We start from the raw sequence: 284,542 nt of genomic DNA on the forward strand, positions 1-284,542 counted from the left end.
TTGCACCTCTCTCTAGAGTTTCAATTTTGAAGTTAAGGGCTTTAATCGGACAATTCCCACTCAAGCCAAAAGTTGACTGACTGGTACAGGTTTACAATTAAAAAATACAGTACAATTCCTCTTATCTACCAATTTAATAAATAAAAATGTGTATATATATTAACTATATCATGAATTCCAATTATTGTAATTTATATATTTGTACTTGTATATATAAACAATAAACACTAATTGGATTATAAATTTTGTGTGTATTTCAATTCTTACTAATTCATCACCATCCACCACCATTATATAAGATTCATTGGCCTTGTTTGGTAATTGGCTTTTAGTTGGCTTTTTGGTTGGCTTTTGGCTTTTTCTTTTGGTCAAACAGCCAAAATACTTGTTTGGTAAATGGCTTTTCAGCTAGGTGAAAAAGCCGGCTTTTCCGCCAAAAACAAAAATCTAGTGTTACTAGCTTTTTGGTTTTGGCTTTTGGCTTTTCATTAAACAAATTACTTTTAATAATTAATAATTAATAATTAATATTATTAATTATTAATTACTAATTACTAATTACTAATAATTAATAATTAATAATTATTAATTACTAATTACTAATAAGTAATAATTAATAATTAATAATTAATAATTAATAATTAATAATTAATAATTATTAATTAATAATTAATAATTAATAATTAATAATTAATAATTAATAATTAATAATTAATAATTAATAATTAATAATTAATAATTAATAATTAATAATTAATAATTAATAATTAATAATTAATAATTAATAATTAATAATTAATAATTAATAATTAATAATTAATAATTAATAATTAATAATTAATAATTAATAATTAATAATTAATAATTAATAATTAATAATTAATAATTAATAATTAATAATTAATAATTAATAATTAATAATTAATAATTAATAATTAATAATTAATAATTAATAATTAATAATTAATAATTAATAATTAATAATTAATAATTAATAATTAATAATTAATAATTAATAATTAATAATTAATAATTAATAATTAATAATTAATAATTAATAATTAATAATTAATAATTAATAATTAATAATTAATAATTAATAATTAATAATTAATAATTAATAATTAATAATTAATAATTAATAATTAATAATTAATAATTAATAATTAATAATTAATAATTAATAATTAATAATTAATAATTAATAATTAATAATTAATAATTAATAATTAATAATTAATAATTAATAATTAATAATTAATAATTAATAATTAATAATTAATAATTAATAATTAATAATTAATAATTAATAATTAATAATTAATAATTAATAATTAATAATTAATAATTAATAATTAATAATTAATAATTAATAATTAATAATTAGTAATTAATAATTAATAATTAATAATTAATAATTAATAATTAATAATTATAAATCAATAATTAGTAATTAATAATTAATAATTAATATTTAATAATTAATAATTATCAATCAATAATATTTAATTAATAATTGGTAATTAATTAATAATTAATTATTAATTTTTAATTAGTAATTGATAATTGATAATTGATAATTAATAATCAGTAATTAATAATTAATAATTATTAATCTATAATTAATAATTAATAATCAGTAATTAATAATTAATTATTAATAATTAATAATTAGTAATTAGTAATTAATAATAAGTAATCATTAATTAATAATTAGTGATTAATAATTTATAAATAATAATTAATAATCAATAATCAATAGTTAATAATTTATAATTAGTAATTCATAATCAATACTTATTAATTAATAATTTATAATTAGTAATTAGTAATAAAAAATTAGTAATTAATAATTTATAATTAGTAATTAATAATATATTATTAGTAATTAATAATTAGTAAATTAGTAGTTATAAGTACTTAAAAATTAATAGTTAGTACTCTGTAATTAGTAATTATTAGTACTTAATTATTAATAACTAGTAATTAACAATTGTTAGTAATATGTAATTAATATTAAGTGCTTAATAATTAGTAATTAGTACTTAATAACTAGTAGTTTATAATTAATAATAAGTAATTATAAATTAGTAGTTAATATTTTGTATTAGTAATTAATAATTAATAATACTGATAATAAATGTATAAGAATACATAATAATGCCCTTTAAGGTTGTTTTGCATAGTTATAGCCAATATCTAACAGCTGATTTTACCAAACATGTTTACATACAATAAATAGTCAAACAGCCAATACTAACAGCTAGAGCTGGGCATGGGCCGGGTCAGCACGCGGGCGGCCCGGGCACGGCCCGAGGATGGCCCGGCACGGCACGGCCCGCTGAGTGGCCCGGCCCGGCACGACGGCACGCCCCTCGTGCCTCGTGCGGGCTGCGTTAAAAAAAAAACAAAAAATGGCACGGCCCGGCACGAGCCCGTGAAATGGCCCGCCGGCACGGCCCGCAGCACGGCCCGTGGGTAACGACTAGTTGGCAGCAGCTCTATTTCCCTCCAACGGCTATAAACGGCTCTATTTTCACCTATAAATACCACCCTCTATTAACATTAGCCGTATAATAAAATAACAAAATAAGTTATTCATCAATTATTGTTAGTTGTACACTTGTACTTCATATTATCTTTTACTTAATAAATTTTTATGAATGAATTTTTTCAACTTTTAATTTTATGGAATATGTTATATTGTTATTTAATTTTTGTCTAATACTTATATAGTTATATGAATAATATGATATATAGTAAATTATGAATGAACAATAAATATTAATATAATTTAAACAATATTTAATATAACTTAACTCCATAAAAAATTTAATAATTATTAAATTCAAATATTAAATTGTATAATTATTCAATTCAATTTTTTCTTTCATAAAAAAAATTCAAGTTTTTTTAAAGTTTTTTTTAATTGTTTTTTTTAAAAAAGAAAAAGAAAAAAGGGTAAGCCGTGGGCCGGCACGGTGGCCGGCACGACGGGCGGCCCGGCACGGCACGACCGGCACGGTGGGCCGTGCCGTGCCGTGGACAGGGGAAGCTTGAAGGCCGGCACGGCACGGCACGGCCCGCCTCCACCGTGGGCCGGCACGGCCCGGCACGACACTGTTCATGGCCCGCCTAGGCACGGCCCACGGTAGGCCCGGCACGGCCCATGCCCACCACTACTAACAGCCAGTCAAACAAGCCAAGTTAAACAGCCAACAACCAATTGCCAAACAAGGCCATTATATTTGTCCAACGCAAAGCCCTAGTCCCAAGCCTAGTTTGAGGCCAAATTAGGCTATTACTTGTCCCTTAATTTTACTCGCGCATTTGGTAGGTGATAATAATATATGATAATGCACATGAAGCATTAGAAGAAAACATGGTATAGTTTCAAAATTTTCCATAATAAATATACAACTTACATACTTAAATTGCAAGAATAATAAAAAAGGCAAAGGACTGAATAGCTTGTTTGAATTGCTAACGCTTGAAAGATGGAAGAGAATCACTGTTGGTTCCCTTTTAAGAAGATAAGGGAATATAATCTAGCTTTATACCAGCTGAAGAGTGGAGTATGTTAAATATGATCTCTAGTATGTCAATAGCACAAGTTTTTAATATAATAATGATTTTTTCTTGCCAACTCAATTTTAGTTAATCATATTATTACACAATAAAGAGCTACTCCTCATACTATTAATTTTGATATTAATATAGTTTAAAGATTAGAGATTTAGAATTGAATTAAATAATGAATTGATAAACCAATTAGCTTCTTTTAATTTGAAAATTTGCATCAAGACCAAATTCAACAAAATGCAAATTAAAATAAAAAACTAAACAATATTTATCATTTGCCACCGGGAGCTGATTTCCGACAAACGGAAAGAAGAACGATCAAAATTGCGATTCCTCCAATGATTCCGACAATAATAGCTACTGTTTTTGCAACTTCATCATCGTGCGACGCTTCTGTACACCCATATGAAGAACAAGGAAAGAAAATTATATTTAGTCTTGATAAATTAATTGTAAAACAAACCAAATGATCCCTAAATTCATATGAACAAAACTCTAAAGGTGCGACATACAATAATATATTACATTTACAAGATAATGTCATCAATTATATGATACGTATCATGTAGAGTAATTATTTAATCATAAGATCATCACAAAAAAAAGTAAAATTATTATTCTAATTGTAAAAGAATAAAGAGCTCAATACATTCTAATGTAGGACATAAAAATATTCTCTTGTCTGATGGTAGCAATTTTGGTGCTATTATATGTTAAAAGTGGATAAACACCTTTAGTCGCCTTTTAGATTAGTCCCCTAAAACAAGTGGTTGGTGCATGGAAAGAAGAGCTTGCATTATAAGTATAGTTTCACTTTTATTTGAAAGGAACCGAATATGAAGTAGAAGTATATATTTTGGAACAACCTAACATAAATGTGACACTTTATTATTTAGGGACATTGAGATAAGAATTATTGAGTTGCTGGTATAGTTGATAATGTGGTTTATTGTACTGTACACTAGTGCTTGGACAAGTAATTTAAATGCGTGGCCAAATTAAGATGATTATATTCTCTCATACATAACATAATTAATGGTCAAAATTATTGATGCAAAATTATGTTTAGATGAACCGTGTAGGTTAGTAAAACATGGGTTTTGGCTCATTATTTAGATGCAAAAGGAGTAATATCACTTATTCTAAATAGTGATGGTTCCTTATTGACGTATATCTAAGCGTTTTGCAATCTTTTGCTTGGGCAAGTAATATGAGTGTGTGGCCAACTTAAGAACCCACGCATCATACATATTTAAAAGACTGGCCACAATTATTGCTAGAAATGTTGAAAGGTGCCATACTAATGGTTTAAATTAATCTAGACAAAGATCATTATTATCATCCACATTCATGCTAAAGTAATGATAACCAAATCAAAAAGTACATGGATTGCGATCAAAACCTAATGGAATAATCAATTAAGAATAAAATTTGAAGGCGATAAGACAAATTAGATTAATTATAATCCAAGGAAAGGGCACTATCAATGCAAGAGAGTGAATTCGAGGTGACCAATTTCAAAAGAAATAAATTAAAGTAGTATCAAAATATGCTTTGATACTTTTACTTTATAGAAAAAGTATTATGAATAGTTTTTGACCATTTATATTTTCGGTTTTTCAACTAAATGAATATCTTTGATCTCTAGCTTGTTCTTGGTCACTAGATATAGTCACTATACACTATGAAATGTATTACTTATTAGGTAGTGGGAAGATGGTTCTAGAAATATTCCATCCTAGATAATCTTTACATCATGAATGCCAACTTTTATACAAAAAATATTGGCATGAAACATTAATGACCTTTGTCAATTGATGTATGCAATTATTTGTCCATTATTATATGTAATGTTAATTTAAGTGTTTGAATTTGTAAACTATTGTAGGGTATTGATTGTATTCCATGACAAAATGTCCAAACGTACATACGGAGAAATATTAGATGGACATTGATTCTCCTAAATTTGTTCGACTTCAAAAGGCACTAATCTAGTAAGGTAATTTTAATATCCTATATTAAAAAAGAAAATATTTGCTTGTTTTTGTTGTTAAAATTTTTTAACCGAATATATATTAAATTTTAAATTAATGGAAAACTTATTAGATAAGCAGCCAAGAACACATAATTAAGAAAGCTATTACTATGTAATTTATAACTATCACATCAATTGAATTCCCCAATAAAAAAAAAGTATGCACGTATAATTACTTACAGAGGAATTTGCAAGTTAAAAAAGCACTCTCATTTTTGCCTTAAAATTAAATGTTTAAAGTTGACTTAGTACTCAATTTCATGAATGAGTAGCAAAATGAATGAAACTAAAAGTGAAAGTACTCACATGAGTGTACTAAAAAGTCTAATTATCCCTTCAATTTAATCCTATAAAAATATATACATTGTAACATGTGTCCGTATAAACGTAATTAATCATAAGCCACAAATAAATATGAGTAGTTGATTTAAATTAAAACCATCTTAGAATTAAAATTTCAAAACTAACAACATTCCAAACACCAAGCTAAGCAAATTAAAAAAATATGCAATAATAATCTAATGTAATTAAGTAATGCAAATCAGAGTAAGTTACCTGAACTATGAGTGGACAAGTCATAGTAACCAGCTTCCCAATACTCAGCATAACACTTAGCCAAAAAAACATGAGCAGCAGCAGCTTGACCACAAAGTGTCTTCAACTCTTTAACAGCCTCATTTAAACAGCTTGAACAATCATTCGAGTTCAAATCTCCTAAGCACTGCCCAAACCCTTGTACCGAACCCGAACTCGAAGCCCTAAACCCGTTAACCGCCCCTTGTATGGTGGCTAACACATCCTCTCTTCTACGAAAAAACTCAGCATCATCACTTGAGCTCCGGCTACACCTCTTGTACATGACCGTATTGTCGGGTTTTCCTAGGAAGTTGAACTTCTCATATCGTACATAACACCCCTCAAGTTGTAGGGTAGCTCCATAGGAGTAAGGGCATATTAGGCCTATTTGAGTGACTGCACTTTGGATGCAACTTGTACAATCTGAAGGTCTTAAGTCACCCCTACATTGGTATAGCCCGTAAATCGTGGAGTCGGTGCTAGAGGAGGAGTCTACTGGTGTGAAGGTGTTGTAGAGGCCGGTTTGTGACGAGGAGGTGACAACCGAAGTTAGGAAGGAGTTGATGGTGGATTCGAAAGGCGACGAGGGTTGGAACTTTTCTTGAGAACAACCGGCATAGATGAAGACATAGGAATTTGTATAGGAGAAGTAAGAAAGTAGGAAAATGAGGAGGAGAAGAAGGGTGGAATGGTTAGTTTGGCTGATGATCAAGAACATTTTTTTTTTTTTTTTTTTTTTTTTTGTTGTTGAAATTCTCTACTTTTGAATGTTGTATGTTTATGATGATTCATAGATGCATTTTTGAAAGAGGGTGGGAAGGGAATTGATGCCTTAGCTTAGCTTTTTGGTGGGATTGCTTAAGTTGCCTTTTTGTTATTCTATAGTGATAAATTTAAAACAATTGGTAATAGTTTATTGAGTTAATTAGGAATTTAGGATCAATTAATGTACAGGTTTATTGATTTAATAAGATTTGTAGTACTATTTTGTTTTTACTTGCCAAATTGGGTTAATTATTGACACAAGTTATACACAACTAAGACTATAAGTTTTCATGGATCCTTGGTTACTTTTGATACAGGGATATCAGAACAGTAGTAAATTACTAAAACATAAATTACGTAGACGATACCGAGTATTGATCTTTATAAGCTAATGTTCGTATATTCTTACTGTTAATTAGTGGTGAAATTATTTTTTAAATCAAAATTTTGAAAAAAAAAATTATCATATACTCATATCAAGTTTTGTAAAACATTTTTCTGTAACAATTGTTTAAATGGTCAACTAAGTAAAGTTTGGCTTAATAGATAAGGTAATTTGGATTATATTGTCCAATGAGGAGTTTGGACTAAATTAAGCATCTACTACAAGTATATATCATCTTTAAAGATTTAAATAAATAAAAACTTTAAAACGTGGACCGGGGACACATCATATTGGACATAGATTATTACTATTGGACTTTATGGGCCTAAAAGATATATCCATTTTGTCATTACAAGATACCCAACATTTGTAATCAAGCCAACTGCTCTGTAATATGTCAAATTTTCTAGTAGGAGATTTTCGGAGTAGGGTCTGACATAAGTCACATAACCATTTTGTGGTAGCTACGTCAATAACGACATGTTATTCACAATATTAGGGTCTGTTCTCATACGATTATTTTCATTTAGTTCAGCTCTAATTTCTTTTTGTTATAAAATATATATTTCTGTTCAGTTCAGTTCAATTCAATTCAGTTCAGTTTTAATAAGTTCAGTTCATTTCAGCCGAGTTCAGTCAATGAGAACAAACCCTTAGTATCTTTAAGACAATGTTGTATAAATAATAATAAAAAATTCTCATTTTAGCTTTTATCTTATGGATGATTGAGAAACTATCTTCGAAGTTTGTAATTTTTATTTTCAAAAAGAATTTGTGACACTTACTTTAATTTGACAAGAATACTAGATCGAAGTGTACATTTTTTTTTTAAGGAAGATTTCCTAGGAAGTATTAATTAAGGGACAAAGTGTCCATTAGTACATACGGGGAGACCTCATTGGGGTGATGGCAATTTCGTTGCTGACCCCATTATTGTCAAATCAGTGCAAATTTCAAGCTAGGTCCGCGCAATAAATAATTATGTACGTATTGATGAAGTTTGGGCAAATTTCATACCGTAGTACTTTACAAGTTTACAAGTTCAAATTCTACCTCTTGTTTAAGTACTCAACATTTCAACCTAACTTGGGAAAAAAATATTGACCGCTACCCATTTTCTAGTCAATACATACATATTTTGTACGAGTACTACTTCGTATTCTTTATACTTTAGAAGCTAAGTGATTGTTTGGTTGGAAGATATTTTTCTTGGAAATGGAAATTCCTAGGCAATAGCTAAAATACGTTGTGTTTGGTAATTTCCTAGGAAATAAAATTTCCAAGGAAAGTGTAAATTCTTACATAGTATAGGAAATAACTCACCAAGCTCCTCCTAGCCTCCTAGGTGAGTAAATTCCTACAATGCATAGGAAGTTATTATACTAATTCCCATGATGTCAACCAAACACATTTTCACAATTTTTATGGAATTAGTAAGGGAAAAAAGCTTCCTAGGCCGCCATGGTATATATTATCATGTGGGAATTAATTTCCCATGTTGAACCAAACAAACACTAAAAGTTAAGACAGTGTACTCTTCACAAAGCGTATGTCAAAATAGTAAATAACTATATATAAACAAATATTTACTCCAGTGCATCAATGAATTGTATATTTGTATCATTGCATGTGTGTTTTTTGACAATTATTGGTGGTAGGTCAATTTGTAAGACTTCCAATCTTTGGAAAATTTGTGTTTTCGTTTTGTTTTATCTATTTAGTATTATTATCTATTTTAAGGTAAGATACACATGGAGGAAATAATGAACATGTTTTAAAAGATTGTGTCCTAATTTATTATCTATGAAAAGAAAATAAGACAATTTACTATTAACAAAAGGGTTGAGATCTTGTTGAATCGGCAATTGTTGGAAGAATATCATCATAAGATCAAATTTTCAAACTATTTAGGGTTCGTTTGACATTGTTGTACGTAGTTTCTTGTTTTTTAAAATCATAATATATATATCAGATAATAAAAAAGAAAAAAAATAGTCAAACTTGTTAAAATTAAAATTATGATGATTTTGAAAACTGACAACAGAAAAGTAAAACCCCTTTTTATTATTTCCTACTTTTGGTTTTATGTTTTCAAACTAATATAAAACTGAAAACAAAAAAATGATGCCAAATTAGTCTTTAATGATTTTTTTTTTTTTTTTTTTTTTTTTTTTTTTTTTTTTTTTTTTTGTAGGGGTCTTGACTCTTGAAGGGTCTGATATATCTACACACTTAGGGCTTGTTCACTTCAGCTTAATTTCAATTCAATTCAGCTCCAATCAGTTTAGTTTAGTTCCTAACTTTCTTCTCTCATAAAATATTCATTTCAACTCTATTCAATTCAATTCACTTCAGTTCAATTCAGTTCAGCTCTAATTATTTCAGTTTAGTTCAGCTCTAATCATTTCAGTTTAGTTCTATTTAGCTCAGTTCAATTAATGTGAACATACCCTTATACTTGTATGTCTTTATAAAGATAGAGTTAGGGTCTGTTCTCATACGATTATTTTCAGTTCAGTTCAGCTCTAATAAGTTCAGCTCAGCGTCTAATTTCCTTCTCTTATAAAATATTCATTTCAGTATAGTTCAATTCATCTCTAATAAGTTCAGTTCAGTCAACGAGAACAGACCCTTAATCTTACCATCAGCAATTGATTTTAGTATATATGGAATCCTTGAATTAGACGTTGTTTATAGACCAAAACTCTATTCCTCCTTATATGGGTTGTTTTGGCCGCCTATTTTATACTATTTTAATATTTAACAACTTAACCCATACATTCGTGTTGTGATCAATCAAAATATCAAATACAGAGAAAAACAAATCTAATAGAACAAAATATATTCAAAGGTGCGTGTGGGTTTAGCAATGAAGATGCATGCATTAACATTTAACGCACAACCTCACATGCTACAAACTGTTCATTATAGCTTAAAAAAACAATAATACTATCTGCTACAATTTTGACTAGAATTATTAAAATTAAACTTTAAAATATAAATGGATGGGTTGTAAATTTCTTTGTGGCTGACAATAGTATTCAATATTTTAGTTTTAAACAGTATAATAATATTCAATATTGTTGTGCGCTTTTTAAAAATTGGTCAAGGTCAGTACATTCATTCAATTATAAAGGTTGGTGGCATACTAATATTTAGTCACTTAGCTTGAAAATATGCATGTTAAGTCGTAAGACTTTTCAAATAGTCACTTGCTTAAGCAGTGTAGAAAATTTTGCCAAAATAGAAGAAAATATCGCATTCTTCTTAGAGCCACTTTATTTTAATGCGATAATTATATGATAGGTTCCCTATATAAACCCCAACCCTATAACATTTCTTCTCATCAAGCTTTCATCACTCTTCAAGCAAACATAAGATAAAACATAATAAAGTGTATAAAAATCTTTTGTTTGTTACTAGATAATCTTTCAAACAAATGGCAACTACTCCATCTGTTCAAGAAATCCGAAACTCTCAAAGGGCTGATGGTCCAGCTGCCATCCTGGCCATTGGAACCGCTAACCCTGCTAATGAAATGTTACAGGCTGAGTATCCTGATTTTTACTTCCGTGTTACTAAGAGCGAGCATATGACTGATCTCAAGCAAAAGTTTAAGCGCATGTGTAAGTATTTGTTTTTTTTACGTACATACTTCAATCATTCTCAATAATCTTAGCTTTCATGATCTAACATCCTCTTCTATACCATAATAATAATACAATGATTAATTAATATGCTAACAGTTGTACGTAACTATATATTTGCAGGTGATAGATCCATGATCAAGAAAAGGTACATGCACGTATCAGAGGAGTTGTTACAAGAAAACCCTCACATGTGCGACTACAATGCATCATCCCTAAACACTCGCCAAGACATCCTCGCAACAGAAGTGCCAAAACTCGGTAAAGAGGCAGCTGTTAAGGCCATCAAAGAATGGGGACAACCGCGGTCCAAGATCACCCACGTCATTTTTTGCACCACCTCTGGTGTCGACATGCCTGGTGCTGATTACCAACTTACCAAACTCCTTGGCCTCAAACCTTCGGTCAAGCGATTCATGCTTTACCAACAAGGTTGCTACGCCGGAGGCACTGTCCTCCGTCTAGCCAAGGACATCGCTGAGAACAACCGAGGAGCTCGTGTGTTGGTGGTGTGTGCTGAGATCACTGTTATTTGTTTCCGTGGGCCTACTGAGACCCACTTGGACTCTATGATTGGGCAAGCCCTATTTGGGGACGGAGCTGGTGCTGTTATAGTAGGTGCCGATCCAGTAGAGTCCATTGAGCGACCCATCTTTCAGCTTGTATGGGCCGCTCAAACCATACTCCCAGACTCTGAGGGTGCCATTGACGGGCACCTAAGAGAAGTCGGGCTAGCCTTCCATTTACTAAAGGATGTCCCCGGACTTATCTCAAAAAACATTGAGAAGGCCTTGGTAGAAGCATTCAACCCTCTCGGGATAAATGATTGGAACTCCATCTTTTGGGTGGCTCACCCTGGTGGTCCAGCAATCCTAGACCAAGTGGAAGCCAAACTCGGCCTCAAGGAAGAAAAACTCAGCTCGACTCGACACGTGCTCAGTGAGTATGGAAACATGTCTAGTGCTTGTGTTTTGTTCATCTTGGATGAGATGAGGAAGAGGTCAATGAATGGAGAAATGACTACCACTGGAGAAGGCTTGGATTGGGGTGTCTTGCTCGGGTTTGGGCCGGGCTTAACCGTTGAGACCGTTGTGCTACACAGTGTGCCCCTAGTCAACTAAGGTCAACCTTATCATATGTTATAATTCATCAAACAATATCAAGTTCATAAATATGATCTAATGTTTTCTTTCTTTTTTTTTTTCAATTCATAATAAATTCATTGATGTACTAGGCTATACTCATGTAAAAGAAAAAATATGTTACGTGCGTACTTGTATCAATTTTACAATACTCTAATCAATAAAAATCCTTTATTCAACAATTTATAGTGTAATCTTTGTAATCAATTTATAAACCATTGAGAATATGTAAATGGTCATAAATAGACTCATAGTTAATTTAATATGCTACTTACATAGTATGTTGCAATTTTGCATATTACTGCATACTCTATTTTCTATTTGTTTTTAATTGACAATATTGAAAGTACTGCACTTTAATTTTTTTTTTTAGTTTATACAACGTGAAAATTATATTTTGTATAACTTTGATAATTAATATCTTTAAATTTTGTCTAGTAAAAATCATTTAAAAAATTACAAAGTGAGAAAAGTTATTAAAAGCAAAAAATGTAAAAAGAGAAGATGGTCACTCATAGAATTTTGTGTTGACCATGAGTCATCCCAGGGGCCAGGCAACCCTGTCAACCAAATCAAATTTGAATGGTTTTCAGTTGTTTGAAGAGAAGGTCCAAATTTACATATGTATATTTGGGCCTTCACAATTCCTGTTCGTCAGCAGAGTTGGCCCAAAACATTAAGCCCTCTTCAATGCTGATTTATAGAGCATGGTATTGTATTATTGTGCCATTATGGACTTGTGTATGTAGTATGTACTGATGTACAAGTACGTTACTAAAGTATATGGGAGTGTTAATCAGGTAATAATTGGTCTATTGATAACGGGTAACAATTAAAGTCATATCTCTTAACTATAAACTTATGGGACAAATCCCTATTAGGGTAGCTTTGGATTGACATATGAGAGGTTTTAGTCCAAGTTTACATCTATTCCTTTATATTTTAAGCAAACATAAAAAATATGACTAAAAATGTCATACAAGTATACAAGTAATAGTTGGTCTATTGATAACGGGTAACAATTAAAATCATATCTCCCAACATAAACTTTTGTTATCTCAATCCTTGTGTATGTATCGTATTACAATATTTATCGTTACTCCTATTCGTAGCACTTTTATCTTCAATCCTCGAATTAATTACAAATTTCCAAAATCATACCACATTAATAGACTTCCACATATATGTAGCTAACCTAGCATTTTTACATAAATGGTATTAATCAACATATAATATCAACAAAACAAAAATAAAAAACAAAACTCTAAATAATGAACCATTATTTAGTTAGCAATGGGAACTACCAAGCCAAGGCAAGGGCCCGTTCCGAGCCCGCCCCGCTGCAATCCTGGACTTAATCGTCTCGAACTCAGATACGGGGCAGGGTATTGTGATCCCACCCGGATGATCAAACCCGTACTTCTCTTGTGCCTCCTCCAATAACCTTTTAAATAACGGGTGGTTTATGTAAATCACTGGCACCACCACCCGCTTTGCCTCTGCCGCCCCTCCTACGTACACCGTAAAGTGACCCTTGGGTGCCCTCCTTGCCCGGTTTTCCTCCTTGACCCGGACATAACCCGAACCCGGCCCGAATTTTGGAAATGTTCTTCTTAGTTTGCAACAGTACCGGCTGAAAGCCCGTGAAACCCGGCCCGTGACCTTGTGAAATAGTCGTGTGACCCGCTTTTTGAGCCGGATTCTGAAGCCTCTTTGTCGAGGCGGTGATGGGCGTCTGAGGGCGAGGTACGAGACGTTCATGTTGGTGATTAGATGTGATTGATTAAGGATGAGAAGAGGAGGAAAATGAGCATGGTGGTGAATGAAGAGCTAGACGAAAAGGAGGAAATGGTAGTATGGGGGTTTATGTAAGAAACTACCAATGTATGTGTACGTGGGAAAATTCACAGTAGTTGTCTAATAGAATTATAAAATTGACCATTTCTTAAATTGCTTAAAATACTGACAATATATACTATATTGTACTTATTTTTTATGATTGAATAGTCTTAGCAGTTGACTTCTTAATTTTTTTGAATTTTCTTAATGAATTCATTAATTCAATTTTTTGTATGAATGTTGAGCACTAAATGCAATAATCATCTTTCAAAACTATGTATATAGTACTTTGCGATCAACAAACACTTTAATGTTTTGATGGGATAATGCGTGATGATCCAGGGATTCAATCTAAATAATAATTTAATTGACTTGTTCAAGTCAAAGAAAACTGAAGGAAATAAGTGCGAATAATATCCTAAGGAGATGGACTTTAATTTAATGACATTGATATTTACCCATACATAAAAATGAAATTTATTTATACATAAATGACAAGAGGGGTGTGGTATAAAAATAAAGTACTTGTATAATACAGTATAAGACGATCTTCTAGTAATTTATACCATACCAATTAATTATTTTAGGGTTACTTTTAACGTCTAACAATGCAAGCTGCAATAAATTATAACAATGTTTCATTTAAATGTGTTATGTATATAATGTGTCTTATGGTTTGCAACAATGTCCAAATCAATTTCACAATTAAACAAGTAGTTGGTTATTCTCATAAATTGATTCCTAGACATTAAAATCTTGATGTAATAAGACAATATCAAGATAACAACATTTTTTTAAGGTATGAATTGTCAAATAGCATCTTGCCATATAAGTGAGATGTCACATGTCAGATGATAAAAATTTGCTACTCTTTATATCTTTTTTCGATCGTACCATTACTACTGAAAAAAAAAAAAAAAAAAAAAAAAAAAAAAAAAAAAAACAAGAACTTTAAATATGTGATGACCTCAATCTTTGTTAATAGGCCAAAATCTCATTAGTTTGTTAATAATCGTAGCCTTGCTTATGGGTTATAAGTGAGGAACTAACCTATCAATCCTCTAGATGTATATTACATGACGAAGCATTTGCTGGATGCTAATAATTCCAACGTCAATTACGCTAATTAACTAATTAAACATTAATTTCAAAGTTCACCTGCTCAATTAAGGACAAAGGTACACAATTGAAAATTAGAATGCAAGTGACATACGAGTATCAATTTTTTAAATCATGGAGATTTGGCTTATCAAAAAAATTATTCGTAAAGTAGCTAGCAATTATCATTAGATAATGGTTTTATAAGCTTTAATGCTTATCAAGTTAAGATCGTTACACTTTATTTATCGTCTCCAATTCGATGCTCTTATCTGTAATTGTAATTAAATTAAAGATAGCCCATTTGCATGAATATATTTTTATTATCTTGTAGTTGCACAAAGCTCCAAACATAATAGTATGTCAATAAAGCATATCGAAAGCTCTTTTTAACCAACTTTCAATTGTTGTACAATATGCACCAAGTTCGTGTTTAATTTTTCTTGTAATACGTACATATCTTTGTGATTGAAGTTTGTAAAAGTTTGATCATATAAGAATTTCATTTAGTACAATGTGTTTCTTAAATTTGTTTCCAAGTGTGTTTCTAAATATAATTTTTTGAATATTTTGTCAAAAATCACCCACTAAAAACACTTTTTAGTGAATTGAAAAACCACCCACAATAAAAAATAAAAAAAATAAAAAAATGTTGTAAAACACCACCCAAACTAAAAAAAAAATGTTGTTAAAAGCCACCCACTGACAGATTTAGGTCGTTGACCATATTTGCCGGTGTTGACTACCTTCCCCGCCACCCCCTCAAAAACCCGTAGAATTCAACGGAAAAGTCCCCCCCCCCTCCCCCCCTCTCCCTCCCCTCGAAAACCCCTAAAATTCACTCGAAAACAATGAAAATCCCCATACCACCGCCGAAAAATGTGGTCTGGGTGGTTTTCGAGGTGGAGGGGGAGTGAATTTTAAGGGTTGCGGGGTTTCGAGTGGGGAGGGGTGGCCGAACTTTTGGTGAATTCTATGGGTTTTCGAGGGGGTGGGGAACGTGGTCAACGCCGAGAGAGGGCGGTCAACAACTTATTTCGTGGGTGTTTTTTTACAACATTTTTTAAGTTTTGGTGATTTTTTACAACATTTTTTTTATTATGGGTGTTTTTTTCACTAAAAAGTATTTTCAGTGGGTGGTTTTTGACAAAATTTCCTAACTTTTTTTTACACAATTTTATACTACGATATAGTCTATAAAAGGCACTATCTTAGATCTCAAAAGTTCAACCTAGTCACTGTAAACTCTTGTTTCTAGAGATGGTTACAAAAGCTTAGTGGGTTTGCTAGTGAAAATTATATAAAGTGAGAAAAATGAGTTGAGACTAAGGGCTTGTTCACATTTACTTAATTTCAGTTCAGTTCAGTTAAGTTCAGCTCCAATCAGTTCAGTTTAGTTCAGCTCCAATCAGTTCAGCTCTTAATTTCCCTCTCTCATAAAATATTCATTTCAGCTCAATTCAGTTCAGTTCAGTTCCAATCAGTTCAGTTCAGCTCAGCTCAGTAAATGTGAACAGGCCCTTAAGAGGTTGAAAAAAAAAAAAAAAAAAAAACCCTCTAGTAACCACCAATTTTTTTTTCCCACTTTGGTAAATTGTGAAACTTTTGATCATCAATGGTAATCAATAATTACAAAAAGTGTGGAATAATTAAGAATTATGACAATTAAACAGAATTTGCATATATAAAACATAATAAAAAGAAGGTGAACTTTCTGGAATTGTATTAACAATCAAAAGTTTATCAATTACACCATAAATAAATAAAAAAAAAATTAAGAAAATTGGAGTATGATTAATTTACGAATGCTTTACTTTGTCAAACCACATGGATTAATATATATTTGTTTTATCCACTTGTGATGTTGTCACACTCACACACGTACGTGCCGTACTTGGTTAATTGTACTTACAATTATAGCATATTCTTAAGTCCCTTCAAAATTTTATAAATGTATGTTTACAATTATTTGTTTAATATTCTCCAAATTCGTACGGACATAATCCCTCGAAGATTCTTAGCTAGAAAATGTGGAGTATGACATGCTTGATTTTTAAATTTGAAAGAAATATATGACAAATGTACAAATTTTAAGCAAACGTGAAATTAACTGCAACCAACTTGCAGTTGTTTATTTTCTCCCTACCAATTGAAGTAGCAAGTATTGAAATTAAACTCTAATCACAAATCAATATTGTAATAAGAGGTGACTAAATGTCACTCCATATTTATAGTAGACAACAAATAATAACTTTAATTGTTAAATAATAAAAACAGCCATGAGAAATTAGAACTATACATTGATCAACCTTATTTGAATTAGAGGATTCTGCATAATGAGAAGCACATTCAACAAAGTTGACAATAGGGTAAGAAAATTATAAATTATAAAAGTCATTGCTCTTTATTGTCTTAGATTTCATTACCAAGTCAATAGATTAGCTTAATTTGCTAATATACAACCCCTTACTTTCTTTTGTTAGAGTTGTAATTCAAGGGATGTGTTTGAGATTGAATAAAGGCTTTCCCTTGTTTGTGTCAAAAAAAAAAAGAGATGTTTTGAGAGTTGTTAATAATTGATTGATTATTAGTGACAGTTCATGTTCTATAAATTTCCAAATCTTGTATGCTGTTAGTGTTTTCGCTTTCACAATTCTCTATATATTTGACTTTCACTGTTTCACAATAGAACACTTTTATAACTAAGAGGATGTTCTCTTCAGCTTATTTCAGTTCAGTCAGTTCCTAATTTCCTCCTCTCACAAAATGTTCAGTTCAGTTCAATTAAATAAATCAGAACATGCCCTAATAATGCATTACAATTGTTGTTGTTGTTATTGTTGTCGTCGTCATGAGATATAGAGTAGGATGAATATCACAATAAACATATATGACTTCGTTTCTATAAGTTCTCAAAACTTTTTATGTTTTGTTTATTTCAAAAAGTTACAGTCCACTCTATTACATTTTTCTTGAACCTCTTTTACTATCTTTTTTCCACATAATATTTACACCACTCTGTGGCTCTATGCACTCTTAATTAGAGGTGTCAAACCCGAACCGACCCGAAAAAAATTATCCGTTTCGAACTGTAACCGATCCGATTTGATCCGAGAAATTCAAGACCCAAACCCGATCTGTAATCGAACTGAACTCAACCCGAATCCGAACTTGATCCGATCAGAACTTAATCCGGCACCGATTTGATCCGACCTGAACTCAACCCGAATCCGATTTGACCCGACCTGTACTCAAACCGAACCGATTTGACCCGACCTGAGCTCAACCCGATCCGAAATTGACCCGAAAAATAACCGATCAGATCCGATCTGTTTTGACCCGTACTGATATTAACCCGACCCGATTTTAACTCGATTTGATTTTTACCCGATCCGAATTTAACCCGACCATAATTGATTATTGACCTTTTTATTCAAGTTCTTATACTATATATTTACTAATTATTAATAAGTTAACTTTTTTACTACAAAGAAATAGTCTGGAGTCTTAAGTTTACTATAAACCCATCACGTGAGACAATCTGACCAAAAAATAGATGGGGTCCACATAAAGAGCTCTCTCTTCCTATCTCTCTCCTTTTTTCTCTCTCTACTATGTGTTTTTAGAATATGTTAATCATTATACATTCCTTCATTACTACTTCCTCGCATTATCCTAGAATTATAGGCGTTATACATCGTACGGTTATATACACACTACATACATATGCAATAAATTATGCTCAAATAAAAAGAATGTACATAGTAACAATTAACTATCAATATGTATAATGTCAAGTTTTTAATATAAAAATTGAATTAGTAATAAAGTAATTCTAACAACTCTTATACAAATTGAATTAGTAATAAACTAAACTAATAGTACAGAACTCATAACCTCGTAAAATTGTACAATTGATGAAGAGTTGTAACCTTGTAATAACCTTAAAAAATTGATATTCTTTTTTATATATATCATCATATGTAACTATAAGTTGTCAGATCAATATGTCACTAGCTCGGTCTCACTTATATAGGTATGATAAGTTATCGATAATTATTCAATCTCAATTTTCCTTTAAGATAAAAATTATACATAACTTGATCAAATGAGAAAACTAAAACTTCGTGCTTTGTAATTAATAATCATATTGAACCAATAATAAGGTAAAAACTCAATAATATCTCTAGATTAAAAATAAACTTATTTATATATGAATTTGGTCAGCTCGACAAAAATCCAGCCAAACACAAAAATGAATTGAATCGAAACTGATCATTTAATGAATCAACGGATCAACCTTATCTTAATCAAACCGAACTTGACCGAACCGAAATCATCCGAACCGAAATCAACCCGACCCGAAGTTATCCGATTAAACCCGTTTTAAACCCGATCTAAATTTATCCGAACCGAAAGTGAACCGATCTGGAGTTGACCCGACCCATATCCGACCCGGACTCGATAGACCATGAACCGAATTTGACCCGACCCGAATTTGACCCGGTCCGACCCGATCCAAGTGAAAAGGATAATTTTAATCTGAACATATCCGACCCGAGTAGACCCGACCCGAACAGACCTGACCCAAACTCCATCCGGTTATCCGAAATGACACCTCTACTCTTAATATCTTATTACTTCATTCACACATATTTCTACACTTACTTTTTTTTTGTACATCATTTCTCTCACAACCTACCTTCTTACACGCATATACCAAATCAAACTCTCTGCAATTGCCTTACTTTATGTGTCGTAATTATTACTTTAAGAAACAGAGATATAGATGAAAAAAAAATGATAAAAACATATCTTTTATATAATTGCAGAGTCATTTAACCACAACCCTCCAATCTTCTACCAATATTATTTTTCTTTCAACACTCTAGTTTTAAAACTACCAACACATTTGCCCAATACTTGCATACCCCCTACTCTAGAATACTTGTCTCTCCTACCAAAGAGAAGCATGAGGCCCAAAGGTCTAACAGGCTAACAGCCCAATTTCAAACAACACTCAAGAGTAAACTCAGAATTCAGAATTCAGATCCTGTTTTTCTCTCTCCTCCATTTTTCCCAGGTTGATCATAGATCAGTAGATCACACTCTTAAATTGGAAAATTCATTTTCTTTTTGATAATAAAAAAAAAAACCCCACTGAAAAACCTCCATTAGCAACAATTAAGAAATACCCAACAACATTAACTCATTCACTGAGTCACTGCAATCAAATTATTCCAAAATTCCCAAATTTAGTCGGGTGGGTTGTGGTAATCGGGTCAGGTGGTTAGGATGTCGGATCTGAGTATGGAATTACAGGAATCTGGGTGGGAAGAGCTTCGAAAAGAAGCCCGGAAGATTGAAGGTGATCTTGATGTTAAGCTTTCTTCTTATGCTAAGCTTGGTGCTCGTTTTACCCAAGGTAATCTTATTCTTTTAATCTAATTTTTCTGGGTTTTTGTTGTTATTAACACTTTGATTTGATTAATGTGAATTGGGTTCTAATGGTTCTACATTGTGTTGAATTTATGGATCCTAAATTTCATTTCAGATGTTAATTATTGTATTTTATTATGCTCATGATTTTTTGAGTAGTTAATTTGTTTTTGTATAAATTGGTGTTGTTTGTTTGTTTATAATTTGAGCAATTGGGTGTATATAGAGATCATTAAGTTACCACTTTGGTTAATTAGTTTTGTGGGCAGTGAATTTTGATCAGAAGAAAACAACACTGACTGGTTTTTATTACTCCGTAGATGGTGACTTAAGGTAAGTGGGAAGTTTATAAGTGAATGGATCACTCTGCATTGGGGAAAGAACAATGTGGGTGTGATGTTATAGGTGTTTAGCTTGCTTCAGTACTGATGAACTATTGAAATCTGTGGTTTGTGTCTTGATTTTGGCGCCGTACAAGGCGGTTGGTATCCGTGAAGGTGCTGATGGCATTGGGATAAGAATAAGGTGTAAAGATTGTGGGTAAGGTGATCTTGTTGTTGAATGACTGATGTAATATGAGTAGGAGTTAAGAAGTACTACTAACAAAGATATTTAATGTTGTTTGAAGTGTGGACTAGGATGTAGTAAAGTATGGATGATAGAATGCTCTTACAATACTGAAAGTGTTGGAAATGTCGAGAGGATTGGATGTGACATTTTCTATTGTTGGAATGGAGATTTATTTCTGTTCACTACTAGACTTTAATTGCATGACATGGGGTATATGATTTGGTGGAATGATGACATCAATTAGGAATATTTTTCAATTTGAAGTGCTAAAAAGTGCAATGGATGAAAGGATTGTTTAATTACTAACCAAAGTCCATCTTACAAGTATTTCTGTCTAGTCTCTTCATTTAGAAACTCAATAATTTAACTGTCTTTTGTGTAGCTTTTCCCCCACTTATACTGCATGACTGCATCAGTATTCTTGTGCTGCTCCCCCCCCCCCCCCCCCCCCCCCCAAAAAAAAAAAAATAAAAAATAAAAAATAAAAATAAAACACCAATAATTGCAAAACTTGCATGATGGATTATTTACTCAAGCAGATTTAGTGCCTATCAGCTCCAGGAGGCATGCTTTTATTCAAAATACTCCTCTTTGGAACTCTCTAGTGGGCTTAATCCCTACAAACCTTTTCGATTTGATGGGATTGTGAGGGGTCGAGGAAGGCCTAAGAAAACTTGGTGGGTGGTTAAGAGTGATATGAGTCCTTTGGGATTGACTATTGAGAAAAATATGGCGTTGGATAGGGCGGAGTGGAGGGAGAAAATCTGAGCTAAGGATATGTCACGACTTTAAAAAATATATTTACTATTTTGTTATATTTTGGGTTCCTAAACTAATTGTGTTTTGCAAACCATATTATTTCCTTTGTTAAGGTTTTTTCAAACTTTATTGTGTTTTTACTTGCATGATTTTTTTTTCTTTTTTTCTCTCTTTAGCCCCATTTATGGGATTAAGGCTTTGATTGATTGATAGCCCCCTTATATAAAGCTTTCTCAATTTTGATTTCTATATCCTCTTTTGGGCTTTCGATCACTTCCTGTAGCCCCAGTTTTTTGCTCACTATGTTTTTTTTCTTGACTCAAAAGAGGAATATGTAAAGTGAAAGCGTGCATCAGTTTTTGCACCATGAACCTTGCAAAATTTTATGATTGCTATCTGTTCAAATTTCAAAACTTTGAAAGGCTAGTGTACTGCAATATCTGTAAGTTCCTTTGCCATAAATTGATCTTGGATTTGAAATGAACGAAGTTAGTAGATGTTGCTAGAGCTGCAAAGTTTACCCCCCCCCCACCCCCACCCTAACCCTATCTCCATCTCTCTCTGTCTTGTGTACACACTGTATATCTCTATGTGCGTGTAACTTTCACCTTGTTGTATATGGTGCTACGTTAGCATGTTCAGATATATTGTTTCAGTATAAATTGCCAAACTAGATGAAGGGCTTACGTTACTGTGGGGAGATTGTTGGAGTAGGGTAAAGAGGGATATATTTAGGGTTTCAGCAGACAAACATTCTGTATCAAACTTGTTGAAGACCTTACCCCTGAAAGTCAGAATTCAGAAAAGCTATATGTGAAAGATTTACCCTATTACAGGAGGACCTATGGCTTATTTATACTTTATTTATGGAGGGGGTGGGAGAAGGGATTTAAATTTCTACTTCTATCCTCATGATGTACCATGTTAGGATTCAGGAATCTGGATTGAGTGTACACAGGTCACAGGTGTATGCTGTTTGTGTTCTTAATTCAACTCTAATGTAGAATTCGTGGTGGTTCCCTCTGTTTTCTGAGCATAGTGTCATGGCATTAGGTTATGCGGATACTGGATCACCAACAGTGAGCTCCAGCAGGTCATGGAAATCTATGGAAATGGAAATCCAGTCTTTACTTGAAAAGCTAGTAGACATAAATGATTCAATGGGCAGATGTGCTGCATCAGCTGCTCCCACGACGTCGGTAACTCAAAAACTGGCAAGACACCGAGACATACTTCATGAGTTTACCCAGGTATTAATTATGAGCTAATTCAAGTTTATCAACATGAGAAACAAAACTTGTTTATTTAGGGGTGACGTCGTCATTTCCTTTGGGAAAGTAAGGGCAATTATTTTTTGTTACGAGTGAATTATTTTTTGGCTGGTTGTCTAATACGAAGGCAATATCGTTTATTGATATGGAATGCTTTTGTTAACATTGAGCTGGTAAGGTTTCTTAGTTTCACGTGGATCCGCACAGGGCATGGCTTAAGTATCAAATTCTGAAATTGCATCCATGTTTGCATTGAAGAAAACAAACTGAAATAGATGTTCCTTAGAGTTGGCTTCCACCTGATTTGTTAATACATAGTACACCTGTAGCCCTTGTGTGTTTGGATAAGATGATTTGAAGAGAAAGGAAGGGGATGTAGATTGATGTATTCATTTTCCTTGTATATTCACCTTTGCTTTCCAAGCATATCATAAGTTTCTTGCATTGCGCGGTATTATTATTTTTTATAAATGTGCTCACTGGTCAGCCATAGGGCAACAAGGGACATTTATCTTTTATTCTGAAATCTTATTTGTTAATTCTACTTCATGTAATGGCTCTTTTTATTCATGCAAACAACGCCAGCATTTTATTTGTTATTTTATTTAAAAATATTATGTGGTGAGGCTTGTACTATGGTTCCTTGTTCTATGAGCTATCATAGGCGTCATTCATTGATTATTTTTTTTTCCATGCTTATAGGAGTTCAAGCGTATCAAAGGAAATATAAGTTCAATGAAGGAACATGCAGAGCTTCTTAGTTCAGTGAGAGATGATATTAGTGAGTACAAGGTGAGCAATCTTGATAATAGTTCATGACTTAGTTTTGCATCATTGATTGTATTTCTCATGTTTACCTTCATGCAGGCATCAGGGACTATGGCTCCTAATGCGCAGTTGCTGCGAGAAAGAGGTGCAATTCATGGAAGTATATCTCATGTAAGCCTCTCAATTTTGAGTATATGGTCATTTGTTTTTCAATATATATAAAACAGTTACTGCAGAAAGTATAAAATGCAGTGTGGTAGATTAGCCAGTACTAATAGCCACTATTCATACTCTGCCCCTGATTATCTTTGAAAATCTTAGCAGTTAGAACAAATTCTTTTTTGTTGTTGTTGCTGTTGTTGTTTAATAAGTAAAGTCTTGACTTTTTTTGGCCTGCTTTTATGTCTTAACTAATACTGTTTACCTGTCTTATTAATTTGTAATTTATGAGATTATTTGGAAATGATCAACTTGTCAGAGTCTGAACTTAATTATATGTTAAAAAGGCTCATTTAATCAATCAATCGAAGCCTTAATCCCATAAGTGGGGTCGGCTACATGAACCAAAAGCCGACCCCACTTATAGGATTAAGGCTTCGATGGATTGATTGAATGAGCCTTTTGTATGTAAAAAAGGCTCAATGTAAGCTCTAAAAGCCTTTTGCATTTATGATTTCTTGCAGTCTCTTCAAAATTTCAAAGTCTCTTCCCAAATACTCCCTCTGTTTCTTTTTGATGTTTCATATTAGAATCTCGCAACTATTCATAATTTGAGAGAATCTTCAAATTTTCTCTCAATATATAAGAAGATATGGGGTCTTGTTTGATTCATCTCAATGAGTATTTTAATCAATTTACAAAATATTGATTGTTGAGCAAAAGAAGGTTAAGAAGCTATGACTCGAAGAATGTTAAGCAAGTGGGAGGCAGATGGAAAAGAGGTCGGAAGGTCATTGATTTACAAATCTAAGAGATATTGAATCATGAATTTTTTGCACATTTTATAACAAAAAATACTGCCCCAGCACAAGGTAATTAATGATAAAAGATGGCAGGTTAAATGCAGGATCTGTCTACTTTCTTGGTGGGCTGTTTAGTTATCAATTGGTCATTGTTGACTTGAAAAAGTATTTTTGTAACTTGGAGTCATGCCTAAAATTTGTGGGCACATTGGAAACTCCATATCATTTGTGTTCATTATGTAATACATTGAGGCTGCAACTTGCGAGATTATTGCTACGATTTGGATAGGATTTGGCATTCTGGATCAAGTAAACAGTGAAGTTGTGAGGTCTGAATAAGGAGGGAATGAACTTATGTAGTCATTGATAGAAACTGCAAACTGCCATCTCTCAACTTATTGGATTATAGGCATTTGCTAGATGTACATGTACCCCTATGAGGCAAGATAATTGGGGCCCTGGCAATTAGAAGAGGTTGGAGAGTACTGTTATCTTACATATTCAAGCAATTGTCATTTTTATATCCTTTTGGATTTTCGTGATGAGTAGGAAGATACATTATATATCATTCAATTTGAGTTTTTGAACCTACATATTCAGTGTCCCAGGAAATTTCAGATTTGCTCGCTTATTCATGGACTGACTGTAAACCTCTGATCATATTGTGAGAAGAAATCCTGATTTAGATTTAGTTCCATTACTTGCCATGATGAAAGCCAAGTTACTGATACAGGGTGAGACTATTGGGAGTGTGCGATTTTAATGACATAGGGGTTGAAGGTTGTATGATGAATTTTGCATTGCTTAGGAAGTTGATAGTTTTGGGAATCCTAATCATTTTTCCGTCTCTAGTAATTATATATGGTTGAGTGTTCAATTTTTATGCTGAATTCCTTGTGACAGAATCTAGTCAATTATCAGCAACTAATCAGACATATTTGGGGACAAATTAACTTAATCATTGGGAACAAAGTATTTATAAAGCTACATTTAGCCAGAATATGGATCTAACTTTTACGGTGTGTTTGGATTGGAGGAAATGGAGGGAAGGGAAGGAAAATGAAGGGATTGGTTATCTTTTATTTGGATAACAATTGAGAAAGGAAGGGAATTGGAGGGGAGAGAAATGGAGGGATTAAATTGTAAGAAATTCATCTCTCCATCAATGGAGAGATTTGGAAGGAAAACTCATCTTTCTTCCCTCTCCTCCCCTTCCCTTCCCCTCCCCTCCCCTCCCTTCCCCTCCCCTCCCCTCCCTTCCCCTTCTTTTCCTTCCCTTTTTAATATGGAACAAAGTATTAATTTTTTGTCATACAGAATACTCTGATGGAGCGCCAAGTCTAACTTTTCTTTTTTCTAATATGTTTTTTTTTTTTTTTTTTAATTTTTTAATTTTTTAATTTTTTAATTTATTTATTTATTTTTTTAATTTAATTATTATTATTATGTATCTTTTTCGTTCTTGCCTTGAATTAGAAGTTTGGTCCTTCATTTCTCATTTTTGCAATTCATGACAATGCTTATAATCCCTGCCCTCTATCAATTTGATAAATAAGCGTACTCTGTTATCTGTCCATGAAGTGCATTAGCTGTTTCTTGCCCTCGTCACAAAGTTCATAGTCCCCATCATCTCAATCTATTCAAACTGTCATTGCTCTATAATATGTTAAATCCATAATTTTCATTAATTGAGTCTTTGGAACGAGGGAGCAAGCGGCCTACTTGGAGCTAAATAATTTCCTTTCACTTTCGATAGAGATAGGGATGGTCCACTATGCTCCCTTATTTTTTTAATTTTTTATTTTTTTAAACTACTGCCTGTTTATGCACTGCAGATAGATGAGGTAATAAATCAAGCTCAGGCAACAAGGTCAGTTTTAGGCTCTCAGAGGGCATTGTTTGGAGATGTTGGAGGAAAAGTGAAGGTTTTAAGCGAGAAATTTCCTGTCATTCGTGGTCTACTTGGTACAGATACAATTTACTTTCCTGCTCTTGTTTGCTCAGAGCAAAATCTCAATTTACTTGAAATATCTCAGAAAAAAGAAAAATGAATGAAATCAGGGGCTAATCTTTGATATGATTCTGCAGGTTCAATTAGAAGGAAGCGCTCCAGAGATACACTCATTCTCTCTGCTGTCATCGCTGCTTGTACTTTGTTCCTTATTATTTATTGGCTCTCAAAATGACAGTAACATTTCTGAAAATAGGAAGGAAAGAAAAATACATTTGCTATTGTCAATTATTATCTGCAGATCTTTTGTTTTTGCTTCTGTAACTTGCTGGAATACAGGTCAATGAACTCTTACAGTTGAAATATATGAGCAGCATTACCCAATCCAACAGAAGAAATCAAGAAGAGGATTTTTCCTTGCTTTCTCCCTATTATTTGCCCCTAACTGTCTTATATTTTGGGGGTTCATCGAAAAACGTGTGCAAAGAATTTTGGACAGTAATGTCCTTTATCTGTAGGCATGATCTCTCCAATCTCCTTATACTCCATGCTATTATGCACCTGGATGTATATAGAAATCGGTACACCATACCTCAACACAATAAAATAACAATTTTGAAGACTAACAGAACATCTGCAGCATTCTAAACATGCTCATGATAATAAAATCGATGATTCCAACAGCTAATTACTACCACAAAAAATAAAAATATCCATCACAATTTCCCAGCAATGAGCCCATTTCATAATTAGTTGTTTTTGGTTGGTTCGTTTAAAACATTTATGTTATTTTGGTATATTTATTAATCAACAAAGATTGATCATGCGTATAAAATGACAACAATGAAAATTTGGTAGAATAACGAAATATAAAATGGATTGAGGTGCAAGTGGTTGGAATTTGGGAACAATCTCTTTCAATAAAACTTTAATATGAATAATAATCTAGGAATGTTAACATCTGATATGACTAATATATAAAGCATATAGTTAATGATTAGTTCATTTTTCTTACCAATATTAGTTGATATAAAGGACAAAAAGTCAGGTGGGCGATGTTTTTAATATGGAAAAAAACTAGTCATGGTCAGACGAGATAGGCCGGGTGACTATATATTGGGTTGTTACCATACATTTAGATATCATGGAAGTTATGAGCTCTTATTATCATTGTTAACAGTACATGTGGGTAGGGAACCCCGATTGAGAGCAACGGGTAGTACCTATCGAATTGATGAATCCCGCTTATTCACGATATGTAAGCGTGTACAATTCACACGTCTGTGTGTGGTGTGCATATATATGATCGATGCAATTAAGTGTGCAAGGGCTGTCAAAACTCAAAACGTGACTACTAGCTAGCCAATGTGAGCATGGCAAACGTTGTAACCTCGCATATATGATATGGTAGCAATCAGTCCTGTCTTGGATGAAAAGTTACAATGAACTACATGCTCAAGGCTAGTAACATTGTACTGTTGTATGTCATAATCTTGGATCTCGTTGTTTTAATTTAATTCATGCAACAATCATATCCACAAAAATGAAATGAATCTCATGGTCTATTACATACATACACTTATCTTCTGGGTCCCTTAGCTTAGTTGTCTAAAAATCAAATTGTCTTATGATCAAGAAACTACAAAGATCCAAATTCTTATCCTTAGTTCAAAATCAAGAGAAATAATAATGGTGGAAACATAAATAGTTTATTTTAAGTTCTTGGGTGACAAATCAGATCTAGGACATTGAGGATGTAGCAAATTTTTTTTTAACACAAGTACAAAAAAATACACATAGCATTACCTTTGGAAAATAGCATCAAATCATATGCAAACTGAAGGTGGTTAAGTTTAAGACTAGCACATATCTAATAGATGGTGTGAAATAAAACTAACTTTAGACCCCACAATAATATGGTAATATTCATGTGAATGACAAAGATTGAAGATGACAATGGGTCATTGTGCCTCATCTCTTCTTTATCTTTTAGCAAACAAGTCATAAACCATTATTGAGGAGGGGGAATGAATCGATCATAGAGCGTGTTTGGCAAAGTTAGTTGTTACTCGTTCGTACTGTATAATATTAGGGCCTGTTCTCTTACGTTGAAATTCAGTTCAGTTCAGTTCAGTTCAGTTCAGTTCAGCTCAATTCAGTTCAGTTCAGTTCAGTTCAGCTCCTAATTTTCTTCTCTTATAAAATATTCATTTCAGTTCAGTTCAGTTCAGTTCAGCTGAGTTCAGTTCAGTTCAGTTCAGTTCAGCTGAGTTCAGTTCAGTTCAGTTCAGTTCAGCTGAGTTCAGTCAATGAGAACAGGCCCTTAGTAGTTGCTTGTGTGATCTAGTAGCTCTTAGATCAGAGATATGTGAATATAGCTTTTTGATATATATGATTCTCTAGGCCAATAGAAGTGTTCTGCTTTAATTTTCATTACATATTATATATGATCATCTCAATTTTTCTCTTAAATTAGTATGGCATGGTTGCATGAATCAATAATTTGGTATAATTTAGAAGATGATGATATGCTTAGCATTATATGTACTCCGTATGTAAAATTGATAAAATGTTGCTATACATTTTGAAAATATATTGAGACACATATAATAATAGTAGTTTACATTGAATATTAACATTTATTTTTTTGAATTAGAAAAAAAAGTACGCGCAGTCAAAATAAGACATGTATATATACTGCATAGTGTAAAAGTCAATATAAAACAATAAAATAAAACAAAAAACAAGGGAACACTATAGAAGCAATATGTTACAACAAGATCCAAAAAAATGAAAAATTTAAAATTGAATTGACTGAATAAAGACCAGGAGATATAGAAGAAGGATTCTGAAACAGAAGAGTGTTTGATAATGTTGGCTAAGTTACATCATATAAGCCAATCATGGTCTTAATGATGCTGCACCACAGGAGAAAAAGAAACTGTTGACATAATTTAGTCAATATGTAAATTTAATATGCAATTCTGTTCACATTAATTATTAAACTTACTTTATTATAATTTGTGTCTTATATAATAATATTATTATGTATGTACTGGAAAAATTATTAATTTTTGCTGTTACACTACTGCTTGCTTTTGCAGATAAACAAACAAAGGCATGAATTCCTGTTTAATTTTAGCATGCATTGTTGCAGAGTTAACTGAGTAGCTACTACGATGCTTGTTAAAGAGCATGCATGGGGATGAACACTTAAAAGGAAATCATGGGTATTTTCGTAATTTTATCTGCCTATTATCTAACTCTTACAACCGAGTATATTGCTAGTGTAGTAGCTTAGATATAAATGCATTAATAATCTATAGAAGGTATTACACGTAAAAATAATGCACAAATTTGACCATCTTTTAGCTTTACTTTATGGTGTACTCACTCAATTCTTTCTCGTATAAGTGTTGTTTTAGATCAAAATTAATTGATAATAATTATTACGAAGTAGGAAGTATATGGTGCATACATTGATATATTATTTTAATAACTTATTGAGCTATATATATATATATATATATATATATATATATATATATATATATATATATATATATATATATATATATATATATATATATATATATATATATATATATATATATATATATATATATATTATTCATAGTCAAATTACATTTATTTCATTAGGGTTGTCAACTGTGATCTTAAATCAACTGAAACTACTTTACATGATTTAGCCTAGCTAGTATGAGTATTAATTGAAGTTTAAGTACGAAGTACAAAATGTAGGTTTTCATATGTGTCCTATCACCAATCATCAAATCGATCTATGTCTTCTTAGGCTCCTATATGTTGATCGAGTCAATATATTATTGAGATGTCATTTTCTATGTGTTAAATGGTACAATTATGGTTTTTTTTTACTCTCTACATATATATTTTTTTGGGATAATAGATTGACATTTAGCCATATACATTATAAGCTAATAAAGCAGATAATTTGAGATGGGGGAAGTACAACTATCATCCTAACAAAATTTATAAAAAAATTATAATGCTTGTTAGGACTATATGATTAGCAAAAGCCCCTAATAAAAATATAGAAAGGAAAATTCAAATTATTTTTGGATCCCTTAGTTTCATATTAATATATATAAATCAGATCATCATAACATAATTATTATGGAGTATCAAATAATACTAATTTGGGAGAATAATGAAGAATGAATGAAAGCTGACACCATAAAATGTAGAGCAGTAAAAAATAGAAAAAAGAGGTTATGAACAGTGAAACCTAAAGTACAAGGACCACATAAGAGGATAAAAACTCACATTACTAACTGTGCATTGGAACAATTTACCTTTAAGGGTAATTTTCCAAATCCAAAGGATCTTCAGCTTTTCCCAATTATTTTATTTTGTTTTATTTTTATATTCATATAAAATAAATAAAAGATTTTAAATAAAAAAAAAGATAAGAATAAATGGTAGGGATGGTGATAGTTGTAAAAATAAACGAAGTCTACTAAATGCCTGAAAAAGCCAATATCTCGATGGTAGGGAGTTGCTTCGTACTTTTTTTAATTAGTAGAGCATGGAATTTTTGGAATACTATATATATTTGTGATTTTTATTTGAGAGACAATTAATCAAGAACTCGTATTATTTATACTACTACGAGTATTTTAAAATTATGAAGTACAATACGTATGTCACCATATGTGACAAACTATTATACTCGTATCTCTTCAGAGTATGCTAGCTTGCAAATTATGATATTTTTCATTTCTATTTGTAAAATTTGAATAGAAAATGAAAAACTAGGTGGCGAGTGAATATTTAAGAACTAGAGGTGATCAAGATCGAGTCATTAATAAATATATTAATCTTAATTAAATGTACATGTATGAAAATACCAAATTCACAACCATAATTTGTTGTAAAAAACTCTGTTGAAAGCTAGAAATAAACTGATAATTTAAGAAATTTGCGTTAAAAGAAAAAGGCAGAGGAAAAAATAAAAATATTTGAGATAATTAATACTACATGGAAGAGGATGTGTGTCTTGTATTGTATGACAAAAAAAAAAAGCAACTGACATACATAGTAATATAATGTATCTGAAATTTCTGTGAGAGGGGAAGAAGACATGAATGGTCATATCGTGAACAAAGTAAAAGCATTTTTTTGTAGGACTACTTTTTTGCACTGCCTCAAAATTGGGTAATTATTACACCATAATTATCTGTAATTTCAATTCCTCCAATCCCCCACGATTTTCGATCTCTCTTTTCTTGTATTCTAACTATAACCATCAAATGGAATGTTTTCGGTCACATTTCTTGACATGACTATCATACCTTGACATGCATCAATTTTACTACAGTATTTTTACCATATTGATTTTGGCATTCACCAATTTTAACAAAATGCATCCCAAAATAATTTTGTTTTTACTTATTCCAGATCAGTTTATGTGAGACTTCATTAACTTAATTGTGTGTGGTTATTTTGCGTTACCTTATATGCGTAAAATATCATTTGGTGCCGACTAATCTAGTTAATTGAAACCGCTTAATGCTATAAAGAATACTTTGGTTTCTATACATTTCACCTCAAGTTTATTTATCACGAACTTTTAGATAGATCGGAATGACATATATATTTAATGTAATACATTAAGTTTATATCATGAGAGATGTGAATCTTTTAATTATGTCATGTTAAGGATAACGTAATAAAAATTATTAGATTATTTTTCACTAGCTAGCTAAAATAGAATGCATGGTTCGTTCCTTGGCATGATTGTAAAAGAGATAGTTTCTAGTTCTAATTTCTTTAAGAGTATTTTTTTAAAACATGTTTTTAGAGAAGCATGTTGTTTGCATGTTTATATAATGAAATGTGTTGCTAACGCTGTGGCTCAACTCACCCCGCTTGAGTTTTCGACAAGAGCTAGTCTGGTTTAGGGTTGTCTAAGTGTGGTGAAAGATGTTGTTGCTTCTGATTATTGCTTAAATGTTAATAATATCTTGTCGTGTGGGAGTAAATTTTAATATTTTAAAATATATATAATTAATTTCTGTATATTATTACGTAAATACTAAAGTTTAATCCTCGTATTTTATTACTATATATTGAGAAACAAATAAAGGAGCTATTATTATTATTATTATTATTATTATTATTATTATTATTAATTGTCTATAGTGTATATATATGTGATTTGATAGTTAAAAAAGATGAACCTTGTAGACGTTGCAAGCAACTTCTAGTGTATGAGGTCCCAAGTTCAGCAGGTATATTTAGGAAATGTAGAGGTCTTTTCAAATCTTTTTGAAAACCAAGAAATTTTTAATTTAGAACAATGCAAGTCTTTGTACTGAATTGTTTAATGCTAGTTGTCTGATGATAATGCACGGGTAATATTTAACCAAGGACAAATGATCATTAAAATCTATAGTGACTTCTCATAATTCATATGCATATGAAAGACCCTACAAATTTAAGTTTGTTTCCTTCATAATTATAAAAAGGCATTCATTCTATAAATTAAAATATAAAACTCAAAAGGTAGACTATGAACAAAACATAAAGAGACAAGTATATTTTCTACTCGATCTTATTAGTCATTGGTCAAACTGTTTATTTACTATGCATACTCCACATAATTCCTAAAGCAAATAGTGAGAAAGTGCCATAAATTTTATTAGTTATATTTTTTCTATTTCTCTTATTGGTCTTATCCGGAGTAAATAAAAAATTTGCTTAAAGATCAACCAAACATATATTTTCTACGTTGTGTAAATAAAAAATACTACAGTACTAAGATTTACAGTATGTCATTGTATATAAAGATATCAACCTTGACAAAATAAGTCCCATTGCTATTATAGTTCATAGAATTAATATGGCTATTGTTTCACTATTTTGCTAACTTTGATGCATAGGGATTAGGGAACATGAATTTTCTGTTAGCTTAGGGATTGAGAATTTTTTCCTTGAATAGAATTATTTAATTTGGAGTAAATGATTTAGATTGAAATGATTTATCACTTGATGGTTTAATCTTGATGGTTTATCAGTTGATGGTTTAATCTTGAGTAAATGATTTAGATTCAACATTTCGTCTGGGTTAATTATTTTAGTTACAATTATATGATAATATATAGAAAAAATAAATTAAAAAATCTTCCTATGTTAAATAATTGTGTTCCTTTATACTTCGCACCATAAGCAGCAAAATATATTGAAATTGATACTTCGTACTTTTGTAATGGTCATTAATTGTGTTTTCAGTGAATATGATGATTAATTGACGACACATTGTTGTAATTATGGTGGTAATTAGTGAAGGAAGACATTAGAAGGTGAGATATATATACTAGTAGATGGTATAATTAAAATGAAATATAGTCGTATAACACAAGAAAAAACACATTTGTTTAAGTAATAAAAAAGAAAATGTGAAGAAGGAAAGGTTGAAAAGAACAGATGAATGAAGCAAAGTTAATAAGAACATGCACACGTCCCTATCTCGTCTCTCCCCCCCACCTCTGCCGCCTCTGCCCTTCAATTCCCTCTCTCTCTCTCTCTCTCTCTCTCTCTCTCTCTCTCTCTCTCTCCTCATCGGGAATGCCATCCATTCATTCATTTTCTCTCTCTTTTTCCAATAACATTCTTTCTTTAATTTTCTCTCTCTAAATAAAACCCTAAATATATGTAACAACTACAACCTAGCTTAATTAGCTATCTTAGGAGGTCTGTAAAGTAAACCCTACTTCTGCCTATATACCCTCTAAGCTTTTTCTTTCTTTTTTTTTTTTGATCCACTTGTCACTTCTCTTTCATGCGTTGAATTTTCATTTGTTCCTCCCAATCAAAGTAGAAGAGTACATCAAATATAATATTATATAATAAGTTTTAAATTCAAAACTAAGAGTACTTTTTATTTTATAACCGGTTGTATTTTGCTGTATATTGGATTACAAATACAATAATGATTAGATGATTGCGATTAATATATTATAACTTTGGTTGTACACTATAATATTCATAGAGTTCAATCAATTGTACCTAAAAAATTACCTTCAAAATCACTAAATTAGTAAATTAGTTAGTTGCATGCTGTATTGTTCTCATTCCTTAGCTTAATATCCGTAGTTATTAAGTTCCTAAAAAATTATCATGGATTACATAGCTTGTTCAAATTACTCTATCAACAAAATAGTATGAAGATACTTATCTATAAGAAATTATTACATTCAAGTGCATATCACTTGTAGATTTGTAATCAAGCTCTTTAAAATAAAGACTATTCTCATTAAAATTATTTTCTTTATTTGTTTCATATATATCACTTGTAGATTTGTAATCAAGCTCTTTAAGCAATCAATTTGAAATAGCAAACAATTAAATTAATTAGTCTCAAATACCTTAAACACTAATAAGAGTTGATTGATGAGGTACTAAGTTGAGTTTAGACCATTAAGTTCTATCTCTATAAAAAAAAATACCTCATTTAGCATGAGATGTAAATGACAATTAATGTCTATAGATTTTAATTAATTTGTTATGCGGCATGTTAAATTTCGAAACAATATGAAATGGGCCTGGGCAACCCGAACAAGGAGGAGGAGAGTTAGGTCCACAAACAAGGCTTTGGAGCTTCCATACTAAAACCAATTGGCAATAGTAGGAGTTACTCCTCTACCTTATATAGTGAAACCACCTCTCCTCTTTCTCCAATGTGGGACACTCACAAGTGATACACATTGGGTTCCAACACGGCATATATAGTGACAAAAGGAAAGAAACAAAAAATGTAGAGTCACAAAATTAGTGTGGAAATTAATAAGAAGAAAATAAAAGTGTAGCAAAAAAGCAGTTTTCATAAATAGAGCTTTCAACTTGTACAAAATCCAAGTATCTATATATAATTGGTATCATCATAACAAAATATACACACACTCACACATTCACACAACAATTCTACATCCTATTCTATGTCTTTCTCTCAACCCTCATTTCAAATCCCTAAAAAGGAAGGCGGTTAAATATCACTCACTAGTCAGTCACTACTCCATATACCTCTATATAAAAATATTAAATAAACTATATAATAGTATAGTACAACAATATAAATTAAAACTATATAGTATAGTATTACTTTTATAATATTAAAAAAAAAAAAAGAGGTTGGACTGGCATGGGCTACTACAAATAAAACATAACCGAAGAGTGAGTCAGTAAATCAATCCATCCATCCATTCATATATGATAGATATATCCCATCAAAAAGATTATATCATCTCAACAAGAAAAAATACTCACTTCCTTACAAAAACACTTTGAGTGAGAAAACTACTATAACACCAACAACATAATAATGTCGTCGTCTTCCTCGTCAACTACGACAGGAAGTGGTGGTGGTGGTGGTGGTTGCGGCGGAGGTGGTAGTTTAGATAACAACTACCATCATCAAACACCTAATAATAATAATAGCGTAGAACATGTCATTTCGCCGTCGGATCAACTTTGTTATGTTCAATGCAACTGCTGTGATACTGTTCTTGCTGTAAGTAGTGTATATTATACAGTATAAGATAATCTGTTTTATAATTTAATTTGTATAATCTTTAATTTTATAAAAAAAATGATGTGTTGGTTGTGTAGGTGAGTGTGCCGAGTAGCAGCTTGTTTAAGACGGTGACGGTGAGATGTGGACACTGTACTAGCTTGTTGTCTGTCAATATGAGGGCTCATCTTTTGCCTTCTCCTCCGTCTCCGCTTCCTCCGCCTCCGCCTCTTTCGCCTCATCATCTTTCTCCTCCCTCTTTCTTTACCTCTCCTCACAATCTTCTGGTATGTTTTTTTTTTTTTTTTTTTTTTTTAATTAAATTTTAGGGTTCTTCATTCTTTGGTTAAAAGGAGACTACAAATTAAAATTAAACATAACATGTACTTTCTTCGTCGGTACACTAGTGAAATAATAATGCGCGTGATAACTAAATTTGGACGGAGATTGTATATGACACGGAGTAGGTGGTTGTATAGTACAAGTATGTCTAAATAAGCTATATATGCCCTCTATGTGAAATTGATGGAGTGAACTAATAATGTGATAGCTAAATCCGGACAAAGGTAGGCAAACTCTAATTCGTAAGTCCTTCTTTATAGGGGTGGTGGTGGATTTTGAGGGAAATTTGGGGTAGTTATGATATGAATAATTGGTAGCTGTGAATTTAAATCTACAATCAACTAGAGATGAAGAGATTGAAGGCGACTAGTAGACAGTACTTGCTACTAAAATGGACAAACTCATATTATAAAAATAGACTTAGTAAAATTTAATTTGAGTTTTATTAAGTTGATATTGGGCTAATATATAGTACTCCGTATAATTGGTAGTTTATGTGGTTGATTGTGTAATGTGTATGTACTAGGAGGAGATTCGGAGCTCAACACCAAATATACTTATCAACAATCATCATCAGACTATGTTCAGTGACCCAATGATGTCGGTTCGAGGAGTTGATCATCTTCATCACCACCATCAAGAGATCCCTAAGCCCCCTCCCGTCAATCGCCGTAAGTCCCTTCTCTTTAATTTCCTTCATATTGCCTTCTTCATTAAGCAGGCTTATGGTTGGGTAGGGTTGTAAGGTATAATAACGAAAGAGTGCTCCAATCGACCGTTTATAAATTCCATTGTACTCTAACTAATTATTTCCTAATTAATCCTTATTATTCTTCCATTTTTGTATTTACATAATATCAAAAAGTCGTAATTTCAATGAAATATTTTTTAGTAACACTTAAAAAAAGACAACATTTTATTCGGCAGTTGTGCTTTTAGCCCTAAATAGACATGTCCACTAGAGAAAGGCTTTGATTGATCACCCCAACAGTTAGTTTTTTGGTTCACTTTACTTACAAATTTTGAGAAAATAAGTGTAAAACAAAATAAACTAGTGTTGTTTCTTTTTCTCTTCATTCATCATTCATCACTTTCAACTCACTGTTGTACTTGAACTCTTTTCCAATTAGACTTTGTATCATACACGCGACGTTTTCTCTGCACACAAATTCTCCTCATATATTACCAGTACTTGTTAGCTTATTTTATACTTTTAAATACTCTCATATAATCACAACTACCAAGTAATTTATGGCATATTGTTATGTACTCCGTAATCATCTTTAGAGGAAATATTAACCTTTAAGACTAGACTCTATTCGAAAAAAACCTACCTAATAATATCGTTGCAATTTCTTATTATTAGTTACTTACTCCTTAGTTAATAGGATTAGTGTTAAGCCTTAAGGTGTAATTAGGCTTCAACCTAAATTATAATATTCCTCATAGTAAATTCTAGCAAAATTGAGCTACTTGCCATCACTTAAAAGAAGAAAAAAAAAAAGTTAGTTATAGTGTATGATTAGTTGATTAGTTATTACTCGTACCTTATTAAGTAGAGTAGGATGATAGACCGGTGAAATTTTAATTGATTTAATTTAGGAGTAAACCGAATCAAAAAGGCGAAAGGCAATTATAAAGTGATGATTATTATTTCTAAGTTAGGTTGGCCAAGTGTATGTCCCCCACACCCCCTTCGGCAGGGACATATAAAATCCAAGAAGAAGCGATTGATGATGGGATAGATTTGATAGATACAATGCTAACAGAATGCTATCATGAGGTTATCATTTACAATTGATACAGAAAGGGATTGGAATGAATGAATTTAATGCAAAATTATTTTAAATCAAAATAAATATTATTTAAGTTGTCAGAAGAAAAAAGTGAGTTTAATTTAATGTGGTTTTGTTTGTCTTGTTTGTTTATATGTGTAACTTTTTTTTTTTTTTTTTTTTTTTTTTGGTTGCATGCTTAATAATGAACAGCTCCAGAGAAGAGACAGAGGGTACCATCTGCCTATAACAGATTTATCAAGTTAGTACCCTTTTTTTCGTAGCTTATTTATTTCATTAATGTAATGTTGTTACTACTTTATGCCCAATTTTGCAAATTATAGATGAAATTAATTAATTGATCTTGTGTCCGTCCAATAAATGTATAGTCACGTACTCAGTACTCACGTTATTATGTTATTTAAGTTAATAAAAAGTTAATTAATATGACAACTATATCCGGACAAAAGAATATTTAACGCTGATTACTAATGAAAAAACATGTAATTGTTTTATAGGGATGAAATTCAACGAATCAAAGCCGGAAATCCTGATATAAGCCACAGGGAGGCTTTCAGTGCAGCTGCCAAGAATGTAATAAAATCTTTGAAGTTTCTATGCTTGTTGGTTTTAACTTATAAATGACTATTTTAGAATTTGGGTATTTTTCAAAAATTGCTAAAACATTATTGATTTGATTTTCTATTTGTTTGCATGTAAAAAAGTGGGCCCACTTCCCACACATTCATTTCGGCCTTATGCCTGACCATCAACCCGTGAAGAAGGCTAACGTGCGCCAGCAGCAGGTACTACTCCCTCTATGTAGCCCTAACCCTAGCAAATTGTACTACTAGTACTTATTTTTCTTCAGAATAAACAATTTGTTATTAAAATAAAAAAAATAAAAAAAATAAAAGAATTTTCATTTGCATAAACATTAACAATTGTTCATCTTCTAAGATAGTACAATAATTCATCAATGTTAATTTTTCCGTGTATGTGCTATAAACTCTTTATGTCCAAAATAAAGTCATGTTACATATCGTGAATTTGATTGGAATGCAGGATGGAGAGCACGATCAAGTTATGATGAAAGAAGGGTTCTTAGCTCCTCAAGCCAATGTGAATGTGGGTGTAGGTCCGTACTAAGAAGAATCAACAACAAACTAAAACTTAGTTATAAGCTAGAAAAATTCAAAGCAAGCAGCATTTCAAGTACTAGCACTAGTACTAGTACTACTACTCTGTGTTAAAAATTCCGTAGGCTTTTCTTTCTTTTCCCTCTCTTTTAATCACTAGTTTTCACTAGGTACTTCTCTCTTTAATTTGCACTTAATTAATTACTTTAAGGAGTAATTAAAACTTAAAAAGAGAAGTGGTACTAGCTCGGGAAACTTATTGAAGTGATCGAGCTTAGCTTGTTATATATATTAATGGTATGGATTGTTAAAACTTCTTAACAGCTGATGATGATCCTTTTAGTTAAGCTAATGTGTCGTGTTGTTAATTGCTTTTGTTCATTGTGCATTTTTATTACTTATGCTCTAAAGACCCTCTAATAAGTTAGAATTTAGTATTTTTGACTTGTCTTGGAGCTTTTGATGTAGTCATAGATCGTAGATGACACTATATCTTACTTCGTGTTAGATTTTCCTCAATATTGTATGGTATTAGGAAAATCAAGGTTTAGTTGGAGCTGAGACTTGCTAGCTAGGAATATATGGTGAATGAAATGATAAGGAGTACGTGAAGACTAGATTGTATAGAGATGGAAAAGGATGGTGGATATATATATATATACGAGTATATAAATACATGCCCTAGGATTGATGTCATATATAGAAGCCTTGAAAGATCGAAAAAACAAACAAATCACAAGTACACCTCAATAATTGTTACGAGTATATGATTTGTTGATCGATGTAGATGACACCAGACCTAAAATTAATTGTCTTTGATGAGGCATATGTGATATGCCCTACATAATTTACATAAAAGATCAACTCTAAATGAACACATTAAGGTTGGGTAAAAAAGGATATTGGTAGAGCTGTCAATTCGGGTATTCAAGTCGAGTTTGGGTCAGGTCAAATTAGGTCTCTGGTTAAATCAGGATCAGGTTATGTCAGGTCAATCTAGCTTCAGATCAGGTTCAGGTTTAGGTTGGGTCAATTTCGGTTTAAGTTATAACGGTTCGTTCACCTTTTCGGATAAAGGTCGGGTTAAATTCCAGGTAAAATCAGATCGGGTTCAATTTCAAGTTCGGGTTGTGTTGCGTCGGGTTTGGATGGGTTAACAAGATTGTACATTCGGGTTCGTGTTGAGTCGGGTTCTGGTTAAAGTTCAATTCTAATAAATATCGATGTGGCTAAGTTGAACTATATAATTACGCCTTCCATAATTTGATCAAGCATCATCAATATTTTATTAAACCTATATACGAGTAATAAAGAACAAAAGTTATATAAGCTGAACAAAAGATTTTATTAAATCAGATTGAAGGTTTACAGAATTATACCAGTATATAAGCTGAATAAAAGGTATATAAAATTTTATTAAACCTTCCATGACTCAAGGTTCATGTTTTAATTGAGGCAGGTACTAGTTCAGGTTCAGATTGTTTTCAGGTCGGATTAAATCGGTTGACGGTTACTATCAGGTTGGGGCAGGTAGGCTTGAGTTTAAGAAATCACTTCAAGTAAAATGACCGTTTAAGGGTATATTGGACGGTTCCACCGACCCAATTGGATTCATGTAGGGTATTAGAGACCATGGTAAACATCACGATAATTTTTACTTCAAGACGAAAAAATAGTCAAAAAATTACAAAATTGAAGGCTACAATAATCCACATTTTTTGAGAAAATTTTGAGGTTTCGAGGCCCGGTGGTGAAAAGTATTAAGACCCTAGGGTATATAATATATCCTGGGGTCAAATAATGCCGTTTGAAACCATATATGATCATTATATGTTGTCATAAACGTATGTGATAGGCTTGGTTTTACGAAATCACTTCAAGTTGTGAACGGATAAAATGACTGTTTAAGGGCATATTGGATGGTTCCACCGACCCATATGGACTCCTGGAGGGTATTAGAGACCATGTTAAACATCTCGACAATTTTTATTTCTAGACGAAAAATTGTCAAAAAATTTGGAAGACTATAATAATCCACGATTTTTGAGGAAATTTTGAGGTTTCGAGGCCCGATGGTGAAAAGTGTTAAGACCCTAGGCTATATATTTGAGGGTCAAATAATGCTGTTGGAAGCCATATATGATCATTATATGTTGTCATAAACGTACGTGGTAGGCTAGATTTTACGAAATCATTCAAGTTGTGAACATGTAAAATGACCGTTTAAGGACATATTGGATGGTTCCACCGACCCAATTGGACTCTTTGAGGGTATTAAGGACCATGGTAAATATCTCAGAAATTTTTATTTACGAGCGAAAAAAGGTCAAAAAATTACAAAATTAAAGGCTATATCCACGCTTTTTTAGGAAATTTTGAGGCTTCGGGGCCCGGTGGTGAAAAGCGATGAGACCCTTAGGGATACATCTCAGGGTCATATAATTCTATTTGAAATCACATATGATCATTTTATGTTGTCTGTAACGTCCGTGGTAGGCTTAATTTTACGAAATTACTTCAACTTGTGATCGGGTAAAATGACCGTTTAAGGGCATATTGGATGGTTCCACCGACCCTGTTGGACACAAGGAGGGTATTCGTGACCATGGTTTACATCTCGGAAATTTCTTTTTCCAGGCGAAAAAAGATCAAAAATTACAAAATCGAAGGCTATAATCCACGCTTTTTAAGGAAATATTGAAGTTTCGAGGCCCGGTGGCGAAAAGCTTTGAGACCCTAAGAGATACATCTCGGGGTCATGTAATTTCGTTTGAAACCGCATATGATCATTATAGGTTGTCTGTAACGTCCGTGGTAGGCTTGATTTTACAAAATCACTTCAAGTTGTGAACGGTTAAAATGACCGTTTAAGGGCATATTGGAGGGTGGACCCAATTGGAGACCTAAAGGGTATTAGGGACCATGGTAACATCTCGTCAATTTTTATTACCGGGCAATAAAAGTTCAAAAAATTACAAAATCAAAGGCTATAATCCACGCTTTTTGAAGAAATATTAAGGTTTCGGGGCCCGGTGGCGAAAAGCCTTGAGACCCTAAGAAATACATCTCGTGGTCATATGATACCGTTTGAAACCACATATGATCATTATATGTTGTCTGTAACGTCCGTGGTAGGCTTGATTTTACGAAATTAGTTCAAGTTGTGAACGGTTAAAATGACCGTATAAGGGCATATTGGATGGTTCCACCGACACAATAACTTGACTCCCAAAGGATATTAGGGACCATGGTAAAAATCTCGGCAATTTTTATTTTTGGGCGAAATATGGTCAAAAAATTACAAAATCGAAGGCTATAATCCACGCTCTTTGAGGAAATATTGAGGTTTCGATGCCCGGTGGCGAAAAGCCTTAAGACCTTAATAGATAAATTTCAGCGTCATATAATGCCGTTTGAAACCACATATGATCATTATATGTTATCTGAACGTCCGTGGTAGGGTTGATTTTACTATCACTTCAAGTTATGAACGGGTAAAATGACCGTTTAAGGGCATATTGGATGGTTCCACCGACCCAATTTGACTACCGGAGGATATTAGGGACCATGATAAACATCTCGGTAATTTTTATTATCAGGCGAAAAAAGGTAAAAAAAAAAAACAAAATTAAGGCTATTATCCACGGTTTTTTAGGAAAGTTTGAGGCTTCAGGGCCTGGTGGTGAAAAGCGTTGAGACCCTTAGGGATACATCTCAGGGTCATATAATTCTGTTTGAAATCACATATGATCATTTTATGTTGTCTGTAACGTCCGTGGTAGGCTTAATTTTACGAAATCGCTTCAACTTGTGATCTGGTAAAATGACCGTTTAAGGGCATATTGGATGTTTTACCGACCTAATTGGACACTAGGAGGGTATTAGGGACCATGATAAATATCTCGGCAATTTTTATTTATCGGGCGAAAAAAGGTCAAAAAATAACAAATTGAAGGCTATAATCCACGCTTTTTGAGGAATTTTGAGGTTTCGGGGCCCTGTGGCTGAAACCCTTGAAACCTTAAGCGATACATCTCGGGGTTATATATTGCCGTTTGAACCATATATGATCATTATATGTTGTCATAAACGTTCGTGGTAGGCTTGAGGTTACGAAATCACTGCAAGTTGTGAACGGGTAAAATGACCGTTTAAGGGCATATTGGATGGTTCCAATGACCCAATTGGAGTTCTGGAGGGTATTAGGGACCATGGTAAACATCTCGTCAATTTTTATTTTTGGGCAAAAAAAGTTCAAAAAATTACCAAATCGAAGGCTATAATCCACGCTTTTTGAGGAAATATTGAGGTTTCGGGGCCCGGTGGCGAAAAGCCTTGAGACCCTAAGAAATACATCTCGGGTTCATATAATGCCATTTGAAACCACATATGATCATTTTATGTTGTCTGTAACGTCTGTGGTACGTAGGCTTGATTTTACGAAATAATTTTAAGTGGTGAACGAGTAAAATGACCGTTTAAGGGCATATTGGATGGTTCTACAGATCCAATTGGACTCTTGGAGGGCATTAGGGACCATGGTAAATATCTCAGCAATTTTTATTTATCGGACCATAAAAAGTTCAAAAAATTACCAAATCAAAGGCTATAATTCACGCTTTTTGAGGAAATATTGAGGTTTCGGGGCCTGGTGGAGAAAAGCCTTGAGACCCTAAGAAATACATCTCGGGGTCATATAATGCCGTTTGAAACCACATATGATCATTATATGTTGTCTGTAACGTCCGTGGTAGGCTTGATTTTACGAAATCATTTTAAGTGGTGAACGGGTAGAGTGACCGTTTAAGGGCATATTGGATGGTTCCACCGACCCAAATTGACTCCCGAAGGATATTAGGGACTATGGTAAACATCTCGGCAATTTTTATTTTCGAGCGAAAAATGGTCAAAAAATTACAAAATCAAAGGCTTTAATCCACGCTTTTTGAGGAAATATTGAGATTTCGGGGCCCGGTGGCGAAAAGCCTTGAGACCCTAAGAGATACATCTCGGGGTCATGTAATTCCGTTTGAAACCACATATGATTATTATATGTTATCTGAACGTCCGTGGTAGGCTTGATTTTACGAATCACTTCAAGTTATGAATAGGTAAAATGACTGTTTAAGGGCATATTAGATGGTTCCACCGACCCAATTTGACTCGCGGAGGATATTAGGGACCATGATAAACATCTCGGCAATTTTTATTTTCGGCCGGAAAAAAATTAAAAAATTACAAAATTAAGGCTATAATCCACGCTTTTTTAGGAAATTTTGAGGCTTAGGGGCCCGGTGGTGAAAGCGTTGAGACCCTTAGGGATACATCTCAGGGCGAAAAAAAGTTAAAAAATTACAAAATTGAAGGCTATAATTCACGCTTTTTTAGGAAGTAGCAAAAGTACATTAAAAAAAGTAAATTTACATTGTGTATGCAAAAAAATAGAGAGAGAAAATAATTAAAGTACATGTGAAAGCAAAATTTATCTGGAAAAGTTAAATTTGCATAAATATTTTTGCAAATGGGAGAGAATTTTGGTAAAAAAAAAATAATATTAATGGTACTTGAAAAAAACAAATATGACTAACATTTTGGGTCATTAAAAATGGCATAAGTGACTATCAAAAGGGGACTGAGGGAGTAATTCAAAAGATGGAAATTATAGAAATGTATAGTTTTTTAATCATATATAATTATATACTCTGTATTTTTTTGAAGTATTAAGGATTAGAGTAGTAAAAAAAAAAAATACTTTATTAATCAAAGTTTTTACCGCGAATTATAGACACGGACACTTTATATCCGGTGGGATATAGAATAATGTGAATTGTCAACCATACATAAGAAGCAGCAATGTTATTTGTTAGATAATGACTTTACTGAGATACACAAATCTAGCAAAATGGCATTGTCAACTACGTACTTTATTTTAATTTTTTAAAAAAAAAGGTAGTTATAAGAGAATCTTAGGCTATACTCCGTAGTTTATTAGTCAGATCTCTCATCTAGCAAGATCTACTACTACACTATAGCTGTATTTATTTACTTTATAGATTGAGTTTGACATGAATATATACAAGTATTTACTATTGAGTACTTATTTGTAGATTCCTACTTGTTTGTATCTGCCCCAACATATCTGTCCTTTCTACTTTAATGAAATTACCCAACTATCTAATGTCACATTTCAATTCACATCAATCCCCGTCCAATCATAACATATATTTGTACAATAATCTGTCATCTCATTATTTCTAATAAATTTAGTATGATGTGTAGAGATTAAGAGATACTCCCTCTTCTTTTGAAATTTGAACTTATTTTCATTTCAATTCATTGTTTCACTTCAATCAATTTAGTTCAATTTAACTTAAAAGAACATGGCTATATTGATATGAAGTCAATTTTTATTTCAAATAAGCCATGAGATTACAAATTACAGGTGAGAAAAGAGATTTCGAACCTAACATTACGTACACAATTACTTATCCTTTGCATCTAGGCCAACTCCTTATTTACTATGATTTTGAACCATATAGATCTGAAAATTTTGGATCAACATCACTTAACGTCAATGATCTTGTTATAGGTTTTCTTAATGCATATTTGTAAAATATCAACTCATTAATAATAAAGATAGTAGATTGATGAGTATAAAAGTCAAATTAATACAACTTCAACATAATGAGGTACGACATTAGATGGCAAGGAAGAAGGAACATAGCTTGATGCTTCCTTCGATGCATGAAATTAAGACAGGATTGGGAACGGGAGGTTCATGTCAACAAAAACTGAGTAATGAATATGAGTTATTAAGGCCGAATTAGCATTGGTTAATGTGGTAAATTTTAAAGTTCATACAAAGTACGGAATACTATTTAGAGCTATTTTATTTTAAATTGTTTACAGCACACAATATATCAGGAAAATTGGAATTTGATCAGTTAATCATAATTACAGCAAACACATGAATGTCAGGAAAATGGAAAATAAAGATAAGCAGCTCCCAGGAAAACAGGGGATGGAGATAAGAACAGCTAATCTGCTCCTTCAGTGGGGAAACTGATCATAACTACTTGCCGGAATACTGTACAAAAACATGCACGAAATTTGGTTTCTTTTTTTTTAATAAAAAGATGCAGGGACAGAATGAGGAAGTGAGGAGGATGCAAGCACTTGTGCCGGTGAGGTGCAGTTCTATAGTAGCCGTCCTTATCTAACATATCCCGTTGCAGTGTAGACCCGCGTTTGAGACACGTTGTCCCCCGCCCTCCCTGAGATAGGGGCTGCTGTTTCCTTACCTGAAAAGGAAATAAAAGAGTGATTGCTAACTGTGCTAGGATCAAGAAGTTTCACAGAAAATCACGGTTGAATCAAACAAAATCAGAGTCCCTAGAGATAGTGTGATTCATACCACATGTGTGCTAAGAATTCATTCTTTCAACCTGAAAAACCCGCATCTGAACTTAGCTTAAAAGTTGCTCATAAAAACAGAACCACCACATTGGATATTTGGATGAGAAATACCCGGTCTCAAGATTATCTTTGGACTCGAGATGGAGTCCAAAGAGCACAGCATGGAAAGCGAACTGAGAAGGGCAAACTGCAGGTGGCCCTTCAGCAAAATTGAGAGGCAGTCTGAGACTCAGAGTGATTTCAAAATTTTTAAAAAGGTTGCCCATTTTTGTTGGCCCATGGATGACCCTCAGTCATAAGCATTCATGGTTTCATGACAAAGAGACATGTCACATCAAGTATTGTGACCAAACAGCACATCTGAGCAAGGAATGTGCTCCAGAACCACTGGAAAACACTGCTAATGCACCTGAAAACTAGACATAAGAATATTTACTGATTGCGAGCTCGAGTGTTAATTTACCGACAGAATACAGACACTCAATTTTCAAGTAAAATTCTCAATATGATAACTCAGAATGTGAAATTGCAAATTTTCATGTGTCATGCAGTCATGTACAACAAGAAAAGATAAACAGCGCAAAAATAGCAGTATTTGAGCAATTATCAGATGTGATCAGTTAGCTTGTCAGATGAAAACATTCAAGCAGATGCGAGTATCACAGAAATTGTGATCCCTTCCTGGGGAAGATGACTTTGTGCTCGTCTCTCAACTCAACTGCCATTTACTTTCTGAAGAACTCACACCCTCCTATAGGAAGGGATTTTTTAACTTAACAGGGGGATTTTCCTGCACGGCACTTCCATAGTTGTCCAGGGTCTTATATTGAATGAAAGTACTTGTCTTTATCAAAGAGAATGAGATTACCATATAAAATACAATCATATCCCTTTATTCAAATTGAGAACCAGAAAAAGAGCTAATGATGTTAATTTGACAAAATTAATTGAACCAACTGATACACGATGTAATATACACCTAAACTATAAGTAAAATTCAATAATAAAGCTGCCATATGAAAGACTGGTATATATACAGTTAAAGGTAACAACAATATACACCTATTGCCGTTTTCTCTCTTTCTCAATACAAGATTTAGTTACACAAATTAATTATGTATTCACTCTCAACAAGAACCTTCCAACGTACTGTACGTAGTACATTTTCATGAGACTTGTTTACAAGTATTCTTTACATTTAATCCTATGGACTCAACATACAAAACAAAACTAAGAACAAAAATAATACAGAGTATATGGAATATGAGCAAAACCTGGGATCCTCTTTAACAACTGTACCTGTAATTGCTCCTGGAGAGGGAACAACAACCTTCAGTGGTATTAAAAGCCAAGCTCTCCAGCTTCACAAATTAACTCTCATCTGCCTCTCAGGGATACTGAACCGGCATTTGCATAGACAATTAGGATATGTCGTCAAAGCTGATGCTTTCCAGAAACACATAACATCACCCAGATTCTCTAGAAGCCAAAATTTTGAAACACTAACTTGGGCTCAGTCCGCAGTAACTTTGATCCTAGTCACCCTTTCATAACGAAGTTACAAATAATTAGTCTCACTTACTCTACGGATTACATGCCTGTCAAATAAACCTGTGACTGAATAATTGTCTGCCCAATCTTAAAACCGGGAACAACTGTGAATCCGACCTTTGGCCTTGTTTTGCAAGGATATTTACATCTCCTAGTGACATCCTCCATGTATACCATTGAAAACTCGACATCCCTCTCCACTTGGAATATATCCACAACTGGATCAAAAGAAAAGGCAAGCTTATGCAGTGCCCAAACTGAGCTTGCCATCTTGACAAAAGACTCATAAAATTCACCCAATGATTTCCATGAATTTATTATAACTTCATCCTGATCCAAGTTGTTGAATATCGAAGATTCCATGGTCGGGTGGATGAGTTCTTGATACTTCCTCTCGCAAAACTTAGAAAACTCACAATTTGGATTCTTCCTCAAGATCTCCATTGGATTGACTGATACGTGCTCCTTTAACTGCTGTAAAAAAACTTTCTCCTCGCCCTTAGAGGATGTAACATGACCATTGCAAACACCGCCTTCCTTACCTAACCCGAAATCCTCCAAATCAAACCCTTGAAACATCCTCAAACAAACATACGACAACAAAGCATACAGATTGTGCGCCTTCTTAACATAATCAACACCCGAATACACCGAACTTGCCACCAAATCCAAATCCCATTGTGCCTTCTTCATCAACCCAATCAAAACTTTCGTAAACCTATGAGAATAACTAAATGCCTCACATAGCATCCTATCAAACACTCTAACTGTTAGCAAAACCTCAGAACCCTCCTCCTCCTCCTCCCTTGAAGAACCAAAGGACAACCTCTTCGACAACCTCGAATTCACCCGATTCAATCCCTCCAATTTTCGCCTCAAACTCGAAACCTCCTCATCCTTAACATCAATTTCAGACTGTAAACGATTAAACACAGACTTAAGAGCCCTAAGCTTATGCTGATTCTCATTAACTTGAAATTCTAAACAAGACCCAGTTGAAAATTCAACACTAAAATTAGGGTTCTGGTAGTAATTCTTATACAACTGCTTGAATTCAGAAAGGGTCTGAAGATGAGAAACTAAGGACTCATCAGCATTCCTTAATACTTCCGCATCAAAAACAGGAACATGGGCAGTTTGCAATTGAAGATAAGAAGCCTCAAACGAAGAAATTGAAGCAAACAATGAAGTAATTAGGGTTTGATTAAATTGGGGATTTGGGGGAACTTTACCTTTCTGAGAAATTGGACCAACTTCTTGAGGTGGGTCAGGCTTATTTACAACGACTTTCTGATTGGAGATGAATTCATCGGGAGTAACATGATCACCAGCATCAAGGAGAGAGAATTTTTCAGAATCATCAGCAAAAAATTCAAGAGCTTTTGATTTGAAAGAGAAGGCGAATTTCTGGAACATTTCAGAAATTTGAGGGGGTTTGATTGATCCCTCCATTTCCGGCATAATTAATAGAAAGTGTTGAAATGATGATGAATCAAGGAATTTCCAGAAAGTTGTTCGACATCAAGAATGATTTTGGGGGAAGGAGATGAACAGAGAGAAGAAAGGAATTAGGAGTATTATTATTTTACCGTTGTGGGGATTTGGTGATTACGGGGGATAGGGAAGTAGTGGAAGTAAGGAATGAGTGTAGGTGGGGGAGTGTGAATTACGGGTTATTCGGGACGGAGGGCGTACTGTTTTACAAATTTTAATTTGTGAGTATGAGCTTTTGACTGAGACAGATTTGTGTTTGAGGGATTATGGGCGAATGGTGTATATCAAAGTGTTACAATACTCTACATGACTATATGAATCGTAGGTGTTGGATTTAAAATGATATTAGATTAACACCTTATTCGCTAATTGGCTCAAGTTCCTAGTTGAGTAGTTATAAGCTTATAATACGACTAAATTTATTAATTTATTTAATCACAATACTAAATGAGTGGACTTTTTGCTTCATTGACTATTAGAATAATGTATCTAATTGTCCTTTATGATATTTTTTACTTTCTTTTTTTTTATGAAAACTACAAAATCAATTTTAATGTACCAAATGATGGTAGAGAAGATATATGAAGGATTTGAGTTTCTTACATATTAAAGTATTTGATGATTAAGATTGTTAAGTACAGTAATATTTTAGACAGTGACTCAATGGCTAGCTATATCATCACATCTTCATTATAAATAATTTTGGTTGTAGATCATATAAAGCAAATTTATATGCAAACATTACAGTGTACTAGCTCCGTACTTGGTATAATTTATTGATTTGATACTTGTAGCTTTCTTTTTCTCACTAAATGCTTTTAGGTTGTGTTATGACAAATTTAATGAACAAATTCTCCCACTCAGGCAATAAGTATTAAAGATTATCATCAAAATAATTCTAGTACCTTTTACAAACCAATTAATTATACTCGTATGAACAAAGCATTTAGTACAATATATCATTCATGTATTTAACAGAATTAATAATCATTACAAGAAATTATTACACATCCCCAAAGTTTATTGTACTATTAGGAGAAAAATCTAAGATACCACTGCTATTTTAACATGATGGGAAACAAGATCTAGACCATGAGAAACATGATCTACAATTACAACTCACTAACTTTGACTAGTCTTTTAAAGAGTGAAACATATTTTAGGGGCTCAATAATTGTTTGCTCCACAAAGTGATCACAACTTTATATCAAACTTATAAATTCCCTTTTTTATATTTTACTTTTATCACGTTAGTCCTTTTGCTCATTTATGTGTTATTTTACTTTATGCCCAAAAAAAAAAATTGTACTGTAATAAAAAAATAATAATAAAAACTTCATGCAAGCCCGCCTTTATAACTCACAAAGTTAGCTTTTGATTTGTAAGGCTTCTACTTCATGCATAGACAATGATTGGCTTCCATGAATCCATGCGAGAACTTAGAAAGTGTAATAAAAAAGGAGTGAGAAAGTAAGGCTCCTAAATGTTTCTCAAAATATATTGAATTACGTTAAAAAGGTATGTAGCATGTTGAACTAGATCTTTAACCAAAGAATACATATATATCCATAAAGACCATAATTAGATCATCAATTTCATCGCAAGTTTCTACAACGTGGTGCGAGTAGTGCGACAAGCTTTAGAAATCAAAAGAATGAACTTCGTTAGGCTACTCTAGGGTGTGGAAAATGGTGCTCTCATTTGAATTTCACAAGTTTTAATTTGGTGTGGTTTGATCTCTTGATTTAATTGAACTTTGACATTCCTTATATATTACATTATTATGTACTCAATTATTTAAAAAGTCTTTAAAAAAAAATACAAAATTAACGAAAGCATAAAGATATACGAAGTATGATTTTGAAATAAGATAAAAAGAGCAAATCTTTAATCTTGCTAAATTCAAGAAGTATAAAATCTATTAGTATGTGTAATAGAATCATAATAATGACATAATATTGTAAGTTTTGTGACTTCTGTCATTCAACACTCCTCAATTCGCACATGCATGAAGCCCAAAGTTTATTGTGTACAAACACTTAAATACTTAATACCTCATTTGAATCAAAACATTGAAATGCTTCAAAAATAGATGAGTTTGGTGCTTGGATATGCACTCTTGTGGGACAAAAAGCCTGAAATTGAGTTTAACTACTAGCTAATCTTTATGAAATTTCTTCAAGCATTCACAACCAAATATACTCCCTCCGTCCCTTTATTACATGCTTGTATTCCTTTTTGGGGTAACCAAAATTAAGTGCCTATTTCTATTTATAGGTTGTACTTTTTGCCAATATTATTTTTGTTTTGATGATTTGTCATTATTTTTCTTTTTCTTTTTTGTACTTTACATCAATTCCCAATACTTTCTCTCTCCTAATTCTCAACATTTTTTTTTCTCTTTATCTCTCTCTAACCCCACATGCATATTTGTACTCCCAATTTTTAGTTTTAAGGAATCTTTAGCTTTCTTAATTCCCGTGCAAAATGAGAAATAGGCATGTAATAAAGGGACGGAAGGAGCATTATATAGTAGTATAATAAAGCAACTTTAAAACAATTTAACAAGTTTAATTTTCATTAGCAAAAGAATTCTCAAACGTATACTAGTGAACTCAAACTAGTAAAATATTTAATTTTATGTGATCCATGTCATTATTGGGCCTATTGGCCAAAGCCTAGTAAACTCGTACTAGTAAGAACCAGAAAGGCATGCATAAACCAGTGGCTTAAACAAGCCTCCTGCCCAAATTCGGCACAATATCAGTCAGATTAGCAGAGAATATATGCTTCAGGAAACAAATTATAGTACAGAGCTTGCAGGAACAGATATCAGTATGCCAGCAAGCCATAAAAAATGGCTACCCTTGATCAACCTCGTTCAATCGATCAGCTTCCTTGACTCTAAGAACAATAGCCAGCAATGCATCCAATTCCTTAAGCTTGTTATATAAGCTCCTGCAAGGCTGCAAGGGTGGATGTTAAATGTAGGGATTTCGGGCTTTGGCTGGTGACAATTAGTCCATAACTGATTAAAGTTCTACTGTTCCTGAGAACCTTGCCATCCTACAATAACTGAGGGCTATTGTGTACATTGTTAGATATATAGCAGAACTAGAAAACTTACCACATATCTTTCATGGAGTAAAGTTTGTCAATCCTGGAGTGAAAATTTGTTAAGTCCCTTCTGAGTGCGATATTCAGATGCTGCATTTTTCCGGAGGAAGGGATAAGTAATAATCACAGGTTCACTGATGCAGGAACAAAAACAGGACCAATATTGAAATTTAAACCGAGTCAAAACCTTGCAGCATCCCAATGCTTCCGATGATGGAAAAAGCATATCCCTTGAGGTTGCCACCTTCAAGTCCTGTAAAGACAAATTTTACACACAAAGATTTACACTTAGGCTGTTGGACAGGCAAATCATCCCAATTATAGCAGCGCGATGATATATTTTGAGACACCTATCACTAACGTCTAAAGATGAAATGTATCCAACAAAATACTCTCTGTCTGAGATTATCTATTCATACTTCATTACTCAGCTTTAAACTTTAACCATTAACATAACTCATTACATCGTAAAATATCAGTTGAACAATAGTCTGTAAGACTTATTTTGATATGAATAAACGAAGATACTTATTTGGCAAAGACACACGAAAACAGTACTGCTCCTCTCCCTCAGAACTGCACAGTTAGTCAACTGATAAACCAACAATATAAACCTAAGATCAGCTTCTAAAAACAAACTAAAGCTAGCAGCTTGAATGACATAGCTAATAAGCTTCATCAGAAGAAAAGAGGAAGACAGAAAACAATACACTATTCTTTTGAAGGACAAACCTTGGTGAAAAGTGAACACCTCATCAATTATCTAGGTAATAATAAGTCCCTGCTGATTTCTGCTCCCTATCCTTCGCAGAATCAAGCTTGTTAATCCTTGGTCGATAATTAGTTGGGTCCCTTCTGAATGTAATATCCAGATGCTGCAATTTTTTTGAGTAAAAGGTGATATAAATTATAGTTCACTAATCTATAATAGCTAGAACATGATTATGATGTAGAAAGAAATTGAAACTAACCGATAAGAAAAGATTCATTCCCTTCAACAACGACTGAGGAGAGGTTGCAGTACAATCCACTGATGGTGTCCCTTCATAAACAATTACTCTGTCTGCAAGATATGTTGCCATTATGAAATCATGCTCAACAACAAATGCAGTCTTCTTGGCATGGAGAATAAATCTCTTTATCAACTTTGAAGCCACAATACGCTGCTCAGAATCCAGATATGCACTCGGTTCATCTATCAAATAGATATCTGCAGCCTACATGAGTACAAAATGATTAATGCTAAGTTGTTAACTGTGTTATACTTCTTACGAAACATACATCTCAGCCATTCACTTAAAGCATAAAACAAGGCCGCCAGTAAAAAAATAATTATGGTGTAGATGCCTCCTGGCCTGTCATCTATGATGCTAAAGGGTAAAGAATGAAAATGTACCTACACAAAATGTTCTATACAGTATATACTCAATATATCAATATGTGAATCATGCAACAATAACCACGGATTGAGACATAAGCAAGAGAAAGAAAAGAGACTAGAAAACAGCTAGTAAGGCTACCTTTCCAAGACAAACAGCTAATGCAACTCTCTGCAATTCTCCACCAGATAGAATTTCGACTTGCTGATCCATTAACTGCTGTATCTGAAGAGGCTTCATGACATCTGAGACAAACTGTGGTTGAGTATATGAATCCATTATCTTCCTATGTAAGTACTCCCTCACAGAACCTTTGAAACTTGGACTAATCTTCTGTGGTTTGTAAGAAACATTGAATTCAGGTACTTCCACATCCGAAGCTTCCACAGTATCTGGCTTCAATTTACCAGCCTGAAAATTTAAAATTGAAACTAACCTGTGAATAAGTATATATTTCTGAGAAAATTTTAAGATTTATGAAAAGAGAAAATTACCAGCATCTTAATAAATGTTGTCTTCCCTGTTCCATTTTCTCCCAGCATTACAATAATCTGTGAATCTGTAAATTCACCTTCCACAACATGCATTTTAAAACCACCCAGAGTTTTTGTCATTGTTGGGTATTTGTATCGAGCATATGTTTCAATCTCCTCAGCATTAGGTGTCTCAGCAACCTGAATATAACAAAAAAAACATGAGTTAACTGACAAAATAAAAGAGCTCCCAGAGGTATGTTATGTACGAGGAAGCATACCTTGAATGTAAGAGATTCAGCACGAAAACGAAGATTTTCTGTGGGTATGAATCCTGCCAAGAATATATTGATTCCTTCTCTAACAGAATATGGCAGAGTCACAACTCCATATGCACCCGGCTTACCATATAAGCAACAAATAAAGTCTGACAGATAGTCTAAAACACTAAGATCGTGCTCCACGACAATAACATAGCTGAAACACAAAATTTAACAAGGCAAAACTAGCTTATCAGTTCGTTATCTTCTGGTACAACTTCAAAAAAGAAGTCAAGAAAGATCATGTATGAAACTATACCTTTGGGGGTTCAGCAACGATCTGATAACTTTGGCAGCTTTGAGCCTTTGTTTCACATCCAAATAACTTGAAGGTTCATCAAACATATATATAACACCACTCCTCATAGCCACAGCTGCAATCGCAAACCTCTGCAGTTCACCCCCGGACAGATCTCCTACTTTACGATCTTGAACTTTATTCAGCTCCAGATCATTGCACAGAGAAGCCTTCATGTCCTTCTCGTCTATTTTAGCTAAGACCTCTCCAACATTGCCCTGTACTTCCTTTGGAATGTTATCTACATACTGCGGCTTGATTTTGGCCTATTCACACATAGACGAGGCAACATTAAACAACAAGTGAACAAGAAATACCGTTTAAATTACACATTCAGCACATTATCCATGAAATTATCATGAATAAGGACTCACTAACTCAGTAATCAAAGACTGAATGAGTAATACAGTAATCATCATTTCATATTTTTTGGTGTAAGAAAGAAGTAGAAGTACAATGAATCATGAGGGTATAGCCACCTTCAGATTATCTTCCAATATGCGCATAAAATACTTTTGCAGTTCTGATCCGCGGAAATAAGTTAAGATTTCCTGCCAGTTAGGCGGATTCTGCAGAAAAACATACAGTATAAGTACATTAAGTAGATAGGCAAAAGATATCAGGAAGCAATAACAAAAAGTCATCAAGATTAAGCATATTACATCAAATCTCCCCAAATTAGGCTTCAATTTTCCAGCCAAAACTTTGAGAGCAGTAGTCTTCCCAATACCATTTGTTCCCACTAAGCCAAGAACTTGTCCTGGTCTCGGAACAGGTAACCTGCAATTAAGATACTCTACGATTAAGCCCTCAAAAGAATTCATCATCAACACACCACAAATCAACTAACCTATGTAATTTGAAAGTGTTGGGGCCATAACGATGTGTTGTATCTTTGTTCAAATCTTTTGGATGATTAATGATCTGAATTGCTCCGAAAGGGCATTTCTGCATCCATTAATCCACAATCAAAACAAAAGTAATAATCAGGCGCGCTTAGTGTGAGAATGTATGTGTATGAGGGAGTGTTAGTAGCACAGTTTACAGTGGTGACCTGAATACAAATACCACATCCAATGCACAATTCCTCTGAGATGAACGCGAGTTTTTTTATCCTGTGTTACTGATCTAATCTCAATACATCGTTTCCCTGAAATTGAGTAAGGCTAATCAGATCCTGTTGGGGGGACAGATTGATCATATGGTTTGCAAAGCATATATTTCCATAAGAAATATAACTCAATAATTAAATATGGTTTTTACACAATTGTGAGCAAATGAATGCATCATGAACAAATGAAAATTGGTTAACACAAAAACAATTACATACCTGTCTGAACAGGACAGCTCTTTTTACACTCCAGATTGCAGTTTTTGGGCTTGCAACGATCAGAGTTCACTATCGCGATACGTGGCAAACGGTCTTTCATCATGACTCTTGTACTTTAGAATAAGAAAACCAACAAACAAAAACTTCAGACTCCACCACAAGAACGAAAGTATAAGACTTGTCAGTTGTCACTACTCATGCTTTTGACAACTTCCAACATATTATAAAATCAGTTCAATACAACAACAACAACAACAACAACAAAAAATATAAAACAACATAATAGTAGCTAGAATTGTAGGGTAGTTTAGCTTGCATTAATAAGTATATAGACGAAAAATGATTCACAAAAGTTATACATATATGCTTGTGAGCCAAACTAACTAAACAACATAACCTGAAAAAGTAAAAGAATTGAAGTCGTATATGTATTAAATACCGTATTAACGTAGTACAATTCGAAAAAACAGAGCTTCATTTATATATAATATTCGAGGTACGACAAAACAAATTCTAACAATCACCAATACTAATAATTTTTAGAAGTTATTGTCAAGGAGTACATACTAATTATTGTAACAATCCAAACTCCTAAGCAACTATAACTGAAATTCTTTATAAAATTTGAAACTCTAGAATATATATCAATCAATCAATCAATCATTCAAAGCCATAATCTAATAATCAATCAAACTCTACAGTATATATATATCAAAAATACAAATACTTGTAGCATAATGATTTTTTTTTTTTTTAAGTTATACAATTATATATGTGAATATGTGATCTTGTTGGATTTGTTTACTATTGGTCATATGATCATATCTCATACTTCGTATATGGTACAACTAAAAAAACAGACGAAAATAATCATGAAATACGGGATTTACTTGTTCAATAAAATAAGATGGTCCAATGCTGTTACTTAGAAACAATATTTGAAATAAACAAAAGAATATTACATAAAAGAATCCAAACCTTGTGAGGAAATAAAAGCAAATCCGAAGAATAGAGGATGCTGAATTGATGATGATGATGACGAGGAGGACGGGAGCGCTGGGGTTTTCAAATTATTTGTTTGTTTGTCGAAATGTTGACAATTTCCGAAAACGTGTTACAATATATATATTCTAGCCATAAGACTCGGGGTCCAAGTAAAACAACTATAAAACCTAAATACAATATGAATTTCCATATTAAAAATAAGTACTTAATTAGTAAAACATCTAATAAGAAAACTAATCACTCCATATTCAAAAGATAGGAAAGAATATTTCCCATCGCAATCAAATGCATTAATACATTATTTTATAAATACGGAATACAATATATGAAGTACTTGTATTAGTTTGTGTCTGTGTTAATAGATAGCTAGCTTTTAAAAATAGATAACTTTTTTTAAATAGATAAAAAAATGGTGAACTTAAGATGGCTAAAATTAAATTTTATCAAATTTTACAGTATTCGAGTTTCAAAGATTTGATTTTTTTTTTTTCCCTGATGAACTATGACTCTCTGAGTAATAGCTTGTAATATGTTTACAAGCGTGAAAACAATAACACATACATTAGTGACTTGTATGTCAGGCTAAACTCCGTCCAGCATATTTATTAATATATAAGTCAAATGGAAAACTATTGTTTTAAAGTCTGCCAAGAATGCTGAAACTATAAAGTACACGTAAATGCACCGTAGCTGAGCTCAAGTTCACATTTCACGATACTTGTACATTCATATCAACTACAAGCGTGAAACACCATTTTGGAATGTGTTTCATCAACTACAGCCAAGTTCAATCCGTAGACAAGTCAATGGACTAAGACATAGAAATGTTTTCATCAAGTACAGCCAAATTGGATGCATGGACAGTTTAGACTTAAAACGGTGTGCATGCATTAGAGCCAGAGTAATTTCGATTTTCAATCACAGCTGATCTTTCTAAGAAATCTCCAGCATTTCACAGTTCTTAAATAATACGAGTACTTCTACTTGGTACTTGTACTAGGTATAAAACAGATTTTGTAATACATATTTTGCACCAAAATATATCAAGCACAACATTTTATTAGGCCCCATTAGCAACAACATTCTAATCTAATTCTGACCATGTCAAAATTGGCCAAGGCCAAATCCACTTAAACAGTCACACTAATAATAACGATAAACATGTAGCATAAGAAAACTTCCTGTCACAGAATCAGTCAATAGTAGAGATCATATGCTTCAGAGAATATTAGTACAAAGGCTAGCAGAAACAGGAATCAGTATACGAGCAGGACGCTATAAAATTGCCACCCTCAAACAACCTCTTCCAATCATTTAGTCTCCTCAGCTCCAAGAAAAAATAGCCAACATACAGTTCCATAGACTCCTGCAAGGATGGTATCAAACAATAAAACATCAGAATTTGGCTGGTGACGAGAGCAAATCAACAATAGAGAGAATGACATTAAAAATAACAGTTAAGGTAACTTATGCGATCTTGCTCAAGGAATGTAAGGGTAGGGGGGACGTAGATTAATTAGCTATGAAGGAAAAACCTACATGACATTCACATCAATCATCCAGGAAAAAGTAGTTGACAGATTTGGTCTTTTATGGAGTCTAATTTCTCAATCATTGGGTGGTAATTAGGTCCCTTCTGAATTTGATATCCAACGCTGCAATTTACCAGAGGAAAAGGTGATAAGTAATAACCAAATGACAGGATCATAGGCAAGACAACAAAAGACGTCCAGAGTCAAAACCTTGCAGCATCCCAGAGCATCCGATGCTGGAAACAACAAATCCAAAGGGTAGTGACCATAACTCCTGTAAAGACAGATTTCAAACACAAAGACTTAAACTTTGGCTGGTGGAAAAGAATATAAACACATTTGTAGCATAGGAAATAAAAAACATGTTTCTACGACAGCATGAACCTAGGAGCAATGGTATTTTTCAAGGCACCAATCATCAGCATCTAAGGCAAAAATCCCTCAATACATAAATTACTTACAATTATTTGAAAATAATTCATTGATTCCATTATTCAACAGTCGCCTAATTGTTTTTCTCAAAACATATTGGTAAAGGTTAAAAGGTATCCTTATTATAACCCTTAGAAAATGTTTGGGTTCCAAATGTTGTAGCTTAGAAACAGTGTTCAGTCTACTTGCCCTCAAGCTCTCCTTGGATTATTATGCCCTTGAGCTCCCTTTAGGATACACATCTGTTCTTTCCCTTGCTTTCATCCTCACCATTGCTTCCCTATTCATCTCATCCTCACCCTCTCTTTTGTGCCCTCCTAGCTTTCTTGATTTCCTTCCATCACTCTTCTTGAGTTCTCTCTCGTCTATCCTTTTGCATTCCTGGGCAAGGTCATTTTCCACTTTTAAAATCTCTTGTTCTTCCACTCTACATATTCTTCCAACGTTGTAGTGTTACTCTGCTATGCGTAAAAGCCTTTTGACAAGAAAGGAAGCTTTAAAAGCTATGGAAAAAAAGAAAAAATAAAATCACATCTTTGACAACGTTGTTGAATGAATTGCAATAGTTCAAATTCCTACACAAAATATCTCAATCCTCCTTCAGGAACCCTAACAGGCAAAAACTGTTTCAAAGACAAACGAAAACAGTACAACACTCTCTGTCGAAATTGCACTGTTACTATAGATGGAAGAGCATAAACCAAAATATCAGCCTCTAATTACTGAGTAAGGGTGAGCAATATAGTTCAAAACAGAAATAATCAACATTGAAGGGAAGGGAGAAAAGGAAAGAAAATAATGCACAAATTTTATTCTAGTGAATGACAAACCTTGGTGAATAGTGAAAACTCCATCAATCATCCAGGTAATAATAAGTCCCTGCTGTTTTCTGCTCCCTGTCCTTTGCAGACTCTAGCTTGTTAATCCTTGGACGATAATTAGTTGGGTCCCTTCTAAATGTGATATCCAGATGCTGCAATATATATAAATAAAAAATAAATAAAGTTAATAGAGATAGATCACAAAATCATTATACTGTGAAAATAAGACAGAAAAATATGCATACTATGCAAAAGGCATTGCAAAGAGCCCAAAATATCAGGAAAGGCTATGTTGATAAAAACCAACTAAGATTGATGCACCATAACTTGGTGGATTCAGGTGATATTCAATAAAGTTTTGAAATAGATATGCAAGTATTAAAGAAAAGATGGTAAGGCTTACCGATAAGAAAAGATTCATTCCATTCAACAACGATTGGGGAGAATTGGCAGTACAATCTACCGATGGTATCCCCTCATAAACAACTACTCTGTCTGCTAAATATGTTGCCATTATAAAATCATGTTCAACAACAAATGCAGTCTTCTTGGCATGGAGAATAAATCTCTTTATCACCTTTGAAGCCACTATACGCTGCTCGGAGTCCAAATATGCACTTGGTTCATCTATCAAATAAATATCTGCAGGCTGCATGAGTACAAAACCATTAATTACAAATTGTGCCACCTTATGATAGTTATGAAACATAAAATTGATCCGTTCACTAAGTAGAAAGCAAGGGTCCATCACAAGATATATGATAAACAGTGTAAAGTTTAAAGACCTCCTGTCATCTATAATATTAAAGAACATGCATCTACACAAATTACAACAACATATTTCTACTGATCCCACAATATCATGCAACTGTAACAAAGGACTGACAAAAGAGAAGGCAGGACAAAGAGAGACAGGAAACCAGAGGAAGAACTATACCTTTCCCAGACACAAAGTTAATGCAACTCTTTGCAACTCTCCACCAGATAGATTCACAACTTCCTGATCCATTAACTGCTCAATCTGAAGAGGCTTCATGACATCTGAATTAAACTGAGGATGAGTATATGAGTCCCTTATCTTCTGATGTAAAAGAGCCCTCACAGAGCCTAGAAATTTTGGACTGATTTTCTGGGGCTTGTAAGAAACGTTAAATTCAGGTACATCCACATCCGAAGATTCCACATCATCAGGCTTTAGTATACCAGCCTGAAAATTCACAATTGAAAGTGTATTCATATCCAAAGCCCTTCAAAATAAATCTTGACATTTGACAATTCTACTCATTTTCTCTAGCCAGGCAACCCGCAAATAAAACTTTTTATAAAAGAAAAATCTCAGATTTGTTCAGCTCGCAGTTTTTATGTAAAGAGAATTTACCAGCATACGGATAAATGTTGTCTTCCCTGTTCCATTTTCTCCCAGCATCACAATAATCTGTGAATCTGTAAATTCACCTTCCTTGACACACATTTTAAAACCACCCAGAGTTTTTGACATTGTTGGGTATTTGTATCGAGCATATGTCTCAACCTCCTCAGCATTATCTTGAGGTGTCTCGGCAACCTAAAAAAGACACACATGAGATGACTGACATATATAGAGAGCAACCAGAAGATATCATTGTGAAGAATACCTTGAATGTAAGAGATTCTTCTCGAAATCGAAGATTTTCAGTGGGAACAAACCCTGCTAAGAATATATTGATTCCTTCTCTAACAGAGAATGGCAAGGTCACAACTCCATATGCACCCGGTTTACCATATAAGCAGCAAATGAAGTCTGAAAGATAGTCTAGAACACTAAGATCGTGCTCCACAACTATAACATAGCTGAAAAAATAAAAAATTAAAAGACAAAAAGAGCTTCAATGAGTTGTCTTCCAGTAGAAAGCCTAAAATAAAGGGTCGCAATGATCAAATATTGAAAGGTACCTTTTGGGGCTCAGCAATGATCTAATAACTCGTGCAGCTTTGAGTCTCTGCTTCACATCCAAGTAGCTTGAAGGTTCGTCAAACATATATATTTCACCACTCTGCATAGCCACAACTGCAATGGCAAATCTCTGCAGTTCACCACCAGATAGATCACCCACTTTACGATCAAGAACTTTAGTCAGCTCCAGATCATCACAGAGTACAAGCTTCATGTCTCTCTCATCTTTCTGTTCTAAGACCTCTCCCACATTGCCCTGGACTGCCTTTGGAATATTATCCACATACTGAGGCTTGATATTGGCCTATTCATAGACAAGCATTAGCAAAATGACAGTGAAGAGGCTACAATAAACAAGGATTGCTCACATCTATTATATAATTCATTCAGCACGCTACCATAGCACAAACATGAATAAGGGCACAGAAAGAAAAAGGGAAATGAATAATCAGTCATGATCAGTTCCAGATTTTGTGTGTAAAAATGAACTAAAAGTATAATCAACTAAGAGGATACCTTCAGATTATCTTCCAATATGCGTGTAAAATAATTTTGCAGTTCCGATCCGCGGAAATATGTTAAGATTTCCTGCCAGTCAGGTGGATTCTGCAGAAAACACATATTATATCATCCCGTAAATATGCAGAAAGTAACAAGAAGAAATAAACAAAAGCCATCAAAATTCAGCATATTACGCTGAACCTCCCCAAATTGGGCTTCAATTTTCCAGCCAAAACTTTGAGAGCAGTTGACTTCCCAATACCATTTGTTCCCACTAAGCCAAGGACTTGTCCTGGTCTTGGGACAGGTAACCTATAATGAAATAGTTTTGCAATTAAATTCCAAAAGAGTCAAAAGAACCCAGAATCAACAGGACACAAATAAGCTAACCTGTGTAATTTGAAAGTGTTGGGGCCATAACGGTGTGTTGTATCCTTACTCAGATCCTTTGGAAGATTAATGATCTGAATTGCTTCAAAAGGGCATTTCTGAATCCAGATTTCCACAATCAAAATAAAAGAAAAAACAATCAGGCACGCTCAGCAACACATAATGTGGTTATCTTCTCATATAAGCATATAACACATGTGTTTGCATGTGTATGAATGATAGAGAATAGAGAAAAACAGCATAGTTTATAATGTTGACCTTGACACAAATACCGCATCCAATGCACAGCTCCTCAGAAATGAAAGCAAGTTTTGTTAATGGGCCAACCTCAATACATAGCTTCCCTGAAATGTAAAGGTAAAATCATAACAGGTTGGTCACATGTAATAAGGTGTATGAGCATGACTACCAATTCAAAACTCTGGCCACAAACTGACTAGTGAAGACATCATCCAGCCATGACCAATAGTCCAAACAAAGTTTTGTTAGTTGCCCCATTAAGTATTTTTTCAAACAAAAATAAAAATAAATAAATAAATAAACACTCTTGGATCGTAAAATTTTAAAAATAACACTCTTACCCTTTCTCTCTCACTCACAAATTGAACCACACAACTATGCGACAATGCATACACAAATAGAACCATCTAGCACCATGCAGATGAATCAAGTGAGAGAAATTTTGAAATACCAATGCCCCATGACAAGATATATCTAATGAATAGAACCCTAAAAAAACATTCTAAGTTAATCCATAAGATCAGTGTGCAAATCGTTGCCACTGGAAAGTAAATATTCATTACAATTTTGTATACACTGCAATTATGAAATTATCATGACTGGGAACAAACAGATGCATCATTAAAAGAGATGGATAACAGATTCTACAAGCGTGTCATCCGGAATGAACATAAAGGAAAGAAATTGATTACGCGCTGAGGTATATAATTTCCACCAGAACAAGAAATCGTTGTACACACAAATAATTGCATACCTGTCTTGACCACAGGACAACTCTTTTTGCACTCCTGACGGCACTTCTTTGGCTTACATCGATCTGAGCTCACAATTGCAATACGTGTCAAACGGTCTGACATCTTGTTGTAGAATGGAACGATGAAGTCCGCAGACCTGGACCACCAAGAGAAAAAGAAAACAAAAAAATGAATGACAATGAAGATGTAAGATGCTATGAAACAAAAAATTACCAACACAAGTAAGGATCATCGCACTTGACAAGAGGGGGAAAAGGTAAGACTTGTCATCACTCAAGCATTGTGCAAGAGAAAAAACTTAAGACATAACCATCTCAGCCTCTCAGAAAACACGATACCCAACATTAATAAAGAATTAGTTGCTATATAACCCTATTATATTAAAACTGAAGGTGCAACAAAGCAAATTGAATCCAGAGTAACCCACAAACTATAATAAGATCGACATCCAATCGGGGGTATAATCATCTCAGCCTCTCGGAAAACACGACATCCAACATTAATAAGAAATAAGTTAATATCTAACCCTACATTAGAACTAGAGGTGCAACAAAGCATATTGAATCTAGAGTATGCCAAGATATGATAACATATGAACAAGCTCAAGATCGAGTCGGGCATAACCGCAACCACCTCAGCCTCTCGGAAACACGACATCCAACATTAATGGGAAATAAGTCCCTGAGCAAAAGCAGGGGGCGACCGCCCTGAATCCCAATAGAAAATTTACATCATCATGATTACGTTCTAACATTACAGGGTTCTGCAACACATTAGCAAGCAAATTTGACTCAATTAAGCTCAAAAAATAACACTAATTTCTCTCACTTGATAATAAAACAGAAAAATTGTAGCAACGAGATCGCTCTCTATAATCTATTATAACTTGAGTGATTATAATCAATACTTCAAAAATCAACCTTCGAAGAACCCTAAATTGACTATACTGGCAATTAAATCAACGATTAATACTAGATAAAAAAAATTGACATTCGATTATTAAAGGGGGGAAATATATATTACCACGGAAGCAGCTTCAATGGAGTGGAGAAAGCTGAAGCGCCGCTTCAATGGAGAATTCGGAGAGAGAAGGGGGAGGGGTGCAGCGAGGCAGCGTGAGCGAGAAAAAGGTTCTAAAGGGAGGATAGAAAGTGTAGACCTAAGAGGAAGGAATATTTATAAATCACACGCAAACGTCAAAATCAAAGATGTCAAAAACTAATCCGATTTGGAAAAAAAAAAAATTGAAAGAAAAAAAGGTGAAATCAATCGTAGAAGTTATACGCATGAGTGCGTGCGTTATTTGTTTAACCAGGGTTACTTATTTAAGGGTTAATCACTCATGGGTTACTTATTCAGGGTTACACAATCAAGGGGTTAATTATTCAAGACACAGGGGTTACCTCGATCAAGGGAAATTTGGATAGAGTTTACTTACTCGGTCATAAATTACTCAATTGGCCCGGTTACACGGTGTGACCAGCTACATATGAAACTTTGTATAATGGAACGAATCTACAAGGCTATCATCTTCTTTGGCCAGATCTTCCAACTGGTTACTCAATTAAAACTACTAAAATAAATATAAAACTCAATTGCGGCAAGAATAATAGAACAAAAATAACAAATTTTCCTTAAAATAAATTATCCAATACGAACGAATGGGATTGTGGCAAAAGTAATCAATTTACTTAAAAAAAAAAAACTTTTCCAAGGGTTTATAAATAAATTAATTGATTTTTTAGGTACAAAATTAATGTAATTTAACCATCAAGAGATCAAACTAACTAAAAATTCGTGCATTCCAAGTTACATCCATTTTTTCCTTAAAGCTTAAACTGAAACCTAAATCCAAATTCATCTTATATGAAGTTTAGCTAAAATTGATTAGATATTTTTTAACCCAAACTTGACCTATACGTCTATAACTAGAACTAGTTACATCCAATAATTTTACATCTTGAATTCGATATGCACCCAACTCAAAGTCTATCAGAAATCATTTAGACCCAAAAAAATACATGGTTTGACGATCTTGTAATTACCGTACCTATATTTACTCAAACTAATATAATCAAAATCTAGATACTATTTGTGACCCAAATAGACCCAATATTTTTTATTTAACCTAACCTACTATTGAATTTTGATCAAACCCAATTGCATCTATAACCCAAACTGACCCAACATTATTAACCCAAACTATTTTTAACTATATATTTTTTTTTCCAGACATCCATATTGTCGATGTTGATTAGTTGGATATTCATTAATTAAAACTACTAACGATATTAGTTCTTCATAAAGTAAAAATCGATTGACGATATTGGTGGTTTTCATTAAACATATAAAGTCGATTTTATTTCAAATCATGAGTCAATACTCCACTTACAAAAAACTCCAACACTATAAAGAGAAAGTTTGAGGTACCCTCCCAACTCTTCGGTGAAACCAAATATGTTGGTGAAGACCTTCCCAACCATCGTGGAATGAAAAGCCATGCTCTTTGATCAGTTAAGCTAAAAACCGCTATGAGTGATAGAGTTTTGTTTATTTGTTAATACAAAACCACTACCACCATTAGTGGATCTATTAATAAAAATATTATTGATGTTAGCAATTTAGACTAAAAAAAAAAAAAAAAAGAAAAAACACTTCATGGGCAATGTGAAGAATTCATTTTGAGATCAACACACAAAAGAATTTTTTTTTAAATTTGCATTTTCTATGAAAATATGTTTATTCTCTTTACTTCTCTATACTGAGAAAACTAAAATCAAATCAGATTAGAAAAATTAAGCAAAGACCTAATAAGCAGATGAATTAAACAACGTTTAAAGTGTACAAGTATGTGATTTACGACTATCATCATATGAAAAAATGTACAATGGATCAAACAAAGTACTATAGCCCTGTTTGGTAGTAAGCTTATTGGGGGTTTATTAGCTTATTTGACTAACTTTAGCTGATTGACTAGTCAAACAATCTAATACAAGTGTTTGGTAGTAAGCTTATTGAAAGAGCTTATTCCACTAAATAAGCTCTTTTTGAAAAAGCTCATTTTAGGAGCTTTTTCAATTAAGCCGTGTTTGGTAGTAAGCTTATTGGGGGTTTATTAGCTTATTTGACTAACTTTAGCTGATTGACTAGTCAAACAAGCTAATACAAGTGTTTGGTAGTAAGCTTATTGAAAGAGCTTATTCCACTAAATAAGCTCTTTTTGAAAAAGCTCATTTCAGCTTTCTCCTAAACAGGGCCTTAGCTTATTCATTAATTATTGTGAAATGACACTTATAACCTCATTTAATTAAAAATTCTATCTAAACTACCTACCTCATAATTAACTTATTGGTCATTTCACATACTCAATCACCTTTAAGTTATCAGCTATTTACCAAACACTTTTATATAATCAGTTAATAAAATCAGCTAGTTAAAATCAGCTAACTCAATCAACTTCAGCTTTCAGCTTTCTCTCAAACAGGGCCATAATCGTGCAACAGATGAAGCTACTCCGTTGTAGGTTGAATTGAGGATGGCCGTATACCATAAACACCATGATTAAACGAATTGGTGTCCTATGAGTCCTATCTCCTATCAGTGTATGACTCATATCGTACATGTACGTTGCACCATGAATGAATAATGAATATTTAATATTACCGTTCATCATTCGAATTAAATATTTTTGCCCAAACAAAGACAAAAATTATTAATCACTATATTCACTCATTCATTTCAGCTCCTCTCTCTCTCTCTCTCCTCGTTCTCTCTCTTCAGTCTTCTCCCCCCTTCAACCCCAGTAGATTTTCCGACTACAACCTGTAAACCCACATAAATCAAGCAGAAATTATCAATTTCAACTTCTTCAACTATCAATTTGTTCATTTTGATCGGTGGATTTGTGAAAATCGAAACATTTAATCATTTCAGGTGAGCCCCATTTGGAATTTTTTTTCTTGGATTTTAATTCTTCAATTTTCGTAATTTGTACAGTATGATTTATGACAGTTTTCTATTGAAATGGTTCATGAATGTTTGTGGGTATGAGTGAATTTGAATGCCCTAGTTTACTGTCTCAATTATGCTCACATTTGGTGTGATATTTTTATAGTTCTATATATTACTTGGAAAGTTTATATCGCTTTGTTTTGTCGTTGACTGCCAAATGGGTTAGATATTTATTTTGATGAAATTGCGTCGATTTGGGTTGCTAAATTCATATTTAGTGATACTTTGGGCAAAGTAATGCTGCAATTTTTGTTATTTTATTGATTAATTATTTAGGGTTAGTGATGAACTAAGCTGATTATTGGACTGCAATCCATACAATGAAACTGCTATATTAACTCATTTTAAATCAATCCCAGAAAAAAATGGGAAATGATTATACTTTATGAACACATAAGGTGTAAGTTGGTGATAAAATTTTAAACTAATAGTATCTGGATGCTATGGCCATTGGCTTTTTGCTCGTGATGCCATTGTGGCCTAAGTGTATTGATCTCGTGCAGTCGTGCTTATATTTGGTTGATTGAGGTTTTCATTTTCTTTTTACGAGTCTTACATGAGTGGTTTTGCACCCTTGGGTGTGGAGCCAAGTTGGAATTGGAACAAGTTTAGATGTATGAACACTTTTCGAAGGTTTAAATGATGATCTGTATTATTTAATCCAGGTAGTAAATGGTAGGTTAAAATCATTAGTCTTATACAAGTATATAGCCTTTCTCTACTCAAAGCATATCCTTCTTGATATATTCTCCTAAAACTGATTAATCAGTCTTTGTGTGTTGTAGCACAAATAATTGTTGGTCTACCTGTGAAAATTATCTTTCATGTCTTATTTTTCGCTATTCTTTACTCTTCCAGCAAGTTCTTGCCTTTTCTGTAGTACTAGCTAGCAGTGCTAGTTCATTGATAGTAGCAACTAACTAGTGATACTTTTTGGTGTTTATTGAAGTTGCTATGAGTGTGATTACTGTGATATCGTGAGCTCAACAAGTTTGGAGGACTTATTGATTAATTAAAGAACGGGTATTATATTCTGTTTCCTAAGCACATTAAACGAATTTCTTTTCATGCAGGGGAGGACTGTCTTTCATTTTCAGCTGGATGCTTAGCCAGTATCTATAACCTTGCAGCCTTCAGGTTATAGGGTGAAGGTCGTAACTTCATGAAAAGTTAGCTTAGATATTCATTGAAGAGTTTTGAATAGTATGGATAAAGTACCTCAGGAGTGCCCTTACCCAGGATGCTTTTTCTGTGTAATGAAGGAGGGAAACCCAAGTAAGCGTAGAGCTAGCATTCATAAATTTTTCAGAGAACTTCCTTCACAGGATGACGATGGTCAGGTTCTTCCTATCAGTGGCCTTTGGAACACTGCCATGGCACATCCAAATGACCCTGAGTTCATTGAATTGGGAATATTTGAATGCATGTCGGCTCTTATATGGAAAGGCCTAAAGAATCGTCGGTGGCTTTCTCATGACCAAAATATATACATTCCTTACTATGCTGCCCATATAATTGGCTCGTACACTATGAATATGGAGGAATTTGCTGAAACTTCTGTTCATGCTGGAGTAATCCCTCCTTTAGTAGAACTTCTAAGAGGTAGGTTGACTTGGGTTGAACAGAGGGTAGCAGTTCGGGCTCTTGGACACTTGGCCACTTACGCTAGTACTTTTCCTGCCATAGCAAGTCATGGTGAAATTCTTGAGCTATCTATTCAATTGGCAATGAGCTGCTTAGAAATTGTTTACACACATTTTTATCAGTATGTTGACAGAAGACTTAGTTATCATTGTGATTTGCTAACACGTGGCATGGGAGGAGTGGAAATGGAGTCTAGGAAGGCAGAGGAATGGGCAAGTCAACTGCAATGCTGGTCCCTTCAGCTAATAAACTGTTTTGCATTTAAACCTGAGTTCCTTCCTACTATATGCAAGCCTGAGTTCCTCTCAAAACTGCCAGGCATGTGGGGTGGACTTGTGAATGAAAACTCACCTGCGGGCATTGGTTTGTTGCGGACAATTTGTCACCATAAACTTGGCCGGGGACCTGTTGCTAACTGTCCCGGAGTTATTGAAGCACTGTGCAATATTGCTCGCTCCTCAGATGATTGGCAGTATATGGCTGTTGATTGTCTTCTTTGGTTGCTCCAGGATACAAGCACGTGTCACAAGGTAATGCTCTGAGCTGAATCTTGATAAGGATCTTCATTATAATTGTGAACGCTAGACAGCCTATCCAGTGAGACTCCCTTGTGAATGTTTTGAATACCGACTGTGACTAGCCATGTTAATTACATTTACAAGTATATATGCAACTTTCTACTATTAATCATGCCGTGCCCCTTGGAGACCCCCTGAGGCTTCTAATCTCTACTTTTTTTTGCAAAACCCTTCTTGAAGATAATTCTACTGAGGGAAATTGACATCAGCTGATCTTGTTTTATTTGATATTTCAATAAACACTATATACTGTACTTCGTGTATAGTTTATGATAGGTCGATAATGGCAGCATAATTTTGTTTTTGGCATGATGCTACTTTCCTTTTCTGAACTTTCCGAGAATAATCCATATAAGATTTCAAATGAGTATTTGTTTATGTGTATAAATGCTTCTCATTCTGATTCGCAGGTTTTTGAGAAGGCAGTGCCTGCTTTACTGGATCTATCAGAGATCTCAACCCTTGGGGATCACAAAAAATTGGGAGATTCCATTGTTAATGTTCTTCCGGAATGTGTTGTTCATTTCACATCAGCAGCTGGTCGTAACTCTCTGAGTGACCACATAAAAGAACAAATTGAGGAGGTTTTTAGCGCCAGGCAAAGATTGAAGTCAGAGAAGAACATGCCCAAAGAGGACTTGCATATAAAACAGGCAGCTGGCTTGGTTGTCAAGCTTGAGGGGAATTCACAATTCTCTGCTGGAAACATAGCTGGGGCTGCAGCTAAATATTCGGAGGCTTTGTCATTATGTCCGATGAGATCTAAGAAAGAGAGAGTTGTCTTATATAGTAATCGTGCTCAATGCCATCTGCTCTTGCAGCAACCCCTGGCAGCTATAAGTGATGCTACACGTGCTCTTTGTCTACATAATCCTGTCAATCGTCATGCTAAAAGCCTTTGGAGAAGAGCTCAGGCTTATGACATGCTTGGGTTTGCTAAAGAGAGCTTATTAGATGCCATTTTATTTATCAATGAATGCTGTCAGTCAAATGATCCTGACCTCTCATTGAGGCAAAATAAAGTCCCTGACTATGCTGAGCGTCTAGTTAAAAAGCAAATGCGTGCAGCTTGGTTATTTAGGGAAGCAGCTATAAAGCATGGAGGGGTTCATGGGGAGGCTGGTGCTGGTGACAATTCTGGTCAAGAGACTGATGATTCTGAGTGGGAAACGGCCAGTGAAAGTGATGTAGGAGATGAAGATAACCATGAAATAGAAAGAGAAGATCGTGACTGGAACAAAGATAAAAAACGAAAAAACAAATATAATAAACCTTCTATTAAAGGTAATACGATATACAAGTATTTTTTTTAGTTCTCTATAGCTCGTTGACTGAGTATTATGTGCTGTTATTGGTATTAATTATAGAAGATGCTGATTGTGCAGAGCTGAGCTGATGACTAGTGCAAGCACCGCAGTGCAGAACGCTCTCTCCAGTTTTTTGGGGACTCAGGTAAGATCTATGTTGATCTTAAGCATTGTGTATGAATGATAGGGAGTTTTGGTGCTAGTAGTGTAAAGGATAAAGTTTTAAGGAAAAGTATTAAGCGACGTCTAAAGATCCAACTCTTCTTCTATATGCTGCTTTGTTTCTAACTTGCAGACTTGCACTCCCTAATTTATTCGAGCGACAGCTGAGATAGGTTGCAACAATTCAAGGATCTAGATACATATGATTCTAGTCATAGAACTAGGTACATAAGTATGTAGTCAGAACTGGGGTTTTGAGGAGTGGTGCAACTAAACTAGCAAGGAGTTCTAAAGGTCTAGTTTGAGCATACATATCTATATTAAAAACGAACAGATAAAATAAATTTCACTGTTTTAATAGTCTCCTGTTTTATGTATTTATGTCAGTTGATCAATAATCTCTTTCTCTGTGTTCCTCTGAATTTTCTGGTCATTTTACTTACAGGCACTACAATGTATTAACAACCCTGCTTGAAGATTGTGGTTTAGCATTGACACCATTGAATTTATATGGTGCAAGTGTCACTGTAAAAGGAAAGCAATCCTTCATCTTATTCAATTTTGAACATTAGCAGCCCTTACTAAAGCTGCAGGCTGTGGAATTTGAAGGTGCAAAAGAGGACCTACTCAAGTCACTGTATTTAGATGTAAAACATGTGTCATCTCTGCAATTTTTTTTACCTCTTTTTTTTTTTCTTTACAGATTTTTAGACAGTTTTGCTCCTTCTAACAGTAAAACCAAGGATGGAGCATTTGTGTGATGAACATCTAGACTGAAGCGATTGTGTTGCTCAAAATGAGCCCCTCTACCACCCCACCCACCCCCCCCCCCTTTTTTTTTTCCTTTCTATGTGTTTGCAGTGGTGTAAGAGAATATTGTATATAGACTCTTTAGTTGGTGTGTTTTTGCTTTGTCATTTTGTTTTCCAGCATTGGTTTTATTTTCTGTGTCTACTATATCTTGTTGAGCTACTTGAACCAGCGATTTGTTAGAAGTACTTGGCTTGAGGATGTGGTGTAGCCCTACTGTTCGAGTGGTTCACACTTCGGCTCCTAGGCTTTGTGCCCAGATGTACCTCTCACCCACTTTTTATTGTGGGGGACCTGGGCAACTGGTAATTGTTTATGAAGAAGGGAAATGAAATTGCTACAAAAACATTCTTGGATCGCAGGAGCATCTTTCAATTCTCTTTAAAATACTGGCATATGAGATGTTATGGCGAGAAGCGAGGCATTTGATGTGGTATATGAGATCACAGTTACAATGTACAGGACTACAGGCTTTTTCTTCTTAAGCAGGGATAAATCAGAATTGAATCCGTTGCTCGATTGAATTGCTCTTATGCAAACCTGTTTTCATAGCATATAGGAGTATCCGAGTATAGGATTAAGTGTGAATTTGCTGAAGCATTCTTCTAAATTTTTAAAGTACAATATCTATAAACCTTCATCTAACTAATCCTTCCGCAACCCCGAAATCTCCTCTCTATATTTTAAAGAAATGCTTTTCTATGATCGACACGAGTTAGTCGTTTTAGAAGTGTGAGTCATGAATCTTATGATAGTGAAAAAACAAAGAACTAGTTCGCAAGCTTGAAACAAAAATTGGTGACTAATTTATCTACCTAACTATAACAAATATAAGTTGGTGACTAATTTATTTACCTAACTATATAATATTTCATAATAAGTTAATTTACGAAGTTGGTGATTGATTTATTTACGGATAGGTGACTATAATATAATACTCTTATGTTGTTTCACTGTACGTACAAGTTACACCACAAGATTTGAATTAGTGTTACACGTATTATTAATCACCAATCAAATCTTAAATTATACCGTAATTATGTTTGATCCAAAAATTGATTTAAAATTGACTTGAGAGTGAGAGTTTGGTGGTCAATATCATATTGTATTCACACCACTCTTTGCTTTTATTTGGTGGGAGCCATATCTTTGCTTACCCCCTTCCAACTTCCCTATTTAATAAATAAAATCATTTTAAAGAACCTTCCACTATCAAACGAATTCACCGATCTACCCTCACAATATCAGTTTCCAAATGAAATTTTTGTGTAAGTTCTTGAAATTATAAGGGTAATTTAGTCAAAAAAATATTAATTTTCGTCAAAGTTTAAACAAAAACCTAAAAAGAAGCTCCTTCCCATAAAGTTGAAGATGACAGGAGAGACCATAATAAACAAAAGAAAATAAAAAAATACTCGTAAATAAATAATGAAACAAAAATTATAATTGTAAAATAAAAAAATAAATAAATAAATAAAATTACGTAAAGCAAAATTTGTGTAGAGGGGGTTTATAACTTTATTTTGAGCATTGTACTAGAATGTGCCCGTGCTAATGCACGGGATATAATTAAGGATAGGATTAAAAAAATACAAAATATATAGATGCAAATGGTATTTAATAAAACCAAAAACAATAACAACAAAAACCAAAAAAATATAAGATTGTGTCCATCCGTCGTAATTTGAAGTATATAATATAAGAAAAAAAAAATTGTATATTTAGCTAGATATTAATATCATATTCCATTTTGTCTACAACCTACTAAGCTCGCAACCAACTCGTCTCCTTCAGCTGCAGCAATCAAGTCCAAGCTTCACTCCCAGCAATCAGGTCCAAGCTTCACTTCCAACAGCAATTATTAATTTTCGGAAAATTTGGATCTCGTCTTAATTCAATTGCAGCTTACTAATCAGTGTGTATGCTCAACGATTATTTTTCTGGAACAAAAATGAGGAATAACTTTGCAATTATATTTCAGCATGGAGTTCAAACATATATTTAGCTAAAGTGAAATATACTAAATTAAATTTAGTATGTGTTACCCTTACGACATATATTTAATTTTAGTAAACATGGTTTGCAAACATATATTTAAAATATGTTTACTAACATTGTGTCCGTGCTAATGTGAACTTCCACTATTATCAAAGTTCACATTAGCACGGACACAATCTAGGGTATTGTTTGTACCTCTAGCTAAATATATGTTTAATACCTCTAGCTAAATATACGTAATTGTAAGTGAATGAGGTTTTTTTCTTATATTATATACTTCATATTTAATATCTTTCTAATATATCCCGTGCATTTTGCACGGACACAATCTAGGGTATTGTTTGTACCTCTAGCTAAATATCACCTCTGAGTCGATGAATACCATACTCCATGAACGATGGACATAATTTGTACCTCTAGCTGTACTTTGTTCAGTGACCATCCATAATAAACGCACTCTCATATTCACATTCAATGTTGTAAGGGTAATACAATGACATGGTGTGTATCTCGTGTTCATTTCCTGCTTTTTAACATTATTGAAGTGGCATGGGCATAAAAAATAATTCACTCTCATATAATAATCAGTGATCCAACCTCGCACATGTATAAAGGTAAAACAAATAGTATAGATAATGAAATAAATCTTTAATAAAGTAAAATGGTAGCATTAACATGACAAAAAAATCTAATAGCTTTTTAAAAAAAATCTAATAGCTCATATATATATTTTTTTAAAAAAAGCATAACTCTGAAATAACACTAAAACAAACATTGCTAATAGTTACTAAGTAAATGTTATAACAAAACTACATACATATCTAATTTACACTGTTTAATACTTCTTTATACACAATATTTTTAGTCAAACTGTGAGAAACATCCTTCTTATTTTGTACTAAGATTTTTAGCCCGGAAGGAGATGTAACTCGTGACATTGCAACATATAACTAGCCATGACTAAACACGGGCCTAGGGACAAAAATGCCAACTTTGCTCAACGTCTGTCCCTGGCTTTTATTTATTGTCATGGCAAAGGCTAATTTTAATGGAAATTGCCTTCTTTTAAGAGGGAGATCTATCTTCTTGTTGGAGGGTGTTAAATCAATTCGCGGAATTAGAACTGATTCTGTAGCTCTTGGACCTGTGATCACCTATGCCTCAATCACTCTATAGCCCAATTTCTTGATTATAAGGCGTGTTCCATTGCACAACCCTATGGATTGGTTCATATTTCGCATCAATATTACCGGGGCACCAACTTTTAACTCTAAGCAATGATTAGGAAGACCTGACAAATTTAATGAGTTTAATAATTCCATAGGCTCCATGTTATCAAGGATCCTACCATCTTCTGTATGACCCAAAGTGTCTGAACTATAGTATCTCTGCACGTTTCCTGGTAACATTGATAAAATTTTCGAATTTAGCTCATCTACATCATTGTTTGTTGGTGCTAGAATTCCGCGATCCTTGAGGTACTCCCAATCCGTGTAATTTGAAGGCAAGTTGGGGAAGACAAACACTACTAGAAAACTGCTGTTTTCCGACGGAAAAAATCCCTCGAAAAAACCCTTTTTTCCGTCGGAAAAGGTGTTTCCGACGGAATTCCGTCGGAAACTGTCGTCGGAAAACCTTTCGTAGGAAAATCGACCTTTTCCGACGAAATTTCCGTCGGAAACACTTTTCCGACGAAAATTCCGACGGAATCATTTTGTCGGAATGCATTTTTGGGCACTAGTAAAGTCCGTCGGAAAATTCCGACGAACACAAATCCGTCGGAAAATTCCGACGGATTTTCCGTCGGAAACTGATTTTAAGAAATTAAAAAAAAAACACGCCACGCCACCAGGGGCGCGGCGCATCACCACCTCTAAACACCACCAACCCTAAGCCCAAACCACCACTCCCTAAACTAACCAAGATCCATCCACCACCACCACCAAACCCTAACCCAGACCCACCCAAATCACCCAGATTCACCAACCACCACCACCGCACCACCACTCCCCAGCCTTCCCCAGCCTTACCCTAACCGCACCACCACTCCCCCTTACCCAACACAGACCCACCCCCTAATCCTAAACGACCATTTCCACCACCCTAACCCACCCAAATCAATATCTAACACCAAAACAAACCCAGATCTACAACAAATCCGGCCGTACCACCACCAGAAAAAACCACCACCATCGCAAAAAACCACGAATTTCAACCAAAAAACAAATAAAACCCACGAATTTCAACCAACAACCAAAAAAACGAAAAACAAAAAAAAATTGAAACCAAAAAACATACCTTACCAACCGAAGCTTCCAATTTCAACCCGTATTTGGTTTAATACGGCTAAATTCGACCCTGAAACCTCTAGATCTAGAGGTTTCAGGCTCGAATTTGGCCGTATAAACCATTAATAATACTCCGTATGAAATAGCAAGATAACACCACCACGGCGACGGTGAGAATTGAGCAAGAGGAGGCAGAAAGAAGATGAGGAGAAAATAAAATAAAAAAAAAAAGAAAAAGGGAGAGAGGAGAACGGAGAACTGAGGAAGAGGATAGAAGAGAGAGCTGAGAAGTGAGGAGAGGAGAGGAGAGAGAGAAGAGAGGCGGAGTGAGGAGAAGAGAGGCGGAGTGAGATATAAGAGAGGAGAGAGAAAGAGTAGGTTGAATATATATGGTGGGAGGGGCGCAGATTTAATTAGGGTTTGGGGGGTTTGTTTTTTTTTTTTTTAAAAAAAAAATTAATTTCCGTCGGAAACTTATAATATTCCGTCGGAAATTTTAATTTCCGACCAAATATTCCGTCGGAAATTTCCTACGGAATAAAATCCGTCGGAAAACACTTACTTTACGACGGATTTTCGACGGAAATTCCAAATTCGTCGCAAATTTCCTACGGAAAAAAAAATCCGTCGGAAATTAGTGTTTTCCGACGGATTTTCATGTCCGTCGGAACCGTTCCGTCGGAATTAGACCTTTTTCTAGTAGTGAAAGTTAATGAGATTTTGCAAACCATGTTCATCATTGGTTATCAAAAAATCACGTGGTATTTCAATCCAATTTGGTTCACCTTCCTCTGTAATGGACACTCCTGCTATTACTCCTTCTCCAACTTTTATTATCCAATCAGCAAATTCTCGATTTTGTTCAAGGATATCGGAGGATTAAAAAAAAAAAAAATCTCAAAGTATGTACGTATAACAATTAAACAAAACAACCAAAAAGAAAATTACAATTTCACTTTTTAATATAATTTTCCACCAAAAATTACAATACATAATAAAATTGGCAATATATAATCAGAATATGATAGTATGCTACACGCATTTAGTTAGAAAGTTTTGTTTTTTTGTTTTGTTTTGTTTTGAAATTTAAATTTAAATTAGATTGGTTAATGGGAAATTGGGGGGATTAAGATAATTAGGCGGGAGTGAATGAGGAGGCTTGGTTGGGGTTTTAGAGACTCCTCATTGATCCACTCTACAATTATATTATAGATTTGGTTTCTTTCATTTTAAAATTTCTCTCTAAAATTCTATTTTGGGGATTTTACTTTTCCCAGAAATTAGAAAAGAGAAATTGAAATTCGGAGTCATGAATACTGGCGATCTTCTTAATATTGAACCCACCGAGCTCAGATTTAACTGTAAGTCAAATCTTCTCTCTCCTATTTGATTGATTAATTTGTGTTTAACCCTAATTCGTAGCGTTTCTTGGTAATTATGGGTTAATTGTATTAATTTGTCAGATTTTGAATGTTAATTGTTTGCAATTTAGGGTTTTTTGACATGGGTTTTGATTAAATTTTTGTGGGGTTGCTTTGGATTTTGGGTTTTTGAAGTTGAAGTGAGGAAGCAGGCCAATTGTTCTATGACTTTGACAAATAAGACAGACAAATATGTCGCATTTAAGGTATGATTTTATTTTATTTTTTGTATTAATGATTGTTGATTAGTCTTATAATTAGAGCTTATAGTAATGATTTAATTAATATGCTCTGTGTTTGTGTTAACAAAGGTTAAAACAACCAATCCAAAGAAGTATTGTGTGCGTCCCAATACTGGGGTTGTGTTACCTGGAGGAACATGTGAGGTTACAGGTAATGATTAATTGTATGACATTCATTTTCTTATTATGTGTTTGAAATTAGTTTATACTCAAATCTGGAATTATTGTCTTAAGTTGTTGCATTACTGATAATTGAGATTGATTGTACTGGGAATTTGGATCCATGTATTATGATACTTGGCTATAAAGAAAGATCATTTTGGTGATTCACGCTGTTTAGTAGATTTGTAATCTGAAGATCTGGTTGTGCTGTAGGACTTAATTGGGTTTACCTAGTAATATTCAAAATGCTAGTTGAATTGGCAAGCTACGACATATATGCGCTATTTGAGGCTTTTGAGTTGACCATGGTTGTGCAGTTATGAATATTGGTCATTATTTTTATGGAGTAAAATTGATTGTGATTTCCAATTGGACATTGTAGTTACGATGCAAGCCCAGAAAGAAGCACCACTTGATATGCAATGCAAGGACAAATTCCTAGTTCAAAGTGCTATGGCACCTGATGGCATTACAGCAAAGGATATAACTTCTGAGATGGTATGGCTGTTTCGCATCACTTACTTATTATGAAGACTTGATTTTGGATCTTAATTTGTTCTTATAGTTGGCTTGACCTTTTATTTTATAACTTCAGTTTAACAAGGATGATGGGAAGGTTGTGGAGGAGTTCAAGTTGAGGGTTATTTACGTTCCTGCTAACCCTCCTTCACCAGTTCCTGAGGAATCAGAAGAAGGATCCCCACCTCGCGAAGATGTAAATGAGCAGGCTGCATTGGCGTCAGCTGTAAGTGTGTTCATGCGTAAATTTTGTTATTTTCTGAGTGACTATTTCTTCCCAAATTGATTAATTTTGGTTGCTGGTTCTTATAGGTAACTAGATCTTTTGAAGGGACCAAAGAAAAAGATTCTGAGGTAATTCCATTTGTCTATGTTAATTATTTGGAGAATTAGAAATATTCCATTTGCTTTCTGTGGGCCAAACCGTTTGTTTGTTGTGCTAGCTTAAATTTGATAAGGAACATGATACACATAACTATAAGTGTGTAAACTGAATAACAACTTGCATTGTGAATGAAATCTTACATAAACTATGTGGTGGAAGGTAGAATGATTCTTAAATGCCTGATTTTAAATCCAAATGCTCACTATTTTGGTGGAAGGCATTTACATTGCTCAATGCCTGATTCTTAAATCTTAATGCACACTTTGTGGTGGAAGACATCTATTTTGATGAGTTGACTTGACCTGTTATAATATGACATGCTTTTTGTTTATATAATTCTCAAGTTCTGATGACTTTGCTCCATGTGTTGAGGATTATGTGTAGTTGTCTACATGCTGTACAAGAATTGTTTTTTTCTTTTTTCCTCTTGGTTTCTCGTATTTGCAGTGTTAGGACACTTAGGAACTGACATATGCACATATCACTGTGTAGATCCATTTGTTTCTCTGTTTTCTTCTGCATTTCATCTTCTCCAGCTGGGGAGATTGGGGGTGGAAAATCTTCAGTCTAAGGCGGTGTTTGAGTTCTGAGTTCAGACTTTAGAGCATGGTATGGGCCATTCTACATATTTAGTTAAGAAAATTGCAAAATTGATACCTGTGGGCTGTACTTGAACAAACTCCACAGGTTCACCCTATCCATCTTCCTTCCTTAATCACCATACCGTCACCAGGTCCCCTATCTGGCCACCGTGCTCTCCTTGCCTTTATCCTAGTATCATACTGGGCTACTGGCCAATTGGCTAGCTCATATCTTTTCCTACAATGAACTCTCAAACTCCACCTATGCTGTCTCAGAGTCAGGAAAGGTGAAGTGGAGATTTAATGTGAAAGAATCAGTTGAGGAGAGAAATAGTGTTGGGGGAGGGGTTAATTTACAGGATGAAATAATACGTGGATTTAGTTTTTCATCCATAGGTTTTGCAAATCTGACACTTGTTAATATAGAGATATATCTATGGCTATGCCAAAGATTATTTCTGCATAATACCAGATTGTCAGTGCTCCTACATCAAATAACTGTTGGGGAACTCCTAAAGATCTTCAAATTTATTGGAAGATTAGGTGGGAAGCGTCTTGCATCTAATTGGGACATTGACTTACCCAAATATTTTCGCACCTCCAATTTCATATGATTGGGATTCTGGTAGGTAGTTTCAAAAGTAGGATAAATCTGACATAGAGAGGAGGAGGAGAAAGAAGCTATGGTGGGGATGGAGTGTACAGTCGATGTGGCAACTGGCAAGGAGGAGAAATGGTTTTTTTTTTTTTTTTTTTTTTTTTTTTTTTTTTTTTTTCCTGCTATTCCAGATTATCCTGAATGAAGTGCAGCTCATATTGAAAGTTAGATTTTGATTAACCTAAGTTTTAGATTACTTCTCATGCTCCTCATCTCTTTCCTAAACTACCCTTCTTATACGAACCTTAATCTCTTTCTCTCTCTCTCTCTCTCTCTCTCTCTCTCTGGAAGACTGGAACTGTTTTGTTTGATTTCAGAATTTGTAATTTAAAGCTGCTTGGCATATTTACATTAGCAGTTTTGTTTTAAGATGCCAATGTGACCCTCAAGTTATAGATTGTTCATTGGGTTTTGCGCTGTGTTCTACTTGCTAGATACTGCTTTTTCAAAGTTTTTTTTGTGTCTTTCTTAGAAGGATGGTCCAGTTACTCATGCTTCATGGGCAAAGTGGTCCTTTGGTGAGTGATGCGCAGGTGCCAAATGCTGTATAAAAGTTCAATATCCTTAGTGTTTCATGCTCCCTGGTCTAATTGAATCTAATTGCATTGGGTTATGTTGTCCATAGCTTTAAATTATTCTAGAGCTATAGTTTCAAGTTCTTTTTGTTTGATTGCAAGAATAAGTTGGCATGTAACATTCCTAGTGTCATTGTATTATGTTCAACACTTTCTCATATTTTTTTAGGGTTTGATAAGCAAGTTTAGTATTTTTTGATGTAGCTATATATTGCAGCATCATTTAACATTTATGTCTGTTGTGGTCTTACTATCGAGGGAGTGTGAATTCATTGTGACAGGTTGTTTTGCTAGGATTTTATGTTAATGTTGGTATAATGTATAGGTGATCTCAGCAGGAGGCAGTATTTACATTAATGTTATTCCTAGATGTTGGCTTTTTCCCCCTCTAATATCTCCCGAATTAGAATGCTAACGGATATGTCTGTTCCAGGCACGGTCTTTGATATCAAAGTTGACTAATGAGAAAGCTTCTGCCATTCAACAGAATCAGAAACTTCGTCATGAATTGGTATGATGCCTAGCTTGTCTTTGACACTTTATCTATGCTTATCATTCTGTTACTTGGATTTCTTCTTTTTCTTGCTATATCTGGTAACATCATGTACACTTGTCCTGATCCCCCCCCCCCCCCTCTCTCTCTCTCTCTCTCCACAGAATTGTTACAATTGTGATAATAATCCTTAAAAACTGTATTTCGCTTATGGACATTTGTTACTCTGTGTCTTCCTTCCTTCATAAGCTATTTCTTGGTTAAAGACTGAATTATTACCATTATGCAATTATAATAGTCTCCTGATATATTGGTTAAACTTAACAGGATATGATGAAAAGAGAAATCGGCAGAAGACGTTCTGGTGGTGTGCCAGTGTATGTAGTGGTGCTGATCGGCATTCTCAGCATACTCCTTGGGTACTTGATGAAGAGAACATAGGACTCACACAATACATGCAAATTACCATCTCGAAAGGCCAAACAGAATGTGCAGATAGATCATCTATATGGATGCATCATTGTCAAAACTGTAAAAAATTGTAGCGTCTTGGTTATTTCTATTTCTGTTGACACACTACACTGGCAGTTAGATCTGGTTTTGTGCAACAACTATCTTAGGTCTTTACATACTGCAGCACTCTGTTTTGGCAGATTTAGTCTAATATCTAGTCCCATGATCTCAGTTGTTGGTGTGCTATCTCCATCCTCAGGTCCTATTTGAAGAAAAAGGACTATATAACGTAAAATTTTCATGGTGGATTGTCCCTTGGCCTCCCCGTTTGCCCCTCTGAAGTGACACTTGGATGAAATTTTGTAGTTTTTTTTTTTTTTTTTTTTTTTTTTTTTTTTTTGGACAAAGGACAACTCAAAACAAAACACGACCTAAAACATATAACTAATTAACTGACTTCTCCTAGCTGAAGTAGCCAGGTGGTGAGCAGGGATGACATCATCTCTAGAGACCTGAATTATACATACTTGGAACGAAGAAAGGATGTCTCGAAGTTGTTGTTGAATCCAGAAAGTAGAAATGTCCTTAGATGAGCTTCGCAAAGTAGAAATAGATGACATACAATCAGTGCGAAGAAGAATACGAGAAAAACCACGTTGAAGAGCCATCCTTAAACCAAAGAGACAAGCTAGCAACTATGCTTAGAAAGCTAAAAGAGCGAAACAGACCCGAGTAGCACCTCCCAAGCTAGTATCAGTATCTAAAGAATAAAAGCAACAACCAATACCCGCTCTGTCTTGGGAATCCCAGGCCCCATCCACAATAAGAGCAACAGTAGGAGGAATACTTCCATTTCCCACAAGATGGAAAGTACGCATCTGAGAAACAAAGCCAGGGGGAGGAGAGCTATCCAAGGGAGAAAACTCCCTAGCAGCCAAGCTACATTGAGGAGAGTTATCCAAGGGAGAAAACTCCCTAGCAGCCAAGCTACGTTGAGTCCAGTCTTGAGCAACCAGAAAAACAGAATGCGGGGAACAGATCGCCTGTGTGAAGCAGATGTTGTTTTGAAGGATCCAGATAGCCCAAGTGAAAGACAATATCGAATCCAAACCATCCCAGTCCCTTAAAGAGATAACGGAGAACAACAAGGAAATGAATTACTGGTAGAAGGGACTATCAGGAGCTGGAAGTCTAATACCCAAAGGACCACAAACCCAAAACCGTCGAGTAAAGGTACAATGAAGAAAGAAATGCTTAGTAGATTCTGGGACCAAATGACATAAAGAACAAGAAGGATCTACAGGGAGATCCTTGTCTCGTAATTTAACTGCTATAGGATGGGCATTGTGAAAGACTTTCCAAACAAAGAGCTTCCACTTAGGTAGGATAGGTAAAGCCCAAACCTTACTCCAATGAAGAGGATAAATCGAAGGTAAAGCTTGAGGGAGCCATTCCGAAGATGTGACTAACTGAGCATAAGCCGATTTGGAGGAGAAAACACCATCTTTAGTGAATTTCCAATAAACATAATCATCCATAAGCTGCGGAGGATGCTCAAGGCTAAGAATCTTGGAGGCAATGGAAGGAGGGAATAAAGCATGAACTAAAGTGGAATCCCAAGTATTAGAAATGGGATCCAAAAGAGAAGACACCAGAGTCGGCTGAACCGTTCCAGCAAAGGACTCCTTAAAATGCACTGGAGAGTCAGGCACCCAAGAATCCCGAAGAATACGAACCTGAGAACCATTCCCAATCTAGAACTCTTCAAGGAGTATGCATCACCTCCTCATGTTTATTTTATTTGTATAGCATGCCAATCTACTTTATTACAATTGTGCTCCGTTTGTTACAAAGACGTGTTTGATGTTGACTTTTAGGTTGTAGGTATCTCAAAAATGTTCACTATATGACAAGATAGCGGTTGAAGTATAGACTAGAGGTAAACTAATAACGGTGTATATGACAAGATTTTGTAAAAAGTTACTCGTTGAATAATTAACATTTGACCTCCAAACTAAAGTTGGTGAAGCCTAGAATATTATTCTAGCTATACACTTTTACGACACAACTACAAGCCATCATCATGCTTAATTTATCTGCAAGGGAGACAACCATATGGGAAATACTACGTGTACAAACCATTTTAATAAGGATTTTTTTTTTTGACGAATAAAAAGGAAATTAAATGAGCATGAATTAGCAATTGAAGGTCTAAATAGTAAATACTACGTATATGGTTTATGTTTGCCAAAATAATAAATAAAAAACCCATGGCCTAAGGGTATTGTCTCTTTCTTTGACACAACATTGTTGCGGAGTTTTGTTCATGTTTATGCTGTTTATTAAGTCTTTTTGACGATTACGGCAAATCCCTCTCTCTCCTGTCTGGACCCTCGCACAATCGTATTGAGTTTTCCTTTTCCATTGAAGCGGCTTCTGAGTTATGCATGATGTTTTCTGTCTTTGCAGAAGCCCTTAGCCGACCCTGCAAATATATAAACACATAAATTATGTATACGTGCAATAACAAATTACATGAAATTATTACGAATTTACAAATTATAAAAATATATAAACGGTGTATATGACAAGGTTTTGTAAAAAGTTAGAATAATTAACATTTGGCCTCCAAACTAAATTTGATAAGGTCTAAAATATTACTTCGTATTCTAGTTATAGTATTAAAAGAGCATTATTTTTTGACAAAAAATTAAAAGAGCATGAATTAACAATGAAAGATGAAGTTCTTTTGGATGAAAATAGTGACTTTTGTTTATTTACAATTCGTTTTACTGATTCTGAGTCTGAAATTAAAGACAAAATCTTTGATTATAGATCTGAATTAGGGGATAAGAAGAAGAAATTTGATGGTTTTGAAGTTCCCATTTTGGTTTGGAAGGGGAACTTGTATGGGTTAGGTTTTAAAAATGGGGATGGATGGGAAGTGTTTGAAGATTTTAAAGATCACTTGAAACGTCATTTTAAAGCTGCTAATAAACTTACGGGTGTCTCTAGTTATGGAGATGCAGATTTGACCCCCATAGGCCCTAGGCCGTTGATTAATGCTGTAAAAACGCTCAGCGGAAAAGATAAGACAGAGTGGCGTCGGGCTTTTTTTGTTATCGCGGTTCATTTTCTCGAGAGTGCACGCAACACAAAAATACAAGATGAGGTAATCGCCTCATTTACTTTTAACAGTGTTGAAGATTTTGGATGGATGTATATGAAATGTCGATTATCCTCTTATCTCCTATCTATGATTAGAGACTGGAAAGACATATGTAGGGCGCTCTTTCTTTGCTTCATTGGAGCAGGTTGGGATGCTTATGATTCCATGGAAAAACTGAATATTAGGAGCGTTGAAGAATTTGAAATCATTTTAGGTGTCTCAAAATTTGTGAAGCTCAAAGATGATGAATTTCAACTGCATAAGGCGGCATACCTCATGAAAAAGGAGAAAGAAAGACAGGCATTACTATTAGAGAAGGGGAAAGATGACAATAATGATGGTGATGAGAAGGATGGAGCCGGTGATAAAGGTAAAGACACTTTGAAATTGGGGGAAAATCCCAAAAAAAAAGAGATGGTGAGAGTAGCAAAAAAAACAATTCAAGACATTTTGAGCAAAAGGGGAAAAAACCCACGGGCGGCAGAAATAAGAAGAAAGACTTCTGCCAGTGGGATCCTGAGAATTTCGAGAGTCCTAGATGTCATGTGATTTGGGTCAAGAATGGTAAACGGAAAGCTTGTGAAAAACTTCTCAGAGATGGTTGCCAAATGGAAGGTGTTTCTCAGGAAGCCTGTTCCCTTGCAGGGCATTGGGGACTTGGAGCTTATTGCATTTTTTGATGACCACTATACATCTATTGATGATAGCGCTGATATTGCATTCACTGAGGATGTCGACAAACGGTTTGAGGCTACTGGATGGCATGTGATTTGGGTCAAGAGTGGTAACAATGGCTACGATGAAATTCGCGCTGCAATCAGAGAGGCTAAGGCTGTTAAGGACAAGTCGACCTTAATCAAGGTGCATATCATCACTTCAATGTTGGGCTGTCATATATCCTTGTTAATATTAAAGTTTAAATGCTCATTGATCTTTATTGCATTGATGAGTCATCTTACTGCTTTTGAGTATCAGTGGTGTAATTAAATGGTTTCCAACTTTGTGATTGTAGGTGACTACAACTATTGGTTATGGCTCTCCAAACAAGTCAAATTCATACTGCGTGCATTGTTGTGCCTTGGGAGCTAAGGAAGTGGAAGCAACAAGGAGCAACCTTGGATGGCCATATGACCTTAATCATTTTCAACATTCTTCCATACAACAGATGCATCCGACAAGTTCTGAAATTGGGGGACAGATGGGTAGGATTATGCCACAACCATTACCAGCTAGTTTGGATTGGTCCCCTGTTGCACAGACTTGTAATTATGATTCTCCATTTATTTCAAGGCGTCAAACTGGAAAACAACAAAGCTTTGCTGCCCAAAGTCCCCATAAAGGTGCTTTAAGTAGTGAAGAAGAAAGAAAATACTTTGCAGACTACTTTGACTTCTCTGAACCACCAAGCGCACAAGAGTTAGCTGATGAATATGATAGCCATTGGGTCTCAGAAGAAGAATATGAAGTCCATGCTGTCTCTGGCGAGGACTACAATCAATTCTTTGGTGGCGACGTCATGTATTGGAATCCTTCTGATTATCGGGGAGCTACTTTCTCTCGCCCTCCTTCACTTAGTTCTGATGACAGTTCATGGTCTTGGCGTGAAGCTGACATGAATCGGATTGCTGATGACATGGTTGCATTTTCATCATCTTATAGCACAAATGGACTAAACTCCCCATCTGCTGCTCCATTTTGTTCTCCTTTGCCTCCAGGGCATCAACCAATTGGCTATGTTAGGTCCGGGAATGAAGGGAAATTGGTTCATAGCTCCTCAACAATGACAGACTTGGAGTTGGAAGATAAACTTCCAGGATCTTTGGCCAGTATATCTGGTGATTGTGATGCCAAATCTGGAGATTCGCTTCCTTACCCAATAAATTAAATCTGAGCTTGTCACCTTACTTGACTGCAGCCAGATGTTGCTTTTCCTCTGCAACCACCTGAGTTGATAAAATGCTCAAAACAGAAGGCATCTCTCTCGTTGATGCACAATCTTCTTCATGAAGAAATTGACTACTTTTGTAAGCAGGTAGTTTCTTGAAATGTTATTATTATTTTTTTTTTTTTGTTTGGATGCAGCTTGTGTGTGTGTGTGTTTCTTTGTACATTGTAGTGCCTCCAAGTCTACAATCTCTTCCCTACAGCAATGCTGCATATAAATGTTTTTTCCCCCCTATTGTAATGATCAAGGTTGCTGCCGGGAATTTAATTAGGAGACCTTATGTTAATTGGGCGGTGAAGCGGGTGACACGTTCGTAACAATTGAATTTTACCCATGTAGGAAAAACAAACATCAAGATCTTTATAGAACAAATTGCCTTTTAAATCGATTTTTTTTTTCATTTTTCATTCAATGTTTAATAAATTACCTAATCATTATATGAAAATCTATATATAAATAAAATAAATTTACTTTTTTTAGTCAAAAAGTTTTTCATTTTTCATTCACAATCATATACTTTCGATGTACCCTAAGAAAAATTATTTTGAATGGTGACGATGATTTTAAATACCCAAAAATACATTTGCATTTGTTCATTTTGACTTAAAATTTATTTTAAAAAAATCTTTATATATTTTATAATAATGAGCAATCTTTATGCATTTTATAATATTAACGTATTTTATAATAATGAGCAATCTTTATGCATTTTATAATAATGAGCAATCTTTATGCATTTTATAATAATGACCAAGCTTTATGCATATTATAATTATGAGCAATCATATATTATTATAAAAATAGAAATAATATTAACTCATTTTATGTGTGGCTTGCCACACCATGTACCTAGCAAAGCAACCTTTATAACACTAATCGAATATTTTTTAGATGCGGTGGATCTATATTGATTTCATGGTCATCTATTTAAAAACAATACATTGGCAACCTAATTATGAAATTCTAAAAATTCATACAGTACTAAGTATAAACTTATTCGATTACACAAATACTACTCGACGTCTCTTCGGAGACATCTGATAATACTACTCGACAAACAAACATCTTTGTTAGCACTTGAACTATTTTAGTAACTTCGAATTTTGATGGTGGATTCTCACAATCGATGTTGAGAATTTCTGTTAGCTTGAGGTTATAGATGGATTATGACACCTCGTTGTAAACCCGGGATCATCTCTATATCCATCCTCGCAATTTTCCAAACATTTGATGGTCTCCTTATAGATTTCTTTTCTCCATTCCAGCGATAACATTCCAGCTTGTGTTGCTAACCAGTCCAAATACTAACAGAGTAACAGACCATATAGATGATCAAGAGCCAAACAATTTTCTAAATTAGATTTAAGTATTATGCTTAATCGATTTGTAAACTTAAAGTCATGTCTAGCAGAAAAGGAAACTCAGTAGAAAGCGCGGTTCAGAAGATAAGAAAGACATACAGACCTCCTCGAAATTGTGGAGATAATGAGTGAGGTGCTTAGGCCTTCTAAGTATTGTCATCTGTTGATAATATTTTTGCACATCTGCCATCATCTCCTCCTTAGACGGTAGGTTTACTTTTCTTGATAATACTCTTGCTATCCACCTCGATTGAAATTCCATCATATCAAAAATCAATATCCGATCATCATGCAGAAGAATGGAAGATCATTTGAATTCTGTCAGCAACATTGAAAAGTAATAAGGAACGAGAACCAATTTTAACAGCATATAATGTTCAAATAATTTACCTTTTGAGGTAATCCAACAAAAGAAAGCCAAGGAGCAAGAGCAGGAGGGAACACATGCTTGTATAACGGTCCAACACAATTATCATCAACACTTACAATGCCATTTATGCTAAGGAATGGGAATTCATATTTGTATCTGTGGAAAAGTTTTTAGGAAAATTTATCTTCCATGTTAGGAGCTAAAAATGAGATCAAGAAAGGGGAAATTTTATTTTTATTACTGAAAACATACCCAGTGCAATGCAAGATAATGTTGGCCTCAACTGATGAACCATCCTCGAATTCTATGGTACCATTTTCATTGGCCATATATATCTACACTAACAGAAACATAAAAAGTAACTGGAATTTATCACCAAGTAGTGCAATCAAATAAGAAACATAAAACGTTACTGGAATTTATCACCAAGTAGTGCAATCAAATATTGCAACACTAGGAAAGTAGGACTGTTAGGAGGTCTTAAGTTAAGAACCTTCTCAGCAAACTTAAATATTCAAAGATATATGTATCATGTAATGTTGTAGACTAAACCCATAACATTTTAAGACCAAGAAACCAATATGACATAAATAACAACAATAAACAAAATTTTTAAAAATGTAAAGTATGTGACCGTTTAGTCATTCAGTGTTTATGATTTATGAGTTCATTTTCAAGCTGTTTTCAAGAGTAAGTGGATAATCAAGTCTCTTTAGACAACCTAACAAAAACAACTTCACATAAGATGCAGATGGAATACCATCTTACTGGTCACAAACAAAAATCCAGGACTAGTGATGCAGAAATAGAGCAATAAGTTGTAAAACATCTCAAGGTTGGAAGTGGTACTAAAAGATCGAGAAAGAATAACTCTCAAACACAAATGTTATTTCACTGATCACGCATATGTGCACAGGTATCAGTTGAATATTTATGTACATGATTCAATCTATCTCTATTGCATTCATTTTTTAAACCGATTTTTTAGAAGAGAGCACGATACTAAACTTTGATCTTTTTTAATTGGTGTATAGTATTCTGCAGACAGTCTGTTGGGTGGTTGAAATCATTACATTACAATGGTTTGCACCAATAGCACCTCAAACAGTAAGCAAACATTAACTGAAGTAAATAAGTAATAACTATTTACACTAGCAAGAGCAAAGTCAGAACAGAATATATTACACAACTTACCGCAGAGTGCTGCCATATGTTACAACAGTGATCAAGTTTTACAAACTTTGCATCAGGTGATCTTGAAGAGAGATGAACCTCCTTAGCAACTGCTGAGATATCACGTGATATATCGTATGCACTAGCCCCATTTCCAATGATTACCACCACCTATTAATGTCATTTAGTCAATCATGGTCAGCAATTAGCAAATCAATTTACAAGACCAACTGCTTTATTTAATATAAGTCTTGAAGTCGATGCAGGAATAACCTGGTCCTTAAATTGCTCAGGAACTCGGTAATTGTGGCTGTGTATCTGTTTTCTTGGCCATTTCTCTATTCCTGTCAACGATTTATAAACACAATTTTAATAAGTAGATAATGATCGAGTATAGAAGAATCATAGTTGATGTTATCAAACTATTACAGAGTAAATGGTATAATGCTAAAATCAATCTGAGCTTCAAATTATGAAGTTTATATTAGCAGTTGAGACAGGAAAAACATCAGTAACTGAGTACAATTTCACTTGCCATCTACTATACTAACACTTTTTTTTTTTCCTTGTTTCCAATTGGCAAAACCAGCCTCAAGTTTGTAAGAAACTTTACAACACCAACCTTTATCTTTGATTTGATTTCCCTAATATCACCCCCATATTTCGGTAAGCAATAATCCACCACCACAACCCGTCACTTGTAAATATGCAAATGTAAGTAACTAAATATGGTCATGAGATCATTCTAGGCCGAGTCCAAACCCTTACAAGGTATTAACCAGGTGATTGCCAATGATAGCCATGGCGAACAAAGCATGATCCAATCTCATAGGTTTTTCAATTTTGAAAAACCAAATTGCCTATGATACTTAAAACAACGAAAACAGTGATTTTTTTTTTTTTTTGGTAAAGACATTATGATACTAAAATGAGCACTAGAAAGTATTAACTCTTAGCCTCATCAAATATATTTTAAAACAACTTTGTTACTTTTAAAAGTCATGAAAAAATCATAAGTCATATAATGCGTAATATTTCCACTTTAAACTACGATTTGAGGGTAAATATTGAGTTGAGTCGTCTAACCTGTTATGTTAGCTACCCGGGGCACAGTACAATGACCGTTACAAACAACCACAGCATCAAAAACCTCTTCTTCCAACTTAACCCCTCCATTTACCACTCTCCTCCATTCAACCATCCACTTATCCACCCTTCCACCCACTGGCTCCACTCTCACAACCTCCGAGTTAAACCGGACCAACTCAACGATTCTGAACCGAGTTGCAAAATCATTCAAAAATGCCAGCACTTCTTGATGACCAGGAAAAACTCTCGGGTCCCCGTATACTCTATCATCGAACCCAAAATCGGAGAAGCCCATCAAAACCCGGGGCAAATTCGTCCTTAATGAGTAATAGACGCTGCTTTGAACACTCTCATGACTCAGTGGATCAGACTCGACTCGCGAGTCGTAGACCCATATACCGCCGAGTTTGTCCGATTTCTCGAATATGGTGACTCGGTGACCTTCTCGTCGGAGCTCCCGGGCTGATATTATTCCTGCTACCCCTCCTCCGATTACTGCCACTGTGATCCCATAACTTCTTCACTGATTTTTGATGTAATTAAGATTACTAATTTAATGTTGAACTATTAAATGATTGACATATACTCCCTTTATTCTTTAATTAATACAGTATCAATTTGCTTATTAATTTGCCCATACAAAACAAACTAAACAATATTATGTACTTGTATTAAAAAAGGAGGCACTATTAGTTGTTTTGATTGTGCACAGCATCATGGATGTAATTAATACGGAGTACACAGATATCAAATTGCATCTATATTGTTAAAGGACCATCTCAACCAAAAGCTTAAGCTAATGGTTGAGGCCCAGGAATATGTTTCGGAATATGTTTTTATACTCTATCACTCCCCCTCACATGAAAGGCCCTTTGGGCTTGAAATGTGGATGCAACACAGGCCCACCCATACCTGGTGCGAATTAATTCCACTTTAAAGGAGGGGTGGATGAGATTCGAACCCGTGACCTTTGTGTCACGCTGGCTCTTGATACCATGTTAAAGACCAATTCAACCAAAAGCTTAAGTACGTAACTTGAGGGTATAAGTAATATGATATTCTGATGAGTCATGATAATAGCTAGTGATTACCAGCTTATTGCATTGTCTGCATAGATTGAACTACTGAAGCATAACGCAATTAGCTTCACAGGGAAACAAAAATTGATAAAAATATGGGCCCTGAACCCCGTCATGTAGCAAAATTGTCAATATTGATGAATGATGATAATAGTGCATACATTGCAAACGCATCAGCAGCCACTAAATAATCTCTAACATGGTCCTCTAAATTTTAGATTGGTAAGATTACTACATGTGATTCAGCAAGTAGCACTTTATCATATGACTTTTTGTCATCCTTCGCTGAATCTAATCATCGGCCCATCCATGGCCAATAACTGACCACACAACACTAATTACATCAATTCCCTGCTTCCAAGAAAAAAGATAAAATAGCCAAAATCACATTACTCACCACTGAAACTCATGGCAAATAATTTTCAGTAGGAGGTAGGAACATATGCTTCTACTTTCTATAATGCATCCATCTATTCTTCTACTTCAACACCATTGGGATGAACACTTCAATATAACTAAGGCTGTGCTTCATGTTCGTAGTGCAAGTATATAAGATCAATCAGTAAAAAGAAATTTGAACACCTAATAAAGCTTTTGACAGATGAGCAAAATTAAATTAGAAACTCATAGAAAATAAATGTGTCCAGTTGAAACTCTTGAAAGGGAATAAATAGTATATGGCTTCAGAAAAGCTTAACCTAATTTCTATGTTCAATAGGTATCATATTTTCCATGGAGTCAAAATACATCATCAGCAACTCCATTACAAAATATAGCCCATAGCATACTAACATTGTTCCTACGTTACAAAAAGATCCCTAGTTGCATACTTGCATGAGATAATAGTGTTTCATTCTCAATTGAGAGTTTTGAGCTCACAGATTATGTATGCAATCCCTATAGCTAAGATACTGCCAAGTTACAGGTTCATTAATTATTTCAATCAACAGCTCAGTCTCCATGACGGAGAGGACCAAGCCGACTAAATGAGCAAGGATAAATATTTTTGAGGCTGTAAATTGCTTCTATCAAAACATCAGGCTTTCAGCTAATAACTCTCCAAGTCACCATCTTATCACAGTTCAATATCATGAGATGGCCAAGTTTCACAAAAATCAGCATGACATGGAGGGATGACCCGCAGCTAACCCAATTAATGAAAATCTAAAATAAATTGAGCAAAAATAATACTTCGTAATAATGATAGGGCCAGCATAGCCCAGCGGGCAACACTACCCAGAGCACCAGCCCAAAGGCTACCAACCAAGGTCCAGTGCCAGCTCTCAAGCAAAGGACTGAAGCAAGCAATTTACACAAGATTAGTAGCAAGCTTAATAATATATGGGCCCTGACCCCTGAAGCCCCTGATTAGTAGCTAAAAATGGCAACAACAACGAGATTGACTACACAAGATCAGTAGCAAGCTTCACATGCGTTAGCAGCCACTACATTAACACCTATATGGTCCTCAAACTGCGAAAAGTACTACTACTCTCTTGCATATCTTATTTCAGGAAGTCTGGAAGAAAATTCATAATTTCTAAATTTGAAAAACCTTGTGGAATGGGAAGACAACAGGTATACAGCTAATATAAAAGGGCATTTTAGTGAAAGTATGGAAATTTCATGTCATGAAAGGTTGAGATTCTTGAGAGCAATGTGATAATAATTCCGGACACACAGGAGTATCAAATACTGACCACAAAACACAGATTATATTAATTCTCATAAACCTCTCAACCCCACTTCCCCAAAACAGAAAGGGAAAAGAACCAAAATAAATACAGTTCAAATCACTATATATTTCACGCTTTATATATACTTATCAGGTTATAGAGATTATTTCTGCAGATTACTTGTACGAAAAAAATGGCTTTTCAGAGCTCAAAGGCAATTGCTTTGTTCATACTTTTCAACATACTGTTTTGTGCTTGTGCTTCAACTCACAGTATCCCAGCTCTCCCATGTTCTCCTCCTTCAGGCCTAAAACCTAAGTGTCCTAAAGATACTCTTAAATTTGGGGTCTGTGGTAGCTGGCTTGGTTTGGTTACTGAAGTAATTGGAACTAAGCCTAGTCCAGAATGCTGTACCCTCGTAAAGGGCATCGCTGATCTTGAAGCTGCAGTGTGTCTGTGCACAGCACTTAAAGCTAATGTGTTGGGTGTCGTCAAGCTTAAGGTGCCTGTTGCCCTAAGTCTCTTGCTCAATGGCTGTGGAAAGAAGGTTCCAAAAGGTTTTAAATGTTAAATGTTAGACATCATGAAGTCCATTTGTTGCTTGATTATGTGTGACTTTTTTTATTGTTTTTTATTTTATGTTATAAGTTTCAGTTTGGAATATGATGTTTGTAATGCTATATATTCTTAATGAATAAGACCTATAAAATTTGTTCTTCAGTCACTGCTTTAGGTGACCATGGTTGACTTGGTCCATCTTTTTGCTATTCTAGCTTCATTCTGTTCAGCTGAAAACTATTGAAGTGAACTTAGTTTGGCCCTTATTTGAACTTATATCAACATAAGTACATAACAATACAGTAAGGACTTGTGAGTTTAACTAAGATATCCCTTCCACAATTTTCTTTATATGAGCTTTATATATATATATATATATATATATATATATATATATATATATATATATATATATATATAAATGAAAAGAATAATGCCAAGACCATTAAACAATCAAGATATTCAAACATAAAGTTTAATGAAATGCTAACTTGAATGGAAGCCTCTTTGCATCTTAACCACAATTATTTCTTTACTTAATACTACCTCCGTTTCGTATTAGTTGCAACTTTGGAATATTATATATCTCACAAATAATACCCCAAAGTTGCAACTAATACGAAACGGAGGTAGTATAAAGAGTAAATAATAGCTTTAGTAGTTAGGTAATTCAGTATACAAACAATTTTACATATCAAACAAGTAAAGACATAAAGGTAAACTTACTCCCAACTTTGCGGATGGGAGATTGCTAATCTACCACACACAACTTCAACGAAGTATTCTATATGTCATCTTCGAAATCACTGATAAGAATGCTGAGCAGCCTGAGCCTACAATTGTAAGTATCATAATATCATTCCACTACAGTCTTTTAAATGAACACTGAACAAAGACAGGAAGAACAAGAGCGAAAAAGTACCTCATATCTCATTCAGTGAGGTTTTGAGAGGATAATCACTCTGTGATGTCCAACCCTTGTCTCACTAATACGACCTAGGTGACGCAGAACCTGTAAAAGATCACAAATAACATGATTTTATGTAAGGCTTTCATCACATAAACCAAGTTTGACTAACTTAGATACCGATCTGACATGACTCTCCAAGGAGTCAAAGCAACTATTTTTTGGGGATGACTTGAAACTTCTCAGGTGCAGTAAAAACGTAAACCCCGAGTCTATCATATGTTCCAACCATGAGAGGGGTGTACACACGAAACAATAATGCTGGCAAGTTAAGATATAACAACTTTTTTGTATCATCAATTCAGATACACATGAAGTCATGAACTTGTCAGATAAGTTTTTAGTCTGGAATTCTGGATATAGAGAGGTAGTTGAGGTTCAAATGTTCAATTACGTGTTATATTAAGTAAAGCAGAAAAAATCAATAGATTTCAAAAATTGCAGCTAAATTTTATGTTTGTTAGACAGTGAAATTAAGCAAGAGAGAGTAATGGAAGAACAATCTTTACTAATTGTCTACTTTGCTTGCTTATCAATAGGAGACCTGTGGGGGTTGACTCACCGTCAGTATTGCTTTTCCAGTGTTGTCAAGCTTCAGGGAAGGTCCCTTTATGTCACTCTCAAGAAAAAAATGTTTTCCTTTAACTCCTTCAGTCATTGCTATATCTCGCAGCTCCTGCATAGAAAGATGAAATTACAGAACATTTAGCAAAATTATGCATTGATATAAAGCTTCGTGTAACCTTTAGACAGGTGGAGGGAAGATAGAATGTTGAAAACAGCTCAACCAGTACCAAATTTAACTACACATTCTTTTCATAACAAAGGAGATAATCTAATTCATTGTAAGATGTTCTGAAATAAGTGAATTGTAATAAAGCTTACTCATCAAGGCTCTTTCCCACATGTTTTCTGGCAACTTCACAGAAAATTTTACAGTAATCAGTAAGAAATGAGTAAAAAAACACAGTATATTTAACCACAAAGATAAAGCAGTAAACCTTCTTTTTAGGGGCTGAGATAAGCTGAGCAGTTGATTCAGCATAGGCTGCCATATCATTAATAGCAGCATTGACTTTCTCAAGAGTCAACCTTCCTCTCATGTAGCTATTAATCATCATGAAATCGAGTTAGGAACTATAGAGGATATTAAAACAAGCATATAGCCAAGCAACAAAAAACAAAACTTAATCAAACTAGCAAGGTTGTTAGGAACTTAACGACGATAGGGATCCCAACTCATCTCCAGAAATGTACCACAAAGGCGGAGGTCCACGGCCCTTTTTCTCCTGAAGAATATATAATCATTCATAATCAACCATAACTGAATTCCTCTTATGCTAACCAACACAGTAATCGTATGATACAAGACTGTTATAGTGAAACATTCAAGTGTACCTTGTGCACTACAACCGGCTCCTCTTCAACCTTCAATGAACCAAACGACGATAGGTCATCCTTGGAAGAATCTGACTGCAAACTTTACCAACAAAAAATTAATCTTAACAAACCTCCAAATTGCCAATCTAGTAATCTTTGTACAAAAAACATTTCATAATCTAGAAATCATTATACGGATCAAAGCATCGACTTACTGGTGATTAGAGTCGGGCAATAAATACATCGTTTTCGTGGTTAAGTGAGAAGGAACATGACTTGCCATCTCCTGTAGCTTTTTCTGCTGCTTAAGAGATGCTTCAATCAATTTCTGCATATTTCCAAAACAGAATTCTTTATATTTTTTGTCATCTAATTTCGGCAATTAAAGAGCTTACATCCGCAATTATGCACATCATTGTTATAAAAATCATAAGACTTTTACCTATCTCATCTCACAATTCCAATCAAACATAACCCTAAGTTCAAAATTGATACCACAGTTCATAAACCCTAACAAAAAATTCTCAATTAATAGAGGGGAGAGAGAAACCTTGGCTTTGGGAAGAGCTAGGGTTTCTTCGCGTAATCTATCCTTAATAGATTGAACTTGAAGTTCCATTGCTTTCACCGCCGCATCAACCGCCGTGAGATCGGCGACAGTACTTCCCGGATACACTGAAATTAGGTTTTTGACAATCAATTTCATAAAATCAATGAAATTTCATCAAATTGAAAGAAAATTGAGTGAGAATATGGAGAGAGAAATAGTAACTGTTTCGAGCAATGATGAGTTCTTGGAGCTCGGAAATGCGAGTATTGAAGGACACCATGATTGATTCTATAGAAGATCCTGCTTCTTTGGCTTCCATTGTTATCAAGCTTGCTACCTGTTTCTGTGTTGATTGTTGCTGATGAATATGATTGAGGAACAACTGTTTGAATTTTGGGGATGGAATTTAGGAAGTTTGTTGTTTGGCGGGAAAATGTGTTGGAGTTCAACTTTTGTCAAAAGATGTTACTCCGTAAGATAGTCAGAGATGATGATGTAAATTCAATTACATGTTTTTTTTTTTTTTTTTTTTTTCCTGTGTTCCACCCATTAGGCTAATCCGGATTCGTGATCAGACCCTTTCAATTGTTATTGCGGGGGATGGAACATAGATCTTTCCTATCACACTACTACAAAATCTGGAAAAATGACCCCTAATAAAAGACCCGTTATCTTGATAAGAGGTCTGTTCGATATAAAAGACCTAATATTAAAGATAACGGGTCTCTTATGTGTAATAGGCCCCACCACTTTAGTTAGAGGAGAATTAAGAGACCTGCTACTAAACCTAACGGGTCTCTTAAATAAGCTAGAGTCCACTACTTTTGTTAGGCAAAAAATAATAGATAGATAACTGACCCGGTGTCAGACTGAACGGGTCTCTTACCTACTTTTCTTACCTACTTTAATGCTTGTGGATCAATGTTTTGAGCCATTTTCCTCTACTCCCTTTGGTGAGCATTTATCACCGCCCTTCGTCTCTAAAGCCCATTATTCTATCATCTTCACCAATTTTAATAAACACACTAAGCTCGTAGGTAACAGACATAATTATCATCACATGATTTCATTGTTTATCCTCACTAAGATGTGGATAAACAGCCACACTACGAGCATAAAATTGAAATTATCCTCATTATTCTATCATCTTCACTAATTTCACATTCAAAAAATTTATTCCTTCATTATTATCACCGACTTCATCCTGTAACCTACTTCTGCCGGAGAGTGTCTCTTCTCCGCTCTCTTGGAATGAAGATCTGTTCAAGATCCGAAATTTTTCAAGAAAAGGTCCGGACATTTGGGAAATGGAAAGCGCGGTGTGGCTGTTGCACTCATACCGGCATGCAATAGCAAGGGTTTCAACCAATCTAAAAAATTTGAGTCGTCTTAGATCTAAAACAATTGTGTCAACACCGATTCAAGCGGCAGCGGTACATAACAACAGCTAATTTTTCGTATTTACTATCTCATTTTAATTTTTTTATTATTATTTATTTGCTAATTTACTCACTGAAACTCATACTTGTTTTGGTTGTTTAATGCATTTTTTTCATTGGAGTAAAATGTTAGATTAGGCTTTCAATGGTGAACATGAATTTGGTTAGAAGAGATCTAGCGTTTGCTTATATATATATATATATATATATATATATATATATGTTTAATTCATTTTTTTTACTAATGACCTTATTCCATGTTTTAATTGCTCTTTCGTGCCCTTCCTGAAATTTGGAAATTTTTGTAATTATAATTCTTTGGTTGAACATTTGATACATGAAAAGGTTAATAAATATGGGAAAAGTAAGAATGGGAGATAAAGTGAAGGATTATGCATTTTTAAGTCGCATTTGTTTTTTTTTTTTTTGCTTAATTATTTTCATTATCGAGTGATTCTTTTTAATTAATGATGTACCTACACACCTTGGAAAAATGTTTGGTGACAAAATTTGGTAAGCATGTACTATAGAATCGGGTTGCATTTGTTTCATTATATATTTGTATGAATATACTGATACTTAATTGATCTTGCATTGCAGATTACAATGATGAGTTTGGTGTTATTGAGCTTTGAGGACTACAAATTGGGCATATTAAAAAACCCCACCAACAATTTATTAGTTCATGCTTTACTTGTTTCTTTTGATTAAAGTAGTTTAACCAAATTAGTAGATTTCAATTTTACTTAGTTTATACTTGTAAATTTCAAGTAGTTTGTAATTGAAATTTTAATTAGTTTATACTTGTAGATTTCAACAAGTTTGTAATTAAAATTTTAATTAGTTAATGATTGTTACATTTTTTTATTTACAGTTCCACCAATTTTGAATTGAGCACAAAATTTCAAATTTTAAATTAAAAAACTGCGCTCCAAACCCAAATACATAGTATAATCTATTTTTATTATTTTAAAAACCAAATATGTGAGAGACCCCTTATCTTTAATGACGGGTCTCTTTTACTTTACAAACAGACCCAATTTCTCTAACAACGGGTCTCTTTCATTTAACAAAGTGACCCCATTTCTCTAATAACATGTTTCTTTCAATGCTTAGTTTTTCCTCACTTTATCAACATAACATACCTCATTTCTCAATTAACGGGTCTTTTCTTTTTTCAAACAGACCCCCACATTTGGACGGATCTCTTTATCAAACAGACCCCTTAGCTAGAGACCCGTCCAAGAATGGTCTCTAAGGCAGATTTGAACGGGTCTCTTTGCTTGTTTTTGTAGTAGTGTCAAATGCTGAAATGCAGGCTCAATCACCACTGCAGCAACAATCAATTGGTCACTTTATTTCTTTTTCCTTTTTTTTTTTTTTTTGAAACCTTGTTGTAGTAGATTCAATTACTCGTTCACTCTTGGATAAGAATCTATTATCGTCCACTAATTTTGCCTAATTTAACGGTTTTTTTTTTCACCTTGTTCTTGTTTAGCTAAATTTCATATGACGAAACTTTACTTGCATTAAACTATAGTACTATATGGTGTATATATTAATTGAATTGAATTATTTAATTTTCAAACGAAACAAAGATTAAACGAATAATTAAGTCTCAAACAGTCAATCTTAATAGATGATAATGTTACGGAATACCTAATAAGCTAATAGTGGAGTTTGCCTCCCCCTTTCTCCCCTTTTTGTCTCTAGAGTTTCAATCTTATGGTGTATATATTTCTATGTATGTCTATGATTCAAATATGGCTTAACTTGATATTCAGAAAAGGAGATGGTGGTAAGTTTTGAACAAATAACAAAGTTGTCAACTTTTCACAAAGAAAAAAGAAAACTACTACTCCGTAGTAGCCACTGAAGCTACTCGATAAAAAAGGTAAGAAAGCAGCTAGTGTGATTGGGTTGTATCAATGTAACACATTCATTACTTTTCATAAACAAGTGCAATCTATATCTCGGTATTATATCATTTTTCATGTAAGATGAACAATCTACCCGTTGAATGGGCCAAGAAATTTACGACCACATGGGGGGTACAATTTGCAACGCATAAAAAGGCAAACCCAAAATTCACGTACTCGTCCCATGTAATAGGGATTCGACTACCAGAATGTTTGTGTTTATTTTAGTATTAATTTTGGCTTTGCTTATTTTTCTAATAACCATCCTTTACTGGGATTTACAAATTATTATCGAATTATGCGTTTACTTTGGGTTAGCTTTTGGAGACATTCTTGGAAAAGTCATATTAGTCTGTCTGATCTGTTGCTTGAGTTTAGCTTTGAATCTGCTGCATTGTTCATCCATACACTTTTACTATTTTTTTTAGTGCAACTTATGAATAAATATTTACATTAAGGTTTTTTTATTATATGGTTGATTAATTTTGGTCAAATATAAGTCCATCTCCCTTTATTAATTACTACACCGTACCTAGTAAGTTGGTGGGGACTCTTTGATAAACTTTAGTTTTAAAGTTTGCGTTTGTTATTTAGTCGTTTGACTTTTAACTTTGTCATATTCTACTATTATTCTTTGTGCATCTTTGGAATTCGTTGTATATGACTTTGCTTGGAAGAATTAGAATTTGGAAGACTGTACTTGGAACATCCTCTAATAGGAAAAATGAACAATAATTTAATTTTGTTATACGAAATATTGATTATTGTGGATTTGGGATGCTAATGAATCCAACAAAACCCTAGGAAGGGTGAGGGGGTATTGTCACAAGTCGAAAACGTGAGTAGTGACTTTAAATTGATCTCAAGTTTTATCTCCCATCAGTAGATAATTTACACATTGGTTTGTAATATAATATCAAAACACGATTATAGAAAAGCAAGTAATTAATTAAGGATGATTATTAATCATTGATAGTAATAGGCATAATCTGTATACAAGTATTTAGTTTACAAAATTGATTAATGAAAATCACAAAAATCAATTTTGTAAAGAGAACTTCTACTTGTATGTAATTTAATTAAAGTGATCTAAACTTATGGTAATCACTTGCCGTGTAAAAGGCACACTATAATTATCTAGTGCGATGTTCATGACAATGCATCTATATATATTGATTGGACTAGATGATCATCACCACCCATTTATCAGCATCGAAATGCGGCAATCAATACTACATGCACTACATTCTTTTTCAGTATAGTTAAAAAACTATGAACAGTATGCTCTCACGTATGTAGAGCTTTCACCGTGGATTAAAATATTTATGCCTAGAATTGAATTAATTAATACGGAGTATTAACTAAAATTGGTGTGATCACAATCAAATATAAAAGAAATTAAATTCTGTCCGTCTAAACCAATACATACAAATCAGTAGTGATGACTGATTGAGATTCAACGGAAATCAAAACCAAGTCGTTTCTGATGATAAACACACATTTTAATTTACGTGCATGAACAAGATACAAGTATAACTAATGCATTCTTGATTGCTTGAATTGTAAAGTGGAAAGTTTTAAAGAAAGAAAAGAAAAGCTAATATACTTATGCAACGTAACAAATTTATGATCAAACACTTTTAAGTAATAAGATTAATTACGTACTTGATCATATACTATTTCTTAGAAGAAAAAAAAAATATTATTATGTACAAAAAACGAGTTGTTACACTCTACTACTATTTTTTCATATAGAAAAGACCGTAGATTATTTGGTCTTATCAACATATACCGCTTAACTCTAACTACTTAAAATTCAAAATTTTAGTTGTGAGTAGGAGGATGCACTTTTGGTGGTGCATAATCTAAGTTAAAACCTGTTTGTGGCACTTCATTTTTCGGCCTCGGCACACGCCATAATACAACTCTAGGACTCTTCCTCTTAACAAGCTTCGTTGAAGTTTTAGTAAATGCACGCGTTGCTCCATCTTGTCTTCTGTTTCGTTTTGTATCGTGTTCGGCCTTGTGATCGTGTTCTTCCTTCTTTTGCTTCGTGTTTTTCTCCTTCTTCATTGCCTTCGTCCCGTGTTCGTTGCCAAATTTCGTAGCAGTGACTTGTGATGGGTTCATGTTGATTGTACTCTTAACTTTGACCTTCTCCATTTTCTACATAATTATGTATACATACACAATTAATATATATTTTTTTTCTCAATTAATCCCTTTCTTAGTAAATTAAAGGGATTTATAGTAGAAAGAATTTTGAGGCAAAAAAAATGATATATAATGAAGCTATGATTAAAATAGAAAAAAAAGAAGCCCTAATTATAAACAAGCGAGAATCATAACTCAAATATATATATAGCAACTATGTGTGTGTATATATATCATGTTCACTAACCTTCATAGGATCATGAGATGTGGTGTTTTGAGGCAGCTCCTGGTGAACAACAACTCCGGCTAGTCGTCGGCTCGCGCTAGATGATGTACTCATGGATAATAAACATAAAAGGGAGATCATAGCAAAACAAGAGAATTTTGACATGATATGCTAGGGTTTTTTAAGAGTGAGAGAAAGATTCAAAGCAAATACTATTGTCTAAGAATAGTAGAGATAGATATACTAAAATTGTGTTTGAATAGTGAGTAGAAGAAATCAGCTAATAATATAAGAAGAGATCATAAGCATCAAATGAAGGTGAATTTAAGATGTATATTTTGAAGAACATGGTATAGTATGGGTCAGTGACCTCTCTTTTGTCTTTCTGTTTCCTTCAAAATTCATACCCTTAAATTTCAAGACTTTCGGAAGGAGAGAGAACCAATTTAGAGGTTTTAAGGGTAGTTATATAAGCCAAAAACTAAGCAAAATAATGCCAAAATAAAGATTTTTTCCATTTCGGTGAAATTGAATAATTAATAGTACTTTTATTAAAAGAAGACAGAAAATTAAAAAAATTAACTAATATACTATTCTGTTTGAATTTAATTTCGAGTGTTGAGTACTACCACTTACTTCTTTAACCGATTAAGCTAGTTGATCTCGTAAATTATTTAATTAGTAAAATATTATACTATTAGTTTAGGGCATGCCCTAATGGTTGGTTTGATCGAGGGATCGGAGTACTAATCAGCTACCAATTAAATTATAGTAATTGTATTGTATACATGCTTTGTCTTTAATTTGGTCCACAAATGTGCAAAATTAATGCATAGGGGGTTTGATTTCCTTGTTTCTTGTTACTTCTAAACACTTTTTGACCTCGAATAGCTTAAATTAGAAGGTAATTATGTATTAGAAACTAAAAGTGAGAGACTTTTTGAGCTGGCATTTGTTGAAGCTAGCACTAGGTTATTTTTGTTTGGTGAGCTGTGGTCTGCCTTTTTGTTAGCCATTAGTAGAACCTTACCAATTGCAAAAAGATAAGTTCAAAATGATACAAGTATTATTTAAAATTTCCTTTATATAGTACTGATCAATGAAATAGTACATTATATGCACAACACAATACTTGTAAATAATTATTCATACTCTTATCATCTTTAATTTGTTGATATATATTATGAGATTGGGGGGAGTAAAGTAAAAATACGGTCCCTTAACTTTGGTATAAGTTTGATTTAGGTCCCTCAACTTTCAAAAGTCTGATTTTGGTCCCTCCACCACCACTAAAGACTTATTCCGGCAAAAAAATTGATGACTAGACAAAGTTTAGGGACAAAATTGCTGAGTTGTCAAATGAAGGGATGATGTGGCATTTTTTATTAATATTGGTGAAAGTTTAGGGACCTTGACAGTCCATTTGATAGCCTATTACTCAGGCAATGCCAATTACACAAAGATCAGCAGCTTTCTACTCTGATTTTGAAGGGGAACAAACAATTTATAATTTCTCCCAAGAACAACCTCTGTCACAATCACAATCTCAAGATGCATATCAACAACAAACAATTTCAAGCCAAGCATTGCAAAACAAAGCAAGAGCAAAACAGATGGAGATAAGAAACAACAAAAATTAAGGTAACATAGCTTTTTATTAATACTTAGTACTTCAATATACAATTACCATATTAAGTTTGACATGTCCTTAACTAAGTATTGTCTTAAACACATACACGACAACACACACAATTACAAGTGCAATTACCACCCACAATTCACATTTGAACAAAACAGACATGTCCTTAACTAACAACTGTCCTTCTTTTTTATTTATTTATTTATTTTTTTAGTGCAGGGTTCTTATTGCAGCTACAAGGGACGACAATTCTCTTTCTTCGACCTTGATAATTTTTTTTGATTTGGTTTGAGTTCTCCCTTCTATTATGAAGATTAGTTGCTTTAAATAGCCATTTGAACTTGTAACGACTAGTTTTTGAAGTCTATTTTGGAATTCAGTTGTTTTTGCTATGCAAACATTCCTCAGACATTAATTGCAAACTCCCTAAACTTTTAACTACCTTTTATTTGTTCTTATATGTAACATGAATTGTATAATCAGCACGAAAGTCATTAAAAAATTCCAAAGTCCCTAAACTTTAATTAGTACAGTCAGCATTGAAAGTCCCTAAACTATGGTCCAGTCAACAATTAAATAATAGCAAGGTCCCTAAACTTTGCTGACTCATTCTTATAGCCACCACAATTGATGAGTCATTGGTGGTGGAGGGACCAAAATCAAACTTTTGAAAGTTGAGGGACCTAAATCAAACTTATACCAAAGTTTAGGGACCGTATTTGGTCTTTACTCGAGATTAGGGGCATATCCTAAAAGCTCATCTTAAGTCTCAAATAACGTTATTATTTCATATATATACTTAACAACAACATTAAACTCTTCAAGGTTCTCATATCATTCAAGATATATGATTTTAAAAGTTAAATGGTTCTATAATATCATCCATATATTCGATACGTATCTTTTGATTCCAATCCTATCAAGTATAATTGTGAAATGCACATTGAATTATTGATATATCATTCTAGAAATTATTTAGCTACTCAGTATAAATTATTGCGATTTTCATTATTTTAAAAACATATATTAGAATACATTATAATTATTGATAAATTGTTGCTTGAACCGCAAAGGCGTAGAACATCATAGAGAATTTTATTTTTTTTCATTAAAAACATCCCATATTTTTATGTACCTAGATTTAGGTTCCTACTTCCCTCACTTAAACATGGCATGCTACACTCAAAACTCTACTTAAATCAATCAAATCAAATTTGTTTTTAGCTTAATTAATAGTACAATTATACAAGTATACTTTGTTAGCCAATTTTTGTTTAATAAAAAAAAAAAAAGAAAAGTGGGGCACATATGTGAAGTGAATATACAAATGGGGCCAATTGTTGAGTGTAGGTCCGTAAATGGAAGCCCAACTCCCAACCAGTTTAAAATGACAAAAGAGAAAGGTTTGCAACCCCAGAGCGCAAAGGGCGGCATAGCATGCCACGTGGAAGGGACCTATGTGAGACAATCTTATGCCACGTGGAGTAGGCCCACTTGGGCCGCAAATTTCATGTTCTTTTGTCGCTCACTGTGGAGTGTGGACCCATTACAACCCCAACTCTCTCTCCTGCCATTGAAGGAAGGATCTCTTACTTTGGACATGGTTTTTGTGTTTCGGTGCTTCTTTGCCTTACAAAACTCACTAGTATTGGATTTATGGAGTCAACTACAACTATCACAATTCACAAATTTTACAAGAGTTCAAATTTTACTCAGCGTGCTTTCTGTTTGACAGGGCACACCGTGTGGCTGGTTGACACATACCTAGACATTGTTTGAGTAACCCTCTAATCGATCAAGTAACCTTGACCGAGTAACCATGATTGACCGAGTAACCATGATTGACCGAGTAACTCTTGACCAAGTAATCCCTGACCAATCGAGTAATCCTTATCGGGAACTCAAGCCTACCATGGACATTGTTGACAACCTATAATGTTCATATATGGTTTCAAACGTTGTTATATGACCATAAGTTGTATCCCCTAGGGTCTCTAGACTTTTCGCCACTAGGTTCCGTAACATTAAATTTTAATCAAAAAGTGTGGATTATCCTTCAATTTTGAATTTTTTGACTTTTTTTTCGCCCGGAAATAAAAATTGTCAAGATGTTTACCATGGTGCCTAATATCCTCCGGTAATCCAATTGGGTGGGTGGAACCATCCAATATGCCTTAAAACGGTCAATTTACCCGTTTCAAACTTGCACCGATTTCGTGAACTCAATCCTAATACGGACATTTATGACAACATATAATGGTCATATATGGTTCCAAACATCATTATATGACCCTAAGATGTATCCCCTAGGGTCTCAAGACTTTTCGCCACCGGGCCCCGTAACGTCAAAATTTCTGATAATAACCTTCAATTTTGGAATTTTTTGACCATTTTTCGCTCGGAAACAAAAGTTGTTGAGATGTTTACCATGGTGCCTAATATCCTCCGGGAGTCCAATTGGGTGGGTGGAACCATCCGATATACCTTAAAATGGTCAATTTACTCGTTCCAAACTTGCACCGATTTCGTGAACTCAATCCTAACATGGACATTTATGACAACATATAATGGTCATATATGGTTCCAAACATCATTATATGACCCTAAGATGTATCCCCTAGGGTCTCAAGACTTTTCGCCATCGGGCCCCGTAACGTCAAAATTTCTGATAATAACCTTCAATTTTGGAATTTTTTTGACCATTTTTCGCCCAGAAACAAAATTTGCTGAGATGTTTACCATGGTGCCTAATATCCTCCGGGAGTCCAATTGGGTGGGTGGAACCATCCGATATGCCTTAAAACGGTCAATTTACCCGTTCCAAACTTGCACCGATTTTGTGAACTCAAGCCTAACACAGACATTTATGACAACATATAATGGTCATATATGGTTCCAAACATCATTATATGACCCTAAGATATATCCCTTAGGGTCTCAAGACTTTTCGCCACCGAGTCCCGTAACGTCAAAATTCCTCAAAAAGCGTGGATAATAGCTTTCAATTTTGGAATTTTTTGACCATTTTTCGCCCGGAAAAAAAAGCTGCTGAGATGTTTACAATGGTGCCTAATACTCTCCGGGAGTCCAATCGGGTTGGTGGAACCATCCAATATGCCTTAAAATGGTCAATTTACCCGTTCAAAACTTGCACCAATTTCGTGAACTCAAGCCTACCACGGAAACTTTTGACAATATATAATGGTTATATGGTTCCAAACGTCATTATATGACCCTAAGATGTATCCCCTACTGTCTCAAGACTTTTCGCCACCAAGCCCCGTAACATCAAAAAAATTTCAAAAAGCGTGGATAATAGCCTTCAATTTTGAAAATTTTTGACTTTTTTTCACCCGGAAATAAAAGTTTTCGACATGTTTACCATGGTGAGTAATATCCTCCGGGAGTCCAATTGGGTGAGTGGAACCATCCAATATGCCTTAAAACGGTCAATTTTTCCGTTCTAAACTTACACCAATTTCGTGAACTCAAGTTTACCACGAACATTTTTGACAACATATGATGGTCATATATGGTTCCAAACATCATTATATGACCATAAGATGTATCCCCTATGGTCTCAAGACATTTCGCCACCGGGCCTCGTAACATCAAAAATTTCTCAAAAAGCTTGGATAATAGCCTAACTGTTAACCAACCGATTAACCCTTAACCAAGTAACCCCTAAACAATCGAGTAAACCTTATCCAAATATGTCCTAACCGATCGAGTAAACCCGGGCAGACTGATAAGTCGGCCACATATGAAACTTTGTGTTTCCCTAGATGTATTACCAAAAAAGAAAATTAATATCGGAAAATTTAAAATTAAAATCAATCAATATAAAATCATGCTAATTTTGTACTCCGATTTTCCCAACCTATTCCAAATTTTTTTGCCAAATTCATATGTGACATCAGTATCATTTTGAGGCTTATAAACTTGGAGATTGATTGCATCGACTAAAAGCAAGAAAATTCATCTACCCCAATTCAATCGTCGTCACAATTGTATACTCTTTTGAGTTTTGAGGGTGGAGCCGTGGAGTGACTAGTACAAGTATCTAGCATCGTGGTAGGATAAGTAACTCGTGCATAAAAAAATATGGACCCGTGTCAATGGCCTTGTTTGGCAAATAGCTGTTGGCGGTTGGCTGTTGGATGGTTCACTTGGCTTGTTTGACCAGCTGGAATGTTTGGATGTTTATAATGGCTTTTGAAATTGGCTGTTTATAAAAGTGTTTGGTAAATTAATTGTTGGTTGTTGGCTGTTTATTAGATAATTTGTGGGCCAACAAGCCAAAAGCCATTAAAAAAGCTACTCAAAGCAGCTTTTTTATTTTGGCTTAAAAGCCGAAAAAGCCAATTTCCAAACACATTTTTTGGCTGTTTGACTACATATAAAAGTCAAAAGCCAAAAGCTATCCAAAAAGCCAATTGCCAAACATGGCCAAAACCTTTTCAAGTACGGAGTATTGTTTTAATCTGACTATATCTGAGTTACGGAGTAGTAGGAGTGTAGGACTGTAGGAATCATGATTTAGGAAAAAAACAGAGAAAATATTGAAGTGTACTAAACTCATTCATTAGACTCCCAAAAACAGAAAGAAAAAAAAAATGAGAAAGAACCCTAGAAAACAGAAAACCCCGAAAATAGTGGAGGAGAAAGTGACCAGTGATTCTGAAACTAGCGAAAATTCCAAATCAGATGACCCCAAACTCCCAGAAAACAAAGCGACAGAGTATGAGAAACAAAGAGAATTGAGAATTGCTCAAAATAAGGCCAGAATTGAGGATTTGGGTTTGCGTAATATTGCCAATTCTTTGATGAATTTATCCCAAAAGGGAGGAAAGAGTAAATCAAACCTCAATTCCAGAAATGGCAAAGATGATGATGAATATCAACCTATTCACGAAGACCCAAAAGATGATACTACTGATTCTAGCTTGGATAGTTCCAGTGAAGAATTTGAGGAGCAACAAAAGAGGAGGAAGAAGAAGCAGAAGAAGAAGGTACATTGATTAATCTTTCTTTCTCCTTTCTTTTCAATTTATAGCAAAATTTGTGTTTTTGGTCCCGAATTGTGGTTAAAAGTCTCTGCATTTGGTGAGTTATTCGTTTTGATTTTGTTGATTTGTTGCTTCCTACTTTATTGTAGTTTGTGCATTTTGGTCTAACATAGTGAATCTTATGGCCTCAATTGAAATGATCATGTTCTGTACTTTGGATTAGGGATGTGATTGTTTTCTTGATGTTGGGTTTTGTTGATACTTCATTTTGTGGATTGGACAATGTGGGTGATTTAATCAGAATATAGGCCTCCATTTGTACAATGCTTGGACTTTTTGCAATTTGATTCACTGAGTATTGTCTGTCCTGCCTTAAATTGAGAGTGAGTTGTGGAACGATGTTTTCTAAGGAAGTAAAATGATAAAAGCGCAAAGGAGGGTGTTAGAATAGGTTGTGGGTAGCTATATTGCCCAAGGATTGGATCTATATGTGTGTGCCTTGGATTCGAGTATGCTACACCAGGGATCAGTAGGGGACAGTTGTATAACAAATGTTGTAGTTTGATTATATTTATGTCGTTGGCTGTTGCCTCATTAAGAGTCCAATATTGTAAATTATATACGAGGGATTAGCTAGTGTCTACATTTGTGAATTGTGAGGATTGCCTGCTTCATACGGGTCCAGTGTTCGGCTTTCAATGGACCGACTTGATTTCTAGGTAGAGCTGGATTCAAGGGTTGTCATTCCTGATAGCAGTCTGCAGTTTATGGGTCATTGTGGGGAGAAAATATGCTTAACCTTTCCAAAGGGTCCCAAGGAGGAGGTTAAGGAGTTGATGGATTGTTTTCCGAAAGGGTTTAATGGGGTAAGCCTTCATTTCAAGTTTTTTGTGGATGATTTGCAAATTGAATTCATTATTTGTCTCAGATTGCTTCTTGTTTGTAGTTTAATCGCGAGGCAGGTGAAAGAGCTCTTGGATATATTGCTGGTCTTAAGGCAGATTGCTGGAAACTGAGGAGATCATATGTTATATATCCTGAGTTCTGTGAGGAGGTAGTGGAGGGACTTCCTTTTCCTGACGGTTTTAATGGGGTAAGCCTTCTTTTAAAGTTTTATGCTTTTGCATTTTATGCTTATTGAAATCTCTAATATATCTTGGTTACTTGTAGTTTAACCTGGAAGAAAGTAAAGAAATTTCTGGAGTGATTGTTGCTTTAATAAATGCTCGATCAAGACTGAAGGAATTATTTCAATCATATGTGCAGGTAAGACTCTTTTTTTTCCCCCCTTGTATTCCACCATAATTTACTCATCTTGCTCTGTCATCTTGCAGGGATCCAAAAGTTTTCCGTGTCCCCAATATCAGCCTTCTACTCAAGTTTTCTGTCCCCATCATCAGGCTTCCACTCAAGTTCCATGTCACCCACATCAGGCTGCCACTCAAGTTCCGTGTTCCCAAAATCAGGCTGCCACTCAAGTTCCGTGTCCCCAACATCAGGCTGCCTCTCCAATCACTGGCCCTGTCCAATTTAATTCTCCTATGTATCCTGATCATGGGCAGTTTTTTCCTTACTGGTGTCCTCCCATGACTCTGTTTGGCATGGCCCCAACCGCATGGAATCCTTATACTGCCAACTTTGCTCCACCTTGCATGGGCAATTATTCTGGAATGCCTTAGTTTTGATGCATGTATGGGTGGAAAATTAATGGAAGTTTTGGATTGCTTGCTATGCCCCTCAGCTATCAACAGGTTGCTTCATGGTTGCAATCTCATTGAGGATAATGGTTTTATGACCAAAGGAGAAGAATAGAGGATGATAGTTGATTTAGTGGATTTTATGAGCATTTTAGAAAGATTTGAACTGTGTGCTTGTATGATTTTGCCCCCTCTCCCTTTCCCAAAAACAATCCAGCCTTGTGCTTTGTTGCAATATAAATGCTTTCTTCCTTCCCCAGAAGCAACTATGAAAGAATAGTGTTGCACTCAATTGTCAATTAGACTGTGGTCAAAGAGATGATGAACTTTTAAGTTTGCCTCTTGCATGATTCAAATCTCTGCTATGACAGGAACTCCTTAGGTTTAACCAAAAAAAAAAAAAAAAAATCTGCCACCAACCCAAAGTTTTGCTACATTTAAGAAATTATCTTAATTGATTCTTTGCTTTGCTTGTGCCAGGTCAGCGATAGGAAGTCAAGGTCTCGTAAACAAAAATCTTCGCAGAAGCAATTAGACACCACAGATCTTATGGATGAAGATGAAGCTTTGAAGCAGGTAATTCTCAGATCCCACTGACTGCAAAACCTGGAACCAGCAAGAGGGAATTACAAGTAAGATGGGTATAATGTGAGACTCGGGTGATTATACATTTAAACTTAGATGATAGGGTGACTTTTATGATCAATTGATCATGCATTCATGCCCAGAGTTAAATTTAGAAGGGTATATGCTGACTTAAATAGAAATTGAAAATATTTTTACTTTCTTGTTGTAAAACACTCATCTTATTCTGGTAGAAATCTGCAACTGCAGGCTATAGCTCTTTCTTTAAAAGATGTTGTAGAAACCTCAGACATGCAGCATGCTGGATTATCTCAAAGCCCAAGAAAGCAAGCAGTTAATGCTAATGAAAAGAGCTATGATCACTCTCGGGAAGATAATTCGAGGAGGAAGAAAAGACCAGTAAGCTTTTCTGTGTTGCAGCCCTTAAATATTGCTATTGTCTTACACTCATGTTATGTTATGATGTTTCTATACTATGGCAATATGGCAGTTCAAGAATCGTGTGCAAATGACTGAGGATGACCTGGTTATAAACTTTTGCCAATTCGATGGTAATATCCGACTTGTTTCTATTTTATTTGTACTGTCAATGAATTTGTATTCTCTATCCCTGATTTTCTTACTTGATTTTTAACATGATTTTTCAAAAACCTTAGCTTAACCATAGAAAAGCATATATCTGATTATCCTTTGCGGATGCATATATCAGATTTGAGCTACCTTATGAAGTTAAGAGCCATGCTTTATCATTGTATATGTGTTGCAGAGACTGGGAAGGGGAGCATTACGTTACGAGACTTGCAACGGATGGCTGCTTCTCATGATTTTACCTGGACTGACAAGGAGTTAGCTGATATGATTCGCTGTTTTGACAGTGATAAAGATGGAAAGGTCTGTTCTACTTGTACGAGATCCTCCATATCCATCTTTCCTAAGTCTTTACCATACTATCATTTGCATGTACATGGAGTATAGCGCTTGTAACACTTATCTGTCCTCATTTCAGCTAACGCTGGATGATTTTCGGAACATTATTCTGCAGTGCAACATGTTTCTTGGGCCAGAAAATTCTTAAAAGGGTGTTGTAAGGGTAATCATAACTGGTGTTGCATTTCATTGACAGATGCAGATTATTTTGAGCCTCTGGACAAAATTGAGAAGTATAGATGGAACGCACCGAAGATGCTTTGGTAGCAAACAATGGAGTAATAGCTAAGAAAGGATGATGCAGTACATGCTTTAATTCGTTTGTAGCAAATGATGTACTGGCAAAGAAATGCACAACTTGATGACAAATTTAATCTTTGTTTGATTATCATCTACTTTACAACTAGATCTATGATAATAAGACACAAATGCAAAATCTATTGAAAGATCATCGTCTAATACCAACCAGTTACACATATCAGACTAATCAAACCAAAAATCTTGGTCAGCTACTTAGTAATAACCAAATAGCAAGCTTAATTTCAAGCCTCCAGACAGGCTAAGTCTTCTCTTCACAGTTCATATCTTCTTGACGAGATATCCCAGAATGATGCCAATTATCCCAACAACAATAACATACATGAACGGAATTCCTGCACGCTTTTTACTAATTTCACGCCTCAAAAGCTCCTGCATCATCAAATTTTCCAGCAAAGGGTGAAAAAGGAGACCAAGTTTATGCATAGATTATACAAGCAAATGTGAATAGGTCCAATTCTATCCTACAACGTATAAAGCTTCACAATTTTAGTAGTCATCAGTCTCTTAACAAACAAGATTCAGTTCAATGTTTTAAGCATCTTTGAAAACAAGGTTTTCAAAATAATATAATAAATACTCATCATAAAAGTTACAGTATTTACTATCCTAGTAGAAATCCATGGCCATCAATTTGGTGGTCATCCTCTTTGTAATGAACCAGCATAAGATAGATGATTTAGAGAGTTGAAAATGATAATTTTGAATAATAAAGCTTATGAACTAGAAATTTAGGCAGAATTTCAAAGGAAGAAGAAGATGAAAATTGCTCTAACATCTGAAAATAAGAAAAATAGTACAAGCTTTCAAGAGGCTTGCTCTCTCAGCCAACATTCGTGAGGTTGGAGCTCTCCAAAGTGTTTCCACTAACAATATTTTGCATGCCTTCTCTATGCTTACCCTCACTTTTTTATACTAAGGGTGTGTTTGGATAGAAAGAAATGAAGGGAAATGGAGGGATAGAGTAGCTTTAATTTAGATAACAAATGAGGAAGGAAGGGAATCAGAGAGATATAACGGGATTAAATTGTAAGAAAGTGATCTCTCCAACAATGTAGAGATTTAGAAGGAAAACTCATCATTCTCCTTCCCTTTCCCTTCCCCCTCCCCCCTCCCCCCTCCCCTTTCTTTATCCAAACACACTAAATCTGATTTCTACAAACAGAATAATACTCCGTATTAGACAACCCATGAATCCATGATGCCCCTCCTTTGCATCGATTTATTCCAATTTTTTTTTACTACCATGGTTTATTCATGCTGTAGAAAAGTCATTTGAAATTTAAAATATTAGCAAGAACCAGAAGCATACCATTTCTTGATGAAGCTTGTTGTTTTGTTGAATTGCAGAATTTTTCTCTTCCATCAGCCTAGAAATAGTAGCATCCACCTGAAATAGGGAAATTATCATAACACGTAGCCAATTACAGGAATCAGGGCACCCTGAGAAGTTTTAAGCAAATTTTTGCTAAAGAACAAAATAATATCAGATGATCGAAACATTTTCTTTGTGATAAATATAATGGTAAATTTGGTTGTTGTCTTGCTGATTAATTGATTATATCATCCGCACATCATATACTTCAAGCTTTCGTGGTTTAGCCTAAAGGCTAAAAGATACATACCTAACAATAAAAGAAAACACATTCCGCGACATAATATAAATTCTGCTAATTTTTCATATAATAAGCTCGAGATGTGCAAAAAATTCAATACATACAAGGAAGCAATTCGACAAATGAAAATATCTAACCAAGGCTGATCATATTCAAATCACAAATTAGCAGATAGTTTGCAAGGATCTGATATATCTTATTCAATGATTAAAACTTTTAAGGATGGAAAATTAGTAAATTACCTGATGTGAATCATCTTCCGGCTCAACATGGGTTCTTGTAGCCTGCAAATACGAAATTCATGTAAACTTTTGAAGTTGAAAAGGAGAAAAGTATTTTGCAAAACTCAACAAGCAAGCATAAAGATATAGCTATATGAATAACTCACAGGTGAAAAAGTATCTATATTCCCATTGTCTGATACAGAACCTTCATCTGATCCTTCTTGTACAGTCATTGGAGGTTGTGGGGGTGCAATGTAAGAGACTTTCAATTTCCACTCGTCAACATAATTCCCAGATTCCTTGTTAAACTAAAGGAACACGACAACATTAAAATTTGACCTTTTTTCAACAGCAAAATACACTAAATGCATCCTTAAATCAACTTTCCATCAATCTTGTTAGGCTGTTTGATGAATCAAAGTAAGGCTGATTAAGCATTAGCACTCAGGCTACTAGGCTAGTATACAGCAACTTATGGCATGCCGAATTAAATAGCAATACGCATGATTAGTGCTTCAAAATGAAAAAGGGATTACCATATCAGAAGTGATATCCTTGACAGTGAGTCCAGGGCTGGCAATCACACTCTGAAGAAGAAATTTGTCTTTGCATTGAAGGTCAGCAGGTGCTTCCTTTTGCGCTTGCATTGTCACTACAATTAATCCCCGAATCCAACAAAGATAATATCAATATCAAGTATAATCATACTCCATAGGACCCCAAATAATTGTCGCATTATCCCAACCCCTCGGATTTAAAGACACAATTTTACTAAAACAACCCTTATAATACTGCAGTTGGCATTTGGCAGAATCAATCAAAACAACCCTTATTAGGTCTAAGCAATAACACTGAGTAGTTGGCAAAATCACTCATTAAACTTAAACTGTACAAAATAATAATTCACAGAAATGTGACAATCATACAATTATTTCCGGGACTGAGCCCCTAACTCACAAAGTATTAGCATTCCAGTTAATTAAAGCAAAATTTGACTCAAACCCAGAAAAATTAAGCTAAAATTAGAGACTTTAACAATCAAGATACTTTTTTTTACCTAAAAGATCATGATTAGAATGTGGCAAAACGATCCCAGTATTAGGCCGTACAGAATACTTCTTCGGATTTGTTGTTTTCACCTACAAATTGGGGGAAAATTCAACCAATTTTAACCAATACTGTAAAAAACAAAAAAAGACTTGAAATTTGAAGTTTGAATGGTAGAAATATACAAAATTAAAACTAAAAAGTTAAGTACCTTAAAAGCAACATTGCAATCAGTATGATTAGTCAATTGCATGGTACAAGGGATCTGCTTGTTCAACTCAACTGCATGTAACAATCATTAAACAACAAAATTAAACAATCAAAATCACAAAAATCAACAAGCAAAAATTCAAAGAAATTAAAACAGGAAGTAAAAAAAAAATACATGGGAATTGAAGTTCTTGAGGTTGAATGCTAAGATATTCCCCTGAATTCATAATTGTATGAAATTATCCAGAAATTCAAAACAAAATTAAAATTAAGAAGTGGGTTTTAGAGAGAGAAAGAAGAGAGAGAAGATTTAAGAACAAGAGTGAAAGTTGAGGAGAGAGAAAATCTGAAGACAGGGGAGACGTGGTACAGTGTTAATAGTGTCGACTATGTCTGTGTTTTATGTGTTTTTCTCTTTCAATTTTTGTAGGACCCAATCTTTTATTTTAATCATCATTCTAATTTATCATCAAAGGTTTATTATTATTATTGTTTGCTTTTTTTCAAATAAAAATTGATTTGATTTTGATTACAAGTATAATTTTCACCAAATGATATAATTGCTTTGACTGAATTGGTAGTAGTCAATTTGTCTTAATAACGGTAATTGAACGTTTGTTGTTGATGTTATTTAGAAAATCTAGATTAGTAGCGTTGTTTTAATGAAGTTATAAACTAGCGAAACTTGCTTGTTGAATAGAATTATGATTGTATAATAGATTTGGTAAAAGCATATCAATATGAATTGACCTCGAACATTACAAATGACTCCATAACCCATACAAATATAATGCTCAATTTGTATAATTTGTCTGTAAATAACGCAATCACGTAACTTATTTTCTTGAAAGTTAGAACTTTATAGTACAAAGTAATAACCTTTGTAAAGAGATGGAAATAAGATGTTCAGCTTTGATCACTCTTGCAACAACAAAAACCAGTGCTCAAATATTGACGATACTTCATACTTGTTATTAATTTGTCAAAATGTGCACCTGTTATGTGAAAAACATAAAGTTGGACAGATCTATTATCTATATAAATTTTACTCGTACTACATACATGATACATTCCTGGAATATGTGCCTTCAAATAACCAAAAAAAACAAGGCCACCAAAATTAACATGTACATAAGATAATTGTGGGCCTGTGACATATTATTCCAATAAAGGGAGGTATTTATTTTCAAATTTAATGTAGATCGCTCAGGTTTAGTTAGTACATACAAGTAGTTACAAATACATTACAGTACAGTACTGAACTAAGACATTACAACTGACCAGCAATCATCCTACTTGCACTACTAGAGCAACTTCACATACATTGAAAGAGTGAAAATCCATTCCCAGAACGGTCAGAAGGTAAGATTCTAGCTAACCCGAAACCTTTATAAGAAAATATTGACCTCGCTCATATTATGATCTCTGCTCTTTACGCGTTTTAGCAGAGAATCCAGCAAACCAAGCAACCCTCATGAGCTGCAAACCAAGAATCAGCACCCACCAACACACCAACCCCCTTATAGTATGCATCATCCATGCAGGTGCACTAATTTCTGCACTAAGCTTCAAACCCCTCATGAGCTGCAGCACTCGATAGGCCTCGTATATAACAGGAGTGACAAGCCATACAGGCGATTGCCAATGCCAAGTCAGAAGTTCCGTCAATATCTGCACTGACAGAAGCAGGAGATAAGGCCCTAAAAGTACCAAGTATGAGATTGGTGCAAGCTGTGGTTGAAGGAAACCCTTTTGTGAGCCAAAGAGCAATGCCAAGGGGATAGCATAGCCTACAATTGAAGCAAACATGTTCCAGAATCGATAACTGAAAGGAGCCTTGCTTTGGGGGGCTTCCATTGGGTCTTTTGGTTGGGTGGTAGAATGAGCCATGAGAAGAAACAGAGTTGCGCCGAGATTGAAGATGCAATCTAGCCCAACAAGGGAAAGTAGGCTGGCAATGTTGGACCCAAGAAATATAGACGATATGGGTAACCACAAAGTCGGGACCATGCCAGTGCCAAGAAGAAAAGCAGGACCCAAGATCCACAATGGCCATTTCAGAAAGCCTGCCCCCCGTGATGGGCTGCTGGCTTTCTGAGCTAATTTTTCAGAATCAGCAGCTGGTGTAGCTGCAGTGTCTTCAAACTTTAGGGTGTCAAATAAGTTGGGAGTTTCTTCCAAAAGCTCAGGTTCAGCCTCATCGGTGGGTGCATACGTAAGAGGTTTAGGTTCCCATGGTGTCAACTTTGAGCAGCAAACCGAAACTTGTCTTATATGGAGTTTTGGAAAACCAAATCCAACATGATTATTATTGGTAAACCTCCTATACTTCTGGCTCTGGTAACAAAGTCCAGCAACAGAAATATTGGGCACTGGAGTTCTAATCAGTGATGACATGACTCCTGTAAGCACTTGATATACAAAACTAGCCAATTGCTATTCCTTATCTGAAACAGAAAACAAATAAGCATGTCAACCATGATGACTGAGGATAAAACACTGGCTTAGAGGACAAAAGATCTACGTGTACAAAGGAGACGCGGGGGGGGGGGGGGGGGGGGATTCCACAAGTTCATATTTATGGTGTTATACTTCATAGTACTCAACTTTCAGCCTCAGTCGCAGATTTAAGCTTAGCAGCAACCAACACCATAAAGAAGAATGGTTGAAGACCAACAGCAGTAGGCTGATCCCACACGACCCACAGCCAGGTCTAAGTTTAGAAAGATAGGTAGAAATACTAAAAACAAAATTAAAACCACTGCCTTAAGCCCCCTATTCCACGTTGATGCATCTCCGTTTCCAATTTCAAACCACTCACTAAGAATAACCTTTTTACCCTACAATTAATTTGATTCACCTCAAAACAAAACACAACAAAACAATAAAGAGGTAATACGACACAAAATTAAAAATCAAGAGGTGATGACTTGACAAAGAATATTTGGGCAGGAAGAAGCTTCCTCAATATAAGTCAAACCGAACTTGTTCAGCTCAGCGTTTAAAAAAAAAAAAAAAAAGAATCGGAAAAAGAATTGCAGAATAATGAGCCTATTACACCTCTTGTCCTCTCTATAAAACTTTTTAGTCTAAGTGTTTCCCCGTTAGTAAAGATTCATAAGCTAAGATGACAAATTGGAAGCAGCATATTACAAATATCCATGATGACCTCTTAAAAAATCCCACGGGTGCTCTCTGTCTCGCTACACTAAGCTAAAATTCAATTTCTGACCTCAGAAAGGTTCAAAATGGCAATGCCACAACTCACAAGGCCACCAGACAAAGGACTAAGTTCTAACACAAGCTGGAGGTTGGTAGCACATTCTAAAACGCAAGCCTCTTGCTCAGGATATCAGAAGTTCTGTCAACTGTGTCACACTAATTGCTCTAAAGTTTTATAAGTTGAATCAATCAAATTCAACTTAATCCCTCTATAACAGTAATCCATTTATTCAAAACCTATTCGCTTCCATTCGACTTTCTGTAAACAAATTTGGGCTTTTCGCCTTTTCCTGGTTGTTCATTGCTTCTGATCATAGAAACAGTCTATCCAACACTGAACACTTCATACCCAACACCCATTTTCTATGCATTTAAACCCAATACCCATTTTACGTTCTTGCTTCAACTTTCTGAAAGGTAAATTTCTTGCTGCTTCAGTGATTTTCTATACATTTAAACCCAACACCCAATTTTGATTTAATAATCCCAGTTATCTTCTTTTTGCCGAAAATTCCCCTTTCCCCTTCAAATAACCCCAGTTACTGATTAGGGTTCATAACAATTGGGAGAAATTATTATAAAGGTAATTCATTGTAATATATGATCACAAAAGCACACTCTGCAGAAATCAACAATGAAATTATAAACCCATATCATATTAACACCAATATTAAATTTCAATAAACTATAATTATGAAAGAAATTAAATACGAGCAAATTTACTTGTTCAATTAAATAATTCCAACAAAACAAGAAAACCTACAAAAAATAGGGGACTAAGAACAAACCGGTAGTTGATATGATTTGGTGCCAATTGAAGCTGTTCATTTCTCCATGGAAAATCCCTAGATTAATTTCAACTCATTGAAAATTTACAGAAATTTAAGGTTAATTTTGAAAAGAGAGATGCACAGGTTGCTCTATAATTAACTTGTCTTTGAAAAACATTTGGCAATCATTTTCTGCTTTCTTGCAAACATTTGACAATAACATTTGGGCCTTTTGGGTTCTTAAATACGGGTCTTACGTGATGTTTAGGGTGTAAAACGGATCTTATTTTGTCACAATTTTGCATGATGATAGACAATTGACCATACCATTATTTCTCTTTTTAAAAAAACAACTAAACAAGTGTTCAATATGACATTGTTACTTAGAAACATATTGTTAAAGTCACGATTATATTCTTGGGTAAAATGCGTAAGAAGTTCCCCTCGTGACAAGGGGTTTCTATATATATATATATATATATATATATATATATATATATATATATATATATATATATTGTTTGGGTAAGAATAGGTAAAGCGTTAGGAACCGGTATAGAAGAATACTTTACTCGAGAAGTTTATAAGCAAGGTGTGTAGAAACTTGGTAAGTGCCTAAGTGGTATAAACTTAGGTAAGGTTAGTTTGGACTTTTGTAAGGTCAATAAGCTTATATATGTACGCGTATTTAGGTTAATTTCGATTGCAGCTAGTACTCGTGCATCTTCTACACGGGTTTAGCTTAAGGAAAAGCAAGGGAGTGCAAAGTTCGGTTAACCACTTAATACTCAGCTCGTATAGTATTATTATTCTATAAGAATTGTATTTGATCTCACAATATTATACTGTACGTACTTCCTATGTGTCTGTGTCTCATATTGGTTGCTTGGGTAGTTGGATTAGGCTAAATATTGACTCATGCAAATTAATAACTCGAAAAACAAAAAATATATAGTCTAATAATAATAATAATAATAATAATAATATATCAAATAATAATATCGCTAGAAAGGTATAAATTGTCATCAATACTCATGGCAATTATCTTTAACGTATAAAATAAGCACATAATCATGACAATTTAATTTATACTACCCTAAAGTTAATTATACAACCATTTTGATATATAAAAATGGTTATACTAGATCAACACAAATATAATTTAGTAGAGAATTGGTTTTGAAGAAGCTAAGGTTATAGCATGGATTGTACAGCCTCAAACTTAGGCAAATTAAGAGGAGGCAAAGAGAATTGACTAATAGTAGAGCTTCCTCTTCTTATATCTTGCATGGTTAGTAAAGCAGCCACTGTATTTCTAAATATGCCTTCACCCACAACTAGTAACTCATCATAATTATTTTCTCTCTTTCTCTTACTATCTTCTACGTGTTCTTCGTGATCGACTCCACGAGGAAATGTTGCCTCTATTGTAGCCTCTAACTCCTTGATAAGCTTCGATATGAGATCGGTCGTGAAGAATGGCTGTTCTAGCACCTTTTGTATGAATGGCAATCTCAACAAACTTCCTGTTCTTTTGTCATACTTCTTTAGGATCTTAGCTAGCCCTTTGAAACCAAGAAAAGGCAAAAATTAAAAAGTGAGGAAGGACTTTTTTCATGTATATAGTAATTTTAGAATATGATTTTCATTAAATTAACATAATTTATACAAATCTTTTTTATTTTTTATGTGTGGCAAGAAAATAAAGAGGAAAATAAAATTTGATGGTGTCAAGAGAATATACCAGTGTAGTTGATGTTGCTGTAGTTGATAAGAAGCACCATTTCACCATGAAAATTGACTATATCTTTTCTAATCATTCCTAATTCTTCTTTATAACATAATTCAGAAGGATGACTTCCTTTTGGCCCCCATCTATTTTGAACTATGTGAATCCTCTGTTGTAATTCCTGCATCATTGAAGCATTTAATTTAAATTTCTGAGTACTTTATATATTATTGAACATAACATCAAACTCTAAAGAAACAATTTCAGTTACTACGTGGCTACATGCCATATATATAGTGCACTAAAAGAGGTGGTGTTACGTTATGTAATAGATAAAAGATCACGTATAGTGGTATAGTTCAATAAAGGTGGCTTTCGCCTTTTGGTGACACTTAAGAAATTAATGGCTTGATTATTGTTATCTATATATATTCACCTATTGGAGTCTGTGGAGAGCAATGTGCATGTATGCTTAGATTAGAAAAGCCGTTAACCTCACGAAAAGTCATAATACTAGTGCTAATAAACATATTCCAAGAGGCCATTAGAAAGTACCAAAGTACTATTAGCAAAATATATTTTGACCAGTCAAGGTTCATAAAGTACAGACATATAGTTTTTTTAGAAAATCAATTTCTCTTTTAATCTTCATTATTTTAGCAAGTTAAGGTTAATTTTTACTTTTAATTGATATGGTATCAATTCGCCCACTAATAACAATTTGTGATCGATATATAGCTACATTTTCAAAACTAGTTTTTATACAAACACCTTTAATTATTGTAAGTAATGGGAAGTTATTATTCTGTTATCTTGTACTTTTTACTATTTCTTTAAAAGACCATTTAACATTCAAATGAACAATTTCTCCCTCGGCCACCCCTCCAATTTCAAGGATATATAATATACGATTAATGGAGCTGATGACAATTGTTTTAGTTATGTAAAATGTTCACGGTGTGACCAGGCTCTATTTGTACGTATTCACTTTTATAGCGTATCTTTTTATCACAAGGGTATTTTTTATCTTATTGTGAGAGATACTGACCGAAACCAACCCATTTGTTGGAGATAAGATAAAAGAAAAAAGAAAAAAAAACTCTAGGAGATTTTTATTCGTATTAGACGGTAAAATGGCTAAAGGATGGATCGGGTGCTGGGTTGAGATATAGCAAACATAACTTGTTTTAGTGTAACACCCTTTAATAGCTGGGTATATGCTAAGTATCTATGTAAGCATGCAGAGTGGCAGCATATGCTTTTTGGCAATTACTTCTCTCTGGGAACAGGGCTTAGGCATATCCTTTTTTTTTTTTTTTGGAGTATTCTCACCCTTTTTTATTTGTGACCACCTACTAATACAAACTTTAAACTTAATTATGTGGCTAATTTTTCAGGCCATTAACTTCTTCAATTTGATGCGCCTAAATGTGTGTAAAATGGTGAAACATAACACGGCTCTTAAATTCAGGACATATATAAATACAACAATTGCATTTTACTAGTCTTTGGTTAGTGAATGAAGCACTGAAGCTAATCAAATAATTTACGAAACCACTAAAATTTAGTTCATTATAATAGTAGATTGTGAAAATAGAAGGGGAAGAATTACATTGATGAATATTTCTGGCCAAATCTACATATATAACCATCCATAATGCATCTCACAAGGTTTTTTTGTTACAAGTTAATGGCTTTAACCTAGAATCATAGGCATTCATAGCCACAATAAGAATCAAGCCCCCGAATGCTTGGGAAGATAAAAGTAGCAATCAACACTGTTTCGAATCCACTAATTAATATTAAATTTCATAATAAATAGTACTTACCTAACATATGTTTTACGTGTTTTATTCTCTTTTATAAAGTTATGCACACATCACTGTATAGTGTTTAGTATAGTATATATGAGTCTTGATCGAACTTTCACCAACCTATATATGATGTATGATAATAATTATGGAATTTTTCTTTTAAAAAATAGTTTTTCTCCTACCCCTCAAGACAAAATCTCAATTAAAATATAAAGAAACATCATTGAGATTTATAAAAAAGTAAAGAAGTTGGTTGCATTGTACAAGTACATACCTTGTGCCTTATAATAAAATCTTCTTCCTTCTCCATGAAAAAAGTGTTGAATTTATCAATCTGATTATTCAATAGGAGGACAAATTCAGACTCAGGCTTGCCATACTCCGGCAACATATCACCACCGGGCGGCATCGTTGTCGTGGAGATCAAACGTACAAGCTTCTTTAACTCCTTGTATGACAAAAACTTGTCCCTCCATTCTGGCAATGTCTCTTGAATTTGTTGCTTCAACCTCTTCCCAAACTTCATATTTTGTTTCCTAAATATTTCAACTCAATTAAATTGATTAATAAGAAAATAATTTACCTTGAATATATATATATGATCAAATTCACTACTGTAGTATATAAATGTGAAAGATAGCAACCAATATAATGAGCTTTATAATGTGGAAAAAAGGGGTGGAATTAGTAACACACCAAGAATATTAAAAAGCATATGCTTATTATTATGAGTGACATTTTTTTTTTTTTTTTTTTTTTTTTTTTTTTGGTAAACAATAATGTTAAGTACAAGTGAATAAAGAAAAAGAAAAAAAGGACAGTAAATAAAGACGTTAGGTAGAAAATAGGAATTTGGCGGTATATTCCGTTAATTACCAATTGGGTCAACATTGAATAAGGCATGGGAAAGACTTTGCTTGTCAAATTGGCATGCCATGTGAACAATGTATGGGGAGAGGATTTTTAGTGATTATGGGGTATTTAAGAAGAGCATCAATTTGGGATATTTCAAATTTTCCATCTTTAGTTTGAGACCACTCTCATGGGTATGTGCCTTTAGGGACTAAATCAAATCATGTTAGATTGTTAAGTAGTCACTAGTTTCATTTTTGTTGATGTAGATGTCAAATACTCATAGTAGATACAACTATACAAGTGGGAGGTATCGGGTACATAAACTTGCTGAATGTTGACTTATTGTGGATGCCATCTAATTGGTTAAATTTAAAATCTTGGGAGTTGATACATAAAATCCGGATCAAATTATGTCTACATCACTACCATTTGTGGCTCATTTTGCACTGGAAGAAAAGATATTTGCTAATTTGTTTTAAGATATTATTTTTCATTTATTGTGATCAATAACAACTACGAGTACTTTTTAATATATTTTAAAAAAAAAAAACATGAGGCAATATTCAAAATAATATGAGGAATAAACTTTAGAATAAGATGGTCTCATGGAAAATCTCCCTTACAATTGGCATTTGAATAAAAGTCAACCCATGAAAGTTAGTATAATACTATCTATAATGATCAGATAATACTAAGGCATTGTATGAAATTTGTGTGGATAGTTGATGAGATTGAATAGACAATCTTGAATTTAATTCTTACTATTTTTTCAAGGGAATAATGATCCATCTCCTCTATACTACTCCGTAGGTTTTACATATATTCTTTTTCTATTTTTAATTAGATTTTATATTTACATTTAAGAAAATGCATTAATTATTCAAAATTAAGTTCACTTTTTTACGACTTTTGTGATTAATAAAGGATATAATTTCACTATCCATGTATACTCTTTTAAAAAATAAATTATACATTTTGGAAATTTAGAATAAAAAAATGAAGATACATTTATTTATTTTGTAGAAACTTGAAGACAAGCAATTGCATTGATCATATAAATTAAATCTAGCTGAATGTAACAATTGGAGCATGGATCGTACATGTATCCATATGATAGTAACAAAGGACAAGAGTAAAGATTAATAATCTAAACAAATTCTAATTAATTTTTTTTTTTTTGAAAGAAGTACTAAAGGACATTAAATTTCATTAATAATAGTCATACGACATCTACAATTGACAATTAACGATAATGAAAACGAATTTACCAAAATCAAACAAGAATCGATCGGGGAAGGGCTAAGAATCCAAATACATAAATATAACAATTCGGCACATTCTCGGTTCGTTGTCTCATACAACTTTTTGAGTGGATCCGTCGTTGCTTCGCAATTTGGTGAGAAAGTAAATTCTTGTGTTGATTCCATAACCCGAATCCGAGCCATAATCAATAGTAGCCCCGCACAACCAGAGACCAAATTAAACACAAATAAAACCTTGTCTTTCGAAGGAGTCCGAAAAACCTAAAACAAATCCTAATTAATTAAAATAAATAAAGTAATGCCCATATATAAAAATTGGATTAATATATAGTTGTAGTTTAACATAATGTCGTGAGTATATGCTATTGGTGAAGACAAGATTATCCGATGACATCATATCAATAGTGTTAGATTCGGTGCCTTCATTGATGGGTACATTTGTTCCAAGGAATCTACTTCGAATCTCCTTAACTTAGAACTTTAAAGTTAAATAATTATGCTTTGATTTTGCATTTTAAGTATTTGGTCAAGGTCATGCTTTACGGAAAATTATTAAAATTAATTTAAATTAAAGTATGATACGAAATATGTTTTTGATTTTTTTTCGTCTATATGCCTATATTATTTACTAATTTTTATTATTGTTTTCAAGGTCTCTATAAGTTTCAAAGCACACTTTATTATTGGGTTTTTTTTTAAAAATTTTTTTATCCAATAATATGGTGACACGTGGACATAGTACACCCCACTAACGGATTTATGGACGGAATCCGTTAGTTGACGGTGATTGGTGGTAAAAGCCAATTTATATTTTTTTATGGAGGTAGTAAAAGGTTTTTTGGAGGTGGCAAAAATCAAAATTTCCTTTTTACGTAATTTGTAGTTTTAATTATTTTGGAATAAGTACTTAACATTGATGTACAATATGTCAATATATATTTTTAAAATTATTCTATATCAATATATATCTGTTTGTTAGCTCGGTTGCCCCGGCTCAGATACGGGCTGGACGGAATTTAGTTCATACCCTTACATGTGGTTTGTAAGAAAATCATAAACATCAACATGTATTTTCTCCCTCTCAATTAAAAATCAATTCAAAACACCTGCTTGATGAACTGCACTACTATAGGGTTTAGGCCACTCAACTAGTATTTCCATTTTCCAGCCTCAAAAGGCACAAGTCTCTGGTATATTTTGGATCTATTAAGCACAATTTAGTATTTTATTTTTATTTTGGTATTTCAACCTCTTTCTCTCTCTATACTTCAAACTTTCAACAATGGCGTTTTCAACATCACACTACTCTCCTATACAAGTAAATTAGCAAAACCCATAATCAGAAACCTTTTGACCCTTTCGCCACCGCTGCCGTCTAGAAGTACGAGACTCTATTTTGAGTTCGAGACGATGTTTATATCGGCCATTGAAGCATGTCTGCACCTATCTTTCACGACCCATTTGTATTAGGGAAAAAATAACATATCAGCCTTACTCTCAATAGCTTACTCTTTAGCTTACTCTTTTACTCAAAATATACAAAGCATTTTAAGATGAAGCTCGAACCGCAAGAGATCAGAATAGAGGACATTGTTCACTCAACCTCTATAACCGGTACAGAAGAATGCATTTCGTTTAATTGAATCTATAATAAATTAACCTTCGAAACATTGTTTCGTGGGGTTCGCCTAAGGTATTTAAGACACCCTCTATGAAAGAGGAGGAACTTTTAGATAAAAAAGTGATTTTGGGCTATTTACCATTAGTTTTTTCTGACAATGAACCTGAAAGTAAGGATAAGGCTTATGATTTTAGGGGAGAGTTAAAAAGAAAAAAGGGGAGAGTTAGATAATCATTTTTGTGTGGAAAGGTGATTCATATAGGTTGAGTTTTGAAAACGAAGTGCGTTGGAGGGTTTTTAATGACTTCTTGTCGCATTTCGGACGTAACATTCTTAAGCCGAAGTTCTTAAGTTCAAGACTGCTTATAAGGAAATCTCGTCAGTTATATATAGGGCCAAAACCCTTGATTAATGCTTTGAAGTTACTAGGCGACCATGATAAAAGCAAATGGGCTAATGCATAACATTTTTACGTAGTTACACATAATTTCTCATTTTATAATAATTTTACGTAATTTGTTAATGCAAAAATAATTTTAATATTTCATATTTTAATAACTATTTTATTTCACAATAATACCGATGGATTACACAAGCTTAAATTAAATATATATAATATTATATAAATATATTAGAGTTACCGTAATAATTATATGAACTTAGAAAACATGTATCTACACCAAAATGATTGTTAATAAAACAAAATTGTGCTCATAATTATTTTCATAACAAAATACATTGTTGTTTCTCATTGAATTATATTTGTTTTGTAAGTCATTAGAAAAATGCATTTAAATGTTTTTTTAATGATTGATATTATTAAATTTTAGTTGAATCAAATTAATTTTAATATTTTGAACCCACTTATAAAAGATGTTATATTCGTCACTGGTTATTTTAGCCATTACTATTGATAAAGATAGTTGTGATTGGATTTATTTAAAATTACAACTGTTAAATAATTCACAAAGTCTTATATGTAGCTGGGCACACCATATGGCAGCGGTTACTTCATTAGTTTAATAGGGATTACTTGATCAGTGTTAAAGGAGTTACTTCGTCAGTGTTATAGAGGTTACTCAGTCAGTGTTATAGGGGTTACTTAGTCAATGTTATATGTGTTACTTTGTTCTTTTATAAGTGGTCACACGATGTGGCTAGCCACACACAAGACGGGCTGTTAATAATTTGATAAAACAAGTACGATATTTGAAAGATATCTTCTGTTTTTCAGTTGACACCGTTCGACTTTTACACCATTCATACACTACACTTTGACTCATTTTATGTTTATAGATACGATAAAATATAATCATGTGAGATCTTGTTTGAATCGTCTATATGTATATTTTACTAATATATCCACTTTTTATAATTTTACAATGTTGATAATTGAAGTTATTAAGCGTTAAAAACATGCATTGGCAAACGTGATAATAGAAAGGTGTCAACTAGAGTTGTTAATTCGGGTATTCAAGTCGGGTTTGGGTCGGGCCAAATTAGGTCTCGGGTTAAATCAGGATCAGGTTATGTCGGGTCAATCTAGCTTCAGATCAGGTTCAGGTTCAGGCCGGGCCAATTTTAGTTCAAGTTATAACAGGTCGTTTACCTTTTCGGATATAGGTTGGGTTCAATTCGAGTTAAAATTAGATTGGGTTCAATTTCAGGTTCGGGTTATGTTGAATTGGGTTTGGATGGGTTAACAAGATGGTACATACGGGTTCGGGTTAGTGTTGAGTCGGGTTTTGGTTCAAGTTCAATTCTAATAAATATCGATTTGGCCAAGTTGACTTATATAATTACGCCTTTCATAATCTGATCAAGCATCATCAAGATTTAATTAAACCTATATACGAGTAATAGATAACAAAAGGTATATAAGCTGAACAAAAGATTTTATTAAATCAGATTGAGAGTTTACAGAATTATACCAGTATATAAGCCGAATAAAAGGTATATAAAATTTTATTAAACCTTCCATTGCTTGAACCGTCCAAGAACCGCCAATTTGTAGCTTCCAATGAGTTAATGTTCAAGTTTAGGTTTTCCTTGTAAAGATTTAACAAACTCTCGAAATTCTCATCAATATCCGGATCAGAGAAAGGCCCGGCCCACTAGGTCGGAACCTCTCACAAGTCTTCTTGACCCGGGTCAACGGGTTAGGCACTCTGGGAGTGGGGGAAAGGGTAAGGGAGTCCATCCCCACCCCAAAGTGCCTCTAGTGGAAAAGTTGTTATATACACCCGGGTACACGGTGCATTTAAGGGTATTTGTTTGCTCATTTGATAATAAAATGAATAGTAATCATTGAAATGACCTAATAATACCTTTGGCTGCACTGTACACTCGAGTGTATATAACGATCCCTACCTCTAGTGGGGTTTGATCCCACAATCTAGAATGGTCGATTTTGTCGTTTCAAAGGTGGAGGATAGGACGGAGGAGTGGTTCTGCGCGGTAGTCAGATCAAAGCTCGTGTTGGTGGTTTTTGGGGTCGGGGCAGGTCGTGTGGGTGGTTTAGGGGGTCGACGGTGGGTCAGGTGGGTGCTAAAGGGTCGACTGGCCGTTTTTTGGTGGTTAAGGGGGGTGGCCAGCCGTTTTCTGGCGAGATAAGGGGAGGGGCTAGGGTTTGGTGGTGGTGGGAAGGTGGCTGGGAAAATTTTGTTTTTTTTTTTTATAAATTAAAATAAATAGACCAATCATATCATGACATGTGTCATAATTAAACTCACGACCGTTAGTCATTAATGATACTCGGTGAATTACTTAAAAACTGGGTGACATTTGGTAACTTTTGAAAACCTTTAATAGCATTTGGTGAATTATTAAAATACTCAGTAACATTTGGTGAAATAGCCGTAAAAAAAAAAATGGAAGAAGTATATAAAATCACAAAGTTTAATTGACTCGGTAGATATTAAATACAGTACATGAACAACATTTAAAATGTTACAAATACCAAAATACGTACTTGAGGGATAATCCATGCCATTAACCAAAGAAATGAATGAATAAACAAAATAAAACAACACTCCATACATTTCGGCGATCAAAAACAACACTCTTCTCCTTTCTCTCTCCTCCTAAGTCCTATCTGTGTTAGCTTGTGTTACAGTTCAATGGAGATTTCACACAATCAACCGTCAAAACCACCCTTCTCCGCCGCTAAAACCTCTGCATCAATGGATTCCAAGCAAATCATCGACATCTTACCTTCTTACATCTCTCTCTACAAAAACTCCTCCTCCTCTAACCCGACCCCAAACCCGAACCCGAACCCAGATAAATCCGCCATTTTGAAATGGTTTTCTTCTCTCTCTCCTCCCCAAAGACAGGCCCACCTCACCATTGTCGACCCCACTTTCACTCAGCTCCTCCTTCGCATGCGTTCCCACCTCTTTCTCTCTCCTCACGTCACCTTCTTCCTCCTCCCTGACCTTCCTTCAGAGGATTCTCTGCCCACCATTTGTACTCGCCGATGTCGTGGGTTACTCGCTCGAGTTGCTGATTCGAATGAGTCGAGTCGTATGCTTCGATCGTCGATTCTTCTCTTTTCCTCTTCTGAGTGTTCTGGGGTTTCTTCGGGTGCTCAAACCCTTGATACGGTGACGTTTCGTGAGGGGTTTGTTGAGGATTTTGATCAGTTTGTTCGGGTTATGGACCGGGTTTCGGACTCGGGTTTTTTAAATGGGTCGAATTCGGACTGGGTTGAGTTGGGGAATGAGTGGCCTGAGTTGGGGTGGTTGAAGGGTAAAGGGTATTATAGTCTCGAGGCGTTCGTGGTGAATCGGGTTGAGGTGGCGTTGAGGTTGGCGTGGGTGAATGGTAATGGTGGGAAGAAGAGAGGGGTGAAGTTGAAAGAGAAGGCTAACAATGCAGTTGGATTGGGGGTAAATGCTTATTGGAGGAAGAAAGGGTGTGTTGATTGGTGGGAGAAGTTGGATGATGGAATGAAAAGGAAGGTGTTTCGGATGGTTTTGGGGAGGACCGCGAAATCTATGGTATTTCCTCCAATCTATTTGTTTTTTTGATATTGTCATTTAATTTAATTTACTCCTTTTGATTCAAATTATGAGAATTGGTTTTGAATATGTTTGAATTGCATTGATTTGTGGAGTGGCATTCTAGGTTGTATTTGAATTGTGGAATGACCTATATTGTTTCTGAACTATAAGAAAAACAATAATGTTGCATTGATATGGTTGAATGACTTGTATGATGGCAATTGGCTCTTAACACATGCTTTTTGGATTTGAGGACGCAATTCATGGTATTTGTCAGAAAGAATTGATTCCAGCGTTAAATGAAGTATTAGATGGAAATGATTCGAAACTATGTTGGAATCAAGTAGTTTTAGGCTGTATTGACTGTAGATGTTTGGAAAGTGAGGAAACCCAAATGCTGAATGTTGGGGAACTCTTCTTTTCTTGCATAGCTCAAAAAGGACTATGTTTTCCTTTCTTTTACAAGCATATGAAATAGGTGGAAATGGCTTAAGACCACACAACTAAAGGTCTTGCTAGTTGCTACTAAAGCTTAAGTTTGTGTATTTAATATAGATAGACAGTAAGGTGTTTCTGTTAAAAAAATTAAATGTATAGTAAGATCTTTGAACTGTTTTTCTTTAGTTTTAGTTCTTTGCTACATTGTTAACCGTCCACAAGCATGTCAAGCCTAAGGATAAATACTCTCAACCATTTGCCTTTCCTTCATAAAAAAGTATTCAACGTATTCAGCCAAATTAAATATTAGGGTCAAAACCCCAATGTAAACCTATATGTTTTGTGTTTTGCTAATTTATTGTGACTGTCTGTGTCACTTATAGAAGATTTTATTAGGATAAGTGAGAACTGAGAAGTATGCTTTTTTTTTTTTTTATTATTATTTTTTTATTTTTTTATTATAAAACTTTGACTTGCTTTATAGACATATCACGGTTATTTTTTTAGAAGGATTTGAAAGATGCTGTAACCCCAAATCATTTTTTTTTGATTTGAAAGATGCTGTAATCCCAAATCATTTTGGGACTAAGGCTTTGTTGTTGTATTTGAAAGATGCTGTTGTTAGAAGGATATTGTGCTCTCTTGAAGAAACAATCTAATTTTCTGAGAAGAGTAGTTTTTTCTTCTTTTTCATTCTCCTGGTCCTCGTTTTTTCTCCTTTTTAGACGCGGATGACGCAGCTGATGCAATGTTGCAAATCTATATGTGGGTTGGAAGGGTTTGACTAATTGAGGCTATCTGGAGAATGCTCACCTCCTGGAGCACGGAGGTGGTTTGTAGAACGTAGGCATTGACAATGGAAGCCTATGCAAACTCACTTATTTGTAAAACTACTTGCCTGGTTCTCAAAATATCTTGATTGTCCAATATTAAAGATAGAAGCTTCTATCCCAATTTCTAAGATACCATAGCCATGCTTTACTAAAAAAAGCTTGGCAAGTCTGGAGGTTAAATGACGATGACTTTATTTTCTGCTATACGGCTTTCTTTTGAGCTTATGGTGGGGAAGAACTCAAGCTTTTCTTGTAAAGTATATAGGTACTTGGTATAGGGGATTTTTTGTATGAAAAATATGAAGTTGCTGCCTTGGACTTTGACCATTGCTGAACTATAGTCTGACTTCTGACTACTCTAAGTTTTCAGACGGGTGAAATCTTAAAAGGCGCTGATGGGAGCATGGAGGACAAATTGTGGAATTTCGGTTTAGCGGAGGAGCAATCTGTGAGATACAGAGATCAGAACGCACCCACTACAGAGCATTTACAAAGACGAGCAGAATTAGGCTTGACAGCTGATCTAGTTTCACCTTCTTCCAGGCCACCTACCACATTAAGGCATGTTGTGAACCGGTTGTTTGTGCTTCAGGTTATAATTGAAATGGCACTAACTTGCCCTCATGATAACTTTAATAAGGAGAAGATCTTTTTCAGCTCTTTGGATTCTGTGAATATGGTTGCAGATGGCATATTGAGGAAATTGAGAGGATTACTTATGGCTGTTTCACTTGATTACATTAAATTTGAACTAATGGATGAGGAGAATCATAATATAGTGGCTAACAAATCAAAGGAGAAGCAGGGTGGAACTCAACGTAAGAAGAAGGGGAAGAATCGTAATTCCAAAAAGATAAATCCAGCTATAAGGAATTGCGATAATGACTTTGTGCTTGACAAAACTCTTGAGGTATTTCTCTCTCCTTCTGTAGCTTTGTTGCGGATCAGTTTTATAATATAGAAAACATGAATTTGTTACTTATGAATTCATTTGGGCATGCTTGCATCAACCTGTTGAGCAAGGTGGGGGTTGGGGAATCTTAAGGGAGTAAATGGATCATGCCTCTACCTTTGGGAAAAGGACTAATGTTAGGTTGCACAATGTAGTTTTTGTTTTGGTCGACTGTCTTCTTGAAAGTTGAGTTTTCTATTTTTTTTTTAATCCTTTTAAGACTACTGAAGCACTGACATAAACAGGTAAAGGACAAGACGTCGGCTCCTGAGAGGTCACAAACTTCTCCCGCAAAGAAGGGAAAACAAAATAAAAAGAAGTTGCGTGGGAAGCCGGATGCTTCAAGTAAAGTCCTCAACACTTTTGCTGAAACAAAGACTGCTTTCTCTTCCTGTACCACCACACAATATGAGAAAGAACATATCTCTACAGATCACGCTGCTGGTATGAAAAAATTGTCAAATGACACTTCTACTAGTTGTCTGAATGGTCAGCAGAATTTAGCTCCTTGCTATGATAAGGCTGGATGTACAGAGGTCAATCTGTGTAGCTCTGAACCAGGTGATATAACATCTTCTGCGGAAGACCAACATAGTCCCAGGATTGACTGTAACTTACTTTCGAATAAGCAGAAGAATGCTGTAGTTCCCAACATGGAAACTGATAAACATTTAGTGGAATCTGATATGAGTCCTGTTGAACTGACGACAAAATTTCAAAGTGTTCATGAAGCTAATTCTGACAAAGACCCTGTTATAGTGGCTGCAACAGAGTATCAGAATAATCGAATTGCTCAAAAATACGACGATGGTCATGAGGACCATGCTAGTTCCTGCATAAATGCTACGTCATCGTGTGGAAACGATAAAAGTAAAACAAACCTGATCTGTGAACAAGATAACCAGAGTTGGTATAATGGTGAAGCTGTAATTCCTGCATATTATCCCTCATATGAATGGCCTACTGTGGCCCCTAATCGTTTGGCTGGCTTCGATTCACAGCATCTTCCACCTGCTACAGACAGATTGCATTTGGAAGTTGGTCACAACTGGCAAAATCATTTTCAACATTCTTTCATACAACAGATGCATCAAACAAGTTCTAATATTGGAGGACAGATGGGTAGGATTATGCCTCAACCATTACCAGCTAGTTTAGATTGGTGCCCTGTTGTACAGACTTGTAATTATGATTCTCCATTTGTTTCAAGGCGTCAAACTGGAAAACAACAAAGCTTTGCTTCCCAAAGTCCCCATAAAGGTGCTTTAAGTAGTGAAGAAGAAAGAAAACATTTTGCAGATTACTTTGACTTCTCTGAATCACCAAGCGCACAAGAGTTAGCTGATGAATATGATAGCCATTGTGTATCAGAAGAAGAATATGAAGTCCATGCTGTCTCTGGCAAGGACTACAATCAATTCTTTGGTGGCGGCGTCATGTATTGGAATCCTTCTGATTATCGAGGAGCTAGTTTCTCTCGTCCTCCTTCACTTAGTTCTGATGACAGTTCATGGGCTTGGCGTGAAGCTGACATGAATAGGACTGTTGATGACATGGTTGCATTTTCATCATCTTACAGTACAAATGGACTAAACTCCCCATCTGCTGCTCCTTTTTGTTCTCCTTTCGAGTCTTTGCCTCCAGGGCATCAACCAATTGGTTATGTTAGGTCCGGGAATGAAGGGAAAATGGTTCATAGCTCCTCAACAATGACAGACTTGGAGCTGGAAGATAAACTTCCAGGATCTTTGGCCAGTATATCTGGTGATTGTGATGCCAAATCTGGAGATTTGCTGCCTTACCCAATTCTCCGGCCTATAATAATTCCAAGTATATCAAGGGAAAGGTCAAGATCCGAGTTCAAGTGTAATCGTGAATTAAGAAGTCCTCGTGTTCCTCCAAACAGGTGTGAACATCCTCGAATTAAACGCCCTCCTTCACCTGTAGTGCTTTGTGTTCCACGTGCTCCCCGTCCTCCTCCACCTTCTCCTGTAGGAGACTCCAGAAAACATAGAGGCTTTCCAACTGTTAGGTCTGGTAGCTCCAGCCCAAGACACCTGGGTGTAAGAGGATGGTTTCATGATGGGACTAATGTTGAAGAAGCTTGTGTACGCGTTGATGGTGCTGAAGTAATGTGGCCATCTTGGAAAAATAAGAACTTTGCTGCTCGGAAAATGGTTCAGCCTTTGCCGGGAGCAATACTGCAAGATCGCTTGATTGCAATTTCCCAGTTAACCCATGATCAGGAACATGTATGTGAGTCCTCTATGTAGTTGTTTTTACTTATTTGCTCACAATAAATCTGAGCTTGTCACCATACTTAACTGCAGCCAGATGTTGCTCTTCCCCTGCAACCACCTGAGTTGGTAAATTGCTCGAAACAGAAGGCATCTCTCCTGTTGATGCACAATCTTCTTCATGATGAAATTGACTACTTTTGTAAGCAGGTAGTTTCTTGAAGTCTTGTTATTATTTTTTTAGTTCGGATGCAGCTTGTGTGCGTTTCTTTGTATGTGCCTCCAAGTCTACATTCTCTTCCCTACATATAAATGTTTTTTTCCTCTATTGTAATGATCAAGGTTGCTGCCGGGAATTTAATTAGGAGACCTTATGTTAATTGGGCGGTGAAGCGGGTGACACGTTCACTCCAAGTTCTCTGGCCTCGTTCCAGGTCCAATATATTTGGTTCCAATGCCACTGGCTTGTCCCTTCCGACAAGTGATGTGGATCTTGTGGTTTGTCTTCCTCCAGTGAGAAACTTGGTGAGTACTCTTTGTTCTTTTTTAAATTGTAATTTTTTGTTTGAAGTTTGTGCTCATTTCTGTGCTTTGGCATAACATTATTGATGCATTTCCAGGAGCCTATTAAGGAAGCTGGAATCTTAGAAGGTCGTAATAGCATAAAGGAAACATGTCTACAAGTACGTTTAGGATAGAATTGTTAATTTGATGTTACTGCCGTTGATGTTATGATTCCGTTCTTCTTTTGCTACACTGGTCATTGCTCAAAGTTATGGTATATGTGGGTTCGTGACTTCATGGTAGAGATGTAATGAGCTAGCAGCACTAAGTCATTGATTGATTATTTTTCTAAACCATATGTCTCTCCACTGCAGTGTATGATATTCTTGCTTTTTCCGAGTGTTTTGTCATATCTCGCTCCATCATATTGCTTGTAGATGAAAAAATTGAGAATAATAGCCTCACCAAATTTGTTTAATTTTCAGACTACTCATTTAGCTTACTTCTGTAAGTTAGTACCTCCTTTTATTACTCAATGCTGCTTGTTGCTCCAGTCTTGTATTTAAATAGTTGTTCTTACTTCTGGGACATCATTTATTGGATGCATATGTCAAAAATTATAGTTATGTTAAGTTTAATGTATTGGGCATTGAGTTAATTGATAGATGAGATACTTTGCTACTGCTGTTGGCTTACATAAGTATTTTTCATTTTTTAGATAAGTGGCATTTTTCCTTCAAATGAGATTCATCTATGATTTAAGCTGCTCTCAAAGTCTAGTGTGCTCATTGATTTTCATCTGCCTGATTTTCTACTTGATTCTTGACTTTTGTCTACCTAGCATTACTCTTTTGTCTGCTTGATTTTCAAGTGGTTCATTGATTGTGGATCTCTTAGAAACCTATTTTAATCTGACACAATAAATCTTCTAGCATGCTGCTCGATACCTGGGAAATCAGGAATGGGTAAAAGCAGATTCTTTGAAGACTGTGGAGAATACAGCGGTAACAACTCTTTTTATTATATCTCTATTAAATGAGGTTGCTCTTTCAGATTTTGATGATCCATCTTTTGCTATATATTTTTTTCCCTTTGTTGTAGATCCCCATTATCATGCTAGTAGTGGATGTTCCACATGATTTTGTGACTGCAACTGCTGCGCCTACTGTGCACATTTCTGTAAGGGGACAAAATAAGCTGAATGATGGACAATCTGTTGATAAAAATGATACTATTGGCTCAGACAGTGCTCCTCAACCGACTCACTTAAAAGTTATCAACTGTGACAAAGATTGTATTTCCGTTCGTCTAGACATTAGTTTTAAGTCACCCTCACATACAGGGCTGCAAACAACTGAATTGGTATATATTTCTACTTCAATTTTCAGTTGTTTTCTTATTTATCATCATTTTAAACCTATAGGTTCCCAGTCAAAATCTTGCAAACTGTATGTGTATTGTTAAAATAGATAGGCTGTGTTTGCAGCCATTTATTTGGCCATAATGATGCCTAATGCGAGGCAATAATTGCTTATTTTTCTGCTGGACATATATAATGGTTAATCTGGTGCTGAAAGTAATTGCTTCAACTATTTTACTTATTTGTTATTGCTAATTTCTTATAATCTTATGTCGGAAAACCAATTAAAATCCTGATAAAATATAACCAATCTTGGGACTTCAACCATCACTTTAGGCTTTTGGTTAGTTGGTTGACCTTTGACAAATCCCTTTTGTTTATTTTGTGATGAAGCTATTAATGGGTTCCTGTATCAGCATTGTTTTCATGCCAAAATGTGCTATGCAGGTCAAACAGCTTACCGACCAGTTTCCTGCTGCCATTCCCCTGGCTTTGGTACTAAAGCAGTTTTTAGCAGCCCGTAGCCTTGATCAATCGTACTCGGGAGGCTTGAGTTCATACTGTTTGGTAAATTTTTTACCTAATTGTCTATTATGCTACATTGTTACTTGTACATAATTGCTTGCCAAGTTTTGTTCTCTCTTCCCTATGTGCTTCCTGATTTCATCTTGACATGGATTAGGATGAATTCTTGCTCTAGTTAATAATAATTGATATATGGTGATTTGTTTTGGCTTATGTTTTTACCAAATTTCTGTAGCACTTACATTTGCCGGTAAGAGTTTCGTAGTTATGTGTAATGCTTTGCTATTTTGCAATCTGTTGCAGGTTTTGCTGATAACACGTTTTCTTCAGCATGAGCATCATCATGGCCGGCCTATTAACCAAGTATGAATCTTAGTGAAATTACTGGTGCCCCATAAAGTTTGAAGAATTTTATTCCCTGATTAGATTTGCCGTACGCTTTAAAAAATATTTAATAAAAATGATAAGACTTTGAGTGAGATTTTTTCTATTTCATTATTAAAGCAGGCAGGTGTTGCTGTTAAAGGAGCATCTGCTAGATATGCATAGACATCTATCACTTGTCTGGCATGTTAAATCTTTCATGTCATCTGTGTGAATCCCCCTTATTGATATATTGTTGGAAAAGATTAATATATCCTCAATTGTCTGCATAATTTTGCTCTTAAGTATAAAAAAAATCTTGAAAAAAACTTTGCTCATGAAGCATGACAATAAATGATTTATGTTGCTCAATGTTAGGGGGCTTGGCTGTCCAGGTTATATATCAAAGCTTAAATTGGTTGTTGTAGCTAGATATTACTTTGGTAGAAGGGAAAATTTTGATTAACATGTTTATGTACACTCTTTGATTCCATGTTTGTTGAAAAAGTCAAGGGAAGTTAGTGTCTTTGACTAGTTGACTGAGACCAGCTCTAGCAGTAGAGTTGGCTAGTTATGTTCGTCAGTGCTAAACTGAAGTATACTTTGGTAAAATCATCCTCAAAAAAAGGGCGAAGAGGGAGAAAAAAGGGAAAGGTATTCTTAGATGGGTATTTGGATTTATGACATTTGCATGTGACCGAATAACTTATTCAGTTTTCTTTGGGTGCATTATTTGTGAATAATATAGGCTGTCAAATAATTATCAGAAACCTGGTATTTGGAATATGTTGTTGTGTTCCCAATTATTAGTTGAACTTGGGTTATATCCTTGATTTTATTAACAATAGAGTAATTTATTTTGCAGAACCTTGGGAGTCTTTTCATGGATTTTCTTTACTTCTTTGGGTGAGTTGAAGGATGATTAGTCATTCTACGTGTATATCTTTGTTTCTGCTGAATTCAATGACTAAAAAATCTCGATGGTATCTGGGATTGTTCATTCTAACTCCTTAATTAACTGGATGCAGGAATGTGTTTGATCCTCGACAAATGCGTGTCTCAATACAAGGGAGTGGGTTATATATAAACAGAGAAAGAGGATGCAGGTAACTGAGTGACTGTTGTAGCATCAGCATACATTCTTGTTTGATTTGCTATCTTGATTTTATGATTGGATGATTGTTGTCTTATCTTTATATATATATATTGCTTGCATGCTACTGTAGCATTGATCCAATCTACATCGATGATCCTTTGTTTCCAACAAATAACGTGGGGAAGAATTGCTTCCGGATTCATCAGTGTATCAAGGTTTGTTTGAAATTGATTTATTTATACATACTTGATACTTGCATATATATTTTTCGTTGATTTTTTTTTTCCCCTTTCTGAAATGTGACTTGCTGAGCTGCATACCATAACTTTGTGGCTGGCTTTATTTTGAAAATGTTGATCAGGCCAAATATTCAATTTAATATATACAATAATCATGATCAAGCTTCAATTTTTATAAGGCTGAAGCCAGGTGATTAATAAAACTATCATCAAGTTCTATAATGTGACATTCTAAATGATGATGACATTTAAAATTTGTGTTTCAATAGAGAACTATTATAATCTTTTTTTAAAATAATCATGATCAAACTTGACTATTGCCATTTTGGTATCAAACAGAATGTTTGCTTGTTTTTTCTGGTTGACCTGGACTTTTGTCAACTGGATTTAGTGGCACATATCTTTGAATAGAAATACATGTGCCATCTGTCTTGACAATTTTGGTATTGCTCAGGCATTTGCTGACGCTTATGCTACTTTGGAAAATGAGCTATCCTGCCTTTTAGCTGAGGGTGATGCAAACACAACACAGCAGTACCGACTGCTTCCAAAGGTCATCCCAAGTATAGGATAGGGGTCCATCTCATGTGCTGTGACGTGCTGATGACTGTGGTAAGTTCTTATTTCTTATTTCATGATATTTTTTCGTAATTTTTTTTCCCTAAATAAAAGAGTGACAAACTGACAATCCCTACTTCTCCACCAGGCATCCACCTCTACTCCAATTCTACTGTTTCCCTCCTGTGCTTTTCCCTGGTGATTTGATAACTGGAAAGACTGAATATTGGAGTTGGCTGAACCAGCGACCCAAGATGTCTCATGGCAAGGTAAGCTCACTCTCAACCAAATCAATGTTGACCAAAACAAACAACAGTGACAAAACTAACTGGACTTTATTGGCAAGCTCGTTGATACTGATGCCAATGTGACCTGAACTGGTTAATTAAAATTGCCTGAACCAAACTAACACATGCTAATCCAAATGCCTGTGGGTTTATTCTATGCATTTAGTTTCAAATATGTATTCTATACTTGATGGACACATTTAAATGCTTGTAGATGCTTGGTCATTTGTTGCACTTGAATGATATTGCAAAACATGGGCACATGTCCTTTATATCTGGTGTGGGCCCTAATCGTTGTATGACTCGCCAGTAAAAGTTGAATGGTTGTTGAGGCATGTTGCTTGTTAAAGTTGGAGTTTTTCAAGCAGTATCTGCGATGTTGAAGGTGAGATATGGGCATAAGTAAGACATCAAAATTATCTATAAGGTCTGGCCACTGCTTCGGATAATTTATGTCATTCTTCTGGATGTATAGAACATCTGCTTGTTGAGTGGCTCTTGATTTTAGCCATGGCAATCTGCATATTCAACCTTATCGTTTATCTTTTGCCAGCAAGTCATCTGTTTTTTTTTTTTTTTTTTTGCCAGCCAGACATCCATCTTGTAGATTCTTTGTAAATTTAACTACTTCTGCTCTGGGATTACTGACTGGTGTTTCATCATGTGGAATTGCAGGTCAATATGCTGTTAGCTGATGGATATATCCTTCACCTGCTTGGATATATCCTTTGACCTTTGACCTTTGACCTTGTATTATGCATGTTCCCGTCATCGAGCTTGCAGAGCTCACCTCTGAATACTGAAAACTTAAGTTGACAAGAAGTCGAGAAGAGGTAAATCCTTTAGAAACAAGACTATACTTTTTCTTGCTGGGGAACTTTTTATTTATTGCATTGATGGTTTTTAATTATTTTACTGGTGCACATATTTCAGATTGCTTACTGTAACCACTTCTGGTCGAAGTTAACTTGAGATAGATATCTGATTGACTTAATCTGAGAGGTGGGACTTTCTTGGCTGTTTAAAAATAGATTCGGGTATGGGAGCAAGATCTATTGATCAAATTTCTGAAACACCTGACTTCATTCTTCACCAAATATTGTCATTTCTATCAAGAGGCCATTGAGCCTGTCGAACTGATCTTTTAACCTAGAGGTGGCTATATGTTTGGGAGACCCCTCTTTATTTGTTGCAATGAGTGGTTTTAGGAAGAGAATTGGATATACTTGAACCAATCAGAGAGTGAAGTTGATGAGTTATGCTGATGAGAAACTACATCGATTTCATGGTGGGAATCTGTGTGAAAAAGTTTCGCATTTATGTAACCCTTGCGGGTGATGATTCGGCCCCTTGGTTAGTTGCTGGTCAAGTGTTTGGTATGTTTGGGATCAGCCTATGTAACCCTTGTTTGTAATGATTCGGCCCCTGGATTTATGTAACCCTTGTGGGTAATGATCTACCGATGAAGCTACTTCCAATGTCATCACTGACCCTTAGACGTTGTCTTTTCACTAGTGGCTATCTTGACAGGAATGCTGCTAAGTTCTGCTTTCTTATCAACGATATAATTTCAAGTTCTGATCTCTTCTTTCATTTGATAAAAATTATCTTTGAAGAACTGTTCTGTTCTTGAAATATGCGTTCATGAATCAATCAAGTGAAGAAGATCTTGCACTGTCCTCATAAAGGCGTCTAAGACAAAAAAAATTAGCATAATTTTTTTAGTCATATTGATTAATGAAGCCATTATTTTAAACCTTATTACTGCTCTTTTGTGTATTCTTACAGTTCGTACTGAAACTTAATCCTCCATCGAATTTTGTATTCAGTCGTATTGAAAATATAAAGTGTTCACGATCAAGGCTATAGTATATAAAATAAAAGTGACAGAAAAATAACAAATTAAGGATGAACTCTATTTTGAATAATTCACATGTATAATTGTAAGAAAATGTAAAATCTCAACTAAAATTATGGAAAATACATGATTAAAGAAAATTAATATTGTTTAATCTTTTCATTGACACAACAAATTAAAACCCTTGTTCTTTGACTGTAATCTATTGTTGTATTTCCACAATTAATTTGCCCATACCACTTGATTGTTATCTCCTTGACCATACTTGGCTAACTCAGCTTCAATATCAAAATCTGAACCAAACAAGTCTTGCATTGATATCATGTCATTACCAGAACCTGATTCGCCGTCTACGTGATCTTGTTGCACTATTTGATCACCAACGCATACAACTTGATTGTTATCTCCTTGTTGATTATCTCCTTTACCATAGTTTGCTATCTCCGCTTCAACATCAAAATCTGAACCAAACATTGAAAACATCTTATTACCAAAACCTAATTTGTCATCTACGTGACCTTGTTGCATTTTATCACCGCTGCATACAACTTCATTATTATGTCCTTCACCATGCTTTGTTAACTCCGGTGGAAGATCAAAGTCTAAATTACCCAAATTATAATCTAATACGTCATCACCACAACCTAATCGCTCATTATCCACATAACCTAATTGCTCATTATCAATAACTTGTTGGTTAAAGATTTCGCCGTAAGAAAGTCCTCCTTCTTTCACCGCCGGTACCAAGTTTATGTGTTGCCTTTTGTTTTCTTGAATAACAATATTATCATTGTTTTCTTGAACAACAACATTATCATTGTTTTCTTGAACAACAACATTATCATTGTTGGTAGTATTACTAACACTAACACTACGTAGTCTTTTTTGCCTTATTGTAGAGGGTTTCTTGGTGATCCGACAAAGAACATAGTTGTTCATATTATTAATCTTCTCCTCCAACACTTTACTTGTAAACTCACACATACTCCATTCAACTCCATTGCTTGTCGACTCCATGAACTTCAACAGCTTTCGAAACCCAATGACTTCCTCTTGGCCAGTACTAGTATTCCTGACCACAACCGGATCACTTCTTTGAAGTTTCCAAGTACCATGTTTACCCGCCGTTCTTATTCTATTCTTGACACAATTATAATCTTTGTCACTAGACACGTTCTTGGGGATTGTAAAGAAATACCGAACTGTATCCTCTTCTTCACGCTCCGATTCTCCAAAAGAGTCAAAAACAGTTGACGGATGATCAGCATTTTCGCCGAAAATATTATCAACTAGAGGCATCCTCGGACAAGTCGGAGAATTACCATATAATGCTCTTCTCCAAAGATAATGGTTAATCAGTTCATCATCCTTGGGGTTGAAACGATAGCCGGGTGGTAGTTTAAACATGTTGATGATTGAGTTGAATACTCTTAGAGAAGATGTAAAACAAAGAGAAAGAATAGGGATTGATAGTTCAATGAATTATGATGAGAGCTAATTAAGAACAGTTTATATAATATGAGGGAGGAGGTCGGTTAACACTAACTAACCCATTTTTTTTTGTAAGGAAATAACTAACTTATAGATATTTAAGATAAACTTATCTTTCGAAAATAAAAATAAAAAAATAATTACGAAGGCAATAAAAGAATGTACGAAGGTTAAACGGAATTATATCACTGTTATTCAAAAAAAAAAAAAATATACAGGTAAAAAATAAAATAATATACGAAGTAAGTGATATTTTTATTAATTTTTATATATAAATTTGTAATATTGTTGGGGTTTTGGGATATGATACTATTTTTCATATATTTTATTACATATTGTGTAGATATATTTTAAGATAAACTTATTTTACTACTTCATATTTTATTTTAGAAAGTTAGTTAATATTTTTTTTGAAACACAAGTTAGTTAATATTTTGTTGCATTGTAATTGCAACATTATCAACACATAAATATTTTTTCTTTTCTAACAAAAAAATAAAAAATACCAAGTATGAGTTTAACTTATTTATTTATTTTTTTTTTAAATTTTATAATTGTATTATAGTTTTATAATCATAAACTTGTCACAGTAATATAAGAAAGTATGATATTTTCAATTTTTTAATATAAATTTATAATATTATTGGGATTTTGGGATATGATATTATTTTCCATATATTTTATTACATATTGTGCAAATAAAGTTTCGGAGAGTTGGATTCTTGCACAATTAGTTCCATTGTATCCTCATTTGATTAACCTAGCGTAGTGTATGTTGTCAACTTAGATTGTATTACGAGGTCCGAAGAACTGCCACAAGCTTTATTTTTATTTTATTTTATTATTTTTATTATTTTTTTTTTTTGAGGCAAAGAACTACCACAAGCTATTTTATGCTATAGTGATCTTTTTTATTTAAGGAAATAACTAACCTACACGGATAATATTTACTTAGCCTTGAGACCCTAAGGGACACATCTCGGGGTCATTTAATACCGTTTGAAACCATATATGATCATTATATGTAGTAATAAACGCCTGTGGTAGACTTGAGATTACGAAACCGGTGCAAGTTGCAAACGGACGTAAAATGACCGTTTCAAGACATATTGGATGGTTCCACCGACCCAATTGTATTCCCGGAGGGTATTAGGGACCAGGGCAAACATCTCATCAATTTTTATTTGCGGGCGAAAAAAAGTCAAAAAATTACAAAATAGAAGGCTATAATCCACGCTTTTTGATGATATTTTGAGGATTCGGGGCCAGTGGCGAAAAGCCTTGAGACCCTAAGGGATACATCTTGGGGTCATATAATTCCGTTTGAAACCACATATGAACATTATATGTTGTCTGTAGCGTCCGTGGTAGGCTTGATTTTACGAAATCACTTCAAGTTGTGAAGGGTAAAATGACCGTTTAAGGGCATATTGGATGGTTCCACCGAGCCAAGTTGACTCCTGGAGGATATTAGGGACCATGACAAACATCTCGACAATTTTTATATCCGGGCGAAAAAAGGTCAAAAAAATTACAAAATCGAAGCCTATAATCCACGCTTTTTTAGAAAATTTTGAGGTTTCGGGGATCGGTGGCGAAAAGCCATGAGACCCTAAGAGATACATCTCGGGGTCATAGAATTCCGTTTAAAACCACGTATGATCATTATATGTTGTCATAAACGTCCGTGGCAGGCTTGACTTTACGAAATCATTACAAACTGTGAATGGGGAAAATGACCGTTTAAGAGCATATTAGATGGTTCCACTGACCCAATTTGACTCCCGGAGGATATTATGGACCATGGCAAACAACTCAGCAATTTTTATTTCCGGACGAAAAATGGTCAAAAAATTACAAAATCGAAGGCTATAATCCACGCTTTTTGAGAAAATTTTGAGGTTTCCGAGCCGGTGGCGAAAAGCCTTGGGACCCTAAAGGATACATCTCAGGGACTCAGGGTCATATAATTCCTTTTGAAACCACATATGATCATTATATATTGTCTGTAACGTCCGTGGTAGGCTTGATTTTACGAAATCACTTCAAGTTGTGAACGGGTAAAATGATCGTTTAAGGGCATATTGGATGGTTCCATCGATCCAATTTGATTCTCGGAGGATATTAGAGACCATGGTAAACATCTGAACAATTTTTATTTCGGGGAGAAAAAAGGTCAAAAAATTACAAAATCGAAGGATATAATCCACTGCACGCTTTTTGAGGAAATTTTGAAGTTTCGGGGCCCGGTGGCGAAAAGCCTTGAGCCCCTAAGAGATATATCTCGGGGTCATATAATTCCGTTTAAAACCACATATGATCATTATATGTTTTCTGTAACGTCCGTGGTAGACTTGCTTTTAAGATTTCACTTCAAGTTGTGAACGGGTTAAAATGACCGTTTAAGGGCATATTGGATGGTTCTACCTACCCAACTGGACTCTTGGAGGGTATTAGTGACCATGGTAAACATCTCAATAATTTTTATTTCCGGGCGAAAAAAGGCCAAAAAATAACTAAATTGAAGACTATAATCCACGCTTTTTGAGGAATTTGAGGTTTCATGGCCCGGTTGGGAAAAGCCTTGAAATCTTAAGGGATATATCTCGAGGTTATATAATGCTGTTTGAAATCATATATGATCATTATATGTTGACATAAACAACCGTGGTAGGCTTGAGTTTACGAAATCGCTGCAAATTGTGATCGGGTAAAATGACCGTTAAAGGGCATATTAGTTGGTTCCACCGACCCAATTTGACTCCCGGAGGATATTAGGGACCATGGTATACATCTGGGCAATTTTGATTTCAGGACGAAAAAAGGTCAAAAAATTACAAAATTGAAGGCTATAATCCACGCTTTTTGAGGAATTTTAAGGTTCTGGGGCCCGGTGGCGAAAAACCTTGAAATCCTAAGGGATATATCTCGGGGTTATATAATGTCGTTTGAAACCATATATGATCATTATATGTTGTCAAAAACGCCCGTGGTAGGCTTGAGTTTACGAAATCACTACAAATTGTAAACAGGTAAAATTACCGTTTAAGGGCATATTAGTTGGTTCCACCGACCCAATTTGACCCCCGGAGGATATAAGGGACCATGGTAAACATCTGGGCAGTTTTTATTTCCTGGCGAAAAATGTTTTAAAAAATTACAAAATTGAAGGCTATAATCCATGCTTTTGAGGAATTTTGAGGTTCCGGGGCCCGGTGGCGAAATGCCTTGAAATCTTAAGGGATATATCTCGAGGTTATATAATTCCGTTTTGAAACCATATATGATCATTATACGTTGTTATAAACGTCCGTGGTAGGCTTGAGTTTACGAAATCACTACAAATTGTGAACTGGTAAAATGACCGTTTAAGGGCATATTAGTTGGTTCCTCCGACCCAATTTGATTCCCGGAGGATATTAGGGACCATGGTAAACATCTGGGCAATTTTTATTTTCGGTCGAAAAAAGGTCAAAAAATTACAAAATTGAAAGCTATAATCCACGCTTTTTGAGAAATTTTGAGGTTTCGGGGCTCGGTGGCGAAAAGCCTTGAAATCCTAAGGGATATATCTCGGGGTTATATAATGCCGTTTTGAAACCATGTATGATCATTATATGTTGTCATAAACGTCCGTGGTAGGCTTGAGTTTACGAAATCACTGCAAATTATGAACGGGTAAAATGACCGTTTAAGGGCAGATTAGTTGGTTTCTCTGACCCAATTTGACTCCCGGAGGATATTAGGGACCATGGTAAATATCAGGGCAATTTTTATTTCCGGGCGAAAAAAGGTAAAAAATTACAAAATTGAAGGCTATAATCCACGCTTTTTGAGGATTTTGAGGTTCTGGGGACCGGTGGCGAAAAACCTTGAAATTCTAAGGGATATATCTCGGGGTTATATAAGTCGTTTGAAACCATATATGATCATTATATGTTGTCATAAACAATCGTGGTAGGCTTGAGTTTACGAAATCACTACAAATTGTGAACAGATAAAATGACCGTTTAAGGGCATATTAGTTGGTTCCACCGACCCAATTTGACTTCCGGAGGATATAAGGGAACATGGTAAACATCTTGGCAGTTTTTATTTCCTAGCGAAAAAAAATCAAAAAATTACAAAATTTAAGGCTATATAATCCACGTTTTTTGAGGAATTTTGAGGTTTCGGGGCCCGGTGGCCAAAAGCCTTGAAATCTTAAGGGATGTATCTCGGGGTTATATAATGCCGTTTGAAACCATATATGATCATTATATGTTGTCATAAACGTCCGTGGTAGGCTTGAATTTACGAAATCGCTGCAAATTGTGAACGGGTAAAATGACCGTTTAAGGCCATATTAGTTGGTTCCACCGACCCAATTTGACTCCCGAAGGATATTAGGGACCATGGTAAACATCTGGGCAATTTTTATTTGCGGGCGAAAAAAGGTCAAAAAATTACAAAATTTATGGCTATAATCCACGTTTTTTTTAGGGATTTTTAGGTTTCGGGGTCCGGTGGCGAAAAGCCTTGAAATCCTAAGGGATGTAACTCGGGGTTATATAATGTCGTTTGAAACTATATATATATGATCATTATATGTTGTCATAGACATCCGTGGTAGGCTCGAGTTTACGAAATCACTGCAAATTGTGAAGGGTAAAATGATCGTTTAAGGGCATATTAGATGGTTCCACCGACCCAATTTGACACCCGGAGGATATTAGGGACCATGATAAACATCTTGGTAATTTTTTATTTCCGGGCGAAAAAAGGTCAAAAAATTACAAAATTGAAGGCTATAATTCACGCTTTTTGAGGAATTTTGAGGTTTCGGGACCTGGTTACGAAAAGCCTTGAAATCCTAAGGAATATATCTCGGGGGTTATATAATGCCGTTTGAATCCATATATGATCATTATATGTTGTCATATACTCCGTGGTAGGCTTGATTTTAAGAAATCATTTCAAGTTGTAAACGGGTTAAAATGACCGTTTAAGGGCATATTGGATGGTTCCACCAATCCAATTGGACTCTTGGAGGGCATTAGGGACCATGGTAAACATCTCCGCAATTTTTATTTTCGGGCGAAAAAAGGTCAATAAATTACATAACTGAAGGCTATAATCCATGCTTTTTGAGGAATTTTAGGTTTCGGGGCTTGGTGGCGAAAAGCCTTGAAATCCTAAGGGATATATCTCGAGGTTATATAATGCCGTTTGAAACCATATATGATTATTATATGCTGTTATTAACGTCCGAGGTAGGCTTGAGTTTACGAAATCACTGTAAATTGTGAACGGGTAAAATGACCGTTTAAGGTCATATTAGATGGTTCCACCGACCCAATTTGACTCCCGGAGGATATTAGGGACCATGATAAACATTTTGGTAATTTTTATTTCCGGGTGAAAAATTTTCAAAAAATTACAAAATTGAAGGCTATAATCCACGCTTTTTTAGGAATTTTGAGGTTCTGGGGCCTGGTTGCAAAAAGCCTTGAAATCCTAAGGGATATATCTCGGGATTATATAATGCCGTTTGAAACCATATATAATCATTATATGTTGTCATAAACGTCCGTGGTAGGCTTGAGTTTACGAAATTATAAAACTTATCATAGTAATTCAAAAAAATATAAAAACTAAAATAATATTTTCGGGGTTTGGGGATAATTTTATAATTATAAAACTTATCACAGTAATTCAAAAAAAAAAAAATAATATACGTAGTATGTGATATTTTTATTAATTTTTATATATAAATTTGTAATATTGTTGGGGTTTGGGAATATGATACTATTTTTCATATATTTTATTACATATTGTGCAGATATATTTTAAGATAAACTTATTTTACTACTTCATATTTAGGAAGTTAGTTAATTTATTTTATTTTATTTTATTTTTTTTTTTTTTTTTTGAAACACAAGTTAGTTAATATTTTGTTTCATTGTAATTGCAACATTATCAACACATAAATATTTTTTCTTTTTAAACAAAAAAAAATAAAAATACCAAGTATTGAGTTTAACTTTTTTTTTTTTTTTTTAATTTTATAATTTATTATAATTTTATACTCATAAACTTGTCACTGTAATAAACAGTCATTGCCGGATGAAATTTGGAGTCTGACATTGTTGTTTGATCACAGGAAAAAGAATAAGAGGAAGGGATGAAGAGGAAGAAGTGAGCGATGGGCGGAATAATTTTGACAATAAAAATACGGATTATGAGTTAATTTTTTATTTTAATTTATTTTTTTAACTTTTTCATACAAAAATCATAAAACTTACTAATATGGGCTACTCCTCAGGGAATGATTATGGTTCTGCGATGCCTCCCTTTGTGATGATGGCTGGGTAGGACTCAGAGTGGTAGCCAGAGATTGGAAAGGGGATGTTGTTTTTGCTGCATCTAGGCGTGTTCGAGCCTACTGGTACAAATAGAAATTCCAAAATTCAAACCCCATCTAATTCCTCAAAAGCAACAGGGGGTTTGTATCTCATCCTGAAGACCTGAAGTACAAATAGAGCATTACATTCTAAAAACCCGTTGATTCAACTAAAGCAGAGTACGAAGCATGTTCATCATAAATTGATTGTTTTTGCTCTACATCCCTCTTCAACACACCAGAGCTGGCTTTAAGATGCAGCCCAGGATCCAGACCAGCTAGCTCGTATAATTGCAATCTTTGTTGTTTGGCCTCCTCTAAGTCACCTTCCCAAGCAGTTTCAGAAATAAGTTCAAGAGCTTTCTCTATCTGGTTCTCAGGCAGCAAATTTCCATTTTGTAGTAGGACAAGATACACTTGTTCAGCTGAAGCCTTCCGAATCTGATACAACAGATAGCTTAGATGAATCCATGATTTGTATTACCATTTACTCCCTCAGTCACAATATAATAGGCCACATTTCAATTTTAGCTGATCCCAAACTTACTAAATTTACAAAGCAGCCTCTTTAAGGTTAGTAATTTCCAATTTTCCACAGCATCTTTCCAAGTTTAGGTGAACTTACAGGGTTACTAACCTAGTGTGAAAATTTCTCAAATCCTAAGTTACATTTTGAATTTGGCCATATCTACCTTACTGATACCCTCACAAGATTTTTAAGGTAATATCACATTGGTTAGGTGAAGTAAAGTTTAGATAGTGAAGGATAGTTATGGCATATTAGTTAAATTTCTTTAAAAGGCCTCAAATCAAATGTGGCCTTATAAAGGGACACAGAGTATAATTTTTGGCTAAAAGAATAAAAATGCAGAATCCAAAAACTCGAAAAACTGGCGAACCTTTGGATATCGATGCCCGAGGAAAGAGAGTAGATGGGCAAAGGCTTGCATGTTAATAGGTTCAGAAATAGATGCAATATAACCAAGTAGGGCAATTCCTGAATACAATTTCATAAAGTCTTTGCATGCCCTCAGCTCTACTTTAATTGAATCCAACAACCCTGCACAGAAAGTTGCTGTATGGGCCTGAAACCAATGACCAAAGGCACATTAATCAGAAGCATCATCACACCAAACAAACAACTAGCAGAAACCACTCAATTAATGGACGTCAGGCTTCTTATGGTGAATATAACAAAGACACGACTTTATCTCTTCATAAGCATGAATTTCTAACAGAGTATTGGATCCAGGAAAAGGCAAATGCAAAATACAGAGAAATTACACTTCAACAAGTATATCCATAGATATCAAATCAAAATACACTTGATCCTTCAGGCAGTATGAGGTGTTGTAAATTCCACTTGAAATTAAAGATTTTGTTGCTTCACAACTAAGTTTCAGGTTCCTATTGTACATCTTGAGTTTATAGACAAATACAACAGTCTTCCTATGTTGTAACAAGAACATGATGAGAAGACCAGGGGAAAGTCTATCAGCAATAGATTAAACTAAAGAGACATTACAGAGAAATACCTCCATGCTCAGGAAGAACTTTTTACTGAAAAGAATCTCTGTAGTCTGAAATAAAAAGGCAATTATATTAGAATGAAATTACTCTATGCTTCTATGCAAAACAACTTTAACATATCAGACCAATAAGAAAGAATACAAAACTCCAAAATACTTGCAAGAGAACAAATAAAGCCACTAGAAGCCAAAGGCAATAAAACAGCTCAGTAAGTCAGTAACACATTTTCACAACAGCTTCTTCAAAGAATTATGATTATTGGATTTAATAATTTTTCTCATATAAACAAATTAATATTTATTTCACTGACATCTTTATTTTCACTGACATCTTTAAGACCAAACTTCAAGCAGGCCAATATTTTAGATTATGCTGAGAGCACGAGCAAATGATACAAAACCTTCAATTTTTTAAGGGTGATTCTGTAATGATCTTGCATTGATAAAAAAATATAATAAGAAATTTACTAATTTTCAACTTGCCTTAAATCAGACTGAATAACATCAGCCAATATTCCTCAATACAAAAAACAGAAGCCTTCCAGGGGGAAAATAATATACTACCTCCGTTAACGGTTATTTGCAACATATACTATAAATGGATGCTAACTATTATGTGCAACAAATGTTTTCTTTCCTTTTTAGGTAATCATTTCTCTCTATCTCTCTCCTCATCACATGCACCCAACTTTTTCTCTCTCCATTTTACTCTCACAAACAAATTTGCCTAGGAGTCCGCAAACACCCCCTTTGTTGCAAATAATAGTTAACGGAGGAAGTACAAGAAAAAGAAAAAAACCTAACTAATCTCCATGCTCTTACAGGTTCATTGTATTATTAACATATGTCCTGTAACTTTAAGAAGCAGCTTGAGATCTCATTTTAATCCGCAAGCTGAATCAAATAATAATTCTGAGTTGCATACTGGTTTGTAAGAAAGTTTAAAACATTTTGGTTTAAGAGAATAAATACTTTAAAGAGAAGGATTGGTTTTCAACATATAGTACCACATCTTTGACATAGAAGACACAAACCAAACTACAAGGACAATCAAATTACAAATATTTTTTTTTTTAAAAATAAAAAAAAAAAAAAAAAAAAAAAAAAAAAAAAAAAATCAAATATGAGAAATTCAATCATTTGTTATTTGCTGGAGCTTTACATATCTCACACAAGGCAGCAAACTATTCCTGGACCCTAACCTAGACACAAGCCCAAAATGTATTGATATACTGAGCACACAAGGATACTACCTTTTTCTGGGCATGTGAAAGGATTTTATTTACAAAATTTGGCTACAAGGCTACCAGGAATCAAGGATACAGGTGGACTTTCTATTTGGCAAATTCTGCAAGTCTTTCTACAAGACAACATGCCATCAAAAAAAATATCATAATTCTAATTTACATTTCAAGATTACGATGAAAAGTATATCCACAAAGTCTCGCTGCCACCACAGTCAGCAAAAGGGACTGGAAGCACCAAAATCTATAATAAAACACCAAAAACTGCATCACCTTTAAACTTGAATTCTAATGCTCGCAAGTTTTGCGTGATACTAAGCTATCTAAACACTTTCAGACAGGCTCAATAGGCATAAAAGTAATCTGTTGATAATAATAAAGATACCACCTCAAAAGTACTTCAGCAGCAAACTTACCTTCATAGTTGGTGTGATGACTCTATCACATCTTTTATATTCCTGCAGGACCCAAAGTATGTCTGTGGAAAGATTAAGTTCACGGGAGACTCTTTCATCAGCATTTTGAGCTTTGGTAACTAGCAGATAATCTAATAAAGCTGCAAGTGATGCTTTTCCAAGAAACTCTTGTAACCCACCAATCGCTACAACCAGTCCAGATAGTAAAAATCTACTGTAACATCTAATCTCAAGTAACTGTATAAAACGAGGATATGAGAAAGTAGCTACCTGCAAGAAAAATCTGCATCAGGAAACAATCAATCTCTCACAAGATTGATATAAAACAATGAAAACATACTTACACCCCACTTCAAATCTGCATCATTTGGTACAATTTCTTCCAACTTCTCCCTGTAAGGTATGAAGGGGATGAATATTGTTTTGTTGTAAAGAATTCTTTGAAGAACCTTGGCAGCAATTTCTCTCAACTTGTCCATTTTTTCTACAGCTTGCTTGAGAATTCCTCCGACTAGATTGATAGCTAGTTCTTCATTGAATAATGAGTTCACCTGGTTTTTTCTGATTGCATCAAGTTCTGGGACTTGTGAAGATTCTTTTATTTCTCTTTGATCGCCTACAGCATCACTTCTACAAAGTATATACGTGCATCTCTCAAGGGCAACCATAGCAGCCTCACGAACCCAAGAACCAACATCACCTCTGTTGTCCACTGAATAATCATCAAGGGCTTTAAACAAACTCCTCATAACTTCATTCTTAATGAGAAGAGAAAGTGCCATATCATCTTCCCTTATATGCAGAGATGATGTGGCTCTTGAGTCAGCCAAACTTTCACATACAGCAGCAAGACCTTTGACAGCATTTACCCGTGCTTCAGCATCCCGATCATCAGGATTTTCCTGAAAGTCCAGTCCTTTTAGCTTCTCCAATAAACCTTAAAATTTTCTGAGCAAAAAGGCATAAAGAAGGTTATTACCTCAATTTCACACGACTTTGAGAGCTTTGTGAGTACATCCTTCCATCTTTTAGCAAGGAATTCACAGGGTAAAATACCAAGTGCCAATGCAGCGCCTCGTCTTACCGCGACATTAGAATCACTCAGCTGCTCGATATACTTTGATGTAATATCAGAAGAGCCTTTACCATTATCTGGTTGAAGGTAAGCCGGAACAAAGTGTTTCAGGGCATCAACAGCAGCTATCTACTCAACACATTAAATAATAAAGTGAGGTTTCGGCTCTAAGTTGTAATCACAAACACACATAGGTAGAAGATTGACCTGTATCTGAGAATTTGGATGCCTCAGATTCTCATTGAGTGTTTCAAGCAAACTTTGTATTATTTTGTCTGGTAATTGTATATGGGACAAAGAGGAGCACTCAATGAACCGAGAAACAGCTGCACGCATTATTTCTCCACCCTTTCCACGATAAAGACGTGCTTTTTCAATAGCAGGGACAAGGCCAGCAAGTTGTTTCTGCTTATCTGCAATAGCAAATACAAAAGTCTAACTTTCAATTTTATTTAATTTATCTTTTAAATCTATGGATACAGAAAATTTCAATAAGACCACAGCAAAGAAGGGCCAGGTCGGCAGGTCCCATAATATACAATCAAAGAATAAGATCTAAACATACTGTATATCAGATCAGAGAGAATGTTCCAGTATAAACTACAAGGCCGCAAAGGACTAAAAAGAATCTGAAGAATTTTTTTAACAATACATTACTAACAATTCCAACTATTATAGGAAACAAGAAAGATTGATCAGATTTTCTTAGAAGGAATCTGGAATATACCTAGCAAATGAAGATTTATTAGTAAGTAGTTACAAGACTTGCAACTCTAGAAGGAAAATCTTCAAATATAAAATAAAACTAAAATAAAAGTCTACTCTTGTGCCTTTTATTACAGTTCAGGGAGGCCAGACTAATTTTGAGCACTCCAAACAATATATTAGAAAGATTGAAGTGGGAGAGCAAAACTTTGGAGCTCAGACAATGGTTACTAGTATGATTGCTCATTGTTTACAGCCAAAACATGAACAAACTCACTAACTCTATCAAAATGAGATCCTATGGGTAACATACTAGCAGCCGTTTAGGAATTCAAGAAAGTTGGCAAAATGAAGATCAAGATTAGAACATTCCATATTCAGAGCAAAGTTTTAAAAGCTAAACAGCTCAGCATTGGCTAATTTTTGTTCAACAATATAGATTCACTTGCGTTCAGCATTTTAGACATAAAAAAATGAAAGGGAAATTTTCATTAGTGGCCATTAATTATTATTTATTACTCATTCCATTTGTTAGCCATAATATTTAGAAATTTCCATGGCAGCCCTGTGTTACTAATTTTCTACAACATGACCTCAATGATAAATTTTTAGTTCATAAATCCATTTAAATTTAACTTATGTTAACCATGATTACCCCTTACACTTCAAAAAGAAAAAAAGAAAATTCCCTCCATCTTCTGACCATCTCACCCATCAACATCATCTATCATCTCCCAGTTGCATCCGCAAACCTGCTTCCAGTCTTTTTGCTCCACTTAAATTGACAGTTGAGATTTGAAAATCCTGTCAAGTTCTTATTTTCAGTTTCTTCTTCAGGGATTTTGATGTGCCCCCAAATTTCCCTGTAGTTCTTTTTTTTTTTTTTTTTTTAATTACTCCTAACCCTCCCCCCACCCCTTCTCTCCATAATTTACCCATCACGGCAATATATAGTAGAGTAACATTTCTGCAGAAAGGGTTATCCACTTCAATGAAGGCCGGAAAAACATAAATCTGAGGTATAGTGAGGTCCATACAAGATACAACAACAACATTCGAAGCCTTGACGTTTTCATTTCAAACATTCAAAATCACAATTAAAATGTAGTGATATACACAAAAAACTTTCTGACAGTAAGATCTTTAAAACAAAAGCTTAGAAGGAGGAGGCCAGAAATAAACAGCAAACAGAAAATTCTGATGTTAGGAAGTAAATTAATTCAATGACAATCTGTTGTATAGGAACACTGCAATCTATTTTGTACAGGAGAAAGTCTCTCCTCATAAAGATAAAGATACTATCTGCAAAAGCTTACATTAAGGAAACTAACCAGCAGAATGGGTATGATTGAGCTTATGTAGAGCCAAAACAACTTCTCCAGCTGCTAATGTTGCACCATGGCGCATGCACAAATCAGTTGATAGTGTGCTCGGTATTATTTTCCCTAGGACAGAGTTTGCAAAATGATCTGGATCATAACTTACAAGGGCAGAAAGGGCTTTAGCAGCTAGTTCCCTTAAGCCTTTATCCTGAAAATATATACAAGAGTCAAATTATAGCAAAATTTTGCATAAAAAAATACAAAGAAAAGACCTGAGTTGGTAATGTTACACATAATGGAAATGATGTATATAATAGCATTATACCACTAGATTAAACATGCGCATATGACAATAATCAAGATTGTTTCTTCAGGCTCCAGCAAGTTTTACCATATAATTGTTTAAGCAAGTGGTGAAGGAATTGCAAACAAGAGGAAACAGAGAAGATGCTTTGGGGCTACTACCTCTAGACATTAAAAGCCAAGCCGGTAATTAAATATCAACAATTCGTAAGGTTTGAAAATGAGAGAATGACATTATACTGATAGCAAGACAACATCATCATGCAATATAAAGAATGAGCAATATTACAACTTAAATGACATGAAATGTCTTTTAAGCGAAACAGTACACATATATGGTAGGGGAGTCAAGTTTAGGAAGTCATACCCAGTGACACATTTTGCTATTTAGCAGTTCATCCACAAAAGGGTAAAGATACCCCTCATACTTAGCAATGCCAACGGCCACATTCAGATATGAGTTTGCACGTGATGAAAGAGCAAAGTAATCAGCAGTATTCACAATGTCAATACCATGCGGGTAATTTCCTTGCCTTCCAACATTTTCCTGAAAGGCTGCTGCAGCTGCTCTTCTACAGTTCACCTGAATCACATTTCAAAAGATTCAGCTGGCAACAAGAATCAATCCAAGTATAAATACACCATAGATAAGTAGCCACCTCACGGTCATAACAAGCAACTGTCAACAGATGAGGAGCAAGTTGTTCCAGTATGCTTCTCATGTCAGCATGGTAATATGCACGACCAAATGCCCAACAAACATAAGCAGCAGCATCGCGAACATGAGCCCCAACACTATGTGGGCCCCTTCGAACATCATAATGCAGTGCCTGTAAAAATGAAATTAATGAAAATAGTCATCTGCACAGCCCCAAAAAAAAATCCTTTTTTCTAAAAGGATGGAGTTGGATGAGGTCCTTCACAAATATTCTCATCCAACTTTCACTTCTATGATTCTATCCAGGGCTACATGGTTTGCAAAACCGCAATTTCATGGATCGTTTTTAACTGCATCCTTACAAGTCTTCTTCGACCTACCTCAACTTCTTTTAAGATCTTTTTCATCTTGACCCTCCACCTTCTTTACCAGTGCATCCTTAAGGTCGATGTTTTACAAAACCAAACCAATGTGTCAATTCTCGTTTATTCTATCCTATATTTGCAATTCTTAACTTTCCACCATCTATCTACATTTCTCCCCCAATGTGTTTCCATACATCCATCTCAACTTACAAATCTCTTCTACACTCATCTTCTTAACATGCTCCTTAAAAAGCCCAACATCCTAGCCTGTATGATAACCATGTTCTGATTGTTTTATGGTAAAAATTTTCTTTTAACCTTAAAGACAAGCTATGATCGCAACCACACATAAACCCAGTCGCTGCTCTCCGTTTGAGCCATCCAGACTTAATTCTACAAGATTATCGTGGGAGGGGGTAAGTAGACATATATACATAATCTTCAAAACCATGTGTGCTACATGTTCAACATTGTTCTTTTTTTAAAAGATTTTAAGGCTATGGAAGATACATATCCACTAGGAATAGGATGGCATAGAGAGTTAAAAGACCATATAGAACATTAATTTTATCAAACTGTTATTTACTTGTTTCTTCTTTAGTTGTCATTATTACTACCTATCTTGTTTTCAACTGGTTCAATCAGGGCACCGGTTCTTTTGGAAAGGAAAAAAAAAAAGGGGGGGGGGGGGGGTGTTCTTCTTTAGTTGTCATTATTACTACCTATCTTGTTTTCAACTGGTTCAATCAGGGCACCGGTTCTTTTGGAAAGGAAAAAAAAAAGAGGGGTGGGGGGGGTGTTGCAGAGGCAGGCCTATAGCTAGAAAGTGTTAGTTTTGTTTTCATGCACTGCACAACATAAAAACATATAGTCCATGTGTTGGTATTGTAATTCAGCTACATCTAGTAAGCTAAGGTATGGATGGTAGTTGGTATTGTTTGAAATTTTACAGACACCAAAAGACTAAGAGATGATCTTTTATTTTTTTGTCATAACATCTCTATACCAGATGATCTAACCTTAACAACGACATTGACAACTTTTGGAAGACTAATTGGCAACAGCAACCCCCGACGAGCAAGTTCAGCTAAAGCCAGGCAGCCTCCATGCCATGAACCATCTCCCTGGAAAGAATAGCCAAAAAAGCCAATTAATTTTCAGCATATTACATATACATATACAATGTAAATAATAATCTCTAACTGTTAAAGCTTCATAAGGCTCCAGAAAATTGATAGGAAGACAAAAGGTCTCCAACGGCCCCACAAAGAAAGGGCTAAAATGGTGAAACATATCTATGTTAAATGAAACTGTATCCAAGTCTTAAAGGCCTGGCACATGTACCATACTCAGTTCATTTCCAAAATCTTATGTGAATAAAAAGTTCTGAGAGTTAAAAAAACTCATAAAATAGCACATAGACGGTTTTTATTTGACAAGAGATGAAGAGATATACCAAAAACGACTCCACAGAAGAGTCACCCGTGAACAAAGGATGAAAAGCAACATAATTTGCAAAGTCCACTGAAAGTAGGTTTAATTTTGGAAACTCATCATGCAAGATTTATTACTAAAGCAAAGACAACATACCTCACGAGGTGAAAATAATTCCAGCACAGATGAAAGGACTTCATCAGAGAGGGAAAATGTGAGACGTGAGGTCACACGGCCAATACCTTTCGCTGCAGACCAACGGACAACAGTGTCCTGCAAATTTTTTATTATAATATCACTGCAAGGATGTTGAAAACCAGAAGCATGTCTAAAATTCAGATGGATATATTAGGTGGTGCCTCAACAATCATGGGATTAAGGCCTTGGGCCAAAAACTTATCAATTAAACTAAGAGAAACAAAGCCCTAAATACGTAACACAGAAGAAAAAATATTCTTCGGTGAGAGAGTAGGAGGAAAAAATTGGGCCATTCATTAGCCTTATCAGCAAAAAGCATAGAGCATGGAAGCTTGAGCTCCTTCACTATGTAAAAAGTATTGTAATGTATTATGAAGATATACTAAGTTACTGCATCAAGATATTGCATAGACTAAGGCAACTGATGATGTGCATTAAGTTACCAGGGCTAAATATGGGTATTAAGAACACGTCTAACTTGCCATGGATCGGCAATTTTTGAACTCATTTGATCTTCAAATTCAGGATGGATCCCTTTACTATATTAATCATCAAATTTTGTAGGATTTTAATTTCTGGAGTAGTATGTCATGGATGATGAAAAGGGTGGTGTTGGTTATGGATCATTGGACCTCATCTACATAGTTGCAAGCTGGCAACCAGTAGTAGTTGATGGGAAATTTTGGGAATTTTGCATTTAACATGCCTACATGAAACATAGAGGGGTAAAGGTCCATGGAAAAATCAGGTGTGTTCATATAGGACCAGCCCAAGAGCTGTGTTTGTCCCATAAAAGAATATATGGCCAACTCTAAATACAAAAGAGAGAATTGTAAAATTTGGGATTAATCATGATCCCTATTGTGTTTTGCATGAACGGGCTGTGGAAAATATGGTGCACAATATTTGAGTGTGATTTTAGTAAGAATGTTTGGAAAGATATTCTTCAATGGCTTGGCTGCTCATCTTGAGACCTTGAGGTTGTTTGGTTGCAACAATTTTGACAGAAAAAAGTACTTCAGATACGATCTTGACGAGTTGCTCAGCACAATCTATGTATGCTATTGGGATAGCCAGGAAAAAGAAGCATTCAAAATGTTAATTCCTGCATAGCATGTTCTGTTTCAAGGGTAATTCATTTGAGTTTATTTAGGCTAGATGACATGTCATTTGTTTTGGCAGCCTAGTCTGGGATTGTAAAGAAAAAATTCGGTCCAAGTGTATGATATTACTGCTTTAATTTTTAATAAATCTTTTTTCTTTTAAAAAACATTTATGTGTATAGCCTACAAAACCAGTAACAAACACAAGACCTATTGGAGAGCTCTCTTGTTAAGACCATGCTATATTGAGGCATCATGCAATATGATTTCTGTTTCCGAGTTTGATGCACAAGAGTGCAATGGAAATTGGATAAAAGAAAAAGAATCTCACCCCTTCAAACATACCGTATCTTTCAAGCCAGTCAGTAGCACTTCAATAATCTCTTCCACAAGTTCTGGAACATCCATGCCTTCATCTTCTTCACTGTTCATGCTTTGATCTATACTGGATGATTTCATATCAGCACCATCACAGCAGTGATCTGTTCCTTTCACAACATTGGTTAATAGATCTTGTCCCAGTGATGCGACTTTACCCTGCAGAGAAGCATATATATGTGAGCTTCTTGACAAAAATGAGACAAACCATATTTTGAATTTATAATTATATATGTTTCAGAAATTAGAACATATTATCCAGTAAAAAAAGTAAGTAGTGAAAGAGAAGCGTGATAAGAAAACTAAATTACAAATCATGTCAATTTCTTCAAGCCTATCTAATCAAATACTTCTTAAAGCCCCAGCCACCTTGACCCATAAAGACACTAGATTACTAAATTATGAAGGGTTCCTCATCTCATACCGTTATATGTTCACACTGTTATTTTGATGAAACACTTTCGCCCTATCTTAGGAGGTGGGGCGATTACCCTCTTTCAGCAAATATTTAAAACTAGAATATACCCGCATACGGAGTACATTAATCATATACATCGTCAGTTTTTATTATAACATTTTTTTTTTTTTTGCAGATATGATTAGTAGAAGAATGAAAGTTAATAAATGTTTGGATGAGACCGGAAGTTACTATGTAAAGTTTTCTTTTCTTTTCTTTTTCTTTTCTTTTTTTTTAAAAAAATAGAAATTAACTAAATTTGAGTATTATTAAAGGTTTGGAGACTTGCGGGTTAAAATAAAAAAATTGAATCCTAAATTGTTATACAAGATTAGACAGCTATCAAACTTGCTAAATGAGTAACTCAAAAAATAAGGGAAACACTCAATCCTCATAATCCACCTCTGACTAGAAGAGAAGAGTAAATCCTTTTCCTATACTAATTTTTCTCCATCACAAAAAGGGTCAAAAATACATATATTTTGCAACATGGAAGAGATATTATCAAATAATGAATTATGTTCACAATCCAGGAACTCACAAGCAAAGGATGTGCACTGTTACAGAATCAAAGAACTAGGAGTTTCAGCTGTCCTGACCTTATAATGCCAAGATAGAGAACGATGAGGAAGGCAAACAAGACCTATACGTTGAGTTAGCTTTACAAGATACTTGCGAAGCAAAGGGCTTCTCCCTGCCACACTGGACTTCATCAAGGCAGATACATCATTCCAGACAATGGGAACCACATCAAGTAGGACTTTTCTGCTACCAGCCTGCATCAAACATTATCTGTACATTACTGTGTGGCAAATTCAGCTTCAAGTCCTAAAGAAAGAGGAACTAAGAATAACATGGAGTGAATCAGATCCTAACAGAGTTATTAGACACGCCAATTAGATGTATGGCACATATCAATTCTAATAGTCCTTCTAGTTTTGCCAATTGTTTGATCCCCTCCCCTACCCCCTCTCCCCAAACTACCAACAAGCAAAAAAAAAATAAAAACAATAGTTCAGCCACTAAAGAGAAACCAGTATAATAAGCAAGAATAAACCTTTAAAACGGCAGCCAAAGCTTCCACGGCACCAAGCAAACGGAAATGGTCCATGACATTATCAGATGACAGAGACAATACTTCATGAGTCCATTCAGTGAAGCTGAAAAACAAATCAGATTTTTTAATTCCATTGAGTTGAGTGGTAAATTTTTACTTCAAAGATCAAATCAAGAAGCAAGTCAAACATGTTCAAAAATAGATTACATCAAAGATGAATTACTGAAAAAAGGTAACAAAATAACTAGAAGTTAATCACTTAGTCATTATAAAACACCTAAAAGTAATCACTCTGTCAACTGATATTTCTCTCTCTTTTTTTTTTTCCTTTATTAAATGTCCCTAAATGTTTTTCAAGTTTCTAATGCTAAGAGAAAACTGTTGTAAAGCAACAAATCTAAATGTTGATTACTTATTCTTGTTAAATGCCCTAGATATGACAATAATAGTAGGTAGAGAGTGTATCTGAGAAGTTCACATTATGCTCAAATACAATGCTTCCAATTTTCAAATACCCCATTTCTTTTCATTTGATGACCTAAAGCTCAGGAAATACCCCTCATAGGTGCAGAAAGAGAAGGACTACTTGTGAAATAATCATGGCAAGGCTTGCTAATCATACACAACAGGCTTGAGTTGTTGTAGGACAGCACATGGATGGCCACATTCAGATGCAAAATATACTATAGGGACAGGAAGCATTCCTACCCAGTGGAATCTCCCTACTCCATGTCACTCTCAAGTTTTATGCATAAATTTGAACAGGTAGTTAGCAATTCCCATTTCTTTAACAACTTTTCATGGGTTGACAGCTGATACAGCCTCTTATTAAGCAACCTCCTAAAAGCAAATCAACATAGTCCTTATATAAATTTGCTCAGGTAGTAACCATTCTATGAATTGACATCTCAAGAATATTTTTTTTATATGTGAATTTTTATGTAAGCCTATCACTAGCTTCTCTTCAAATTGTTGAAGGCAGTAATTTCAACTTCCATTTTCAGAAAATTCTTTTCTGGACTCTATCCCCTAACAAGTGACTTCTTTATCTAAAATCTTTCTTCTTTTTTTTAAAATCTTTTTTAATAAGGGATTTGTAATGGATGAGGCATCATTCCAAGTCGCAACTACTTAAAAATAGAGATGTGAGGAAGGTGTTGTATTCCTTAGAATTCTTTCAATAAATATAAATGAGGAAGGCCTTAAATGTAAGCAACAATGAAGAAAATTCACCTAAATTTGCATCAGTCAAAAGTCATCTAGCAATCTAGTTATACAAACAACCCAAATTTCATTAGAAGTAATGCACTCTGCATAATCCAAGAAATCTAAGAGCAGAGCAACACCAATCACCAATTCAACCAATAAGCAACCTGAAGATGGTCCCTGATATCTCATATTTTGATTGCTCTATCTGCAGCCCATATGCATAAGTAAATCATCTATGGCGTCTACTAAATTTTACCTGGAGCGCACGCAGTTTTAGGAAGATTTTAGAGAAGGTAAAGGACAGCTTAATAAAACTAACTTTAAACCTTACACTTTGTTTGGATAACAAATAAGGAAGGAAAGGAAGGGGAGGGAAATAGGAGGAAGGGAAGAGGAAAGAAAGGGAGGGGGAGGTGAATTCCAAATCTCTCCAATTTTGGAGGGATTATGAAGGGAGAGGGAAAATGGATTCCTCCCTCTCCTTTCCCTTCCTTCCCCCAATCCCTTACCCAAATAAGAGAGTTTGGCCCCCTCCCTTTCTCTTCCTTTCTTTTCCTTCTATTTTATTCTATCCAAACAAAGCGTTAATATACCAACACTATCTTTTTATCAGTGTTTGATTTATTTTGATTCAATTGTACAATTACCGTCTCTAATATCTTTCTTGAACTACGTGCCAAGAGGCTAACAGAGGATTTATGATCTAAGATGATGAAAATCATATCATCCTCAATCTCACACGCAAGCAGCACCTCCATCCTAGCATACACCTATTCTTTCTTCCACTCAAAGACTTGAAACATTAATCAATAGAAGAGTGATCTTAAGAAGAAACCTGGTAAAAGCCTTCAGCATATCAGGGCGTGTCAAAAGTCTTGAGAGTAGCAAGCCAGAAATGGTACGCATGGGGCCTGCATTTGAAAGATAATCCTTGCAGAACTCCAATATCCTAAGTACCAGGGGTGATGGCTCATCTCCTTTTAAATGGCCAGTTTGTGCAATACTTGTGTCAACTGAAGATATGTCAAACGGAACCAGAACAAGAATAGATAGCCACAATAGTATAACACATTTTGCTTCCATCTCTCCAGTGCTTTCATGGCGCAGGGATGTTGTCGTATTTGAAGAGTGGCACTTCTCTAAGAGAGATACAGCAAGTTCTAAGTCAGAAACCTGATGCGGGAAAAACTTGGTAACAGCCTTGTATCCGCAAACAGTAACTAATGTGTAGATTATTATGCAAACAGGCTTGACCACTTCAAGAATCTCGTCAGACTCTGTTCCTAGTTCAATTATCTTGGAACGGATGATGAACATCAAAGGAGAAACTATGCTTTCAAGGTAAGGCTCCAATAGTTGTCCTTCCTCCTGATACTTGTCCATCTACACAATAAAATAAAACAATCTTCAGTACTATGGAGAAGCAAGCAAGAAATTCAGCGTCAATGACCAATAGAAATAATGGGTAGCCTCAAAAATGATATTTAAACACCAACAAAAGACCACAAAATGACCGGATTGGATAACCCTGCAGGATAATCTATAACCAAATTAAATTTTCTGGGACTAGCATAGTCCCCATGTTGACAAGGTTTTATGAGAAATTAAAGCTTTCACATTTCTTTATCAATCCCATGGCTACAGAGTCCTGCAAACAACTCCATGCTGACACACAACAGTATTGCACAGGAAGATATCTAAGGTGCTTTTAGCACATTAGAAGAGGTAATACGGAGAAAAACGAGTGTTAAAAGAGGCATCTTGAAATAAGGATGCTACCACAATATCAAGTAATTGCTTTTATAACAGATTTATGAGCACCCTTAAATGAAGATCGAACCATTTGTGGCCTGTGGATATTATCTTAGAAATCAGAAGAGGCCCCTGTGGTTAGGAATGAATTTTACATCTCATAATTGTATAAATCTCCATTAATGTCACTCAGAACCTAAACTACATCCTGTTGACCCCTCCCCAACTGATTTCTTATTTTCCTTTACATAAATCAACAAAAAAAAATGGCATTGCAACACGAGTCAAAAAATATTCCTATACATCCACACATTGATTGTATTCCACTCTTTGAAATCATCTGACGACACAGAAGCCAAATTCAGATAAACGCAACTATATAAAAAAAAAAAAAAAATTCAGCTCTAATGAACAACCAATACAACTATAATCACTAAATTGAATTACTAAGTAACTAATACGCAGATCAATTTTATCATATACGGAGTAATTACTAATAAAAACACAATACATTGATCAAAAACCAGCTCCATTCAAATGCAACACTTACTATAGCAATCAATTTATAACCAAAAACCCTAAAATCAGCTCCTACCAACAAAATTACGAATCAAAACAGCAATAAACAACAATCAAACGTAGGAAAGATAATCAATGATTGAAAGAGGGAGAGAGAGATTACAATGGAGCGGATCTTGTAAGCAGAAGAAAGATCGGTGACACGGCCAGCAGAAACGATGTCGTCGAGAATGGATTTGACGACATTCCATTCTTGAAGGAAGTACTTTTGCAAAACCCTTTCTTTGCAATCGTGTTCGTCATCTTCTTCAACCTTCTCATTTGCAGTTTCTTCGCCATTGTTGTCCAACTTTGCTGCTGTTGTATCTTCCATCACCACCATTTTTTTATTTTTTTTTTCTGTTTCCCGCCACCACTTACACACTTAATTTCATTGGCTCTAATCTAGCGTTTCATATTAGAGTGATTAATAGGGTTGCAGAAATGGGTACAATTAAGGTTGATTCGGTTCGGGTCATGTTTGAGATCGATAATTTTAAGCTACATTTGGGTTGTGTAATATGTAATAATCGGTTTAAAATTTTGGATTGAGAGACTTTTGAGTTATACAATTCTCGTAATATGTCGTGACCAAGAAATTTGTTTTTTTTTTTTTTTTTTTTTTTTCCACCCACCACGCCAATAACAAGTGTAGAAAAAAAAAAAATGAGTCTACCTAAACAAATTTTTTTAGTGAATATAAGGGAGGTTCAATTCAAATAAGATAGACAAATAATAATGAGTCATATTCAACAAATATAAATTACAAAACATAACTCGATTTCAGTCACTTAATGTTACCTGAGCTACTAAAGATCCACTCATCAATTATAATTTGTACATCATGTCTCGTAAATATGAATTGTGATGTCAACAAAATAAACACTTTAGGTACGCTTGAAGTTGAACCTAACTATACCCTTTTTTGTATTAACATAATCAACTTTTACATCCTGTACACATATAAGTAATTATTTGAGGTTCTCATATATAGTTCGAGTCGCCACATTTTAGGGTTATTACTTAGTTAGTGGAGCACCTTTAATATATGGGTGGAAAGCTAGATAGTAAAAGACAATTGTACTAAAGATAAGCAAGACTGCAAAATTAATAGTTGTCCTAGTAACACTAACAAAAGTGTGCAATTGAAACAAATTTAGTATCCTTCCTTAAAACAACTCTTTCACAACTGTGATTGCTTCTTATTTCTCCACCTTCTTTTCTGGGAGGATTCTAATGTCACGTGGCTGCGCATGCGTAACTTGAGTTCAACATAGGAGTAATATCGTTGACTTTGTTCAATTAATCTATTAATTAAACTCAAATTTACTTTTAACTCAACACTAGTGTGCGGTCCTGGCGATGCTCCGGGTTGCTAGTTTATACTTGTTGGCTTTAAGTTTTAAATTTAAGTCTTGCTATAAACATTTTTTAGTGGCCAAACTCAATCACATACTGAAAACAAATAGTATAATAAAACACCAATTAACTTATCTAAGTTAACTATAATTTTGTTGGATAAATAAACACAATTAATAAATGGTTAAGATGGTAAGACTTGTAACTTAAGACTTGTTGGTCTTAAGTTCAAGTCTTATATTTTGTTTTAGGAACGCTTTTTAATATATAAGTATAGATTATTTATATTAAGCGGTATGTTTGTACAACTTACCTGAGTACATGTTTAAGTTTTCATACAACTATATAATAGATCAGATTTAGTCTTACACCATCGACTTCTATCATATAACCAAGCTGTTTGTTATAATATAACTCACCCTTTATTATAATGTATTAACTAACTTAGCCGTTTACACGATTAAATGATCTTACAAAATGCTTATTGATCGTTATTCATAATACTTCATTCAAACTTTATACAACGTATGTAGTATAAAGTGCCACCTTTTGCTGCAATTTGCATACGATTCCCATATAATCAATCAATCAATACTATATACTAAAAGACACACTAGCAATGACACGTGTCATTTTCTAGTGTGTCGATTATATATTTTTTTTTTAAAATTCCATTTAAAAAACAAATACATAAATAAAAGATTTGATCCGTCCTAATATAATTGCCAATTATAAACTTAAGTATAAAAATAAATTTCTTATTTACATAAATAAAATCTTTGATGTATGCATGTATCCTTCCACAATCAAATGCATGATATGATAGATCTGCTTGACAAATAGGCTGTTTGGGTCCAATTTAGTCCAATTGGGCCTAGTCATTAATTGATCCAATTAAAAGCCCAAGGTCAAGGTTCAACTCTCCAATCATGCTAAAGTCAAGATCAGTCCACAAGGCAAGTCAATTGGGCCAAGGCCCACTTCTCCCATATATGCCAAGGTATAAAAGTCATCAATATTACATTTGTACATTCATTCACACAAAGCCTCAAGCAATTAATTCTCTTGCATAGCTTTTTCTCTACACATTGTACTGACTTTAGCATCGGAGGGGCCTTCCTCGGCAACACCCCCAAGGCTAGTTTACGTGTGTTTGCTGTGCAGGAAATCCTCGGCCCAACATCACTTGGACCGAGCCCAGTCTTCGCCATTTCACTGGACCTTCGGCAAGGTCCCATTGTTTTCACCCGAAACAATTTGGCGCCGTCTGTGGGGAAGACTTTCAAAAAATCTTTAAGCCAATTTCAATCGTTCTACCTCAATCTTAGTTCCAATGGCTAAGAATCGCAAGAACAAAAACGACGGTGCTTCTCCTCTGAGAAAGCGCCGAAAGTCACTAGGAAGGGGTCCCTCGGAGCGCCCCACTTCTAGCCTGTCTCCTCCTCGGGATAGGAGCCCCTCCGCGGGACCCGACTCTCATGAGGAGCCTAAGGAGAGATTCGAATCTCCTATCATCCAGTCCAATCATCCACCGAGCCCGCCTCGGTCAAATGAGGACAATCGGTCCAGTCAAAGGACCCAATCTCATGCCCGGAGCCAATCCCGGAGCATTCGCACCTACTCTCGCTCTCAGCCGAGGACACCCTTGACAGGGCCCAACTCGGAGGAGGTAGCGAGAGCCTTAGCGGTCCTCATGGAAGCCATGAAGGCCCAGAACATGCCACCTCCACACGACCGAACCCCTCCGCAAACCAGAAACCAGCGGAGGTGCCTCGGCCAGGAGGGGGGGAAACTCTCCTCTTTCAAGGAACTTGGCGAATGGGAGGAGGATACCTGGAGAACCGAGAGGGAGAGAAACAGGAACTCTCACTTCTTCAGGGAGTCTTCCATTCAGCTCACCACGAGCAGAACCCATAAAAGCAGCAGTTCTGCCTCTCGGCCAGAAACTGCTCGCCGAAGCGTACACGACCGTCTCGGCGATAGGGAACGGAGCGTGCACAGCCGCCTTTCCTACCCTGTAGCCGAGGCCCAGACCTCCCAGCCAGGGACGAAAACCACTTCTACCTCTCTGAGAGGGCGGAGCGCGGTCCCTTCGGCTGGGAATAAGGGCAAGGCCGTAATGCTGCCCTCCAGTTCTCCATTCGAGCAATGGATACTGGAATCTCATGTGTCGACAGTTAAAATCCCGTCGCACATTACTTATGATGGAACTTCGGATCCGAAGGACCATATTGCCTCATATGAGGCTCACATGCATCTCTGCCCCAGGTCCGAGGCGACTTGGTGCAAGTATTTTCCAACCACTCTCAAGGGGGTCGCGCAAGCGTGGATCTCCAAGGGAGTTAAAGAAGGCTCAATTACTGGGTGGGACGACCTGTCCTCCAAGTTCAAGAGCAAGTTTTCCACGGCAAATCGCCGAGAGAAGACTACTGCAGAGCTTATGGGCCTGCAGCAAGGTGAGGCCGAAAGCCTCCGAGACTACCTGACTCGCTTCAGCAACGAGTCATCTAGCATTTCTCAGCTGGATCAAGGGCTGGCAGTTTTCGCCCTTCAGCACGGTCTCAGAACTGGGCCGTTCTCTGACTTCATGGTCATGAATTCACCCAGGACCTTGGAGGAAGCATTGAATGCTTCGGATAAATTCATCCGAGCTGAAGAGTGGAACAAAGCAAAAACCCAACCTCAATCTGGGGGAGGGAAACAAAAACAAGCACCCTCGTCTGAAGGCCAAGGCCAGAAGGCAAAGGGAAAGGCGAAAGCCTCGGAACAATCTTCGGCCAACGAGTCGAAGAAAGAAAAATCTGCTCCTTTCGCGGGAAGATATGAATCATACACTCCGCTCTCTATTCTGCGCGCTAAGATCTACAGTGTGACGAAGGAGGAGCAGAGTTACAGAAAGCCGAGACCACTCCCCGAGTGGTATCAACGAAAAAATAAGAATCAGTAGTGTGAGTTCCATGAATCGCCGGAACACAACACTGAGGAGTGTATCCAGCTGAAGGACCAAATCGAGGACATGGTTCGGAAGGGATACTTGAAAAAATATATCGCGGATCACCGCGAGAAAAAAGAGGCTGAGAAGTCCGAAAAAGACTCTCGGCAAGAAATTGACTTCCCCCGAAAGAACAGCAAAACTGCGGAAGGAAAATTCCCTCCAATCCATGTTATCTCGGGAGGAACATGCTCTCGGAGGGAGCGCAAGCGTCACCTCAGGGCTCTGACCCACCAGGTGGATCATGCTGATATTCAGCCACCCCAGTCACCGGTGCCGAACATGACGTTCACAGCCGCTGACTGCCGGAGGGTGACATACCCTCACGAGGACCCGTTGGTGATCATCGCCACGGTGGCCAACCACGACGTCAGCAAAGTTCTAGTTGACGGTGGTAGCGGAGCAAACATTTTGTTTCGAAAGGCCTACGATCAAATCAAGCTGAAGCCCAAGCACCTTACGCCGGTATCCTACCCAGTATCCGGATTCAATGGGGCTTCAACTTATCCTGATGGGAAGGTTCTACTTCCTGTCACCCTCGGCTGCGATGAAGCAGCTAGGAATGTCATGACCGAATTTTTGGTCATCGACGCTCCTTCAGTGTACAACGTGATCTTGGGGAGACCCATAATTCACGAGATCCAAGGGGTCGTCTCAACTTATCATCAGCTGATGATTTACGTTTCAGACGCCGGTTTCCCCGAAAGGATCCAGGGCAGCCAAAAGGAAGCCCGAAGGTGCAACTACCTCAAGCCATCCACTAGTCGCCCAGACGACGACGATGAGGATGAGGAGGAGAAAGAAAAAGAAACAGAGCCGAGCACAAAGAAGCCGAAAGGTCTAAGTGCTTCGGCCCAAGGTTCTGTACCCAAAGAAAAAGGGTCAGAAAAAGAAAAGGCTAGTTCTTCATCTGAGCCGAAAGACTCGGAGAGCCAGCCAAAGAAGAAAAAGTCTGGGACGCCTGCTGATATAGACAGCAGGCTAGATTGTGAAGAGTCCAGTCCATCAACAATGGACCTGGACCAGCAGACTGAAACGGTCGAGTTGACCGAAGGAGATGCTGAGAAATGTGTAACAATCGGGATGGACCTCGATCCGAGCACCCGTTGTGAACTTATTCAACTCCTTCGGGACAACAGAGATGTGTTTGCTTTCTCGGCAGCCGATATGTCTGGGATAAGTCCAGACCTCATCTCCCATAAGCTTAACGTCGACCCAACGTGTCGGCCAGTCAAGCAAAAGAAGCGGAATTACTCCGCAAATAAGAACCGAGACATCGCAGCCGAGGTCAAAAAATTGCTGGATGCAGGCTTCATCGAGCCTTGTCAATATCCAGAATGGCTGGCAAATGTGGTGATGGTTCAGAAGGCCAATGGTACCTGGAGAATGTGCGTTGACTTCACGGACCTAAATAAGGCTTGTCCGAAGGATTTCTATCCCTTGCCGAGAATCGATCAGCTAGTCGACTCGACGAGTGGCCACGCCTTGCTTAGTTTCATGGACGCATTCTCGGGGTATCATCAGATCTTCATGCACCCCGACGACCGAGCAAAGACGGCATTCGTCACGAACGCCGGGGTGTACAATTACAAAATGATGCCCTTCGGATTGAAAAATGCGGGGGTGACTTATCAAAGGCTGGTGGATCAGGTTTTCGCCGATCAAAAAGGCCGAAACATGGAAGTTTATGTTGACGATTCAATCGTCAAAAGCAAAAAATCTGAAGACCATGTTAAGGACCTGGCTGAAACCTTCGCCACCTTAAGAAAGTATCAAATGAAGCTGAATCCGAAAAAGTGTGTCTTCGGCGTAAAGTCAGGGAAATTCCTTGGATTCATGGTCAGCAAGAGGGGGATTGACGCCAATCCCTCCAAAGTCAAAGCAGCTCTTGGTCTTCCTGAGCCGAAAACAAAGAGGGACGTTTAGCGGCTCACCGGAAGAATGGCAACCCTCTCGAGGTTCATTTCCAGAGCTTTGGACAAGGGACTACCTTTCTTCAAAGCCTTGAAACTCCCAAAAATAAAAGAGCTCATTTGGGAAGAAGAGCAAAAAGAGGCCTTCAAGCAGCTTCGGGAGCATCTAGCTCAACTCCCAACTCTGGCTAGTCCAGTGGAGGGGGAAACTTTGTATCTGTACGTAGCTGTTAGCCCAGCTACCATCAGTGCAGTGCTGCTGAGGGAAGAAAATAAAATTCAGCAACCGATCTACTTCGTCAGTCACACTCTGACGGATGCCGAGACTCGTTACCCTCTACTCGAAAAAGTTTCCTTTGCAATAGTGGTAGCTGCTCGGAAGTTGAGGCCCTACTTTGATTGCCATCAGATAGTGGTCTTAACTGACCAGCCGCTGGAAAAAGTTCTCGGCAAAGTTGAAAAATCTGGTAGGCTGGCCAAGTGGGCTTTCGAGCTCACTGAATTCAGCATCAGCTACCAGCCGAGAACAGCCATCAAGGCTCAAGCTCTAGCGGACTTCTTGGCCGAATGCTCGTACCAAGAGACGTTAGACGATGAAAAGAAAATCTGGACCGTGTTTACGGATGGATCCTCCACCGTAAATGGTTCGGGGGCAGGGGTAGTGATAACCTCTCCCGAAGGCAAATCCTTCGAGTATGCACTCAAATTTTCTTTCAAGACTTCGAATAACGAAGCTAAATGTGAGGCAGCAATCGCGGGCCTAGAACTGTGCATCTCTCTGGAAGCCGAGCATGTCTGTCTGAAAACAGACTCTCAGCTAGTTGCATATCAGATCGGTGGCAACTACGAGGCTAAAGAGCCCTCCATGATAAATTATCTTGCCAAGATCAAATCAGTTATTGCAAAGCTGAGAACCTTTGAAGTGCAGCTGATCCCAAGGGGTCAGAATGCTCAAGCCGACGCACTCTCCAAACTTGCCAGTTCAACCCTCACCGAGCTGAACAGATCTGTATATGTGGAAGTGCGCCGAGAAAGAAGTGTCGACGAAGCACCTGAAGTGTGCTGCGCCGACCCAGAGCCCAGCTGGATGGACCCCATCCTAGCTTTCAAGCTTCGGGGAGAAATTCCCGAAGACGGAATTTTGGCCTCCAAGCTGAAGAGAACTAGCTCAAGGTTCATCGTCTTCAGAGGAGAGCTTCTGAAAAAGTCCTTCTCAGCCCCATTGCTGAAATGCGTGGGACCAACAGATGCAGATTACATCCTTCGGGAAATCCACCTCGGCATATGTGGAAACCACATTGGGGGAAGGACCCTAGCCCACAAGGCATTGAGGGCCGGATATTACTGGCCCACCATGATCTCGGACGCTAAGGAGCTGGCCCGAAAATGCGAAAAATGCCAAAAATTCGCACCAGTCATCCATCAGCCGGCTCGAGACCTTCAGCCGATCCTAAATCCGCTTCCATTTGCCCAATGGGGGCTGGATATTTTGGGGCCCTTTCCAGATGCACCTTACCAAAAAAGATGGTTAATAGTCGGCATAGACTATTTCGGCAAATGGATTGAGGCTGAAGCAGCTTCGAACATCACAGAGCAAACTGTCAGGAAATTTATCTGGCAGAACATTATCACTCGCTTCGGTATTCCGAAGGTCTTTGTCTTCGATCATGGGAGGCAATTTGATAATTTACCGCTGAGGCGGTACACAGACCAGTTCGGCATCAAATTGGCATATTCAGCAGTTTGTCATCCACAAAGTAATGGCCAAGCCGAAGCTGCAAATAAACAGATCCTCAATGCTTTGAAGAAAAGGGTTGAAGATCAAAAGTCTAAGTGGATAGAGGAGCTTCCAGGAACCCTCTGGTCACTTCGGACAACTAAAAAGGAGGCAACAGGCTATTCACCCTTTGAGCTGGTGTATGGTGCCGAAGCCGTTCTTCCAGTGGAAATCGGTTCTGAAAGTTTAAGAGTGCACCACTTCTCGGCTGAGAACGAGCAACTTATGAAGGAATCCCTTGATTTCCTTGACGAAGTGAGAGACTCAGCCTGAGACAGAATGGCTGCTTACAAGCAGAGAATCAGCAAATTTTACAACCGAAGGGTCCATGCAAGGCCTCTCAAAATTGGAGACCTCGTCCTTCGGAATGCTGCTGCAGTTCAGAAAGGCCGAATCCATGGGAAACTCTCAGCTGCATGGGAGGGACCTTATGAAATTTATGATGAGCTTCAGCCAGGGACATACAAACTTCGTCAGTTAGATGGAACTGAGTTGAAAAATCACTGGAATGCTGATGTACTTAAGAAATATCATGTATAAACCCTTCGGGGCATAGCAATCTTTGTAAGTGCGTTCTGAGTTTTTAATGAAAGGCTTCAGAGCCACCACTTCTATTAATTTTGCAACTTTTTATTCTTTCAAGTTTTCTTCATTCTATCTACTCTTTAAGGGTTTTTATTCAGCCTCGTCTGAAACCTTCGCCTTCGGGTAACTGGGTTTCAGATTGCTGACAAACTTGTCTTTTTAAAGAACTCTGGTCTTTCAGCTGAAGTTAAACTTCAGTAAGACTTGTTCTCCAAAGACATGAGTCCATGGACAAGTCTGGGATATTGCCTTAGCTGAGCCTCGTATCCCAGAGAGCCATTATCTGAAACATTGCCTTCAGTTGGCCTTGTGTTTCAGATATCCATTTTTAAAGATAGACAGAAAACCAAGGATAACGGCAACTATTAGAAATTCTTTATTCAGCCTCGTCTGAAACCTTCGCCTTCGGGTAACTGGGTTTCAGCTTGCTGACAAACTTGTCTTTTTAAAGAACTCTGGTCTTTCAGCTGAAGTTAAACTTCAGTAAGACTTGTTCTCCAAAGACATGAATCTATGGACAAGTCTGGGATATTGCCTTAACTGAGCCTTGTATCCTAGAAAGCCACTATCTGAAACATTGCCTTCAGTTGGCCTTGTGTTTCAGATATCCATTTTTAAAGATAGACAGAAACCCAACTCAATAATCCAAAGACCTGAGTCTTCAGATTACTAAGGGGGGCAAGAAGCACTATCAGTGCAAGTTTATCTTCAGCAGAATTCTTCGAGCTGAAAGCTTTGTACTTAGCAAAATGTTGCGAAATTTTTGTAAAATTTCTCAAGTTCAGAAACAGTAAAGCATTCAAAATAAGACAAAGTAATTGAAGAAAAATGCATCAAATAAAGCTCAAATGCTCATAAAACGAGCTACAAAGTTCAGACTGTTCAAAGGACATAATGAAATATCGGCAGCCGCCCACAAGCGGAAAAATACAGCTGCCGAAGTACATGAAAAAACAGATAAAGCAGTTTGTACATCAAGGCAAGCTGAAGCAAAAAACAAGGCAAAAAATTTCAGAAGCGACAAGTCTAAAGTTGAGCGCATGATGAACCGCAAGATTCTGAAGACGACTGCCCGAGTTCCTACGCTTCAGCCCGAGGATCAGACTGATCAGCAGTGCTGGGTCCCATGGTGGTTTCAGCTCCAGCAGCAGATGAAGCAGGCTGTGCACCCTGCTGAGCCTCCCTTTCCCGCTGTTCGGCTTCAAGTTCCCTCCTCTCTTCTTCTTCTTCGGCTTCTTTAGCCGCAAGGATCTCAGCTTCAACAGGAGTGGGGAACTTCATATGGGGATCTTCTGGATCCAGGACCCATTCAGCACACTGGGACCAGTCCAGCTTCGGCTCAACATGAAGACAGAGTCTTCGGCACACTCTGAACCCATTCTTGAAACCTATATCATACTCCTCTTGAGTATAGATACGGACCTTGAGCAGGGTTTCAGCGTCTGCTAGCTTCTTCTGTACCTCCTCCAAGTCCTTCTTGGATTGGTTCAGCTCTTCAGCGAGCTTGGAGGAGGCATCCTTCTGCTCGTTCAGCTCTTGCTGAGCCTTTGAAGCTTCAGTCTTCACTTGGGTCAGCTCATCATCTTTGACCCTTAACTGATCCTCAGCCTCTTGAAGCTTGGCTTTCTCAGCTTCTGCAGCAATAGCAGCCTCTGAGAGTTGGACATTTTGAGCTTGGAGCTTTTCTTCAGCAGCCATTCTACTGGCTTCCAAAGCTTCTAATTTTTGTTGCACCTCAGCCTGTGCAACAACTCCTTCTCGAATTCGGCTCTCAATGGCAGCCTTGAACTTGGAGATGTCCACTCCCAGATGATCCCGAAGGAAGTTTTCCCCTTCTATCAATGGGGGAAAAACCTCATTCTCCATTGCATTGCAGAAGGTTTGGAGGGCTTCGGCAGCCTTTTTCTCGTATTCTTCCCCCTCCTTCTGCTTCTCCTCAGCTGCTGCTTGCTTCAGCTGAGCAAGCTTCAGCTCCTCGACTGCCACCTTTCTTGCATGTTTGGCGGCGTCGACCCTGTCTTGCAGGGAGTCTATCAGCTCTATAGTGAGAGTCTGATTGTGCACAAACTGGGAACAGAGGCACAACTCAGTAAAAAAAAAAAGAAGCAAACTGAACTGAAGAGCTGAATTGAAAAATAAAAACAAGGATAAGGATTTACCTGCATCATCAGCAGTTGATTCGACCTTGCAGGATCTGGAACTGATCTGCTGGATTCGCCCATCCCAACAGTGGCCTTCAGCGACCAGATCCTCGCCCTATCTACTTCGGTTAAGCCAGAGAAATTGCCGAAGTAGGCTGCAGCACCTTCTCGGTTCTGGCCCCAAATGAGGTCCCAGATATGATCTGGAATTGGAATTCGGGGGGCCGAGAAACCCATCTCTCCAGAATGCAGCGTCTGGAATGAAGGGAAGGAAGACTCAGGAGCTTCTTGAACCTTAGAGGGCTCAGCATCTTCTTCTTCAGGAGCCTTCTCTTCCTTCTCAGCAGAGTCAATGATTATGACCTCTGCTTCTTCTTCAAGGCTGAGGACGAATGCCTCAACCTCCCGGGCAATATCAGCTGAGAAACCCTCAGCAACGGGCTTCTCAGCACTCTCAGCATTGTGCCCCCCGGCGCTTTCTTGAACCTCTTCTGCTGGAACCCCTCCCTTGGGATCGGGAGTTTTCTGATCCACCTCCATCTCAGGAGGTGGTGGAGGGGTCTTCGGCGGAGACTGGGGTGGTGGCTGAGGAGCCCTCGGCGATCCACCGCCTTCCTCAGGTTCCCTTATGCTTATGCCGACAGACATCGGCCTTGTCTGGAAGTCGTGAGGGCCGATAATGGCCATCCGTCTTCTCCTTTTTCGAAGGGGCTGTTCGTCCATTTCTGAGTCTTCGGATTCCTCCTGGACTTGATCTTCGGGACGAACAGGAGCTTTCCCTTCTCTTTGTCTTTTGGTCTCTTCAGACTGCAAAAGACAAGGGGGCAGGAAGAACGTGAGTAAAAAAAAAAAAAAAAAAAAAAAAAAAAAAAAAAAAAAAAAAAGAAGAAAGAAAAATTTTGAAGCTGAAAAGCTAAGTATAACTCACCGAGGTCTTCAGCAAAGCCTCGTCTTCTTCTTCAGCTGCCCTTGCTGCTGCTTCTCCTTCAGCAGCCCTGGAGGACCCTTCTCCTCCTTCACAAGCTTCAATAGCCCGTGCAACCTCCTCGGCTGTACGGGCAGCTTCAAGTTCCTCAGCTAGCAGTTGAAGCCAAGGATCTCTCTTCTTCCACCAAGGCTTCTGCCTCTGATACAGGGTAACAGCCTCGATTTGGAGATGGGAGTGATCTAGATGGACCTCCCTGTGCTTCGAATCGGTGATATAGGGGGCCCGATCGACGATAACTCTCTCTTGGGTGACGCCGAGACGATTGTAGTCGATGCCAACGTTAGTCTCGTTTCGCTCTGAGTATAAGAAAAGAGGAGCAAAGATCAGTTCGGCAAAATAAAAAATGCTGGATCGGCCCAGCAGGAAAGTGCAAAACAAAAATTCTTGCTAAGAATAAATAATAAAGGCCTCGGCCCCAGCCGAAGAAACTTACCATCCCTGAACTTTCGGCTGAGGCCGACAGCTGCTAGCATGTGCTCTTGGAAAATATAGTGGTTATCCGGGAGCCAAGTCTCCGGGATATACTTCATTCAGCCTGCAGCGCCCCCAGGGTTCAGCTCTCGGCCGAAAATATTTTGCTGGTTAAGGTGCGGATCCGGGCCTCTATCTTCGGGAGGGCCCAGGCTTCCCATTTCAGGGTCAGGCTCAGATAGATACCTGGGAGCGCTGAAGACGTAAGGGTGGTTAGGATCTGTGGGCGCCCTAACCCAGATCCATTGACCCCTTCATTCCTTGTCTGAGGAGTCATTCGGCCACATTGTTAAATACTGGGGCCGAGACTCAATTCGGTACCACCCGGGACCGTGATCTCCGTGCCCACTTTGAGTGTTTGGCACTAGCCGATGAAGCTTTTTGAAGCAATGGAGGTTCGGCACATATCTGAAAAACTTGCAGACCCACAAATACGTCATCACCCTTCGGATGCTGACAGGAGTTAGCTGGCACAGGGAGACCCTGTAGTGGATCAGCAAGTCTCGGACAAATATGTCCAGAGGAAACCTCAGCCCATACTGAAGTTGTCTTGTGTACACCCCCACGTACCCCGGGGGTGGACGATGGATTCTATCAGATGCCACGGGCATTCTACCCCAATATCCATCGGCTTCCATTATGCCATAGTGCAGCTCTATTTGCTCAGAAAACCGGTACACATCGGCATGCTTTACCCACCAAGGGTAGGGGCAGTTCTTTATCATGGCTGAGGCTACTTCAGCGTCCTCCCACTCCTGATATCCAGGAAGAACATCCCAAAGATAGGCGGGAACTTCTTCGTCCCGCCCAGAAGCGCTCGGCTCCTCCGTTCCTTCAGGAGGCGCCGATGAAATTGGGGTCGCCCTAATTCCTTCAGCAGGGTCAGACCCCACTCTTTGCCCGTTTCAGGTCCCAGTCCTGTTCCTGGGATTGGGGAATTGCCTTGCCCTTCTTGGAGCACGGGCCCTACCTCTAACTCCTCTCACCATTGTTGAGTTTCAAAGAAAAAGTCGAAAAAAGGGGAAAGAGTTCGAATTCGAAGAAAATCAAACAAAAATCAAAGGAAATTACCTTATTTTGAAGCGGAATTTGCCGATCTATGAGTTCGGAATGACGAATTTCAGTTTCTAAGCTTGATTCTCGGGGATTCAAGGAAGTTTTGATGCGGATTCAAGGGTTTTGCACAAGTCGGAGTTCGTGTTTGTGAAGAAGTGAGGAGAGAGAGGGCGGTTCTCTTGCTTATATTTCCAGAAATGGGAATTCTGGGAGTCCGCGCCTTTAATTTCTCTTAAATACCTCACTAAGTAACCGTTAAACACATTTCCTCTTGTTTAACCACCCATTATCCGTCCAACTTCCATAAATTATCCATCCAGCCGCCGTTATTTCATTAATTGCGGTTTAAATTCAAACTTTTTGGGTTAATTAAATCATTTACTTCCCTCCTTTTTCTGGTTAATTAAACCCGACCCGTCATACTTCCAAATCGGGTCTGGGGGGGCAAGTTGTTTGGGTCCAATTTATTCTAATTGGGCCTAGTCATTAATTGATCCAATTAAAAGCCCAAGGTCAAGGTTTAACTTTCCAATCATGCTAAAGTCAAGATCAGTCCACAAGGCAAGTCAATTGGGCCAAGGCCCACTTCTCCCATATATGCCAAGGTATAAAAGCCATCAATATTACATTTGTACATTCATTCACACAAAGCCTCAAGCAATTAATTCTCTTGCATAGCTTTCTCTCTACACATTGTACTGACTTTAGCATCGGATGGGCCTTCCTCGGCAACACCCTTGAGGCTAGTTTACGTGTGTTTGCTGTGCAGGAAATCCTCGGCCCAACATCACTTGGACCGAACCCAGTCTTCACCATTTCACTGGACCTTCGGCAAGGTCCCATTGTTTTCACCCGAAACATAGGCTATTTTATAATCCATCATAATATTCACATATGTAAATTTATTTATACAATGTTAATTTAAAATTAGTTATTAAAAATTTCTTTGCATGGCACGGGGTCTAACATAGTATCATTATTATTACAAAACTTTGCTAATATTATCAATAATTACAATCTTTCCATTATTATACATCTTTCTTTGTATGTCGCGTAAACTTTGTAGTAAAGACAACAAACAAAGCACTTGTGGATCCAGAAAATAAAAAATACAGCTAAAAATTCATGAAATAATAATTACTTAGTATTTATAAGACTAATTTAGTAATTAATCAAACATTTAGCAATGCAAACAATATGATCATCACAAAAACATCCTTCTTAATTAAGGACGACGAGTGCTACGAGAGAAACGATGTCTTGTAACATAGCGATTAACCAAAGCCAAAGCATTACTTGTAACTTTAGTAACACCTTCAACCTTTGCCTTAACCATATTCCTTACAATCTTCCCATGAACATTGTCTTCAAAAGTCGCGGCACAATTAATTTGATCGGTAAGGGCAGTACTAGCCCAAGTCTCGACGTTACTCATATACCACATAAAATCATCAACACCAACTTTATTGGTACATTTTCGGAGCTCTTTTAATGATAACCTAAGTTGGGCAACACTATCATTAATTTGGTCTATGCAATCCCCTATGGCTTGAGCCTCTTCCAAATGGGCTATTTCAAGCCTACTAGCCAACTTGGTCAAGTAGGATCTTGTAAATTTTGCCTCGGTTATACTAACCCTTAATGCGATCTGAGCTAGTTGTAGATGGCCAAGGTCGGTTGAGTTAACAAATTTTGCTAGGGATTCTTCACATACTTTGGGGAAGCTAGTGGCACTACATGACATGATAGTGAAGGCTCTAGCCCTAGAACACCGACGACAACTCATAACATTGCTAGTGAAGAGGAGGAGAGAAATCGATACCAACAAGATGGGAATGGTGTATCTTGCCATTAGGTAGATATGGTGATATTTCTTATGAAGTATTTGAAGATGTTAGAATGAATAGATGGTTTGAGAGGTGGTGTTTGAGAGGGTATTGGAAGGGTGAGAAGGTGTATATATAGAAGAGAAAATTAGTGTCTTAATTATATGCCAGCTTTAGTTAAGGGTCAAATGTTGAAGCTAATCCCATGTGCATAATTAAGTGCAAATTGAGCTTAGCTTAAGGTCAAAGCACTATATATGATACTTAAGAGATGGATCTTTTACTAATTATTTATATGAACCTTGTTTCTAAGAGGGAGACCTAGAAAGATCTGTAATAGATCTCTCTAATTCTATATAATTTTATATTCATTTAATATAAAATGTCAAGGTATACAAATCTATAAAATCTGGTGGGCAAGATGCCTTGGAAGAAAAATAAGTTAATAATATGGTTATGTACATAATAATGCATAAGAAATTGAGATGTTAAATCTAGGGTTTCTCAATAGTAACAAAACATGCTAATAATTTAATTATTGTATGAAAAAAGATTAAAAACCAGCTCAAAGTTAGGAAAACTATCCTGTACAGCATTACATTAGAAAACCTCTTTATGAAAACGAAAGGGGAGTATATATTAAGCAAGTGTCCATATATAATCATAAATCGATGTAGATGCCAAACTTTAAATAAAAATTTGGGCCTCATCTACCAAAAAAATGGGTCTTATCTATAAAGAATTTTAATAGAATTTGGGTCTTATCTAAATAGGAGGAAAAAAAATAAAATAAATAAATAAATAAATAAAAAACCTTCTTATTAATTCACATACATATATCACCTTCAAATAGTTGTGACAATCACTTTAGATACAAGCAAAGGTGTTAAGTATATCCATTGTATCTCATAAAACTACCAAAATGCTAGCAAGATTAAGAAATTAAGACCAGTAGCATGAATAATTACTCCCACATAAACCACCAAGCTTGCATCTACTTCCATCTGTCTGTCAACTACTTATTATTAAAAATAAAATTAAAAAAAATTAAATAAATAAATAAAAAATCAAGATGAAAATTATTAGCCAACAGAAGCACTACTTCAGACTACGAAGTATTGTATTTACTGTATACATATGTTACTAACAAACATTCAAACAAGCACCTTATTTTCTTTCCTCTTCATCTTTCTTTCCCGACCTCATTTTAACAGGATGGACTCGTAATAACCTTATCAAAAGAAATTTGAAGTAAATAGTATAAAAATCACAAAATCAGTCCATTTTGCGAACTAAGGTAAACTCCTCTCATACGCTAACCCATCCGGGGATTCAAACTTACGACAACAAGATTGAATGAAGCAAGGAGTTTGCACCACTAGACCATGCCAAAGCTTGGTGGCAGTAAGGCAAATAATTAAATTAAAGAAGTTTCTAGCAACTAACCAAAATACACAACCAGATACATGGAAGGCAACATCAGGTGTAAGCAATGCAAGCATGTGCTTCAGCTTGCACTAGCAGATACTGGTATATGCACGTGCTACTGGGAACAAGAGGGACTAGTCAATGAGATCAATATTACTCAATGCACCCCATATAATAAGGGTCAGTGTCCCAATATCTGATACAACTTCCAATTTTTTTTAAGGGTGTTTTAGGTGTCACTCGTTTAATGTTAATTTAAGTAATTCCTCTCTTTTAACCTACTCAAGGGAGTTTGATAATAACCAAAGTATAAAGAATGGGGTCTTTCGGTCATGTGCCATTAGGGTATGTAAGAATTACATACGAGTAACAATAAACCAGTAGTAAAAATATTAGGAATAATAATTTAAGGCAGAGGGTAACTAATAACTAATCATAGTAGCTTAAATTGCTACGAACAAATGATAGTTCCAGTACTCCATAATTACTCCGTAGAAGGCAAGGAAAGAAAGATCCAAGATAGAAAGAATATGAAGTACACATGCATCGGTTTTCTTATCATTACAGTCCTTATCACCAAATTCTTCAGTTTACATACATTATACAATTCCTTATAACCAATCTGAGCCTCAGCATATCAAACTAGGTTTAGCCGCCTAAAGGAAGATTCTTTGAGGGTGAGGAATCCCTGACCTTTAGTCCTTTACCCTTACCCTTACGCTTCCCCCTCCCCCTCTCAGGCTCTCACCCCCTCTCACCCCCTCCTGAGAGCTTTGCTTAGCCTTCCACCCCTCACCCCTCTGAAGAAAAAAAAAATTATGGATTGAACCGTAAAATGTTTCTGCACTTCACTGGCCTTACTCTAACCAAAAACAAAATAAAACAAAACAAAAAAAAGAAATCTGAGTCTTTCCACAGTGGACAGAAACCAGCCTAAAGAAACCAGTTTTGTAAGTTCAGAAATTCAGGATCATTGATTTAAAAGAAAGAAGATGACAGGGGAAAGGTTTTTTTGTGGGTGCAATGCAAGGAGGGGCAAATATGTCATAACAGGAAAAGAATAATTCAAATCATTCAAACGTAAGTCACAAGGTATCAACATACTAAGAAAAGGTATGCACTGATCATCATATGCTATAATTCGAGGACCACCAGGTGCACAAATTTTGCACCAAAATTGCCTTACGCAATAAGCATTACACTATAGGATAAGCATGAAGATGTAGATTCAACAAAGCAATTGGGACACCAATATGCCACTAGCCCTTGAGGACTTGAGGCCTCCGAACAATAAGCACATTAGAATACAATTACTCTATTCATACAACTACAAATTGGAGTAACACACTTAACAAAGAGGCACTACAAATAGAGCAACCAGCAACTACAAGGATACACTTAAACATACAGTAAAATTAACGACATTAAATTACATATTGAATAGCACAATGAGATTGTGATCAAACCTTCAAAGAAAAGAGACTCACTCAGCCACTTTCATGCCTGTTAAGTAAACTTTACTTTGAATTACTATGCCACCAATCCAAAAGCCGGGCATAACCATCAACCCTGCCTTTGGTTTTTGCTCGCTTTCATCAAGTACCAGGTTTTTTACTACACTTTCCATGTAAACCTCAGAGAACTCTGTTCCCTTGTTGACTTGAAATACCTTGACACTCGGATCAAAAGAATGTGCAAGTCTATGCAAGAGCCAGATTGATTTCGCCAGTTTTAAGAAGGCCTGGTAGAAAGGGGTGCGAGGATGTCCACCCCCCATCACATAGTTCCGCTGATCCAGATTACCAAAGAAGGAGGCCTCCATTTTGGGGTGTACCAATATTAGATACTTGCTCCTGCAGAATTTACCAAAAATGGAATCAGGATTTTGACCCAGAGCATCTAAGGGGTCCATTTCTCTTAAAGCAAGGTATTGGTGAAAGAAACTCTCTCTGTTAACTGAAAGATCTTCAGGTTTCTCTGTGAAGCTTTCCTGTTGAAATCCTAAGAACATTCTTTGGCATATACAGGATTCAAATGCATATTTCTTGTGAGATCTCTTTGCATAAACAACACTTGGTTCAATCGACTGAGCTGCAGCATCAAGGTCCCAACCAGCTGCCTTCATCATGTTAATCAATGGTTTTGAGAAGTCATGGATAGCTTTGTATACAGATTCTACAGTTGAAATGAACAGATCAGGAGTTAAATCCACAGGAAAAAATCCATTTTGCTCTCCAGAAGCCTCTGAATCTCTTGTTGACAATCCCCTAAGCTTGAGATTCTTTTCGAGTTTCTCTCGCTTTTGAGTAGCCTCTTCTATCTGACGCTGCAACTGATTTATCTCAGAATCTTTGTTCTGAATTTCTGACTGGAACTTTTTTACCATGACCTCATAAGTCTTCAATAAACTTTGCTGCTCTTGGATTTCTGCAGCTAACCGAGAATCTTGAGGAGATACACACATAGGTTTGGGATTGTTTTCCCTGTAAAAATGCTTAAGCTCCGATAGATTCTTCAGCTCTGCAATGACTTGTTTATCAGCAACTTGAATTTTATCAGGATCATAGGGAGTATGAGCTGATTGAAGCTGGATATAAGCTGTCTTCAAAGAGGAAATATTATTAAAGATCCTTGATATTAGAGCATCTATAGCTTCGACACTTTGATTCATGGCCTCCTCCATTGGTTGAGGGTGTACTTTCTGGCTATTGCTCTCACGGAGTTGACTTTCCTTCACTTCACTGGGTAGCATAGCTACTTCAAAAGAACAGGTGGTCAAACAAACACCGCTCTCCCAGAGCAATAACTGCAAGAATTATTTGCACAATTCACACAGACATAATTATATAGAGGGGCAAATTGAATCCAATGAAGCATTAAAACAGACCAGACAATTCATTTCATCACTGATAATTCAGCCATTGGCATATGGAGACAAGTCAATGTCGATACAAAACCGGCTTATAATCGATGATCAACTATATTTAACAGTGATCAAGAAATGCCTAACACTGGCATTATAACAATACCCTATTAGCATTTACCAGAATATCATATCATTGAAATGCATTAAAATTCATCTAAGCCAAAATAAAGTGATTCTCTTTCTCCAATCCCTATTCATAGATCCAAGGCCGCCCAAGGCATGGGCATTTAGGGTTCAATCTTCAGGTTCGAACCAAGCCCAAATAGGAATAGACTCGGTTCAAGCTTGAAAAGCTATTTTCGGGTCGATTAGTCTAAAAATGCAACACATTTAGCAACCAAATTTGACTTAATTTCAAATTAGGGTTAAAAAATCACATGAAATCATTTCCGCTTAAGAAAATACTAGCAACAAATTCGGGATATAAGCTTTCATGAACTCAGTGATTTATAATAAATTGTTCAAAAATTCACCTAGAAAGAACCCTAAATTGGACAATTAAATCAACGATAGTGTGCAATTAAAACCCTAGATCGTGAAATTAATATTCGATTATTATAAATTTGAAAACATCTTACCTCAGAAGCAGTATTAATGGAGGAGAGAAAGCTAAGAAGCCAGTTTAATGGAGAGCTCGGAATCCGCTTTAATGGTGGAGAGAGAAAGGTGCAGCGTTAGTGAAAAGCTCGAAAGAGGGAAAAAATTGAAATCATGACAGTACATTGGAGGAAGATGATTAATGACGCGCATTATACCAACCGTCAGATCTAAATAATGCTCCGTATCAACAATCAGCATTCATTGGTGTTTTTACAATCTATTCTCATTATGATGTCGTTTTTTAATGCAATTATTATTATATACACCTGGAGTACAATAGATTATGGTACTCCTTACAAATATGTTTGAGTTATTTTGCTTACCACTTTGTGTTATTTTGATTAAATGTTGTGTTATTTTGTTACAACAATATGTTATTTACTTATTTACTTCAACCTCCATTCGTGCTATTTTTAATTTACAAAATAACAAGTACTTATTTAAAAATAACATGTGTATAAATTGAAATAATAATAAGTTTTACATCAAAATAACATTAGCAGCTTTGAGTTTAAAGAGAATCGAACACTTCAGGAGGTACTAAATTTCTTGACATGAATACATTTGAACCCTTAAATGGCTTCAAATCAATTAATTTCTAAGAAATCCAGAAAATTGGAAGAAGAAAAGAGGAGATAGAAAGTGTGATTTAGAATTGGAGTAGTGAGAGGAAGAGAGGGAGTGAGAGGTTGATTTCTGGAAAACCAGAAAATTGGATGAAGAAGGGAAGAGAAAGTGTGTGATTTTGAGTTGGAGTAGCTGAGAGAGGAAGAGAGAGTATGGGAGGAAGATGACTGAGAAAAAAAGGCAAAATAACATACATTTGTTTAAAAATAACATATATATAAACTGAAATAATAAGAAGTTAATATCAAAATAACATGAATTTATAAAATCTGGAGTACCATGTGCACGGTACTCCAGGAGTAAGATAGAAATTGCGTTTTTAATGGTCGTAACACTTTTCTATTATGGCCTCGTTTGGTTTGATATACTCGTAACAGCGCTACTATTATTGTGTAGCGCTATTAGTAAAATTGCTAATTCCAATGGTTTAAAAAAAATCACTAATACCAATATTAGTTATTTTTTTTACATCTACATGATTTATAGTTTGTACCCTCCGTATTTTGTTTATCAACCACATAAATTACACAAACTTATTTTGTTACCAATATTAGTTGTTGTTTTTTTTTTTTTTTTTCATCTAAAGAGTAAATTACACAAATTATAGTACATGACAAACTTTATTTGCGCAGGGTAATTAAGTACAATTTTGCTATTTAATCTACAACAGTCAAAGGAAAGTATAAACTTTGTTTTTTATTTCAACAATTTGATAAAGCAGCCATACAGGTATGACTATGCATCAATCTAAGGCCTTGGATGTGCAGCTTAGATCATAAATAACTTCTCAGCTGCAGTAGTATGATTACCTCTGGCCAAGGACCTCATGCACTAGTTTACAATGGAATTCTTGGAGGTATAACATATACGTCAAACTCTGTTACAGCGGATATGTACAAATGTCATAGGAGCATACAACCTATCAGTCTTTTCTAGAGCTAGATCAAGCAGCCATACAGTATAGATTATGCATCAATCTCAGGCCCTGGATATGCAGGTAGGCTCATTATTCGCTTGTCAATGACTGGACCTCCAACTGTGAAGTGGTAAAGACTTTGATAATCTGATCCTTTCAGGCCAAGTACCTCATGCACTGCAACAAATTACAGAACTTGTTAACTATACTTGCAAATACAGTTGCAATTGGAAAAGAAAAAAAAAAAACAAAAAAAAACTTCATACTACAATTAAAATTCAAAAGGCCTTTATTTATTTATTTTTTTTAAGCACCAACTGCCTCCATGACATTTTCTTTGTTTCACGTTCTCTTAACCCTCTTGATTGCTATAATTGCTAATTGTCTTACAACTTTTACCTAAAATACAGTAGGAAGATAAGTCTACCGTATGTCACAAAAGATTGTAACTTGCTTCAATTTAAATACTTTGATGGTTCAACCTGAGATTCCAAAGTAAGGTATGAATTGGAGCCAAGAACATACATTGAATAAGTAAAAGATGGGTATCAGTTATCCTATAGCTGAAGGGTATCAGTTATCCTGAAGCTCGAAGATTATCTATTTCTTTATAGGCTAGAGAAGGCAAACCATTAAGCCTCTTTAATTAATAAGGAAAATGTTATACTTAGTTTAAAGCTCCAAGGGGCTATATATAAGGAGCTAGAAGTGAAAACAATAAATAAAGTAAAACATCAATTACAGAGATTGATTTGTGAATTTGTTGTACAATTCTAAATAAATTCCAATTTATGAAAGATATCAAGGGCTAAAAATATCATCACCCAATTAGTAAATTAGCTTCAATAATTATTTGGGATACGGATTAGTATCTAATGGCTGAGACAACATATAACATCACTAAGACAGATGATTGGGATCTTGAAAAGGCAAAGAAAAGAAGTAACTGTAAACCTAATTTCTGCAATGAACTTTTAATACTGATAGAGTAAAGATGCTTAGCTTATTTCTATACAAAGAAGAAAAAAGTACTCTTCTTAATCCTTTTCTATGGGCCTAAAGGGTCCAATGACACAAAGTGACGATGTTTAGCAATCCTCTTAAATAACTCAAGCAACAGAAAAATCCAATTTCATGCCTCAAAGATATAACAATTCTCTAATTTCAGTCAAGCTGTATTAAGTAATTAGATTTAAAGACAGAAATTAAGAGGAAAATACAAATATATAGGAGAGCATAAAGGGTAAAATTTATATCATTACCAGGGTCGTCAAAAAAACAGCCAATTCCAGTGGCAGAAATGCCCGCCGCATGAGCCTCTAAGTAAAGCACCTGTCCTAGAACACCAGTCTCCCAGAAAAGCCGAGGATATACCCATGCACCCTTTGCCTGCAAGGTAGGCTCAAAATGCGATATCATACCAAGGCTGAAACATCCATCACCAGCAATGTCCTGTGTCCAAATCCAGATGTAGATTCAAGAATTGGGTTTGAAAGAAATCTAATCACTACTACAAATAAGTCTCAGAATTCCGTAAATTGATTGCCGTCACACTTCTTTCTCTTTCCCCCTCTTTTTATGTTTTTTTAATCCTCTGATTGTGCCTCATTCCTTTATAGCAAGGTTCAACTCGGCACAATAACAGATCCTAATCTATGAAAATGCATAACTGCAAATACTGTCAACCCACATCAGATGGTTTTAGAAGCTTTGCTAATTTCATTTCATTCACTCAAAGTAGTATCTTGTAATCAACACAGGAATCAATATAATTATGGCATGTGCAGGCAAAAAATAAATAAATGGATAAAAATCAGTACTTTCCTGCACAAATTAAAATTTATCCAAAAAATTACTAACTTAAAAAATTTCAACAAGAATAGAACAAAATCAAATTGCTAATTTTGCAACAGTACCTGATGGCAGGAAAGTCTTTTCGAAAGTTCCTTACAGTCACCAGGCGCGAGTTCATAAAGAGGAAGATCGCCAGGGCAACCCTCAGGTTTCCTCCAAGTAAACTCCGGCCTCATAGCCTTCCTTAGATCATCAAAATGATTTTCATTCCTCACCAAGAAATACAAACCTTTAGGCAAACCTGACACCCTATGAACAAATAAAGCAGCATGTACCTCACTATCCCAAGAGAGAGCTCTAAATGGCAATGCCAAAGGTTTGCCTTGCTTCTCTCCGCTCCTTGATCCCGAGGGGAGACAATGCAATAGAATTTGATAAAAAGTATCTCTATGAATAACAGTTATTCCATCCATATCGACTGCACTCCTCCTCTTTCTAACCACCTCCCTAACTGTTAATCCCTTATAAGAGCTATCACTACATACACCACTGCATTGGAAAGGATTAATTATCACACTCTCCCCTACTGATAGCGGCTTCTTCACTGCTTCCGAAGTCCTATAGATAATATCCCAAACTACATGCTCTTTACTCAGTACATTAGGCTCTCCTTTCCAATCCAACTTCGAAAATTCCGATATCCTTGAGCTCAAATCTTTGAAATTCACATCTAACCCCTTATCTCCTCCACGGGGAAACACCGCCAACACACAATCCGGGTGCTCAAACTCAATCCCGGGAAACTTACCCTTAACGGGGCGACTAGGAATTGGTAATTTAGGGAAAGATTCAAACCCAAACAGCTTCTCTAAGTCATCAAACCCTAACCCATCAAGCAACTTAACATCCCAACCAAGCTCAGCAGCTGCAATAGCAACAGCAGCAATAGCATGCCCAACATCATGATTACAATACCTAAACGCCCTTTCTCCATACTTCCAAGCTTCCCGCCAAAAAATCGATGAAAACCCAACAAAAAAACAATCATCAGGAAAACCTCTATCAAAAAACCCAGCTGGAATTTCAGCCCTAATCTCTAATCCATGCTCTTTAGGTGCATAATGAGCCACAAACCCAGAATTGGACAAACCCCCAATTGCAGGAGCAATAATATAAGCCTCAGTAGGATGCAAATTCCCACTACTAGGGTTCACCCTAAGAGACCAAGTTGAAAACCCAGTAGTTTTCCAAGCAGATAAAGCTAAAGAATCGCAAAAAAACTGAGAAATTGACGAAAATGAAATGGGTTTTGGAGGGGGAAGAGAGAGAAAAACAGAGGAATATAAAGGAACCCCACCTGAAAATTGTTCTTCATCTTCTTCAATTGGGAAATGTTGGAGAGGAATTAATGGAGCATCAATGTATCTTCGAAACGGGTTGGGTTGATTCGCCCAATCTAAACGACCCGGCCCTTTTGCGTATTTGGTGAAATGGTGTTTGGTTTGTTGATGGTATTGTAGGGTTTGTAAATGGTGGGATTTTTGCTGTTGTTTGAGTTCTTCCTCTGAAATTGAAGAAGATGAAGAAGAGAGTGACATTGTTAGGAGAATTCTGGGATTAGGGTTTGATTTTCTGATGGAATGGAGGCTGAAGAGGGGGCGGTGATGACGGTGGAGAGAGAGTGAGAATCTGGGGAAGAAGTAGTGGTGGCATTGCATTGCGTTGAATATGAAAAATAAAGGATTTTTTAGGAAAATAAAATATTTGTGGGAAAATTTCGTAATTTTGAGCATGTTCTAGAGAGTTGAAACTTGAAAGTTTAACGGTTTGTAATGACGGTTGAGTGTCAATCTAGATTGGACTCATTTGAGTTTTTGATTTTTTTTTTTTTTTTTTTTTTTTTCGAGAACACTCATTTGAGTTTTTGTTGGTTTGAGTCTACACATCCGTGAATGAACTTACAAACAAATGAAGACGAAGTTGTTACTAATATAGTAGTATGTAGGGACGGAATCAGAAAGGTAGAAATATAAATCAAAGGAGGCCCTAATAAAAATTTGGTACTATTAAAGGGACCGAAGAATAAATAAATTAACCTATGTTAAGCTAAAATTAAAAAAAAAAATATACTTATTTTTACAGAAAATTAAAAAATTGGCAGGAGCTGCGACCCTCGTGATGTTCCGCCTTATATTGAGTCTACTGTTAGCTTGTTAGGATTTACTTCTTTCATTCTTTTTTATGTTCGACTCACTTTCGATTTTAATGACAATAAATCAAGAATTCATGAAGGAAATTGTCAAACCCCATATTTATACTTAGGGCATATTCCCATTTACTAAACTGAGCTGAACTGAATTGAGCTGAAATGAATATTTTATGAAAGAAAGAAATTAGGAACTGAACTGAACTGATTGAAACTGAACTGAAATTAAGCTGAAGTGAACATGCCCTTATTAACGGATACAAATTGTACCCCAACAATTATTTACTTATATTAGGGTGGATAATAGAGTAAAACTACTACTTTCATTGCATTACCTGTAGACTTATAATATCGAGTCTGTTGAAGGCTAGACTCCTTTTTTTTCCACCGTTGTTCTTGTAAGCTATATGATTATGACGTTATGAGTAATTGAGTATTGAGTACTCACTGTATTCTATTTATAACATGTTTTTTTTCCGTAGTTTTTTTCCTCGCGGCCTAGCCCCTGGGCCCTCGTGTGCACCCAAAAAAAAAAAAAAACGTGGAGTACGAACTACGGATTACAATAGTAACAGAGTTTGATTGGGCAACTCCACCTCTTGTACCTCTGTTGCCATTGCCAACTATTTAAACCATTCCAATCTCTCTCTCCTCCCAAAATTCCTAAGCCTCTTTCTCCTTTTCAGCTACTTCTCTTTCTTCTTCCTCCATTCTATCAGGTACCTTTCTTTTACTTTTTCTCTATCATTTTTCTTCTGATTTTTACTTCTCAAGTTCAATTTCATAAATAGAAAACAAAAATTATTCAATTATAAGTTTCAACTAATTCTTTGTGCTATAAAGTATAATTATGTCTTATTATTCAATTTTGGCGGAAATTTTCATGATTACTTTTCTGGGTATTGGTAGTTTTTGGTGCTGGAACTTTGAATTCAGTCTGATTGAACCCTAGATTTTGAATTTATTTTGTCAATTTGCTTATATTTGAACTGGAATTTATTGCATCAATTCTCTGCCTGATTAATTTTGGATACCTGAATTGTAAGATTACTACGTACAAATTAAGCAATCAATTGCGGCATTCAACATTAATTTATGCATTTTGCATCTCCCAATTAATAATTGTTGGAATTCTTAGAAGTGATCATTGGGCGTGCTGGGCCGAGGTAAAAAATCAGCCCACTTCTCAGGCCAAAATTTATGTACCCAAACTAGTCGGCCCGTGTGTCCTTTTCGGGCTTGCCAAAAAAAATCAACTAAAATTGCATAAAATCGCTTTCCCAAGCACGCCAAAAAATTATAAAAATCGGGCTGGGCCGGGAAAATCTGCCCAAAACCCGTCCATAATCGGGCTCACTTTGATCACCTCTAGGAATTCTGGCCTTCTGTGTCATGTTGAAATGCACTAGAATGCTAGATTATTCAGATAGCAAGGGCGTGATGAGTGAATGGTTCTAGCAAATAAATTCTTCTGTACCTTTTGATTTTTACTGTTAATAAATGTTGAATTGCGGGATCAATCCTCGTTGCCCTTAGGAAAGGGTAGGGGATGCTTAGTTTTGGTCTGGTAATTTTTATTTCAAGGGAAGTGATCTTATATCATGTTTTTGGGTGATAAATAATGGTTTGGAAGCTGTGACTGTTTACTCGAAGTTTTTGATTGATATGTATGGTGGAGATGATAATCTGATAGATCTATTATACATGCAGCCAATGCAGGAAAGGAGTTGATATTTTATAAGCTGCTACTCCGTATAACATTGTGTTTGTTGTGTTGATAATCGAGTTTGAAAATATATATATATATATATATATATATATATATATATATATATATATATATATATATATATATATATATATATACACTTTAATTTTATATGTTTTCTCTCATTTTACACGTGCTGTTTTCCTTCTTCAGTCATGCAGCAGGTTGCAAGGAGGGGGATTCATTTCATGCGGAGACTGCATGGAGCAAATGTTCCTGAAGATATGATCATTCAAGGCCAAAATCGAGTAATAGATGCCTCCCTCACCCTCATTCGTGAGAAGGCGAAGCTCAAGGTAGTTCAGCTATCCACATACAATGATGATTATACTGTCCTTATTTGAGTTTATTCCTCATTGATCTGCCTTGTTATCTACTAGAATGGATGATTAAAACTTGCACTAGTATGTGTGAATTTGTTTCATTTTAATTGTTGTTTCTAGGGTGAGCTTGTACGGGCCTTGGGAGGAGCCAAAGCAACATCTGCACTCCTTGGAGTACCTCTGGGGCATAACTCTTCATTTCTCCAAGGGCCTGCTTTTGCACCCCCACGAATTAGGGAGGCAATGTGGTGTGGAAGCACAAATGCTACAACTGAAGGAGGTAAGTCATCTTTGATTATCCATTGTTGATAAATATCATGTACCCTGTAACTGAAAAGATATGGTAATCTGTAACTTTAACAGAGTCTCTTTGTGAGGACACCTTGTTTTCTCCTTATTGTTCTATATTACCTTTTCTAAGATTTAAGAAATTATATTCTTATAAAATAATTAAAATGAAGAAGCATTCATGGAAACCATTTAACACCTTATGTGTGCAGGATCAAGTAACTGATGATAGCTTTCTGTAATAAGAAGGTTTAATTTCATATGTAATTGGTTTGTTTGATTTCAATTCAACTCACATCTGAAAGTATGTACCATATGTTATGCTATGAGAATTTGGGAACCTGTAGAAGATGTTGATATAGACTTTCTACCTTTCATTTGTTTAACTTATATGCTAATTGTTTGCCTCTAAAACTGTGACATCATGCAGGAAAAGAAATAGATAACCCTCGAGTCCTAACAGATGTAGGCGATCTTCCTGTTCAAGAGATCAGAGATTGTGGAGTGGATGATGATAGACTGATGAACATTATCAGCCAGTCAGTCAAGCTAGTTATGGAAGAAGTAAGTCATCTTTTAAATTCTTCCCAACTTACAAGTAATCTGATGTTTCCTTGAGCTTTGATTTTACATGTAGAAAATCTTTTTCAGCTTTCACTTACAGATATTGCACAAGCATGATCACACCTTGTTTTTTCTTGCATGGGAGATACTGAATTTTTTTTATTACACTAATACTAATATATACATTGTTGTAGAGTCGAGTTTGATCTTATGGCAATTGAACCCACGTTCAAAAAAAAAAAATGCATAAATAAAAAAGGGCAAGGTCTAATCTTCATGGTAGCTCACATGTTCATGTATACATGATGCTCATTCATCCTATCTACAGCTTAATATATCTTCAACCATGATCTTGTTCGACCAGGATTTTACTTAATTTCTATGTCATCACTCATCATATAGCTCTACTCGTTGTATCGTTTATTTCCAGAGGTGAAGATATGACCCTCTTGAATTTATTTGAAATTGTCTTGTTCTGATTATTTTATTGGCAGGAACCTTTGCGTCCGATGGTGTTAGGTGGTGACCATTCAATATCTTACCCAGTTGTAAGAGCTGTGTCTGAAAAGCTTGGAGGACCTATAGATATTCTACATCTAGATGCCCATCCAGATATTTATCATGAATTCGAAGGGAACAAGTATTCTCATGCATCTTCTTTTGCCCGTATAATGGAGGGTGGCTATGCAAGGAGGCTGCTGCAGGTACTTGAGTTAATTTTTGTTTTTCCTTTTCTTTAAATTGTACAATAAAGAGACTCAGCCTGTGCTTGTTAGTGATGTGTTCTGTGATCTTTTATTAGAGCAATTACACTCTCACCTTTGGGCATCCTATAAAAAAAGAAAAAATTATTACCAGATTTGTTTAGTATGTTCATGCTGCAGTCCACCAATTATATAGATGGATACATTATAATATTATATAGACTCCTCGGTTTTTGTAGAAACCACTAAGTAATCAGATTTTGAGCCATTAGTCACTATCTTTGCTACTCCATATTTAGCTACCAGAGGGGTGGTAAAACAGGACTTTGTGTTGAATAATTTCAATAGGTCTGTTAATGAAGACCATTTACATCAGCATTTAACTTGATGTCAGGATTGGCCTGCATTACCTGTATGGACTGGACTGTACCACATTGTCCACATAGTGTCTTTTCTGTTGGGTATATATAATATTCTTCTTAGTATATGATATTAAATGCCAGAAATCAAGAGCTGTTGACTTCCTTTGGCATAGTAATGATCTCTGAAACTATAAGAATGTCATAAATTGTTCAGGTTGGTATAAGATCTATAAATAGCGAAGGTCGGGAGCAAGGAAAGAAATTTGGAGTGGAGCAATATGAAATGCGAACATTTTCACAAGATCGCCATTACTTGGAAAATTTGGTATTTCCTTACCTTTCTCATCTGCTCTGTGAATCTATGTTTGCCAACTTATTATATACTGTTTGTATGTATCAATGTATGTTCATGCACATAAATATACATCATGCTTTTCTATGCAGTTGCTTCACTTGTTTGACATCTAAGTTTCAATCCTATTATCCTTTCCTGGATTTCATTTTGCTTCCTTGATAACACTCTTTCCTGAATTAACAATCTTTGTGCCCAAGAATTCCAACCTTCGTGTTGGTGGGAGTATTAACAACATTGTACATTCTCTAAATGATTTGTGTTCAATTTCTTATTATCACTCCTTTTTAAACAAAGCTTTGGAAATTTTCTTATTGTAGATGACCTGATGTTATCTTATTTGGGTACTCAATTGTCAGTCAATAAATTATCAAAGTCGTTTATTTGCGTTACTTTGATGGCATACTACCTCAGTCCATGAAACCTATAATATGCCTTATGTCCCATAATATCTATAATTTCCAATATTAGCATCTTTCCTCTCTACTTCATCTCTAAAGTTGCCTCCCATGCCTATCCATCTACCTTTTCACTTTCCTAATGTACGTGTAAATTGCCAACATGCAATTTTGGGGCAAAGGATGAAGTATGGAGTGAATTTGTTTTACTTCATCAAGATATTCAAGCGTTTTTGTGACTTTTTTCTCCTTTTGCATTGACTCAGAAACTGGGTGAGGGAGTTAAGGGTGTCTATGTGTCAATCGATGTGGACTGTCTTGACCCGGCATTTGCACCTGGTGTGTCTCACTTCGAACCCGGAGGTCTGTCTTTTCGTGACGTTCTCAATATTCTGCATAATCTTCAAGGTGATATCGTGGCTGCAGACGTGGTTGAATTTAATCCTCAGAGGGACACTGTTGATGGTATGACAGCAATGGTTGCTGCCAAGTTGGTGAGAGAACTATCAGCAATAATGTCAAAGTAATAGTCAACATCAATCATTCATACAATAAACTAGACCAGTACAGTTCTGTTACACAACAGATGAATTGGTTTATAGTGTTAAATATCAATGTAGTATTGTTGTTGTCAAATTGTTGCTATCTTCCAGAAATTGGTTGAGATTGAAAGCATGATTTCCATAAATCTAAATAAATTCATGCTTAGCTTTTGATTTTGTGAAAAAAGGTTCATAGCTAATTAGCTATCTTCAATCTTTTGCTCATTGTCGTGATTACAAAGTAAACAAAGTCTCGTAGCAGCTATTGCTTAGGTGTAATTCCTCTGCAAAAGACTGCATTCAGGTTCTCTACAGAGCATAGTACAGAGTAACTCATAAGAGTGTTAAGACAATTCGATTTCTCTGTAATTGAACTAGTACGGAGCAAGAAAAATTTAGGGTCTGACGAAAACTGTTTAGGTGCAATTGTAGAGGCTTATAATAGCCTCATTGCGAAGGTAGTATAAATTCACAAATGTAGTTCAATGACATTCCTTGAAAATTTTACAGTTAGATGCTAGCTATTGTTCAAGTCAAATGTGGCGTGGTCGCCTAATCTCAAGTTTGTTACAATGGGAAAGATCAAGAGTTCGAAAAAAAACTTGTGTATAATGCTACTCTCAAGAATTTCATCACTTGAACTATTTCTGCAATCAAGCTCAATGGTTTAACACACCATCTATTTGAAGTTTCCTGTGAAGTATACATGTAATGCTAGAACAAACGATCTTAGCTTACAACTCTTTCCACTTTTCACCTTACGGTACAATGGTTTCCATTTCTTTACCACCTTCTCGCTTCTCTAAGGAGATACACTTGTACCTTCTTGCACAGAATACATAGAACCCTAGATTTACTGCAGTTAAAGCAGCTGAGAGGAAGAAGAACCTGTCTAAGTGCCCGTCATTCAAGTTGGGAGGCACCCAACCTGGCTTTCCATTCCTCGTGGTAATACGCATTACAACAGACAACATCAAGCTGCATAAGTAGCTTCCCATCGCTGAAGAAGACATTGATAATCCTAGCCCAATACTCTTTATACCATCGGGTGTTTGCGAGGAGAAAAACTCCCATTGAGCCACATAGACAAAGGCCTCAGCAATTCCTACTAGAACATACTGTGGAGTTTGCCAAAAGATACTCAAAGGACTTATATCCTCCCCACTCAAAATAGCGTATTTCCTCCTTTGCTGTTCTAATAACCCTGCTACTATTATTGCAACAACTGCAATTGATAGTCCAACACCGATCCTTTGTAGCTCGCTAGGGGGCTTTGGCTTCCTCTTTGTGAGCTTAACATAAAGAGGGACTATGAGTTTGTCATAAAAGATGATGAAGGTCGATGTACTGATTATGTCAAAAGCAGTCATACTTGCTGGGGGGAAGTGGAAGGCTCCTATCGCGGTGTTCATGGTAGCTCCTTGCTCTATGAAGAGAGACAGCATTTGGATGAAAACAACTGAAGATAGTATGGTACATAGCCATATAGGTAGTAATCTTAAGATGCATTTCACTTCCTCGACTTGAGTGACTGTGCATAGCCGCCAAGGGTTCGTAGGGGATGTCTTCTCTGTTATAAAGGACGTATCTACCGGTGTGATGATTGCTGCTCTGTCGAGAAACCTGCAAGGAAAGAAATTACAGTGAATAAGGAACAGAGGAAGCAAAGTTTCACTTATGTTAGGGGTAGTATCGGAAACATATTTATTAAATTTAGAAAGTGACTTATTATTATTATTTTAGGACAATTCAAGTTACAGCGTGAATTGTTACTTACAAACAGAAAGAGTAGATGATTCTGAAGCGAGATGATTACTTACTTGAACCCATTCGAGTGGAGTAATTTTCGAGCTCCAATCATCTCACTATCCTTTCCTCGAATCTCATAAAGCCCTTCACCATGTTGAGGAACCTCAAGGCTCATTTTCCTAAAGGATGCCACAATCACTTGAACAAACCTAGAGATTGGGTTACCACTAGGCTTAAAATGCCTATATCTCATAGTTCCACTAAACAGCAAAATCAAAGCAGCAATTCCACAACAAGTAGATATCCAAAATCCAAGCACCCAATCTCCCATTGTCTCAATGTATACCAAAATTGTCTCTCCTATTAAGGAACCCATGTTTAAGGCAACGTAGAAGTAGCTGAAGAACGAGGTCTTTGCTCGGCTTTCTTCAGGATCTTCCTCATCAAATTGATCAGCCCCGAATGTAGCTAGTGCAGGTTCAGCTGCCCCGTTACCTAAGGCAACTAAGTAGATTGATATGAAGAATATTGCTGTCTCGAATTTTGAGTGAGGATCACATTGTTGCTCTAGTGTTCCACAACCACTAGGTTTTAGTAGGAGATGTTGGGTTGTCAAGGAGCTTGCAATTAACCCCTGCACAGATTAAGAAGCACTTGTTTAACTTCATTTGTTCATAATAATAACAGCTACTTAGTCACAAGACTAACTCGATCTAATTACAGTGTGATTTGAGCTTATTTGAATGCTGGTAATCAAATAAGAAGTAATTAGTTATTGGCAAGATTGTTCCTTTTTTTTCTTTTTGATAATAGGAAACACAAAACCTGATGATTGAATCAACTCTCTAGGAGTTGCCCTTTAATTTAATATGAACATGTAATAAAAATGGCATAGAAATAACGTGTTAAAATCTTCTATTCCACTTTTTGTGTATCACAATGTGTGCCACTCATTTAAATTGGTTCATGTATGTTCGCTTTATGAGTCTATGATTCACAACTTTCTAATTAACTTTAAATAAGATAACGATCACTTAAAACAGAACACGCATAAAAAAAAACAGTTGAGATTATATATACAACGCTATTATGATTTATGATCATGCAACGGTGAGAAAGGCTAAAAGATTAAGATCAAGAGTGGGTGAGGACAGCATACTCACAATGGTAAGAACAGCTTGGAAGATTAAGCAAGTGAAATATCTTCCCAAATATGAATCACTGAGAAAAGCCCCTATCAATGAGAAGAGATACACCGCACCCATCCACATACTGAAGGTGTTTGCTGCCTCAGCGTTTGTCTGTCTCAACACCGATTTTGAGAACAACACCAAGTTCACTTCCACACCCACAAATGCTAGTGTTGCTAATACTTCATTACCTATTTTTCAAAACATCATAAACTTACATATCTTTAGAGCAAAAACGGAAAAAGAAAGACAATATAATAACGTTAACATCATATTCAAGATAATTGTATGTCGTTTTAATAGCCCGGTCGCTTGTTTCTGCCCCCGCTCCTTTCCCGAACTCCAAAAAGGTAGGGAAAGCGAGCAAGGGGCAGCCTTATTGCAGTTCCTCCCCCCCCCAAGGGGGGCTGGGGGGTAATGGTATCTCCATCTCAAAATAATGTCATCTGATCTTTAATTTTCATGGTCATATATGTTGATTTAACGGTTGAGAAGTTATAATTTACACATATCAATATATATTAATTTAATTTAAGGTCATATTTTTACTCTAAACGTGTGAAGATAAAGGATACATTTTCTATATATAAATGGGAGCGTTAAAGGACAATATATATACGGCGCCTTTTTGGTACAGCAGGCCACACCGTGTGGCCTGCTTCCAAGTCAGCAAAATAACGGAGAACGACGCGCGTATAACGGGATTAGGAAACAAGCGCTGAACAAAATGGCTCAACAAAACACGCGCAAATTTCTAAACCTTAAAACCCATAACAACTCATTTACGAGGAACGAATGCGAAAATTGAGCGAAACCTCACACAATTTTTCTTCCAGAAATTCAAGAATAACAATGGCAGAAGAATTCGAAAAATTACCTGATTCACAAGAATCATTAAAGATCGAACAAATTGAAGATTCTTTGATGAATCTCGAAATCCAAACCAATAATCAGGTATTGGATCTGGAAGATGAAAATAGATACAATGAAATTGAAGAAATTAACAAGTAACCCCTGTAAAATTAACATGTAACCCCTGTAAAACTAATAATTAACCCCTGTAAAATTAACAAGTAACCCCTGTTAAACTAACAAGTAACCCCTAAAATAAACAAGTAACCCTAACAAAAATTAACAAATAACTCCTATAAAATTAACAAGTAACCCCCAAAGTAAACAAGTAACCCTAACAAAAATTAACAAGTAACCCCTGTTAAACTAACAAGTAACCCCTAAAATAAACAAGTAACCTTAACAAAAATTAACAAGTAACCCCTAAAATAAACAAGTAACCCTAACAATAGTTAACAAGTAACCCTAACAAAAATTAACAAGTAAGCCTTGTTAAACTAACAAGTAACCCCTAAAAATAAACAAATAACCCTAACAATAATAAACAAGTAACCCTAACAAAAATTAACAAGTAACCCATGTATAATTAACAAGTAACCCCTAAAATAAACAAGTAACCCTAACAAAAAATTAACAAGTAACCCCGAAAATAAACAAGTAATCCTAACAAAAATTAACAAGTAACCCCTGTTAAACTAACAAGTAACCACTAAAATAAACAAGTAACCCTAACAAAAATTAACAAGTAACCCCTAAAAATAACAAGTAACCCCTATAAAACTAACAAGTAACTAACACCTGAAACTTAACAAAAATTAACAAGTAACCCCTCTAACTTAACAACAAATTCTGTAAAATTAAACTAACAAGTACCTCCTAATAAACTATGAGTAACAAGTAACCCCCTAAAACTTTACAAACAACCCTTGTAAAATCAACAAGTAACCCCTCCCTATAAAACCAACGAGTAACCCCTAAAATAAGTACACTGTAATTTTAAAAAGTAATCCCTACATGATGAAAAAAGTAACTATTGTTCGTTGTATCTTCTACATTAGCAAGCTCCTCCAGCATCTTCTTAGCAGCCTCCATTTCATCTGCCTTTTTTTTTTCTTTTCATTCTCTAGAAATTCTTCATAAATTGCTTGATTTCTACTCACGAATTCTTTCACACCACCAAAAACAATCTCTCGATGCTTGTTCAAATTGCAGAGCATAGATGACAGGAAAATCGAAAAATTACTAAAATTAGGGTTTGATTTATATTAGAAGTAGGAGAGTTCAGCGTATATGTCGATCCTTTCTTTCCCTTAGGGAAGATTATCTTGATTTTAGTCATTATCAATGAAAAGAACAATTTAGAGGAGAAAGAATTTGAGGAGAGAGAAAATGGAAGAAGAACAGTTTGAGGAGAGAGAAAATGGAACAGAGAAAATGAGAAAACTTTGGGAAAGAAGAACCTTTTGATGTAATAAAATGAAGAAAAAAAAAAGACACGTTTTTTTTTTTAATTTAAAATAACGGACCCGTTTGGTATAACGGAGTCCGTTATATGAAACGGACTGGCCACACCATGTGGCCAGCCACATATAAAAATTAGTGATATTTGAAAGGATTTTGTCTTATTTACAAATTGAGATTGTCTTTTCAAATACAGCTTGAGATCTTAGTGATCATAATGTCTTAAGATTTCAATACAAAAGTTATTTCATAGCCAATCTTATACATTCATGAATGTGTATAAAGTAAACTCCTATTTTAAAAGTCCCAAAATAACTTTTTAATTATCTTCTTGACTTACTTTTATTGCTCAATCTCAACTTCTATCTTTACTCGTGACAAAAGGTAGAATCTCGCATGATTATTTGATATTACAAAAGTACTAAATTTAGCCATCAACAAGGAAGAGTCCATCAACTCCAATAATGATTTAATTGAATTCAAAGTGATAATTGTCCCCATGCCACTAAACAGCATAATAATAAATTTTTGGAAAAAAAATAAATATTTTTTCTTTATTATACAACATTATACAATATGTAAACTTCATATTTTAGCGCATGTTGAACTTATGATGATTTATTGACAACAAAATAAGGTACATAGGGTCCATGAGACCAACCAAAAGGTGTCACATAATTATAAGTTTTGGGATTCATAAAATTTAGATCATTATCTAATCTCTATTAATTCCTTAAATAATTTGGTGTCCACCTTAAATATCTAATAACATGCCATTACTTTTTTCCGTATGTACCGATAAATTTTGTAGTTTTAAAATTTAAAACACATATCGCATGCATATAGATCTAATATAATAAAAGTTGAAGATGTACAAAGACGGGGGGATTAGCATAGTAGATTTATAGTAATATTTTTTTTTTTTTGGTGGACCTAATTAGTCATAATCTCTTGTACTTATTATATCATGGATTGAAATTTCCTTTCGGTGACATGCCAAGTTCACAAGATTCATGATTTTGTATGCGAATGCCAATAAGTTAGTTAACTAGGAATTGGCACCATCATTTGAGAGGATAAAGTTTTTCCCTATTCTTTGACTAGAACTAGGTAAAATTCTCAATTCTTTTTCATCAAAGATTGAAATCATAGTTATTTATATTTTCACTTGACCACAAATTTAGTTGTTACGTTATTACTATATCTGTTTTTATAAATAACGGTTGTTCTAACTTTTTGAGGTCAAATTTTGTGTCTCCCCAAGTTATAATAGACCATATAAATTTTGATGGCGGGAAAAGTGTTCTATAAAGTATTAATTGTAACAATTTGACTTCTAACCATTATCATAATTAAGAAGTTATTACCTAAGAGTAACATCCCGAATCTCCACCCACCAGTTCTTCCTTTGGCTGCAGGCCTTCCATGTCGATCTAGTGATCCATCTTTCGTGTAGGAAATCCATGTTTCCGTGCTACTACTGCTGCTGCTATTACCGCCCTGTGATCAATCAAATGTTCTTAATGAAATTAAACTTTTTATTACACTCAAAATAAATTGGAAGGTAACAAAAGAAATTCATATGATAACGTAATTAACATTCGTTAATGCTAGCAAATTATGATCATTAAGAAATGTTTGTACTGCTATATGTGCTCCATTTTTTTTTCCACTAATGATAGAGTAACACGATGTGTATTACAAGCTAATTAAGCTCATAGTAGTCAATAAACAAATTATTAACTCAACGTGGTTGGTTAACTCAAATTCATTATAATTTTGACTCAAACAAAAACAATGAAGAATTATATATATTCGTACTATCTTGGGTTATAAATGAAGTGAGTGACATCGACTATTACCTCACTCATGATTAAACTCATTCAATTGCTAAGTGGAGTCAAATTGTAAAATAAACTAATTGCTCATAAACATGCACAAAATTTGTTAGACTTTGTTCAAACTAATTATCTCATTTATAACATGAGTGTTAGACTTTGTTCAAATTCGGTTCATTTATTAATTAAATTTTAAACACCAAAGCCAAGTTTGTGCTCGAGTTTTCGAGCAAGATAGTTGGATAGATAATACTCTTCAATTTTTACTACAAGACATCCTAAAGCAGACATTATAATGAGTGAAATGCATCATCAAAGGACATATCAAATATATAAGCCTTTTTCAATACACTTTATTGGAAAATTAATTAAAGTGGTAGGTAAATTTGAAAATGAAAGTTTGTTATAATTGAGTAGTACAATATATTTCCTCAATCTTTTTATTAATTGATGATCAAGCTTCACTCCTTGCGGCTTCTATCACACTTTTCCAAGACCAAATCATACTCAATATCAAATCCTCCCACACTAAGAAAATAAAAATCATAATTCAAAAAGCCTTTTGAAGTCCTAATAGTTTGACTTTGAAGTACTCTAAAATTTGCAAAAATATGTGAAAATCTGTAATATAAAGACTTAGCGTTCATGTTGGTACCATCAGAATCTTATGCATTACTAATTGCACATACTCGTTGTATTGGTTGAGGGTTGAGGGTTCAATTCTCACTATGGGCCTATGGGGTAAAGATCTTTTACCCTCAAACCCCAACTGGATTGGCCCGACTATGTAGTTATTTCAAGATCGAGTTTTTCTTTGTAGTTGTAATTAGCTAGAGAACAACTTTACTTGTCTCGTAAATTTGTTATGACATTAACACTTGGTAATATTGAGTGACTTTTCCCACAAGTAAATAATTTACGAGGAAGTCCAAGCCAATAATTACTATAGTAATGACAATAACAAACGTCCGCTAATATATTTAGGCCTCATGTTGGTATAAATATTTATCAGAAAGTAAAAATAGTCTTGTTGGTATTGTATATAGACCTTATGATTGTACGCAATATGAGGTATAAATGTACTAATAAGATTCATTTGTTATTGTCACTAAGAACGAAAGTAATTATTGACGACTAAGACACTAAAGACAGTTTAGTGAGTATGTACTGTATGTAGGCACCAAATTTTAGGAAAAATGCCCGGTCAACAATTTTCACTCCATATTGGTTCCACTAGATTATAGGAAAATTATTATTTTAAAGCAAAAGATTATCAATAAGCAATTCATGAGAGAAAAAAAAAAACAAAAATTGGTTGATCTCACAATAATTGGCAATAATAAGATAGGTTTTCCCATCTAAGCATTAGACAAGCAATAATAATTATCACTTACAACTGCATATAAACATTTAATGTTTTCTAAATTATTGCTACTTTTAATAATTAAAAAAAATTAAATCAAAAGACGATTGATGAAATTAATGTTTTACTCTTTGTATACAATCCTACGAAATTTTTTTATACACTTGGATGTATATACAAAAATATTTAAAATCTTTTGAATGTAAACATTTTTTTTTTTAACAATATCTATATAAAAAAAAAAAAAAAAAGGAAACAAAAATCATGTATTTTAATTGATATATTTCCTAAAATGTGGAGAGTAACACCAATGTGACGTATAGGGAGCATTAAAAACTTACAACTAAGAAGAAAAAATAGAAAAAGGTTTTACAAAATTAACAAAATTATACAGAACTTCAGAATATAATTTGTATATGTAAAGGAAAAAAAAAAAAAGAGATACTATTAAATAAAATAAGAGGAAAAAAAAAAAAAGAGAGACTGTTTTAAATTTTAAGGAAAAAAAAATACCTGGGATCCATTACAAACTAAAGAAGATTCACTGGAATGCAATTTTGTCTCCATCTTTCAAATTCTCTGTTTTTTGTTTTTTGTTTTTGTTTTTGCTCTTCTAATTTGATTTTATAATTCTGGGATTTAATTTGTGAAATGAAGGATAAATAAAAACGGTGTAAAATAATAAAAGGAAGAAAATGGTGAAGAGGTCGAGTGAAACAGATGGCAGTGAAGAAGAACTGGATTGCTGCTGCATGCCAAAATGAGAATGAGCAAGTGATTTGTTGGCCCATGCAGAGGAACTCTTGTTTTTATAACCAGCCTCTGACATTTTTGTATAAGGGTAATTTAGTCATTTCATATGGAGTTTGATTAAAAAGTAGATAAATATTTAAATGAATAGTTTGTAAAAAAAAATAACTTGTATGTTTATAATGATGCATGCATGTTAAATGATGTTATAACAAATTAAATAGTGTAACAGTTTTTTTTCATTAATTATTGTTGATATTATTTACGAGTAATATCAAAGAAAATCTGATCTGATTCGTATTAACAATGTCATACTAGGTGAGATTATCTGGATAAGTGAGAAAATATGGTCTGATTATAGTTTTTCTTTTTAAAAAAAAAATATTTAATTAAAAAAAAATTCATATTGGACCTGCTCAACTATGGTAGTCAAATTCTTAGAAATAATTTAGTGCACTGCAAAGGATAAGAGAATTCTCATCTTCAAGAACTGCCGATAGTAGGATTGTATGTGAGTTTAACATACATTACCTACCAACTACACCAAATATAATTCGTTATTTGGTACGGTGTAGCATGACAAATAGTAGTCAAATACGGTGTAGCATAACAAAAATGGATCTAAGACGGTTATTTAAGAGAGTCAAAACTTGATATTCAATAACAAAGATTCCTTTATTAAGTTATATATACTTGTATATAAACATAATACTTTCTGCGTTCTTTACTAGTCAAAAGTATATGTATGCTGTACACTATACAACACAATTTTTATTGCAAATTATTAAATTAATCGGTACAAGTGTACAATTGGTTGCAGAATAAATTTGTCATTATGTCACTAAATTATGAAAAAGGGTGGAATGACTATTTGCAAATAAAAGTATTCTATTTTCAAAAACTGAAAAAATAACACTATCTCATATCATATTATTAAGATGACATTTTCTTTAAAAAAATAAAATTATTAAGATAAGGGTCTGTTCATATTTACTTAATTTCAGTTCAGTTCAGTTCAGCTCCAATCAGTTCAGTTCAGTTCAGTTCAGTTCAGCTCCAATCAATTCAGTTCAGTTCAGTTCAGCTCCTAATTTCCCTCTCTCATAAAATATTCATTTTAGCTCAGTTCAGTTCAGTTCAATTGCAATTAGTTCAATTCAGCTTAGTTCAGTAAATGTGAAAAGGCCCTAACATTGTAAGAAAATTCGACTTACATGAAGAGTTTCAAACGAATTTCACTTGTTTGAGTACTCTCAAACGAACTCTCCTTCACACAATTGGTAAGAACTCTCATGATCTCTTTTTTTTTTTTTTTTTTTTTTTTAAAGAACTCTCATGATCTTTTTACATTACTATTTTCTTTTTTTTTTTTGGCTGATAATTAATTACTCTTTAAATTAAATTATGAACATAACAAGGAAAGAATTATGGACATAACAATGAATTTTATTTTAATTTTTTTTAAAAAAAAACTATATCTATTGCTAATCTCTTTTAGGAAAAACATCGCCAATTAAGGAAACAAATATCCTAATACTTGTACACAACTGGATACTCTGGATTTTAGTTCTTTTTAAGTGCAATTCTTTAGGCACCTTTAATCTTTTTCTAACCTTTTATTAATCTCTTTAAAACCTTCCTATGTCTCACTTTGTTAGACTCATTCAACCATACTTATGGTAGTTAATATCAATGTTGTTTTATTGTCTCTTCTCCTCATTCTTTTTTATATTGTACGTACTCTCGGACTCTCAATTGTTAGGATAATAGGTTGAAGATAGTCTAATTTCTTCGGGAATTTGTTGACTATTGTTGAGCTATTTTTTTGTTGTTAGCTTTAATATGCTACATCAAGAGTGTAGTAGTAGTAAGTTAGTTTGCAATTAGGTGAAAATAGTAGTAAGTTAGTTTGAGTTTTTTCAGTATCTTCTTTTTTACAGTGTTTTTGAGTTGAGTTAACAAAAGTTTGAATCCATAGATATATGTTATGTGAAAATAGTCTAATTTTTTTATGATGGATGCATGTTGTTCAGATCATGACCAACCTCAAATATGACAAATTCAAGATAAGCAACAATCTCCATATACACTAGAAAAATGCATTGACATTAAAGTTCATTCATCATTCCTAGCTAGTGATTCATAGATATCTACTGTATATATTTAATTATTTTATAGAAGAAGTTTGTTATAGTTTTTAGATCTGATTTTGTTTAGGGAAATGTTGATTGTGGTGTTGTATGACTTTTCTTTAATGAAATTTACCTTTCTAAAAGAAAGTTGGTATTACTCGATTGTTGATATCACATACTTATGTGTTATGTCATACCCTTTCAAACTTATAGTAGTTGGTGATTCAACAAATTAAACCATTTATAAAAAGATAGAGGAATTGCATATATCACTTTCCTCAAAGTATACCGCCAAAAAAAAATACTATTTATACTTCCTCCGTTTTCTTTTAGATGCAACACACCCTTTAACACGGTAATTAAGAAAGGTGAGGTTTACATGATATAATAAACTTTAAAATAGGATGAGTGGTTGTTAAGAGTGTAATTTAGTGGACCATGTGCTCTAAATAAGAGATATAGTATAGTTTTTCCTTAAAGTAACTTTCCTTTTATAATGTGTTGCAAGTATTGTGACATTTCCTTTTTAGGGAAGTGTTGCAAGTAAAAGAAAACGGAGGAAGTATATCAAGAGCACAAAACAACACACATCATGCATGTCACGCGTACATACATATCGTTTAAATGCTAGCATGAGAGCTTTGTGCTCCAGGCCAGGGTTTTAGTTTGAAGAGATAAGAGAATGATATAGCCTACCATTATGTATAATCTTGGTCCTACTCATCCCTTAATGAGCCTTATGCATTATAAAGTTTATGAGTTTTGAGTGCATAAATCCGAATGATGCATATGACAACAAAGGATGTCATTGACAATTAATTTTTGCAATCAACAAATATTTCGAATGTAGATCATTCTTCAATTGAATACTACTTTATAAATTGGTCCAATTTTTTTAAGGGACTTTATTGGATCAATATAGTTATATGAACAGTAATAATGTAAGATCATATATAATTATGACAATAATATGGACCACCTAATTAAAAAAATAACATATAATTAATCAAGAAATCATGAAATTTGCCAAATTTCCTACATGCTAGTTTGATGTGGGTCATAAACTCATAACCATGCTGATGAACCCTTTTCAATTAAATTTATATTATCTAAATCTTATAAACCATGGTAATTATAATGTATGGTTTTAACTCATTTATGTTCCTTTTAGTGTCATACTTCTGTACAAGTAGGCCACATTTAAGTAGGTATGAATAATTGGGTGACTTTTACCCCAACACCATCAATATCTCATGTTAGTCTTGTCTCATGATCAACTTATCAAATTTTTAGAAAATCTAATTTAGCTACGCCTTTCAATCCAATTGAATAACTATAATATTTCATTGATATTGCTTTTCTTGTTTGGAAAACCAGTCAAATTTAATATCAAATACAAACTTTTTTTTTTTTTTAATTTTTTTTACAATAAGTCATCTCATTAGAAAGATTAGTCAAATTTGTTATCAACCATTATCTTTTTAATGTTTTTTTTTCAAACAACGATAAGTAATCTCACTTAATTGAATATTATTTGACTGGAAATAAAATATTTTAAGTGGTGATGAGCTCATTGTGGTTACGTGTGTTTTTATCAGAAGAATTTTATGCAAAATTGGCCAGAACATCACGTACTCTAAACTATAGCTTGGGTGCAGCCTACACTTCGAACTTTAAATTGGTTATAACTAACTTGCTAAATTCAGAAAACATAGAATTTTTTTTTTGGTGGTGCACAATTAACTAGTTATACACAGTCAGCCAAGTTTGTTATGGGAAATTTTTTATAATAAGTTGTTAGTTGTTCACCAAGAGTTGTTTTTCCATTCATTATTATTTGTTCTATCGGTTAGAGTTTTCTCGATATTTCTAGTTATCAATTCTTTGTATTTGCATTCTTCGTTGATTAAATTAATTACTGGATACATTATAATTATTCATTGTCATTTATATATACTGCAATTTCATCAATTCAAGTTTGAAGTTGATTTGTAAATGTTTATGATAATTACGTACTTCATAGTCTCATTCTTGTTTGGTCATAAAATTCATTTCCGATGAGAATAAACTTAAAATCTATCTGTATATTATAATTTGTATATTTGCTACTTTGCACAAACTTTGATTTAGGTGTTCGATATAGATGTCATGTCCACGGTGTCAAATCCTTTATTGCTACAAATTTTATAAAATTTCATGTAAGACATAATTTGTAAATATGTAACAAAATTTCATGATAATATTTGATTTAACTTTTCATATATTATTAACTAATTTTATTGCTACATGGATTTCTCCCGAAGATTGAGAAATTAGTATATAACTGTTAAAGATGAATTCTACAATTTGATGTATATAATATCTTGTTTTTATTACTTTGGTATGTTTCCATACATTCGGGTTTTATACGGATTTCGGATAGCAACCATAAACTTGGGTCAACTTTACTTTGTTTTCAAGTGAGCTCTATGTTTTGCTAATTAATATTTTTTTGCAAATTAACATTATCAATGTTTTTTTTTTTTTTTTTTTTTTTTTTTTTTTACAAAGAGAACTAACAAATGAAAAAAGACTACTAAAAGGACCAAGAAATAAAATGGGAACGTAGAGCTTGTAGAATTAAGAAAGTTCCCGTTCTTGGGTCTCACCGGCTCATTGGCTCGCAACACAAGCTCGTCGTCGTAATTTTATCAATGTTTGTTATCTAATGAATGATTTTGTATGTTTTTCTTAAAATGGGGAACGTAAGTAGTATAGATCTCGAATGCATAACATGTGTTTTCCGTTTTACCATTTACAAGCTTCATCCTATATAACTTATGTTGTTGTCATTAACTTAGCATTTGTAATCACTATACTTAGCATTTGTAATCAATATACTATGTCAAATTGCAATGAACATTCTACTGATATTGATAGTTTCAAGATAAGACAATTAAGGGGCTTTGAGTCTGCAAAATTGGATCATGTATGTAATTCGGCCGTTGATAATATCCATTAATTTCATAATTGAAAAGTTTTAAACTACATGATATATCTAACACTTTTGGAACACCCTTGGGAATGAAAGTATTATATTGATTCAAAGATCTGCAACAGGTTGGAAATGTTGGGTCTTTTGGCAAAAGAAGCATTGACATACCTGCAACATTATTGATCTTTATCTATAGGAATTTGGGCAATGAATTGTTGTCTCATCTAATTCAAAGTTTTCAAAGTACAGTTGATGTTAATGCAAAAACATTCAGGAACACAGGATCATGTTTAGGGTAAATATACCCCAAGTACGTGGCCCAATCTCATAGCGACACGTGGCCCAATAAGAAAGCGACACGTGGCCCTATGAGAGGGCGACACGTGTCCTCCTGATAGGGTGACACGTGTCAGCTGTCCCAAACATACAGAAAGAGAAAAAGGCCTTTATTACATCAGGCCCAAATCCCGAGGAAAACCTTGAAAGCCGCAAAACGACGCCCCCTATGACACGTGGCGGCCCCTGATTGCGCAGCCAATCACGTCACAGAATTCTAGGGTACAAACCCTAGAGGGGCACATGTTCCCACCCCTATAAATACCCCAATCATTTATGATAGGAGGGGTGGATTGTGACACAACATTAAAAAGAGCATTAAAAGCTCCAACTTCTCTCTACTTTCTCTCTCTAGCTTTTCCGATTACCGATCTCTAACTTGATCATCGGAGGCGAATATTCCGATAAACGGAATATTCGTTGTTTTGCAGGTGTCCGAGTCTCGTTGCCAGCAGAGCGTGACCAGTATCCGAGGAGATCACAAAAACCCCCGAAACATTTGGCGCCGTCTGTGGGGATACTCGTCCGTTATGGCAATAGATGGTCAAACACCTAATACTGGTCCTCGTCCAGGCGAGGACGGATATGTAGAAGACTTACATACAACCATACATTCTAGCAATCCTCTGAATGCCTCATTTCAAGAGGCCGAGCAACCTCCTGTTACCCCAGCTACCCTAATGGCCGAGCTGACTAAGCTTCGCCAAGAGTTGGCCTCAAACCAACAAAAGGGGGGAGGAGGTGCCTCCAAGAGAGCACACAACAAGACCAATGCAACTGATGCTGGTAATACTCCATTCCGTCGTCCGCATGGAAGGTCTCCCCGAGTCCCACGGACCAATCTCTCTAGTCTGTTGGCAAAAACACAGTCGGCTGGGGGGAGGGGCAGACAGCCAAAAAGAGTGGAGACTGAGCCGTCACAGCGTTTCAAGGACGCAAGAGATTACATTCGGCACAAACAAAGGGAGAGGGCCGCATATTCTGACACGGCCTCTACCCCAACCATGCCAGATGAAGTCTCCAACCAATCTTTCTCTCAATACACCAACACGGCCGTCTCCAGCAGAAGCCAAGCCGCTCACACTATTACTCCCATTCCAGTTCAGCCATCACAATATCAGCCCCCTCAAGTTCTCAATGGGTTGATACGGCCAACTCCCCAGGTCTTTGGGCAGTATGGGCCGTATGGCCAGGTGTTCGGCCAGGCTCCCTACCTGGCTGGAACGTCCGCGCAGCCTCAACCCATTGACTGGAAGATGCGCTTGTTGAATTTAGGAGATAAGCCGCCTCCGTTTTTGCAAGACATACTAACGTCCCCTCAACCAGCAAAAGTGAAGAGTGTACTAGTGGGTGCCTATGATGGTACGGGCAACCCAGAGGAGCATATTACCTCGTACAGGAATCTGATGTACTTGCAAAGTGTAGATGATGCTACCTGGTGCAGATGCTTCCCGGCCACCCTTAAGGGAGTGGCTCAGGATTAGTTTAATAGCCTTCTGGCCGGATGCATAAACTGCTTTACTACCCTCAGCTTGTTGTTTGTGGGAAATTTCTCTTACAACATCCCACCAAGAAAGACAAGTCTCAATTTGGCAACAATTGTCCAAGGAAAGAATGAATGACTACGTTCGTACGTCCAAAGATTTAACCAAGAAAAAGCCCAAATTCATAATCTCCCGGACGAAATGGCATACTCAGAATTTCTCCGGGGATTAAGGCATAATGGTTTCAAGTTTGATTTGGTAAGAAAAAAGATTTGGTCGTACGCAAGTGTATTGCGGGAAGCCGAAGCCTACATTAAGGCCGCGGACTTTTGTTCGCTCACCAAATCAGAACAGCCGACCAAGGGGGCTGAGAAGAAGCAATCTTCTCAGCAAGACTCGGGCGGCCGAAAGAAAGAAGGAAACAAAAGAAAAGAAATCTGGGTAGCTGATGACAAGCAACCCAAGTCAAAGAAAAACAAGACGTACGAGCCTCAGTATGAGTTTAACAAGGATGGCTACTCCATTTTGAAGGAGATAAAAGACAAGTTTGAGTTTGAGAAGCCTCAGCCTTTGAGAGGCTCGGCCCAGTACAGAAACAAAAACAAGTATTGTCATTACCACAAGGATGTAGGTCATGACACGAACGATTGCATCAATCTAAAGAGGCTGTTGGATAAGTTGGCCGACAAGGGTCTGTTGAAACCTTATGTGATGAAGTCCAAGTTCACCTACAAACGAACAGACAATACGTCCGAGCAAAAGCAACAGAGTGATAAGAAAAATGACAAAGAAGATGATGGGAACAACACTGATTCAGGTTTTGTGGCCGTGATATCAGGAGGCTTTGCTTCAGGTGGCCCTACCATGAAAGGAATCAAGCAGGACGCTCGAAATTTGTCAAATGTGATGCAAACGGATGCCGTTAAGGCCGAGCCTTTTCCTGAAGTGATCATCAGTGGGGCTGACCGTGGGGAGGTCAGGGCCTTACATAATGATCCCATGGTCTTTGTCATGAAGATAGAAAATTTGAAGGTGGGACGAATATTGATTGATACGGGCAGTTCGGCCGACATCATCAGCCTGTCCGCCCTAAGGAATTTAAGCTTCCTAGAAGATGCTCTCCAAGACATTACCCACCCTTTGGTAGGATTTGGGGGGAATGTCATTCATCCAGTCGGACGGATAGACCTTCCCATCCGTTTTGGGCAGAAGGGAGAAGGGAGAGATATGGTCGTCCGCTTCCTAGTTGTCAAAGAATTGACAGGGTACAATGTCATTCTTGGCCGTCCCACTCTGAATGCAGCCAAGGCGGTCATTGTGCCCCACTTGATGTTGTTGAAGTTTGAAAGGTCGGACGGTAAGATTGGAACAATTCAAGGAAGTCAGAAAATGGCTAAGGAATGTAATCAGTTGGTCGTGAAGCCCACAGCGCGCGGTCCAAGACTGTCCGAGCCAAAAGAAGAAGGAACCTCACTCCCAGCATACCAGGTCGGTCAGAAGCGTAAGGCGGCCAGGGTAGAAGAAGCCTAGCAATTAATGACTGTCGGCCGGCCAGATGAGTTGAGGCCCCAGCCGGCCGGCAGCCACCAGGATATAGTGCTTGACCCCAACCACCCAGAACGGACGGTTAGTGTTGGCACTATAGCCTTGGGAATGCTTGGGGATGAGTTAGTTCAGCTGCTAAGGGAATTTAAAGATGTGTTTGCATTTGAAGTTGGTGAAATGCCAGGGATAAGTCCTGACCTGGCCGTACACAAGTTGGCCGTGAATCCTTTGATAAAGCCTGTCCGCCAGAAGAAGAGGAATCATGGAGAAGAGAGGAATCAAGCGGCCGCAGCTGAAGTGAAAAAACTGTTGGACGCCGGTTTCATTCGGCAATGCTTCTACCCAGATTGGGTGGCTAATGTAGTTCTCGTGAAGAAGCCGAATGGGACTTGGAGAATGTACGTGGACTACACGGATCTGAACAAGGCGTGCCCTAAAGATAGCTTCCCCTTGCCCAAGATTGACCGTTTGGTTGATTCTACGGCCGTGCACGCCCTAATGAGTTTTATGGACGCATACTCCGGATTCCATCAAATTCCCTTGTGGGAAGAAGATCAAGAAAAGACAGCGTTTGTGACCGAGCAGGGGTTGTATTGTTACAAAGTTATGCTATTCGGCCTCAAGAACGCCCCTGCTACCTTTCAAAGGCTTGTTAACACAGTCTTTAGAGACCATCTCGGCCGGAACATGGAGGCGTACATTGATGACATGATTGTCAAGTCAAAAGAGCCAGCCGACCATCTAAAGGACTTACGAGAAACGTTCACCGAACTCAGGCGGCATAAGATGATGTTAAATCCAAAGAAGTGTGTATTTGGTGTTGAGTCCGGCAAGTTTCTCGGATTTTTGATTGATCAACGTGGAATTGAGGCCAACCCTGAAAAAATTCAAGCCGTCCTTGACATGAAGTCCCCAAGAACAATTAAGGAGGTGCAAAGACTGACCGGCTGTTTAGCAGCCCTTGGAAGATTTTTGTCAAGGTCAGGGGATAAGTGTCGTTACTTTTTCCAAACCATTAAGAAGAAAACCATGTTCGAGTGGACAGAGGAGGCTGAGGAAGCATTCGTACAGTTGAAAATTCACTTGCATACATTGCCTCGCCTCGTCAGTCCGCTCAGGAATGAGAAGTTATTCATTTATCTTGCCATCTCTGAACATTCTCTAAGTGCCGTCCTCCTTGCTGAGAGGGACGACCACCAGGTCCCAGTCTATTTTATCAGCCATGTACTTCACAATGCTGAGCTTAAGTACCCCCCAATTGAAAAATTTGGCCTGGCCTTGTACATGGCATCAAAGAAGCTGCGGCCGTACTTCTTGGCACATTCAATAGTGGTCTATACAGACCAACCCTTAAAGAAGTCGTTCTCAACGTTAGAAGCAAGTGGCCGCATGCTCAAATGGGCTTTGGAGCTCAGGGGTTTTGACATTACGTTCGAGCCAAGAAAGGCAATTAAGGGGCAAGCTTTTGCGGACTTCTTGGCTGAAATGACATGGCCTGATCTTTAGCCGGCCGGGGACCAGGTCTGGAAAGTGTTTGTGGATGGTAGTGCAACAGCGACCGGGTGTGGTGCTGGTATTATATGTGAGTCTCCTGAAGGAGATAAGTTTGAGAATGCATTGAGATTTCAGTTCCAAGCGTCAAACAATGAAGCTGAGTACGAAGCATTATTGGCGGGCCTAAGGATGTGTAAAGCGGCCGGGGCAACCAAAGTTGAAGTATGCTCGGACTCCCGGCTAATAGTCCACCAAGTCAATGGTGGCTTTGAAGCTAGGGAGCCGGCCATGATGAAGTACATGCAGCTAGTGAAGGATGAGGCCGAGTGCCTAGAACATTTCTCTCTCAGACAAGTTCCTCGCTCAGAAAATCATCAAGCGGATGCGCTCTCCAAATTGGCTTCCTCGGTATCATGTGATACTCCAAGATCAGTGTTTTGGGAAGTAAAAGAGAAAAGGAGTATTGATGCCGAGCCTGTTCAGATAATAGATAGAAGTTCAACCTGGATGGACGGAATTATTTCCTATCTGAGGGATGGAATGCTTCCGGACGATCCAAAAGAGAGTTGGCTAATAAAGAGGAGAGCGGCCTGGTTTGAGATGAAGGATGGGGAACTATTCAAAAGAGCTTTTGTGAAGCCCTATCTTAAATGTATAACTCCTGAAAGAGGGCATGATGTGTTGGACGACCTTCATCAGGGACATTGTGGCTCTCATATTGGAGGACGAGCCTTAGCTGAAAAAGCGACACATTTGGGATATTACTGGCCGAGCTTGAATACGGACGCCATGAAAATGGTGAAAAAATGTGACAAGTGCCAGAGGTTTTCAACCCTTATTCATCGTCCAGCAAATAGTCTATCAGCCATAAGCAGTCCGCTTCCTTTTGCTAAATGGGGCATGGACATTTTAGGGCTGTATACTCCTGCATCCGGCCAGAGACGATATGTACTGTGGCAGTAGACTACTTCACTAAATGGGTTGAAGCTGAGGCCGTCCGGGGCATTAAATGGACGGTGTGTCAGCCTTCATTTGGAAAAGCATAATCACTCGATATGGGGTGCCTCAGTCAATGGTATTCGACAATGGACCTCAGTTTGAGACGCGCCAACTCAAGGAATGGTTGGGGGACCAAGGCATAACTCATTGTTTTGCCTCGGTCGGCCGACCACAAGCCAATGGTCAAGTTGAGGCCTATAACAAGTTGATCTCAAATGGAATCAAGCGCAAGCTTGAAAAGGCAGGCGGCCTATGGGCAGATGAGTTGGTTAATGTGCTATGGTCCATACGGACAACAGCAAAGAGCTCCACAGGAGAGACTCCATTCTTCTTGGTCTATGGAGCTAAGGCTGTACTCCCAATTGAAATGTACGAGCCCACTTTGCGGGTAATGCTATATGATGAATCGGCCAATTGGGAGGCCATGAAGACCGCCCTAGACTTTCTTCCAGAAGCTATGGGGAATGCGGCGCTTAGGCATGAAATATATCGCTTAAGGATGACAAGGGCATATAACCGTCGAGTGTCTAAGCGGCCGCTATAGATGGGGGATCTAGTGTTGAGAAAAATGGAAGCTGTTGGCCGTGCCAATGAAGACGGCAAGTTGACTCCAAATTGGGAGGGGCCGTACCGAATCAGAGAAGAAGTCCGAGACGGCACATATCGCCTTGAAGCAATTGATGGCCGTCAGATCCCACGGACATGGAACACTGACAATCTGAAAAAATATCATGTTTAAGTTTTTTCTCTTTAAGTACTTAGCCAAAAAGCTGTATATACAGCTAGGTCTACTGACCGAGCCATGTAATCAAAGCCATACGGCCACAACAATGTAATTTTGACAAATTAATGAAAAATTCAAGCATTGTTAAACTATTTTGCTATTTTACTTGTTTTTATTTGCATATTATGATGTAAAATGAAAGGCTGAGTGAAATCACTTACTAAGTTGCTTCCAACATAGCAACACGGCTTATCAAAGTCTTACTGAGTGGCCGAAGTAAAAAAGGTAGCAAGATTGCTTCTAATGAAGCAACTCGGCCACAAAAAAAAAACTGACTTAATTCAGAGAACAACGCGTCCGCTTCAATTCAAGGCGGACGATTGAGGCAAGGTATTCTGAACTTGCTTAAAACAAGTGTCCTTTACAAATAGGGCAAGGTCATACCTAGGCATTTAGCCCGGCCGAGCCAGGAATTTCTAAGTTGAGATAATACTTGGGATTTCTAGGGTACGTCCGAGCGATAGTTTCAACGGACGACTCGTACAAAGCTAGCTGAACGGCCAATTAAATTGATTCGGTGCTTCACCTAGTCCAAGGGCAATCATTACTATGATTTGATTAACTTGCTAGTAGTCATACCCTTTAAGGCATAAAAACTACCAAGTTAATCAAACCTCTTAGAGTATGGACTAGGCGAACACCGAATAAAGGGGCATACCCCTAGGATCGTACGAAAGAGCATAATATTGAGACGTACGAAAAGCATTCAAAAAGCACAACATTGCAAAAAAATTGCTAAGTATGAAACAGAATTAGAGAACCGCTCAAAAGGCGGACAAAATTTTCATTAATCAGACCGCTCAAAAGGCGGTCGAAATGCTTAGAAAACCGCTCAAACAGACGGCTTCAGAATAAGAATAGAAAAAGAAAAGGTACAATAAAAGCTAAGTAAAAGGAAAGCTGATAAAAGGAAAGCTGAAAGCTGAGCAGACGGTTGCTGGAGGACCTGAGCTCTATTTAGCCGTATCATCTTTGGCAGGCTCCTCCGCACTCTTTGCGCCCTTAACCGGAGCGGCACCATCGTCCGCCTCCTCCTCCTCATCCTCTTCTTCCTTGTCCTCTCCGGACTCGGGAGAAGTAACTACCAGCTCTGGAGGAGGCTGGTCGGCCTTCTTTGCCTCTTCTTTGAGGCAGACGTAGTTCAAACGCTTTTTGAAGCGCTCCTCATAGTAAGCGGCCTCACCGTCGTCTACCATCAGTTCAAAGGCATCAAAGAAGTATGCCTTAAGCCGGTCTTCAGCATTCTGCTCTATGCAGACGATTTCTTCCGCGCTGGGCGGCCGAGGGGCTCTAAGCTGCTCGGCATAGTCCGAGACGGACTTCTTCAAGGTTTCCACCTCGGCCTTCAACGCGTCCGCTTTGTCCAAAGCAGACTTAAGGTTGGCTTGGGCCAACTTCAGCTCACTCCTCAAGGCCTCAGACGCCTCGAAGCCCAGCCTCCACTTTTCCTTTTCCAGGACGGCCTCGTCCCTTTCAACCCTCATGGCCTCCCTGGCCAAGGACTCTTGTTCGAGTGCCTTGCCCAATTTGACCAGGTCTTCTGTTTGCCGCGCCGCCTTGTCGGACAGCGCGGTTATCTGGGTCTCAAAATGCACCCTTTGGACGGCGGTCGTCCCAGTTACAGCATCCTCGGCCTTCCTTATTTCAAGCCAAGCTTGCTTCAACCACTCGTTTTCCTTATCCTTCCAGTCAAGGAAGGCGTTCAAGCGGAGGAAGAGCTGCGGACAGGAGAGAAGAGTTAGTCAAATAACAAGAAAATACGCTAAGTGTTGGAAAGGAAAAAGTAATGAAATGGAGACGTACCTCGGCACTACAATTGAGCATGGGGCCGAGGAACCCCTCATTTATTCCCCGCAGCTTGTCTCGCTGCGCTTGGGGAACTGCGCGGACCATGGCCTAGCGCATAGCTTTCCTGTCCGCGCCAGTAAGTGACTGGCCGGACAGCCTCATCTGCAACTCCTCTGAGATATCTGCGGACGACCGTGTAAAAAGAGTCAGCTAAAATGAACAAGTACAAGTAAATCAAGATGTACAAAAATAAAGAAGAGAAACTAACCAGTGGAGAAGCTTGGAGGAGAGATATTGACGGGAGGGGGCGGCAGAGAGGCGTCCCCCTCGTTTCCTGAACGGCCAGCAGCGTCACTGGCCGACTGACTGGCGTTTAACCAGTCAGATTTTTTGATTAACTCGACATGCGGAGTCGAGATGGGGCCGGTCGTTTTCTCCGGGGATGACTTACCCCCATCGTCCAAAGGGACGGACGCGTCATGGACCTGATCAGCCACAGGGTCCATGGACTTGGATACCTCGCTTTGTACCGGCCGAGGTTGTTCTCCTTTAGACTGCGTTGGAGCAGTCTGCGACTTTGTCTTGGCCGCGGATTTTGAGGAAGGCTTGGTGGCGACCGTCTTCCTCCTTTTAGATGCGTTCGCATCAGGAGTAGAAGAAGTCGGCTGCTTCCTTCTCGCCTTTGGAGTGGAGGAGGACTGTCAAAATACAAGTAAAGTTGTTAGAAAAATTATACAAGGCAAAGAACATGTCAGCGTCCGTGTGAATTTGAGAAGGAGCTCCCTTCCAACATGCCTGAATGGACGAAATGCGTCCGTGTAAACTTGGGAAGCAGGGTCCTCCCAATACAGCAGGACGGACAATGAGAAAAGAAAGACTAAAAAAATTAAACAAGTATTTACCTCTTTGAGTTGCTCGTACATCTTGAAACGAGCCTTGTAACGAGCAATGTCCACCTCGGACATCTCCACCTCACCCTTCTGTGCCGGGTCAAGCATAGCGTACGCCTCCGCTGCAAAAAGAAGAAAGTGTTAGAATAATTTTCTAAGCAAAATTTATGTGCGTACAAGAAGTTTATATCTAAGCGTCCACCTTGGGGTATGTTCTGGTACAGGCCGTACGCAGACATGAAAGTAGTGTCCCTAAGCCAACTGGATAAAGGAACCCAGTGGCGAGGAACACGGTCAGTTTTGTTACCCCGCTTGACCCTGTTGACCTTGAAGTATTCAAGCTGGTATTCTTGGCTGAGATGGACGAGTGGTTTGTCAGGCTTGTGATCCCCGCGTCCGAGTTGGATAGGTTCAGGACGGCACCTATTCATGCGTAGGTTGAACTCCGCGTCCTTAGTCTTGACGTGGTAGAAACGGTGCTTCCAGTCCCTCCACTTGCTAACACGGTCAACCACTACCATGTAGTCCCTGGTTGCACTCAAGACGAGCCAACCGTCCGTGTCCTTCTCCAGCCGTGTTAGTGAGTGCATCTCACAGAAAACAGCAAAGTCAGGCTTGAAGCCCTTGCAGATGCACGTCACCAAATACCCAAATACATTCAACCAACTGTTTGGCGTCAGTTGGAAAAGGCCAATGTCGTATTCGTCCAGCACCGTCCGGAGGAAAGGATGAAGAGGGAAGCGAAGGCCCACATCCAGAGCGGCCCTGTACACGCAAAAGGCCCTTTTGCGCGGCTTCTCATCATCCCAGGTGGCCACAGCAATGGCCTTCCTGGGGACTTGAATTTCAAATCCCTCCCCCAGATGGAGGGACTCCTTGTACTTCTCGAATTTGTGGCCCAAGAACTTCAAGGCCGTCTCTCCCACCGTACAGGCGTACGGGTCCCTGAAGTTATCAATGTTGGCGACGTTCTCTTCGGCCGCCGCCTCGCCTTCGGCCGTCTCACCTTCGGCCTCTTTCTCAACTTCTTCTTCTTCCATTGGGTGAGAAGGAGCACTCCCAAATTCCGAAGACAGCACCCTATCCAGGTCTGCTGCCTCGGCCGAGCTTCGGCCTCTTGAGCTGAGTACGCCCATGGAAGAAGGAACGTCCTCCCCAACTAAAGGACGCTTGCCCTTATGTCTGGCAGCGTCTGCCTCATTCCCCGAAGGAGGGGCGTTGCGAATAGGCAGAGCGGACGGTTCTCTAATTGAGATTCCCGTCCTGGGCCTGTTCGCTCTGCCCAGTTGGAGCAGAGGTTGAGAAGAAGTGGGGACGGACGAACCAGCAGCGTCCGCCCCAGATCGGGAAGGATGGTCTTGGCAAAGTACCAGCTCGGCCTCATCCATGACCGTGCTGGCATATTGGGGGAACCTAAGTTCCGGAGTTGGTGCGGACGAGGCGCCTTGAGCTTGTTGGCGTTCCTCGAATGAAGATGTGACCTCCACGGCCAAGTGATGAGAGCCAGTGGAGGCGGTTGTTGTTTGTGTGGTGAAAGTAGTCTCCACCTCCATTGTGCTTGGGTTACTCGGGTCATAAGGGACCCTAGGGTGAACCAGACTACCGTCTGGGTTCCTGGCCGCATGACGCTCGCGCGTACGCATAGTTCTAGCCATTGCCTGTGGGGACAGAGAAGAACAAGTGGGGGTGAGTACGTACGCACTAAACATAGACTCACTCCAAGGAGGAGACAACTCTTCTCCGTCCACTCTAGATTCCTCAGTCCCAGGCGAACGGCCGGCCTCATGAAGAGAGTCGGACGAAGCCGAGTATGGATCCATAATTGAAATGAAGGAAAAAATACAAGTAAAAATAAAAGAAAGAAGTGTAGACGGCCTACCTTTGTACGTTCTGAAAACCTTGAAGTGTTCTTGGTGTTCTTGAAGATTGACTGGAAAACTCAAAAAACGTCCGGAAAACTCAAACTCACGGTGGCGCTCTTGAAGATTAAGGGGGGAATAACTTTGTCTCACTAGAATGCTCTGACTTCTCTCTAGAATTCACAATTGAGTAAAGTGTGAAAATGAGATTTCACCCCCCATATTTATAGAATGAATTTATGGGGGCAAAATGGTAAAACCACATTTCCCGTCTAAACATTCAAACGGTAACTCTTTGAGAAATTACTCGAAGAAGGAGGCGGATGACGTTAGGGTTCTGTTAATTTATATGGAGATCCAGACGGACAACTGACGGCACGTCAAAGTGAGTTGAATCGCAAATTCAAGAAATTTACACCCCCAACACTTAGTCTCCAGAACTCTCAAATAATCTAATGAGGGAAATGCGTCCGCCCAGCTCCCAGACGTTTAGTCCAAAGGGAGATTTCAGGCGTACGCAACATGGTGGGAGTACCAGAGAGTACGCCTAAAAACGAGGACGTCCAATCCAAATGTTGTGGACGCTCTGGGTAGCTAGGAAATAAGCTCCTCCCAGAGTATGAGGACGTCCAGTCCAAAATATGTGGACGTCCAGATGAGCTAGGAAATAAGATCCTCCCAGAGTATGAGAACGTCCAGACCAAAAAACGAGGACGTCCAATCCAAATGCAGTGGACGCTCTGGGTAGCTAGGAAATAAGCTCCTCCCAGAGTATGAGAACGTCCAGATCAAGAAACGAGGACGTCCAATCCAAATGCAGTGGACGGTCTGGGTAGCTAGGAAATAAGCTCCTCCCAGAGTATGAGGACGTCCAGTCCAAAATATGTGGACGTCCAAATGAGCAAGGAAACAAGCTCACTCCAGACTACGAGGACGTCTGGTGCAGAATATATGGACATCCAGGCAGCAAAAAGAAACCTCAGCCCAAAACATATATGGACGTCCAGGACAGATGGGAGGTAAACCCAACCCAGAGTACATGGACGTTCAGATGGAGGATTAGAGGAGGCGGCCAGTAGGCGTACGAGCCACCCCCTCTGAGGGGCAAATGTTTAGGGTAAAAATACCCCAAATACGTGGCACAATCTCATAGCAACACGTGGCCCAATAAGAAGGCGACACGTGACCCTATGAGAGGGCGACACGTGTCCTCCTGATAGGGTGACACGTGTCAGCTTTCCCAAACATACAATACAACATCAGAAAGAGAAAAAGGCCTTTATTACATCAGGCCCAAATCCCGAGGAAAACCTTGAAAGCCGCAAAACGGCGCCCCCTATGACACGTGGCGGCCCCTGATTGCGCAGCCAATCACGTCACAAAATTCTAGGGTACAAACCCTAGAGGGGCACATGTTCCCACCCCTATAAATACCCTAATCATTTATGATGGAAGGGGTGGATTGTGACACAACATTAAAAAGAGCATTAAGAGCTCCAACTTCTCTCTACTTTCTCTCTCTAGCTTTTCCGATTACCGATCTCTAACTTGATCGTCGGAGGCGAATATTCCGATAAACGGAATATTTGTTGTTTTGCAGGTGTTCGAGTCTCGTTGCCAGCAGAGCGTGACCAGTATCCGAGGAGATCACAAAAAACCCCGAAACAGATCACATGATTTACACCACCCAAATAAAGTATAAGTCCAAAAAATTTGATAAAATGATTAAAAAAAAAAGTCAAATATTTCAATTTAAAACTCACTGGTTCCGGTGTGGTTCCTAGTCCAATCCCAAAATTTTAGAACCTGATTCCAACTAATATCGGGTCTAGTTTCTAAAACTTTGACCAGGTACCCGATTTACTCACCCTAGTTTAAAAACTATTACAAATTTTTGTATGCGGCTGGCCACATGGTGCGGCGGGGGTTACTTGTATGGTGTTACTGTAGGTGTTACTTGTATTCTGGTGTTACTTATATAGGTGTTTCTGGTTTTGTCATGGGTTACTTGTAGGTGTTACTTATATTTTAGGGTTACTTGTATGGGTGTTACTGGTTTTTGTCATGGATTACTTGTAGGTGTTACTTGTATTGGTGTTACTGATTTTGGTCAAGAGTTACTTGTAGCGTGTTATTGGTTTGGTACGAGGTTTTGGTCTGGGGTTACTTGTAGGTGTTACTCAACCCATTCAAGTAATCCATACAAGTAACCCCAGAATATAAGTAACACATACAAGTAACCCCAAAATACAAGTAACATTCTACAAGTAACACATACAAGTAACTCCAGAAACAAGTAACCCAAAATACAAGTAACCCTTGCCGCACTGAAAAAGCTCTGTTAAACTATACTATGACAAATAATTTTGACCAAATGAAATAATTGGCTTATGATTTTCCACATCAACTACTAGAATAAGGTTAAAATAATTTATTCTTTTAAATCAACTATTGTAAAATTTACTCATAAAATTTAAATCTAATTTGATGATAACCTAGAAAAGAAAATACTCGTATGAACCAAACCAAACCAAACCAAGCCAAACCGGTTTAAGAAACTAGAGAGGATCCGAACTCTCGAGTCCCATATAACCCTACTCGGACTCTCGAACAGTTCAAGGCATCCAAATGTATTTTGATAGACTAGCTACTTCACTAGCAGAAATACACAATAATATTATTGTGGACCCGAGGTCTATATACACGCAACTAACATTATGTTGAACATAGTGACCCTTATTTTTAACATAGTAACCTTATTTTTAATATAATAACCTTTATTAAGAGTTGTATAACGTTTAATACTATTGTGAACTTGAAGTACGACGTTATGACCCTAATTTTTAACATAATGACCTTTATTATTTATATTAACCTTATAAAATATTTCATTAAAAAAATTAACTTCTTATAGCCTTATTCCCAAAATGACTTTTATTTTCAACATAATGACCTTCATTTTATTATAGTGACTTTTTTTTTTATTAATAAAACAACCATGGTTTCCCTAATGTTAGTGGTCCACAATAAATTAGTGTGAACCAGGTCCATTTAAGAATTTGTACTTCACTAGTCATTGAACGTACGTACCTCGTCATCTCTCACCCCATCCCTATTTCAGTCATTCTCTCTCCTCAGAAAACGAAACATTGTATAAAATGGTGGGTGTGGCGGGAAGCCTATCAAACACAGTACTCCTACATCGCCTGAAATATTTCATTCCTTTCCCCTCTTTTTGTAACAAATTAACTTCACTCTCCAAATTACGACAACTTCGTCAACATAGAAAACTTCAATTTCATCTTAATTTTGCTAATTTCTCCACTACCCAATTCGATTCTCACAAAACCCATTTAGCAAATGTGGATAATTTGATTGTTCTTGGGATTGAAACCAGTTGTGATGACACTGCTGTTGCTGTTGTAAGTCTTTGTATTTGTTTTGGTTTTTTTTGGGGTTTTATGTTGTTTAGGAATATGATATATGCAGTTGCAAGGGCTAATTATGATTGACGTGTGATTTTGTCATGAGTTCCGACATTGATATGGTTAATTCTGTTTAAAAGCCCTTTTTTGGAAGATGAAATGGGAGTTGTTTTCTCTTTTTGTGGGTTTTGATTGACTCATTTGATTGTTGGGGTTTCAGGTGAGAGGCAATGGAGAAATTCTTAGTCAAGTAGTGTCATCTCAGGTACAATTGCTATTTCACTGATAATTTTGATGGTTGAAATGTTTTTGCTCGCTTTATATTGTTCTTGTTGACTGTACATATGAAAATTTCAATTATGCAATTGAATTAGTCAGAATTAAGAAACAAAGATTTGATTTTAACTGTCAATTGGATTCTATCTCTAGTTTTATTTATGTGAAATTATTCATCATGAACTGTCACTTTGATTACTTGGTTGAAGAGTTGTTGGGCATCGAGCGCATTGATCTGGCACTTCTGTAGAATGTTGGCTGAAGAGAGTGTTTGAAATCCCTAAGGGTGCTAAATTACTGTTGATAGAGAGATTGCTTTAGTATACTAGGGTTGTCTGAGTGACTGATGATAGGGAAGGAGTTCAAAATAACAGGCTGGTGCATTCATTGAAGGGGGATTGGAAGTTTGCGTAAGTTTGCAACGTTGTTCAGTTCATGGCCTCATAGGTATAGGCTAAGTAGATTTAAACCACTGATACCATTTGTAATGAAATTGTATTGAATGTAGATCTGTACATAGATTTAAACAGTCTATTGCTTACCTTAAGTTTGTCCTCTTTTGATTTCAAGTTTTCAACCTTGTTGAATTGTTATTGCATTTTGGTGTGTTGCTATATTGCATAATCATATATCCCTAACTGGAATAGCTGAATAGATAATCATCTATATACTAATATACATCATTACAACATACTCCGTAATATATAAGGAACTATGAGTGTGTTTATTTACTTGTCTATTTTTTTCTTTTGTGCTTATTAAGGCAGATCTGCTTGTCCAGTATGGAGGAGTTGCCCCAAAAATGGCCGAAGAGGCTCATTCAAAGGCCATCAATTGGGTACATTTCATCAATCTGACTTGCTTCTGTTGATAAAAAGTTACTCTTTGAATTTCTATATATAAAATAAGAATGATCGGAGGAATTGCTGCTAAATTTCTGAAAACGTCTCCTTGCTTCTTTTTTTTTTTTTTTTTCCAACCAAACTTCAGATATGTTATATTGTGAATCATTTTGTTTCTTGTATTTCTTTTTGCATGTAATCATTTCACTGTTCTAATTTATTTTCTTTCTTCCCCATCTGCAGGTAACACAATCTGCACTTGATGAAGCAAACTTAACTGCTAAAGATCTTTCTGCTGTTGCAGTTACTATTGGTCCTGGATTAAGTCTTTGCCTGCGTGGTAATGTATTTGGTTGACTATCTGTGTATCTGGTTTTATTTACAAAATAGAAAATTAGCTAACGGTTTTTATATGATTCTTGCGAGCTGTATGGTTCAGAGCTTCTAGGAATCATCTTTGCTAAAGTATTTGACTTATCTTTCTTATTAATGTAGTTGGTGTCCGTAAAGCTCGAGAAATTGCCTGTAGCTTCCAGCTCCCTTTAATTGGTGTGCATCATATGGAGGCTCATACTTTAGTAGCAAGGTATGACTGACATCCCTGGACACAAATTTATTGCTTAATCTGATATTAATCCACCTTATAGTATTTCATATTCCTTACTTAGTATGTGGATATCAGGGAGTTTGACTGTTAAGAATCTTGTTTCTTCTGCGCTCACTAAAGCTATTTGTTGTTGCATTTCAAAAAATTTCTGTTGTCCAGGTTGACAGATAGAAACCTACAGTTTCCTTTCATGGCTCTGCTCATTTCAGGTAATAATGATTACTTGATATTGTTCCTCTTGCACCTTTCTCTGTAGCTTGCTATTCTTTTGTCATTTTGAGTCTTTTAACTCCAATTAGTATTATGAACTCTCAAGCTGAATGAATTTAAGTTATGAAACAATCAATGTTGTTTTTTAAGTTCCAGAAACTGAATTATCTTTCCAGTCTCCCACAGTCCTAATCATTCTTTATCAGTGAGATTATAAACCAAATACTTCTGCCTATTTAAATAATGTACTGTTCCATAAATTTGCGAACATTCGGAGACTGTGACCAATGTTTCAACAATGGAGTTGAAGGCAGTCGAGGAAAACATGAAGTCTGACTTAAATTAATATAGTAGTTCTTAAAGGATGATAAATTTTGTATCAGGTTGCATGCGGCTGTATCTTACCGTGGTCTTCTTGGCATTCTGTGAAGGATACTTTTGAGAGTTGTAAACAGCTGATTATTTTCAGAACCCATTGCTCCTGGAGCTTAGGCTCATACGTATTTGTATGATCGAGCTCTTAAGTCGGATTGATATTATAATTCTGTTGAACGCGCTTTATGTGTGGAAGTCTCACTAGGATCGCATTGAGAGCTGTTTTCTAACAGTTCATAACAATTTCCATGTCAGAACTGTTAGTAGCAACTTGTTGGGTACTTGGGGTATTAAACTATTAATAGTTGAATACACTCTCTTTAACAGAATTTGAAGTGCTTTGTTTACTTAACCTGAAATTCGATTTGTGTTTAGTTGTCAATGCTATTTGCTATGTGTTATTTTGCCTTTGAACCAGAATCGTGCTAGTATCTTTACTGAGTGAGAGGGCAGAAGACATAAAAGGAAATCGGTGGTGTTACAGGCCATAGCAGGAAATTCTTTATTCTAGTTAAATCATGTGAAGAGTGCTTTTTTTTTTTTTTCTCCCCTTTTTTATAGCTTCTTGTCATGTTTACAAAATTGTTAGGATTCAAATTCCTTTGGCTTTTTGAGAATTTTTTTCATGATGTAAATCTTTCCGAGCATTTGAAAGACTTTTTGTTTTTTTAGGAGGACACAATCTTCTGATTCTTGCACGTGACCTGGGTCATTACATACAACTTGGGACAACCATTGACGATGCTATTGGTGAAGCATATGACAAAACAGCAAAGTGGCTTGGCCTTGATATGAGGAGGAGTGGTGGTCCTGCTATAGAGGAGCTTGCTCGAGAGGGTGATCCTGAGTCTATTAGATTCAAAGTTAGCTCCTATTTTCTTAAACATTTTTTCTAGTCACATTTGTAGACTGTATACTTTGGGCTATTTTTAAGCCATATTGTTGGGCAGTATACATTACCAATTCTTGTTTACTTTTTTTTTTATTAGACTCCAATGCTACATCACAAGGATTGCAACTTTTCCTATGCTGGTCTGAAGACTCAAGTGAAGTTGGCAATTGGTTCAAAAAACATGTAAGTATCTGCTCCTGCTAGGGGCAAGGTTGTTCACATCTTGACCTTCCAAGACTCTGCCTATTGATATCTAAACTGAGTGTTATTTATTTTTTGTATCTCTTGGTCTATAGAGCATGTCTTCACCTTTAAATCTTGAACAGATGTCAAGCTTGAGGTCCCTGTGCCTTGTGGCTAAAGGGGCGGCAGAGGTGTATGTGTTGCCTATGGAAAATCTGGAAATATAGTGCTGTATCAAAGTTTCTGTTGCTGTTTATAGCATCGAGTATCTGTTGATGCAATCATCCTTTATTCATTGCATAGTCTGCTTCAGTTTTGGCTAGATTAGTTTATTGTTGTTGCTTGTAATGAAAATGTTCAATAGATATTGGACTAATAATAAACTTGATCTCCAGTTGTTCATGAGTCTTGGGCTGTTTGCAGTGATGTGGAAATTCCACTTTCCTTAGCAAGTAGTCATGACAGAAGTTCTAGGGCTGACATTGCAGCTTCTTTCCAGGTTACTTCCTTGTATCAAACAAATTTTCTGTTTTTCTATCTTGATTTTTTTACTTCCTGTGTAAAGTGGCTCTTTGTATAGTATTGTTTCATTTGCTGACGCACTTGGGAAAATTTGGGTGCAGCAAGTTGCTGTGTTACATTTGGAGGAAAGATGTGAAAGAGCTATTGAATGGGCGTTGAAAATGGAGCCATCGATTAAGTACTTCGTAAGTAGTCAATAATTGGTTTATACGGAGTAGCTTGCTACTGAAATCTATGCTTTTGACTCTCATCAGAGATATTATTCAGGTTGTCTCAGGTGGCGTAGCGTCAAATCAATATGTGAGAGCAAGACTTGATCAAATTGCCAAGAATAAAGGCCTGCAGCTTGTTTGTCCTCCACCCAGTCTCTGTACTGACAATGGTAAGATCACTCTCTTGCTGTCTCACATTCTAATTCACCTCTAGTTTATTTCTGAACAATGTAAAGATGAAAGAAACTATAAGATCCAGAGAGGTTGAATAGTCTAAGGCTGGTTTTCCCTCCTTGAGTCTGTGAGATTAACCCAATTACTTCAAAAGGTGTCATGGTTGCTTGGACTGGCATTGAGCACTTCCAGATGGGAAGATTTGATCCACCGCCACCTGCAGATGAACCTGAAGATACAGTGGTATGTCTGTATTTCCGTATGTTTCAGATAAAAGCTTCTTACTGTTGTCTCTACTAATGTGTTTGGTTGGGAGGAAAATCATATTCCATGAAACCTGGTTTGTAAAAGGGGTAATGTTCTTATGCTTAAAAAGTTTTCTTGCAAGGTGGAAATTGTTCATTTTGTCTAAAAAACGAATGCGACTTTTTCTTCCTTATCCCTCACCTTCCTCCTCTCCTCTCATTTATCCCCTCCCTCCTCTTTCTTCTTTTCTTTCTAACTCTTTTAGCAATGAACTAAGGAAGGAAAAAAAGTTAGAAACCTGATTTCCATTGAATATAGAATTTACTTCAAATTATGTTTTCCTTAGAACTAAGCATAGCCTATTTGTTTTATTGTTTACTGCAAAATCGCTTTCTGAACTCACAGTCAGCTGAATATAACGAAAAGGATTTTGACCCTGCTTATGCTTTTGGTATTGCAGTATGATCTCCGACCTAGATGGCCATTGGGGGAGGAATATGCTGAGGGAAAAAGTGAGGCACGCTCCATGAGAAAAGCCAGGATGCATCCATCTCTCACATCTCTCATCCAAGGCTCAGCCAAACAACCCTTGTAGCATCCAGCATGATCTCCCAGTTTCTTCATTATGGTAAGTAGCGATGCTTTTGAGGCATCTGATGCTGCTGGGTTTCCAGGTTGCAAGAATGCTGTGCTACGCTTATCTGCAGGAGTCATCCCTAACCATTCGGTCTAAGAGTTGATAACTATTCATATTACAGCATTAGAACTGTAGAACTTCATAACTCATAGTATTTGTTGTATGTATTGATTATTTTTTTGCTTACAAGTGAAATCCAATTTTCAAAGGCAATGATAGTTTTAAAGCTTCTTTCTTTCTTTTTTTTTTTAAAAAAAAAACCTGCAACCTTGAAGCCATCTTTTCTTAAATTTGAAGCTCCTAGCAATAGGGCATAAGCAGCTAAACATTCCATTTGGAAACAGCAGTTTGAAGGTGAGCAAACCTTCAAGGAAAGCTACTTGCACATTTACTTATAAAAGTCAAGCAGCTAACATTATCAGTTAATCACTAGACCATTGGTCAGACACTAAGCACATTTTTATCACACTGCTTCGGTATAGCGGTAAAGGCAGCAATACAGCATTGTGTCTAAATCTTTGACCTCGAACAAGTTCTGCTCCAAACCTTCCTCATTGAATACACACTATCCCGTTCTCTGCATCTAATCCACATCCAGCTACGATTTGACTTGACTTGCTAGTCAAATTGTGCAAATGAGCGGATACTATAACCGATTATACATTCTAATGTACAACTAGCTGTATGATATGATTAAAATTGTGCCTACCTTATACCTTGTATCATCGTATGATTTTTGTGGTTCTCATATTAAAGCGATTAACATCGAAAAATCCCCTTTAATATTATAGAGTTTTACTGTTTTTGCATAAATTTACTTCCATCATTAGCATTGAAAAATTAGATTTATGTTAGAATATTCTTTAATCAAATTTCCCCTTATAAAAAATATTATGGTACCAAGACCGTCTTACACTTAACCTAGTAGTGCATAAACCATAGATTCGAAACTTCAAATTCTTTTTCCATTTGTATTTTTATAGAATAATGTCGTTATGATTTACTTTTTTTCAAAGGTCGGCTTCTTTTAAGTTAATTGTTATTTATATAAGTATTTTTCAAACGTTTCCGAATTTCAAAAATAAAAGGGTATTTTTGTAAGCAAAATAATCGAAGTTGATTTGGCGCGAGATAACGAAAGTGGAAGGAGAGAGAGAGGAGGAATCGAAAATGGAGGTGATGAGAATGGCGATTTCAGGAACACAAAGAGGGAAACTGATATCAGCAGGCTACACTTCTCTCTCCTCTCTTTCTTCTGTCTCTCCTCTTCTTCTTGCTCGAGGTTTCTTCCTCTTCTTTCTCTCTCCTCTCTTTCGTTCTATGCTTTACACTCCTAATTTAACTTACTTTTGATTTTAATTTCTCTAATTTCGATCAATTTTCTCTATTTTATTAACATGTTAGGGTGCTTTTTTTTTTGTGTATAATTTGATGGCTATTGTTGATTACTTTTTTTAATTTACCTGTTATTTGGGCACATCTTCCAATTGTTCGATAAAATGTCTAGCTGATTTCACTCAACCCTTTTGCTTTCTGCTAAGAAGTTTTACTGATTTTGGATCTGTATTGCTTGTATGTGATACCTTTTTTTTTTTTTTTTTATTGAGTTTATATACACGAATCATTCAATAATTTAGGCCAATTAATTTCATTGTTTGTCTTCCTTTAATCATTATTCAGTTCTCACTTCTCATGCTTTTCTGGGTTTTGATTGTGATATTTAGTGGCTATGTACTATGTAGGTTGTATAATGGATTTCTATATTCAATTTTTAAAAAATAATACAAGTGAGGCAATGTGTCATTGTCACTTCGTGCAAACCCAACTCGAAACAAATGTCACTAGTTGATTCCTTTTGGATATTTTGTTTTGGGTTGTTGTGATGTTAGTTTGCCACAAATACTTGCAATGCAATATTGCGCTGCACTCTAAAGCTTTGTTCAAGCTGGGTTAATTAATTTATTAATTACAGCATGTCTCTATTAATCAAGAAACTACTCGACTTCCAAACATAAGATTGAGGATTCTTTATCCTGGTCAATTTTGTGGTTGAACTTCAAGTTTATGAACTAAAATTCTCCAGGCATGTGACGAGAACTGTGACAATGTGTGAGAACACAAGTTGGGCTTTTTAGGCATACATTTCCATTGCTAAGATGCCAAATTGCCAAGTAGCTTGACAATGTGTGGAAACACAAGTTGGGCTTTTCAGGCATACATTCCCATTACTAGGATGCCAAATTTCCAAGTAGCTTCCGAATGACTTGAGTCCTCATGCATTGCTAATTTTCTTATAGGCTTTACAAGTTTACATTGTGTTGCTATACTTGCAATTGCTGCTGCTCTTTCTGATGGAAATTTTTATTTTTTTAGTTGTCATATGTACTAATGTGCACATAATCTTCCTTTTTTTTCCTTGTCTTATTATATCATTCAGCAATAATATGTCAAACTGCACTTTTAAGTTAAAATGCTACATTCTATTTCTAACAGATTTAAATATTTCGGAAGTTGAAGCTCTTGAAATATTGAAGGCTGCATCACATAGCGGCAGATTAGACACATCAGGTGGAAACCATGCTATTCTCACTGGTAATTTTTAAATTCTTTTAGCTTAAATCTATCTAAAGGTCATTGGTTAAATCATTCCACATTCCAGTAAGAAGGGTTCCATTTTATTATGATGTTCAAAGCTTCAAATATCTATGAATAAAGCTAACATTCAGAAATGGATTTAGAAATCATAAAATTTGTCTATGTACATTGCACATTGGTTGCAATCAAGCCAATCATTAGTAGTAACTAGTTAATTAGTCTCACTTATGCTCTTCGTGTAACTTTAACAGTAATATAGTTTAATGACGTACTATTCAAGTCCTCAAAATAGAGATATGATTGAAAATTTGAAATGACCTGGTTTCAGCCTAATCTTCTTATACTTTGTTTCCTTACAGTTAATATGGTGGTTGTGGACTTTTTGGTATTCTCAAACTAAAGGTATCAAGCCATTGTTTAGTAACATATTGCAAGGGATCTTATTTACTTGACTATTTTTTTTATTAACCTAATTTCTTCAGTACCTGACCGAACAGATGGGATGAAGTAATTGTTTAGTGATTTTGAATCATTCACGCTTCATTTGCGACTAGTATTCCCCCATATCTTATGGATATAGACGCAAATCATCTAACTTTCAACCATCATGTCTAAGGGTGTGCTCTCCTCAACTTATTTTGACTTAATAACAAATAAAGCTCATATAATATAAATTAAGATAAGGGTACACAAAATAAGTCTAATAAAGTTCATAAAAACTCACAAGTTTAGACAAAATTAGTTTGATAGTCGAAATAAGTTGAAGAGAACACACTCTTTGGCCCTTTTTGGTTGAAGAATATTTGGCTGGCAAAGATAAAAAAGGTAAGGGATTTTATTATGCTTCCAATTCCCATGTATGGTTTGCAAAATGACATGAGAATTCATAGTAAAGGATGGGATATGGAAGGAAAGCCTCTTCACAAAATTTTTACTTTCCTTTCCTTCCTAAATTGGAGGAATTCGACTGGAAAGAGAATAATAAAAGTTGTGAATCAGATTTCCCTTCTATTTGCTTCATTTCCTTTCATTAACTAAACATTGGAAAATAAAGTCACTTTCCATTCCCTTCTTTTCCTTTCTTTCCCCCTCCCTTTTTCTCTCTTCTTTTCTTTTACTATATTGAACCACCTCCTTTAGTATAACCAAGTCACTTTGATGGGTTGATACTTGGTAGCATGCTCTTTCTTAACCAACAGTTTAAGAAGTTGATTGAATGCCTTTCTATTTTCTTAAGAATATTTTTTGTCTTCACTTACTAATTGATGCAAAAGCAGCCTCTTAATTTAATAGTCAAGTTTCTAGGGGAACTTGTTTTAGGAAAAATTCTGTTGGGATAACTGCAGATATTTTAGAAATGTAAAATTTGATGTTTAAAATATATTCTCCACCTGGATTTTTTTCCAAATAATTTTTTTTTAGTCTTATGTTTTGCTCCTTGTTTTGCATGTAGTTTTGTTGTCCTAAAACACACACATATTTTTGGATGGCCTAACTGTGTCATGGAAGCGTATCATGCCAGTTTGTACGATGATCTGGTTGTCTCAGAAAAGTGTTTTTTTTTTTTTTTTTTTTTTTTTTTTTTTTTGTCTTCTCTCTCTCTCTAAGTGAACACTATGAATAATGTGACTAGAAATCTCAGCAATTTATGTGATGTTCACTTCCATATTTTGCCACTTCTCTATTTTTCACTGTATGTGCTGAGAAGTGAGGTTTAAAAATGATTTTAATATGTCTGTCATAGGCGCTCAAAATGCTTGGGAAATGTTTGAGGATTCATGTATACGGATAACTACATCTTCTGCTGATGTTGATGACATCCTTGGTGGTGGTATAAGCTGCAAACAAGTTACTGAGATAGGTGTGCCCTCTGGTTTTTGTGTGAACAGAATTTCTGACACAAACCGCCTTTTCTAAGTACTACTGAGTACAGTTTTATATTCCCTCTTGTATGCTAATACAGTAGTAGATGATTAACATGATTTGCATTGCTGAATTGACTACTTTTCTGGAATACAGGTGGTATACCTGGCATTGGCAAAACACAATTTGGGTAAGGAGCCAAATTTTTTTTTTTTTTTTTTTTTTAATTAACAGTCTCCTTAGTCCGTAGTTTTGTTATGCATCAATAATGATGTTTTATCTCAGGATTCAACTTGCAGTCAATGTCCAAATTCCAGCTGACTTTGGTGGTCTTGGGGGAAAAGCAGTTTATGTAGGTGAGTCACTGCTACACTGCTTTCCCTTGTTTATATATGTTTGAATCTAATCTGTGTAGATGCATGTTTAGATACAGAGGGAAGCTTCATGGTGGAGCGTGCTTTGCAGATTGCTCAAGGATGCGTTGACAACATGGAGAATGATAATTGCTTTCGGCAAAGAAATATCCGAGCTGCTAAAGACAAATTGCTTCCCAAAGATTTCTTGGCTAACATATTCCACTTTAGGATCTGCAGTTACACTGAGCTAATTGCTATGATAAATCATCTGGATAAATGGGTCTCAGAGCATAGAGATGTGGGTACCAAATTGTTGCACAGGAAATTAATTACATTGATTTTTGAATTTCTCTTTATTATTATACTTCTCATTTTTTTAAGTCATTGACCAACTTTAGTGCAATATTCAGATATTTTGTCACATTGTCCTAATCCCTCATGATTAAGAATATGATGTATTTTTTTTTTATTATTGACGGGACATGAAATTGTTAAAGACCCTTTATTATGATTGAAACTTTTCTATCATCTCCCAATTAATTAAACTTGTACTCTATAGCATGTTAAGGAAAATGGTGACAAAAATAATGGATATCCTACATTAGTGGTTTGGTATTATGCTCTGTGTATTGCAAAATTATAACTGCTCTAGCAAATTTTTTTTCCTAGCCTCTTTACCAATCTAATATTGCAATAGTTGCAAGCAACATGTTGTTCATGTTATTAGGTGTATGAGTGGCTTAACTTTGTAGCTATATTTCTTTCAGGTGAAACTGGTTGTAATTGATAGTGTTACATTTTATTTCCGTCAAGATTTTGAGGACATGGCCCAAAGGACTCGGATTCTTGGTGAAATGGCACTGAAGTTGATGAAGCTTGCACAGAAGTTCAATTTAGCGGTAAGTGAAAGTTTCACTCTTGACTGTTTGTATTAGGATAGCGGCATACACCCTTCCCACATTAAGGTGTGCTTGGGCAGAAGAAACAGATGAAACAGTCTTCTTGACGATAACTGCATAAACTGAGATAAGAAAAATAAATTTGACTCTGGAACCTTTTTTTAAATTCATTTTTTTAAAATATTTTTTTTATTTTCAGGACTCAGAAGTGTACTACTAAATCCAAACCCATGTCCATTTAGTAGGTTTTTATCGCCTACATCCTACACTTATTCAGAAATAAAGAGTTCTAATTGTATACATAAAGTGATTGACAGAATTTGTGGTTAAAATGATTGGGTCTTCCAAGATAAAATAGATTGAAAAATTGAACTATGTAGTGTGAACTTGTGCACAGCAGATTAACAGCTTTTTAAGTCATGAATCAACCAACCCTGGTTCCCCACCCTCTTCTGAATAAAAATAATCTGGATCTTATTGGCTGTTTATTTATGTACCTTCAGGTGGTTCTATTAAATCAAGCGGCGACCAAGTGCTCCGAAGGTTCATATCAACTAACACTAGCACTAGGTAATACTACCCATTTCTGATCTTTCTGCCTGCTGAATTCGTGGCTCCCCTATTGTTTCCTTGTACCAGTAGTAGGCACTGTTGTTTTGATTTTCATAGTGATTGATCTTGTCGAGCAGGTGATAGTTGGTCTCATGCAAGTACAAACAGGGTCATCTTATACTGGAAAGGGGATGAGCGTTGTGCTTATATTGACAAGTCGACCTCTCTTCCATCTGCCTATGCACCATATGCTATTACGACCAAAGGAATCCGAAACTCCAGTAAAACTTGTAAAAGAACCAAAATGATGTGAACTTTTTTCTGTTCAGTTGGTTTCATTAAGCTGCATAGCTTGTATGTGTATCGGGTTGATTTTGCCTTGAATTTTTCCTGGCTATGCATTTTTCCCTGCTCTAGTTGCTTATTTAACTTGATTGAAGACTACATTCAAAAAGAAGTTATTGATGAATGGTGAGTCTCAATTTGTCTTGGAGATTTGTTTCTTTTACATATTTCAATTGTGTAGTAAAATTATTTAGGAAAATAAAAGAACATACAAGCTACAGCCATTTGAAACACACATCTTTTTATCTAAACCAATCACCTCTATGGTAATGTTCTTCATAGTTGTGGCTTCTCAATGGAAGAAAATGGTATTCGTGATCGTGACTTAAAAGGTGACAATTTCTCTTTAACTAATTTTTAAAAACAATTCTAGACCATCCTTTAAGAATTGATAAAATTCTTTTACCTTTTATTAGATCTAAACATGAGCATCAATTTCTATCTATTGTCTTAGTTTGCTAGTCAATAGTCACCTAAAGAATCAAATTAAGTCCTATAACTTGTATACATTAGGAGTAGCATTATTCAATTTAAGGAATTGATCGGTTAATATGAATCAATCATATCGCTGGTAAACCAATTATTTTTTCTTTGTGTTGGTTGATTTGTTTAAAATTTATTCATTTACTTAATCTAATCTCTTTATTAAGATACATGTCAATAGAAAATGTTGCAAACATAGAATAAATCGAAAAATTATTGGAAAAATTAACAAAAATAATCCGAACTATTGATGGTCTTCTCATTTTAATCCCAACTAAGCTTTAACCTAGAATAATCCTAACTAATGAGGTAGTCTTCTCAAAATAGTCTCATTTACTTGTAACCTTTTTAACCGGTTTTTTTTTTTATTATTATTTTTTTATTTTTTATGAGGGGTCATTTACTCATTTACTCACTCTCCCTCCTTTCTCTCTCCTCTCTCCTCTCTCCACCTCACTTGACCACCACCAGCCCATTAGTTACTCTCTCCACACTTGAGTACTTGACCACCGCTAACTCATCCAACCTAACCCAATTACACCACCTGATCAATCCCACCAGGCACCCAACCAACCCCTCCGCACCCCTCGTATCTGACCACCAGCAAACCACCCAACACCTCCGGCCACCCACGCTCTTCCGCCATCCTACCCACAATAACTTTTAAAAAAAAGAAGGGGCGTCCATGGAGGAATAAAGGGCAGAGGACTTCCCAAAAAAAAAATTTCTTTTTGTATGAAAAGAAAGGGTCATTCATGGTGGAGGAAAAGGCAGGTGATGAAGGTAGGGAATCTAACAAGGATAAATGAGAGGAGATGATGTGAAATTACGGTCAAGGATACAGGGTGGTGCAGAGAGGTGGGTGGGCGAGAGGTGATGCCACTCATGGTGATGAGCAGCCAACGACCTATAAGGAGTTGACACATCATCAATGTGACCGGTTACATAAGTTAACAAACAAGTGAGACTATTTTGAGAAGACTACCTCATTAGTTAGGATTATTCTAGGTTAAAGTTTAGTTATGATTAAAATGAGAATACCATCAATAGTTCAGATTATTCTTGTTAATTTTTCCAAAATTATACCATAAATTCTAGATATGAAGTTCATGTTTGGCAACCGTGGTGGCATTCTCTTAATCTCTTCTCTTAATTAATTATATTATCGGTCAATAATTACGAATGATAAAACAATTCATTAATAAAACACTAGTAGTTGCATACTTGCATACCCATACAAAAAAGTTGCATTTCCCAACACTATCTACTGAGCTCTAGTGAGTTGTTTAGAGTAGTGCGACTCGCCCACAACCCCAAAAGCCATTATGCACCAAAGTTAACCCATCCTTACCATTAATTTAGTAATTAATTCACTATTCTTTAATCAAACCTTGAGCTTCAGATGAAGTTGCTACAATCTAGAAACCTTCATGTTCAGCAATCAAGCTCAACTACTCTTTGGAGATACCCAAATAATAGAGTGGCAAAAATATCATAATTCTTCCATTACTCTATATTAGTTACTTCGTATAAGTTTCTAACGTACCAACTTTTACACTATTGATATACACTTTTTTATTCACTTTAATAATTAATCTATATATTATTATTATTATATTGAGGGAGCCCCAGTCTGAGATTGACATTTTAAGTTAATCTCCTCTCACAACTTTAATCAGATTAACTTGGATATTAATCTCAGAGATAAACTTGAATGTTAATCTCAGAGATAAACTTGAATTTTTCCTATTATATTTGATGAGAATCAAATTGTTACATATGGATATTGTGTTACATACATCCCAAATGACGATTCAAGTAATGCAATTAGTTTTCTTTCTTCCATTTAATATTCGCAAGTACTTAATGCAGTATAAAATAACCTAAATGCAGAAATTAATTAATGATAACAAAATAATAAAAGACTGAAATACCCTTTTCTAAAATGAAAAAAACTAATTTGTCATTTCACCAGACTATTATTTTTTACATTTTATCTTTTGCAATTCATTTCATTTTCTATTTTTTTCCATTTCATTTACCATTTCAGTTGCCATTTTTTTTTTTACAATTCATTTTATTTCATCATTTCCCTCACAATTTTTCAATCTAAGCTCTAGAGACGAAGAAGTCGTTCACGGTCGGCTATGATTTCCAAGGGGTACTAGTTAAACATGATTTCCGGGGGGTATCATTTACCCCCAGCTATGATTTCCGGGGGGTACTAAAGACCCCCGGAAAAGTACCCCCGGAAATCGTAGCCGGGGGGTGCTGGAGACCCCCGGAAATCGTAGCTAGGGGTACTGTTCACCCCTGGCAACACAACCAACACCGTGATACATACCCACGAATAAAAAGTTCCGTTTAAGATGGAAATTTTATTTTGTTTGATTGTTCTTCTATAACTTAGATTTTGCGAAGAAAAAAAATTTACAGCACATAATTTTCATACCTCAAAAAAATCGTCGTAGTGCACTTTATTATTGTCCATGAATTTGTATAGTATTGAATATTTAATAGGATAAAAGGTTGAATACGTTAGAATATGGTTGTAAATTAAACGGTAGGAATGTTTATATAGACATATTGTTGGGAGTGTAAAGGATTTAATTTTAATCTTTTAAAAAAAAGTGTAAAGGATTAAATTAAATTAAGGGCAAATTTGGAATATAATCTTTTTTAAAAAAATAATTTATTCTGCATTTAGGTAACTGCCTGCATTTAGTACTCCCCTTAATATTAATCACCAAAAACATTAAGTGACTTATGAAATGATCTCATCATCATCATCTATTCATATGTTTTAAAATAGAATATATTTCTATCAAATTTCCCAAAAATAAAAAAATTCCACCAACCCACCAAATCACCAATTAAACCAGTCAACGGTTCTGATCATCTCTCTCATACATCAAACGGCCACCAACCCCCCTTTTTTTTTCAAAATTTTTAAAAGTTGTTACTTAATTTTCTCTCTCCTCCCTCTTATTTCTACTCAAATCATAATCCCCACCTAAACCTTACTTTCTCTCTCTACAATTCCAACAATGGCGTCCTCTCTTTCTCTCTCTCAAGCCATCTCCGCCGGCCGTACTTCCTCCTCTCGCAACCCTTCAACACCCACAAACCGTCTTCCTTCTTCACTTTCTCTCTCCTCCTCCTCCTCTTCTTCTTCTTCTCTCCTCAAATCATCTTCTTTCTCTCTAAAAACCTCCCGGCGCGTGGCCCCACGCGCCACCGTACGCGCCTCGGCGGTGGAATCCCTCGACAAATCTGGTACTACTGAAGATACCCTGATCGATAAATCGGTGAATACGATCCGGTTTTTGGCGATTGATGCTGTCGAAAAGGCGAATTCGGGACACCCGGGTTTACCCATGGGTTGTGCTCCGATGGGTCACATTTTGTACGATGAAGTTATGCGGTATAATCCGAAGAACCCTTATTGGTTCAACCGTGATCGCTTTGTTTTGTCCGCCGGTCATGGGTGTATGCTTCAGTATGCTCTCCTTCACTTGGCTGGTTATGACAGTGTCACTGTAATTTTCTCTCTCTTCTCTTGTCTTTCTTTTTGTTGATTTTGATTGTTTGCTTGAGAATTTGAAATGGGGTTTTGTTGTTTTGATCTGGGTATCTTTCATTTGTTTGGAATGTTGTGATCTTGGTGATGTTGATTTCTGATTTTGGTAGTATTATTATCAGTTGCTTTGGAATTCTTTGGTTGACTTCATTTTATTGATGCTGACTTGGGTTTATATATATTTTGTTTTTATTAATATATTTTATATGATAACTTGTGGTTGTGATAATTTGCATGATTTACATGTCTAGTGATTATGTGGTTAGTAGATTGTATGGTTTTTGACTGCTTGTTTCTGTGTCAAATTTATATTTTCTTAGGAACGATGTCAAATTTATAGTAATATTCAAGAATTAACAAATTTGCATTAGATGTGACAATTAGAAGATTGTAGCTAGAACTGGGAAAGATGCTTCTGGTCGTGCACTCGGGTGCACCTAGCTCTAGCTCTAGCTCTGGTCAAATACCTAAGGCTATTTTGTTGCTCATTCCCAGCTATCCAATTGTGCAAGAAATTGGCATTGATTGCAGCTCACAATCAATTAGGAGCTATATAGTTTGACTTTTACTAAGATGCCTTGAGTTTTGAATTTGGCATTTTCTCATGGAGTGGTATCTAATTTACTTTTGATGGTGCTTGCTTTTTCCTATGTTCACTTTCCGGTCAGCTATATTCATGTTTAGCAAGATGGCATTGCATTCTTATCTGACTAAAAATCTCACTTTCTGTCGTTGGAATTATTTTATATCAGGAAGAAGATTTGAAGAACTTCCGCCAGTGGGAAAGCAGGACCCCTGGTCATCCAGAGAATTTCGAGACTCCCGGAATTGAAGTCACCACTGGTTGGGACTTGTGATTAAACTTTAAACACGGTCTTTCACTTTTGTAACGAAAATGTATTATGTGTTTTGTATTTCTAATCATGTCCTCGATTTTGCAGGACCCCTTGGTCAGGGTATTGCCAATGCTGTTGGGTTGGCACTTGCAGAGAAGCACCTGGCTGCTCGTTTTAACAAGCCTGATATGGAGATCGTTGATCACTACACGTAGGTTTCTTCTATCCTACTAATGATTTAAATAAGCTGGCTGTGTTTCTCATCCTAACATGCCTTTCCCTTTGGGTCTTTCAGGTATGCAATTCTCGGAGATGGTTGCCAAATGGAAGGTGTTTCTCAGGAAGCCTGTTCCCTAGCAGGGCATTGGGGACTTGGAAAGCTTATTGCATTCTATGATGACAACCATATATCTATTGATGGTAGCACTGATATTGCATTCACTGAGGATGTTGACAAACGGTTTGAGGCTCTTGGGTGGCATGTGATTTGGGTCAAGAATGGTAACAATGGCTACGATGAAATTCGCGCTGCAATCAGAGAGGCTAAGGCTGTTAAGGACAAGCCAACCTTAATCAAGGTGCATATCATCACTTCAATGATGGGCTGTCATATATCTTTGTTAATATCAAAGTTTCAATGTTTCCTGATCTTTATTGCATGGATGAGTCATCTTACTGCTTTTGAGTATCAATGGTGTAATAGAGTGGATTCCAACTTTGTGATTGTAGGTGACTACAACTATTGGTTATGGCTCTCCAAACAAGTCAAATTCATACAGCGTGCATGGTAGTGCCTTGGGAGCTAAGGAAGTGGAAGCAACAAGGAGCAACCTTGGATGGCCATATGAGCCATTCCATGTACCTGAGGATGTTAAAAAGTGAGTTATTGTGAATGATTTACTTAATTTTCTGTGTCATCTGAACAGTTAAATTTCTTGGAATTCTCATCTTGATTTCTTTGCAGACATTGGAGCCGCCACACTTCTGAGGGAGCAGCCCTTGAAGCTGAGTGGAATTCTAAATTCTCTGAGTATGTGAAGAAGTACAGTGATGAAGCTGCAGAGTTGAAGTCTATCATCACTGGTGAATTACCTTCTGGCTGGGAGAAAGCACTTCCGGTTAGTATTGACCTACACAGCTACACTATATAATTTGATGTCTTGACAGAATTCCAGTTCTAGCTTTTAATGTTGATTCTTTTGAGGCTTTGATAATGAAATAGTACTTGAGGAACAGCTATTTCTGGATTGTATACTTTTTGATGTATGACAGTAGAATTGAAAAGCTTGTTTCTGATCTTCTACAGACATACACCCCCGAAAGCCCTGGTGATGCTACAAGAAATCTGTCTCAACAATGCCTGAACGCCCTTGCGACAGTTCTTCCAGGTTTTCTTGGTGGAAGTGCTGACCTTGCTTCCTCAAACATGACTTTGTTGAAGATGTTTGGAAATTTCCAGAAGGACACTCCTGAGGAAAGGAACCTTCGTTTTGGTGTTCGGGAGCATGGAATGGGATCCATCTGCAATGGGATTGCTCTCCACAGCCCAGGCTTCATCCCCTACTGTGCAACTTTCTTCGTCTTCACTGACTACATGAGAGCTTCCATAAGGATGGCTGCCTTGTCCCAGGCTGGGGTCATCTTTGTCATGACCCATGACTCTATTGGACTTGGGGAAGACGGGCCGACTCATCAGCCCATTGAGCATTTGGCGAGTTTCCGGGCCATGCCAAATGTTTTTATGTTCCGGCCTGCAGATGGTACTGAGACAGCTGGTGCCTACAGAGTCGCAGTACTGAACAAAAAGACACCCTCTATTCTTGCTCTTTCTCGACAAAAACTTCCCCAGCTTCCTGGAACTTCTATTGAAGGGGTTGAAAAAGGTGGTTACATCATTTCTGACAATTCAAAGGGAAACAACCCAGATGTTATCCTGATGGGAACTGGTTCTGAACTAGAGATTGCTGCTAAAGCTGCTGATGATCTTAGAAAAGACGGAAAGGCTGTTAGAGTTGTGTCATTTGTTTCATGGGAGCTTTTCGATGCTCAGTCTGAGTCATACAAAGAGAGCGTATTGCCAGCTGATGTGACAGCTAGAGTGAGCATTGAAGCTGGAACTACATTTGGGTGGTTGAAGTATGTTGGCTGCAAGGGTAAGGCAATTGGTATTGACCGGTTTGGAGCCAGTGCTCCTGCTGACAAGATATACAAGGAGTTGGGAATCACAAAAGAGGCCGTCATTGAAGCAGCTAAATCACTATGCTAGACATGGTGGGTTATCTCTGTGTTTTTGATTGCCGCGATTCCCACTTTTTTCTCCATACAGTTTTTGTATTGTTCATTGGAAGGGGGGTGGATCTCATAATAAGAGAGTTTGATAATACTTGTTTTATCGTAAACAACAGAGCCAAGTTCAGTTGAGGTTTGAGCCTCGAGGAAGACCTAAAGGAAAGCCATTTCACAGAGTAGATGTTTATGATTTATGTCAGCCTATTGAGCATTGTAGACCTCTGTAGTTTGTGCTATTTGGTAATTGATTTTAAGTAACTATCATCTTCATCTATAGTGTTCTGTAATATGAACGCCAAAGCATAACAAGCTAAGATCCAGTTAGACCTATTGATTTTATGAGTTTTCTAAATGGTGCGAGCTGTGTCAGTTTTTTTAAAAAACAATAAATCCCCCTTATTGCACCCCATGCTTGATCAATTACATCTAATCTGAGTAATATATTGTGGAGTTGTGGTTAGTGGTTAGTTCCTAATATTCACCTTAATTCTCACATGATCTCAGTTTTTTTAAATGAACTTTGTTTCTTTTATCTATCAATCTGTTCACTACAGGCACTATTCAATACAATTTCATTGTTGTTTCAGATACATAAACTACCTACTCATCCAACCACAATATTTCAGTTCGTGTTGAGGTTAAACTTGTACATGATGTATCGTGATCGTGAAGTTAATATGCTAAAGTTTCTTCCTTGCCTTCTCAAATCCTTTCCATTGTTGCAGAGTCTTTATGTGCTGGTGAGTATAGTTCCTTCTCCTTAATTTGGGCCATTTTGTTTGTTTTCTAGTGTCAGATCTATCTAGGAGTCGTGCTCGTGTATATACTTTTATAATTTTATTTGATTATTTGATATAATTTGTTTCCCTTTTGTTGCAGATGCCTTTGTATAATCCATGTTTCGATAAAGGATTTATGGATTCAGAAAACATTCCAGCCCCTTGTGTACACACAAACTTGAAGGAGGCTGAATTAGGTTGTTTTAATACACAATATATAGCATATGCTTACTTATTGTTAAAAAGTGCTGTGAATCTGGAACGTATGGTTATTACTAAGGCGTCGAAGTTTTATCAGGGATGCGGCGTAGTATGGCAAGATTCTTTTAGATTGTTCACTAAGAAGGAAAGTGAATTTATTGGTCGTGCGTTGCAAGGAGTTGCTGCAGCGTCTAATGTGGATTTGATTATCCCTTACAAATCTAGGCTCGTCTGTACTAGTAAGAATAAGATACGAGTAACTTGTTATTGACCGTTCATTATTTGTCAGTGGCAAATTCAAGGTACACAGAGGTACTATTAGTCTGCTACATCCCGTTTGATATACAATAAGAGAGTGGCTGAAAAAAAAGAAAAAAAAAAAAAAAAAAAAAGCTCTTCAGATACATAACCAAATTTTTACATACAATAAAGCCAAAAAAAAAAAAAAAAAAAAAAAAATGAACACTGACGATTTAGCTGCCCCCATGGGAGGTAGGTAAGGATAGTGGTGTTTGAATAAGGCTGTCACAATTGATCAAAGCTTTAAGAATGACAAATGAGCAATGTTAGAGAGTTGAAAAGGTGGGTAGGTATATATGCTAATCTAATTGTCATTTATTTGTGAAATATTTGGAGTGCTTCCTTGGTCTGTTGACAACACTAAATTTATTATTGTAGATTTGTAGCTAATGCAAGAGTGGCATATTCTATCCTAATCATCCTATTCTCTCTCTCATTGACATATTTTAATTCTTTATGTAGTATTTTAAATTTTGATAACTATAAATTTATAGAAATAATCAAAACTAATGAGCCATTAAATCACAATAGCAACGTCGAAGTAATTTTTTGGACCTAAATTTCTCATGTCATTTCCATGCAATTAGGCAAAAGAAATTGCAAAATTCTTCCTAGGCAATGGGGTTGGTGGAATGATGGATTGACATGAGACGATACATCATATCTAAACAAAGTAAATCTTCTCCTATTAAATTATGTGTACGGAAAATTATATTAGGATGGGTAAAAAAAAAATTAGAGCGTCGACAACAATATAAACTTTCTTAGAAAATAATACATTAAATTTAATAAAATAATAAATATTTCAAATCAAAACAATGTATAAGTATGGATTAATCCTCAAAAAGGAAATCCACAAACCATTTATATATTTGATTCAATTGATTGAGTATACTACTTATACCTCAATTATCACGATAGTAGAAATTAAATATTTAAAAAAGTACTCTATATATGATTCAGCTGGATCTTAAACTATCACATAAATACAGATACTAATTTTTCCTTTTTCTTGTAATTTGCAATAAAAAAAATATTTAAACGGAGTTAAATTACCTATCTAAAATTTCGTTTAGTAAAACACTTCTCTTTAGACCTTTACTCACCAAAAACTTAAAAACAAAGAGTCCCATAGCCATAGTATAGTCCTAATTTAAAAGAGACCATCACTTTGAGTGCTATCAACAATCATATGTTCAAAGTTCAACATGCTTAGAGAGTGATAGATAGCTCTAGTGGTTAGAACTTCTCTCTCAAATTCCAGGAGATCCTGGGATCGATTCTCACCCCGCCCTTGTGGCTCTCTAAACACCAAAAAAAAAAGTTCAACATGCTTAGCAATTGATCATTTACCCTTTTTAAAATTTATTTTATTTCACCAACTACCCCAAAATTCAACCACAACAATATTTTTTCATTCCATTATACTACACCAACCCCCCTCTCTTTGGCCACCAAAATTTTGGTTGGTGAGTCCTCTTCTCTCCTCTTGTCTTCCTCAACTGCTTAATCCCATCTTTCTCTCTCCTCTAAAAAGGCTAAAGCCCACCTACATTTCAACCATCAAACACAAAAAGTAACAAAATTTAATTGAAAACAACAATGTCTCAAGCTACAACCATTAACAATGGTGTTCAAGGTGCTCAATTTTGCCCCAATTTGCCCAAAACCCACATGCCCAAATCATTGAAAAATGTTAAATTTGGATCAAATTTGAGATTTTGTCCAAAACTTAAGTCTTTCAGAAATGAAAGGGTTGGTGGGCAATCATCAGTTGCTTTTAGGGTTCGTGCATCAGTTGCTGCTGCTGAGAAATCTTCAAGTGCTTCAGAAATTGTGTTGGAACCCATTAAAGAGATCTCTGGCACTGTTCAATTGCCGGGGTCTAAGTCTTTATCTAATCGAATTCTTCTTTTAGCTGCCCTTGCTGAGGTAGTTTTCAATTATTTGATTTATGATTATTTGTGAATTTGTATATTTGATGATTCAATTTAGATTTTTTATTTAAAAAAAAACATAACGAAAAAACATTGTTTGTCGATACTTTTAATGTGTGCACTAGCTGAAAATCATGCGAATAGTTCTTATGTTACTGGAATGGTCTAATTGAGAGTTTGTGCTAGGTTGTTTGTTGGATTATGTGGTGCTTGTGAGAATTATAGAGTAATTCTGGAAATGTTGGGTTATTTATTGTGTGAAGATTTGTTATAGTATGATGAAGGATGAAATTACTGGTATTATTTGAAGTAGATGATTACGGATTTTGTCTCCTTTTTCTTGTTTTTAAGGGTAGGGGTACTGAAGGGCTGGGCATTTTCTTGCTGGGATTTAAGCTTAAAAATTGGGATAGGTGTTGAAGGTTATAATTTTTCACTGTTTCAATTCATTATGCATTAAAAGTTTCAGTTTTGCCTCAAATTTTGCCCTGTTCTTGGCTAACTGAAAATCCTTGGGACAGGTTCTAGTGTATTTTGTTTGGGGGTGATAGAAGTAACAAATTGAGCTCTGTGTTGACGTATTTGTTTCGCAGTTTTGTCTCATCTTAGAACCATATTCCTCTTATCAGGGAAGAAATAACATTAACCGATAGGATTATGGGTATAACAAATCTCAAACTGCAGCATATTTGTGACTCGTGTGTCGTAATCAGCAGCTGCTGATATACTAATTTCTCTCTCTCCAATATGCAGTATGCCATTACATCTCTTGTCCCCCAACCAAAAGACCTTAACATGTACAGCCTTTGCTGCAATGTAAATAGCAGAATCGCACCCTTAGAATATATTGCCCATGGGATTCTTTTCACTGTGATAGAGGATTCAAACATCTTTTTGGATGAATGCTGCATGGTTTCCTTTTTATTTTAGCATCAATAATCTATATTTCCCCCATTCTATAATCGCTACCCATGAAACTCCACGTAGTGCAAATGAATAAAAAAGAGGGAGCATTTTACCGCTTTCTATTGGGAAGCCCAGACTATACTGAAGCAACCTAATTATTGCATTGCATCTCAAATTCTTAACATGCTAACATAGCATATACACCCTGTGAAGCTCTGAAAAGCATCCTCCTTCCAAGATCAGTCAGCAATATCTGTTCTCAGGACATGCTGCATCAGGGATGGGGAAAATCTCTGTTTTGCTAATTAATTTGCCATTATTTGAGAGATGGGAAAATCTTCCGTTTTGCTGGTTAATATGCCAGTATTTGGTAGAAAAATAGATGCAGCTACCTGCAAATTTATACTACTAAGCCTGCTATCCCCTATATTATCCAAATTCACCATATAAAATTATGTTATTAGCCTTGGGTTAATATGCCTTTGTTTTTGCTCTATTATTATTCTGATTTGCATCATATTTGTTGTGTTTATTTTCTCCATTCCTTTTTCATTTTTCCCCAAACTTGCTTTCCACTTCCTAAAATTCCCAGCATCCTAACTAAAATTATGCTACAGGGGACAACAGTGGTGGACAACTTGCTATATAGTGATGATATTCGTTACATGCTGGATGCTTTAAGAACTCTTGGGCTAAATGTAGAGGATGATAAGACAGCCAAAAGGGCAATTGTGGAGGGTTGTGGTGGTCTATTTCCTGCTGGTAAAGAGGGAGGGGGTGAAGTTGAACTTTTCCTTGGAAATGCAGGAACAGCAATGCGTCCATTGACAGCCGCAGTTGCTGTTGCCGGAGGAAAGTCTAGGTACGTGTAATAATTTCTTTTATGCACTGCTAAGTGCTAACTTTATCTTTCTGTCAGCTGCTAGGCTGTTTAATGTTCTTCTATTCTCTATACTAGGAAACTGTTTCTTAGACTCTTATTGCTGCAGTTGCAGCTACATGGAGGAAAAAGAGGGGGGGTGGGGGGGGGGGGGGGGATGTTCCTCCTCATTTGAGCATGTGTTGGGAGCCATAAGTAGTCCAATTATATAGCACACCCCTAATTGAGGGCTTTATAGCCACATGTCTCCAGATAGTGTGAAATTTGTGAACTGTCCAGGGATCTTGTTTATTTAACAGCTCAGCAAACTCTGAATAACACTGGAGGCAGAAAAAGCTGCTGCTTTCTGATGTGATTGCTTGTATTATAAGTTGGAAAAACAACATACAGTTATTTTGACTGACTAGATGTAAACTATAGAGCTAAGGAATATGTTTGACTTTTAAATTAGTAACAATATTGCTATAATATGTCATGATTTTACGTTTATTGATCAAGGTTGAGCATGAAAGTGCTAAAGAATGAAATGCATTTGTGAAGTAGAAGGTAATCTGTTGGCTCTTATAAATGGTTTCCGCAGCTAGACATTAATATCCCTGCGCTTTAATTTCTGATACCTCCTCCTTTTGGTCTCTTCAGTTATGTACTTGATGGAGTGCCAAGAATGAGGGAGCGACCCATTGGGGATTTGGTAGCTGGTCTGAAGCAACTTGGTGCTGATGTTGACTGTTTTCTTGGCACGGATTGTCCTCCTGTCCGGGTTAATGCTAATGGGGGCCTTCCAGGGGGAAAGGTATTTAACACTTTTTAAAAGTCCTTTTTTTAACTTATTTTATTGATAAACATAACTGAGTTGATGTTGCACTCACTGATTTCTCAGCAGTTCTTACTGGACTTGTAAATCTGCCCTGTTCTGTTTCTGTTTCTTTCAATTTTTGGGATGTATACTTTGTGGGATGGAGTTGATGATGGATTCCTGGGTTTCTATTTAATGATTTTCCAATATATCAAGCTCTTCCAGAGACATGCTTTATGGGAGAATGTATTTATGCTGTAAATCTGGCAGTAAGCAACAGTAGAATAGCTGAAAAGGGTGAATCTTCTCTTATCTGAGTGGATGAAGTTGTTTAAGTTACTTTTAAGATCCAAATAGTATTGGTATCCTAATGTCTAAGTCACTTGAGGTTTCTGGTGTTATGTGTGTATGAAATTGATTAGTAGTTACGTTACCTTTGTTTATTTATGTAAATCATTTACTCCGTATCTGAGATTCAAAGAGTATCCTGGTTTTTGGTTTATGTAATTAATAGTTAATACTCCTATATTGTCCTCAAAAGAAAGCTCCATTTATTTGCTCAGACTTTTACATTTTGGATAGTTGAATTTGGGTGATACGCACTATATGTGATGACTGCATTTAAGGTAAGGAAGAGAAGTGCAAAGTTGGATGACGATTTTGGTGATACATTGATCCTTGCAACAAATCAGATCGTAAAACATTGACTGCTTATTGGTTGAGCATGATAAGTTTTCCAGTGTTTATTTTCTTATCATTGTGAGGTTTTAGTGATTCTGGTCTTTAGCAATTAGCAAAGCTCCATGTGTTTGTAGTTGCTTCATATAAATGTAAAGTTATTGCAAGAATTGGAGAAAATGTTGAGTTATGTGATGATTTTTAATGCTTTGAAGTTTTCCAAGTAAAGATTACTAAATAAAATGCTGCATTTGTCATTGTATGTTAGCCTATTCCAGACATTAGGCTATATTTTTCTTTTTATAAATGCTAATCGCTATGGATTTCATTTTGTGATGTGAAAAGCTCTATTTTCCATTTAATTTATACCTTTTTATAAAACATATTCTTTGCAGGTCAAGCTCTCAGGATCAGTTAGTAGCCAATATTTGACTGCGCTGCTCATGGCAACACCTTTAGGTCTTGGAGACGTTGAAGTTGAGATCATTGATAAATTGATTTCTGTACCTTATGTGGAGATGACAATAAAGTTGATGGAACGTTTTGGTGTATCAGTAGAGCATAGTGCTAACTGGGATAGGTTCTTGATCCGAGGTGGTCAGAAGTACAAGTAAGTCTCATCTCTGTTATTGTGCCCTTCAAAGCCACTCCACTATTAATCTAGTATACTAAAATGGAATTATGTTACCTCAGATCTCCTGGAAATGCATATGTTGAGGGTGATGCTTCAAGTGCTAGTTACTTCCTAGCAGGGGCTGCAGTCACTGGTGGAACTGTGACTGTTGAGGGTTGTGGAACAAGCAGTTTACAGGTAATGTTCAAAGCCTTTCACATCATTACTTGGCCCTTTTTTGAGCTCTCAGCTTAGCTCTAAAATACTCTTTTTTATACTCATTTTCTTGCCATAAGCATGACTGTTTGATACTCCAAATTTGATAAATGTAACAAAAAGTTCAAGATGAGAGGCTATTAAAAAAAATAATAATAAAAAAAAATAAAAAGATCACGGACTTTATATTCTTTGATTTTAGTTTATGACACTCTCTATTAACTCTTTCTTTGACACTCTCTATTAACTCTTTCTTTGATTTTAGTTTATGACACTCTCTATTAACTCTTTCCAATCGCAGCTCAATAAACCATTTTTGCTTGTATAAAGTTGATCAGCATTTTTTTATATAATTCTGTATAGCCATGTACCTCATCTTCGTGTTTTGTTTGTATCCAATACTCTTTTGTTGACTAGCATCTTACTTGTCCCATCACTTTTACACAGGGTGATGTAAAATTTGCCGAAGTTCTTGAGAAAATGGGTTGCAAGGTTACCTGGACAGAGAACAGTGTCACTGTAACTGGACCGCCCAGGGATTCATCTGGAAGAAAACACTTGCGCGCCGTTGATGTCAACATGAACAAAATGCCAGATGTTGCAATGACTCTTGCTGTTGTTGCCCTGTATGCAGATGGGCCCACTGCCATCAGAGACGGTATGCTCAACTTCATTCTGTGAATTTGGCTCTCTTCTTATGCCATTTGTAGATTCCTTGGTACTTGATCACACTTTAATATTTGCACACGGACCTTGATTAATAATTGATAATGACAATTAGTGTGTCAGGCTAATAAGAATTTGGGTTTGTCTTGTTTTTGGAAAGTGTAAACAACAACCAACTTGTTTTTTGTTTTCTCTGATGGTGGTTAAGTTGTCACTGCCCCATGATTGGAAGTTGTGATTTCTGTTGTTCCCAAGAGCTATATGCGGCATCTTCTGGTACAATTAAGGAGTGAGGGACCACTTGTGTGGCATTGAGTTTCTCACTACCAAACCTAATTAGCCAAGTGCCTCAAAAATTGTGATTCAAAAAGTGTGATGAAATGACTATCGTTTTATAATTTTAATGATCCACAAGTAATACTATGATTGGAGATATCAGTTAACTTAGCTGGTACTCCGTAAAAGTTTTCAAGGGACAGATCAGAAGACTTGAACTAAAACACCAACTGCATGTATAGAGGCTGATATACAACATACACATACCAAAATGTAATTTGCATAATGTAATTGTACTGTCTTCACTGGACACTACTCCATACGTTTTCTTTTACTTTAGTACTCGTATCAGTTGCATGCAGTGTCTGAGATAGTCAGTATTGTCTTTGGTCTAAAGTATATTATCGGATTAAGTTTACATATGTGCACAAATTCACCATTCCAGTGTAAAGTCGGAAACCAATTGTGGTCTATACTTCCTTTAGCATGTATGATATATGTACAAGAAAAATGGGCCGTGATATTTGTTATGTGATTGAACAGTTGCTAGCTGGAGAGTGAAGGAAACAGAACGGATGATTGCCATTTGCACAGAACTCAGAAAGGTTAGTGCTGTTGGATATTACACTTTCTTGTAGGTTTTAAACATTGTTGAAAACTGCATTTGACATAAATTGGTGCTCATTCGGCTCACTTTAATAATTTTCAGCTTGGGGCAACTGTTGAAGAAGGACCTGATTACTGTGTGATCACTCCACCTGAGAAACTAAACGTGACAGCCATTGACACATATGATGATCACCGAATGGCCATGGCATTCTCTCTTGCTGCCTGTGCTGATGTTCCCGTCACCATCAACGACCCAGGGTGCACCCGCAAAACCTTCCCAGACTACTTTGACGTTTTAGAAAGGTTTGCCAAGCACTGAGTTTGAATCAAGATTAAAATGCTTTCAGCTTGAGTTTTCGCCTCATTCTTTGTATCATGTTTGTAAGATTTTAGTTTATACAGTGTATTAATTTTGTATCAGGTCAACTAGAAATAAAATCCTTATAATGTGATTTAGAAACTAGTATTGAGTCTGAATTCAACAGCAATAACTGTAGAATTTGGACACCATATTTTGGTAATGTGAGTTCCATACTGTTGTTTCAAATTGTTCACCATCTTCACTTCTTTCCAACATGAATGAGTAAAATAATCTTATTATTATTGGTGTTGATGTTTGGCGGTGGTCGGTGACTTCTTTATTTGGGGGGGGGGGGGTTTGGGTGTTATAGTAACTGACAATCTGACATGTCAGGAAAATGGCAGATCACAAAAGGTAAAATAAAGTACCACTATAACCGAATTCCAACATTTTACACTCAAATGTACCTATCTTTAGATTCATGGGCGTTTTGCATTTCCTATCTAATGATTCATGTAAAAATAAGTGGAGTTAGTGGGGAACTCACCTTGTGATTTTAAGGTCACAAGTTCGAGCCCCACTAACTACAAAAATACTTGGGTGTAGCCGTATAGGGGGATTCCTTTATCTCCCCCTCTAAAACTCAAGCGCTGAGCTAGTTAGTAATACGAGTTTAATTTTACGTACGTGGGGCCCAAACTAGAAGTGGGAGACCAACCACAATCGGGTCAAATGATTGATTAGAAGAAAAGAAAGTGAGTTAATTCCTGATCACCGCCAAAAAATGTAGCATGTGACAAAGTGATTATTAAAAAGCAAAGAAAAGGAAAGGTGGAAGGTAAACATGTTTGTTTTATTTTTATGGTCTTTCTTTCTTTGTAGTCTGGCCATCATGTTCTTTGCGGTTCCTAGCACTATTTTACGTATTTTTTTTAATATTAGTTGGACTGTGATTCACTTTTTCCAATTTATTACTCAACATTACTCACTTCCACTCTAATTTTTGCTTTAAATATTGATAACCATTTTCTTAATTTGAAGAGCTTCTTCTCCTAAGACCACTTCTCATTTCAATATAACAACTCTACTTATCTTATTAGTAGTAACTCGTGCACCATCTTATCACTAGTTCGCCACTACTATAATTACGTGTTTAGGTCAACTCTAATTTCGATATTAGTTGTTGAGTCAATGCCGATTAATCCTATAATCAATCAATATTTGAATATGAACTCATTATTTCGTAATATATTAATTAACGTCTTTTTATATTTTACGCAAATATATATACACCAACTATTTTTATATTCTTGATATAGAGTAGAATTTATCGGATATTATAATTTAATGATTTGATTGCTCAAAAGAAAATACTAGCAAAAGCTTACGACATTTTACGTTGAGCAAACTGAAAAAATAATCATAAATAACCATAAAACTCAAACAACAAAAACAACCAATTAGGTGAATTCTATGATTATGAGTGTAGAAGGGAGAATGTGGGACATAGAGAATGAAGTTTTGAGTAAATTATTGCTTTGTATGAATTAATTTTCTCCCCTTATACTTATCTACCTATTAGAGAAACTTTAAGCTGAAGATTTATAACTTGTTTGTTCAAGCACATTTTGTTAGAAGGTAATATTATATAGATCTAATTAACATAAAGATTACATAATATGCGGAGTATATTATTGACTTAATTATTTACAGATTTTGTCGGTATAACTGAAAGTGCCTTATAAATTAAAGATCGATTATTTTTAATCTTTTATGTGATTTTTATCGCCCTGTTGCTACTAAATAAGATTATACACTTTTTTTATTGTCTAATTCTCGAACCTTTAGATAAGTAGTCTAGACTCAACGAAGTCAATCAAGTCATAGAAGTAAACATTGATTGGAATACAAGATATCCGATGAAAGATGCTATTATTGCCTCTTTATCAAGCTTGTTTTTAGTAGCATGTACATCTGCCCAATATCACAAAATTGAGGCCTTATTTCACCTTCACATGTTTCTGTCCCCTCCTTTCATTAATTCTCTTCCTTCATACGTAGTCACGTACTAACAAACAAATAAGTACCACACAAAATTTATAAGAAGATTGAAGAACGTCCAAAATTTATTTCGAAAGAAGGATTTGATCCTTACGTATTCATTAATTGCCGAAGGTTTTACATCTATCAATTTAAAAGTAACTTATTAATTACTCCTTCCGTCCCAAAATTACAGGCAAATAACTCTAAAAAATATGGTTTTTAAGGAGGATGGAAAAAGTAGAGGAAAATTGTATGAAAAAAATAAAAAGTGAAAAATGTTGTATGGGAATAATAAAAAGTAGAGAATATTATATGGAAAAGTGAAAAAGTAGGTAATGATTTTTTGGGTAAGTGTGTTTTTTGTATGAAAAAGAGAAAAAGTAAGTAATGATTGTTTAGGTATGTGTGTAATTTGTATGGAAAAGCTAAAAAATAAGTAATGATTATGTGTTATTTTTAGTAATAGGAGGAACATTTTGGGACACCCAAAATAGTATATTTGCCTATAATTTTGGAACGGAGGGAGTAAAAGTTATACGTTCAAGCATGCAGCGTAAAGAAATGTATACCTCTTTGTTAGCCTGACAACAAACATACGGGTGTCGTGTCTAACTAAGACCATGAAGTAATTTGTATTTGGAGCTTGACGTGTGGTGTTGTTAATTGTAAACATCAACCCATTTCGCACCCTTAATTTCGGCCCTATGTTTCATGTTTGTGTGAATAGTGGTGTGACTAAGATGCATGTCATGAGATTGTGGATGTGAGATGAATGGATGTGTATGTGTAAGGGTATGGGTGTGTATATGATGCAACAAAAATCCTTGACTTAATAGCTTATTAGCTTTGCATTTCACTAGATAGAGTTAGTTGATCGAGTATAAAGTTGGTATTAGCCAAGCTAAGTTGAGTTCGAGGTTGAGTTATAAAATCTAAGCCTATAGCTATGAAATTCATTCTATCAAGTTGTATTGCTCATAAATTTGCCAAAAAATTGAGGTACTACGAAGTATATACTTTGCAAATATAGGATTGTTATTATGTAATTCCACTGTAAATTGTAACTTGTTTTTTTAACTTGTTGTAAATAATTTTTCTCATGAGTTTATCAAACAAAATAGGTTGTTCTTCATTAAACTTGTTTAATTTTCGGGTTTTATCCTACTCAATTTGAAGTAGCATGTAGGAATGTAAGTACGAGTAATAAACAAAGCTGATACTAGGTTTTGTCTTCTAATTATATGGTTCAATTTATTTTTATTTGTACATCATAAATTTCATGAAAAACATCTATTGAATTAATAACAATAGTAATGTAATTAAGGGCATTCATATAGCCTAAATTATATTCAATATTGTTCTTTCAAGATTTTATTACATACAATTATTGGTGTGAAAAAGTCAATCTAAATTTGCAAACAATTATATGTTCATATTAATACTGGATTATGTTCAAAACTTGACTCAATAACTATATTGATGTAGAGCAGGTTACAAACAATTAAGAGCATCAATAATGGGGGGTTCTTAGGTGGTTCTTAAGGAGAGAGAAAATATAAGAGCTAGTTCTTAGGTGAGATATGGGAGTTTCTAATTTAGAAATTGTGTTAAGGGATTCTGAAATAAGCAATGGGTCTTGAAAATAAGAACTGGTGATGAGTTGGCATTAAACGACATGGGTGCCACTATAATGTATGTGCGTTTTGATAAAAATATCCACCGAAACTCTGCATTTTGGCAGAGCAAATTCAGAAAGCCTCCAACATTTACACATGGCAAATGCATGCATGCAAAAGAGCTCCAACGGCTCTTTTACTGAATGCATGCATGTAAATCACTTTTTTTAAAAAAAAAAAAAAATTAAGTTGAATTTTTTTTAACAATGTAATAGTAATATGTAACGGTTATTTAATTTGTTTTTACAATATAAAAGTAGATAACTTGATCACCAAAATTACCATACTTCAATTTTTTGTAAAATTTTTTTCCTTTCATAATTAATATATATTTCTCAACATGGATAAAAATAATCCAAATTATAGATTACCCAACTACACAACAAATATAAATTACCCTATAAATCCAAATTACATAATGGATAATCAAAATCTTCAATATTATCCAAACAATCAAAATTACCCCACTTATCAAAATTATCCCAATAATCCAAATTTTCCCACCCATCCAAACTACCCAATAAACCCAAATTTTCAAGTAAATCCAAATATAAATCCTAATTTTCATCCTTCTATTAACCATCACCAAAACATGGGGAATAACATTTCAACTTCATCTTTTTCCCCATACTCCACTCAAAATTCTTCAAATTATTTTACAAATATGTTAAATGGTACAAATTTGTCAAGTGTCGGGGAATCTGAAGGTGAGGATGTGGTTAATCATGGTTGTGGAGGTTCGGGGTCCGGTGTATCTCTTAGTAACATTAACTTTAATTCTGTGGCAGAAGAAGAAAATGAAGGTGATAATGATGAACCAACACCAACAACTTCAAGTGGTAAAGGGAGGAGGATATCTTGGAATAAGGCCCAAGATAACCTTTTAATTAGTGGATGGCTCAATTATGCTCCTGATAAAGTAAATGGTACTAATCAAACCGGTGAAGCATTTTGGAGTAAGATAGTAGAATACTACAACAAGCATCGTAGTGGGGGAAGACCAAGAGAACTTCAACAACTCAAGTGTCGCTGGCAAAAAATACGACCTGCAGTTGCAAAATATGCAGCATGTGTTCTATGCAAACAACGAAATAAAAGCGGTGAGTGCACTTTAGATGTCACTAATGAAGCTAACGCAATTTATTATTCTGATATGGATGAAGATTTTAAGTTTGACTTTGCATATGAAAGATTAAAAAACCAACCTAAATTTATGAATGCATTTGTGTACACCACCGATTCATCAACACCCTTATTTGATCCTCCAAATTATCAAACTCTAAGTGGTATCAATCAAACTGGAGGAAGTGAGGGGAGTGAAAAAAGATCAAGACTAGACGAAAGTGGAAATTTTTCTTCGTCATCTGCAGAAAGAACACCACAAAGTGCTAACCCCCTAACACGACCAGGGGGTCAAAAGGCAGCAAAAAGGAAATTGAAGATGAAGGCAACTGATGTTGTTGATCCTTTGCAAGAGAAACTTGCAAGTATACAACATTCAAACGAAGAAATTGCAAAGGCAGTGAAGGAGTTCGTTGAGGTTGAACGAATTAGAGAGGAAAGAAAAAGACAAGCCCAAATCATGAAAGAACGGGAATTAAAATATCAACTACTACAAGCATTACTAAGTCGAGATACTTTATCAGAGGAAGATGAAGCTCGTAAAAATAAGTTGTGGGACGAATTAATGACCATGTAATGACTTTATTTTTAAACATCATTGTTAATTTAATGTAATTGTAGTTTATCAATAGTTGTTATGTTTAATTACTACTAGTTAATGATATTAGTTAATCGTATCAGCATAATTCTTAATTGTATCAGTGTAATTCTTAATCGTATCAGTGTAATTCTTAATTTTATTAGTTATGTTGTATTGAAAAAACAAAAAAACATGCTTATGTTTGTAATTTTAAAACGACAAAAGACCAAATAGTACAAACATGTTGAAATATGAGTCAAAAACCACGTACATAAATAATTTTGAGGCATTTTCTTTTGCAGGTGAATTATCGATGTACTCAGAGCTCTTCTGCCGACATCAATAGCATTGTATTGATATAATATGACTTTTGTGTGACAATGCATGGTGTGTCACGTGTCTTTCATGGCACATCAATTATTTACAAGCATCTTTAACTTTTCAAATCTATATAATAACACCTTGTACATTAATGTTTACACAACTTACAATTCAATTCCTCTCTTATTTCACAAAAATTTCAATACGCAGTATCTTCAAAAATAATTATGGCTTCTAGTTCAAGTTCAAGTTCAAGCTCTGCAAGCTTAGATCATGAAAATCCAAACCCCCGTTCACATGTCCGGCAAATGGCTCGTAATTAGGTAATGGAAATGCCACATCGCAATCAAATTGTAGCTGAAACTGTTATCGAGCTCACTAGAAGGAGTTCAACTTCTCAAAGGCAGAGGAAGAACCGTTCTCCCAATCGACCAAGAGATCGTGTTGCCGGTCACAACCGGTTATTCTTAGATTATTTTGCTGAGAATCCAGTATATACTGATGATCAATTTCGATGGAGGTTTAGGATGAAAAGGTCGTTATTTATGCATATAGTTGAAAGAGTCCAACAACGCGATCCATGGTTTCAACAAAAATATGATGCAGTAGGTAAGCCCGGTTTTTCACCACTACAAAAATGCACTGTAGCTATGAGATTATTGGCATATGGAGTAGCAGCTGACCAAATCGATGAGTATGTCAGAATTAGTGAGAAAAGCTCACTCAATGCCTTAAGTGAAGGAATTATGTCTTCGATAAGTGCAATTACTAGATATATCAAGGATCACTATTATGGAGATAATAAGTTCATTCTATTGGGGCGTCATCCTCTGTTGCTAGACTATGAGAGATGATCTTTGGGCTAGTCAAATGGTCCAAAGCCCTTTAGAATGGATCCTATATTGGTCACACACAAGGGTATTGGGTTAAGCAAGTAAGAGGCCCATTAATGGGCCTCATGAGCAATTAACTAATCATGAATTGGATTGGGCTAGCATAGTTAGATTGGAATTAGGTTTTGGGCTTTTGACATGGGCTCTTATTTAGAGATGAGATCTATAAATAAGAACCATGCCTAGGGTTTGCACGTAGGAGTCATAATTCACACACTGTGAATTTTGACATCAAGGCAACCAATCCCAAAACCCTAATCCTCTCTCTAACTCACGACCCTCATCCTTCCCTCACGTCCGTACGGCCGGCCATCCCTTGGTGGCGCGTGTGGTGGTTATCGTGGTGGTTCTTGGTTAGTATGTCTCTCCTCTCCGTTGAAGGTTGATTGAAGCGTTCAGTCACGACTAACTAGCATTAGTGGAGGTCTTAACTTGTGCCCGTGGACCAAGTAGAGGAATCACGCTTGGGGTTCTTTATCTCCCTTTTGTTCTTGCTCGATCACACGTGGAATCACGCTTCAAAGGTACGATTATTTGTGCTTTATGTGTTATGCATTAGATCCTTGGTTTAGGTACTGTATGAATATGATTCATGTTATTTCCGCTGCGTAGTACCTATAAACTCCTACATTAAGTAGATTTGTTGATGTTATAATTGCCGAGTTTCAAGACGTGTATTTGAGGAAGCCAAATGAAGAAGACTTACAAAGGCTATTGCACATTGGAGAGGTGCGTGGATTCCCAGGCATGTTGGGAAGTATAGATTGTATGCATTGGGAGTGGAAAAATTGTCCAACTGCTTGGCAAGGACAATTTCAAGGTCGAGATGGTAAATCTACAATAATATTAGAAGCAGTTGCATCGGCAGATTTATGGATTTGGCATGTTTTTTTTGGAGTTCCGGGCTCATCAAACGACATCAATGTACTAAATCGATCTCCAGTTTTTAATGATATTTTTGAAGGAAGAGCGCCACCAGTCAATTTTGAAGTAAATGGTCACCAATACAATATGGGATATTACCTAGCAGATGGTATATATCCAGAATGGGCAACTTTTGTGCAAGCATTTCGACTTCCACAAGGTCGAAAAGCAAAATTATTTTCGCAACGCCAAGAGTCGGTACGAAAAGATGTTGAGCGTGCTTTTGGAGTTCTCCAAGCTAGATTTGCTATAATACGAAACCCGGCACTAATATGGAAAATAGAAGTTGTGCAAAAAATAATGATAGCTTGTATCATATTGCATAACATGATTGTTGAAGATGAACGACAAGGTTACCTTCACAATGAAGAGTATGGAGATTTTAGGCAGTTTGATCAAGCAGAAAATGATGATGACTCGCCAACTAATTATAATGTACGTTGGCGTGCCGATATGCAAACATGCCTAAGGAATAGGATGAGAGTACGAAATAGGGAAACCCATATTCAATAGCAAGATGACTTAATGGAACATATCTGGGATCGGTTTGGTCATGATGGTGAGGAATAAAATGTATTTTTATTCCTATTAATTTTAATTTATGAATGTATTTCTTTGTCTCTTTTAATTGTGTTTATGTTTTTTTTACTATTGTTAATGTGTTATTGTATGCAAAAGTTCTTATCTCCATATTCAATATTAATGCCAATTTTTTTTAAGTACATTATATAACTCATATTTAACAATACATTTGTATGTTGTTTAATACCAAAAAACAATAATTAAAAAAAACAAGCATATATACTAGTAGTAGTAGTAGTAGCAATAATAATAATAATAATAATAATAATAATAATAATAATAAAAGTGTTCCTCAAAAAAAAAAAAGTGTTGTTGGACAAATATAATAATGATGGAGCAATTATTAAAAGTAAGAGAGAGAAAGAAGAGAGAGATTAAGATATAGTGTTAAGACCTAGTGCATTTCTTTGGGTATATGAAGGGTGGAGCTTAATAAGAATTTATGATGATGTGGAACAAGAGAGAGAATAAGAACTACCATATAAGAAACAATGCATTATTGATGCTCTAAGATCGTGAGTGTAAGCTATAGCATCACCCTTTAACTATATACCCATGTCTCAAACAATCCTCATGATTGAAATTTGATATGTTGGAGTTTATGAAGTATGAAATTTAATTTGTCTATCTATATAATTGGGCCTTCTAATTAAGATTGTACATTACGGAGTATTGATTATTCTAGTACGAGTATTATATACATAGTACACAAAGTATTTGACATGTTGAAATTTGATTGAGTGTTTCAACTAATACACCATTCACTAAAATGAGGACCGCTCTAATTTTATATTAATGTATATTAGTAGATTGATATATATTAATTCTATAAATTTAGAAAAACAAATTCAAATGATTCTTAAATTTCAAATAAATACATCATGAAATACTTTAAACCATCCTTATAATTGGCGATTTTTAGCCCTAATAATCAACTCAATGAATAAACTCTGGAAAAATAATCCATAATTAGCACCAAATCTCATCCCCTTTCGCCCACAACAAATCTCAAAGATCCAAAATCATTTAAAATCTTAACCTCTCACTCTTAATTATTGCTTAAATTTAGATTGGAGTATAATTTATAGAATGTCTAAATTTTAGGCATTATGACCAATCAAATTACTTCTTAATAATTCTGTTCATTTATTATTAATAAATAATTAATGTATTTTCTAATCTCACTTTAAGTTTTGACTTTCTTGTGATTTGAGTTTGTTACATTTAGCAAACCCAACAAGCATTGAATGAAAATTCCTCTTTCTTTTAACCATAAACTCCAAGTTCATAGTACTACTATAAGAGCAACTTCAATGGCAAGCCAATTGTCAAATTAGCTTGTCATGCCACATAAGCTTTCAAGCTAATTATGTTTGTAGCTAGTTTCATCCCCAATGACTAGCTATTAGCTTACTATTTAAATTATCAATTTATTATTTTTATCTTAATTACTAATTGACTTTTAACATTTTATTTTTGGCAAGTTTTTTTCAAGCAAATTAGCTTGACTGGCTCATGGTCAAGCTAGTAGCTAGGGACTATTTAAAATTGCAAGCAAGTCCCTAGCTACAACCATTGAAGTTGCTCTAATCACCAAAAAGGAAGGTAGTACTGTATGACATGAATAAATTTAACAATTACTCATACCAAACTTTTTTTTACCATTGTCAATTTTTTTTTTACTGTCTTTTGACTCTTTATAGATCTCCCCCTATTTAGTTGCTTCCAATTGATTTATTCTTTTTTTTTTTTTTGATAAAAACTGATTTATTCTTTTTAATCACCCCCATTTGCCCATTTTCCCTAAAAAAATTATTTTTTTATTAAAAATAATAATAATTGATCCTGTTGTTTCTCTCTCCTCCATAATCAAAAATCAAATCCCTCCCACAGTCCCACCTTTGCCTCTCTGAAACTCCACCCTCAAAAAGGCCTTTTTTCTCTTGTTTTCTCTCTCTACCATCAACAACAACAACTATAACATCTCCAAGAAACCTCAAGATTCCCTCCTCATTTTTTCCTTCCCTTATCTTCAACTCCATTTCCTGCTCACTTTGAGAGAGAAACAAGAGAGAAAAATAAAAACACCAACAAAAGTATACAAAAACAAATCTCCATTGTTGAACAATCTATTCTCCTTGAATAAAAAAGAAAAAATTCCACATTTTGAGCAAAACCCAGATTCCAAAACTCAATTTCAAGAAAAACCCATAAATTTTATTCCCCATTTTTGCATAATTTTTTCTGGGTTCTGTTGAATAAATAGTTGCAGGTTCAAAGAAAAGAAGAGAACAAAAAAAAATTATCTCAATTTTTTTTTTAATTTTTTTTTTTGGGGTTGGTGTGGTTTTGATTTTGAATGTAGAAAATGCCTCATTTAGACAACAACCCATCAACACCAGGAAAATTCAAGATGGATAAATCATCCTACATTCATCATCATCATCATCGTTTAAGATGGCATTCAACTCCTCTTGTTAAACTCACATTTTGGTCCTTCATTTTTCTGGGTTTAATTCTAATGTTCTTCTTCAGATCATCATCATCTTCTTCTCCATCTTCATCGACATCATCATCTTCATCTTCATCCACCATTGGAGACACAACCCGCCGCTCCCTCCGGACCTTCTCCTGGGGCGGTCCATCATGGGAGAAGCGGGTTCGAAACTCGGCTAAAGTTCGTGCATCTAATGGGTTTTCCGTGCTCGTGACCGGAGCTGCTGGGTTCGTTGGCACCCACGTCTCGGCCGCCTTAAAGAGGCGAGGCGATGGTGTATTGGGGTTTGACAACTTCAACGATTACTATGATCCTTCGCTCAAGCGAGCGAGGCAGGCTCTGCTTGAGCGAAGCGGGGTGTTCATAGTTGAAGGAGATATAAATGATCAAGCACTTTTGAAGAAGTTGTTTGAGGTTGTGGCATTTACTCATGTAATGCATTTGGCAGCACAAGCAGGAGTTAGGTATGCAATGCAAAATCCTGGTTCATATGTTCATAGTAATATTGCTGGATTTGTTAGTTTGTTGGAAATTTGTAAATCTGCAAATCCACAACCTGCTATTGTTTGGGCATCATCTAGTTCTGTTTATGGATTGAATACGAAAGTACCATTTTCTGAAAAAGATAGGACAGATCAACCTGCTAGTTTATATGCTGCAACTAAGAAAGCTGGGGAAGAAATTGCTCATACTTATAATCATATATATGGACTATCTTTAACTGGGTTGAGGTTCTTTACTGTGTATGGGCCTTGGGGTAGACCAGATATGGCATATTTTTTCTTTACTAAGGATATATTGAAGGGGAAATCGATACCGATTTTCGAGGCAGCAAATCATGGGACAGTGGCTAGGGATTTTACCTATATTGATGATATTGTGAAGGGGTGTTTAGGGGCATTGGATACTGCTGAGAAGAGTACTGGTAGTGGGGGTAAGAAGAGTGGTGCTGCTCAATTGAGAGTGTTTAATTTGGGGAATACTTCGCCTGTTCCTGTTTCTGATCTTGTTTCGATATTGGAGAGGCTGTTGAAGGTGAAGGCGAAGAGAATGGTGATGAAATTGCCTAGAAATGGTGATGTGCAGTATACACATGCTAATATTAGCTATGCTCAGAGGGAGCTTGGGTATAAGCCTACAACGGATCTGCAGACCGGTTTGAAGAAGTTTGTTAGATGGTACCTCAATTACTATAAACCAGGAGGGAAGAAGAGTGCTGTGTGATGAGTCTTGGTGTTGCTTAAATTATTCAATGTTCCACACTTCCACGGTAGGATTATGCTAAATTCTTGTTCATTGATTCTTCTTATGATTGTTTTTTCGAGGTTTGTTTACTCATTGCTGCTCCAATTATGTCCTGTCTGTGTAATCTTAATGATGCCTTATTATGATAGAATACTTGCTTCCCCCCTTGGTGGAGGAAGTTTTGGGGTTACAGAACATTGTTAGGGCATTATAAGCTGTACAAGAACCATCTTTTTTGCTTTTCTCATTTTTGCTCTCTTGAGATTGTAATTCGTTGTAGTTTCAGCAAATGTAGAATTCATCATTAATAGAACTTATTCCAATTCGTGGACACGTAGTATTGCAATGCAATTTCAATAAAACTAGGACATGGTGCCTTCATATGTGTTCTTCTTTTGCTTTCTTATTGCAAAGATTTCATTGATAATCATGTTATACTTATTGGCTTAATATTTTGCTCGGTTTTGGATGGAACTTTCTTGTTGAGTTGTGTTACTGAGCAAAAGGCTTCCTATGTATCTCTCTCAAGAATTTAGAGAAGTGTTGTTTTAGTTTGTGCATTTTTCTCACTGAGAACATGTCAAGTCTTTTGTTGGGAAGGTCCATGGTTGTCGACTTAGCTTTCGATGTTCTTGCTCTTTAATATAAGGCAACTCTGGACCTGTAAGGGTACTATGCCAGTTTTCTGCTGCAGAAAATGTTTGTATTACCATTTGTAGCAATATGTCCACCCATAGTTCTGAAAGATGCTACTCGTATATTTCTCTTCTACCTCAAGTATGATCCTGAATTCAAGGAGATCACAGAGAGAATCTATGGAGCTCTTAAATTGAGATTTAAGATCCAAAATGTTGGCCTAGTTGGATTGACTCTGATCAAGGATCTAGAATTATTCTACTATAGTAAATGAGATAATTCTGGATACGAGGTAGTATCGGTGCATATATATAATGGATTTCGAGCTATGGAATTTGTTTACTCCAATTTCTTGTGGTGATGTTTTGGGAATTGTGGATCTAAACTTTGGATTTGTTACTATAACGATCTTCTGATTTTGTGGAGATGCTGCTTATTCTTTAATAAGGAGATAGTAGTTGATACCAGATCCAACGGCGCAAAGTATGGTTACAGCCCTTACAGGCTTGCAGCACATGTAGTCTCTGCTTTCGTGTTTTATGGTATTGTTCTCAGGATTTTTATTTGCTGGTTTAAGTTTTTAGTGGCTGTTTGGTTGGCTTAAATCTACGGCGAAAGTAGAAAACTGGGTTTTTTGATTGACTGAAACACTGGCATATCTTCGCCGGGAAGCTATAGTTTAATTTTCCGATTTCACTTGCTTTCACAGGGTTGAGTAACTACGTTTTCGATCTGCTGACTTTTCATCTCTAGTCAGTCTTTGAATGTGAATGTTCTTCTTTTGGACGAAATGTCATGTTAGATTAAATTAAGGAATCTAGACAGGACTTCTGATGGACTCAATCCAACAAACACAATGAGATGTTATCTTAATTGATTAAGCAAGTTTTAATTGCTTATGTAGAAATGTCTGTGACTCTGACTACTTATATTTGTACTCAAGGCCACTTTTCGTCCTGTGTTTTTTTCTTTTTTAGAAATAAGCAATCACATTTCGATTGTGATATTTTAATGCACACCAATTGCTTTTATGGTATCGTTTGATTTTCTAGTCAGTTGTATTGCTAAACTAAGCAAATTTATGACACAAATTTTCGACAATAACATGTCAGTAACTTCTAACGTCTTATTCGAAATCATTACTAATTCAAAGTATGATTTGTATACAACAAAGACTATGTTCGATAAATGGTTTGACTTCATTGGTTTTTGGCTTGTCATGTTTTGTCGAACAAATAACACCATCTTCTTTCATTAACTTTTATGTTTTTTATGTCAACCAAACAACCACTTAAATTTATCGAACTAGCTCAAAACCTTGGTCTGCAAAAATACAATCATACAATATACAATTGAGAAAAGAACAAAGCAGAAAAGAAGACCTACAAGAGTGAAGATTTCTTTAGGATAAAAAAGGGGACCCTTGTTGGAGACTACTACTATTTTGGTTGGTGACTGATAAAGACTGAGTCATGGTCTTAGCACTCTAAGCTGTCAAATGTGAATATGTGGTGTGATACTTATGATCATTTTTAAAAGTGGGGGCAACATTATATTTATTGATTGCACTGCTAAATGTTTATGTATAGGCAGCTGCTGTTGTGTTAAGACTGTTGGCTTTGCTTTCATGAAAATTGACAAAGACATATGTGTGATGAGGAGGGATTAAAATGAAAATGGTAGCGTTTCACTTATACTTTTACCGTTTTACATATATAACACTAGGTTGACTTTTACACTATTTACACACTCTTCTGTTGTTATTTATATATTCGTATAAAGAAATACATAGTCCTATTGTTTTCGAATTATTTTGTGATTTACTTCCCTTATACATGAAAGACCCTTTTGCCTTTGTTAAAGGTTTGCCTTACTCGTGTAAGTTTCATGATTAAATTCATAGCTTCTTTCTCTTTGTAATATTATTCTTTGTCTCTTTTGGGTTTATACTTTATACTTATTGTTCATACACACTCAATTTAACATCTTTAGCGCAAAAAAATGCTCTGAATCATCTTTTTGAGACCATGTTATATTGTGCACGTCAGGCATATGTCCTATTGTCTTGTCAAAAATTATGGGAAGCAAAATCCCAATAACATTTAGCCAATTCAGCAGGACCACCCCTTATATTTGCTGATGTTGGCTTTTCTTTTTGTAGTACTTGTGTACCTCCATAAAACATGCACCATCATCGTCATACTCGTCAATGCCGACCACCAAGAAGTTATTTAATCCCTTTCACTCCAACATTAAACACTCGTTACAAGTTACAGTACTTAATGACTACACAGAATTCACTTCAGGTGAAAAGCACAAATAAATGGAGCCAGTCTCTATTTGAAGCATAATAGAGATCAATGTTAATAAATTATCTCCTACTATTACTGCATTAGTCAAGCTGCCAATTAGAGCCCCTTGAGTATTTTAGCAAGCTCACATATTGGAGCTAATACAATGTTTGAATACAAGGTTAATATATCAGTGAAAATAAGATATGAATACGATCATATCATCTAGGAATGTCGTGAATATGTACTTACAATTACTTATTTAAGTGATAATGCTTGGTCACAGCTTCAAGTACTTCCCAAGTGATCTTCATTCCATTAGGGAATACAACCAAGTCTCCACCTCCAATTTCAAAAGATCCCTCCTGCCCATCAACCGAAACCTTCACTTTACCCTCCAGGAGGTACATTGTCTCTTCTGCTTCAAAAGTCCATGGAATTTTCATTGGCTGACCGCTCCATCTATTCACAATTTATTGTAAGATTTAGGCAATATCCTTAAGAAAATCAGAAGGATAAATACATCCAAGACAATATGAATATATGATAGCTATTAAGATATACAGCATATGCAGATTTTACAAGGAACTCCTAGTTGATGTCTGGGATTGGAATAAAAACTGTCAAAAGTCTGGGGTCATTATTCCAAAATTACCCTACATAAACTCAAAATGTCAACAAATGCCAAGAGATTCTTGAGAGTTTTCTCATTGATCCAGATTTCACAAGCTACACAATGCCAGTATATTTCTAATTCATCCACAACTTGACAAGTATATGTGAAAGTAGACAAGTTAATACATTAATGCAAAGAATATATGTGAGAGTCGGCAAAGGCTAGTCATTAGCATTTATGTTTTATGTCTACCAAGTACCAGAGCATCCCCAAGATTTTTACAGAAAACAGTCACCAAGCACACAACAAGAAGCCAACAAAAACAAGAACTAGACAGAGTAGATCCTCCCAACGGCTAGCAAGCAAAAATGTATGGACCAAAGCATCAGTGTAAAAAAATTATCATACAGAGGGCATGTGTGCACCAGCTTGACATTTTAGGAATCTCATCTCGAAAACCGGAATGATGAACACAGCTTTTGATGTCTTGAGCACAAAGTAAAAAGGGAAGGAAAAAAAGCTTACTGTAAGGATTGGGGTTGGTTCAATTGAAAGCTACTGCCAATCAAGAGCAATACAAGATACTCTAACTCTTCTATCATGTACTGTCCTGGTCATATTCCTGTCCAGTTTATCCTATCGGCTAGAGTTCATTACGAGGCCCTTTAAGCCTGTAATTAGCACTTTGTTAAACTGTATTTGTTCTGGTCAGTCCAAATTGTACAACCTTAGAAGGCACAATGATTTTCGGTTAATTATCAACATAAAGGAGAGAAGGCCCAATGGCCATAAGCTCATAACAAACAAGCTTTGGCACCAATAAAATCAAATTTTCACTTGAAGACTTGAAGCCATTGAATCATAAGCTTAGCTTCATTAATGTGTCTCATACAGGACCCCAAAAAGCTATTGCCCAAATTTCAACAATTAAGCAAGCAATCTAAATTCAGGCATATTAATGTAATTATAACAGTACATTAAGACAAAATATATTACATAAATTTTTTAAATCAAAAGCAGGCAAATTTATTCATGAGAGTAGACAAAGCAATCGTGTCTTTGAGATGTCTTAAACAATTAATCATTTCTTATAGCACCCTTCCTAGCCTCTTAAACTAAGGAGGCGAAAGGGGGTGTAACATAGAACCCACAGATTATCCCCCTAAAACTCACCATAACCTTTAATAGTTTAACTTTTGTAAATTACACGGAAGAATAAGCTCTATTGATGACTTTGTTGATAACAACTACCCATAAAGAGTAGAGAGCAATATAGTTTCAGGTGCACATACTATGATAGTTCCATTTAGTAATCATTGAAATGTGGCCAACAACAATACACAAGCTTCAAACATATAGTCTTCAATAATGCTTCAAGCATTGAGATAGACAGAAAAGCACCATCACCTAAAGCTTCAGTTAATTGAGCTTGATACTCGAAACTTGTGATTTATAACAGACCCGGTCATTCCTACCCAGCAACACAACCACAATACTTTTGATACCTCTCCTTGTAATACCCATGTCCGAGTATCGGAGTATTTCAGTGTATAATAGACAAACCTTTTAACATACAGATTAATCTTTCCCATAAACAATCAAGCTATTTGATAACCACTATTCTGCCCCCAGGCACCAAGTTATGGCATTATAGTTTATACAACCAAATCAATTCACAAGAACTACTCAAAAAATAAGGACATTTTCCAATCAATTACTAATCATGCCCTGCAACATTAATAATCAACACTGAATGTAATTGTGAAATACATTCATGTAATTCACCAGAACATCATACATTCAAACAGTACAATCAAAACTGCATAGTTATAATTCTATTTTTTACATAAAAGATAATTTCTTGATCAACAAAACTCCATTTTTGATTGAAACCCTTAATTGAAGACTAAATTTTTACCCCATCAACAAAACAAATAAAAGCAATAAATTTGATAATCAAAAGTAAGGAAATTGAATATTACTTGGACCAAGTGTTGACTTGAAGCTCATCAAGCTTAGATTGAGGAGGGTTCATGTCAATCTTCACTCCAAATTGTTCAAAAATTGATGCCCCATTTTCTTGTTCTTCAGTAATAGTGGTGTTTTTCTTGGAATTCTGAGGCGTTTTAATGAAAACTGAGGCTATAATTATAGAGGATATTAGCACCAAAAGAGAAGATAGTAAAAAGGGTTTTGAAATCTTCATTGAATTTCTTCAAATAAAGAATGCAGAGCAAGAAATTCCTAGTGTGCTGCGAAATGACAAAGAACATTGTTTGTTTGCTGTCTGAATTGAATTTCATGCGATGATTTTGGGCCTTGATGTGTTGGATTGCTTTTTCTTTGCCCTTGTTTCTTGTTGGATCATTGAGAATATCGGATGCATAGTAGACCTTTTTTTTTTTTTTTTTTTGAAAGAAGTTCTATGGATGCATAGTAGCCTTGCTTGTTGCCTAAGTGGCTCGAACTTGACCCGATCAAATAACTTGACCGAACTCAAAACTGAGATTACTTATCGAATAACATTGGCCTCAGCCAAATTGTTTGACTAATATCCTAATAGAAAGATGAAAAGGTATTCAATTCCATGTATTGAAGTTTACAATCCTTCAAAATACGTTCAACTCCGTCCTAATAGTTAAGTTTTTAACGTTCATAAGTCTTTAAGTAAATATATTAAATGATTAATGTATGTGTTGTTTAAAAATTTGATGGCTAATTTAATTGGTTCACTTCGCTTGTGTGACAGCCTGACAAGCTTTTTCAGTAGAAAATAATTAACCTAATTAGATTAACAATACTCAAAAGTTGCAAACTAAACATTGAAATAACCTCATTGTATTAGTCGAACATCCAACTTCTAACTTTTCAGCTTGGGATTTTTCTATGGATGGATCCCACAATTCAACCTATAACTTGTAACTTTGTAAGTTTGGTTCAGGGATATTTGAGGATTTAGTGTATGTACCAATGTAGTAATGTACCATGTTAACATTGAGCTTGATTTTTCTTCATGAGTAACATAATCTAGAATCAAGCATGCGTGTAGGCTTAACGTCCTTATGTTTTGTTATAAGAAATAGAAATGACTGGTTGGCAATTTCTTGTACTTAGGCCCTGTTCTTTTCACCTTAAAAAATAATCTTAAGTAAAAATAATTTCAGTTTAGTAAAAATAAGTTCAGTTCAGTAAAATTAATTTCAGTTCAGTAAAAATAATTTCAATTCAGTAAAATAAGTTCAGTTCAGTAAAATTCAGTTTTCTTAAAGAAAAATTATAATAGAAAATCAGTAAAAATAATTTAATTTCAGTAAAAATAATTTCAGTTCAGTAAAATTAAGTTCAGTTCAGTAAAAATAAGTTCAGTTCAGTAAAAATAATTTCAGTTCAACAAAATTAAGGTGAATCAAACAGGGCCTTAATATCAATATTTGAAGACTTTTCGTCTACAAAAATCACTGGTTAGCCTTCAATTGTATCGTCGTGTTGTTACCAGAATGGCTCGCCACCATTAGTCATCTGTAGGTACATAATACTGCATATAAAACAATATGCGATGAAATTATTAAAATTTGCTTGTACTGCCCACCAAATATTGTACAAGGAAAAGGTGGAGGTTTAAAATTTGGGAAAATGGCAAGAATATGTAAACAACCATTTGTCAGCGATGAAACTAATTAGTGTGTATATAAGATATCAGAGGTCAGTTGCTGACTTGCAGAGACTGCTATTTTATTTTCATCACAGATTCCAGATTTTTGGAGTACTAGTAAAATTATGTTGATAGAACTATAAAACACGGCTCCATGAGCAAATACAAATACAGCTTCCTAAATTAGACTCAAATTTATCAATTATGAGTTTACATTCACAGGTCAGGATACCTCAAAGTAAAAATTTAGGGGCGTTTAGTTCATTAGGGAAGTGTAAATTCCTATGAAATTTGAATTTGTGGGAAATAAATTCCACCATCAAAATCATGGAAATTCAACAAATTTGTTTGGTTAAGAATGGAGGAAATAAATTCCCATGGGAATTTCAACTTACCAAAGGAAGATAAGATAAGTATATTCCGTGCTTTGTGGGAAGTCAAAATTTCCATGAAGTCAAAATTTCCATGAACTTTCATTGCCCTCATTTTCACTTTTTTGTGTCAACCAAACAAGAGGGTGAAAATAAATTCATGGGAATTTTGACTTCCCACAAAATATTTAACCAACCAAACAAGACCTTAGTAAACCGGATGTCACTTGATCTGGTTTCGGACCATGAATTAGAAACTCATCAAACAGTTTTATTGCCTCCTTAGCCTTCCCATGGTGACTGTAGGTGCATATCATCAAGTTCCAACACTTCAAATCAGGGTATTTCATCTCACCAAATATGCATTGATTAGACTTCCACATACTACCATCTCAGAATCACAGCCAGTTTTTATGGCCAAAGAATGAAGCATTTCACCTTGATTCAAAGTGCAAGATCAGCACATGCACTCAAAGCACTACTTAGAGAAAAGTCATCTATTTTATCACCTTGATGTTGGGAATGCACTACTCCACAACATCTAACCGTAACGTAACACCTTGTGTCATCCTATGATTTTTCACATACCGTGATACAATTCAATTCCAAGTGTACTCATCTTGTATAAGCACATTTCCAAACAATTAGAAAAGAAACAAATCAAAGCAGTCAAAATCAAAGAAACAACTGACCAAACAAGCAATGAAGAGCTAACCCATGAAACGGTCTCGGGCATCAAATACTGAACTGCACTTGGTATACATGTAAAGGATGTTGTTATATGGTAAATAGTGAATGGTGTAGAGGATGTTAAGATATCTGGGCTATTCTCAAGTGAAGTTATAGTAAGTGAATGGTGTAGATAATAGCAATTAGCACCAAAAGAAAATTGATGATTGAATTTCTCCCAACCGACAGACTTGAATTTTCAAGGGACCTACTATTCTTTTTCAAAAATTAAATTTGGTGTTTTCTTTTCATTCATCTATATCTCCACCTTCCCCTCTTTTATTATTTTGTTTTCTTCCCAACAATCCTGACGTGATTTCCTCCCTCCTTTAATCCTCTCATCTTTCTTCCTTCATCGATATAACCCCTAACCCCTCTATTATCTTATCTATCTCTTCTTCCTCGCTCTTTTTCTTTCACTCCCATTTCTTTAAAAAAAAAAAAAATTAAAAATGGGTAAACATTCTACTACAACAATTCTTACTCTCTCTATCCTCCTCCTCCTCTTCCCTTCTCTTTCTACCTCCACCACCTTCACTTACAACTCCTTCGATGTCTCCGCCTCGCTCCGCTCCACCCTCAACCTCTTCTCCGCCGACAGCGACAACGCTCAGCTTAATCAACAAATACACCATCAGCAGCAGCAGCATAAGCCCAACAAACATAACGACGGCACACTGTCTGTCGAAATCCACCCACGAATCTCCCTCCACGCCCACCACTACACAGACTACAAGCAACTCGTACAATCCCGCCTAGCGCGTGATTCCGCACATGTCAATTCACTAGTTTCCAAGGCCGAGTTTAAGCTCCGAGGCATCTCCCGCTCGGACCTTAAACCAATGGACGCCGTCCTCGCCGCCGAAGACCTCGAGGCACCCGTATCCTCCGGAACCAGCCTCGGCTCCGGCGAGTACTTCTCACGCGTCGGAGTCGGCTCCCCTTCAAAGGAGTACTTCATGGTCATCGACACAGGTAGTGACGTCAGCTGGCTCCAATGTCAACCCTGCTCCGATTGCTACCAGCAAAGCGACCCAATCTACACCCCTTCATCCTCCTCCACTTACTCCCCTCTCACGTGCAGCACACGTGAATGCTCCACCCTCGAAGTCAGCGCGTGCCGCGACAGCGCGTGTCTCTACCAGGTATCCTACGGCGACGGGTCCTACACCGTCGGTGAATTCGTCACCGAAACGGTGTCGTTCGGTACCTCAGGGAAAATCCCAAAGGTAGCAATAGGATGCGGCCACGACAACGAAGGACTCTTCGTTGGTGCTGCCGGGCTTCTCGGGCTTGGTGGCGGCCCGCTCTCATTACCCTCACAAATCAAGGCCACCTCCTTCTCCTACTGCTTAGTCGACCGTGACTCCCCCAAATCCTCTTCACTCGAGTTCAACTCCGCTAAACCAGCGGACTGCGTAACCGCACCTCTCATCAAGAACAATAAGCTCAACACTTTCTACTACGTTGGACTCAGTGGGTTCAGCGTAGGTGGTCAGCAGATCTCCGTCCCACCAACATTATTCGATGTAGACGAGTCGGGTTCGGGTGGGGTTATCGTTGATTCAGGCACAGCCATAACCCGGCTACCAACTCAAGCCTACAATTCACTTCGAACCGCATTCACTCGGCTAACACCTCACCTAAAGTCAGCAACGGGGGTAGCACTGTTTGATACTTGTTACGATTTCTCATCAATGAGTAGTGTCAAAGTTCCGACGGTTGCTTTCCACTTCGCCGGCGGTCAATCCCTTGATTTACCGGCGAAGAATTACTTGATTCCGGTGGACTCGGCTGGAACATATTGCTTTGCGTTTGCTGAAACGACGTCGTCTATGTCGATAATAGGAAATGTACAACAACAAGGGATACGTGTTCATTACGATCTTGCTAGATCTCAAGTTGCTTTTTCGCCGAATAATTGCTAACGTTATGAAAAGTAGATGATGATTTTAATTAATAATTAAATGGTTATTGGGGAATGTACAATTACGATTGTATCCTTTGTAATTTAGGGGGAATTGAAAAAGAAGAGGAATTAGATTCCCTGGTGGTTGGGTAAGTGTGATTAAAGTAGGGGGGACCCACGTTGAATAAGTGTTAGTGAAATGTGGGTCCCAATGCATGCAAATTGACGGGTTTGTTGTTAATTCAATGTTACAAGTACTGTACTCCTACTTGCTCAGTTGCTCGTGTAGTAATGTCCATTAGTATTATCGACTGTACTGTCACTATTTAGTGTTTTTTTGAGTTAATTACTTAATTATATACTTTTAAGCTTATAATTCTCTGTTACATTTTTGTCATTTAGAGTAGATTTATTCTAATTAGAATACTACTCGTATTGGATTGTGTTTTGGAGCCTGTTCTCTTCAGCTTCAGCTCAGCTTAACTCAGTTTAGTTCAGTTCCTAATATCCTCCTCTCATAAAATATTCAGTTCTGTTCAACTCCAATCAGTTCAGTAAATCAGAACAGGCCCTTGATTTTGTGTCAAAAAAATTGTGTGTTTACAGTTTTAAGTAGAATTATATATTTGTAATTTTGTATCATCCTTATCCTTACAGTGTGATATTATGAGTGGTAAAAGCTTGAAATTTCACTATTCCCACCAAATTCAGCCTAAATGCATTCCAAATGCTTATGAAATTGTTGCTGAGTCAGTAATAGTGAACAAATGCTTTGCTTTTATTCTGGATGGGAGGTATTACTGCCATTGCTAAATTGTTGGCATTAAAGGCTTCCATTAAGAATAGGGATTTGGAATTCTGGTTTATGTGTTGATCACATAGTCAATCTCTGAGATAACATAAATGATATCTTAAGGCATTACATTACTAATTAAGAAGAGGTTACAAGTCTTACAACTTAATATTAATTATGGCTGTTAGAGTAATTGACATAGTAGAGATCTTTTAGAAGCTAGAATATCAGTCTTTAGGGTATATATGCCGGTGATGAAACCTTTTTTTTTTCTCTGGACATTCACATTATTCTTGATAGTTGATACATAGTTTAATTTAAATGTAGAAGACTAGGAAAGATACGTTTGGATCACATAAGTGTTCTTTATTTGCATGTTTCTACTCAAATTTTTTCTTTTATTTTCATATTAAGGCCAAAAATTATTTTACAAGGCGGACGTGCATTACAAGAAAAATGTCTTTTCGTAGCGATCATTTTGTAGCGATTGTACATTCGCTACAATATGCAAGTATTTTTGTGAAATAATTAAGGAAGTCGTATCATTTTACAATCGCCATGGTTTTCCCATATAAAATCGATACGGAAAACATAATAATACATATCCACACTATTTTTACACATTTATATAATTTTAAGAAATTGTATCATTTACAATCGCCACTAAATCCCAAAAATCAATACGAAAAGTCTTTTCTACACTAGATATATAAATATTGTTTGACAAAGAATACATCAAATATGTCATAGCTTATTGGTGAAACATTTAATATAAGAGTGTGAGGTTGCATGTTCGAATCTTGTAAAGATCATATGCATGCTTTTTTTTTTTAAAGAAAATGAGTTCAACATTTATAGCGATTGTAGTCGCTACAATAATCACCACGATTGGATGTAGTTTTTAGTATCGATTATTGAGGCCAACCCCAGCGTTATTGAAAACCACTACTAAAGGCTAAGACAACAGGGGATATTGTATCGAATGACCATTCGTTGGGAAAACTTTTTGTTGCAATTATAATTGATACTAAAGGTTAAAATAATCGCTACGAAAAGGTTCTTTTCTTGTAGTGGTGGTTTTATATTGATCAAATAAGCATGCAACATGGACAAATTGTGGCATTGTAACTTATAAGATGTGTGACTTTTATGGTGTAGTGTAGTCTTCTTTTAAGTGTCAATCACCTCCTTTTGAGTTTGGACTGCATATTAATTGTCTATGGACTATGGTATCTTACTATCTTGTATCCTCATCATGCTTAAGTGCTTCTAGCCAGGAGTCAACTGATTTTTTGTCCAATTAGTATTAGGTACTACTGGAGTATCATGCTCATGGTACTCCAACATATTAAGTGAAATAACATACCTTTAAAACAAAATAACAAAAATCTGTGAGAGTATATAAATGAAAATAAACCTAAAATACTCAAAAATTCAAGTTCATTTCTCACTCCACTTTCTCTCTCCCCACCTTTTCTCTCTATAATTTCCCAAGTCACCATTTTAGCATCATCAAATCCTTCATTCTTCTCAACAAAAACCACAAAAATTCTTTTGATTATTATTTTAACCACTCAAACACGCACAAGATTGCTCAATTGAAGTTGAAAATCAATTTCACTACATCATACATGATTGATATTCATGAATGATATAAAGATACGACAATCGCGAAGAACAAGAATGAGCAAAACAAAGTAAGTAGATTTAATTTGTTTTTACTTAAAGTAATTAAAAATGTACTGCTAATTTGAACTAAATATGTTAATTTGATTTGATTCAATCGAATCTTTGTTATTTTTGAATTTGCTAAAACGTTGTGTTATTTTATGAAAACTTTATGTTATTTTACTAATTAAAATACAATGTTATTCTGATAAAACATTATGTTATTTTACGCAAACCTTGTGTTATTTTGCTAAAATAACCTTATGTTATTTTGCTAAAACATTGTGTTACTTTACGTAAACCATGTGTTATTTTGATAAATTCTAGTGTTATTTTGTTTAAACCTTAGCCCATATTATCTTATTATAAACTTGTGTTATCTCACACAAAGCTTGAATTATTTTGTTGAAATCATTTGTTATTTTGCTAAAAAATTATTGTGTTATCTTACTTGAACTTTGTGTTATTTTGCTTCAACCTTTTGTTATTTTTTTCACATGTATGTTATTTTTACACAACGATATGTTAATATCCCTTTCCGTAAAAAGAGCTCAACTAATTATCAGTTAATTAATTTATGCATCAAATTTCGTCTCTAAATTCTTGATTCTTTTTCTCTTCTTTAAATAAAATCATCTTCATTCAATTTGTTGTTCAAATTTAATCAGATTCTCACAAATATAAAACACTAAATTTGATTTTTAGGGTTTTAACTTTTTTAAATTTGGTAATTTGAACAATTAGCTCTTCAATCAACAAATTTTGTTAATAATAGACTGACTGAAGAAGGAAAACGAGGAAGGATTTATTTTTTTTATTTTTTATTTTTTATAATTAGACCAGTGGAGTACCATGCTCATGGTACTCCAGGAGTACTATAGAAATTGCGTTTTTTGTCTACTGCCATATTGTTGACATAAAATTAGATTCTTGCTTTCCTCAAAAAAAAAAAAAAAAAAAAAGGAAAAATTGCTTTTAATAATCCCACCTTTGACCGGTTTGCCGTTAATAATCCCACCTTTTGATTATTATCTAATAATCCTACCTTTATGGGGCATTCTCTTCTATTGGTCCTTAACCTGTTGGTAACCGGTTTTAATAGGTTAGGATGCTATGTGTCACTGGCCTTGTTTGGCAATTGGCTGTTGGCTGCTGGCTGTTACTCTTGGCTTGTTTGACCAGCTGTATGTATTGGCTTTTTATGTTGGCTGTTTGACTGTTGGCTGTTAAAAAATATGTTTGGTAAAATTGGTTATTGGCTGTTGACTGTTTAGGGCTAAAATTACCTTTAAGGGCATTGATATGTTTTATTATCTTTCTAATAACAATAATGATTTTTTTTTTTTTTAAACTTTTACTACCAAGTAGTATCACCGCTACTCCCTATATTTTTTTTTTTTTTATAAATAATAAATTCTTTTTTTTTTATTATTTTTTATTTTTTTTTGTTTGTTTTGTAAATAGGATTATTATTTACTACTACTACTAACACTTTTCACTGTTACTTCGTATTTTTATTTTCATAATAATTTTTTTTTTATTTTGTTGATTATTATTATTATGAAAAACCAAAATTGTGATACGAAAGATGTAAATAACAACTACATATAACAAGATAATTAAGTATAGAATAGCAAGTTTTAAAACTCAAACTCTTAAAATTATACTCACAAGGACAGGGCATATGAAAAATGTAAATTGCAAATTCATTCCTAAAAGATGTAAATTGCAAATTCAATGTTCTAATACATATTAGCAACTACTGTACAAATTAATTTTGTATAATTAAATTTTGGGTGAAAAGGGTGATAGTAGTAAATCTAAGCAGCAAACACTAATAAAGACGTCATTTTGCTTCCTCTTCATTATGCTCATGCATTAAGCTAGTTGGGATCTCACTTTTTTGATGAGATTTTTTTTTTTTTTTTTTTTTTTTTAATAAAAAACAAATCAGAACCCATACATTTGCAAATTGAGATCTCAACAATTTTGTTTTAACTAACCAATAAGGCTTCTTATTAAATTCTTCCCTAATTAAAAGATAATTAAAGAGCTTCATGGTAAATTCTACCTCAAATTTCACCAAATTAAATGAGCATTTTTTACAGATCTAAAAAACTTAATAACCACAAAAATAAAAATAAAAATAAAAAAAGTAACCAAGTAATGTAGTCATGCAGATGCCGGAGCTTGATTATGAATTTATACTCCGCCGCTCCGGACGCTCTAGTGAAAGTGATACCTTCACCCAAACTTCTCCCAAATTCTCTCTGTAGTATAGTAGCAGTATAGTGGGTAATTTGGTTTTTGGAGAGAGAAAGGTAATTGAGATGAGAATGATAATAGGTGTCATGAGGGATAAAAATGTAATTGTTATCATTTAAGCCAAAAGCCAACCCAAAAAAGCTACTCTCACTAGCTTTTGGCTTTTGGCGGAAAAGCTGGCTTTTTAGCCAACCAAAAAGCCAATTAACCAAACATAAATTTTGGCTGTTTGACCACTTCCAAAAGCCAAAAGCCAAAAGCTATACAAAAAGCCATCAAAAAGCTACTTACCAAACAACCCCTTTGTGATTGGTTGATTTTTATTTTAATTTTTTTTTGAAAGAATGGTTGATTTTTATTTAAATAAAAGATAAATAAAACTTATTAAAAAAAAAATAACAAGCCTACCCCAACCCCAATTCCCACGCCAAACAGCAGCCCTCCCCGGAGCTCCGGCTGACCCAGCATCCTCCCCCGTGACGCCGACCTATCCCCTCCCCCACGCCGCCGACCTAGCCCCCTCCCCTGCGCAACATTCAAGATGAAGATTGTGACGGCGAGGCTAAGGTAGCCGGAATACTAATTGATGAACAATCAGTTGCGATTTACACTGTTGATAAGATTTTGAAGCCGAAGGAGATCTTTAAGACAGCGGAGATTTCGTCAATAATGGTTTTTCGGGTAAAGGTTTTTCGTGGTAAGGCCGTAAGGGGGAAGGGAAGGGCTGGGTTTGCCGGAGCGGGGGAGGGGGCTGGTCGGCCGACACTCCGGGGAGGGCTATTGGAGGGTTGTGGTCCTTGGGGTGGGGTGGCGCGTGGGTTGGACTGTTTTTTTTTTTTTTAGGTTTGCTTTAAGTTTTTGACTAATAGTATAGTGACAAGTGTCACTTAAATTTACCAAATGTACAGGTTACAAGTCAAAAGGGACCAATAGAAGGTAATGTCATTTAAAGGTGGGATTATTATATAATAATCAAAAGGTGAGATTAATAATAGCAAACCGGCCAAAGGTGGAATTATTAAAAGCAATTTTTCCAAATAAAAAATAAAAAAAAATAAAAATAAAGAAGGACCATAAAAAGATAGAATTCGATGTCTTTTTTTTTTTCCATAAATTCCATATTCCTTGTAATACACTAATACTGTAATCGATCATAGCTGTATTGTTGATTTGTCATTCATTCCCATTTTGTTCAACGTATGTTAGAGCTGCATGACAGTGCTTAGTTTCCTCCAAGTCCAGAGGTTGTTGAGCTATATGGACCATAAAAAGTCATGTCTTGGAATAGGGGAAGGTGAACATATTGAGAGTAGGCCTATTGGCTCTCAATCCCATAAATCAATATAATTCATGTATCCAATATCAAAACCGACCATATCTAAAAATAACCCACAAGTTTACTTATTTTAATTTACTATTCTTTTAATATCAATCGTTACAAAAACAACTCTACACTGACCATTTTGCTATGACCACATAAACATAAACCATATATTTACCGTTACTTTGTTTTTATGAGTTACAATACAATCATGGAATTCATAAAAGAGATACAACCCGAACAACACAAACAAAAAACATCAAAATCAAGATGTCATTTCAACTATTAGGGCAACTAGTGTGTTTAAGTATGTGTTTGTGTTTTTTGTAACTTGTACAATGTATACCACATTCAAAAATACTTTGTTTTGGATATTCCATCTATTCTGAAATTGAGACACTCTAATAGGCATTAAAGCAATCAATTCGAGTATTCTAGATATGTCAAATCAAGGCGTCACAGATTAAATTTAGATCAAGTAATGTAGGTTAAATCTAGCCTCCAAATTGCTTTGGTTTTGGATCTAGTCAAGTTCGATTTGGGTTTATGTTTTGTCCATCCGAGTGTAGTTCAAGTTCAATTCAATCCAAATCCAGGTTGGGTTTGATTTTAGATTTAGCTTCGTTGTATCAAGTCGGATTTGGGACATGTTCATGGCTATAAAATTCGAGTTCGACTTAGTTTTTTATTTTTGTAAAAAAAGGTTTGTGTTAGTTGATTCTTTCCGATAGGATAATATGTAAATCAAGTCATTCTTGGTTTTTGGCCAATTCCAATCAATTCTATATATGCCTATTCAAGTTGAACTTATATAATTATGCATCTCATGTTCAAATCAAGTAGACATGCCATTTGGGTTGGAACGGGTCGCAGGTTAGTTCTCAAGCTTACTTTGCTATTTTTCTTCAATTTTTTTAATCGAATGTTCTTACCAATATTATTTTATCCACTACATGCATATTACATAATATAAATCATCACCAAATCACATTAACTAGACTCTTTTTTTTTTGTTTTTCTTTTTATTGAGGGATAATTACTATAGGACAAGTCATTGCTTGAAAAATTTAAAGGAAAATTTCACATTTGCTACCAGCA

General features: G+C 35.7%; 26 protein-coding genes and 5 pseudogenes across 35 annotated transcripts; 17 read left to right on the forward strand and 14 right to left on the reverse strand.

Annotated features, from left to right (window-relative positions):
• Window positions 1-3,763: 3,763 nt before the first annotated feature.
• On the reverse strand, window positions 3,764-6,937 carry LOC145615224 (plasmodesmata-located protein 8-like). The gene is made up of 2 exons (XM_081670291.1): window positions 6,173-6,937; window positions 3,764-3,975 (listed from the first exon to the last, which is right to left on the reverse strand). Exons 1-2 carry the CDS (start codon window positions 6,909-6,911, stop codon window positions 3,854-3,856), a joined length of 861 nt encoding a protein of 286 aa, XP_081526417.1. The 5' UTR covers window positions 6,912-6,937; the 3' UTR covers window positions 3,764-3,853.
• A 3,764-nt stretch (window positions 6,938-10,701) lies between these two features.
• Window positions 10,702-12,309, forward strand: LOC145613420 (chalcone synthase-like). Its single transcript, XM_081668520.1, has 2 exons — window positions 10,702-10,969; window positions 11,114-12,309. The coding sequence occupies exons 1-2, from the start codon at window positions 10,783-10,785 to the stop codon at window positions 12,109-12,111; spliced, it is 1,185 nt and encodes a 394-aa protein (XP_081524646.1). The 5' UTR covers window positions 10,702-10,782; the 3' UTR covers window positions 12,112-12,309.
• A 7,841-nt stretch (window positions 12,310-20,150) lies between these two features.
• Window positions 20,151-27,148, forward strand: LOC145614818 (Golgi SNAP receptor complex member 1-2-like). Its single transcript, XM_081669881.1, has 6 exons — window positions 20,151-20,494; window positions 22,891-23,087; window positions 23,811-23,900; window positions 23,976-24,047; window positions 26,674-26,803; window positions 26,927-27,148. Exons 1-6 carry the CDS (start codon window positions 20,365-20,367, stop codon window positions 27,022-27,024), a joined length of 717 nt encoding a protein of 238 aa, XP_081526007.1. The 5' UTR covers window positions 20,151-20,364; the 3' UTR covers window positions 27,025-27,148.
• Window positions 27,149-36,150: 9,002 nt separating this feature from the next.
• LOC145614253 (axial regulator YABBY 1-like) lies at window positions 36,151-39,936 on the forward strand. Its single transcript, XM_081669274.1, has 7 exons — window positions 36,151-36,339; window positions 36,438-36,626; window positions 37,208-37,352; window positions 38,670-38,718; window positions 38,975-39,050; window positions 39,182-39,262; window positions 39,522-39,936. Exons 1-7 carry the CDS (start codon window positions 36,151-36,153, stop codon window positions 39,603-39,605), a joined length of 813 nt encoding a protein of 270 aa, XP_081525400.1. The 3' UTR covers window positions 39,606-39,936.
• Window positions 39,937-46,479: 6,543 nt separating this feature from the next.
• Window positions 46,480-50,287, reverse strand: LOC145615466 (protein GRAVITROPIC IN THE LIGHT 1-like). Its single transcript, XM_081670540.1, has 3 exons — window positions 48,311-50,287; window positions 47,010-47,420; window positions 46,480-46,896 (listed from the first exon to the last, which is right to left on the reverse strand). The coding sequence occupies exon 1, from the start codon at window positions 50,021-50,023 to the stop codon at window positions 48,602-48,604; it is 1,422 nt and encodes a 473-aa protein (XP_081526666.1). The 5' UTR covers window positions 50,024-50,287; the 3' UTR covers window positions 46,480-46,896; window positions 47,010-47,420; window positions 48,311-48,601.
• A 2,871-nt stretch (window positions 50,288-53,158) lies between these two features.
• Window positions 53,159-57,164, reverse strand: LOC145614116 (ABC transporter E family member 2-like; annotated as a pseudogene). The gene is made up of 13 exons (XR_014107056.1): window positions 56,974-57,164; window positions 56,698-56,793; window positions 56,494-56,591; window positions 56,306-56,423; window positions 56,123-56,212; window positions 55,605-55,909; window positions 55,307-55,502; window positions 55,047-55,226; window positions 54,694-54,963; window positions 54,145-54,390; window positions 53,906-54,048; window positions 53,361-53,426; window positions 53,159-53,263 (listed from the first exon to the last, which is right to left on the reverse strand). The product of XR_014107056.1 is annotated as an ABC transporter E family member 2-like (transcript).
• Window positions 57,165-58,975: 1,811 nt separating this feature from the next.
• LOC145614115 (ABC transporter E family member 2-like) lies at window positions 58,976-65,733 on the reverse strand. Its single transcript, XM_081669117.1, has 15 exons — window positions 65,606-65,733; window positions 64,582-64,718; window positions 63,846-63,931; window positions 63,588-63,685; window positions 63,392-63,509; window positions 63,213-63,302; window positions 62,696-63,000; window positions 62,398-62,593; window positions 62,142-62,327; window positions 61,701-61,970; window positions 61,167-61,412; window positions 60,773-60,915; window positions 59,721-59,784; window positions 59,518-59,633; window positions 58,976-59,344 (listed from the first exon to the last, which is right to left on the reverse strand). The coding sequence occupies exons 2-12, from the start codon at window positions 64,682-64,684 to the stop codon at window positions 60,796-60,798; spliced, it is 1,818 nt and encodes a 605-aa protein (XP_081525243.1). The 5' UTR covers window positions 64,685-64,718; window positions 65,606-65,733; the 3' UTR covers window positions 58,976-59,344; window positions 59,518-59,633; window positions 59,721-59,784; window positions 60,773-60,795.
• Window positions 65,734-68,303: 2,570 nt separating this feature from the next.
• On the forward strand, window positions 68,304-73,541 carry LOC145614491 (uncharacterized). Of its 2 annotated transcripts, XM_081669546.1 has the most exons (6): window positions 68,304-68,515; window positions 69,667-70,767; window positions 71,226-72,099; window positions 72,201-72,267; window positions 72,730-72,893; window positions 72,988-73,541. In XM_081669546.1, exons 2-4 carry the CDS (start codon window positions 69,799-69,801, stop codon window positions 72,209-72,211), a joined length of 1,854 nt encoding a protein of 617 aa, XP_081525672.1. In that variant the 5' UTR covers window positions 68,304-68,515; window positions 69,667-69,798; the 3' UTR covers window positions 72,212-72,267; window positions 72,730-72,893; window positions 72,988-73,541. The 2 variants fall into 2 exon arrangements, with proteins under 2 accessions (XP_081525672.1, XP_081525671.1); XM_081669545.1 differs by having other exon boundaries at window positions 72,730-73,540.
• Window positions 73,542-78,509: 4,968 nt separating this feature from the next.
• Window positions 78,510-83,121, forward strand: LOC145613131 (vesicle-associated protein 1-3-like). The gene is made up of 8 exons (XM_081668196.1): window positions 78,510-78,741; window positions 78,937-79,007; window positions 79,113-79,194; window positions 79,588-79,703; window positions 79,801-79,950; window positions 80,037-80,078; window positions 82,357-82,434; window positions 82,744-83,121. The coding sequence occupies exons 1-8, from the start codon at window positions 78,690-78,692 to the stop codon at window positions 82,855-82,857; spliced, it is 705 nt and encodes a 234-aa protein (XP_081524322.1). The 5' UTR covers window positions 78,510-78,689; the 3' UTR covers window positions 82,858-83,121.
• Window positions 83,122-85,901: 2,780 nt separating this feature from the next.
• On the forward strand, window positions 85,902-88,390 carry LOC145615330 (uncharacterized). Its single transcript, XM_081670397.1, has 2 exons — window positions 85,902-86,899; window positions 87,051-88,390. The coding sequence occupies exons 1-2, from the start codon at window positions 86,600-86,602 to the stop codon at window positions 87,921-87,923; spliced, it is 1,173 nt and encodes a 390-aa protein (XP_081526523.1). The 5' UTR covers window positions 85,902-86,599; the 3' UTR covers window positions 87,924-88,390.
• A 474-nt stretch (window positions 88,391-88,864) lies between these two features.
• Window positions 88,865-94,017, reverse strand: LOC145615675 (flavin-containing monooxygenase FMO GS-OX5-like). The gene is made up of 8 exons (XM_081670735.1): window positions 93,935-94,017; window positions 91,974-92,494; window positions 91,161-91,231; window positions 90,909-91,058; window positions 89,967-90,049; window positions 89,735-89,870; window positions 89,448-89,624; window positions 88,865-89,287 (listed from the first exon to the last, which is right to left on the reverse strand). Exons 1-8 carry the CDS (start codon window positions 94,015-94,017, stop codon window positions 89,126-89,128), a joined length of 1,383 nt encoding a protein of 460 aa, XP_081526861.1. The 3' UTR covers window positions 88,865-89,125.
• Window positions 94,018-94,924: 907 nt separating this feature from the next.
• LOC145615677 (putative lipid-binding protein At4g00165) lies at window positions 94,925-95,302 on the forward strand. Its single transcript, XM_081670736.1, has one exon. The coding sequence runs from the start codon at window positions 94,925-94,927 to the stop codon at window positions 95,300-95,302; it is 378 nt and encodes a 125-aa protein (XP_081526862.1).
• Window positions 95,303-95,927: 625 nt separating this feature from the next.
• LOC145615501 (SKA complex subunit 1 homolog) lies at window positions 95,928-98,586 on the reverse strand. The gene is made up of 10 exons (XM_081670576.1): window positions 98,409-98,586; window positions 98,187-98,311; window positions 97,852-97,964; window positions 97,655-97,736; window positions 97,478-97,545; window positions 97,258-97,363; window positions 97,145-97,175; window positions 96,819-96,931; window positions 96,212-96,301; window positions 95,928-96,122 (listed from the first exon to the last, which is right to left on the reverse strand). Exons 1-9 carry the CDS (start codon window positions 98,503-98,505, stop codon window positions 96,224-96,226), a joined length of 813 nt encoding a protein of 270 aa, XP_081526702.1. The 5' UTR covers window positions 98,506-98,586; the 3' UTR covers window positions 95,928-96,122; window positions 96,212-96,223.
• Window positions 98,587-110,126: 11,540 nt separating this feature from the next.
• LOC145613243 (uncharacterized) lies at window positions 110,127-114,184 on the forward strand. Of its 2 annotated transcripts, XM_081668316.1 has the most exons (6): window positions 110,151-110,575; window positions 112,750-112,845; window positions 113,104-113,253; window positions 113,345-113,405; window positions 113,621-113,745; window positions 113,861-114,184. In XM_081668316.1, the coding sequence occupies exons 1-6, from the start codon at window positions 110,180-110,182 to the stop codon at window positions 113,927-113,929; spliced, it is 897 nt and encodes a 298-aa protein (XP_081524442.1). In that variant the 5' UTR covers window positions 110,151-110,179; the 3' UTR covers window positions 113,930-114,184. The 2 variants fall into 2 exon arrangements, with proteins under 2 accessions (XP_081524441.1, XP_081524442.1); XM_081668315.1 differs by lacking the exons at window positions 112,750-112,845; window positions 113,104-113,253; window positions 113,345-113,405; window positions 113,621-113,745; window positions 113,861-114,184 and adding exons at window positions 111,292-111,438; window positions 111,519-111,665; window positions 111,743-111,838; window positions 111,907-112,725 and having other exon boundaries at window positions 110,127-110,575.
• LOC145613244 (vesicle-associated protein 1-2-like) lies at window positions 114,078-117,554 on the reverse strand. Its single transcript, XM_081668317.1, has 8 exons — window positions 117,372-117,554; window positions 117,198-117,268; window positions 116,997-117,078; window positions 116,476-116,591; window positions 116,104-116,247; window positions 115,958-115,999; window positions 115,412-115,489; window positions 114,078-114,471 (listed from the first exon to the last, which is right to left on the reverse strand). The coding sequence occupies exons 1-8, from the start codon at window positions 117,421-117,423 to the stop codon at window positions 114,361-114,363; spliced, it is 696 nt and encodes a 231-aa protein (XP_081524443.1). The 5' UTR covers window positions 117,424-117,554; the 3' UTR covers window positions 114,078-114,360.
• Window positions 117,555-118,320: 766 nt separating this feature from the next.
• LOC145614994 (uncharacterized) lies at window positions 118,321-121,368 on the reverse strand. Of its 2 annotated transcripts, none has more exons than XM_081670080.1 (2): window positions 121,182-121,368; window positions 118,321-119,643 (listed from the first exon to the last, which is right to left on the reverse strand). In XM_081670080.1, exon 2 carries the CDS (start codon window positions 119,591-119,593, stop codon window positions 118,613-118,615), a length of 981 nt encoding a protein of 326 aa, XP_081526206.1. In that variant the 5' UTR covers window positions 119,594-119,643; window positions 121,182-121,368; the 3' UTR covers window positions 118,321-118,612. The 2 variants fall into 2 exon arrangements, with proteins under 2 accessions (XP_081526206.1, XP_081526204.1); XM_081670078.1 differs by having other exon boundaries at window positions 118,322-119,643; window positions 121,207-121,368.
• A 1,014-nt stretch (window positions 121,369-122,382) lies between these two features.
• On the reverse strand, window positions 122,383-125,257 carry LOC145615678 (SPX domain-containing protein 3 pseudogene; annotated as a pseudogene).
• A 6,305-nt stretch (window positions 125,258-131,562) lies between these two features.
• Window positions 131,563-143,726, forward strand: LOC145614238 (uncharacterized). 3 transcript variants are annotated; one of them, XM_081669254.1, is made up of 18 exons: window positions 131,563-132,470; window positions 134,115-134,654; window positions 134,942-136,948; window positions 137,027-137,143; window positions 137,276-137,458; window positions 137,554-137,616; window positions 138,370-138,441; window positions 138,539-138,799; window positions 139,245-139,364; window positions 139,626-139,685; window positions 140,551-140,591; window positions 140,714-140,791; window positions 140,912-140,996; window positions 141,475-141,632; window positions 141,727-141,847; window positions 142,080-142,250; window positions 142,541-142,698; window positions 142,799-143,726. In XM_081669254.1, the coding sequence occupies exons 1-14, from the start codon at window positions 131,589-131,591 to the stop codon at window positions 141,592-141,594; spliced, it is 4,629 nt and encodes a 1,542-aa protein (XP_081525380.1). In that variant the 5' UTR covers window positions 131,563-131,588; the 3' UTR covers window positions 141,595-141,632; window positions 141,727-141,847; window positions 142,080-142,250; window positions 142,541-142,698; window positions 142,799-143,726. The 3 variants fall into 3 exon arrangements, with proteins under 3 accessions (XP_081525380.1, XP_081525381.1, XP_081525382.1); XM_081669256.1 differs by having other exon boundaries at window positions 132,333-132,470; window positions 134,108-134,654; XM_081669255.1 differs by lacking the exon at window positions 142,080-142,250.
• Window positions 143,727-151,323: 7,597 nt separating this feature from the next.
• On the reverse strand, window positions 151,324-167,728 carry LOC145614504 (tubulin-folding cofactor D-like). Its single transcript, XM_081669560.1, has 17 exons — window positions 167,484-167,728; window positions 165,885-166,432; window positions 163,841-163,943; window positions 163,383-163,559; window positions 162,294-162,485; window positions 160,804-160,920; window positions 160,233-160,337; window positions 158,850-159,020; window positions 158,558-158,773; window positions 157,897-158,095; window positions 156,068-156,273; window positions 155,765-155,989; window positions 155,130-155,687; window positions 154,786-155,055; window positions 153,132-153,176; window positions 152,496-152,681; window positions 151,324-152,037 (listed from the first exon to the last, which is right to left on the reverse strand). Exons 1-17 carry the CDS (start codon window positions 167,700-167,702, stop codon window positions 151,747-151,749), a joined length of 3,828 nt encoding a protein of 1,275 aa, XP_081525686.1. The 5' UTR covers window positions 167,703-167,728; the 3' UTR covers window positions 151,324-151,746.
• Window positions 167,729-181,866: 14,138 nt separating this feature from the next.
• On the reverse strand, window positions 181,867-182,536 carry LOC145615680 (pectinesterase inhibitor 11 pseudogene; annotated as a pseudogene).
• A 2,568-nt stretch (window positions 182,537-185,104) lies between these two features.
• On the reverse strand, window positions 185,105-187,584 carry LOC145614394 (protein GRAVITROPIC IN THE LIGHT 1-like). The gene is made up of 2 exons (XM_081669443.1): window positions 187,400-187,584; window positions 185,105-186,701 (listed from the first exon to the last, which is right to left on the reverse strand). Exon 2 carries the CDS (start codon window positions 186,645-186,647, stop codon window positions 185,379-185,381), a length of 1,269 nt encoding a protein of 422 aa, XP_081525569.1. The 5' UTR covers window positions 186,648-186,701; window positions 187,400-187,584; the 3' UTR covers window positions 185,105-185,378.
• Window positions 187,585-188,726: 1,142 nt separating this feature from the next.
• On the reverse strand, window positions 188,727-192,686 carry LOC145614164 (uncharacterized). The gene is made up of 3 exons (XM_081669170.1): window positions 190,881-192,686; window positions 190,227-190,416; window positions 188,727-189,141 (listed from the first exon to the last, which is right to left on the reverse strand). The coding sequence occupies exons 1-3, from the start codon at window positions 192,549-192,551 to the stop codon at window positions 189,014-189,016; spliced, it is 1,989 nt and encodes a 662-aa protein (XP_081525296.1). The 5' UTR covers window positions 192,552-192,686; the 3' UTR covers window positions 188,727-189,013.
• An 828-nt stretch (window positions 192,687-193,514) lies between these two features.
• Window positions 193,515-198,479, forward strand: LOC145613415 (arginase 1, mitochondrial-like). The gene is made up of 7 exons (XM_081668513.1): window positions 193,515-193,683; window positions 194,886-195,028; window positions 195,176-195,335; window positions 195,774-195,907; window positions 196,402-196,611; window positions 197,188-197,298; window positions 197,990-198,479. The coding sequence occupies exons 2-7, from the start codon at window positions 194,888-194,890 to the stop codon at window positions 198,248-198,250; spliced, it is 1,017 nt and encodes a 338-aa protein (XP_081524639.1). The 5' UTR covers window positions 193,515-193,683; window positions 194,886-194,887; the 3' UTR covers window positions 198,251-198,479.
• Window positions 198,480-198,784: 305 nt separating this feature from the next.
• Window positions 198,785-207,409, reverse strand: LOC145613414 (protein NRT1/ PTR FAMILY 7.2-like). The gene is made up of 5 exons (XM_081668512.1): window positions 207,232-207,409; window positions 204,885-205,017; window positions 201,178-201,395; window positions 200,086-200,648; window positions 198,785-199,888 (listed from the first exon to the last, which is right to left on the reverse strand). The coding sequence occupies exons 1-5, from the start codon at window positions 207,283-207,285 to the stop codon at window positions 199,024-199,026; spliced, it is 1,833 nt and encodes a 610-aa protein (XP_081524638.1). The 5' UTR covers window positions 207,286-207,409; the 3' UTR covers window positions 198,785-199,023.
• A 19,449-nt stretch (window positions 207,410-226,858) lies between these two features.
• Window positions 226,859-232,561, forward strand: LOC145614941 (putative tRNA N6-adenosine threonylcarbamoyltransferase, mitochondrial). The gene is made up of 13 exons (XM_081670018.1): window positions 226,859-227,175; window positions 227,399-227,443; window positions 228,218-228,292; window positions 228,540-228,636; window positions 228,792-228,882; window positions 229,063-229,112; window positions 230,161-230,351; window positions 230,478-230,563; window positions 230,987-231,062; window positions 231,187-231,270; window positions 231,353-231,467; window positions 231,626-231,714; window positions 232,178-232,561. The coding sequence occupies exons 1-13, from the start codon at window positions 226,912-226,914 to the stop codon at window positions 232,310-232,312; spliced, it is 1,398 nt and encodes a 465-aa protein (XP_081526144.1). The 5' UTR covers window positions 226,859-226,911; the 3' UTR covers window positions 232,313-232,561.
• A 927-nt stretch (window positions 232,562-233,488) lies between these two features.
• LOC145614851 (DNA repair protein RAD51 homolog 3-like) lies at window positions 233,489-239,112 on the forward strand. Of its 3 annotated transcripts, none has more exons than XM_081669912.1 (9): window positions 233,489-233,636; window positions 234,845-234,946; window positions 236,694-236,810; window positions 236,969-237,002; window positions 237,098-237,168; window positions 237,240-237,466; window positions 237,936-238,067; window positions 238,571-238,637; window positions 238,757-239,112. In XM_081669912.1, the coding sequence occupies exons 1-9, from the start codon at window positions 233,525-233,527 to the stop codon at window positions 238,930-238,932; spliced, it is 1,038 nt and encodes a 345-aa protein (XP_081526038.1). In that variant the 5' UTR covers window positions 233,489-233,524; the 3' UTR covers window positions 238,933-239,112. The 3 variants fall into 3 exon arrangements, with proteins under 3 accessions (XP_081526038.1, XP_081526040.1, XP_081526039.1); XM_081669914.1 differs by having other exon boundaries at window positions 237,246-237,466; XM_081669913.1 differs by having other exon boundaries at window positions 234,848-234,946.
• Window positions 239,113-242,447: 3,335 nt separating this feature from the next.
• On the forward strand, window positions 242,448-247,326 carry LOC145613335 (transketolase, chloroplastic-like). 2 transcript variants are annotated; one of them, XR_014106908.1, is made up of 9 exons: window positions 242,448-242,986; window positions 243,780-243,870; window positions 243,969-244,074; window positions 244,159-244,441; window positions 244,593-244,741; window positions 244,828-244,981; window positions 245,170-246,134; window positions 246,740-246,892; window positions 247,032-247,326. XR_014106908.1 is itself a non-coding variant. In XM_081668420.1 (7 exons), the coding sequence occupies exons 1-7, from the start codon at window positions 242,495-242,497 to the stop codon at window positions 246,127-246,129; spliced, it is 2,235 nt and encodes a 744-aa protein (XP_081524546.1). In that variant the 5' UTR covers window positions 242,448-242,494; the 3' UTR covers window positions 246,130-246,552. The 2 variants fall into 2 exon arrangements, 1 of the variants encoding a protein (XP_081524546.1); XM_081668420.1 differs by lacking the exons at window positions 246,740-246,892; window positions 247,032-247,326 and having other exon boundaries at window positions 245,170-246,552.
• Window positions 247,327-248,842: 1,516 nt separating this feature from the next.
• Window positions 248,843-255,606, forward strand: LOC145614819 (3-phosphoshikimate 1-carboxyvinyltransferase 2-like). Its single transcript, XM_081669882.1, has 8 exons — window positions 248,843-249,364; window positions 250,893-251,137; window positions 251,795-251,948; window positions 253,025-253,239; window positions 253,323-253,440; window positions 253,906-254,116; window positions 254,944-255,005; window positions 255,110-255,606. Exons 1-8 carry the CDS (start codon window positions 249,035-249,037, stop codon window positions 255,326-255,328), a joined length of 1,554 nt encoding a protein of 517 aa, XP_081526008.1. The 5' UTR covers window positions 248,843-249,034; the 3' UTR covers window positions 255,329-255,606.
• Window positions 255,607-259,693: 4,087 nt separating this feature from the next.
• Window positions 259,694-263,382, forward strand: LOC145615681 (uncharacterized). The gene is made up of 3 exons (XM_081670739.1): window positions 259,694-260,010; window positions 262,584-262,830; window positions 262,909-263,382. Exons 1-3 carry the CDS (start codon window positions 259,694-259,696, stop codon window positions 263,380-263,382), a joined length of 1,038 nt encoding a protein of 345 aa, XP_081526865.1.
• A 1,944-nt stretch (window positions 263,383-265,326) lies between these two features.
• Window positions 265,327-267,576, forward strand: LOC145613217 (UDP-glucuronate 4-epimerase 3 pseudogene; annotated as a pseudogene).
• Window positions 267,577-275,785: 8,209 nt separating this feature from the next.
• Window positions 275,786-277,783, forward strand: LOC145614186 (protein ASPARTIC PROTEASE IN GUARD CELL 1 pseudogene; annotated as a pseudogene).
• The last annotated feature ends 6,759 nt before the right edge of the window (window positions 277,784-284,542 follow it).

The sequence above is a fragment of the Chenopodium album genome, chromosome 25 (assembly GCF_948465745.1).
Source record: "Chenopodium album chromosome 25, dcCheAlbu1.1, whole genome shotgun sequence".
NCBI lineage: Eukaryota > Viridiplantae > Streptophyta > Magnoliopsida > Caryophyllales > Amaranthaceae > Chenopodium > Chenopodium album.

What these genes read in the sequence shown, in the direction of transcription:
- LOC145615224 (XM_081670291.1), bottom strand. Translation starts at nt 6,911, where the DNA reads ATGTTCTTGATCATCAGCCAAACTAACCATTCCACCCTTCTTCTCCTC. An exon ending in CTTGTCCACTCATAGTTCAG is followed by an intron (nt 3,976 to 6,172) that starts GTAACTTACTCT and finishes ATGGGTGTACAG; the next exon opens with AAGCGTCGCACGATGATGAA.
- LOC145613420 (XM_081668520.1), top strand. Translation starts at nt 10,783, where the DNA reads ATGGCAACTACTCCATCTGTTCAAGAAATCCGAAACTCTCAAAGGGCT. An exon ending in GCAAAAGTTTAAGCGCATGT is followed by an intron (nt 10,970 to 11,113) that starts GTAAGTATTTGT and finishes ATATATTTGCAG; the next exon opens with GTGATAGATCCATGATCAAG.
- LOC145614818 (XM_081669881.1), top strand. Translation starts at nt 20,365, where the DNA reads ATGTCGGATCTGAGTATGGAATTACAGGAATCTGGGTGGGAAGAGCTT. An exon ending in TACTTCATGAGTTTACCCAG is followed by an intron (nt 23,088 to 23,810) that starts GTATTAATTATG and finishes CCATGCTTATAG; the next exon opens with GAGTTCAAGCGTATCAAAGG. An exon ending in TGTCATTCGTGGTCTACTTG is followed by an intron (nt 26,804 to 26,926) that starts GTACAGATACAA and finishes ATGATTCTGCAG; the next exon opens with GTTCAATTAGAAGGAAGCGC.
- LOC145614253 (XM_081669274.1), top strand. Translation starts at nt 36,151, where the DNA reads ATGTCGTCGTCTTCCTCGTCAACTACGACAGGAAGTGGTGGTGGTGGT. An exon ending in CCTCTCCTCACAATCTTCTG is followed by an intron (nt 36,627 to 37,207) that starts GTATGTTTTTTT and finishes TGTATGTACTAG; the next exon opens with GAGGAGATTCGGAGCTCAAC. An exon ending in TCAGTGCAGCTGCCAAGAAT is followed by an intron (nt 39,051 to 39,181) that starts GTAATAAAATCT and finishes CATGTAAAAAAG; the next exon opens with TGGGCCCACTTCCCACACAT.
- LOC145615466 (XM_081670540.1), bottom strand. Translation starts at nt 50,023, where the DNA reads ATGCCGGAAATGGAGGGATCAATCAAACCCCCTCAAATTTCTGAAATG.
- LOC145614115 (XM_081669117.1), bottom strand. Translation starts at nt 64,684, where the DNA reads ATGTCAGACCGTTTGACACGTATTGCAATTGTGAGCTCAGATCGATGT. An exon ending in TATTGGAAGATAATCTGAAG is followed by an intron (nt 63,001 to 63,212) that starts GTATCCTCTTAG and finishes GTCTATGAATAG; the next exon opens with GCCAATATCAAGCCTCAGTA. An exon ending in GAATGAATCTTTTCTTATCG is followed by an intron (nt 60,916 to 61,166) that starts GTAAGCCTTACC and finishes TATATATTGCAG; the next exon opens with CATCTGGATATCACATTTAG.
- LOC145614491 (XM_081669546.1), top strand. Translation starts at nt 69,799, where the DNA reads ATGGATAAAGTACCTCAGGAGTGCCCTTACCCAGGATGCTTTTTCTGT. An exon ending in ATACAAGCACGTGTCACAAG is followed by an intron (nt 70,768 to 71,225) that starts GTAATGCTCTGA and finishes TCTGATTCGCAG; the next exon opens with GTTTTTGAGAAGGCAGTGCC.
- LOC145613131 (XM_081668196.1), top strand. Translation starts at nt 78,690, where the DNA reads ATGAATACTGGCGATCTTCTTAATATTGAACCCACCGAGCTCAGATTT. An exon ending in ACAAATATGTCGCATTTAAG is followed by an intron (nt 79,008 to 79,112) that starts GTATGATTTTAT and finishes GTGTTAACAAAG; the next exon opens with GTTAAAACAACCAATCCAAA. An exon ending in AGGCTGCATTGGCGTCAGCT is followed by an intron (nt 79,951 to 80,036) that starts GTAAGTGTGTTC and finishes TGGTTCTTATAG; the next exon opens with GTAACTAGATCTTTTGAAGG.
- LOC145615330 (XM_081670397.1), top strand. Translation starts at nt 86,600, where the DNA reads ATGGTAAACGGAAAGCTTGTGAAAAACTTCTCAGAGATGGTTGCCAAA. An exon ending in ACAAGTCGACCTTAATCAAG is followed by an intron (nt 86,900 to 87,050) that starts GTGCATATCATC and finishes TTGTGATTGTAG; the next exon opens with GTGACTACAACTATTGGTTA.
- LOC145615675 (XM_081670735.1), bottom strand. Translation starts at nt 94,017, where the DNA reads ATGGAGACTGAGCTGTTGATTGAAATAATTAATGAACCTGTAACTTGG. An exon ending in TTGTTGGATTACCTCAAAAG is followed by an intron (nt 89,625 to 89,734) that starts GTAAATTATTTG and finishes CATGATGATCGG; the next exon opens with ATATTGATTTTTGATATGAT. An exon ending in ATCTCCACAATTTCGAGGAG is followed by an intron (nt 89,288 to 89,447) that starts GTCTGTATGTCT and finishes TTACTCTGTTAG; the next exon opens with TATTTGGACTGGTTAGCAAC.
- LOC145615677 (XM_081670736.1), top strand. Translation starts at nt 94,925, where the DNA reads ATGGCTTTTCAGAGCTCAAAGGCAATTGCTTTGTTCATACTTTTCAAC.
- LOC145615501 (XM_081670576.1), bottom strand. Translation starts at nt 98,505, where the DNA reads ATGGAAGCCAAAGAAGCAGGATCTTCTATAGAATCAATCATGGTGTCC. An exon ending in TAGCTCTTCCCAAAGCCAAG is followed by an intron (nt 97,965 to 98,186) that starts GTTTCTCTCTCC and finishes GGAAATATGCAG; the next exon opens with AAATTGATTGAAGCATCTCT. An exon ending in CATGTGGGAAAGAGCCTTGA is followed by an intron (nt 96,932 to 97,144) that starts TGAGTAAGCTTT and finishes TTTCTATGCAGG; the next exon opens with AGCTGCGAGATATAGCAATG.
- LOC145613243 (XM_081668315.1), top strand. Translation starts at nt 110,180, where the DNA reads ATGAGAAAGAACCCTAGAAAACAGAAAACCCCGAAAATAGTGGAGGAG. An exon ending in TTCCTGACGGTTTTAATGGG is followed by an intron (nt 111,666 to 111,742) that starts GTAAGCCTTCTT and finishes GGTTACTTGTAG; the next exon opens with TTTAACCTGGAAGAAAGTAA. An exon ending in TATTTCAATCATATGTGCAG is followed by an intron (nt 111,839 to 111,906) that starts GTAAGACTCTTT and finishes GTCATCTTGCAG; the next exon opens with GGATCCAAAAGTTTTCCGTG.
- LOC145613244 (XM_081668317.1), bottom strand. Translation starts at nt 117,423, where the DNA reads ATGAATTCAGGGGAATATCTTAGCATTCAACCTCAAGAACTTCAATTC. An exon ending in TTCTAATCATGATCTTTTAG is followed by an intron (nt 116,592 to 116,996) that starts GTAAAAAAAAGT and finishes GATTAATTGTAG; the next exon opens with TGACAATGCAAGCGCAAAAG. An exon ending in AGGATATCACTTCTGATATG is followed by an intron (nt 116,248 to 116,475) that starts GTAATCCCTTTT and finishes GTGTTCCTTTAG; the next exon opens with TTTAACAAGGAATCTGGGAA.
- LOC145614994 (XM_081670080.1), bottom strand. Translation starts at nt 119,593, where the DNA reads ATGTCATCACTGATTAGAACTCCAGTGCCCAATATTTCTGTTGCTGGA.
- LOC145614238 (XM_081669254.1), top strand. Translation starts at nt 131,589, where the DNA reads ATGGAGATTTCACACAATCAACCGTCAAAACCACCCTTCTCCGCCGCT. An exon ending in GGCTGCAAACAACTGAATTG is followed by an intron (nt 138,800 to 139,244) that starts GTATATATTTCT and finishes TGTGCTATGCAG; the next exon opens with GTCAAACAGCTTACCGACCA. An exon ending in ATGGCCGGCCTATTAACCAA is followed by an intron (nt 139,686 to 140,550) that starts GTATGAATCTTA and finishes TTTATTTTGCAG; the next exon opens with AACCTTGGGAGTCTTTTCAT.
- LOC145614504 (XM_081669560.1), bottom strand. Translation starts at nt 167,702, where the DNA reads ATGGTGGTGATGGAAGATACAACAGCAGCAAAGTTGGACAACAATGGC. An exon ending in TTGCTTGTTATGACCGTGAG is followed by an intron (nt 158,774 to 158,849) that starts GTGGCTACTTAT and finishes AATGTGATTCAG; the next exon opens with GTGAACTGTAGAAGAGCAGC. An exon ending in TCATCACACCAACTATGAAG is followed by an intron (nt 153,177 to 154,785) that starts GTAAGTTTGCTG and finishes TTTTTATTTCAG; the next exon opens with ACTACAGAGATTCTTTTCAG.
- LOC145614394 (XM_081669443.1), bottom strand. Translation starts at nt 186,647, where the DNA reads ATGCTACCCAGTGAAGTGAAGGAAAGTCAACTCCGTGAGAGCAATAGC.
- LOC145614164 (XM_081669170.1), bottom strand. Translation starts at nt 192,551, where the DNA reads ATGCTCAAAATTACGAAATTTTCCCACAAATATTTTATTTTCCTAAAA. An exon ending in AAAGACTTTCCTGCCATCAG is followed by an intron (nt 190,417 to 190,880) that starts GTACTGTTGCAA and finishes ATTTGGACACAG; the next exon opens with GACATTGCTGGTGATGGATG. An exon ending in CTGTTTTTTTGACGACCCTG is followed by an intron (nt 189,142 to 190,226) that starts GTAATGATATAA and finishes AATTTGTTGCAG; the next exon opens with TGCATGAGGTACTTGGCCTG.
- LOC145613415 (XM_081668513.1), top strand. Translation starts at nt 194,888, where the DNA reads ATGCAGCAGGTTGCAAGGAGGGGGATTCATTTCATGCGGAGACTGCAT. An exon ending in AAATGCTACAACTGAAGGAG is followed by an intron (nt 195,336 to 195,773) that starts GTAAGTCATCTT and finishes GACATCATGCAG; the next exon opens with GAAAAGAAATAGATAACCCT. An exon ending in TCAAGCTAGTTATGGAAGAA is followed by an intron (nt 195,908 to 196,401) that starts GTAAGTCATCTT and finishes TTTTATTGGCAG; the next exon opens with GAACCTTTGCGTCCGATGGT.
- LOC145613414 (XM_081668512.1), bottom strand. Translation starts at nt 207,285, where the DNA reads ATGGAGACAAAATTGCATTCCAGTGAATCTTCTTTAGTTTGTAATGGA. An exon ending in ATTCGGGATGTTACTCTTAG is followed by an intron (nt 201,396 to 204,884) that starts GTAATAACTTCT and finishes TTTGAAAAATAG; the next exon opens with GTAATGAAGTATTAGCAACA. An exon ending in TCCAAGCTGTTCTTACCATT is followed by an intron (nt 200,649 to 201,177) that starts GTGAGTATGCTG and finishes TAATCTGTGCAG; the next exon opens with GGGTTAATTGCAAGCTCCTT.
- LOC145614941 (XM_081670018.1), top strand. Translation starts at nt 226,912, where the DNA reads ATGGTGGGTGTGGCGGGAAGCCTATCAAACACAGTACTCCTACATCGC. An exon ending in GCTCATACTTTAGTAGCAAG is followed by an intron (nt 228,883 to 229,062) that starts GTATGACTGACA and finishes TCTGTTGTCCAG; the next exon opens with GTTGACAGATAGAAACCTAC. An exon ending in CATGGCTCTGCTCATTTCAG is followed by an intron (nt 229,113 to 230,160) that starts GTAATAATGATT and finishes TTGTTTTTTTAG; the next exon opens with GAGGACACAATCTTCTGATT.
- LOC145614851 (XM_081669912.1), top strand. Translation starts at nt 233,525, where the DNA reads ATGGAGGTGATGAGAATGGCGATTTCAGGAACACAAAGAGGGAAACTG. An exon ending in TCCTCTTCTTCTTGCTCGAG is followed by an intron (nt 233,637 to 234,844) that starts GTTTCTTCCTCT and finishes TTCTATTTCTAA; the next exon opens with CAGATTTAAATATTTCGGAA. An exon ending in CACAGAAGTTCAATTTAGCG is followed by an intron (nt 238,068 to 238,570) that starts GTAAGTGAAAGT and finishes ATGTACCTTCAG; the next exon opens with GTGGTTCTATTAAATCAAGC.
- LOC145613335 (XM_081668420.1), top strand. Translation starts at nt 242,495, where the DNA reads ATGGCGTCCTCTCTTTCTCTCTCTCAAGCCATCTCCGCCGGCCGTACT. An exon ending in CGGAATTGAAGTCACCACTG is followed by an intron (nt 243,871 to 243,968) that starts GTTGGGACTTGT and finishes TCGATTTTGCAG; the next exon opens with GACCCCTTGGTCAGGGTATT. An exon ending in ACAAGCCAACCTTAATCAAG is followed by an intron (nt 244,442 to 244,592) that starts GTGCATATCATC and finishes TTGTGATTGTAG; the next exon opens with GTGACTACAACTATTGGTTA.
- LOC145614819 (XM_081669882.1), top strand. Translation starts at nt 249,035, where the DNA reads ATGTCTCAAGCTACAACCATTAACAATGGTGTTCAAGGTGCTCAATTT. An exon ending in GTTGCCGGAGGAAAGTCTAG is followed by an intron (nt 251,138 to 251,794) that starts GTACGTGTAATA and finishes TGGTCTCTTCAG; the next exon opens with TTATGTACTTGATGGAGTGC. An exon ending in GGGGCCTTCCAGGGGGAAAG is followed by an intron (nt 251,949 to 253,024) that starts GTATTTAACACT and finishes TATTCTTTGCAG; the next exon opens with GTCAAGCTCTCAGGATCAGT.
- LOC145615681 (XM_081670739.1), top strand. Translation starts at nt 259,694, where the DNA reads ATGTTAAATGGTACAAATTTGTCAAGTGTCGGGGAATCTGAAGGTGAG. An exon ending in ATAGTAGAATACTACAACAA is followed by an intron (nt 260,011 to 262,583) that starts GCATCGTAGTGG and finishes TACATTAAGTAG; the next exon opens with ATTTGTTGATGTTATAATTG. An exon ending in CAGATTTATGGATTTGGCAT is followed by an intron (nt 262,831 to 262,908) that starts GTTTTTTTTGGA and finishes GATATTTTTGAA; the next exon opens with GGAAGAGCGCCACCAGTCAA.